This window comes from Oncorhynchus keta, chromosome 28 (genome assembly GCF_023373465.1).
Source record: "Oncorhynchus keta strain PuntledgeMale-10-30-2019 chromosome 28, Oket_V2, whole genome shotgun sequence".
Taxonomy (NCBI): Eukaryota; Metazoa; Chordata; class Actinopteri; order Salmoniformes; family Salmonidae; genus Oncorhynchus; species Oncorhynchus keta.
In genome coordinates, this window is record NC_068448.1 from 41,115,948 (window position 1) to 41,357,584 (window position 241,637).

General features: G+C 43.5%; 8 protein-coding genes and 1 long non-coding RNA gene across 20 annotated transcripts in view; 6 read left to right on the top strand and 3 right to left on the bottom strand.

Annotated features, from left to right (window-relative positions):
- Positions 1-10,622: 10,622 nt before the first annotated feature.
- LOC118361359 (glutaminase kidney isoform, mitochondrial-like) lies at positions 10,623-41,615 on the top strand. Its single transcript, XM_035741232.2, has 18 exons — positions 10,623-11,184; positions 17,207-17,294; positions 25,630-25,751; positions 29,648-29,777; positions 30,346-30,425; positions 30,696-30,859; positions 33,564-33,622; positions 36,062-36,094; positions 36,705-36,763; positions 36,881-36,947; positions 37,626-37,676; positions 38,065-38,241; positions 38,706-38,837; positions 39,078-39,170; positions 39,359-39,420; positions 39,777-39,853; positions 40,073-40,136; positions 40,416-41,615. The coding sequence occupies exons 1-18, from the start codon at positions 10,970-10,972 to the stop codon at positions 40,603-40,605; spliced, it is 1,863 nt and encodes a 620-aa protein (XP_035597125.1). The 5' UTR covers positions 10,623-10,969; the 3' UTR covers positions 40,606-41,615.
- spryd4 (SPRY domain containing 4) lies at positions 41,606-43,309 on the bottom strand. The gene is made up of 2 exons (XM_035741233.2): positions 43,145-43,309; positions 41,606-42,698 (listed from the first exon to the last, which is right to left on the bottom strand). Exons 1-2 carry the CDS (start codon positions 43,275-43,277, stop codon positions 42,157-42,159), a joined length of 675 nt encoding a protein of 224 aa, XP_035597126.1. The 5' UTR covers positions 43,278-43,309; the 3' UTR covers positions 41,606-42,156.
- A 3,222-nt stretch (positions 43,310-46,531) lies between these two features.
- LOC118361361 (acid-sensing ion channel 1-like) lies at positions 46,532-122,076 on the top strand. Its single transcript, XM_035741234.2, has 12 exons — positions 46,532-47,818; positions 54,097-54,292; positions 116,130-116,280; positions 116,457-116,584; positions 116,859-117,009; positions 117,104-117,160; positions 117,263-117,416; positions 117,640-117,731; positions 117,854-117,933; positions 118,195-118,293; positions 120,553-120,665; positions 120,841-122,076. The coding sequence occupies exons 1-11, from the start codon at positions 47,457-47,459 to the stop codon at positions 120,646-120,648; spliced, it is 1,566 nt and encodes a 521-aa protein (XP_035597127.1). The 5' UTR covers positions 46,532-47,456; the 3' UTR covers positions 120,649-120,665; positions 120,841-122,076.
- On the top strand, positions 108,956-109,763 carry LOC127912810 (uncharacterized). Of its 6 annotated transcripts, none has more exons than XR_008083488.1 (3): positions 108,956-108,992; positions 109,361-109,412; positions 109,699-109,763. It is a non-coding gene; the product is annotated as an uncharacterized LOC127912810 (long non-coding RNA). The 6 variants fall into 6 exon arrangements; XR_008083489.1 differs by lacking the exon at positions 109,361-109,412 and adding an exon at positions 109,439-109,542; XR_008083486.1 differs by lacking the exon at positions 108,956-108,992 and adding an exon at positions 109,018-109,044.
- Positions 122,077-124,418: 2,342 nt separating the features above from the next.
- On the top strand, positions 124,419-136,517 carry LOC118361362 (glycerol-3-phosphate dehydrogenase [NAD(+)], cytoplasmic). The gene is made up of 8 exons (XM_035741235.1): positions 124,419-124,555; positions 127,269-127,446; positions 129,425-129,565; positions 133,262-133,400; positions 134,119-134,231; positions 134,545-134,781; positions 135,192-135,298; positions 135,521-136,517. Exons 1-8 carry the CDS (start codon positions 124,512-124,514, stop codon positions 135,615-135,617), a joined length of 1,056 nt encoding a protein of 351 aa, XP_035597128.1. The 5' UTR covers positions 124,419-124,511; the 3' UTR covers positions 135,618-136,517.
- Positions 136,518-139,378: 2,861 nt separating this feature from the next.
- LOC118361363 (glucose-6-phosphate 1-dehydrogenase) lies at positions 139,379-150,349 on the bottom strand. Of its 7 annotated transcripts, none has more exons than XM_052483083.1 (14): positions 150,211-150,312; positions 149,397-149,435; positions 148,367-148,488; positions 144,635-144,672; positions 144,439-144,547; positions 144,103-144,320; positions 143,708-143,866; positions 143,478-143,603; positions 143,269-143,362; positions 142,895-143,081; positions 141,995-142,230; positions 141,774-141,850; positions 141,117-141,209; positions 139,379-141,007 (listed from the first exon to the last, which is right to left on the bottom strand). In XM_052483083.1, the coding sequence occupies exons 1-14, from the start codon at positions 150,230-150,232 to the stop codon at positions 140,917-140,919; spliced, it is 1,611 nt and encodes a 536-aa protein (XP_052339043.1). In that variant the 5' UTR covers positions 150,233-150,312; the 3' UTR covers positions 139,379-140,916. The 7 variants fall into 7 exon arrangements, with proteins under 7 accessions (XP_052339043.1, XP_052339042.1, XP_052339044.1 ...); XM_052483082.1 differs by having other exon boundaries at positions 143,708-143,869; positions 150,211-150,310; XM_052483084.1 differs by lacking the exon at positions 150,211-150,312 and adding an exon at positions 150,025-150,184 and having other exon boundaries at positions 143,708-143,869.
- A 13,067-nt stretch (positions 150,350-163,416) lies between these two features.
- LOC118361365 (testis-expressed protein 49-like) lies at positions 163,417-165,127 on the top strand. The gene is made up of 4 exons (XM_035741237.2): positions 163,417-163,655; positions 164,076-164,294; positions 164,386-164,524; positions 164,622-165,127. Exons 1-4 carry the CDS (start codon positions 163,520-163,522, stop codon positions 164,668-164,670), a joined length of 543 nt encoding a protein of 180 aa, XP_035597130.1. The 5' UTR covers positions 163,417-163,519; the 3' UTR covers positions 164,671-165,127.
- Positions 165,128-165,803: 676 nt separating this feature from the next.
- adcy6a (adenylate cyclase 6a) lies at positions 165,804-216,177 on the bottom strand. The gene is made up of 23 exons (XM_052483088.1): positions 215,913-216,177; positions 210,618-210,844; positions 209,464-210,388; positions 178,030-178,179; positions 177,751-177,872; positions 174,987-175,098; positions 174,762-174,889; positions 174,379-174,537; positions 173,701-173,842; positions 173,067-173,195; positions 172,777-172,805; positions 172,426-172,573; positions 172,199-172,296; positions 172,011-172,098; positions 171,798-171,914; positions 171,497-171,655; positions 171,144-171,319; positions 170,990-171,043; positions 170,665-170,797; positions 170,290-170,553; positions 169,894-170,098; positions 169,564-169,688; positions 165,804-169,219 (listed from the first exon to the last, which is right to left on the bottom strand). The coding sequence occupies exons 3-23, from the start codon at positions 210,385-210,387 to the stop codon at positions 169,091-169,093; spliced, it is 3,591 nt and encodes a 1,196-aa protein (XP_052339048.1). The 5' UTR covers position 210,388; positions 210,618-210,844; positions 215,913-216,177; the 3' UTR covers positions 165,804-169,090.
- A 12,983-nt stretch (positions 216,178-229,160) lies between these two features.
- Positions 229,161-241,637, top strand: part of cacnb3a (calcium channel, voltage-dependent, beta 3a) — a 31,780-nt gene continuing 19,303 nt past the window's right edge. The window contains exons 1-2 of the mRNA XM_052483089.1: positions 229,161-229,541; positions 231,739-231,831. Coding sequence (XP_052339049.1) covers positions 229,461-229,541; positions 231,739-231,831 — 174 coding nt within the window. The 5' untranslated portion in view covers positions 229,161-229,460. The remainder of the gene's footprint in view (positions 229,542-231,738; positions 231,832-241,637) is intronic.

The following is a 241,637-nucleotide window of genomic DNA, read 5'->3' on the forward strand; positions in this document are numbered from 1 at the left end:
TAGCGTGAAGTATAGCCACTCACCACAATTTTGCATTTACAATACTTGAAGTAGACCTTTTCCGAATGTTGCTCAATAGGCTACAATAACCAATAACAGATATTCAATTTGACCATTTGCAGGTGGATTTAGGCCTTCACGGATAGGCCTACATTCATATTCAACTCATGTTTATTCATACACTTTTTTTTATTGACACTTAAAATAGGCAACTCTCTTATATATGGGCTTATAACAAATGTGTAATGCAGTAATGACCTGATGTTTGAATGACATCATGGCTCTTTTGATGCAAGAGTATCGGAAGTCTACCTGGGATCATGTCCATAGACTTGCAGTTTAGATTTAGGACCCAGAACAGAACTTACTCAGGTCAATAGATGAGAGACAGGCTTTTAAGATGGATCAGCTATTGTGCACACAAATATAGGATTACTTTATTGAAGTCCATGGATTCCCCCAAGAGGAAACCGATCCCCTCATTGAGAGTGAATGACACTGTCGACCTGTCCGCCTATACATGTGCCCACACTTGGCAAATGTTGGAGGCCTATATTTAGAAAGTTTCTACATTTCAATATTCTCTCTCTCTCTCTCTCTTACTCTCTCTCTCTCTCTCTCTCTCTCTCTCTCTCTCTCTCTCTCTCTCTCTCTCTCTTACTCTCTTACTCTCTTACTCTCTCTCTCTCTCTCTCTCTCTCTCTCTCTCTCTCTCTCTCTCTCTCTCTCTCTCTCTCTCTACTCTCTCTCTCTGTCTCTCTCTCTGTCTCTCTCTCTTCTCTCTCTCTCTGTCTCTCTCTCTGTCTCTCTCTCTGTCTCTCTCTCTCTCTTACTCTCTCTCTCTGTCTCTCTCTCTGTCTCTCTCTCTGTATCTCTCTCTGTCTCTCTCTCTCTCTGTCTCTCTCTCTCTTACTCTCTCTCGCTCTCTCTTTCAATTAAATTCAAAGGGCTTTATTGGCAGGAATTGTAAATAAACTTGGTGTTCATCTGCTCACAGGCCTCCAACTAACCTACATGTAAAAGAAATATCTACAAAATAAAATAACACTGTTGGAGGCCTATATTTAGAAAGGTTCTACATTTCAATACATGTGCCCACTCTTGGCAAATGTTGGAGGCCTATATTTAGAAAGGTCTCTCTCTCTCTCTCTCTCTCTCTCTCTCTCTCTCTCTCTCTCTCTCTCTCTCTCTCTCTCTCTTTCTCTCTCTCTCTCTCTTCTCTCTCTCTCTCTCTCTCTCTCTTCTCTCTCTCTCTCTCTCTCTCTCTCTCTCTCTCTCTCTCTCTTACTCTCTCTCTCTCTCTCTCTCTTACTCTCTCTCTCTCTCTCTCTCTCTCTCTCTCTCTCTCTCTTACTCTCTCTCGCTCTCTCTTTCAATTAAATTCAAAGGGCTTTATTGGCAGGAATTGTTAATAAACTTGGTGTTCATCTGCTCACAGGCCTCCAACTAACCTACATGTAAAAAAAATATCTACAAAATAAAATAAGGCTAATCCACTTAACAATGGGAGTTGAGGGTGTATGAAGTGGACCATGGTGTGAACTACTGTAGGGAGCACTGAGGGCATGGGAAACGGCCAGCCTGTCTCTGAGGATTAACTCATTCTAAACCTGTCTGACTCGACAGAGATTCTTGGATTATGGCTTTATGGGTGTCTAATTATTGCGGGACCTGAGGCTACCCCTGGGTGTGTAGAGCACTCCAGTCGATGACAGTGTTATGTCATGGTCACGTTGCATGCTTAGGGTCAGTCAGAGTTTCAGCAAGAGGCCTGTCTGTTTGAGCAAAGACCAGTTGACATGAGGCTGTGAGAACCAGTTAAAAGAAGATGTCTGCCATGACTGTTTGCAATGGATATTAAGGGGCTGGAAACTGAAGGCGTGTTGTATGCATTTCCATTAACTTCCCTGCATATGCAGTAATAGTGTTGGCTTGATTAAATGTAACTGTGAACAGAAATACACACCAACTGTAATTACTCAGCAAGCAGCACCACACTGTCTATTCTAAACCAACAATGTATCCCTTCAAATTACAGTACATGCAGTACATACAGTACATACAAATTCCACCAGTACATGGAGCTTGTTGCTATTGCTAATGTTATACTAGTTCACCTGTCACAACAGTTCAGATGCCCAACAGTCCCCTCCAGGCAAACAACATGGGCTCTCTTCATTGTGAAGCTCAGAAATAGTGAACCAGGGGATGAAATGCCTCTATGATCTTTATCGTGTATCTTTCTGAGGCAGATAGGGCCAGGTGAGAGGGTCTGAAAGTGGGTCTTTGTTGAGTGGAGAGGCACAATCACACCGGGGTCATAACCTTTTCGAGAGACCTGTCATATAGGGAATAAAGCGTCTGAACCCTCCATCACACCCCTGATCACTTTCTACAGATACAGTAACAACTGATCCAGGGACAGTTTTATTATTTGGTGCATATTGGTTAAGGGAGAACTGATCCTAAATCAGTTAATTTGGAAGAACCTTGACCAATGCAGTCCTCATATCTGTTCCTAAAGCAACTAGCGAGCTCTGAATGTCTGTCTTAAATGACCATCATGCCTGTCCTAGCTAAACCAATATTATGTTCTATTAAGACAATATCACACTCTCCAATTTACAAAGTGAAGCCAGGTTATTTTATTAGGCAAGTCAGTTAAGAACAAATTATTATTTTCAATGATGGCCTAGGAACAGTGGGTTAACTGCCTTGTTCAGGGGCAGAATGACAGATTTTTACCTTGTCTGCTCAGGGATTCGATCTTGCAACCTTTCAGTTACTGGCCCAACGCTCTAACCACTAGGCTACCTGCCGCCCCAGAGAATGGGAGATTGATAGATCATAGGACCAACAGTAGGTACATACACTGAGTGTACAAAACATTAAGAACAGCTGCTCTTTCAATGCCACAGACTGACCAGGTGAACCCAGGTGGAAGCTATGATCCCTTATTGATGTCACTTGTTAAATCCACTTCAATCATTGTGGATGAAGGAGAGGAGACAGGTTAAAGAAGGATTTTTAAGCCTTTTAACAATTGAGACATGGATTGTGTATGTGTGCCATTCAGATCGTGAATGATCAAGACAAAATATTTAAGTGCCTTTGAACGTGGGTATGATAGTACGTGCCAGGCGCACCAATTTGTGACAAGAACTGCAACGTTGCTGGGCTTTTCACGCTCATTGTAGAACTGGAATATACTGGTAACTGACAAAATAAAGGAAATAGCAACATAAAGTGACTAAATAGGGTGTAGGAGTCTGGAACTCAGTCAGAGTAACGTGACATCCTTCTTCCCACGAGAAATTCCATCATTTGGTGTTTTGTTGATGGTGGTGGGAAACACTGTCTCGGGTGCCACTCTAGAAACTCCCAGAAGTGTTCAGTCGGGTTGAGATCTGGTGACTGAGACGGCCGTGGCATACGGTTTACACTGTTTTCATGCTCATCAAACCATTCGGTGACCGCTCTGTGAGGCCCTGTGATGGCGGCATTGTCATCCTATTGGGACATAGCCATGGTTGCCAAAATAATGGCCTGCCCAGCATTTGTATACATGACCCTAAGCACGATGGGATGTGAATAGCTTAATTAACTCAGGAACCGCAACTGTGTGGAAGCACCTACTTTCAATGTATTGCGTATCCCTCATTCACGTATGTGTCTCCATTATTTAGGCAGTTACCTGTACATAGAACTGCAATCTGAAAGCATCACTCAGATGCATGACTATTCGACGGCCATCTTGTGGAGACTTATTTGGAATGTTCTGTTTTACTGATAACTTCAGTACTGGATTTCCCAGTGTACCATGCCTTATGATCACAACAACAGATCAATTGAACTGCGCCTCCACAATGGTAGCCAAGGTCCAAAGAACTTAATGTGCGATAGAAATCTGTCCGTTCAAGAAATGTCTCTCGTTCCCCCGACTGTACGCTTCCTCCGTCTCCCTGAGCACACAATAGGCCTCTGTGTGCTGGGCCCACGGAATGCTGTGAGATGGCAGGGCAGTGGGGATCGCTGCCTGATGAGGATGGTGGCTGGGGGTTGAGGAATGGTGGGTATAAGGTGGGAGGATGGAGGGGTTCGGGGGGGAGGGGAGGGGGTGATCATTCAGGACTGTATGACTGCAAAGAGGCTCCAGGGGTCTAGAGGGTGTCTAGGTTTCGGCACGGTGACCACTGTGGAGGGGTGGCTGTGGTTTGCTGAGTACACAGAGGAGGGGGGGGGGCTGCTTCAACGTACCTGGGGAAGTCGAGCAAAGGACAGGGCCAGTCTCAGTCTATAAAATGTATTTGTTATTGTATCCATTTTCTATTATAATTTCATAAATGGTGCAGGAGGTAACATTTGCAAAGTTAAATAGCACATACCCAGATGACCAAATAGTAGATAATGGGACCAAAAAGGTGATAGACTATAATCTACATTTTTTTCAACGCTGTACAATTGCGCTGTGTTTAACTAGAGGAACTCTAACTTCTGCTGGAGAGAATGAGGGAAATCTGTGGAATATTTGGATTTCAGTGCACATCTCTGGCGTAAAGATGTCTTGGTGAAAGAACTCCCTCCAGTGGAAGTCGGGTAGAACTGTCTGGCTACTCTTGCTTTAGTGGTGTGCGTGTGCGTGCGCGTGCGTGTGTGTGCGTGCATGTGCCTGTTTGCACTGTAAGGCCTGTATGTCTGTGTCATTATGGGGAGGAATGTGGGAGAGAGTAAAGTTGGCAATGAGTGAGAATTCCATTCACGCTGGGTGGTAGATGGATAATGGACCGTGTTCTTTAATTTGAGAAGCGAAATGAACGATGCATCAAAGCTCTACAATTCTCTAATTAGGGAGTTTTGTTTCACCACTCTGCACACAATTAAAATGTTCCTCTCGCTATGATCAATATCAAATTAACGTCTAAGAAGTCATCTAAAATTGAAAGCAGAGGATATGTTGAGATTGGAAAGTAGCAATTTCCTTGGGATAGTAAAAGCAAAAAATGAAGACGTCGCAGACACTTTTTTTCCTCATTGGCTTTTCTTCCAACATCATTCTAACCTTCTGTCCTACAAAGTAGAAAGCATGACTCTCAGACCCAAGAGAGTTTAGCGAGGGTCAGAAAAACGAACCTTTCAAATCAAGACGTTTTGCTGCCAATTTTAGCTTACCACCACCATCTTTTTGCAGACTTTTCTTTGTACTGTATTTGAACGATTTTGCCAACAGCAAAGCCTGTACTTTTCATTCCACCAACCGAGGTAGTCATGATTGTGGTAATATGTTGCAAAGTCCCGCCAAACCCTCAGTATTAATGCAAACAAACAACATCCCACTCTTCCTCAGAGAACAGTGTAAATGGAGAAAGATGCCAGTGAGAAGTAGCCTGACTGGGCAAAACACTTCTCTTTGATCTCTTCTTTAGCACTTCATGAAGTAGTTGTGATTTTGGGGTTGTGTGCACTCTGATATGTGCTTGTGTGAAATCGTCCAATGATATTATCTGGGTACAAGGTTGTGTAGGTTACTTGTCCAAAATTGTAATCAGTAGTGTGACTTTTGTATTACCCAAACTCAGTAATGTAACCTGATTACTTTCCGTTTCTTTTGGATTACTTTCACTTTAACAGGCATTAGAAGACAGAAATGTTCCATCGAACGCATCTGGTGTGTCATCATAATGGTCTCTGACTTGTGGTCAGACTCGCTCATGTAGAACAAACTTAAATCTGCACCTTTTTTCAATGTTGAATTGAATGTCATAATGTATTTTTTTCCGCAAACATCCTTTCTGAATTTAAAAGTAATCCAAGAAGTAATCATGAAGTTTTTCTAAAGTATCTGTAATCTGAATACAATATATTAGCTGGTAACATAATTTATGACAGTTAGGGTTTTTTTGCAATCAGATTACATGTAACTGATTACATGTAATCAGTTACTCCCCAAACCTGGTCAGGTAGATACCACTATTTGAGACGCCCTGAACTGCTGAAGGAATCCCAGACAAGCTTTGGACCCAATAGAAATATATAGCAGTTTCTCCTAAATCCAGGATATCATGGTGACATTTTAGGTGAGTCTGTTAACTACCATATTTCACCAGAATACTTTTTGACCCATAATCCTGTCCAAATACAGAATCTCCAACCCCCAAGTGTTTCAAACTGACTGTCCATTGTAGGTTATTCTAAGCTCCAGGGCTTTATCCAGGCTCTCAGACTACTGAGGCTGAATCAAAGCAGCAGGCTCCGGTATATTTCTTTTCCTGTGTGAGACGACGACGGGGGTGGGGGTGGGTAGTTAAGTTTGTGCAGGCAGGAAGGGTGGGGCATGGGGGCTTCTCACACACGATGGAGGCTGGGGGGGGACAAAGCTGGCATTCATGGGCTGAGGAATGGAAAACATTTTCTCCTGAAAACTCCTGAAGCTACAACCTGGGAGAGGTGGTGTAGGTAGACCATTGGTTAGCGTGTGGCCCTTTGGAGCGGTCACATTCCTAGCGAGGCAAATCCAAAGGCTCCACCAGTGCCGGGTGAGGCCTCGTTTATTTGGTAACGCAGGTCACATTATGTCACCTCGTAGAGTCAATCTGGGAGAGGATACTATAGCATTCTTACACCCAACAGCTGCACAGACTACACAGTCTAAAAAAAAAACATGTAACCCTATACGGGTGGGTGCAGGAACTTTTCAACTACGAGGACGTTTTTGGATGGGGAGTCTGGGGGCCTTGACCGTCTGCATGACAATAGTGTCTCCTGAAAGAATTCCTTGAAGTGCCTTGAAGTGAGCTTCTCTTGATAGAGTCTTGGTAAATGTAATCCACCAATGTATTCCTCTCCTTATAGTGAGGTTTTTCATGCTACGTGCGAGTTGTAACTGTTTAAGGATTTGAGAAAAAAGTTGATAAATGCACTTGTGTCGGTTCCTATTATCTTATGTTTACTGTAACAGCCGATAATGTCTTAACCAGTCAAATCATTTCCCCTTAGCAGGAGAGGCTGGGTAGCCTAGTGGTGAGAGCATTGTACTTGTAACCGAAAGGTTGCAAGTTCAAATCCCTGAGCTGACAAGGTACAAAATCTGTCGTTGCCTGAACAGGCATTTAACCCACTGTTCCTAGGCCGTCATTGAAAATAAGAATTTGTTCTTAACTGACTTGCCTGGTAAAATAAATACCAGTGTGTTGATAATGCTGATAAGAAGTTGTACACAAACACTGAGCACATGAAGGATCAGAGAGGTGATGTGTCCCCTCACTCAGAGGTGTGTGTGTGTGATGGACCCCTGAGGGATGCCCTCTCATGGATACAACAGACACAGTGACACAGCAGGATGTGAGGTGCTAGATCTGGGATGAGTCTGCCACCTGCAGGCAAGAGATGTAAAACAGACAGCAGAACAGGTCTTCTGGGTTTCTTGTGGAGTAGCATTGAGTTGCCTCAGCCTAGAAATGCCCTACTGATCTTAAAACAGTTGTGTATTTACTGTTTTTCAAGGTTGTGGATTTGAAAGGGTAGTGCATAGGGGGGGACCGGTTGTTATTTTAAACAATAGAGTAACAGTATTTTAAGCACTAACTCCATTGGCCAAAGCCTATGGGGAACTGGATAAACGCAGAGAATAAGATCGTGGTGAACACTGGCCTGGGCGTTCTTATACGTTTTGATCTATGAGATTTTCATCAGCTCACGTCACTTTTTGTGACATTTGTGTAATCAAAACAAGCACTTGAATCACACGAAAGCTTCAAAATTCCTAAAGGTTAAGTTAACTGACTGATATTACATCATTGAACAAAACGTCTAAGATCTCCCAAGCGTGTATTAACTTCAGACCTTATTTTCTGCGTTTATTCCAAAACCCCATTCTTTCCCCATTCATTTCCTGGGGCAGCAGGTAGCCTAGTGGTTAGAGCGTTGGGCCAGTAACTGAAAGGTTGCTAGATCGAATCCCTGAGCTGACAAGGTAAAAAAGTATGTTGTTCTGCCCCTGAACAAGGCAGTTAACCCACTGTTCCTAGGCTGTCATTGTAAATAAGAATTTGTTCCTAACTTGCCTAGTAAAGAAAAAGTACACATTGTTACAACTGTAGTTTCCATCTCATCCAAGGAACTCTGTAGTTCTGTCAGAGTGGTCATTGTGTTCTTGATCACCTCCCTAATAAGGTCCTGTTTGGTCAGACTAATAGCTCTAAGCAGAGTCTGGGTAGTTCCATATTTTTTACAATTCCCCAATGATGGAGACCACTGTGCTCTTGGAAACTTTCAACACTATAGAAATGGTTTTATACCCTTCCCCAGATATCTGTCTCATCACAATTCTACCTCGGTGATCTACTGGCAGTTCCTTGGACTTCGTGGTATAGTTTCTGCTCTGAAATGCACTGCCATCTGTGGGACCTTATATTAACAGGTGTGTTTCTTTATAAATTAAGTCCACACAATTGAATTGGCCATAGGTGGACTCCAGTCAAGTTGTAGTGATATCTCGAGGATTATCAACAAAAATGTGATGCACCTGAGCTCAATTTGGAGTGTCACAGCAAAGGGTTGGGAATACTTATGTAAATGAGATATTTCTGTATTTCATTTTCAATAGCCTACATTTTCAATAGCCTACATTTGAAAACATGTTTTCACTTTGTCATTGAGGGGTATCGTGTGTAGATGGGGGAGAACATCAATTGAATCCATTTTCAATTCAGGCTGTAACAGAACAAAATGTGGAACAAAATAAGAATACTTTCTGAAAGCAATGTATGCTACGTGACACACTACCATATGGTGTTGCTACACAAGCTGCAAATGACTAGAATATCCCCCAATGTCATCTCTGCTCATTGGTATGCTTCATTTCACCATAACCAATGTAACCATGAAATTGTAAGTAGTTAAAAAAAAAAAATGTGGTAATTGTATTATTTATTTATTCACAGGTTCACAGGTGTCATGACGTTGGCCTGTAGGTAAGGTTTATGACCTCCCCCCATATATACCTTTCTCCCTTCTCTCTCTTGACTCTACAGAGGGACTCTTGATTAACCTTTGTTAAACATGTTAAACAGAGATTCTGGGTGGGAACCTCAGAAGGTGGGGGGAAATGAACTATATTTTGCTAATCCAACCAGTTGAACATATGCGTTGGTACTTAATGAATATGATGTCAGTTCGGTTGTCACCTGAGACATTCTCATCAATGATAGGATGACAAACAGTACAGTGGAAAGTCTACACATTATGGTTATCAGATTCACATGGAATTGTTGTGCAATTTAAATGTTTGAATATGAAATGATTTGGGAGGGGATGAAATGTGATTTTAGCTTCTAAAATGTGAGAATTAGGTTTTCATGAGTGAATTAGGCCCGACTCAGTGGCCCGCCCACGTGAAGAGACATTGGTTATAAACTATGAAACACGCCCTCCTCTCCCTTCCTATATAAAGACTTGATGACAATATAACTTTCTGTTCCGGGTACATTAGGATGACGATCTGATGTCAGAAGGGTTCAAATAATAACTATAGAACGAAGCCAACCTCAGTGGTATGAACTTTGAACTCTTATTCACTACAGAAGTCATACCTCCTAGCCATTGAGTTAGCAACAGCAGCTGCAAACGTGGGCTAGAAAAGAACAGAGTATCCCGTCTACCACAAAACAACGTTCTACAACATATCACATTTACCACCAGAGACATTCTTCAAAGGACATAGGACTCTGTTGGGCAACACGGCCTTCCATCTACCACCAACCTATTGAAGCGCAGCTCAGCGTAAATATTCATTGTATTTTTCTTTTCCAAATGGGCGGTAATTTAGAATGCATAAGATCCTGTATTTCTGATAGAGACATCGCTTCTCCCTTTGTTCTTCAGTCTTCCTACTCTTTCACTCAGCTAGGGACGTTTTCCTTTATGACATAATTTGTAATCAATGTATGGTTCATTCTGTGTATATGTAATTCTGTGTGATTAGTTAGGTATTTAGTAAATAAATAATGAAACCCAATTTTGTATTGCTGATTCAACTTGTTAGCCAGGGTTTGTGAAGATAACCAAAAATGTACAACTTTCAGATGAGACTGAAATAAAGTGAAGATTAATATTGACTGCTATTGATGTAAAATATTACAAAGGTCTTTAAGAGTTTATTCGGAAGATAAATGCTCTATAAATATTATTTTGTGGTGCCCCGACTTTCTAGTTAATTACATTTACATGATTAGCTCAATCAGGTAATGTTAATTACAGAGAAAGGATTTTATAGAATCGCATGTCATATCACTTAATCCGACATAGCCAAAAACACAAAAACACAGGTGATAATACAACTTCTTTTTCAACAGTTGCAACAAGGTTAGATCATATTACATCTTGCAGCGAGGTATTTAAAGGTTTTGGCAATGTTTTCCATAGAAACTGCTCCGAGAAGTAGCCTATAATTAGATTTGTACTGCGTCCCTAGCCACTGAATCACGTAACTGAAATCCTATCCATGCGCGTGCCAAGGATCGTACATTTCTCACCCTCTTCCCTGGGAAAAGTCTAATCTGGATCCTCGGGACGAAAAACTCTGACTTCGCCCCAATTGAAGTTGACAGCTCTACCCGGGTAAGAGTTAAGATTGGGGTTATGTTTAGGTAAAGGTCGGGGTAATGGTAGGGGGTTAGGTTAGGTTTGAGGTTTAGGTTATGGACGTCCCAAGGATCCCGAAACAGCACAGCCACCTTCCCGTTCTGGATTCACTTGTCATTGGTCACTGGCCCATTTCATCTGTCGACCAACTTGTGCCAGTCACAACTCCACCCCCCACGCGATAGTATCAAGTCCTCAAGTGCGCTCGCGTACATGAAAACTGACATAAAGCCCCCGAGGAACGAAGCACTGGACACAGATCTGATGCCTCTACAGTGTTAATTATATTCTAAGTGTATTGTTCTTTTGGTTGCGATCCACCCCTTTAATAATGCATTGTCTGAAACGTCTGCGGACTACAAATGCGGGAGTTTTACAACTGCTCAAACACGCTGTCAACTCCGCACGGGTTGGGAGTGACAGCAATGGCTTATCCAGGATCGAGCAACAGTCTCAGCTGTTATGCACAAGCGCAGCATCACACAGCCAGCGTCAGCAACCCTTCCATCATCAAGCTGTCAATGACATGGATGAAGCAGAGTGCAGGTAAATACCTACTCTTCCCCTAATTGGTACTGTAGAATAATGTGACTATGCAGTGCCACAGAAGGGTTGCCCACCTGGCGCTCATAGGCTAAATTCGACCAGCAGGTGATTTTTATTTAAACCTCCATTTATTAAAATACATTTTCTTTGTTGGACATACAATACTTTAAAATCACCAGGATATCAATTTCAATTGAGGAAATATTTTCCCAAGTATTCCCACCCATAAATATAGACATGTGTTATCGTATCCTAATGTAAATACAGGTTTGAAATGATTCGGTTTTTGTCAATTACTATATATTTGTGCTTCTTGATGTCAAGCTGCAACAATTTTAATATAATTGTTCCAGCCCGCCGACCATCTGCTCAAGAAAGATATATAAATCTGAATTTAGTTGGGGAACCCTGGCCTACAGTAGTGACACGTTGTCTGAAAGAGTGAAATGATGTTCTTCTGTTGCGATCCTATAGGGTCGGTCCATTTCATTTAAATCGCTTTTTGACCGCACCCCTTTTGATTTGAACGAAACTTTCTATACATATTTGCCGATGGTAAAGTGGACAGAAAGTAACTTTTTGGACCTGAATGCCAAAACATTTCGAAAATGGAGGTGCTCAAAGTTGACCCATTTTTGCATACATTAACCTACCATGAGACATCCATGTCTTCATCACTGGAAAAGATGAACAGTCGAGTTTGATGTCATTTAAAAGCTTACAAACAAGGTTGTCAAACTATTTAATCATTTATTGAAACATGAGACCTGTCCTGGATGGTCGCCCATGAGATCCTCCCGGTCAGGGCCGTTATGCACTCACGGGGCATGGCGAGGACATCCGCGTGCCCCCGACCAGGCTGCGGCCAAGAAGAGTCGGTGAGGCACATACTCTGGGAGTGCAGAGCCGCCAGGGACCTGTGGAAGGAAGCAGGCCCCCTGATCTCCTCGTGTCTGCCAGCAGGGGAGGACCTAACACCTCAGCTCGTGCTGTATGGGGTGGGCCGAAGGGAAGACCTTCACCAAGCTCTGGCGTGCCTGAAGGAAGCACTGTGGTCCTCCCGTAACCTGCTGGTAGCGAAAAACGTAGAGACCACCCCCAGGCAGTGGCCATTAGCCACGGAAGCCCTGGGGTGGTACAAAGGAACAGGCGAAGGGTAACCTAGGTCCCGGCGGCCATGGCCTGACAGCGCTGCGGAGGGCATGCGCCTAGGGGAGGGATCTCCTCTGGGCCCCGAAGGACGGGACGATGATCTATTCAGAAGAGCAGGATGAGGTGAGCTTGATAAAGACTCAGTACAAGGGACTGAAGACAGCTTTTTAACAAAGTGGCTTTTAACATGTTTTTCATGCCTTAAAAATGTTTTACCTTTGTTAGATCATCACATTTTAAATGGCTTTTACAGATTTGATGTTTTTACAAAGAAAGTACTTTTATTCATGGTTGTTTTCATTGGTTTTAACAACATGTACTTTTTAACAAATTTAAATGTAACTTTCAAATGCTGTGTTTTATGCTTTGTTGACGTTTTTATGTGTGTAAATGATGTAAAAAATGTATGAGCTGTTTTTAAAGGAATTGTGTCAATAAAACTTTTCCAAAAGAAAAAACGAGACAAATGTATATAAATAATCATGCCATTTTTAAACATTTAACATAAATTATCAAAAATAATCAAATTTTTGCATATGTCATAATTTAGACCCTATTTTACATAATCGGCGGTGTTTGTGTTGTGTCCGTCATGGGTTAAGACACAACATGCTCTTGAATACAGGGTGGGTGTCATGTTGTTGTCTCGACCTCTGAATACCTGGCTATGAAAAGCCAACTGACATTTACTCCTGAGGTGCTGACCCGTTGCACCCTCTACAACCACTGTGATTATTATTTGACCCTGCTGGTCATCTATGAACGTTTTGACGATCTTTGAAGAACGATCTGGCCTTAATGGTTATGTACTCTTATAATCTCCACCCGACACTGCCAGAAGAGGACTGGCCACCCGTAGCCTGGTTCCTCTCTAGGTTTCTTCCTAGGTTCCCTGACTTTCTAGGGAGTTTTTTTTCCTAGCCACTGTGATTCTACATCTCCATTGAGCGCTCTCTAGGGTTTTAGGCTCGGTTTCTGTGTAAACACTTTGCGACAATTGCTGATCTAAAAAGGGCTTTATAAAAACATTTGATTGGTTGACTGAAATGCGAATGAAATGTGCATTTCAACTTTAAAATGGTAGCACAAAGATAATTGGAGGTCCAAACATCAGAGAATGTTGAATGGCATGGGAATATTAGTTTATAAATCAATTATACTGTCAACCCTCGATAGGAAACTTATTGAAATCGTGAAAAGATGGATAATACAATAGACAGTTGCATTTATGATGATATTCGACGATGAATTGTGTTTCTATGGTTGAATGACATGCACCCTTATTCAAGAGCATGCCGTGTCTCAAACGACGGCGGCGGGCGCAACACAAACACAAACACCTCAGATAATGTTTTGACATTATAGGGTCTTAAGCTACAACATTTGCGAAAAGCAAAATAATCTGTTTATTACAACAACAACAACAAAAAGTACATCATTGTTATTAAAATAATTACAATTCAAGAAATTCTAAAATAGTTTGTCAACCCTGTTTTGGTAAGCTTTTAAGGGATATCAAACTCAACCGTTTATTTTTTTTTCCAGTAATGAAGACATGGATGTCTCATGGCAGGGTGGTGTATGCCAAATTGGTCAACTTTGAGCACCTTTGTCACCTAAATGTTTTGGCATTCAGGTCACTTTCTTACCGCTTCTCCAATAAGCAAATATGTATGGGAAGTGCTGTTCAAATCAAATATGTATGGGAAGTGCTGTTCAAATCAAATATGTATGGGAAGTGCTGTTCAAATCAAAAGGGGTGCGGAAAAAAAGGGATTGAACCCAAATGGAACGACCCTATAATAATGAGTTACTGATTTTCAGTGATGGGGAGCAGTGAACTGCATGTACATCAACTAGTCATTTAAATAAATGTAGCTGTAGCTTGGTGGTGGTAGTTGAACTAAATTAAAATCTTGGTAGTGTTTTCAGTAGTTACCCACTGGGCACAGACATCAATTCAATTGGTTCAACGTCATTTCATTGTAATTAATGTGGAAGTAACATTGATTCAACCAGTGCGTGCCCAGTAAGTAATATATTGTTTTGCCATGTAGTGGTGTAGCTAACTACTGGAACTACACACTACATTCTTTCAAAAAGAACAGAAAATATGGCTACGGTAGACAAGATTTCCTTTCTTTTTCGGCATCAAACATGCCTAATTTTCACTTGAAACAGTTTTTGTGTTTAAGAGGCTAAATGACATATGTTAACTTCTGACTCCAAAGTGATCTGTTCTTCCAATTTGTAGTTGGTGACATTTCAGATTTAAATAGAACTTTTCACGAAGTAGTTTGGATGTAGTGAACTACTTTTTCAATGTACCTTTAAGTGAACTATATGTTTCTAGTTTTAATGTAGCTTAACTTCTTCCAGTGTGAAGTCATCGGTAGCTTGGTAAACCACACTGAGAGTACAAAACATTAGGAACATTATTGATATTGAGTTGCACCCCATTTTCCCCTCAGAACAGCCTCAATTGGTCACGGCATGGACTCTACAAGGTGTCGAAAGCGTTCCACAGGGACGCTGGCACATGTTGATTCCAATGCTTCCCACAGTTGTATCAAGTTGGCTGCATGTCCTTTGGGTGGTGGATCATTCTTGATACACACGGGAAACTGTTGAGTATGAAAAACCCAGCAGTGTTGCAGTTCTTGACACAAATCGGCATCATGAACTGTGTCTCAATTGTCCCAAGGCTTAAAAATCCTCTTTAATAACCTTTTGTGACTAGGGGGCAGTATTTCCATTTTTGGAAAAATAATGTGCCCGTAGTAAACAGGATATTTTGTCAGGACAAGATGCTAGAATATGCATATAATTGACAGCTTAGGATAGAAAACACTCTAAAGTTTCCAAAACTGGAAAAATATTGTCTGTGAGTATAACAGAACTGATGTTGCAGGCAAAAGCCTGAGAAAAATCCAATCCGGAAGTGCCTCATGTTTTGAAAGCGCTGCGTTCCAATGCGTCCCTATTGAGCAGTAAATGGGCTATCAACCAGATTACTTTTTCTACGTATTCCCCAAGGGGTCTACAGCATTGTCACGTATTTTCACGCATTTATGTTGAAGAATACCCGTAAGTGGCTACATTGCGCAAGTGGTCACCTGATGCTCCCAGAGAGATTCTCGCGTAAAATACAGAGGTAGCCATTATTCCAATCGGTCCTACTGAAAAACGAATTGTCCCAGTGCATATATTATCTAATAGATATTTGAAAACCACCTTGAGGATTGATTATAAACAACGTTTGCCATGTTTCTGTCGATATTATGGAGCTAATTTGGAGTATCATAGCTTTCACCCGGATTCACCTGGTCAGTCTATGTCAGGGAGAGAGCATCTGTTCCTAATGTTTTGTACACTCAGGGTATATTTTCGGAGTAACATTCCTATAACTGCTGATTTTGTATTCAAATTAGGCTTGTCTACAGAAAATTATTATTTTTGATTCAGCCATTTTGTTATGCATACAAAGTGGACTTCAAATGAAATTCCCAATAATACTCCATCCAAACAACTACTTTAATCATAGACTAAATGTAGGAACATGGAGCTGAATAGTCAGTGGAATTAGTTTGAAAGCAGATATTAAGATGAACTACACTTCTACACTTGACTACACTACTGTGCATTAGATCTACACTACACTATACTACTGTACATTATACCTTCACTACACTACACTACTGTGCATTATACCTTCACTACACTACTGTGCATTAGACCTTCACTACACTACTGTACATTAGACCTTCACTACACTACTGTGCATTAGACCTTCACCACACTACTGTACATTATACCTTCACTACACTACACTACTGTACATTAGACCTTCACTACACTACTGTACATTATACCTTCACTACATTACACTACTGTACATTAGACATTCACTACACTACACTACTGAACATTAGACCTTCATTACACTACACTACTGTACATTAGAAATTCACTACACTATACTACTGTACATTATACCTTCACTACGCTACACTACTGTGCATTAGACCTTCACTACACTACTGTACATTAGACATTCACCACACTACACCACTGTACATTAGAAATACACACACTACTGTACATTAGACCTTCACCACACTACACTACTGTGCATTAGACATACACACACTACTGTACATTAGACCTACACTACTGTACATTAGACCTACACTATACTACACTACTGTACATTAGACCTACACTATACTACACTACTGTACATTAGACCTACACTATACTACACTACCGTACATTAGACCTACACTATACTACACTACTGTACATTAGACCTTCACTACACTACTGTACATTAGACTTACACTACACTACTGTACATTAGACCTACATTATACTACACTACTGTACATTAGACCTACACCACACTACACTACTGTACATTAGGCCTACACTACAAACACTACTACACTCTCCTTGCTGGGGAGAAAATAAAAACATAGAACATTGTTCATACACACTCGTCTTTAGTGGTTAAGTGCTCTTTTGCACATGTTGTATGTTTTGAGAAAAGTTATGCAGATGAGAGTCAACTATCAAAACACAGTGTACAACGTATATGCACTGGTAATCTTTAACAATGACCCTGTCAGACCTACAGTAGTATGGACATCACAGGAAGTTGGTGGCACCTTAATTGGGGAGGACAGGCACGTGGTAATGGCTGGAGCGGAAAATGGGGAATGGTATTTAAGATACCAAACCCATGGTTTCCATGGTTTCCATGTGTTTGATGCCATTCCATTGGCTCCGTTCCAGCCGTTATTATGAGCCGTCGTCCCCTCAGCAGCCTCCACTGATTGACATGATGCACTGTGTTGTCTGGTCTTCACAGGAACAGGTTGATCTCTGGGATGGAGGACCTTCTCTTCTACACCATTACAGAGGGCAAAGAGATGATCCCTGTCTCTCAGTTCATCTCTGTGAGTCTCCATCTCACCACATCCACCCTCACTGTGTGCCACCAACACTAAAACCCATACAGTGTTTTTTTAATGTAACCTGTTTCTTTTTTTTGCTGGAATGAGAGTTGCTCATATTGACAACTACTGCGTCTTTCCGTGACGTCCTTTTAAAGTTGACCCAACATGTACTGTACCACAACACATTCTAGTTCCTAAAGCGGCCTTTGGGCTTGCTGTTTTCACTCCAGCTAAATGAACACTGAATGAATCCCAGGAAGAGTAAGGCGAGCCAAGGCAGGAATCCATCACACCATGTTACTAGCCCAGGCTCAGGTTTGAAAAGTGTTGAGGAAACGCCTTATGTAACTTTATGACTAATAGACAGGTGTAGCTGTTGTTAATGAGGCTCGAAGTGAATTCCCTAAACCCTTTCCACACGTGGCAATTGGCATATATGGATAGGGCAAAATTGAAATGTTTCTTACGGAAGAAATAGGAAATGCATAAGCATTGTAGCAATTAAAAGGGAACTGTTTGGAGATTGTGGTAACATTATTAGACCAAAGTGGAGGACACAACAGTTCAGCTGACTGAATCCAAGCATTACAGTGTTGATTTTATGTGCATTTCATATTTACTGTACTTTTCGCCGCATTTGTTGATGACGAAATCTAAAAATAGTTTGGATCAGGAGCATCAAGGGGGTCCAATCCGGCCTGCGGGTGGTTTGAGTAAAACCAGTTTTTACTCAATTTACTTTAAAATGACTAAAACCAAATCAAAACTTGTGTAGAAATAATAATGTGCCTATATTCATACAGTTTCTTGACTGTCCAGCTCACTAATAATCACTAGACAGTCAGGTCGCATCGATAAATTCCCTAAACTATGGTTATGGGACTATTATTAACACATTTTGACAGCAAGGAAATATAACACATTTTCAGTATGGCCCTCTGGACCTTGTTGAAGACTGAATGTGGCCCCAGGAGTCAAATTTGACACCCCTGCTCTGGATACATTCAGTAACATGATAGGAATATTCCTGGAAAATGTGACCATAGGTGCAACTTAAGACAAATAAATTACAAAAGGTTTGGGTGAGAGGACTGACTGGTGTCTCCATGTGGCCACACACACCTCTCCAAAGTGGGCACAGTTCCTAAGCTATTTCAATATACTTTCATGACTCAAAGAAAGAGTCTTCAACTACAAGGTACTTTTCTGAAGCTCTCCAGGCTGTGCCGTTGAGGAACTGGGACAAGCACACTTGTAGTTGTTTTGTTTGGAACACAGCCCTGCATCCCCACCCTCACACAATTACTGTTGTTGTTTATCGCAATCCAAAAAAACGGTCCATTATAAATCGCAATCTGTGAACAGGTGGGCATCATTTGAACGCTTGTTCGATTGCCAACATGACTAGCTAAGTTGTAAAATGTGATTTTACAGTGTTGGGCTTTCGCAAGGCAAAACAGAGAAACGGATCGTAATTCTGGTCCACATGGAACCATGAGTGTATTCATTTTTTATTTATTTTTTACACACAATAGACAACAGGCAATTTCTGTTCAGAACAACCCAGGGTTTGACGCCATGTCAACTGTACATCAAACATAGGGATCATTAACACTGTGTACAGTATGACATGGGCATTTGGACCAGTGCACATTTGGACTCAGGGGTGTTTTGGCTTGCTTGTATGACATCAAAGCAGTATTTATTGTAATAATCAACGTCTCCCCATAAATAGAGCGCTCAAAATGTACAGCCTTTCCCTCACTCGGACAACAAAACATTTTGCAAAAGTTTCCCAATTCGCGGGAGGGATGGAGGTCTCGTCTCGTGCGGTGCTCGTAGTGCGTCTTATTCTGTGTGTTGTGGTCAAAGGGGAGTGCGCAGTGCCTCTCAAATGTACATTTCTACACGTTCTCCACACTCTTGTCCTCACCAGAACGTACTCAAGAGAACTTCCTCGAACTCGGCGCATGAGAGTGTGGAGCGCGGAAGTATGCATACTGAGAAACACCTGCTGTGTTCCCTCCCAGGGCTTTTACGACACAATTTAGAACAGGGATGGGCAGCGCCGGTCCTCGAGGACTGAGTGATGTCACACTTTTCCCCCCATCCCGAGCAAACACAGCTGATTAAACTAATTGCATTGTTAGTTGTTTTAGCTGGGGCGAAAAATGTAACACCAATCCAGCCCCCGAGGACTGGAGTTGTCCATCCCCTGATTTTAAAACATCATAGAAGTCTCAGCTCAGTTGGTGAAAAGGTCATACAAGCACAGTAATCCATAGCACCATGCATGCTGAACTTGGCATGTTACGATGTGTGAAGAGACTCTGTGTCCAGTGTCCCCTCCCAGTGCTTTTACACCATAATTCATACCTTCGGAGCCTTTCTTGGTGCCCCTCATATGCATATTCAAATGAACTCTGAACTGTACAGGGTACCGGGCTCTATTCGAAGGCTGGGTGGTGTTGTGGCACGGCGTGGTATTTGACAGGCCATTGTGTCATGGCCTTTGAATCATCATCAACATGGCTTTTTAACATTGAATCAAAGAAACACTGGCAATGGTTTTTAGATGGCTCCAACCAATGACTGTATATGAATAAACAAAGCAATTAATCACGTGACACCATTCATTTCCATGCCAAGACTCATATAGCGCATTTGAAGCCAAGGAAGTCGGTTAAAGGCCCAGTGCAGTCAAAAAATGTGATTTCTCTCTGTTTTATATACACTGCTCAAAAAAATAAAGGGAACACTTAAACAACACAATGTAACTCCAAGTCAATCACACTTCTGTGAAATCAAACTGTCCACTTAGGAAGCAACACTGATTGACAATAAATTGCACATGCTGTTGTGCAAATGGAATGGGACAACAGGTGGAAATTATAGGCAATTAGCAAGACACCCCCAATAAAGGAGTGGTTCTGCAGGTGGTGACCACTGACCACTTCTCAGTTCCTATGCTTCCTGGCTGATGTTTTGGTCACTTTTGAATGCTGGCGGTAATTTCACTCTAGTGGTAGCATGAGACGGAGTCTACAACCCACACAAGTGGCTCATGTAGTGCAGCTCATCCAGGATGGCGCATCAATGCGAGCTGTGGCAAGAAGGTTTGCTGTGTCTGTCAGCGTAGTGTCCAGAGCATGGAGACGCTACCAGGAGACAGGCCAGTAATTCAGGAGACATGGAGGAGGCCATAGGAGGGCAACAACCTAGCAGCAGGACCGCTACCTCCGCCTTTGTGCAAGGAGGAGCAGGAGGAGCACTGCCAGAGCCCTCCAGCAGGCCACAAATGTGTCTGCTGAAACGGTCAGAAACAGACTCCATGAGGGTGGTATGAGGGCCCGACGTCCACAGGTGGGGGTTGTGCTTACAGCCCAACACCGTGCAGGACGTTTGGCATTTGCCAGAGAACACCAAGATTGGCAAATTCGCCACTGGCGCCCTGTGCTCTTTACAGATGAAAGCAGGTTCACACTGAGCACATGTGACAGACGTGACAGAGTCTGGAGACGCCGTGGAGAACGTTCTGCTGCCTGCAACATCCTCCAGCATGACCGGTTTGGCGGTGGGTCAGTCATGGTGTGGGGTGGCATTTCTTTGGGGGGACGCACAGCCCTCCATGTGCTCGCCAGAGGTAGCCTGACTGCCATTAGGTACTGAGATGAGATCCTCAGACCCCTTGTGAGACCATATGCTGGTGCGGTTGGCCCTGGGTTCCTCCTAATGCAAGACAATGCTAAACCTCATGTGGCTGTAGTGTGTCAGCAGTTCCTGCAAGAGGAACGCAATTGATGCTATGGACTGGCCCGCCCATTCCCCAGACCTGAATCCAATTGAGCACATCTGGGACATCATGTCTCGCTCCATCCACCAACGCCACGTTGCACCACAGACTGTCCGGGAGTTGGCGGATGCTTTAGTCCAGGTCTGGGAGGAGATCCCTCAGGAGACCATCCGCCACCTCATCAGGAGCATGCCCAGGCATTGTAGGGAGGTCGTACAGGCACGTGGAGGCCACACACACTACTGAGCCTCATTTTGACTTGTTTTAAGGACATTACATCAAAGTTGGATCAGCCTGTAGTGTGGTTTTCCACTTTAATTTTGAGTGTGACTCCAAATCCAGACCTCCATGGGTTGATACATTTGATTTGTGTGATTTTGTTGTCAGCACATTCAACTATGTAAAGAAAATAATATTTAATAAGAATATTTCATTCATTCAGATCTAGGATGTGTTATTTTAGTGTACCCTTTATTTTTTTGAGCAGTGTATATTTCCACACTGTGACATTTCAGCCTGTTTTGGTGGGATGGAGTTTTGGCCTCCCTGGTGACATCACCAGGTGGTAAATGAGTTAATGGACCAATAAAAAATGGAGTTCCAAACCTCTCTGCCAATAACAGCTAGTTTTCAGTTTTCCCTTACCTTCTATGAACCACTCCCAGACAGTCCTAGCTAAATTCTTTGTTAAGAAGCTATTTTTTATTCTTTTTTTGAAAACAAGCACAGTAAGGTACTTAATTGTTACCCAGAAATGATTTGATATTGAGATAACGGCTGCATTGGACTATTTTAAGATGGTGTCTCATGGAGAGACAGAGTGCAGTTTGAGCTACTCCAGGACAGCTCAGTGCTGCCACCATTTATTAAGAATCTCAAGTTGATGGCCGACCGGGGTACTGCAGGCTGCCATTAGCAACTAAATTATCCTTAGGGATGGTTCCAAATGTACAGAATGGTTACCTGGAGGAAAATGGGGAAGGGTCATGCTTTTTCAATTTCAGTCATGGGAAGTGTTTAGTATTTAAAAAAAAAAAATCCAGTCCAGGGAAGGGACATGTCATTTTTAATTGATGAAATCTCTATATTTTTCTGTGTTTTAGAATGAGTTTCTCATTAGGCTATATATTGATGTGTGCCCGATGCCGCCCCTCATTTCTGAATCTCCACTGGGCGCGCAATATCAAGCAGGCCTATAGGTCATTTAGTGTGCTCTCAATCAAATGATCCGTAGCCTATAGGCTATGAAGTGCATGCTCGGAGAAGCACAGAGCAAAGTTATATTTCTAAGATAGCTGCTGGGATGGTGTAAATAAAACTAAGCTGCATTACACACTGCAATGGATATTCCATCCATGAGCCCCGTCCTGCTCTTGCTGATCAAAACCTAACCAAGGGCTGTGCTGTGCAGGGCTATGGTGGCAGTTCAGGAGGAGAGTCAAAGGCTTCTTCCCGAATTAATGAATTCATTGTTATCTTGTGAGCGGACTAGCCTTATAGCCTATGTTCTGTTCTGTTTGAGAAGCGGAGAACGAAGGCGAGGAAGACCGGAGGTCAACATTGATAGCGTGCTACTACTATAATTGATTTGATTAAAAACAATGTTTCTTGCCCATGATGTATTTATCAGAGTTATTGACCTCACAGTAAGACCAGATTAGAGTAAATGACATGGTGGTGCTGAAACTTGAAGCAGCAGCTACAGCATAATCAATGGGAAATGGACAGTTCGTGGTGCTGAAAGTAGGCGAATTATAGTAGGCATAATTCATTTCAAACATCTTCATTTTAATTACACTTTACTAACAACAAGGGGGCTTTGTGTTGGAGCCTATTTCTTCCTATTTAAGAGGTAGGTGTACCGGTTTGACAGACGAAATTAGGCAATAGGCTGCTATATTCATAATTCCTCCACCCACCATGTACTCTTTACATGGTTTCAGATCACTTTATATAATCGGATCCGTTTTTATTTTCTTCAAAATCGTAAGCTAACAAGGGGTAGGCCTGTGCTTTAATTTTTTTTTTAAAAAGGTATGCCTATGCAATACCCTCTCATACCCCCTCAATTCGAGTCTTGGATTTAATAGCCTACCTCCGTGTCAGTGAATGGCTGTTAAATTAAATCCAAGACTCGAATTGAGGGGGTATGAGAGGGTATTGCATAGGCCTACCTTTTTTTTTTTTTTAAAGCACAGGCCTACCCCTTGTTAGCTTACGATTTTGAAGAAAATAAAAACGGATCCGATTATATAAAGTGATCTGAAACCGTGCTTTGGTCAGCTGGGAAAGGATGCATCACATTGTCACAGCTTATTGTGAAATAGACACAAGTTACTTATTTGACGAAAAAGTCAGTTTTTTCATTTGTATGATGCGATTTTCATCACAACGCATTTCATGCGTATTACACTATTTTCTTTCTTCATAACACATTTGTGTACATTATACACATTCCAATATGTTGTGGCTAAAGTTAGCTAGGCCAGCTAGTCTAGGTCCAGAACCCGATGGGTTGGGCCAGAGCCAGAACACGTGGGTAAAGCGGCAGTTTGAAAATTAGTCACTGGCTTTGATACTCTATATATGTTAGAGACGATCCAATCGCTAATTGTACAACACCCCTCGTGCCCCTCATCCCCACAAACAACTTTTATGATGGCAGTCGCGACTGAAGTATGTAGCATGCGACAGAGCAGCGGAAGAATATACTGTGAGCCGTCAGGCTACACTTTCTCTGCTTCTCGCAGATTTTTTGGTGCTGAAAGATTTTGGGGCAGAGTCAAGCCTCTCGCTTTGCCTCTTCCTCTCTGAGCACTGTATTATCTCTGTGTGCATGTCACATACCAACATGTCTTACCACCTTGTATTTCAATATGATGCAATGCTTGATATTCTTACATAATGATATCTGCTTTGACCTTCGATTGATCTGCCAGTTTAGACGAGGGAGATCTGCCATTTGTTGTCATGTTATGCTGTATATGTTTAGCATGACAGTGACACGGCAGGGGAGTTGGCTGTAACACACAGTGATCTGAAAGGACTGTCACTGAACTGTAGCTGTGGTTACTGAATAATCCACCCCCCCCTTTTAATCCCCCAATTTCGTGATAATGATCTTGTCTCATCGCTGCAATTCCCCAACGGGCTCGGGAGAGGCGAAGGTTGAGTCGTCGAAACAAGACCTGCCAAGCCGCGCTTCTTAACACCCGCTCGCTTAACCCAGAAACCAGCAGCACCAATGTGTCGGTGGAAACACCATCAACTGACAACCGAAGTCAGCATGCAGGTGCCCGGTCCACCACAAGGAGTCGCTAGAGCGCGATGAGCCAGGTAAAGGCCCCCTACCCCAAACCCTCCCCTAACCCGGACCACGCTGGGCCAATTGTGCGTCGTCTGTGGGACTCCCGGTTACAGACGGCAATGACACAGCCCGTCACTACAACCCCAGGCTGTAGTGATGCCTCAACGCCGCGATGCAGTGCCTTAGACCGCTGTGCTACTCGAGAGGCCAGCAATTCTGTTTTTTAACTAGTTTCTTTGAAGTACTTTCTCTCATTTAACATCTCAATATCTCAATAGCTTTACAATTCTGTCATCATTTCTTCTGCCAGAAATTACACACACACACTGTACCTCCCACAGTATATATAGCTTTGAATGTTGCTGTCCTATACAGTATGTCTGAATTTGATATCAGCCTCTCATGAAAGCCACTGCCCGATGTGAAGTATTGACATGCGATAATTAAACACAACAGTTCAGTCAAGCAGTGTGTGTTGATCATTAATGCATTGATCAGACACACAGGCTTGAAAATAACCTCCCAGATCCTCCCATGAGGCAAGTCTGCTGTCACTGCATATGATGCCCCAGAAATAGGCACACTTGTTGCATATAGTTGTCAGGATGACTTGAAGTTGGCTTTGGGGAGGGATTTCAATCAGTGATGTACTGGTAAAAAAAAAAAGAAAGTAGGTGGCTAAACTGATCGCTGGTTGCGGTGAAAAAAAGTTGCGCTCCCTAAACGTTTAATGCATTTTTCCCCGCCAAAGGTGGGCAACAAAAACCTCTACACCACTGATTTCAATACAGTAGGTACAGTATGTCTCTTCCTCCTTTACAGAGTCGTTTACAGGACTGCTTGAACCCTTGTGGTTGCTCACTTCAGGTATTGAAGATGACACACTAAAACAATTATTGTAGTCCTGTATAACCTTAGTTTTCTCTAAAAACGAAAATAAAAAGTTATTATTATTATTATTATGATTATTAACCTTTTAATGTACTACGCATGTCCTTATCATTATGTACAAATATATATCTACTCTATTAGGCCCAGCATCTGCAGGACCAGCACGGGGGTTAGCTCAGCAGTCTACTGAGAGAGCTCAAATATGGAACTCCCTACTCTAGAGATGGTGTGTCAGTGTTGATCAGCTCACCACAACCCCCCCCCTCTCCCTTCTCATTTATCTCGGTCTAATTGTCTCTCTTTCTCACTCTCATTTTGCAAATGTTCCTTTTTCCTTCTTCCAGGCGTTGAGGAGCACAGGTTTATTGACATCGGATCCCAGGCTGAGTGACTGTATGCGTCAGCTGCGCCAGTCAATGCAGGACTCTGCCGGAACAGTCATGATGGACCCGAAACTCTTCAGGAAGTGAGCAATGCTCTATTTTCACGTTAACCCCTTACACTTGTGGAAATTGGCCTATATGGATAGGGCCACATTTAAAACATTTAAAACAGGATAGGGCCAGGATAGGATAGGGCCATTTAAAACAGGATAGGGCAGGAGTAGCCCTGTCCTGGAGTAGCTCTAACAGAAGAAATATAATAAGAATAGGCATGCAATTTGAAAGACGACACTTTGGAGATTAACGGGGAAATGATCAGACCAAAGATGAGGACACAACACAACGCTGAATCCCCAAAATGACACTGTTGATTCTATGTGCATTTTACATTTACGGTACTTTACACAGCATTTGTCAATAACAAAATACTTTAGATACATCCAGTAACATGCATGTTGAAGCATGTGCAAGATGAGGGAAAAAAAGATAACATAGGTTTGAGTGAAAGGTCTAACTTGGTGTGGCCACACACCTCTCCAAACTTTACACAGTTCCTTAGTCATTTCAATGCACTTGTATGACTCAAGGAAAGAGCCTTCAACTATAAGGTGCTTGTTTGAGCTCTCCTAGCTTTGCCATTGAGGAACTGAATCAAGCACACTTGCCCCTTTGTATTTGTAATACAGCCCTGTGTCCCCACCCTCACACAATTACTCTTGTTGTTTACACAATCCCCCAAAAAACGGTCCATTTGAAAATCGCCATTTGGGTCAGGCGGGAATCATTTGAAAGCTTATTCTATTGCCAACATGGCTAGCTAAGCTGTAAAATATGCTCATACATGGTTCGGCTTTTAAAAGGCACTTCAGACTAACAGATTGTGATTGTTTGTGTGCATAGAATGGCGTGCATTCAAGTGTGTGTTCTGCGGCAAATTTTCTTCACAATACGACAAATGCAGGCTCATTCTGTCCAGGCTGTAGCGCATGTCATCCTTCTAACTGTGGATCATACACAGCAATCATAAAGGTTGATACTGTAAATGACACGTTTTCAAATGTAGAAATGTGAAGTGTAGATTTGGACCCACGGGTGTGCGGTTTGCTTGTGTGACATCAAAGTGATATTTATTGAAAATCTCATCTTTCAGAACACATCGACCCCTCTGTGTTTACAGCATTTCCCTCACTCATACGACAACAAAGGTGCAAAAGTTAGCCCAATTAGCGGGAGGGATGGGGGAATCGTTTTGTTGTGCGCGGTGCTCCAGTTTATAACTGCGCTCAGTCAAGACCCATACAACGCTGATAACCGGAGAACCTAAGCTCTGACGTCATGTATAGTATTTTACTGTACAGCCGCTGGGTTCCAATTTTGCTTATCGATGGCAAAATCGTTTTCAACCCGTATACAGGATGACAGGAGCTGTGAGTGAAAAGGGCTACCATTCTTACCAATGTCCCAACCACTCTCTCTGAACGACCAACCAGTAGAGGTGGTTGAGTGTTTAAAATACCAAGGGACACAAATTGATAACAAGCTAAGTTATACAGAGAATGCAGGTTGTATTTTTTTTAATTTAAAAGCAAGCCCACACTTGTTCTCAATCAGGAAATGAAATGGGTTTGGGGGTCAGACAGGATGTTCTGGAGAGGGTGTACAGCAGCTTGGTGGAGAGCATCCTCGCGTTCAATATGACAGTCTGGTATAGTCATCTGAGTGTGAGGAGCAAAAGCAAACTGACCAGCATAGTAAACACAGCCAGCAAAGTAATTGGTCGACCACAGGCACATTTGAGCAGTCTGTTTCACAAGGCAACCAAAAAGAAGACACTGGCTGTCGTTGGCGACCCCCCACTCTCTACACCCTCAGTTGGAGAGGCTTCCCTCTGGCCGGCGCTTCAGAATGACCATGGCCGAGAAGAACGTGTTCAAACATGAATTTGTTCCTTGTGCTGTTGGACTACTGAATGTAAAGTAAATTGTATCGGTATAATGTACTTATCTATCTAGTGCAGTTGGGACTGTGGTCGTTTGTGAGTGAATGTATTACTGTCCTCTGTTGTTAGTGTATGCAACATGATGGACTGACTGTTTTTAAATGTGTCTGATGTGAGAATCTATGTGTATTTGATTCTTTTAATGGAAAAATGTCCATCCTGGATGGACAATAAAGTTTTATTCTTTTCTCTAATGATTTGGGATTAGATGGAATGGATACATCCTTATTTGGCCCTTTTATCATATAAATGATCTTGTAGGATGGTTTAGAGAGAGTATTTACTAGTAAACACTGATGATTTAATTCTGAAAGTTTGCATGCTGTATTGTGTCTTTCTCTATCCCACGTAGAGTATTCTCATTCTTCTGGCTGATTGGCAAAACACCACACACACCTTATCCCATTTTATTTTTTTACATTGCATTTTCTTGATAGTATATTTATATTTCACTGTGCGGAGGAACTGTTTATACTATTGCCCCCAGTGTTAACGAGAAACATCCATTACTTTGTTCTTCCACTCTCTCTCTCTGCCTGTATCTGTGTCTGCTCCTCATACCTCTACAGTGGACAGGTGGAGATTTGTTATGGAAGGGATGTTTTGATTGTCAGGGATGTTTGAATGTGGGTGTATAAGCAGTGTTTCTGTTGCGGTTAATGTGAGGCGAAAACAGATGGACAGCGTCTGTCGGTTTAATGGACGACAGCTGCCTCTGATCCTCACTGATGCACATGTGAACGTAACACATGCAGAGAGAGAGAGAGAGAGAGAGAGTTCTGGAATTGTTGGCGAACAGAGTATGACATTTGTGCAGGGCTTAAGGCTGGACAGGAGCTAATGAAAGGCCAGCGCAGTGGGTGAACTGCAGACGGCTGGTTGTATTAGGAGCTCGGCTTATCAGCAAGGTCTGATGGACTCTAGACTGCTGTCCAAACAGTATTACTTCCTAAGTGGCAAAGCTAACTTAATGAATGCCGTGATGATTCAGACACTGGCCTGCTACAGTAGCGAGTCCTGTCTGGTAGACTTCTTCTTACATTGAATTACTATATTCCAGTGATTGAATACTGCATATATACAGTCCCTTTGTAAATCATAGATTGATACTTGGTGTTGTGCTTGGTATTGTTTCTAAACTAGGTCCAAAGACACACACACACACACACACACACACACACACACACACACACACACACACACACACACACACACACACACACACACACACACACACACACACACACACACACACACACACACACACACACACACACACACACACACACAGAAAGTCATGTAGAACAGAATAAGAATGTGTTGTGATTAGACATGGGTCTTTTCTTCTGTGGTGGTCACTAGCGATAGGCCACTAAAAAAAATCCCATTTCTATAAATGATGCGATCCTTCTGCTCGCTTCCCCAGTGCCCCAAACTCGAAACCAGGTTGCGTATTAACAAGTCCCGACGGATCTTTCGGCTCATCACAGCTATGAGAGCAATTTTCAATGCCGTTCTTTGAGATCATGTCAGTGCTTACTAAACTTAGCGCAATGTTTGTCTAGTGGTAGGTGTGTGTCTACAATATGATAGGCTGTCTATTCTCAGCGTTTAATTTGGTCACGGGTTGGGGTCCAGTTTTTAGGTTGTTGGTGTCATTAGGATTTCGTCATAGGGTCAGTGGTGTATCTGCTCCACAGTTACAGGTCACTTAGCCCTGATACATCCTAGACACTGCATAAGAGTCAACAGCCTTGTATTGGGGCTATAGGCTACTGACACTGTGTGTGATAATACAGTAGTTATACTATTTAAAAAAAAAATCTAATGTGACTGATCGCAGTGTGTGTGCATACGTTTGTACGGCTGACCCCAGCCAGAATCGAACCCACAACTCTAGCGTTGCAAGCACCACGCTCCACCAACTGAGCCACAGTGAGTATCTGAAGTATGTGTGTGATATGTATGTATGCGTTTCAGGTGTGTGGGCGCTAACATCCTGCTGCTGACCCAGGCGTTCAGGAGGAAGTTCATCATCCCAGACTTTGAGGCATTTGCGTCCAACATCAACCAGCTGTACTACAGCACCCAGAGGCAGGTTGGGGGACACGTGAGTTCTGTGTTCAAACCTTTGGTCCGTGGACCGGTGCACTGCGGGTGGTCTGTAGATGTTTTTGGGGTGTTTATAATAGGCCTTTTAGTGTGTTAAATGCACTGCTAAAATTGAGAACATTTGATTTGGTCCTCAAGAGCTTTCGACAATGATGGTATCAGGGAAATGGAAAAGGTTGCGAACCGCTGGGCTACACAATACACACATTCATTCCCACGTTAAAAACGATCTTTCACATACTGTACACAGACACAGCTATACATTCACAAATGAATGCTAAAATAAGCACACCACCAAACATTTGCTTGCACGCATTAAAAAAAAACATTCGCTAGGTTACATCACCGCACACAAGCTCACGGACCAGAGCTCACTGAAAACGCACTCACAAGCATGTACTAAATGAAAGCATGCACACACTGTACATTCGCAGACGCATGCACATGCTATACACACATGTACTGTACATACCTGCCTTTGACATGCATGACACGTGACTTATCCACTCCATTCCTTTGTGTGTGTGTGTGTGTGTGTGTGTGTGTGTGTGCCCTCTTTTGCTCAGGTGGCAGATTATATTCCCCAACTGGCTAAATTCAGCCCTGATCTGTGGGGTGTGTCACTATGCACCGTGGATGGACAGAGGTGAGATTACAGCATTTGTGTTATCTGCTCTATGTACATCGTCTCCTTTTATCCCCCACTGGTTTCCATTTTAACACACTTATCCCATGTCACTGAAATGAAGAGCATTGAACAGGCAGTTCGCATGTCACCCCCCCCCACCACCCCATCTTGCCTTGTCAGTGTCTGCCTAACTTGTTCATGTAGAATCCTCCTCTGTATCTGCTTTCACCTCAGCCTTCCTCTCACTGTCCCATGATCTCTCCCCTGTGCCCTGCTGGCGTGAGGCAGACATTCTGCAGGTGACACCAAGGTTCCATTCTGTCTTCAATCATGTGTGAAGCCTCTGGAGTACGCCATCGCTGTGCACGAGATTGGCACTGAGCATGTGCATCGCTACGTGGGCAAAGAGCCCAGCGGACTCAAATTCAACCAGCTGTCACTGGATGAGGAGGGTGAGAGACTGTTACCCTAACCCTATCTGCCTACACGCTTAGAAAGAAAGGTGCTATCTAGAACCTAAAAGGATTCTTCGGCTGTCCTCATAGGAGAACCCTTTTTGGTTCCAGGTAGAATTATTTTGGGTTCTATAGGCCTAGGACTAAGGATCGTTTTAAAGCTGGGTTCATACAGACATTGGCAAGTCAAATTCAAGGACTTTCAGAGACTTTGTCAAGCACTTCGTTTTCATTTACAAGGACCTTGATGTAATGCAATTGTATAATGTATATAATTGCACAAATAGGGCGTAGTATAGATCTCCCCTCAAAAAGCGTTAAAAGAAAATGAAAAAGTAGGCCATTACCACTTTCATTTTTTAGGCCCTGCATTGATATTCAAACTATTATTACATTCTAAAATATTTGAGAATAATGTGGACATTGCCAGATTTAATACATTGGATGTAAATTTGGCGGTTTGTCTGTAGTTTGTGGCAGTAGCATTAATATCACCATTTGAATCTCACCATCGCTGTTTTTATAATGAGAAAGTTACCAAAAAACAGATTCATTTTTTAATTGACTGACTTGTATGGAAAGTCAAGTTGAATCCTACATTAGATGTTAGATATCGTTCTCATAATAACCGCACTTGGTTTGACCACGACAGCGTTGCGCAACACCCTTCAATTGAAGCCGCGGGAAACAAACGAAAGTGGCCACATCTCTCACAAAAACGGATACAAAATTAAATTACGGACAATTATAAGGGAGGAGGAGAACTTGTAAATTGGATACAATAATTACAAGGACTTTCAATCACCAACTTGAGGAAATTTCTGATTTTCATGGTAAGGCCTATTCCAGTACTTGCATTTCTGAGCTCCAAATTCAATTTCAAGTAGGCAACTTCAAGCCCCTATGTTTATAATTGCAGTTGTAACATGAAAAAAAGTATGTATCTGTCGTGTTATTTCATTACCAGATCATATTGTTAATAAGCCCACTAGGCTATGTCATTTGTTGTCATTATATCCAGAAAAATCCATAGGACTATTTTTGGGTGTTGCGCAATAGTCTATCCTACACGATTGCGCACAGTAGCCTTGGTGTCCAGACCAAGGCACAAAAACATGAACACATTACCTTGATGCTTTCTCTGCTAATTCTAACGAGACCCTGTTGCAAATCAAGCAGACAAACAGATGATCAACCTCCATTCGCTAGGGATATTAGATCCCAACGTGGATCCAGGCACAACTGTCTTCGCCAATTTAACAAATGAGAGCCAAAACATACTGGACATTCCTTGCGAACAGTTTTTTTTTCTCCAGCACTTGGGCTGTTGCTGCATCGCATTGCACTATCACAACAGCTGTTCGTCACTTGACTGTCATTCGGGAAAATTCCTTCCGAGATCAGATGACGATGTGCGAAAATATCCCTGCATATCTAATCAGCTTGGCACCAAATGCTCAAGAACCACTTTAATGGCAGTACCGATTTAGGTTTTAATTATCAGTGTAAGGTGACTTTCGGTTAGAAGGATTCGATTTCGCAACACAATTGTTATTTTGGACATGTGTACCCATGAAAACTGTTTTCAATCCATAATATGTAGTTACGCTGCATTTCTGAGATCTCCTATATTTAACAACTGTGACAGCTAGAACCAGGATTCTTACATGGTTCAAGTTCCATGTCAAATTGAACTGATTAATGCTTTACATGTGATATAATGACAACTTACACTGTCATAACCCACTGTTCCTAGGCCTTCATTGTAAATAATAAGTTGTTCTTAACTGACATGCCTAATTAAATAAAGGTTAAAAAATGTTTAAAAAGCTATGATCCACCTTATATCTCAATGCAATGACAAGAAAAAAATGGCCAATTATTATCAATGACTTATCAACAACTGTAACAAGTTGTCCAGTGTAGGAAATCCTCAGCGGTACCCTAGTTCATAGAAAGACCCATGTCTCTGTATCCACTTCTATGTAGATGCTCCACACTTGAATGCATCTAAGTACTGGGGGGGAAACGTCCTTACGTTGAACCCTCAAATGATAACGTTGACTATTGCCTGATCTAACCTAACTCGGTTGTAGGGTAGTAAATAGTTTATTCCAATGTCACACCGTGGAAGCAAACACTTACACATTTCAGTAAACAGTTGTGGTAAGACAAGAGAGCCAACCTCTCTGCAACTACAGGGGAAAATATCCATCAGCTTGACCAATGATTGCAACAAGCTGTAGGTACAGTCAATAAAGTCAAGTTGAATCTTTACAATCCTTCCGGGGCGGTTAGAGCATTGGACTAGTAACCGAAAGGTTGCAAGTTCAAATCCCCGAGCTGACAAGGTACAAAATCTGTCGTTCTGCCCCTGAACAGGCAGTTAACCCACTGTTCCCAGGCCGTCATTGAAAATAAGAATTTGTTCTTAACTGACTTGCCTGGTTAAATAAAGGTAAAAAATATATATAAAAAAAATAGAGCAAGAACAGGTAATCTGATCATTAGCAAGTCAATGCATCTTATCTGCAGGTTCCCTCTCAGCTGGCTAGGTGCCATTACATATGTTCATCTCTGGCACACACATGCATGTGTTAACTTTCTTAGTGGAAGTTATTTTACTGGACATATCTTTAGGTTATAGGGTGGTGGTGGAGTGCACGACAGTGACAACATTGTCCTCTCTCTCTCTGGACAGATAAACCACACAACCCTATGGTGAACGCCGGGGCTATTGTCATCAGTTCTCTGCTCAAGGTAAGGGGATTCCTGGGTGCACTGATGTTATAATTAAGTGATAATGCCCTCGAAGCCGATGTTTGGAGGATATATTGGCACTGGTGTTAGGCGTTTTACTCTAAAAGAAATGTGAGATAATGTCTTGATGCTTTTTATAATGGAGATCAAGTTTATAAATTGGCTGGCTGGGCTGATGAGACAGTGGATTGCACAGTCATATTGAACAGCGTAAATAGGCATTTTAACATCATAGAGTTAGCCGGTGGTAACTTGTGGAATAGACACCGGCTGTAATGCGGTTTTAACCAATCAGCATTCAGGATTAGACCCACCCGTTGTATAACCTCTTATAAGATTTTCATGAGGTTTTGGAATTAGAGCTCTAATCTTTGCTCGATAACTGAAACAAAATCAGTAGTACATTACATTCACACAGATTAAGCATTGCATTGCATATACTGTATGAATGCAAACTGCTATACACCAAATCCACTCCAACATCAGATATACAAGAAATCAGGAAAACTGTCATAACTAGTACAGCCAAGTGTCACGGTCAGACTTTGCCGTCAATCATTGACCAATTGCCCTATATTGTGTGGACAGAGGTCAATAAGCTATCACCAGCTGACTCCCTATCAGTCAGCATTGCCCTCATTCTAACAGCTAAAGCAGTGGGGAAAGAGGGATGGCCACTGCCTTATGTAGAGATGGACCTCTATTCTACTGTGTTTTTCCCCCCCTGCCTGGCTGCCTGTCCCTACCAGCTGACCGGAGAGATATGCCTCTTGGCTATGCGGGTCACGTACAGTAGTGGGGAAGGGGGTTACGGTTGGGGGTGTGGGGGGAGTCAGGCCAATGAGACAGCTGGAAAGAGTAGGTGTGTTTGTGTGTTTACGTCTTTGACAATCACAGGGTTCTTTAATGGTCTGATACGGACGGTTTTATCTCAATATCATATCATTTCTGGGTAACAATTACAGTGCCTTCAGAAAATATTCATATCCCTTGATTTATTCCACATTTTGTTGTGTTACAGCCTGAATTCAAAGTTGATTAAATATTATTTATTTTTTTCACCCATCTACACACAATACCCCATAATGACAAAGTGAAATGAAAATGTCTACATTAGGGTCCTTTAAAGGTCCAATGCAGATGTTTTTATCTCAATATCATATCATATTTCTGGGTAACAAATAAGTACCTTACTGTGATTGTTTTCAATTAAAATGGTCAAAAATAGAAAAAAAAAGCTTCTTAGCGAAGGGCAATTGACCCTTCCCTAAGCCACACCCCCCTTGGTTACTGTTGCAACCTCGGATAACACATCCCCATTCAACCAATGGTGAAATCCCCTCACAATGATCTCAAACTGTGTTTGTAATAAACAATTAAATTAAACACAGACCACCCCTTGCTAATCAAGAAATTCTGGGGCTGGGCTTAACGAAGAGTCAATTTCTCATGCAAGAATTTTGCTAGGATTGTCTGGGAGTGGTCTGAGTGGGGTGGGGAAAACTAGCTGTTATTGACAGAGAGGTTTGGAACTCACTCTCTTATTGGTCTATTAGCTCATTTACCACCTGGTGACGTCACCAGTCAGGCAGGCCAAAACTCCATACCAAAACAGGCTGAAATTTTAAGCAGTCTTTTTTTTTTTTATGTACACAATTTCACAGCATTATTCCAACCTCATAGTGTGGAAATATATATAAAAACAGAAAAATCGACTTTTTGACTGCACTGGGTACATGAAGCAAGAACAGATGGAGATGTCCCGAACGTCATTTAATTGGCTAATAAGTCTATTGCACATACTGTACTACTTGTACTCGTCCAAGTCAGTGCAGCACCACTAGCAAGTTTTAATTTGAGTTTATTCAATTTGATATTTATAAAGGTTGTGCAAATTTCAGTTGATCTTTCAGAGGGAGCAGAACTCTCAGAAGTTACGAGTTGGAAAAAACGTGCCACTACTCCATGAACACTCCATCCAGAACATCACTGATCAACAAGCCATGGGTTGCACCACGTCAGAAGAAACCTATTCCTTGAGGACAACTCAACTAGTCACCGTAATGTTTCAGATCGTCTCTGACCTTTCAGGACAGGGTGGCTCAGAGCAGTAAGGGGAAGTACTAGTCTCTGCCCTTTTTGGTGACTTAACGACTTGGCGGCAATCTTTCACTGGACCCTGAAACCCAAGCAGGGCAATAACCTGCCCCGCAGCTGCAAGCCCATGTCATACTCATCACATTACCACACGTGGACAGACAGGCGGACAGACAGACACCGTGACTAAATGTACCCCACACGCCCACCCAGAATCTGTCTGACACCAACAGCACGCTGTGCTAGAATACACAAACACTGCCACCTAGGGGCCGAAAAGCTCTCTGCATAGTGTCAATACAGAAATACCGTACTGAATTATTATTATTTATTTTTTTACAGCCTAACTCAAACAAGGCAGAGCGGTTTGATTATGTGAGTATCCTTTAAGATTTCAGATTTCTGACACGTCTTACTTGTAACAATGTACATGTTATACACTGAGTGTACAAAACATTAAGAACACCTTCCTAATATTGAGTTGCACCCCCTTTTGCCATCTGAACAGCCTCGATTTGTCGGGGCATGGACTCTACAAGGTGTAGACTCCAATGCTTCCCACAGTTGTGTCAAGTTGGCTGGATGTCCTTTGGGTGGTGGACCATTCTTGATAAAAACAGAACTGTTGAGCATGAAAAACCCAGCAGTGTTGCAGTTCTTTTGACACAAACTTTTGCGCCTGGCACCTACTACCATACCCCATACCCCGTTAAAAAGGCACTTATTTTTCCTTCACCCTCTGAATGGCACACATACACAATCAATGTCTCAATTGTTTCCAGGTTTAAAAATCCTCCTTTAACCTGACCACTCCCCTTCATCTACACTGATTTGAAGTGGCTTTAACAAGTGACATCAATAAGGGATCATAGCTTTCACCTAGATTCACCTGGTCAGTCTATGTCATGGGAGGAGCAGTTGTTCTTAACGTTTTGTACATTCGGTGTATACTTTCATCTCACAGCTGACACATCTTTTATCGTAGGTAATGGAATACTTAAAGAAGATGGCCGGCACAGAGTATGTGGGCTTCAGCAACGCTACGTGAGTGTCGAATTGAATGTTATAATATGCAAATGCAATTATCCAATGTTGCAGCCCACGCAATAACTTCACTTTGTGGTGCGATAAACTGCTTGCGATATGTATTTGCCTTCACAGTTTCCAGTCAGAGAAAGAGACCGGAGATAGGAATTTTGCTATTGGTTACTACCTGAAGGAGAAAAAAGTGAGTCTGGGTGTTTGAGCTTCACGGAGTCTTACCAATAGTTATATCAATTCCTAAACTCTTAGACTATGAGTCATAAACAATTTTTAAATGTTTTAACATTTATTTGTCACATACACATGGTTAGCAGATGTTAATGCGAGTGTAGCGAAATGCTTGTGCTTCTAGTTCCGACAATGCAGTAATAACCAACGAGTAATCTAACCTAACAGTTCCACAACTACAACCGTGTACACACAAGTGTAAAGGGATGAAGAATATGTACATAAAGATATATGAATGAGTGATGGTACAGAACGGCATAGGCAAGATGCAGTAGATGGTATCGAGTACAGTATATACATATGAGATGAGTAATGTAGGGTATGTAAATATTATTGGGGCGGTAAGCAAATTGGAGTGGGTCTAGGGTGTCAGGTAGGCTGGAGGTGATATGGTCCTTGACTAGTCTCTCAAAGCAATTCATGATGACAGAAGTGAGTGGCATGGTAGTCGTTTAGCTCAGTTACTTTAGCTTTCTTGGGAACAGGAACAATGGTGGCCCTCTTGAAGCATGTAGGGACAGCAGACTGGGGTAAGGATTGATTGAATATGTCCGTAAACACATGTTGATTGTGATCTAAGTTACCTGTTGATTGCGATCTAAAACTGTGGCCTCTCTCTCATTTTGCCTGACAGTGCTTCCCTAAGAATGCAGATATGATTGCAGCCCTCGACTTCTACTTCCAGGTGAGACTCATTTTTTAAGAAGTTTGCTGTTGAATCCAAGAAGGTCTTTAGCTTTTTCCTAGGCCTAGATTGAAACCGTAGCACTGAAGGTCTGCGCTGTAGTGCGATGGAAAATTGGAAGGTGATTTTCGATTGAACCTACATATGCAGTGTTTACCATGAATGCAGTCTCTGCGAACGCGGGAACATTGCCTTTAAATTTCAATCACGCTACAGCGCAGATCTACAGCGCAGATCTACAGCGCAGATCTACAGCGCAGATCTACAGCGCTACGGATTGAATCTATCTCCGACTTTCTGTCCCTGGTGGAAACACTGTAGTATTCGACTAAAGTACTACCCTCTACAGCAAACCAGAGGTCTTAACTATTCTCTGTTTTCCTCTCAGCTGTGCTCCATCGAGGTGACGTGTGAGTCAGGCAGTGTCATGGCTGCCACACTGGCCAACGGGGGCATCTGTCCAATCACAGGCGAGCAGGTTCTGAGTGCGGAGGCCGTTCGGAACACCCTGAGCCTCATGCATTCCTGTGGAATGTACGACTTCTCTGGCCAGTTCGCTTTCCATGTGAGTTATTGAGAAACAGAGGTCAGAGGTCAATGACCCGAGGTGGCCTTATCCTACTATACACAGTATGTGGTCAATTAGAACATTCCCCTTTATCTCAGATGTGCCATATTTCTTTCACCTATCCTATGTTGTCAGATGAGTAGTTAAATGAGAGGAGACACGTTATTGCTATTGTCAGAATGTATTGCTATTGTTTTTTTGTTTCTGTTATTGTTTATTTGTTTTGTACCGTCTTGGTGTGATGCCTTGGTGGGGTTGGGTGGGATAGGAGGGATGGGTGCCGTGGGTGTGGGTTGATGTAAGGACTGGGGATGTTGTATTGTTTACAATGTCTCTATGTTCCCAACTGAATTGTATTGCTTTTTTTTTTGAAGACAGGAATCTATTTGAGACTATTTGAGATACACCCGGCTGGTTATAAGTGTACTGCTAACCTTCATTTCGCCTGTTCTTTTTCCCAGGTGGGTTTACCTGCTAAGTCTGGTGTTTCTGGTGCAGTACTGCTGGTGGTCCCTAATGTCATGGGAATAATGTGTTGGTCTCCTCCGTTAGACCGTGTCGGAAATAGTGTCCGAGGCATTCACTTCTGTCAGGTACACAGACGAGAAGAATTCCAATAACCTATGACTCATGTTTTTGTCAAACCCAGCAGTCGATATTTATTCTCGGTGATGGCCTTTTTTTTTTTTTTTTTTTTACATTTAGAAAGTATACTTTGTAACTGCATGAGACATTGTGGAAATGGAAGATTCAAGTAGAATAGAATGTTGAATAGTAGAGTATTCGGTCATTTTCCTGTCTGTATTGACCCCTTCTATCTGCTGATTGATCAGGAGCTGGTTTCTCTCTTCAACTTCCATAACTATGACAACCTGAGACACTTTGCAAGGAAGCTGGACCCTCGCAGACAATCACTTGATGATAGGGTAAGTAAGGGATAGAGTACACACGAAATACTTATTTTAAATTTTTTCTTATTTGAACCTTTTAAACTCTCTGGAAAATTCATGTTTTCTGTTGTCTCCTTTACAACACTTGAAACACCTCTATGCTTCAATAGCCTTCTTCTATGTTGATCGCCCATCATTGAGATGTTTTCTTCTGCCCCCTTCAGAACAGGTCAGTGGTGAACCTGATGTTTGCAGCTTACAGTGGAGATGTCTCTGCCCTGAGGAGGTAAAGACGGAACCCGGGGAGACAAGTTATATAAATTCAATCTGTCATAGTCGGTCCTAATGATTTATAAGAAATTATATTTTATAAGAAATTAACCAAGGGCTGGGCGCCAGACAGACAAGAAGAAACTTGTGAAATGATTTCCATAATACATTTAAATGCATGTTTTGCATGGAACAGACGACCCCTCGTATCAAATCAATTTCGGTTAACTTCAATATCATCACTGTAGAGCTTTTCAGAAAGTCATTTGTCTTCGAATCCCTTATCTCTTCGTCTCGGCCATCTGTCATTCCAATTAACCTTTTGCTCTACTCTGCTTTTCTTCCTTCTCTCGCTCCTGTCCTCCCCCCAAGGTTTGCTCTCTCGGCTGTGGACATGGAAGAGAAAGACTACGATTCTCGTACAGCCCTCCACGTGGCGTCAGCTGAAGGTGACCCTGTAATTTGTCATGATAATACTGTTACTCCCACATAAACATGTGCTTCAACCTTAGCGTTCACATTTGGAATTCAAGTGTGGCTGATATGGTTGAATTGGAGTGGATGGCTTCGCTTGTGTGGACCACAGAGATGTGAATGCATCACTGGTGGGTTGCACAAAACGCATTGCCGTATATTGAAGTTGAATTCTTCCTTCCCGTTTTACTCAGGTAATGTGGAAGCGGTGATCTTCCTAACAGGGACGTGTCAAGTGAACCCCCATATAAAGGACAGGTAGGGACACCATTGCCTCTGCCTGACACTTTTAATAACTCACACGTCTCTGAGAAATGTTCCATAATAAAGGCCATTTTTGACATGGATAAAGTAGAGTGCCCAGATCATTAAAATCACTCTGCTACACCAGAATAGTTCAGAGCTAGAGTGATGTCTTCAACTGAGTCTCATTGTGTCACTTGTTTCCCTTTGCCTCGCACCACATTTGCCTCTGTAGCTGTACGCCCGTTTCAAAGCTTTTTCCTGGCCGCTCATTATCTTTCTCTGTGTTATCAGGTGGGGAAACACACCCCTGGATGACGCCAGGCAGTTTGGTCGGGACGGGGTGGTGTCGGTCCTGACAGAGTACCAGCGGCTGTACCCATGTAGTAGTGAGTCCCAGTCAGAAACCGAAGACCAGAGAAAGTTAAGACACATTGAAGGTGGTGGTTTAAGCCAGACGGACCGGAAGTGTCTGACCATATGAAATGCAGCCATTTCGTGCCATTTAGCGAAGAGGTGTAAGCGTAGTATATTTGATAGGGTCACACGTCACTGTGTCTAAAGGTTGGGGTTCGCCGCAGCACATCGCACTCCGCTGTGAGAGATTGTGCTGGCCCCAAGCACACTTTCTTTGTCCACGTTGCTGCACATAAAGCTTCAGGAGTCTTCAGGAGTGGACAGCATCAATGTAATACTGTTTCATGTTGACATGGGCACCAACAAGTGATCAGTTGCTCATTCAGGTGAACTTGGCAGTTTTTTAAATTTGTAAGTACACACACGTTGTCCTTACTCGTCACTTAAAAATGCCAGTGTGATGCACATTTTATGTGTATATGCTGCCTGGTATGTGACCAGTGTTTGAAATGTATTTATTTATACAATGGTTTGTGATGGTTAAATTATGTATGAAGCAACAACATTAGTATTTAGTTAGTGGATTTGATGCCACTATACATACATTATAAATGCATAACGCACACAGCATTGTTACGTTACATATTGGCAGGTTATAAATATACTGTACAAATCTAGAAATATATTAAGTAGGAAAGTATATATTAATCTACCTCAGTAGGACGTTTCATAAGCAGGTCAGAAGATATGAGTGAACTATGACCCATGGATCGTGAGGATGAGGTATTTGACAATCATTTTGCTTCTGGTCTTTTCTCCTCTTTGGTGCAAATACTAATTGGCCCAACATAAGAGAAACACAACTGTTACGTAACTATAGAAACGGCATGTCTAAATGGGATCTTTTGAGTGACTGAGAGACTGATGAATCCCATCAGCATTTCCTTTTCAAATATGTGCATGAATCTACTGAGTCAGATGACTTGTTGTTTTTTGATATGTTATAAAAACCAAAGACGCGCACACCCAGGGGTTTCTTACTGGGATTAAGTGATGCTGTTCTACAGACTGCTTCCTCAGGTTATTGAACCGTCAATGTCAGCTCGCTGCTGTAAATAAACGAGTGAAAATGTGTAACTTTTTTTATTTGATTATTTCAGCATACAATCTCGGCACACAATTGGATTATATCAAAAGGTTTTCAAAAAAAAATGCATGTTTTTGGTTTAATTCCAAGTTTGTCAAGGTAGTGGAGGAGATGTCAAGACATTAAGCAATAGTAATAACAGCAACATTCCCAGCACTTAATGATCTCTTGTTACACACAGGATGGCTACATATTGTTGCCATTTTATTTCACATCAAATTAAAAAAAAAAAAGAGAACACGAGAGGTAACAAAAACACAATTTATTGTGCCGGGTCTGTATGGCAGTGAAATTACAGATTGGATCAACTCCTTGCTTCCCCCATTGAAAATAAACTTCAAGCTTTACATTCGGATGGAGAATATTGCTCTTCATTGGGAGATTTGAAAGACATGTTCAAGTGCTGCCTGCTGTAAGTGTTCAGTTTACAAAAATGAATGCACATCGCCGCTCCTGGCCCCCTCTCGCCTTGCCATCAAAGCCATCCACCTGCCTGCCATATTGTCACCTGAGTCCAGAGATCCTTCTGCTTCACTTCAAGCCTTCAGGCTCCTCCAGACCTGAGTGTGTAAGCAGCTCTCCATCCCACAAGCCAAACGCTGGGCAGAGAGGCCCCCTGAATGTGACCCTCATGCTGTGGATCACCTTGGCCTTTGGGATATCCACCAGGCCTATAAGGCCGGCCTCATAGTCTAACAGGATGCCCACGCGATCAGGCTTACCCACCAGAGGCACCGGCACCCTCTGGTTGGATGTCATGGCGAACCACTTGCGCTGGACGTAGCCGAACACCCAGGAGGAGCGGTTGGTGCCTACGCAGTCGTCCCGTGACATCGCCGCCTCGGCCACGCCTAAACGGAACTCTGACGACTTCTTCACTGTCACCTCCCAGTAGTGGCGGCCGCCTGTGATTCGCCCGTCTCCGAACACCACGGCCCAATCACGGAAGCGCTCAGGGTTCTGTTGGACATGGCTGGGGTCTAGGCCCAGGATGCGATAGATGACACCTGTGTCCTTCTTAAAGAGGTCCAGACTGCTGTGGGCTGTCCTGTCGTCCAGCTTAAACTGCACCTCTATAGAGAGAAACAGAATAGAGAGCAAAAATGATTCATAGATATTGGCAACTGCAGAACGTTCTCTAGAGGGGCAAATACATATGCATGGTGAAAGTGGAGACATACATGACATAAGCCATGTTAAAACGTTGTGATTTACCAGCAAATCGATTTAAGCTACTAAGGTAAGAAAGCCGAAATGCAGTTTACTAGTCCCTCCAACATGACGTAACCAAACTTTTCAAAGCTTGTAAACTTGGTGAAATGTCAGATTTCAAAACGAAAGTTAATTTACGCATGGAAACTTACACGTTAAGAATCACAACACAAGCAGCTGGTCACGAGCGCGGTCAGAATTCTTATTATGCAATCTCCCCTGCTCTGACCTCTAGTTTGCTATGAGCTGAAACTAAGGCAAAGGGCGCCTCACTCAGTGTCCACACGCAGTTCAGATTTCTACTCACTATTGCCTGCCGTTTGGGTAATATACCATCTTATCGCTGGAAGAAGTGTCCCACGTGTTTGTCTGCGGGACAATGCGCCCATAACTCGTCCTGCCAAGCGACAATATTGTCCCAAGCCAAGGGGCATCGCCATCTTTACTCACACAACAAAGCTATTTCCTTCTTGGTAAATCTTCAAACTATGATTATTGCTAAATGGCGCCATCTACGGCACCGGAGAATGGATTGAACATACATACTGGACTTAATTTACAATTGAAACCTGGTTAGGCGCTGTCCATGGTCCTGATTTGACTGGCGAAGTAATGTTCAACACGTGGGCTATGTCCCGTGGAAGGACCTACATTTAGTTGTTTTAGATTATAGAGTACCACAGTAGGAGTCATAATACTCATAAAACCTAACGGTCAAACAGAAAATGGTTCCAATCGTTTTTCCACCATTCATTTTTGCTATAGGGGGTTTTAGATAATCCTGGCGTGAAGTTTTGATAACTGTGTAAATCTCTCTAGGAAGTGACTTTTATAGAGATATTCGCCTGTATTTACTCCCCCAAAATGAAATGCTAATTAGCTGATAATTTGGTTATCATAAAGAACTACAAATGCCATGATGATCTGGACGAGACTGCAGAATCGAGGCAAAGGTAACAATCTCTGGATTAACTATCTAATGTTAGATAGATGTAGTAATGAATAAATTGGCTACATTTCTTTAAACGGACTATTCTGTGAACTGTCTTGTGCAAGTTTTAAACTGACACAATATCAGTAAGCAAAGGTGTCAGCTGGAGATGACGTGCAGCTTGCAGAGATTTGTAGATTTGCATGATGTCTACTTTGGTGCTGATTAGCAGTTTTGAATCTGAGAGGAAATAAAGCCAAATATATATCGATAAAAGTCACCTTGTTCGAGAGAGATTTACATGGTTATCAAAACGTCACGCCAGGGTAAGCCTACACGAAACGCAGCCCTTATGTAACGGCCGTTGGTGGAAGAAGGTGAGGACCAAGGTGCAGCGTGGTACGTGTTCATATTGTTTAATAATAGGAATAGAACACTAAAAATACAAAAAACAACAAAGTGAACGAACGAAGCCGAAACAGTTCTGTCTGGTGCAGAATACAAACACTCAACAGAAAACAACTACCCACAAAACCCACGTGGGCAAGAGCTACCGAAGTATGGTTCTCAATCGGAGACAACGATAGACAGCTGTCCCTGATTGAGAACCATACCCGGCCAAAAACAAAGAAATACAAAAACATAGAAAAATGAACATTGAATGCCCACCCTAGTCACACCCTGGCCTAACCAAAATAGAGAATAAAAGCCTCTCCATGGCCAGGGAGAGCCACCTTATTTTAAGAGTTTCTAAAATCCCCAGTGGGAAAAAGTCATGGCGGAAAAATGACTGGAACCATTTCCCTGTTTGACTGCTAGGGCTTATGGGTATTGGCTTAATATAGGCCTAATTGTTTTCTTGGTGTGAGGAAATTGTCTTTATTTTTAAGAATATTCAGCCAGTCAACGACTTACAGGTGACAGAAGAGCCTCTTAAAAACGTCTAATGTAGGGCAATGTCTAACCTTAGGCTACTTTGAATACAGAAATAGCTAGTCTGTATTTCATTTTGAAATTCAAGCACCTAGTCCCAATGTCGATGATAGAGGTCGCTAGGACTGTCCCTTGATACTTTGTACCAGTGTCAAGTGAAACACTAATTTAGCGAGGCTTTAAAAAGTGCTTGTCCATATCCCTGAGAGACTCTCACATATTTAATGACACATAATATATATTTGGTTATATTATTAAGGCCTGAATTACTCCCACGTTACATTCATTTTTCATGCATAAACAGGTGCCTTCAGAAAGTATTCAGACTCCTTGACTTGTCCATATTTGGTTGTTACAGCCTGAATTCAACATGTTTTGTCACCATCTACACCCAATACCCCATAATGACAAAGTGAAAACCTGTTTTTAGAAATGTTTGCAAATGTATTGAAAATGAAATACAGAAATATCTCATTTACATAAGTATTCACACCCCTGAGTCAATGCATGTTAGAATCACCTTTGGCAGCGATTACAGCTGTGAGACTTTCTGGGTAAGTCACTAAGATCCTTATACACCTTCATTGAACAATATTTGTACATTATCCTTTAAAAAAATGTCAAGCTCTGTCAAGTTGGTCGATGATCATTGCTAGACAGCCATTTTCAAGTCGATTTAAGTCAAAACTGTAACTCGGCCACTCAGGAACATTCAATGTTGTCTTGGTAAGCAACTCCAGTGTATATTTGTCCTTGTGTTTTAGGCTATTGTCCTGCTGAAAGGTTCATTTGTCTCCCAGTGTCTGTTGGAAAGCAGACTGAACCAGGTTTTCCTCTAGGATTTTGCCTGTGCTTAGCTCTATTTCGTTGATTTTTATAATTAAAAAAACTCCCTAGTCCTTGCCAATGACAAGCATACCTTAACATGGTGCAGCCACCACCATGCTGGAAAATATGAAGAGTGGCGTGTTGTATTGGATTTACCCCAAACATAACACTTTGTATTCAGGACATGAAGTTAATTTCTTTGCCAAATATTTCTAGTTTGTACAGGCTTCCTTCTTTTCACTCTGTCACTTAGATGAGTATTGTGGGGTAACTTCAATGTTGATCCATCCTCAGTTTTTCTCCAATCACAGCCATTAAACTCAGTGACTGTTTCAAACTCTTGTAACTGTTTCAAAGTTACCATTGGCCTCATGGTGAAATCCCTGAGCTGTTGTCTTCCTCTCTAGCAATTGAGTTTGAAGGATGCCTGTATCTCTGCAGTGAATGGGTGTAGTTAATAACTTCACCATGCTCAAAGGGTTATTCAATGTCTGCTTTTTTTACCCATCTTCCCAGTGGCGGTTCTAGCTTGTATGCCTCCCTGCCTATTATTGCACACAGAATCCATGTCTACTGCTGTATTTATTTAGGCTTATTGACAAGACATTTCATTTTTAATTACATTTGTAAACGTTTCGAAAAACATAATTCCACTTTGACATGTTGGGCTATTGTGTATAGGCCCGTGACAAAAAAAATATATAAATGTAATACATTTTAAATTCGGGCTATAACACAACAAAATGTTGAACACTTCCTGTAGGCACTGTGCCCGTTGGGGGCTAAATGTGTCTTGGTTTATTGATGAACACGCATACAATACATACAATGTAGGCCTACAGTTGATCTCTTTAGTGCATATAGCGTTAGAGAGAGAGATTAAAATTATGATGTGGCAGGTGCGTTCTTTTGCGTTCTCCTATCATCTGTTTGCATGATTGGAGAGTTAACTTAGATCACAACTGCATGCCACAGTTCACACCTCTCAGTGTGGCGCAGGACTTGTCCTCTCGCTTGCACTCTGCTCTCACTGCGAGTGCTAGACAAATATGCATGAAGAAAAAAACGCTCACGAGTCACGACCGACCAATGCAACAGCGAAGCCCTCAGTCCCACAGAACATCCCCTCGGACCTCTCCCTGCGGATATAACCGCGGTTCTGCCAAAAGACAGACACAAAGGAACGACGGATATGAATTCGTTTTCAACAGGGAGCTGAAGCTGGACAGTCAACACGGATGAGCCCTGTCTCACTCACTCCTCTTCATACCTCCATGACGTGCGTTTCTCCTTTTTTCCAGTCAACATTTAATCTGAGACCAACGCTCGATGACCGAACGTGGTCCATATCTTTCACAGCTGTAACTGCTTTACACGTTTCGAGATCGGCTACCTGGACTTGACAAGACCGCACAGAAGCAGTGTTTCCGAACACCGTCCAACGATCAAGACTTTTCTTGCGGAAAAGAGAAGCATTTTGGTGACTCATAGGCTACTCTTGAATTATTAGCTTTATGTTGACTCTTACTGAGAATTCATGCGCGTCTGACTTCAATGTGGGAATCCTGCGTTTTTTGCATTCCGCCTTTTGGATGGTGATAACCACGCGACAGCAAATCCCGCGCTGGTTTCCCGCACGTTCTGGCAGTTAGTCGTTAAATAGCTATTACTTGCCTATTGCCAGGTGTATCGGAGATGCCACAGGTGCATGGTATGGATTTTATATGAAGCAGATGCTCAAAGATCACATATTATTCAGTGTACGAAATTGAACGAGTACATGATTCTGTAGCGTGTGTTTTTTTATCAGCTTGGATAGATAGTTGAATACGGCTGTGAAGCGAAGTAATTTACCCGCCTTCTGAACTGCAAACAACTTCAATGTCCCTCCGCATTCTGTATAGCTATTAACCCAGGCTGTAACACAATGGACCTCAAAGTAGAATCAGAAGAAATGGACTGCAAAAAGCCACCCGCTATTGAAGTTTTTGCGCACAACTCAACGCTGCACGGAATTTCGCACATCTTCACCTATGAGCGAGTCTGCGTCAAGCGTTGTCTATGGGTCGTGTTCTTCCTGGGCTCCTTGACTTTATTAATGTTTGTGTGCGTGGACCGTATACACTTCTACCTGGAGTATCCGCACGTCACCAAACTGGACGAGATCTCGACCCCGATGATGGTGTTCCCCGCTGTCACGTTCTGCAACCTAAACTTTTTCCGCTTCAGTCACGTGACGCGCAATGACCTGTACCACGCAGGGGAGCTGCTCGCGCTGCTCAACCAGAGGTGCGTTAAACTTGTGACAAAATGTGGATTTGCAGTGGCACTCTATTCCCTATAAAATGCACTTACGTTACGTTTTGTCTGGAGCCCTGAAATGGTACCTTATGCTCATGTGGCCCTGGACCAAACTACACAGGGACATTTGAACTTATAACCATAGATCAGAGTGGAATCATCAGTGGGAGTTCATTAGACAAAGTCGGGCAGTAGCCCTAGTTCCCTCAAAGGATTTGGTTCCCTTCCACTAATAATCACATTCAGACTGTTTTGCTATGTGAGCCTAAAGAAGAGGATATGCAGTGTAGAGAGATGTGTGCGACGTGATCTCCTGTGCAGAGCACAGTGTACACAGGTGTCACCAGTAGCCACCAGTTTGGTGTAAGACGTGTAAGTTCAATTCAACAGTGCTGTACTGCAGGCCTACATTGTTAGCTTATTGATTTACAGATCCTCTCTGTGAGACATTCAGCCTTTACAATAGTCATGACAAGTCAGAGGCAGAACCGAATCAGTCATATAAGTAAGACGAATGGTGAGGCTGGCACGGTGCTCCGTCGTCTGTAACGGTGTTTGTGGCTCACATCCTCAGGATGCACTTTTTTTCTCACTCTGATGCTTCGATTTCCTTACTGTTGGTGAGTCATGCCAGCCCCGCTTAGAGAGGAAGCCCTGATTTGTCTGGCCTTGGTTGGATGAGCCGAGAGGGCTTTACTGTCACAAAACCCCAGAGAAGAGCAGCAGCAGCAGCTGTGAGAGGACGGTATTACCGCCTCGCTCACTGGTGCACAGCCCCGTGCTATCTCCAACTTATGTGTTGGGGTAATGTGTGGGGCTTAAGACGCTAGAGACAGACGTTGCTTGCTCTGATTAACAGGAGCCAAAATGAAACCATATTTGTAAAGAATTCATTTGGCAGACTGCACTCCACAGTCTTGACTAAGTATTGTAATATTAGTCCCTGCATTCCATCAAACCCTTGGGATTCGTTATTACCCAATTCCAAATCCGACACTCCTAAAGGGTTCTTCAGCTGTCCCCATAGAAAGCGTTCTACCTGGAACCAAAAATGATTCTTCAAAGGGTTCTCATATGGGGATAACCAAAGAACCCTTTTAGGTTCAAGATACAACCTTTTTCCTAAGAGTGTATGGTTCCGTGTTGTTTCTACCAGGGATGACAGATAAGGTGTAGTTGTCTGAAATGAAAATGGTTTATATTGTACACACTGTACAGTGTGCGACTAGACATTGGCTTTCTAAGAGTGGGAGCAGGGAGTGGAGGAGGTGTATCATATTTCCATGCAGACAAGAGTTTGACTAATACCTGCCTGAGACTGTGTGATTAACACACTGTTATCCCCATGGCGTTTTGATTTGATTTGATAAGGATCCCCATTGGCAACAGCTAGTCTAACTGTGGTCTGACACGTAGTGAAAGAGACATCACAGACAACAATAGTTTACGCTTTACATACAAAAACATAAACGTGTGCACATCACAGACTTTAAAAAAAAGAAGAGAGACAACTAAAGACGCACACGTTTAAGTAAGAACAATACAGCTGAAGAATAATCATGTGTGGTGTGTGTGTATGGTGTCAGTATCGTCTCGCAAATGTCAGTGCTGATGGCTGATGAGACGATCACAGCAGGCACGTCTGGCTCTCCATCCCTCCCTGTTTGATCGTGTTGCTGCCCGCCGGGCTCTGCAGCAACAGCTGATGCATTTCATCGACTCACACAGCGTCTGAGGTGGAGCTACGGGAAAGACACAAGTGGTGGCAGGAAGAGGAAGGACTGTCACTGGACAGAGAGAAAAATGACAGCAGAGAGACTGAGTAAAACCACGAGGGAGTGGAGCGAAGGGATAGAATGAGGGAGTGGAGCGAAGGGATAGAATGAGGGAGTGGAGCGAAGGGATAGAATGAGGGAGTGGAGCGAAGGGATAGAATGAGGGAGTGGAGCGAAGGGATAGAATGAGGGAGTGGAGCGAAGGGGATAGAATGAGGGAGTGGAGCGAAGGGGATAGAATGAGGGAGTGGAGCGAAGGGGATAGAATGAGGGAGTGGAGCGAAGGGATAGAATGAGGGAGTGGAGCGAAGGGGATAGAATGAGGGAGTGGAGCGAAGGGATAGAATGAGGGAGTGGAGCGAAGGGGATAGAATGAGGGAGTGGAGCGAAGGGGATAGAATGAGGGAGTGGAGCGAAGGGGATAGAATGAGGGAGTGGAGCGAAGGGGATAGAATGAGGGAGTGGAGCGAAGGGGATAGAATGAGGGAGTGGAGCGAAGGGATAGAATGAGGGAGTGGAGCGAAGGGATAGAATGAGGGAGTGGAGCGAAGGGATAGAATGAGGGAGTGGAGCGAAGGGGATAGAATGAGGGAGTGGAGCGAAGGGATAGAATGAGGGAGTGGAGCGAAGGGGATAGAATGAGGGAGTGGAGCGAAGGGATAGAATGAGGGAGTGGAGCGAAGGGGATAGAATGAGGGAGTGGAGCGAAGGGGATAGAATGAGGGAGTGGAGCGAAGGGGATAGAATGAGGGAGTGGAGCGAAGGGGATAGAATGAGGGAGTGGAGCGAAGGGGATAGAATGAGGGAGTGGAGCGAAGGGGATAGAATGAGGGAGTGGAGCGAAGGGGATAGAATGAGGGAGTGGAGCGAAGGGATAGAATGAGGGAGTGGAGCGAAGGGATAGAATGAGGGAGTGGAGCGAAGGGGATAGAATGAGGGAGTGGAGCGAAGGGGATAGAATGAGGGAGTGGAGCGAAGGGGATAGAATGAGGGAGTGGAGCGAAGGGATAGAATGAGGGAGTGGAGCGAAGGGATAGAATGAGGGAGTGGAGCGAAGGGATAGAATGAGGGAGTGGAGCGAAGGGATAGAATGAGGGAGTGGAGCGAAGGGATAGAATGAGGGAGTGGAGCGAAGGGATAGAATGAGGGAGTGGAGCGAAGGGATAGAATGAGGGAGTGGAGCGAAGGGATAGAATGAGGGAGTGGAGCGAAGGGATAGAATGAGGGAGTGGAGCGAAGGGATAGAATGAGGGAGTGGAGCGAAGGGGATAGAATGAGGGAGTGGAGCGAAGGGGATAGAATGAGGGAGTGGAGCGAAGGGATAGAATGAGGGAGTGGAGCGAAGGGGATAGAATGAGGGAGTGGAGCGAAGGGATAGAATGAGGGAGTGGAGCGAAGGGATAGAATGAGGGAGTGGAGCGAAGGGATAGAATGAGGGAGTGGAGCGAAGGGATAGAATGAGGGAGTGGAGCAAAGGGGATAGAATGAGGGAGTGGAGCGAAGGGGATAGAATGAGGGAGTGGAGCGAAGGGATAGAATGAGGGAGTGGAGCGAAGGGATAGAATGAGGGAGTGGAGCGAAGGGATAGAATGAGGGAGTGGAGCGAAGGGATAGAATGAGGGAGTGGAGCGAAGGGGATAGAATGAGGGAGTGGAGCGAAGGGATAGAATGAGGGAGTGGAGCGAAGGGGATAGAATGAGGGAGTGGAGCGAAGGGATAGAATGAGGGAGTGGAGCGAAGGGATATAATGAGGGAGTGGAGCGAAGGGATAGAATGAGGGAGTGGAGCGAAGGGATAGAATGAGGGAGTGGAGCGAAGGGATAGAATGAGGGAGTGGAGCGAAGGGATAGAATGAGGGAGTGGAGCGAAGGGATAGAATGATGGAGTGGAGCGAAGGGGATAGAATGAGGGAGTGGAGCGAAGGGATAGAATGAGGGAGTGGAGCGAAGGGATAGAATGAGGGAGTGGAGCGAAGGGATAGAATGAGGGAGAAGATGAGAGATGGCTGTCGAAAGTGGGAGAGAAACACAAGAACTGACATAATTAGGGAATGTAAAATAGTATGTTATAGGGCCCCATAGGCACCAATGGGTTTGGTGGTCTGGTTCATTCAGGGGGAAACGTCCCATTTCATCATTTATGACAATTCCACACAGTCACTAGAACTGGCATTTACGTCATGGTGGTATGACTGATGAATGCTTTGTACAATGTACCATCTGGTACAGGTTTCTGCTTCTTGATTGAAATGGTCAGTCTTTGTGAATGAAGCTTTATGAATGAATACTTGTCTCCTTGTCCTCGCTCTCAGGGGAAGAAACGTGTGTCACATTATCAAGAGGCCGCATTTCCATGTAGTATCACATGACAGCAGACCCAGTAGCTGTTTGAAATGGTAGGCCGACATTATATCATCACGCGGGCACTTGTTCTGAGGCTACGTTTATGTTGTTATGTTAAACCCATAGTCTTCAGGAAAGAAAAACGCTTGAGAGATTAGATCAAAAATATTTTTAAAAAGGCAAGCTTTTCGTTTCCCAAGAGGGAGAATTTAAGAATTCTGTTTCCAAAAAGTATGAACTTTGTCCATTGAGGGAGTCAGCGAGAATGGCTGCTTAGCAGAGAGGGAAATATCAGGTTTTCTTCCCCATTTCCACAACTTTAAAACCACTTGACTTGTTTGGAGAATTAGAGTCGGTGCTTATTCACTTATCCTGTCTCCCATGGTGGAGAGGCAATGTGGTTATTCCCTCATTTGTTAAACCCTCATCTAGAAATGAAAGTGCTGGTGGTGTGAAATCCAATTGAGCGACTCTCTCGCTCTCTCTCTCTCTCTCTCTCTCCCCCTTCCTCCCTCCCCTCTCTCTCCCCACACCACCTCCAGTGTTTGCCATGGCTGCTCTGGGGAAATGTCTCGTGGCGGGATATTAAAACTCCATCCATACTGTGGGAAAAGTGTCAGCGCGTACTGATTCTGTCAGGCTTGTGTGCGTTTGGGATTTTTTATCTCATAAGTGCACACTTGACAGCTTTATCCACTGCAGCAACATTGGGGAGCAAAGGCCTCAACTCAATTAAGTCCTCCTTTAATCAATGGAAGGCTCTGTTTGAGATGGCACTTAGCAACAGCCATAGAGAACATCTAAATTGGATCAGATTAGGTACCTCCTGAGGTACTGGGCCGTACTCTCACCTCATCGGCATAATGAGCCAAATATGAGAGGTGGAATAGTAGATGGGTAATTCAATGTTTAATGGCTTTCAGTTTGATGAGACTGGCTTTCTATTAAACTTAGTTTACTCAGGTGATTTGATGGCTCTGTAACCCCTAGACTTAAAAAAAAAAAAAAATTATACATAGATCGGCCGCAGACTTTAATGCAGCACACTTATTTTATGAGAATCCCACATCGGATTAAAAACCCCTTCTTATGAGTCAAACCTATTTAAAAAAAATATATATATTAAATCATGTTTTTTTTAAATCACGCTCATTCCTTTAACGTTTTGAGGTGTTTGGTGATAACACAACACGGCACCACCAAGTCAATATGGAGCGTGCCAGTGGACGTTATGCTGCTATTTGTTCACGCTGGGCAGCAGGCAGACATCATGGTCAGATTTAGCCGGCCTCTCAACTGCTCGATTACAAGAAGATCTCCCACTGATTATGTTGTGTGCAGTGAGTGGGTAGACTCTCCCTTCCCACTCTGTGACTTAGTATTGTGTGGATGGAAGGAAAACATACACACGGGAACACACATGCTTGTGCAAACACACGTGCACAATCCAACTCACATGGACACCCACAGACGCACAGACGCACACACGCACACCCACACACACACACACACACACAGTGTGTGTGCGTGTGTCTATGTGTGTGAGTGAGTGAGTGCATGGGTGCTAAGGTGCGGAGAGTCAGTGCAGGTGGTCAGTGCAGCTCAAGTGTTCAGCAGTCTGATGTCTTGCAGATAGAAACTGTCTCTGAGCCTGTTGATATCAGACCTTATGTTCCGATACCGTCTGTTCGGCGGTAAGGGAGTGAACAGCTCGTGGCTGGGCTGTGTGTGGGGTTCTTGATGATGCTGCAGGTCTTTCTCAGACACCGTTTCAAGTAGATGTCCTGGTTGGGTGGGAACATGGCCCAAGGGAAGACAGTTTGTTTTCCCAAGAGTTGATGGAAGCCGAACCTAAAAGGATTCACAAGACATTTTTTTCAATGTGACATTGTCTAAACCCCCCCCCCCCAAAAAAAATATATATATTTATTTGTGTTATGTCTTTTCCATAAATGTGAGAATGGCTACATCTTATTATTAAAAAGCTAATTGCCATGCTTTCAAACATGTCTTTTTTTGTGGGAAGAGTAATAGCAGGAGGAAGGGCATCAATTGACCTACTTTTGAATATTTTGAACAATTAAGTTTGTGACTAAAACTATTTTTGGATTCCTTCCTTCCTTCTCTCTCTATCTATCTTTCTCTCTAGATATGAAATTAGGGACACCCACCTGGTGGAGGACAGTGTTCTGGAGGCCCTGAAGGACAAAGCTGACTTCCACAACTTCAAGCCCCGCCCATTCAACATGCGCGAGTTCTATGACCGCACAGGACATGACATCAAGGACATGTTGCTGGCGTGTCACTTCCGGGGGGCCGAGTGCAGTGCCGATGACTTCCAAGTGGTAAGTTACCCGAGGGCCTTGGATCATCTTTCAAGACAATCGTTGTGTTTATGTACCAAAGACACACAAAAAACAAACAGCAACTACTACTAATGCTCTCAAAAAAAACGGTATGATACAGTATGTGCATCTCTGCTCTGCTTCCTGAGTCTGTTTGCAGTACATCTGACTGCAACTCAAAGTCAAAATTGACCTATATCACGATACATTTCTCTTCATATCTAATTTAATGCTGTAATGAGCGTGGTGGCTCTACTGCGCTCCACTGTGCTATTTGACTCAACCAGGCAGGAAGGCCCTCTTGTGATCACCCACCATGCCCACAGCTGATGTTTGAGAGCTTTGGCAACAAACAGAATCCCTCTTCGTAATGTGTTTGTTAATCTATTCAAACACTGTTTGTAGTGTAATCCCTAAAAAACTCAGGTTGGAAGCTAGTCTTTTATCTTTCATTATTTGGGATTTTTTTTCCCCCCATCAAAACAAGAGAGCGGCTGGCACGGCATGCTGCGTGGAGCTATCCTCAGAGACTTGGTGTTCAAAGCTGCATGTGGGAAGTAGATGTGGAATATGCGGTAGAGATGGGATGAAAGATGAATGTTTAAGGGAGACTGTGGGATACTGTATGTAAATGGACGACATATGTGGCTGGCACTGTAAACGTTTGTTTTGTAATGTACTGCAGCTAGCTGATGCAACTTCATCATAGGGTCGCTGGTGGACTTACCATTAGGCAGAAGAGGCCAGTTCCTTAGGCCTCACATTATCAAGGGGTCTCGTGAGCTGGGCATATACAAAAATACAGTGGCAAGAAAAAGTATGTGAACCCTTTGGAAATACCTGGATTCCTGCATAAATTGGTTATAACATTTGATCTGATCTTCAGCTAGGTCACAACAATAGACAAACACAGTCTGCTTAAACTGATAACACACAAACAATTACACATTTTCATGTCTTTGTTGAACACACCGTGTAAGTATTCACAGTGCAGGGTGGGAAAAGTATGTGAACCCTTGTAATAACTGGTTGACCCTCCTTTGGCAGCAATAACCTCAACCAAACGTTTTCTGTAGTTGCAGATCAGACCTGCACAACGGTCAGGAGGAATTTTGGACCATTCCTCTTTACAAAACTGTTTCAGTTCAGCAATATCCTTGGGATATGAGGTCATGCAACAGCATCTCAGTCGGGTTGAGTTCAGCACACAGACTGGGTGTATTTTCTTCTGTTGAAGCCATTCTGTTGTTGATTTATGTCTGTGTTTTGGGTCGTTGTCCTGTTGCATCACCCAACTGCTGTTGAGCTTCAATTGGTGTACAGATAGCCTAACATTCTCCTGCAGAACTTGTGAATTAAATTTTCCGTCAATGATAGCAAGCTTTCCAGGCCCCTGAAGCAGCAAAGCAGCTCCAAACCATGATGCTCCCTCCACCAGACTTTACAGTTGGGATGAGGTTTTGATGTTGGTGTGCTGTGCCTTTTTTTCTCCACACATAGTGTTGTGTTCCTTCCAAACAACTCAACTGTAGTTTCATCTGTCCACAGAATATTTTGCCAGTAGTGCTGTGGAACATCCAGGTGCACTTTTGCAAACTTCAGACGTGCAGCAATGTTCTTCTTTGGACAGCAGTGACTTCTTCCGTGTTGTCCTCCCATGAACACCATTCTTGTTTAGTGTTTTATGTATCGTAGACTTGTCAACAGAGATGTTAACATGTTACAGAGATCTCTTTTGTTCGAGACATGGTTCACATCAGACAATGCTTCTTGTGAATAGCAAACTCAAAATTTGTGAGTGTTTTTTATAGGGCAGGGGAGCTCTAACCAACATCTCCAAACTCGTCTCATTGATTGAACTCCAGGTTAGCGGACTCCTGACTCCAATTAGCTTTTAGAGAAGTCATTAGCCAAGGGGTTCACATACTTTCCCTACCTTCACTGTAAATGTTTAAATTATCTATTCAATATAGACAAGAAAAATACAATAATTTGTGTGTTATTAGTTTAAGCACACTATGTTTGTCTATTGTTGTGACTTAGATGAAGAACAGATCAAATTTGATGACCATTTTATGCAGAAATCGAGGTAATTCCAAAGGGTTCACATAATTTTTCTTGACACTGTAAAAAATGGTTTCATTTTTTTTTTTTCACGGGGCGCTGTTGGAAGCCAAGGATGTAGAACGCGATTCCCTATCGCCCCTGAGTTAGTGACCAAATGTATATATTTAACCTTGCAAAATGGTATATATTTATGTTTGGTCGGGCATCTTGAAGAGACCTCTAAACAATTCAGATCAAGTCTGAGAAATGTACGTTTGTAATGTCGTCTACCTGGCCAAAGAAATGAAATCTGCAAGAGCAGGCCACAGCAAGCCCGCAACCTCTCCTGATTCACCCCGCCACCGGATGCTACGACTAATGTCAGCCCCACGGGAACACTGATTGTGGAGCTGCTACAATCCGTGATGGGCAGCCTCAAAATTGACTCTCTCTACCAATCTCAGGTCAGAGATATCAATGGTCAAAGACAAGCTTAAAAAAAAATCTATTTGGAGTATACAGAATAAGCTCGACGCACACGGAGCAGCCTTATTGGAGCTGGAGCGCGGTGCTACAGACCACAGCTCTCGCATTAGCGAGCTAGAGGCTAACGTTGGCTCAATAACAACTAGGGTGGCATACCTCGATAATAGATGCAAAGATATGGAAAGTAGAATGCAGAGGTACAACATTCGTCTTCTGGAAATACTGGAGGGAGTGGAGGGCCCAAGACCCACGGAGTTCATGGCCCAGCTGCTTCAGGAGCTGCTCGGCCTGGAGGAGAAGCCGTTGCTAGACCTGGCGCACCGCGCCCTGCGTAGAAGGCCCCCTGGGTGGAGAACCCCCCGCGACCATTTGTCATCAGGGCGCATTGCTTTCATGTCCGCAATGACATACTGAGGAGATCGGGAGAAGCACCTCCTCTCCTCTGCAAGGGTAAAAGAGTCTCGGTATTTGCGGACTACACCATGGCTGTGGCTAAGAAGGGGGCTAGCTTCGGAGCTGTGAAGCGCCAGCTACGCGCCTGCCCGGGCATGAAGTTCAGCCTCATCTACCCTCCACTAAACCTACTACCTTGTCAGCCTCCACTAGAGTTGTCCGAACCTTTGTCTGAATTTGCAGTTTCAGACTCTTGGAGAATGTTTAATCCATTTGGGAAAGCATCCTCTTTTTTTCCTCATCGGTTACACGCATAGACTACTTCCTTGTAGATGACAGACTTCTCCATTCCATATCTTCATGTTCATAGAATCCAATTGTTGTATCTGACCACGCCCCTGTTACTCTGGAAGTGGCCTTTCAAATCGCTGACAACCTGTGACCGCCTTGGCGGCTAAATACTCAACTGCTCAGTAATGAACACTTTTGTCCATTTTGTTTTGGGTCAAATCGGCTCTTTCACGAGTACGAATAGAACCCCAAACATCTATGCGTCTACTCTCTGGGGAAACGTTGAAAGCTTATATCAGAGGTTAAATTATTTCCTACACCGCACATGAGAACAAACTGAAAAAGGATAGGCTATGTTAACATGCTGTATTGCCTAATTAGATGACATCTCCAGATATTTATAAGGAGCGTTTAACTTTGCAAGCAGAATTTGACACATTAAAGGACCAGGTTACTGAACTGCTTGTCAAGTCTAGGAGCACTTATTACGAACATGTAGCGTTTCAGGTAAGACCCAAGTGCAGACTGTGTTGATGTACCAATGTCTATTACAGCAACAGGGGCAGGCAAAGGACAGGTAGATTGGATAGATGGATAGATTCACAACGAATGTAGCTTTAATTCACTACCTTGAATGTGTATTTTAATGAAAGTTTAATTAAAGTTTGAGTTTTATCAAAAACTATAGGTGGCGCTCTGAAACTCCGCTGAGTGGTGTTCCTGCCAGGGAACTGTATTCTGCTACATCCTTAACTTCTTAATAAAGACATAATTTTAAAAAATCCCCATCAAAATGTGTGTTTAAGCTAGCGATATTATTGATTTGCGTGGGCTGCGTCTCAATCCACCGATGTCGGCCTTCCGCAGTCTGGTGTGGAAGGTGGCCGAGCTACAGCAGTGTTTGTCAAACTAGGAGACATCCCAAAAATCGGTCTTCTCACAAAAACATCTGTAGTGTCCGAACGGTTTGGGATACACACTAATCTGACCCTATATGGAAAGATGAGACTCTCCATTTTGCTCTATGAGCCCCACAAGTGTCACGAGACTAGTCTGAAGGTAACCCAGTACCGGGCCGAAAAATTAATGGAAATGAATAGGGCATTTCCACATAAAAGGCATACGGGTAATTCCACTAGAAATTATTATATATTTTTTCTGAACATATATCTCTCACATACTTCTTTATTTGAACTATCTTATTAAATCCATGTCTATCTGCTTGTAGCAGTGAGGCCAAATTCAATGTTTATATTGAAAAATATATATTTTTTCATACCCAAAGGGGTTGTTACGAATCCCTTTTGGCCCGACAGTCTAGGGGGGGGATGGTAACGAGACCCGTAACATAACTCATGCAATTTATAATAGTGACAAAGTAAAAAAGTGAGAACTAAATAACCAGGACAACTGAAATCTACCGTCAAACTCAGGGTTTATTGGAAAACACACGGTAATGGGGGCGGAGCAGGAAAAGGGGCTGAGCTGGACACAAGGAAAGAAATAATAAGTTTTCAAAAACACCCCTAAGCAAGACTAGCCTATTTCAACAACAGCTAACTAACTAACTAACCAAAAATACAGTGGGTGGTCCACCCAGTTGTGTAACTAGTGTTAACAAAGTTTACCTACGGGTAGTGTATGCCCATGGGCAACTTGTCTTGGTTCCCCCTTTTCCCACCAGCAAACAAACACCATAACCAAAAACAATACTCACGGGTGAGGACAAAGTGATATAGCGGTGCTCAAACAAAAGATAGCTCAATACATAAAGACCGATAGAGACATAGTAGGAGAGAGTGAAACATAGCGCTCTACAGACATATGGCATTTGAACCAAGGGAAAGGAACTGTGATTGGGTAGGAAACAGGAGGAGGTGTCTTCTGATTGATGATTGATTGGTGACTGGTGATTGGTGATTGATGATTGATTGGGGAGTGATGATTTTCACCTGTGAGGGGAGAAGGAGAGAAAAGAACACAGGATACATACACACACACACACACACACACACAGGATACATACACACACACACACACACACACACACACACACACACACACACACACACACACACACACACACACACACACACACACACACACACACACACACAGGATACCTGTATCCGTTACAGGGGTGCTAACATTCAAAATCAAATAGCCAATTGATCCTTGGTAGGACCACCTTAAAACAATTCCATATGTTAGCTAAGGAGAAAGTCAGCCCCGGGCCCTTAGACTAGGGGCAGGCACGTGCACAGACTCCAGACTTGCCCTTCCAGACTCCAAAGTGCCCTTTTGGGTGGTGGTATAATCCCCCCCCCTGCTGTGTGCTGATACACTCAGCAGAAAGACAGAGAGGTAAATCACAGTCAGTAAAATAAAATCGAGCTAGCCAACAAGCAGATGTACATCAATCATCCACATCAATGATCAGCTGATAGCCCACCTTCTTTTCCCGATGTCAATCATGCCTTTAAGATAAAATAGTAGTTTATCAATCCCCACAGGGGAAATTTGATTGCACCAGCCAATGCATACATCACCAACAAATACACCATAAAAACACAAACATAAAAGCATCATCATCAATATTTATTAAAAAATTAAAAAATATTAAGTGTCCGTGTTTAAGCCTCATATCTTATGGTAAGAAGACTCTGTTGAAGGTCAAGTTAATCTGTCTGCCATCACACTGTGATGCTCCAGGCAGGTACTGTGGAGTATTGGCTTCTCAACTTCTACACCTTTTGAGGATTGCCTTATCCAGCATGGTCTCTAATTTGTCCTGGTTGGTGCCGATGCTAGATCCAGCCTTGCATCCTCCCAGGCAGATTGCACTGTAAAACAGGACACTAGCCACAGAATGTGTGCATTTTTGAGCAGACATCGAAAGATCCGAGCTTCCTTAAAAAGAATAACCTTTGCTGAGCCTTTTTTTAAACCATGGAGGTGTTCTCTTTCCAGTGCAGCTTATCGTCAATCACATTTAGCTCCAGATGGTTTTGGCTGCCCCATGCCACAAATTAGGATATGTCCTCCCTGTATAGGGAATCATCATCCTTCATGATGCAGCCTACAATGGCTGAATTGTCTGAAAACTTTTGTAGGTGACTGTCACGTTCTGACCTTAGTTATTTTATTATGTCTTTGTTTTAGTATGGTCAGGGCGTGAGTTGGGTGGGTTGTCTATGTTCCCGTTTCTATGTTTTTGGGATTTCTGTGTTTGTCCTGGTATGGTTCTGAATCAGAGGCAGCTATCAATCGTTGTCCCTGATTGAGAACCATATTTAGGTAGCCTGGTTTCACTTTTGAGTTGTGGGTGATTCAGTTTATCTTATTAAAAATGGACACTTACCACGCTGCAAATTGGTCCGACCTCTCTTACTCCTCATCAGAGGAAGACGACGAACGTTACCGTGACTGGTGGCTTGGGAGTCCCGGCAGTCTGCTGTGTAGACGGTGAAGAGGAATGGTGACAAAACCGTCCCTTGTGGGGCACATCTGTGTTAGTGATGATGTTGTCTGAGCCCGGGTGGTTCTGTAGTCTGACCGACTGCGGCCTGTCAGAGGTAGTCCATGGCCCAGGTGATGGTGGAAGGATGTAACTGCATGACTTGGAGTTGGCGGGCTAGAATATGGAGCTGGATGGAGGCACTGTAACTAGCTTGCTTACAGTTTGTGATGATGAGTGAGTGTGTCCTTGTTCCATTCATTTACAGTCTTGGAGAGTACACAGCCTTTGTACTCTGCTCCATTGATTTAGTTTTGATGAAATGGTGATTTTCCTAGACACTGTCGTATCTCACCAGAGGACAGTTATGGAGGATTTTCTCTTTAATGCATCTTTGAAAGCCCTGTCCGGCCATCCCTCTCCTGTACCACTCCCCTCCTGTCCACGCAGCACGAGAGAGAGAGAGAGAGAGAGAGAGAGAGAGAGAGAGAGAGAGAGAGAGAGAGAGAGAGAGAGAGAGAGAGAGAGAGAGAGAGAGAGAGAGAGAGAGAGAGAGAGAGAGAGAGAGAGAGAGAGAGAGAGAGAGAGAGAGAGAGAGAGAGAGAGAGAGAGAGAGAGAGAGAGAGAGAGAGAGAGAGAGAGAGAGAGAGAGAGAGAGAGAGAGAGAGAGAGAGAGAGAGAGAGAGAGAGAGAGAGAGAGAGAGAGAGAGAGAGAGAGAGAGAGAGAGAGAGAGAGAGAGAGAGAGAGAGAGAGAGAGAGAGAGAGAGAGAGAGAGAGAGAGAGAGAGAGAGAGAGAGAGCTCCTAAGAGACTTGGCATTCAAAGCTGCATGTGGGAAGTAGATGTGGAATATGCGGTAGAGATGGGATGAAAGATTCATGTTTAAGGGAGACTGTGGGATACTGTATGTAAATGGACGACATATGTGGGTGGCACAATAAAAACATTTTTTTATTTTTTATTCTGCCGCTAGCCGATGCTAATTCGTCATATGGTTTTACTCTAAAATCTCCCACTGGGTTAAAGTCTCCTTGCCATAAATCTGCTGCGTTGGCTGGTGATGGATCCTCCGCCAGTTGCCAATAGTCTTAGCTGTCTTCCATTCATTTTCAGTCTTGGAGAGTACACTGCCTTTGTACTCTGCTTACTGCCCCATTGATTTAGTTTCAATTAAATGGTGATTTTCCAGGACACTATCATATCTCACCAGAGGACAGTTATGAGGACAGAGAGGGAGCGAGAGAGAGAATTGAGCCAAAGTGTTAAGATGTGAATTGTTAATTATTTACAATCTTTGCTCATACACTGGCATGTACAGGTGAGGCTGGAGGTGAGGTCTTTGCCAATGCCCCATTGATGGGCATAGCAGCGTTGATCAGTTCCTGGCACCTCATCAAACATACTAGTCGGCCACACACAAACACACACTGCAGGATCTACAAGCTCTAGATCAGTGGAAAATGTGGTTGCTTTGAGGATCTTCTGGTCTTTGATGTTTTGCAATACACGGTGAACGCCAGCTACCGTATTTATATTTTTCACCATGAGTTGCTGATTATTTTTCAGATCAGCTGGACTTAGATCAGGTCAGCATGTGTGGAGTAAGATTGGGTTTTCATATTGGTCTCATCGCGACAACGTCCCTTGGGATCAAGTAGGATTTTTCTGAGCACATGACCCAATCATTACGATGAGTAAGATGATGTTCGAGGATGAGTTTGATGAGATTTTTCATGTAATAAGCCTCAGCCATGAATTCTGAATAATATATTCCATTATGATATGCCAACCACGAGGACGGAGATGATATATTGCAGAAAGTGCCTGGGGTGATGGATGCTTGTGCAATTTAACAACCAATCCAATGATGTGGAATAGTGGAAGGCCCAATTGCATCTGATTTTAAAAACTGATTGGTGAAGAAAAACACTCATTTAATTAAAAGATTAGAAAAACATCCTTCCTTGATTTGTTTATGGTATCGGCCTCATTCCTAGACCATTGCCTTTATAGCAATAGCCCGATGTGCATGTAGGGAGAGAAATGATTGTCCACTTCATCTACACGGAGTACTTTTTGAATCATCTACTTTCGGCTGATTAGCGTTATTCAGGTACTGTGCCAAACGGTGGCCCGTTCCTGTAGGTTCATGCTCTACAACATCCGCAGAGTACGACCCTGCCTCACACAGGAAGCGGCGCAGGTCCTAATCCAGGCACTTGTCATCTCCCGTCTGGATTACTGCAACTCGCTGTTGGCTGGGCTCCCTGCCTGTGCCATTAAACCCCTACAACTCATCCAGAACGCCGCAGCCCGTCTGGTGTTCAACCTTCCCAAGTTCTCTCACGTCACCCCGCTCCTCCGCTCTCTCCACTGGCTTCCAGTTGAAGCTCGCATCCGCTACAAGACCATGGTGCTTGCCTACGGAGCTGTGAGGGGAACGGCACCTCAGTACCTCCAGGCTCTGATCAGGCCCTACACCCAAACAATGGCACTGCGTTCATCCACCTCTGGCCTGCTCGCCTCCCTACCACTGAGGAAGTACAGTTCCCGCTCAGCCCAGTCAAAACTGTTCGCTGCTCTGGCTCCCCAATGGTGGAACACACTCCCTCACGACGCCAGGACAGCGGAGTCAATCACCACCTTCCGGAGACACCTGAAACCCCACCTCTTTAAGGAATACCTAGGATAGGATAAAGTAATCCTTCTCACCCCCCTTAAAAGATTTAGATGCACTATTGTAAAGTGGCTGTTCCACTGGATGTCATAAGGTGAATGCACCAATTTGTAAGTCGCTCTGGATAAGAGCGTCTGCTAAATGACTTCAATGTAATGTCAATGTAATACCCCTAGCACAGAGACCCCTAGAGGGCGCAGTTCTTCCTGATGTCGTATTACCTCTAGGCGTCGACACAGTCAGCCCAGTCGGGAATACAACCCGCGTCTCCCATGGACTGGCTCATATATAAAACAAGCTCCATTCAGTCTGAAAAGGAGTCAAGCTCCTCCATAACTCGATGTGAGGGCTCAACGGTGGGGGAACGGAAAAATTTGCATACTTTTTCACCACCATGCTTGAGTGGAAAATGCTACTTCCTGATGTTGTGGTGCGCTCTCAGCCAGGAGTAAACAACAGACCAGAAATTATGACCGGAAATGATGTAATTAACAGCCAATATTTACTTTTTAATGTTGGGCTGTGAACAGTCAATTGCAAATGAGTCTGACACAATGTATCTTACCTCACCACCACCAGTGAGATGGGTGTGGTCGTTGCCTGTCCAATCGGAGCTTCTCAAAGTCAGCGGGCGTGGTTGACAGTGCGGACCTCATCTTTGCTCTCACATCCAACCTGGATCAATATTTGGTTTTTCATGCAGACGAGAGCACTGATGGTGCTTTCAAGACAACTTGAAAGCACCATCAGTGGTCAAATACGTGGTCAAATCATGACGTCCGTGATCTTCAGGTCGGAAAGTCGGAGCTCTAGAAAGAGGCCCTAGTTCCCGAGTTTGATTTCCAACTTGGAAGACCGTTCAAATGTATTTTTATCCGAGTCAAGAGCTCGATTTCTTTTGGAGTTCCTAGGCATCTTGAACGCACTGAAGTCAGAAGTCGGGAGATTTCACTTACCGGCATGTCAACTGAGCCAGGATCACAGTAAAAATGGATTGGGAAGTAGGTCCCAAAGTGCTCTTCCAAGCGATGGAAGGTTGCGCAGTGTGGGACACTTACTGATGCTGTTTTCTGTTAGCAAACATGCACAGCCGAAGCATGGTTCGCTTTTGTGAAGGATCTCTCCAATAAGAATTCTTTCCTCTGAATCCACTGATTCGGTCACTCCATGTTTTTGTTACATTGGCAAGGAGACACATTCTATTTTCATTACCTAGAAAGTCAACCAAGTCTGTTTTTAATTTATGTTTTTAAATCCATTGTGAATGATGACCAGTTCCTCTCTCAGTGTGAAAAATCTTTCCAAAAACTCCCCCTTGACAACCGCCAAGCCTCTGTGTGAAATAGAACATTGTCATGCTCTTGATCCCGTATCTCCACTTAGTTACGCAAACAGGCGTGCGAGCAGAGGATGTGGTTTGATGTGGTTCACAATGGAAGTTACCTGCTGCAGTGTATCTCTGAGTCCTGTGCTCAGCCCTTTTGACTGCCAGTTGCTCTCCTTGTATCATACAATGCGTCCATCTGGCAGAGGCAGACACATTCATAACTGGAGTGAGTGCAGAGGCCGTCCCGCCATAGACGGAGCCCCATTTGTGCAAAAAGCCCACCATTTCATCACATGCAATCTGTTTTTTTTTGTTGTCAATATAGCACACTGAACATCCTCTGTGCCATTTCATGCTCAGGAATCTTGAGACAGAACAGTATGTCCTCGTGAACAGCATCCCCCCCAACATGTATATCGAACAGGAGTCATAGCATGGGCATCTCAGCCCTCACAGCCAACATACATTTGGAAGAGCAATAAGCTGCGTAGTTTTTGATTCGTTCAGTCAAAGTTTACTCTTGATTGATAGCAATAACATACATTCCTAATTTAAGAGTGGCCTCTGACAGTTATTGATGTGAGTTTCTGTGCCTCTGCCTCCCCAATCGTTGTTCTCACCATATCAACTGCAGCCGGTAATATCAATGTCTCTGCAACAGTGTGGGGTTTCATAGCGTAGCGGGCTTAGTCATTCTCCATGGGAATGATTCAAGTGCAACGGTCAAGTGTGGCCTTTTCCCGCGATCTAAGGACAGTTGAATTTTATCTTTTTAGATTTGAATAGTGGTTTTACATTACAATGGTTTTGAGATACAAAAGAAGATATTAAAATATATTGTTTTTACTTTCTTAGTGCATTTCTATCCAGGATCCCACATGGGGTTGCGACCCTTAGTTTGGGAACCTCTCAGTGAGCTAGTGTAAGTGCAAGAAGCAACTAGGAAACATGTTTGTCTGAGATATTCGTGTCAACAATCAAATGTTTTAGGAAAGAGGGAAAATGACGAAGTGATTGCCAAATGAATAAGCATAAATGATAAAGAGGCAGCGATTACTGAGCCATTGAGTGGATCCTCCACCCCCTTGCTGCCTCTCAACGACTGACGGATGGAGGGAATGATCGGGGATAATTGGCCTCTTTAAATATGGCTGTGGGACAAAGAGATGGAGCTGGTTCAGAAATCCTCCCAAATGAACTGAGGGAGAGAGAAAGAGCTGCTGAAAAAAAGAGAAAAATGAGAGACAGAGAGAGATATACAGAGAGAGACAGACGGAGACAGAGAGGAATAGAAAGGGTGAGAAAACACCTCTAGGGACCTCTGCATCCTGCACTGATTGTCGGCCCCTCTTTCCTGTTTGTCAAATGCAGGCTTTGACAAGCCTATCCAGGGAACCAGGCACAGCAGCTGTTAGGTTACTGTGGGTTTCTTCTATGTTCCCTGCTGTACGCTGTGCCATTGACAGCTATTGCTATTACTTCCTTCCTCTGATCACTGTCTGTCTGTCATGTCGACTCCGGTAACTTCCTTTCCCTTGCGGGGTTTGGTGATAGACAAATGCAAAGCAACAAATCGCCGGCATCCTCACAAAACATAACTTTGGATCCTTGCACATCGCTGCCTCATTTTAGCCGTGAAGGCATTTAGCCGATAGAAAGCATCAAATTGCGTCTACATTGGGCCCGAAACAAAAGCACTCTGTGTGAAGACGATTAATGATTAACAAAACGAAGTCAGACTTAACTTCAAGCTTTGTGACCTGTGTGGGTGTTCTTTATTGGAGGCCTCTCCAACATAATCGAGGAAGAATCAGGAATTGCCCAAGGCAACTGTCTAGGCCCCTTACTTTTTTCATTCATTGCTAATGACACGCCACGGGCTTTGATTAAAGCCATTAAAGTGTGTCTATGTATGCGGATGACTCAACACTATACATGTCTGCTACTACAGCGACCGAAATGACTACAACACTTAACAAAGAGCTGCAGTTAGTTTCAGAATGGGTGACAAGGAATAAGTTAGTCCTAATTATTTCAAAATTAACAGCATTGTTTTTGCGACAAATCATTCACTAAAACCTAAACCTCAACTAAATCTTGTAATGAATAATGTGGAAATTGAGCAAGTTGAGGTGACTAAACTGCTTGGAGAGACCCTGGATTGTAAAACTGTCATGGTCAAAATATGTTGATACAACAGTAGCTAAGATGGGGAGAAGTCTGTCCAAAATAAAGCGCTGAACACCACTATCTTAACACCACTATCAACAAGGCAGGTCCTCCAGGCCCTAGTTTTAATCGCACCTGGACTACTGTTCAGTCGTGTGGTCAGGTGCCACAACGAGGGACTTGGCTCAGAACAGGGCAGCACGGCTGGCCCTTAAAAGCACACGGGGAGATAACATTAATCACATGCATGTTAATCTCTCTCTTGACTTCATCACTACTTGTTTTTGTAAGAAGAGTTGACAAGATGAATGCACTGAGATGTCTGTTTAAACTACTAGCACACAGCTCAGACACCCATGCACACCCCACAAGACATGACACCAAAGGTCCATTCACAGTCCCCGAGTCCAGAACAGGCTATGGGAGGCGCAAAGTACTACATATAACCATGGCTACATGGAACTCTATTCCACATCAGGTAACTGATGCAAGCAGTAGAATCAGATGTAAGAAAGAGATAAAAATACACCTTATGGAATAGCGGGGACTGTGAGGAGACACACAGGTGCAGACACATGCAAACGCACACACACGCTAGCACACACTCCACACACAGGCACATTGTAATATTGTTGTATGGTGGTATTATACATTTTGTATTGTAGATGTACTGGTGTAATAATGTTATTTGATGTGGTGTTTTATCTTTTTTTGTGTGTGTGTGTGTGTGTGTGATGTAAGTGCCTTAATGTATTTGGATACCAGGAAGGGTAGCTGCTGCCTTTGCATTATCTAATGGGGATCACTAATAAATGCAAGTACAAATACCCTCAGGCCCACGAGTGGTGTTTATCCAACCATTCTCCCGCTTTCTTTTTCTCTCTTTTCTTCTCCTTTCAACAATGTCCCTCACCGCTCCTTCATTTTGACCACTACGTCTCCTTCGCACCACCCCCATGGGCATGACAATTCTCATTATCTTTTCATGCTGCACTCTCTCTATCCTCCACTCCTTTGCCCTTTCCCCATTTCGCCCGTTCCCCCAGAATCCCTCTTCATCCCTTTTCGGTGAGTGTCAGGTTTTCAAAAAAACAAACAAAAAAAAAAAGACAAGAGAAGTGAGGCGGAAATTTAAGGAGCATGTGAAATCACTTAAAGGGCAGCGTTGAAGTTGATCCCTCGTGCCGTTGTGATGAGGCATGCATGCTGTACCAAATGAGTTTCATTCCCTCTGCTGAATACAATGTGTTTAGTGCTGACCATCTCAGAAGTTCAATCAATGGTAAAGATAACCACTTTACCTAAAGCAGTGGGTGAATACTCGTAAAGCTTATGAAGAAGAGTGATACAAGTAATGTTAAGGCTAGCCAATGCCCAGTTGCCAACACTGGACCTTCTAAATAGAGCAGGAGACTGGAGGTGATGGGAGAGCACATTGTCGAATAATAGTGAAGACATCAACACGATGAAATAACAAATATGGAATCACATAGTAACCAAAAAAGTGTTAAACAAATCTAAATATATTTTAGATTTTAGATTCTTCAAAGTAGCCACCCTTTGCCTTGATGACAGCTTTGCATACTCTTGGCATTCTCTCAACAAACTTCACCTGGAATGCTTTTACAAAAGTCTTTAAGGAGTTCCCACATATGCTGAGCACTTGTTGGCTGCTTTTCCTTCACTCTGCGGTCCAACTCATCCCAAACCATCTCAATTGGGTTGAGGCCAGGTCATCTGATGCTCAGCACTCCATCACTTTCCTTCTTGGTCAAATAGCCCTTACACAGCCTGGAGGTGTGTTGGGTCAATGTCCTGTTGAAAAGCAAATGATAGTCCCACTAAGCGCAAACCAGATGGGATGGCATATCACTGCAGAATGCTGTGATAGCCATGCTGGTAAAGTCTGCCTTCAATTCTAAATAAACCACTGACAGTGTCACCAGCAAAGCACCATCACACCTCCTCCTCCATGCTTCACGGTGCGAACCACACATGAGGAGATCATCATTCAGCTATTCTGTGTCTCACAAAGACACAGCAGTTGGAAACAAAAATCTCAAATTTGGACTCATCAGACCAAAGGACAGATTTCCACCAGTCTAATGTATATTGCTTGTGTTTCTTGGCCCAAGCAAGTCTCTTCCTATTATTTGTGTCCTTTCGTAGTGGTTTCTTTGCATCAATTCAACCATGAAGGCCTGATTCACGCAGTCTCTGAACAGTTGATGTTGAGATGTGTCTGTTACTTGAACTCTGTGAAGCATTTATTTGGGCTGCAATTTCTGAGGCTGGTCACTCTACTGAACGTATCCTCTACAGCAGAGGTAACTCTGGGTCTTCCTTTCCTGAGGCGGTCCCCATGAGAGCCAGTTCCATCATTGCGCTTGATGGGTTTTGCGACTGCACTTGAAGGAACTTTAAAAGTTCTTGAAATTTTCCGCATTGACTGGCCTTCATGTATTAAAGTAATGATGGACTGTAATTTCTCTTTGCTTATTTGTGCTGTTCTTGCCGTAATATAGACTTGGTCTTTTACCAAATAGGGCTATCTTCTGAATACCAGCTTGTAACGACACAACTGATTGGCTGAAACATATTAAGAAAGAAAGAAATTCCACAAATTAACTTTTAACAAGACACACCTGTTAATTGAAATGCATTCCAGTTGACTACCCCCATGAAGCTGGTTGAGTGAATGCCAAGAGTGTGCAAAGCTGTCATCAAGGCAAAGGGTCACTACTTTGAAGAATCTCAAATCTCAAATATATATTTTGATTGGTTTAACACTGTTTTGGTTACTACATGATTCCATATGTGTTATTTCATAGTTGTTATGTCTTCACTATTATTCTACAATGTAGAAAATTGTACAAATGAAGAAAACCACTGTAATGTGTAGGTGTGTCCAAACATTTGACTGGTACTGTATGTGTGCACATGTTCACATACACTTAAGCTGACAGGAATGCACACACACAAGCACACACTGGCAGACACCAGACGCATGAATACACACACATACACACACACACACATGACTTTATTTTCATTAAAAACACACATACTCAAACAGGCATAGGCAAATGTGCACACACATTCACAGGCATATGCATACCACAGGAGACTGCTGAGGGGAGGAGGGCTCATAATAATGGCTGGAATGGAGTCAATGGAATGGTATCAATGAATTTCGAAACCATTCCATTTATTCCATTCCAGCCATTATAATGAGCCCATCCTCCCCAATTAAGGTGCCACCAATCTCTTGTGACGCACACACAGGCATACACATTTTCAAATGCATAATGCACGCACACACAGGCATAGGCACACACACACTCCATGGCTCACTCTCCACACAACGCACATGATCTTGTCCGAGAAACCAACCCAGAGGGACAAGAGGAACTGACCCTAAATAAATATTTGATTTGTTTTGCCATTGTTTCTCCACAAAATACAGCAAGATAGATTACAGGCGGCATAACAAAAAAATACATTCAATGAGATACAGAAGTTTAAAGTGGATGAATGCATTTCTCTACCATCAATTCAAAGCTTCCCCATGTCTTAGCCCAGTCTGATAACCCTATCCAAACCCCTCATTGAAAGCGGCCTTCCAGATGAGCGATAATGCATCTCCTATTGTTCTGGGAATGGAGCGTCACAGTGCATCACTGGGACTCCAGTTGGTCTCCTAGACGGATCGGTGGCGTTGCTCAAACGCACCCTATTTGCCCAGACCTGAGAGAGAGAGAGAGAGAGAGAGAGAGAGAGAGAGAGAGAGAGAGAGAGAGAGAGAGAGAGAGAGAGAGAGAGAGAGAGAGAAACTCTTTATGAATACATTTCAGACGGTGTAGAAAAACACTGTCTGAAAATAGCTCTATGCTGCACAGCTTTTCTCTCCGCATGGTTTATTTATCCCGAGGATTAGTGCAGGTGAATGGAGGGCTGGCTTTCTGTGCTGTGGGGGTTTGATGCAGGCTTGCATGGGCATGGACCGCCTCTGACTCAGACCCCTTTCATGCCGCTCTCAGGGAATGGCAGAGACAGGAGTGGGGAGTACAGTTGAAACATTTCCCCGTTTATTTTATTTTGAATAAATCCTTTTTCTCCTAGGTAACCCGGTATTTCCCGCCAAAACCGGAAGTGTCATTCAAAAGCATTATAAAGCATATAAATAGGCCTATGTCTGGATTTGATTAGAGCTTGGATCGAAAATTGAAGCCTGATACTGCCTGATGAGCCATACATTAAATACATTTGATGAGCCCTACAGTAAAGAAATGTAATGAGCCCAAGCCCAAAATAGTCAAATTGATTGTGTCGTTATCCAATACATATATGATATAGAGTACTACACATTACACATGACAGAAAAACATAAAAGCCCAGAGATGTAGCTATCTATATGCTGTAAGTAGCTATATATCTACTGTAATGAAACTAGCTCCAGTGGGCTCTTCCTTTTTAGTGTGAACTGTATTACTGTGCTGTATTGTACTATGCAGTATTATATGGCTGGAATGATGAAACTCATTCTGGTGCAGCACATGCGGCCAACATGTATAGGCTAGTGAATTTGATTTTAATTTTGAAATATAATCGGGCCTATATGTATAATTAGTAGGCTGATACCTTTCATAATATTCCCCCCTAATGTTATTAGCCTACCTCCTCTATCTCTATTGTTGCTTCATTCCTTTCTTGCCTTCAGCAGTTCATTTGAAATAGGTTTTGTTGTCCTCGTCATCGTCCTCCCAATGACGTCCTTGAATATTACAGGACGTAGATCAAGTGGTGAAGATTGAATGGTTATGGGTCTGAGTACATAACTGCTGTAGCCTGCCGACGGGATTTCTATTGGCTGCTGTGTTTTACATTCAGCGAACAAGAGCTTGCTTACCTCTTCGAAATAGTCTATTGGTATGAGAAATGCAAAATCAATTCTGTCCAGCAAGCTATTCTAGTCTAGCTTTTCCTGCATGGGACTGCAAGAGGGCCAGCGGAGCACAGGTGTGTGCGTATTGCGCAAGAGACAGAGGCTATAAGTTAGAAGCTTATTATGCATAACCCATCATTCTTTTTTGCTTGTTTTTTTGTTTTGAATTTTCTCCCCTTTTTTTCCCCCAATTTCGTGGTATCCAATTGTTAGTAGCTACTATCTTGTCTCATCCCTACAACTCCTGTACGGGCTCGGAAGAGACTCGGAAGGTTAAAAGTCATGCGTCCTCCGATACACAACCCAACCAAGCCACGCTGCTTCTTAACACAGCACGCATCCAACCCGGAAGCCAGCCGCACCAATGTGTCGGAGGAAACACCGTGCACCTGGCAACCTTGGTTAGCGCGAACTGCGCCCGGCTCGCCACAGGAGTCGCTGGTGCGCGATAACCCATCATTCATTCGCTAAATAGAAGGCTAATACTGCATTACATTTGTTAACTGGAAGAGGTTGTCTAAGACATCTATATATAGGGCTATATATCAATCTAGAACAGGAATATCTATTTTCGATGCAATTTGAATGGAATTGATGGAGAGAGAAAGACTGTGAGAGAGTGCTCGTGCGTGCACTGATTGAAAGCAACAATATTCGAGTGATATGCTGTTTTAATAATCTGCAGCTGCAATTTAAATTTAAAAAAATATTTATAAAATAAGGTGACCCCCGAAGGCCAGAAGGAGATGGGTAAATTAGACGTGCATTCGGTCTTTATATTATAAACTATGCTGTAGCAAATTATTATGTCTGGACTATCATTAAATGTGAAGACTGTTATTTTATCAAATCAATTCTCTATGTGTAATTATTATTACGTGGTTAAGCTAATCGTGTAAACTTCAAGTAACTAGGAAGTCGGCGCACCACGGGAAAATGTTTATCGAGTCTCTATTTCCCGAATAAACTATTTTCATATCTTATCAAGTACAGTCTTGTATTAATGTGTTATTATTACCTCATCAGTTCTCATTACTGAATGTCGCAAACTCTTGGTTATCTGCACAAACCCAGGTTTCCATAATGAATCAGCAATATACAAATTGGCTTAATTATTTATTCACTAACTAACTAGATTAATCACATAAATATATTAACAAACAATATAGTTGTTGGTTACTAACACAATGCATTAATAAGTCCCTAGGGGCTAAACCGGTATGACGGCTTGGTAGACAATGGAAAGGGGTGGGGACAGAGAAAGAGCGGGAGAGACAAAATGGATTCACTACACACAGTTGATAATTATTTTCATTGAAATGCAAATTCTTTGCACATGAATGGCCGCTCATTCAAAAATAATTGCAATATATATATTTGTGCTCATATGTCATTGTTGTCTTCTCTGTTGGAATCGCCGGTCAGTCTGCTGGAGAGTCAGTTCATCAGAGAGTCTCGGGTTAACTTCCCCAGAAGTCACAATGTCTTTCATGGTTTTGTAGCTTTCTCCGCTGCTCTAGATAGTGTCTGTTCTAATGGATACGTCAGGCGTAGAGATGGTCATTGCATAGAATAGATGCTTCCGCGGTTGTCGGTATTCTCGTACTAGACTTACGTCATTTCCAGCTGCAGACTAGTAAATCTACGTCTAGGATTTGCTCTTCTTCTGTAGTGATCGATTGTCTCAGAGTTGAACCATTTCCAGCCGTGTAGCCAACGCTACACACTGTCTGGTCTCCGTGGCCTATGGAGTTGTAGGTCTTAACCATTTCAACATGTAGCGTCAGCTCCATATTTTCTGGTCTGACGTGGGAACTCCATCACCGCGTTCTCTGACTTATTATACATTTTGTAGGAAGTGATTTTATACTATGTGGAAAAAGGGGGCGATCCCATGAAGCCTGATGTAATGTCTGGCCTCATGGGGGCGGTGGCCACTGACGAGTTAAACCTTTACATCTTAACTTAAGGTATCTCGTTTAGAAGGCCAACATCACATTGCATCTTCTCACAAATAGTTTCATATTTACTCATTCATTTTTATCCAACATCTAGATGTGAATCTGATAACTGCAAAGAGAGATACAGTAATGTGGGTTTCCTGTCCTTCGTGAGATCACCAAATGAAGCAGACTCGTCATGACTGTCCACGGACCACTCCCACATTCTCCAAAATAGAAATATTGTTTAATTATTCAAACTTTTGATGTCCAAGGGTCTCTCTGTGTTCCACAGTTTACATTCCAATCTGGAACACCACAGAGCATAGAGGCAGCATATTTTATGACCGACCATAAAACAGCCGACTTCCCGCTCTCTCCCCCTCTACGAGAGAGAGCACGCTATAGAGCGGACCCACTGTAACCTGATCCTTCAGATCGTCACAGGAGAGTCATGACAAAATGTGGCCTACCTGTCACAAGAAAAAAAAAGTTACCGTGATGAGATAGGTCTACATGCATTGGGAACTGCGCTCCATACTGAGACGGGCTGTCTGTTCCCACCCTGGGAGTTGATGATTCATCATGCAGAGGCCGCGGAGAAGCCAGATTTAGACATTGCATATAATAATTGAACAGTTTCATTTCACACCATGCTGTTCATATAAATCATTTATTATAATTTACCGGTTTCTCACAGTTATTTATCCCATGAAAAGGGAGTGGTTTTGGGCGGTAAATCCTGGTAAACCTGCCATTCAACCCTAGTGGGGGAGTTGTGGTGGTGGAATTTAGACTGGACTGTACTGTTCCCAAATGTGTGTCTCAGGGGGTTGTGATGGTAAATATGTCTGTAAGTGGGTGTGTGTTTGGATATTATTTAGTCGCTGATGCTGCCTTTGTTCCATTTCATCCAGTGTCACCCCTTTAAAGCCTCCCCTTGGAAAATGCAACATGAAAAACACATGCATGCATGCACGCACAGACACACACACACACACACACACACACACACACACACACACACACACACACACACACACACACACACACACACACACACACACACACACACACACACACACACACACACACACACACACACACACACACACACACACACACACACACAATCCCTTCTTAGGGAAAATACACAGAAAACAGGGCTACATTTCAAATAATGGCAGACACGGGACAGAACCTGTAAAACAGCAACTGCGTTGAAAAATAATCCAGGCACAAAAGCAAGTGAATGAGGAAGGATAATGAGGCAGGTGCTGCAGGTTCTGGTTTCTTTCATATAGATGGGATTCAGAGTGTCTGTGTGTCTTGTGTGTCTTTCATGTGAACCATTACAAAGCCACAGTCTCTCTCCTATGCATATGAATGCAGGGGAATTGTACTGTAACCACAGCAGGAGGCTTTGAAGTCCTAATAAGTATTCCCTTCATCCTCAGCACATCCTTTGGCAAGGTCGGACATGCGGACAACTCAATATTAACCCCGTGCACTGTTACGTGTGTCTTGGATGGGCAGGGACAGACTTCTTGAATCAATGTATCCACAGCACAAAGTGTGTCTGTGGCATGTCATTGTCACAGACTGCTTAAACGGTGTATTTAAATGTTTGGCGTGGGCCTAATATCTAAACATAAACTCCTCTGGGTGGAGGGAAGGGCGGGGGCTGCAGGGGACAAGGGAAGGGGAGAAATGAAACCGAACAGATGGACAAAGTGAGGGGAGAGAGAGGCTGTAGGCTGTGGAGCTGTCAGACACAGACACCCATGGACATCCCAGTATGGGCAGGAAGCTGATCTAAACTACACAAGCACACAGGGATGAGGGGAAAGGAGGGATGAGGTAGGGGCAGAGTAAAACGAAAATAAATATATAATAGCCTAGGGGAATAAGGAGGCTAGGTTAGATAGAGGTTGTAAATGGGGGTGGTGAGATAGGACAGAAAGATATAATAGCCGAGGAGAAGAGGAGGCTAGGTTAGATAGAGGTGTAAATGGGGGTGGTGAGATAGGACAGAAAGATATAATAGCTGAGGAGAAGAAGGAGGCTAGGTTAGATAGAGGTGTAAATGGGGGCGGTGAGATAGGACAGAAAGATATAATAGCCGAGGAGAAGAAGGAGGCTAGGTTAGATAGAGGTGTAAATGGGGGCGGTGAGATAGGACAGAAAGATATAATAGCCGAGGAGAAGAAGGAGGCTAGGTTAGATAGAGGTGTAAATGGGGGCGGTGAGATAGGACTGAAATAATAGAGGTGTGAATGGAGGGGGGTGAGATAGGACAGAGTTAAAAGAAACAGAAAGAAAGATGACAAACACAGTAATTGTTGAGAGAGGAGGTTGAATCTAGGATAGATAGAGGCAGAGGGCACATGCAGGGACAGAGCAGGGGGATGTAGACTAGAGGAACAGAGGTTTGTAGACAAGAGGAACAGAGGGATGTAGACTAGAGGAACAGAGGGATGTAGACTAGATGAACAGAGGTTTGTAGACAAGAGAAACAGAGTGATGTAGACGAGAGGAACAGAGGTTTGTAGACAAGAGGAACAGAGGGATGTAGACTAGAGGAACAGAGGGATGTAGACTAGATGAACAGAGGTTTGTAGACAAGAGGAACAGAGGGATGGAGACTAGAGGAACAGAGGGATGGAGACTAGAGGAACAGAGGGATGTAGACTAGAAACACAGAGGGATGTAGACTAGAGGAACAGAGGTTTGTAGACTAGAGGAACAGAGGGATGTAGACAAGAGGAACATGAGGGATGTAGACTAGAGGCACAGAGGGATGTAGACTAGAGGAACAGAGGGATGTAGACTAGAGAAACAGAGGGATGTAGACTAGAAGAACATGAGGGATGTAGAATAGAGAAACAGAGGGATGTAGACTAGAGAAACAGAGGGATGTAGACTAGAGGAATATGAGGGATGTAGAATAGAGAAACAGAGGGATGTAGACTAGAGAAACAGAGGGATGTAGACTAGAGGAACATGAGGGATGTAGACTAGAGAAACAGAGGGATGTAGACTAGAGAAACAGAGGGATGCAGACTAGAGGAACATGAGGGATGTAGACTAGAGAAACAGAGGGTTGTAGACTAGAGAAACAGAGGGATGTGGACTAGAGGAACAGAGGGATGTAGACTAGAGAAACATGAGGGATGTAGACTAGAGAAACAGAGGGTTGTAGACTAGAGGAATATGAGGGATGTAGAATAGAGAAACAGAGGGATGTAGACTAGAGAAACAGAGGGATGTAGACTAGAGGAATATGAGGGATGTAGAATAGAGAAACAGAGGGATGTAGACTAGAGAAACAGAGGGATGTAGACTAGAGGAACATGAGGGATGTAGACTAGAGGAACAGAGGGATGTAGACTAGAGAAACATGAGGGATGTAGACTAGAGGAACGGGGAGATGTAGACTAGAGGGATGTAGACTAGAGGGATGTAGACTAGAGAAACAGAGGGATGTAGACTAGATGAACAGAGGTTTGTAGACAAGAGGAACAGAGGGATGTAGACTAGAGGAACAGAGGGATGTAGACTAGAAACACAGAGGGATGTAGACTAGAGGAACAGAGGTTTGTAGACTAGAGGAACAGAGGGATGTAGACAAGAGGAACATGAGGGATGTAGACTAGAGGCACAGAGGGATGTAGACTAGAAGAACATGAGGGATGTAGAATAGAGAAACAGAGGGATGTAGACTAGAGAAACAGAGGGATGTAGACTAGAGGAATATGAGGGATGTAGAATAGAGGAACAGAGGGATGTAGACTAGAGGAACATGAGGTTTGTAGACTAGAGGAACATGAGGGATGTAGACTAGAGGAACAGAGGGATGTAGACTAGAGAAACATGAGGGATGTAGACTAGAGGAACGGGGAGATGTAGACTAGAGGGATGTAGACTAGAGGGATGTAGACTAGAGAAACAGAGGGATGTAGACTAGAGGAACATGAGGGATGTAGACTAGAGGGATGTAGACTAGAGAAACAGTGGGATATAGACTAGAGGGATGTAGACTAGAGAAACAGAGGGATATACACTAGAGGAACAGAGGGTTGTAGACTAGAGGGATGTAGAATAGAGAAACAGAGGGATGTAGACTAGAGGAACATGAGGGATGTAGACTAGAGGGATGTAGACTAGAGAAACAGAGGAATGTAGACTAGAGGAACATGAGGGATGTAGACTAGAGGAACAGAGGGTTGTAGACTAGAGAAACAGAGGCATGTAGACTAGAGGAACAGAGGGATGTAGACTAGAGGAACGTGAGGGATGTATACTAGAGAAACAGAGGGATGTAGACTAGGGGAACATGTGGGATGTAGACTAGAGGAGCAGAGGGATGTAGACTAGAGGAACATGAGGGATGTAGACTAGAGGAACAGAGGAATGTAGACTAGAGGAACATGAGGGATGTAGACTAGAAGAACATGAGGGATGTAGACTAGAGGAACAGAGGGATGTAGACTAGTGGGATGTAGACTCGAGGAACATGAGGGATGTAGACTAGAAATATGTAGACTAGAGGGATGTAGACTAGAGAAACAGAGGGAAGTAGACTAGAGGAACAGAGGGATGTAGGCTAGAGGAACATGAGGGATGTAGACTAGAGGAACATGAGGGATGTAGACTAGAGGAACAGAGGGATGTAGACTAGAGGGATGTAGACTAGAGGAACATGAGGGATGTAGAGTTGAGGGATGTAGACTAGAAATATGTAGACTAGAGGGATGTAGACTAGAGGAACATGAGGGATGTAGACTAGAGGAACAGGGGGATGTAGGCTAGAGGAACATGAGGGATGTAGACTAGAGGGATGTAGACTAGAGGAACAGAGGCATGTAGACTAGATGAACAGAGGGATGTAGACTAGAGGGATGTAGACTAGAGAAACATGAGAGATGTAGACTAGAGGAACAGAGGGATGTAGACTAGAGGAACAGAGGGATGTAGACTAGAGAAACAGAGGAATGTAGACTAGAAGGATGTAGACTAGAGAAACATGAGGGATGTAGACTAGAGGGATGTAGACTAGAGTAACATGAGGGATGTAGACTACAGGAACAGAGGAATGTAGACTAGAAGGATTTAGACTAGAGGAACTTGAGGGATGTAGACAACAGAAACAGAGGCATGTAGACTAGACGGATGTAGACTATAGGAACTTGGGGGATGTAGACTACAGAAAGAGAGGAATGTAGACTCGAAGGATGTAGACTAGAGAAACATGAGGGATGTAGACTAGAGGAACAGAGGGATGTAAACTAGAGGAACATGCGGGATGTAGACTAGAGGAACAGAGGGATGTAGACTAGAGGGATGTAGAATAGAGAAACAGAGGGATGTAGACTAGAGGAACAGAGAGATGTAGACTAGAGGGATGTAGACTAGAGAAACAGAGGGATGTAGACTAGAGGAACATGAGGGATGTAGACTAGAGAAACAAAGGGATGTAAACTAGAGGGATGTAGACTAGAGAAACAGAGGGATGTAGACTAGAGGAGCAGAGGGACGTAGACTAGAGAAACAGAGGAATGTAGACTAGAGGCACAGAGGGATGTAGACTAGAGGAGCAGAGGGATGTAGACTAGAGGAACATGAGGGATGTAGAGTTGAGGCACTTGAGGGATGTAGACTTGAGGAACAGAGGGATGTAGACTAGAGGAGCAGAGGGATGTAGGCTAGAGGAACATGAGTGATGTAGACTAGAGGGATGTAGACTAGAGGAACAGAGGGAGGTAGACTAGATGAACAGAGGGATGTAGACGAGAGGAACATGAGGGATGTAGACTGGAGAAACATGAGGGATGTAGACTAGAGAAACATGAGAGATGTAGACTAGAGGAACAGAGGGATGTAGACTAGAGAAACAGAGGAATGTAGACTAGAAGGATGTAGACTAGAGAAACATGAGGGATGTAGACTAGAGGGATGTAGACTAGAGTAACATGAGGGATGTAGACTACAGAAACAGAGGAATGTAGACTAGAAGGATGTAGACTAGAGGAACTTGAGGGATGTAGACAACAGAAACAGAGGAATGTAGACTAGAAGGATGTAGACTAGAGGAACTTGAGGGATGTAGACAACAGAAACAGAGGAATGTAGACTAGAAGGATGTAGACTAGAGGAACTTGAGGGATGTAGACAACAGAAACAGAGGAATGTAGACTAGAAGAATGTAGACTATAGGAACTTGAGGGATGTAGACTACAGAAAGAGAGGAATGTAGACTAGAAGGATGTAGACTAGAGAAACATGAGGGATGTAGACTAGAGGCACTTGAGAGATGTAGACTAGAGGCACTTGAGGGATGTAGACTAGAAGGATGTAGACTAGATGAACAGATATATAGACTAGAGGGATGTAGACTAGAGGAACAGAGGGATATAGACTAGACTTACAGTGGAATGCTTACTTATGAGCCCCTAAGCAACAATGCAGTTAAAAAAAATACGGACAAGAACAAGAGATAAAAGTATCAAGTAATTAAAGAGCAGCAGTAAAACAACAATAGCGAGACTATATACAGGGGGTACTGGTAGAATGTCAATGTGCAGATTCACCAGGTATTTGAGGCAGTGTGTATATGTATGTAGAGTTATTGAAGTGACTATGCATGGATGACAACAACAGAGAGTAGCAGCAGTGTAAAGGGGGGGGGCAATGCAAATAGTCTGGGTAGCCATTTGATTAGATGTTCAGGAGTCTTATGGCTTGGTGGTAGAAGCTGTTTAGGAGCCTCTTGGACCTTGACTTGGCGCTCCGGTACCGCTTGCCGTGCGGTAGCAGTGAGAACAGTCTATGACTAGGGTGGCTGGAGTCTTTGACAATTTTTAGGGCCCTCCTCTGACACCGCCTGATATAGAGAGGTTCTGGATGGCAGGAAGCTTGGCCCTAGTGATGTACTGGGCAGTAGGCACCACCCTCTATAGTGCCTTGCGATCGGAGGCCGAGCAGGTGCCATTACCAGGCAGTGATTTAACTAGTCAGGATGCTCCCCATGGTGCAGCTGTAGAACCTTTTGAGGATCTGAGGACCCATGCCAAAACTTTTCGGTCTCCTGTGGTGGAATAGGTGTTGTCGTGCCCTCTTCACGACTGTTTTGGTGTGCCATGTTATTTTGTTGCTGCTCCACTGCAGCTCCATCGATGAGAATGGGGGTGTGCTCGGTCATTTTCTTCATGTAGTCAACAATCATCTCCTTTGTCTTATTCACGTTGAGGGAGAGGCTATTGTTCTGGCACCACACGGTCAGGTCTCCGACCTCCTCCCTATAGGCTGTCTCATCTTTGTCTGTGATCAAGCCTACCACTGTTGTGTTATCAGCACATTTAATGATGGTCTTGGAGTTGTGCCTGGCCGTGCAGTCATGAGTGAACAGGGATTCCAGGAGGGGACTGAGCATGCACCCCTGAGGGGCCCCTGTGTTGAGGATCAGCGTGACGGATGTGTTGTTACCTACCCTTACCACCTGGGGGCGGCCCATCAGGAAGTCCAGGATCCAGTTGTTTAGTCCCAGGGTCCTGAGTTTTGAGGGCACTATGGTGTCAAATGCTGAGCTGTAGTCAATGAATAGCATTCTCACATAGATGTTCCTTTTATCCAGGTGGGAAAGGGCAGTGTGGAGTGCAATAGAGATTGCATCATCTGTGGATCTGTTGGGGCGGTATGCAAATTGGAGTGGGTCTAGTATTTCTAGGATAATGGTATTGATGTGAGCCATGACCAGCCTTCGAAAGCATTTCATGGCTACAGACGTTAGTGCTATGGGCCGGTAGTCATTTAGGCAAGTTACCTTAGTGTTGGTCAGTGCATGGTGGTCTGCTTAAAACATGTTGGAATTACAGACATGGAAAGGGAGAGGTTGAAAATGTCAGTGAAGACACTTGCCAATTGGTCAGCGCATGCTCACAGTACATGTCTTGGTAATCCGTCTGGCCCTGCTGCCTTGTGAATGTTGACCTGTTTACTTACTCACATCGGCTGTGTCTTCTGGAACAGCTGGTGCTCTCATGCATGTTTCAGTGTTATTTGCCTCAAAGCGAACATAGAAATAGTTTAGCTCGTCTGGTAGGCTTGTGTCACTGAGCAGCTCTCGGCTGTGGTTCCCTTTGTAGTCTGTAATGGTTTGCAAGCCCTGCCACATCCGACGAGTGTACGAGTCCTGTATTGATGGTTCGTCGGAGGGTATAGCGGGATTTCTTATAAGCCACTGGGTTAGAGTCCCACTCCTTGATAGCGGCAGCTCGAGCCTTAAACAGCTAGGAAAAATAGTGTGGTCTATAGCTTATCATGAGATACTCTACCTCAGGCGAGAAATAGCTGGAGACTTCCTTAGATATTGTGCACCAGCTGTTATTTACAAAAATACATAGTCCGCCACCCCTTGTCTTACCAGACGCCGCTGTTCTATCCTGCCGGTGTAGCGTTTAACCAGCCAGCTGTATGTTGATAGTGTCGTCGTTCAGCCATGACTCCGTGAAGCATAAGATGTTACAGTTTTTAATGTCCCGTTGGTAGTTTAATCTTCCGTGTAGCTCATCGATTTTATTCTCCGAAGATTGCACATTTGCCAGCAGAATGGAGGAAAGTGGGGGTTTATTTGATCGCCTATGACTTCTCAGATGGCAACCTGCCCTTTGACCCCTTTTTCTCCGCCTCATCTTCACGCAAATTGCGGGGATCTGGGCCTGTTCCCGAGAAAGCAGTATATCCTTCGTGTCGGACTCGTCAGAGTCGTGAAAGGAAATAAAGGATTCTGCCAGTCCATGGTGACTAATCACAGTCCTGATGTGTAGAAGTTATTTTTGGTGATAAGAGACGGTAGCGGAAACATTATGTACAAAATAAGTAAAGAAATAAGTTACAAACAACGCAAATAAACAAACAAAAAAACACAATAGGTTGGGGACACGTAAAACTGCTTCCTCCCCGACGCCATCTTACATCATCTCCAATGAATATACTGTGCTTTCTACTATACAGTGACAGCAGTGGTATATTCGCTATGTTGTAAAGCGGTGGTAAATATGAAGTATACTTAGTATACATTATTATGGATATGATCAATATTCAGCAGACAACAAACCATCTCCCACCCTGATGTACTCTACATGCAGTCTAATGTAATGACATGTTTTCCATCTTACATTAGCTAGTACTGTAGGCCCTTGGGGACCCAGAAATCCATACACACATTACACACTACACAAACACACAAATCCACAGTCACTGCATGGCTTAGCACAGTTTCTCTGGACCCCAGCAAAGTCGGAGTTTGCCTCCTAATGTGTCAGCCACTCACAAAGTATAGATTACTGATCGCTGTCCATGGTTCTGAAATTGCAACGTCTACGCAGCTGCCTATCAATAGGCTATCATATTATGTGGTAGCCTATGTAGTAGCCTATCGCTTTGATTTAATGGATACTGTGGCTTGTGAAAGTATTCACCCCCCCTTGGCATTTTTCCTATTTTGTTGCCTTACAACCTGGACCTTTTGCAACCTTTTTTGAGGGTTTGTATCATTTGATTTACACGACATGTCTACCACTTTGAAGATGCAAAATATTTTTTATTGTGAAACAAACAAGAAATAACTTTTAAAAAACAGCAAACTTGAGCGTGCATAACTATTCACCCCCCCCGAAGTCAATACTTTGTAGAGCCACCTTTTGCAGCAATTACAGCTGCAAGTCTCTTGGTGTATGTCTCTATAAGTTTGGCACATCTAGCCACTGTTTTTTTTGCCCATTCTTCAAGGCAAAACTGCTCCAGCTGCTTTAAGTTGGGTGGGTTCTGCTGGTGTACTGCAATCTTTAAGTCATACCACAGATTCACAGTTGGATTGAGGTCTGCGCTTGGACTAGGTCATTTCAAGACATTTAAAGGTTTCCCCTTAATTAAACCACTCGAGTGTTGCTTTAGCAGTATGCTTAGGGTCATTGTCCTGCTGGAAGGTGAACCTCCATCCCAGTCTCAAATCTCTGGAAGACTGAACAGGTTTCCCTCAAGACTTTCCCTGTATTTAGCACCATCCATCATTCCTTCAATTCTGACCAGTTTCCCAGTCCCTACCGATGAAAAACCACAGCATGATGCTGCCACCACCATGCTTCACTGTGGGGATGATATTCTCAGGATGATGAAAGGTGTTGGGTTTGCGCCAGACATAGCATTTTCCTTGATGGACATAAAGCTCCATTTTAGTCTCATCTGACCAGAGTAACTTCTTCCATATGTTTGGGGAGTCTCCCATATGCCTTTTGGTGAACACCAAACGTGTTTGCTTATTTATTTTCTTTAAACAATGGCTTTTTTCATGGCACTCTTCCGTAATGTTCAGCTCTGTGGAGTGTACGGCTTAAAGTGGTCTTATGGACAGATACTGCAATCTCCACTGTGGAGCTTTGCAGCTCCTTCAGGGTTATATTTGTTCTTTTTGTTGCCTCTCTGATTAATGTCCTCCTTGCCTGATCCGTGAGTTTTAGTGGGCGGTCCTCTCTTGGCAGGTTTGTTGTGGTGCCATATTCTTTCATTTTCATTTTTTTAAATAATGGATGTAATGGTGCTCCGTGGGATGTTCAAAGTTTCTGATATTTTTTGTAACTTAACCCTGATCTGTCCTTCTCCACAACTTTGTCCCTGACCTGTTTGAAGAGCTCCTTGGTCTTCATGGTGCCGCTTTCTTGGTGGTGCCCCTTGTTTAGTGATGTTGCAGACTCTGGGGCCCTTCAGAACAGGTGTATATATACTGAGATCATGTGACACTTAGATTGCACACAGGTGGACTTTATTTAACTAATTATGTGACTTTTGAAGGTATTTGGTTGCACCAGATCTTATTTAGGGGCTTTATAAGAAAGGGGGTGAATACATATGCACGCACCACTTTTCTGTTTTTTTTTTTTCAATTTCACTTCACCAATTTGGAAAATTCTGTGTTTGTCCATTACATGAAATCCAAATAAAAATCCATTTAAATTACAGGTTGTAATGCAACAAAATAGGAAAAACACCAAGGGGGATGAATAATTTTGAAAGACACTGTACATGTTTAGTCTTCTCATGCTAAGCCTAACGTTTATGTTCCACGAAACTATAAGCCCACGGTGTTGCAATGCTGCTATTTAGAATTATGTCAGGTGGTAATAATGTATTTACTTGTTCAGTAATTGAAGTTTGAAATTCAAACATTGCCGATTGTAAAAATGAATTTTCGGGGCAACAGCATACTAATCAGTAACAAATAGATTTTTTTGTTGTCCTGTGCCAGCCGTCCTGTCGCTCTCTCGCAGTTTGGATCGAGAGTTTGTGCTGCTTAAAATCAGCATTTAGCTGAAAGCCTATTTATATCACACATTGGTACTCGGACTCCTCCCTTGTCGGGGCTATCCGTCTCATCCCTCGCACACTTCAAGCCGTCTGCACGCTTCTTCTATAAAGTCCTTGTCGTCATTAAATGCTGCACCAAAAATCTTAGTTAGATGTAGAAATGCACGACTGAGATCTCTTTGGCAAAAACGTCAAAATGAACAACACATTTCTTATCTTAGATAAATTCTCAAAAGGGACAGACAGTACTGTTGCCGCTTTTTCCCTAGTTTTTCAAAGCAAAGGTCTTTTAAGGAAGTATGACTTTACCAAGTGTTCACAGAAGGGGAGTCGCCGCTCATGAGCGCCGCTGGGTCTCTGCAGTCATCAGATTTGTTTTCTGGGAGAGGACGATTAGGAGAAGAGGGCCGTGCACTCTCACTCGAGGAACTGTCACTATTCTCGTGGGGAGGAGGAAGAGGAGGAGCAAGGCCGCTGTCATTGCCGGGCCCGGGCGGTGAGATCTCTGTCGGGATTGGGTGGCTGCAAGTGTTAGGTGCTGCACAAGTTGGCCTACAGTACTATAGCGTCCACCTGCGATGGTGTTTCGTCAGTCGAGGACCAGGTGGGAGCTTTGCTGATGTAGCTATCTTCGCTCATTACGTACGAGCTTGATCAGATCAAGGTTTTTGGCATCGTTTTTGTGCACCACTTGGTCTTTCCTTTTGTTCGTCCATGTTGAACAACGCACTCACTCTCCGTCCGAGTCCGACCTGATGTACCGAACTTTAAAAAAAACTCGACAGCCCATTAGGTGAAGAGGCAGAGGAGGGCTGCATCCTGCGCTGCCAAGTAATAGGCTAATTAGATGCATGAAAACAATACTGTCTGTCTGACTCACCTACTACCCATGTAGATTGGACAACAAACACTTCCCTTGCTACATGTGGAAATTACACAGGGCTACTGTCAAAATGATTTATTACATTTTTTAAATACAATTTAGACATAGGTATGAGATGAAGGGCCCATGAGCCCCCAGCCTTGCGGTGTACCCCTACTCCAGTGTCCACGGTCCTACAGGCTATAGCAGGGTGCAGTGACATTCTGCCATCAGTGTCTGGGGAATGGTGGTCTCATGCTGCTGAGGCCCTGAAAGCGGATTCATATTTCCTCTATGTTCATGTGCAGTTTTATGTCAGACTCAGACTAGCATTATCTCCACCTTCACTGAACTATTCAATTAACAACCGACGGCTCTGTCTTGGCCTGCAGGGCTGGGTCTCAGGATAATTTATTTGGTTGGACTTTCTTTGGTTTTGTTGGGTGATTTGTGAAGAATAACAGCCTCGGCATCCGAGGGGGTGGAGAGGGAGCAAGATGGTGTGTGTATATGTGTGTGTGTGTGTGTGTGTGTGTCCTCCCTCCTCCTCAGGTTGCAGATGTTATGGAGATTTATGAGCCATCATCCTCCAGGTATTGATGAGCAATCACGTTGAATTAAGTGTGCCTGTGCGAGAATGCGTTTTTGTGTACGTGTGTGCACGTGTGTGTGTGTGTGAATGCATGCGGATTCGTGTGTAAGCAAGGATATACAAGGTGAGTGAGTGTAAAGTGTGCATGTGTGACATGTGAATCTAAATGCATGTGACTTCCCTTCGTACCTCATATCACTCATTTTGAGGATATGTCTCCTGTTGCATCCAAAACATTGCCAAACCGTGTCTCCTGTGGCAATGCAAGCATTAACCCACAGAGAGCTGCACGGCTACCGGACTCATAAGTCAATGTGTCTTTTGAGAGGCCTTTCCATCCTGCCTTTTAATCAGCGTCGTTTTTCTTTTTTTTACACCTGATGAGTGGACTCTTCAGCCGATCAAGGGCACAGAGCAGAAGACAGTGTTCCCCACCAACTGTGACTATTCACCCCAACACTAATGTGTTAACTGCTAGTGTTTACCACCCACACACTACAAGGGTAAATGTGATCCGTCTTTTCTCTTCATACCAAGGGATGAAATTAAACTCATCGCTCACATAGACCGAACCATTACACTCATTGATTACCAAACAGACCCAGAAAGGGGACATAATTCATCTCCCCAATCTACAGCCTAAGCTCTCGTTTCAGAATGACAGCTATATGTGAAAGCTCTGACACAGAATCTTAATTTGATCAGTATTTTCTACTATACATAAAAACAGCAGGAAGGGAAAATAAGTATCTAGTCAGTTGCACAACTTAATGTGTTCAACCGAAATTTGTCTTCCACATTTAACCCAACCCCTCTGAATCAGAGCGGTGCGGGTGGCTGCCTTAAATCGACGTCATCGGCACCCGGGGGAGCAGTTGTTGTGGGGGTTAACTGCCTCGCTCAAGGGCAGAATGGACGATTTGTCCACCTTGCCAGCTCGGTGATTTGAACAAGCAACCTTTCGGTTACTGTCCCAACACTCTAACCGCTAGGCTACCTGCCGCCGCCAAATTACAACTTGTAGTGTATTTGAGTTTTGAAAAGGCTACTTAAAGTCTGTAGTTTCTACTTTGAAACTTCAGACTTGATTTGCCCTCCTGAAAAATGTATCAACCTCTTACAGAAATGTCCATTAAAGAGACATTTCTCAAATGTTCAACTCCATATTCACCATCTCCAGCAACACCTCAACATCAACACACTGTATGTGAAAACTGCACGTTTCAATGTTTTGTAGTAAAAAAAAAAGATAGAGGAAGATGTGTTTCCAATGGCATCATCGGTGTGCATCTTGTGATTTTAACCAATTACAAGTAGGCGTTGCCTACTAATGATCTACTAATTGGGGATGACGTCATTGGAATCACTTATCTTCTTATCTTATCTCTTTTACTACAAAACATACTGTAGAAACACACCGTTTTCAAATATGTTGATGTTGGGGTGGTGACGGAGATGAGGAATATGAAGTTGAACATTTTAGACATTTCAGTTGATTATAATCCACATAATAATTCACATTTCCTGTTGCTGCAGGATTATTTCCTGCTGTAGCAAACTGGTTCAAATGAAGATACTACATTTGTAAGATGTATTTGTCTTCTTTTTTATTTTCGTTATTTTTATTTATTTATGCTATGCTGATGAAGTCGAGTGGAGCTCCAGAGTTGGACAGCGTTGTTTTCTCCACCCAGCCCTCTCTCTCTCTCTCTCTCTCTCTCTCTCTCTCTCTCTCTCTCTCTCTCTCTCTCTCTCTCTCTCTCTCTCTGTGTAACCTTCAGATGACGGGGACACACCTGCGTAATGTGGCTTGGCTGTGTTATCTTACTATGCTCCTCCAGCTGACAGCTTCTGCTTCCTCTCGCTGATTATGGCCCCGCAGGAGCCGCCAGACCCAGGCTCAGCCACTTCATTCCCCTCCCCTTGTGCTCAATTAGGAAAGGGACTATTTGTTCACATCCAGAAGGGTATACACAACAGCAGCGTGGAGCTCTGGGAGGGAGAGACGAGCGAGGCCCACCAGATTGAGGAGAAGCTTAGCTCAGATCACATACCCTGCCTCAGGTCTTAATTAATATGTCTCTTTATGAGGAATCTAGTTCCCCTCCTCTAGCCCTCTCATTATGCAGCCTTGAGCTTGGCAACATTAGGAGAGGACGGTGAGTGGTTGATTGTGTTTGGATGGCTGGGGTTATGGTGTGCCGAAAAGACCACAAGCATCACCAGCTGTTCTCCAGATCGTCTCCACTGTCTTCGTTTTTTTTTTTTGTAGCAGCCGCTGCATAACTACAGTTACAACCGTCGTCACAGCCCTCGTATCAAAATGTGTAGGGGATTTTGCCGATTAGCAAGCGCTCTCCATACGACATCTTCCCGATGGATCGTGTATACAATCGTGCCTAACGTTGAGCAGACGTGTGTGCGTGTGTGTGTTATCTGGGATGTAGAGATGCGGCCTGTCCCATTTATTGAATGTGACTCAAACAATAGAGAGCATTCGTTTCCGCCATAATCAAACACACAACATGCAAATATACTGTATGCACATAAACGACGTCAAGAAATAACACAGAGGAATTACAAGGTGTATTACCAGCAGAGCTATCAACTCAGCAGGCGTATTAAGAGGCCTGTGTTGTTTTAATTACAGCCAGATAGCAGCAGGCAGAGATAAGTTTTGAGTGGCAGTCATCCCCTGTGTCTTATTACACTTCTGAGACTGACATTCACAAATGACTTCATGCTGTGGCCGCGGGCTGGATAGGTTCAGATTATGGATAGACGGGGGAAAGCTGGCATCCATTGACTTGCACAGAGAGTAGCGGAAGGAAGATAGCATTGAGAGAGGAAAGAGGGGGTTTACGACGCTGTGGTTTGGAATTAAAGAGAAGGTGATTGCTCTTACACTTGAACACTCCGGGAATGTAAATGGGGTCTTTGTGAAGAATATGAGGGCATAAGTCTCAACAAATTATAAGGCTGCCAGTGGATGCTGTGCAGTGATGGGAAATATTGATCCATTCGAGGATAACAGTATATTACTAGCCCTGAGAAGTCATTGGTGGAAAACAACAGATTTGTTTGGGTCATTCAATGGAAATACATGCAGTTTCAGACAAATCTCCCTCTCTCTGCTTGTCTTTTTCCTTGTACTGATCTATTCCCCAGTACTACTCTATTTCCCAGTACTACTCTATTCCCCAGTACTACTCTATTCCCCAGTACTACTATATTCCCCAGTACCGCTCTATTCCCCAGTACTACTCTATTCCCCAGTCCTGCTCTATTCCCCAGTACTGCTCTATTCCCCAGTACTGACTCTATTCCCCAGTACTGCTCTATTCCCCAGTACTACTCTATTCCCCAGTACTGCTCTATTCCCCAGTACTGCTCTATTCCCCAGTACTACTCTATTCCCCAGTACTGCTCTATTCCCCAGTACTGCTCTATTTCCCAGTACTACTCTATTCCCCAGTCCTACTCTATTCCCCAGTACTACTCTATTTCCCAGTACCGCTCTATTCCCCAGTACTACTCTATTCCCCAGTACTGCTCTATTTCCCAGTACCGCTCTATTCCCAGTATTCTATTCCCCAGTCCTGCTCTATTCCCCAGTACTGCTCTATTCCCCATACTCTATTCCCAGTACTGATCTATTCCCTACCGCTCTATTCCCCAGTACTGATCTATTTCCCAGTACCGCTCTATTCCCCAGTACTACTCTATTTCCCAGTACTACTCTATTTCCCAGTACTACTCTATTCCCCAGTCCTACTCTATTCCCCAGTACTGATCTATTTCCCAGTACCGCTCTATTCCCCAGTACTGATCTATTCCCCAGTACTACTCTATTCCCCAGTACTGATCTATTCCCCAGTACCGCTCTATTCCCCAGTACTGCTCTATTCCCCAGTACTGCTCTATTCCCCAGTACTGCTCTATTCCCCAGTACCGCTCTATTCCCCAGTACTGATCTATTCCCTATTCCCCAGTACTGCTCTATTCCCCAGTACCGCTCTATTCCCCAGTACTGATCTATTCCCCAGTACTGCTCTATTCCCCAGTACTGCTCTATTCCCCAGTACTGCTCTATTCCCCAGTACTGATCTATTCCCCAGTACCTCTCTATTCCCCAGTACTGCTCTATTCCCCAGTACCTCTCTATTCCCCACTAAGCAGACCTTCTAACTCAGACTCCTGTGGTATTAATGGTTGTCCTGTTTGATGCTAATGCCTTTTAAACCCAATGTCCACTTCAAATGTCCCCACTTTTCTTCAAATCCAGCTCCTCATTTCTCTTAATTACAATCATCACTGGGCTGGATCGGCTAGGTTCAGGTTTCAGTGTGTGCTTATGGTACTATGGCTGGTTTTCACCATAGCAACTGCTCCAATGAGACAATTACTCCTGCACACACACAGACAAACAGCATGCATGCACACACACACACACACAGAGAGAGAGAGAGAGAGAGAGAGAGAGAGAGAGAGAGAGAGAGAGAGAGAGAGAGAGAGAGAGAGAGAGAGAGAGAGAGAGAGAGAGAGAGAGAGAGAGAGAGAGAGAGAGAGAGAGAGAGAGAGAGAGAGAGAGAGAGAGAGAGAGAGAGAGAGAGAGAGAGAGAGAGAGACCTGTAGGACTTGACACCTGTGATTTGTATTTATTATGGATTACTTACTGCCAGGGCAGCAGCTACTCTTCCTGGGGTCCAGCAAAATTAAGGCAGTTATACAATTTAAAAAACATTACAATACATTCGTTCCATAACTGTGTTAGTAGTGGGTCAGGTGCTGTTTGGATTCCAGTTACTCCCTCGGGCATCTGTGAATGAGCTGCTTCTCAGGTCAGTCTCCTCCTCAACTCTCACACCAGTCTGTGATCCACACTATGAAAACCAAATGGGACCTCACTATGACGCATTTCTGGAAAATAGAGGAGTGAGATACTCTGTAGCTACTGAAAATGTCTGTGTTCATTAAAGGTGTTGAGCAATTATATTTCTACGGTTGAATTAGAAAAGAGGAGCGCATATTCTCTAAGAGCCAACCCATTATGAAGGCAGTGCTGCCAACTCACAGAAATCTATTTCATAATTATTCGCCATGGAGTGGTAGGCCTCAGTGTTGATCAGTGTTAACTCATAGACACTATTTGCGTTGTTACTTTTCTCAATCATACAAAATGTGTTGCGAATGGAACCGATTATCCAATTCCAAAAACCATTTTCATATTCATCTATATCACAACAAAGGGAGACTGTTCACACTGCCTGCCCTATTTGTGTGACTTTCACAATGTGGCCATTTTAAAGCTCAGAGCTACAACCCGTCTTAACCATTTGGTCCAAAAATGTGTGTTTGCATAAAACTGTCCTAATTAATTTTTCACCCTGAAACCTTGTCCCTCTACCAACTATTAGAGCAGTATTCTTTTGGGAGGGTTTGTCTCTCTGTTTTTGAGGACATACTTTTGTGAGTGTGTGTGTGTGTGTGTGTGTGTGTGTGTGTGTGTGTGTGTGTGTGTGTGTGTGTGTGTGTGTGTGTGTGTGTGTGTGTGTGTGTGTGTGTTAAGGCCCCTGTGGCGATCGGCATCCCCCGCTGTCCTTTTCTCTCTGGCAGAGCGCAGCAGGGAGGCTGGGGCTTCAGCTCTGAGCGTTCATTTCACTGGGCTGTCTGGACCACTCACAGCCAAACACCATCCCCCTAACCAAACACACGCACGGAGACAAAAAGAAAACAATCGATTCTCTATTCAAGCTGTGTCTGTGTTTAAACTGAAGCCTTGTGCACAAAGCAAAGCACTTTCCCTTAGCTATAAACATAACCGTAGGAATTATTCCCTGCAGAGTTATTAAAGAATTTTCGATTCACATTAAATCATCATAGCTGGCCAGTGGCTAGGTGCTGTATGAAATTGTAGAATGATCCAGCTACTCCTGTCTGTTGAGGTGACCACTTCAAGTTTTGTGTGTCGGATCCGTTGTGATGTCCGTTCTCACTCACACCTCCTGTTGGTTCCCTGTGACCAGCCAAGCGCTGAGTTATCTTGAACTCCCAGCTTCCTGTCACTCTGCGGTTCAGCAGGAAGTGATGGTGTGAATGCCCGCTCGTTGAGAAGTCAGAGTTGCTTACATGCGCTATCTGGGAAACGTATTAATCTCTATGTGCTCAGGAACACCAAGCGACAGCCTGGGAAATCTGGAACCTCAGCGGATTTCCGTCAGCAGAGCGTAACATTTGTCACACGAGGGAGGGGGGTTCGCTGGTGGGGGAAACTGCCAGCGTTTCATTCCCCTCAGTCAGTCCTTTCCCTCCTGACTGCACCAAAGGCAACACGAGTCCCACTGATGATAAATGAGTTCATCTATGAGGCCATTCCCTATTTCTCCGAAGAACTTTGTTGGAACCCTGTATTTGGCTGATGATGGCTGACTTTGGAGTATCAAAATGATCGGTGTTACATTAAAGAGGAACTCGCTACTTAAATCTTAGTTTCACGCTGACTGCTGCGAATCCGGTGAAACAGAGACTTTCCTGATTAGCATCTTGTACAGAACAGAGCATGCGGTTGAATGAAGACCCTTCTTATCCCTCGCCCAAACCTTTTCTTGTCATTGCCCTTTGTCTTGAGCGTACACTATATCTAGGCCCGTAAAGACATCTACAGATGGGGAAATGAGGATGAGGAGTGGAGAGTTAGACAGTAGGGAAGTCAATCTCAAACGGGATTTATCCTCTACAGCAGTGACTCTCTACAGCAGTGACTTTCTTTGCTTCTTTTCCCAGTGGTCAAACAGCCCACCACACAGAGCTCTGGGGCAAACTGCCATGGAGCCTCACTGGAGGGAGTGTCAGAGGGCAGATCTACAGTATGTGGCCGTCTACCTGCAATGTTTACACTGTCTTGACTGGCCTCATTAGGGAGATACTCAGATGTCGTATAGTGGACCCCACCGTGTGAGTGTGTGTGTGTTAGTGTTAGTGTGAGTGTGTGTGTGTGTGTGTGTGTGTGTGTGTGTGTGTGTGTGTGTGTGTGTGTGTGTGTGTGTGTGTGTGTGTGTGTGTGTGTGTGTGTGTGTGTGTGTGTGTGTGTGTGTGTGTGTGTGTGAGAGTGTGAGAGTGTGTGTGCGCGTGTGTGCGTGTGTGCGTGTGTGCGTGTGTGAGAGTGTGCGTGTGCGTGTGTGAGAGTGTGTGTGTGTGTGTTAGTGTTGCGCGGGTCAGCTGTTTGTTCACCCACACCCGTCCACAATTGCTCGTGACACATCCGCAACCGCCTCACTATGTGATTAAGTGAAAACCCGAGGCCTGCACTCGACCCTATGCGCTGTAGCCAATACAGTAAGAGACAGCAGGTTTTGTTTTTACAGTAGGTGCAGGATTTTTTTGGGGGGGCCTCATTTTGATATGTTTCTGCTTATAATTTCCAACTTTTTGGTAGGCTATTTGTTAGTTAACTTGACTATAATTAGATACATTCAGCTTCTCTCTTTAATTGCTTGTTACCCTATAAGAATCAATAAAACTTTGCTCACAAGAATAATGTCATAAATCGAATGAATGCTTCGTTCTAGTTGACATCGGTGAAGTTTTCGCTTTCATCTCGTCTTGCGCCTCTCTCGGAGCAAAGACACTTAGGGATTCGAGAGAAAATGCAATAACGAAAACAAAAATGGTATGATCTTTGTGCAAATTGTCCAAATTAATTTGACTGATTTTAAGGAAATTAAAAGCTGTGAAAATGACCCAACATTTTTCTGATAAGATTTCAGTTCAGCTTGGATGCATATTTGATGTAGTTGAAATACTATCAGCTTTAATGATGCTGATAAAGTTAGCACCTTTACAGGCGATCCCTACATAAAATACCCCATAATGTCAAAATAGATGTACATTTTTTTATTTAAAAAAAACAAATCAATAGAAAATGAAAAGCTAAAATGTCTTGAGTTAATATGTATTCAACCCCTTTGTTATGGCAAGCCTAAATAAGTTTGGGTGTAAAAAAAATCTTACATTTGCTATATTTAACTTTTTGGGCGACCCAACCAAATTCATATAGAATTGTGAGTTATAGATCTGTCATTCTCATTGAAAGCATGTCTAAGAAGCTATATATCTGTTCTATGTGCGCTATTTTTATGCTTCCCGGTCTTAGGTTTAGTTTCTGCATCTTTTACTTTCAGTTTTGTACATCAACTACAAACAGCTAAGAATACAATATTTTCGGTTATGTAAAATATATTTCACAGCAGTTTCGATGGTAAAATGATCCTTTACACTATACTGGACATGCTTGTTTTGCCACAAATGAAAATGAAGTGAATTACAGAAAGACTCACAGCTGTAATCACTGCCAAATGTGCTCAGGGGTGTCAATACTTATGTAAATGAGATATTTCTGTATTTCATTTTTAAATACATTTGCTAAAATTTCTAAAAATATGTTTTCACTTTGCCATTATGGGGTATTGTGTGTCGATGGGTGAGAATTATTATTATTATTTTTAAACCATTTTGAATTCAGACTGAGTAACAACAAGATATGGAAAGTGTCAAGAGGTAGGAAATACATTACGAAGGCAACGTAACAAAGCCGGCACCGCTATCATCCTCTCTTACCACTTCACCAAATCTTACCCAAACATTTATGTTCCGGCCTTCCCTTCTCTTTATTTTCAACTCTCCATTTAACTTTCCTTCCAGTAAACAATTTCTGCCCAACTTCCCAAAAGCATTTAGCGATTGGCATGTATTTAGCTGGCATATACCACACGGAGGGCCCTTAACAGAGCGTTCTACGGGAGCACTATTGAAATTATAATGTCGGCCTGCGTCACGGCCTGGTACGGCAACTCCACTGCAAGGCACAACACCAGGTGTTGCAGGATGCCCAATAAGATCATCAGGGACCCCAGCCACCTGAGCCTGTTCTCCACACTTCCTTCACTCGGATGCGGGCAGTACAGGAGCGTCGTGGGCGATAACTGGAAGACGGGCCAATAGCTTCTACCCCCAGAACATCAGGCCCCCACCCACCCCCCGATGGACATTACATCATTGTTACAGCGTAAATATGTTTATATTATATATTTTTTAATGAATGTTCCATTCACTTCTCCCCCCTGTTGCTCCCCCTATGGACATTCCACAATGGACTCTTCCCCAATGGTCATTTAACATTGCTACAGTTGTAAATGTGTATTTATTATTATTATTATTGTTATTATTATTGTTACTATACATATTTTATCTCATTCACTTCTCTTTTTATTTGATATTTTATTTTAACCTGCACTGTTGGAGCCCAGAGCATAAGATTTTCACTGTACCTTGCAATTACATCTGCGTCCCTGTACATGTGACTAATAAACTCAATCTAATTATAGGCTACAGTTAGGCCCTAAAGCTTATAGGCTTACGCACTAATATCAGATACAAATAATGAAAGAAAAACCTCAATGTAGCCTATAGATATGAATTGCACAAGAACGATACATTCTATGCATTTTCTCTCATTCAATATGTATAGAGGCATTTCTGTGAATAAATACAGTATGTATATAGGCGTTTCTGTGGATGCATACCGTATGTATAGAGGTGTTTCTGTGGATGCATACAGTGTGTATAGAGGCGTTTCTGTGGATGCATGCAGTATGTATAGAGGTGTTTCTGTGGATGCATACAGTATGTATAGAGGCGTTTCTGTGGATGCATACAGTGTGTATAGAGGTGTTTCTGTGGATGCATACTGTATGTATAGAGGTGTTTCTGTGGATGCATACAGTATGTATAGAGGTGTTTCTGTGGATGCATGCAGTATGTATAGAGGTGTTTCTGTGGATGCATGCAGTATGTATAGAGGCGTTTCTGTGGATGCATACAGTATGTATAGAGGTGTTTCTGTGGATGCATACAGTGTTTATAGAGGCGTTTCTGTGGATGCATACAGTATGTATAGAGGCGTTTCTGTGAATGCATACAGTGTGTAGAGAGGCGTTTCGGTGGATGCATACAGTATGTATAGAGGCGTTTCTGTGGATGCATACAGTGTGTATAGAGGCGTTTCTGTGGATGCATACAGTATGTATAGAGGCGTTTCTGTGGATGCATGCAGTGTGTATAGAGGCTTTTCTGTGGATGCATACAGTATGTATAGAGGCGTTTCTGTGGATGCATACAGTATGTATAGAGGCGTTTCTGTGGATGCATACAGTATGTATAGAGGCGTTTTTGTGGATGCATACAGTGTGTATAGAGGCTTTTCTGTGGATGCATACAGTATGTATAGAGGCGTTTCTGTGGATGCATACAGTATGTATAGAGGCGTTTCTGTGGATGCATACAGTATGTATAGAGGCGTTTCTGTGGATGCATACAGTGTGTATAGAGGCGTTTCTGTGGATGCATACAGTATGTATAGAGGCGTTTCTGTGGATGCATACAGTATGTATAGAGGTGTTTCTGTGGATGCATACAGTATGTATAGAGGTGTTTCTGTGGATGCATACAGTATGTATAGAGGTGTTTCTGTGGATGCATACAGTATGTATAGAGGTGTTTCTGTGGATGCATACAGTATGTATAGAGGTGTTTCTGTGGATGCATACAGTATGTATAGAGGTGTTTCTGTGGATGCATACAGTATGTATAGAGGTGTTTCTGTGGATGCATACAGTATGTATAGAGGTGTTTCTGTGGATGCATACAGTATGTATAGAGGTGTTTCTGTGGATGCATACAGTATGTATAGAGGTGTTTCTGTGGATGCATACAGTGTGTATAGAGGCATTTCTGTGGATGCATACAGTATGTATAGAGGTGTTTCTGTGGATGCATACAGTATGTATAGAGGCGTTTCCTCGCAGCCTGAAGGCTTGTCGGCCTGACTTAACGTGTCTCTTTTCTCCTGTTCTAGAGCGATGTCAGATTGAAACAGGGAAAAGCACACATCAGCATTCCCTGGTGTAGTACCCACTATGCGTTCCTCTATTTGCCCTACACTTCACTATGGATGCACTGCAAGTAGCACAGAATGTCCTATGTGTTGTAAATTCAGGAGAATGGGATTTGAATCTAAGTAATTATATTATTAAAGAACTGAAAGGGCTAATGATTTGAGTATGCCCAAATTATTAGGATACAATGACATCAGAGAGAAGGAAGTCAATTGAGGGGATTTCTCTATAAGGTAGCTTTTCTTTTCTTAATTGTCATCTTTTCCATTTTTTAGGTGATTATGGTTCCTATAGATATGCATAGTTTTTTTCCTGAGCGCTCCCTATTCGCGTGCACACACACGCACACACAAACGCACACACATGCACCATTCCCCACAGCTGCCTTACCACACACAGACACATATAGACTGACATAGACTGTCATAGACTGACCAGGTGAATCGAGGTGAAAGCTATGATCCCTTTTTGCTGTCACTTGTTAAATCCACTTCAATCAGTGTAAATAAGGATTTTTTAAACTTTGAGATGGCTAAGACATGGATTGCGTTTGCGTGCCATTCAGAGGGTGAATAAGTGAAACAAAAGTGCCTTTGAACAGAGTATGGTAGTAGGTGCCAAGAACTGCAATGCTACTGGGTTTTTCACGCTCAACAGTTTTCCTGTGTGTATCAAGACTGTTCCACCAGCCAGCGTGACACACTTGTGGGAAGCATTGGAGTCAACAATGGGCCAGCATCCCTGTGGAACGCTTTCGACCCCTTGTAGAGTCCGTGCCCCGACAAATTGAGGCTGTTCTTAGGTCAAATGGGGGTGCAAACTTAATATTAGGAAGGTGTTCTGATAGTTGGTATGGATGTGAACATATACACACTCATGCACACATACTGGCACACACACCCCTCTCCTCATTATCCTAAAATACATTGTCAACTCTGCAGTCTGCGTTAATGAATGAACCTCTTCACTCCCTCTCAGCAGGGTGCAGGATGCCAGCTCGAGAGGCAATCAGCCAGATCTGAAACACAACATGTACCTACTCACAACAGAGTCCCCCAAACCATTGATGAATGTGTGTTTGGAGGACAGAATTCTCTCAAACACAAGCTACTGACTGAGCCTTGTTACAAAACAGACACACGCACGATTGTGATTGACAGCTCCTCAACTCAAGAGACAACGAAGCACCCTTTAAACAATACCGTGCCACCCGAATCCAAACTGTGCTCAGTACAGCTTCGTTTGGCTCAGTAGTGTGTAAAGTCGAACATTTCCCTTATTAAAGCGGGCCCAAAAAGACCTTTAAATGAATCTTCTCATGGCAAAGGTTTTTGAGAGAGCCAGGGTGTAAAACAGGGTCCCATACACCCACTTGATTCAGTCAAGCTCACAGATGAACTCGGCAGAGACTCTCATAGCAATTATCTTCTAGAAACCCTTCTGCTACAGTAGGCGACATAAGGCCATTGACTTCCCTCAGGCTGGTTATCCATTGATGTTTACTCAGCTGTGTATGAGAGGACACAGCACTCTGGAGTTAACAGCTATCACCTCTGTGCCCGGCAGAGCTCTCCCAGCGCAGGGAGCGTGGGTATTGTAGGCGGCCGGCAGAACCATTCGGCCGATTCGTAGTCGATTTAAAAAAAAATGAAAGGAACTGACAGGTTGGGGTTGGAAGTCTGCTTGTGCATGTTTTTATGGTTGACTTTATTAACAAGATGAAGGGTATCACTGGAGGAGAGCTGGAGGAGCACAGCAGGAAACATAAAGGCTGCCATTGGTCAATAGCTGTGCCTGTCTGTGCATAGGTAGAGAATTCACTTTAATTGGATGAAATTACCAGATATAGCTGCCTTGCCTCACTGTTGATGATATCATCTACGGTTTTGTCCACTAATATAGAGTTTCCGGCACAGAAATTGATGTACCCTGTGTCCTCTCATATACAAAAGTATGTACACTATATATACAAAAGTATGTGGACACGCCTTTAAATTAGTGGATTAGACTATTTCAGCCACACCCGTTGCTGACAGGTGTATAAAATCGAGCACACAGCTGTGCAATCTCGATAGACAAAGCATTGGCAGTATAATTGCCTTACCGATGAGCTCAGTGACTTTCAACTTGGCACCATCATAAGATACCACCTTTCCAACAAGTCAGTTCGTCAAATTCTGCCCTGCTAGAGCTGCCCCAGTCAACTGTAAGTGCTGTTATTTTGAAGTGGAAACGTCTAGGAGCAACAACGGCTCAGCCGCGAAGTGGTAGGCCACACAAGCTCACAGAACAGGACCACCGAGTGCTGAAGCGCTTAACGCGTAAAATTGGCTGTCCTCGGTAGCAACATTCACTATCGAGTTCCAAACTGCCTCTGGAAGCAACGTCAGCACAATAACTGTTCGTCGGAAGCTTCATGAAATGGGTTTCCATGGCCGAGCAGCTGCACACAAGCGTAAGATCACCATGTGCAATGTCAAGCATTGGCTGGAGTGGTGTAAAGCTCACCGCCATTGGACATTGGTAACACATTCTTTGGAGTGATGAAACACGCTTCACCACCTGGCAATCCAAAGGATAAATCTGGGTTTGCGGATGCCAGTTAAACGCTAACTGCCCGAATGTATAGTGCCAACTGTAAAGTTTGGTGGAGGAGGAACAATGGTCTGAGGCTGTTTTTCATGGTTTGGCCCTTCAGTTCCAGTGAATGGAAATCTTAACGCTACAGCATAAAATGACATTATAGACAATTCTGTGCTTCAAACTTTGTGGCAACAGTTTGGGGAAGGCCCTTTCCTGTTTCTGCATGACAATGCCCGATCGGTGTGAAATAACTTGTCTGGCCTTCACAGAGCCCTGTCCTCAACCCCATCGAACACCTTCAGGATGAATTGGAATGCAGACTGCGAGCCAGGCCTAATTGCTCAACGTCAGTGACTGACCTCACTAATGCTCTTGTGGCTGAATGGAAGCAAGTCCTCGCAGCAATGCTACTAGATACTACACACGGTTGTAAAATGGAAGTGTATAAACTAAGGCAGACTAACAGAGGGAAGAGCCCAGTCTCCTTGCTGTTTTCCACCTCACTCAAGCCTTGTTTGGCTCACTCTGGGGGGAATCATGGCTTTACTGCTGCCTGGGAGATTGTATAGCAAATTGCATGTCTCTGATAGAGAGATTGTCTGCAATCCAACCACATTCTTTATCTAGTGTTGAAATCCAAATGCCCACTTTCACCATTCACCAGGGGAGGACTATACAAATGACTGCAAAAGTCCCCCTTTTCAATAGTCATTTAGTATACCCTTTAAATATGGAGTTGTTTTCTTCTCCATTTAAGAAAAAGCCAGCAGGAGGTGGGGTAACTTTATTTTTCCCACCTGCTTTATTTCTGTCTTGAAAAGTTAAAAAAAATTCAGCATTTTGGGCAGTTTTCCTCGAACCATAGACGACAGGCATGGCTTCAAACTGCCAGTTTCTCCCCTGGAGAAATACCGCACAGCAGATTCTACCCAGCAGTGTTATTCACCATTTGATTGGACCCCCATGCAGTTTTTACCTTTCTGAACTTTTATTTTCATATGCTAGTAGTTTTGGATCTCAACACAGTGTTTTTTTTTTATGCCTGAGTACTAGAGGCTGAATACAATAATTAATACATCAGGGAATTGCCAATGCAACTGCTGTTGTTCATTGCTTTTTAAATGCCTTATTGCAATTATTCTCCAAATATGTATCGCAAAAACATCATCATAATGCATCAGCCAATAGATGCAGACATGCAGCCACCTAAACCCTGCATATTTGGTTCCTATCCTAATCTGAATTCTGGTCTGATATATTCAACAAATTCAAGTCCTAACCTTTGACACAAATCAACTCTCTGCAATATTTATAATGCCACCTGACATAAACTCACCCAAAAGTGAGGTCTGTTACTTTCCCTCCTAGCAAAAGGCGTTTTACTTATTAAGTGGGAGCGTACGTCCCCTTCTTTATATGATATGCTTTCTCTACCCTCCCTCCCTCCCTCCCTCCCCCTCCCTCCCTCCCTCCCTCCCTCCCTCCCTCCCTCCCTCCCTCCCTCCCTCCCCTCCCCTCCCTCCCTCCCTCTCTTTAAAAAAAATACATCTTCCTCTCTCTCTCTCTCTCTATGATGCTATCGGCTCTGAAGGTGATCGGTACCGAGAGTCCTGGCGGTGTCTGGGGTTGGGCTCGGGAGGAGTGGCGGTGAAGAACGGAGCGTCTCCGTCGGCCTGTAAAATGTTAATCAAACTGAGTGGGAGGGGACGAGCGGAGGGAGGAGATGGAAAGGAGTCCACTGGGAACATCACGTCACAGCTCAGCGTAGACGGCGAGGAGAGGGAAGGAGGGAAGGAGGGAGCAGTGAAGGGAGAGAAAAACTCATTGTGTGTGAGAAGGTTTAAATCCCGGGCTCGCGAATGAAAGGATGTGGGTTTGTGATGGAACGCTAAAAGAGAGGATTCGTCTCAGGGATATCATATAAACCACACAGCTAATGATTGTAGTAATAAATCATGTGATTCTGACAGGCAAAAATGTATTCGAGGATTTAACGGAATTGCAGTGCATCAAGGCATGTAGTGCTGGATCTCCCCTGCGAATCCACTAAAGTGGAAAAATACAAGTCAACAGCGCCTGTTCTCTTCACTCTCTTTCTCCGTCGTTGTTAATTATGTATGTCTTAGGTCTTGTTGTCCGTATATCCATTAACTGATCATTAGACAACTCTGCTTACAGGCCTGTCTGGCTCAGGGTGCTATCTGACAGGAAATCCATTGGAAGTGGATGGTATTGGGTGATCAATTCTGTCTCATTACTCTGAACTGTGTGGAGGTGGTTTTAAAGGCCACACAGACATGCCTCCTTTTCTTACTGACAGTTGAATGTACAGTGTTTTAGGATGTTGAAGTAGAAAATGCAGTAGGGAGTTGACATCTTTGTACACCCCTGTGCACTGTAAAAAAAAAAATCTTTGGATGAAAAAAAAACTTTTTAGATGTTTTTTACACCATATTATCCACATCTTTTTTTTTGTGGGGGGTTGTAAGAATAACGATTGCTGGTGACCGTTTATGGATCTCTCTTTTTACTGCCTGAACACAAATGAAAGGAAAGACTTAGTGTGTGGCAGACTTTCATTTAGCCATCTTCCCCGCGGAGGCCTGTGGTTTTACTTCAGTTCACTTGTTCCCGACAGTTGTATGTTTGTTTCGTGACCAAATTTGACAAGCGTCTATTGAGCCGTCACGCTTTTCAGCCGCCATTAACACACTCAGCTTGTCACACAGAGGCACACGTACACATTTGAAATCGCCTAGCCTTGGTATTATGAAGTCCTCCCTCTGGGAAGACCTTCAGTTTAACTTTGTCGTTAGTTCGGTGAGTCAGCAGCCGTCGCCCACACAGTCAATAGCGGAGCAGAGAGCCATGATGACAGAACAGGGTAGGACAGGGGATTGTTATTGTTCCATCCGGACTTGTTATATCTACCTGTGTTTCGGACATGACGGATTAGGGCTCCAAGAGTCTTTGAGCTGCAATCTCTCTCCCTCACAGAAGTCCGTAGTCGAGAGTCTCCCTGTTCTTACTGTTCTCGGTTTGCCCTTCTGTTTGGCCGGGAAAGACAGATGTTAGCTAGACCAGCAGAGACAGGTCCCAGGTTTGGTAAAGACTCCGATCGGAACTATGGCAGTGGAAGCTGTGTCCTTTCCTTTCAATGAATTTGAATAGACGTGCTTTTTGTTTAACGAGCCCCAATTAACAATGCGTAACTTTGCTTCCCCTCTTCCCCCGTTCAATCAAAGTATTTGAAAGGGTTCTGTCTACCCTCTGACAGCGACAGTTCAACAAAGTCCATTTTGTCTGTAAAGTTGGCATGGGAGATGTTACAGATTTTCCAGATGACTTAGAATGCCTGCTGCGTCAACAAGCATATAACAACATTAGCACGACAGGGCTAAAACCACTCTCTGGGACAAAGATGATGGGTACCGACTGGTCACTGGTGCCTGTCGCATGGCTCCGACCGCAGTCTAAATCACGATCGCTCTGCCAGTGCCATGACTGGTTGAGACAGAAGATTAATAACCGAGCTGGTTTACAAAGGCTGTCCTAAGTCTCTGGAACATTCCCTCATAAAAAAATGCTAATGGGTTTGAATTCACCCTGCGGAGGCATCCATTTGCAGATCAGGGAAGGCTGGGGCATATTAGGGCTCCTCCAACAGCTAAGAGTGTGTGGATTAGTGATTTAGGACTTGTTCTCCACTGTCTGGCCTGGAAGGAAGGAAATGCACATTGACGTATGATTAAACACAGGAGAGCGCTAAGTGCTTTCTAATGGTGGGGAATGCACTATGAGTGACTGTCAGTGATTGACTAGGGAGCTCCAAAGATGATAGAATGTACAAACTCTTTAAGATGTGTTTTTAATCATTAGGGTGGTTAAAGAGGATTGATTCCCTTAAGTGAAGTGCCAACAAAGAGAGGAGAAAGTCAAAGGAAAGATGAGCCCAACAACCCCGGAGGAAAACTAAGTGAAACATTTAGACACTGTATTCAAAAAGCAATTGCAACTTTTCTTCTTCTGGTATGCTGGTGTTGACCTGTCAATGTGGCCTGTCATCTTGTAGTCAACAGTGCATTAGGGGAGCCCTCCAAAACCACTGTCAGATCACGTAGGGCAAACTGTAATGTGAAATAGATAGCAATGTGCGTAGACACTGAAACTGCACACCACACACAAATGCACTCATTCGTCAGGAACATGCATTACATTGTAATATATAAAATCTCATTCCTAACTTCAGACAAAACATGTTCATTCATGAATGTATTCATAAAGCACTTGCTGACATCACACACTCATTCATTGATTCATTTATTAATAACGAACATCTGGCACTCTAACCTTACACAGTCGTTAAAAAGTTCAGTGGGAAGGAGGGAGGGTAGCATTAAGGAGAAAGGAGAGGGTCAGTGTTTATGTGGGATAAATAAAGTAGGAAAGAAGTAGGAAAACACATTTCTGGCATATTTTATTTCAGATCATGAAACATGGGATCAATACTGTACATGTTGCGTTTATCGTTTTCAGACCCCTTGACCTTTTCCACATTTTGTTACGTTACAGCCTTATTTTAAAATGGATAAAATAAAAAATGTTCCTCATCAATCTACACATAATACCCCATAATGACAAAGCAAAAACTTTTTTTAGACATTTTTGCAAATGTATTCAAAATAAATACAGAAGTATTCATACCCCCTTTACTCAGTACTTTGTTGAAGCACCTTTGGTAGCAATACAGCCTTGAGTCTTCTTGGGTATGATGCTACAAGCTTGACACACCTGTATTTGGGGAGTTTCTCCCATTTTTCTCTGCAGATCCACTCGAGCACTGTCAGGTTGGATGGGGAGCGTCGCTGCACAGCTATTTTCAGGTCTCTTCAGAGAAGCCACTCCTGCGTTGTCTTGGCTGTGTGCTTAGGGCCGTTGTCCTGTTGCTGTCCTGTTCATAAAGGATCTCTCTGTATCTTGCTCCGTTCATCTTTCCCTCGATCCTGACTAGTCTCCCAGTCCGTGCCTCTGAAAAACATCTCCACAGCATGATGCTGCCACCACCATGCTTCACCGTAGGGATGGTGCCAGGTTTCCTCCAGACGTCACGCTTGGCAATCAGGCTAAAGAGTTCAATCTTGGTTTCGTCAGACCAGAGAATCTTGTTTCTGATGGTCTGAGAGTTCTTTAGGTGCCTTATAGCAAACTCCAAGCGGGCTGTCATGTGCCTTTTTACTGAGGAGTGGCTTCTGTCTGGCCACTCTACTATACAGGCCTAATTAGTGGAGTGTTGCAGAGATGGTTGTCCTTCTGGAAGGTTCTCCCATCTCCACAAAGGAACTCTGGAGCTCTGTCAGAGTGACCATCGGGTTCTTGGTCACCTCCCTGACCAAGGCCCTTCTCCACCGATTGCTCAGTTTGGCCGGGCGGACAGCTTTAGGAAGAGTCTTGGTGGTTCCAAACTTCTTCCATCTAAGAATGATGGCCACTGTGTTCTTGGGGACATTCAATGCTGCAGACATTTGTTGGTACCCTTCCCCAGATATGTGAATTAACAATGACGACACAGTCCTGTCTCAGAGCTCTACAGACACTTCCTTCGACCTCGTGGCTTAGTTTTTGCTTTGCCATGCACTGTCAACTGTTGGACCTTATATAATAGACAGGTGTGTGACTTTCCAAATCATGTCCAAGCAATTGAATTTACCACAGGTGGACTCCAATCAAGTTGTAAAAACATGTCAATGAGGATTAATATAAACAGTCTCATAGCATAGGGTCTGAATACTTATGTAAATAGGATATTTAGCAGTACAAAACCCTCCCTAGACCGGCACAGTAGACAGCACATTCCTCACTAGCTTAATTTACAGGTCAGATGCACAATTAAAGGGGAATTCTAATTCTAAAAATCTACATTTTTTTCTTCCAGCCCCCCAAAAAAAGTATTCTGATGGGATTTAAGCATTGACATGGCCTCAGAGCATTCAGTTTCGCTGTTTCTCTATGAACAACTGTAATTTTTGAGAGTGAAAAACTAGGAAAAATAAAACTGAGAAAAACATAATTTGGGAGAATATAAAACATCATTTTTTGAAAAACAATTACAGATTTTATTGGGGCCCCCTTAGAGTTGAAGGGGAAAGGGATATACGGTGCCTATTTGAATACTAGAAAAGGTTGGAGACCCCCTGCGATAGCCTGTTCTGTTCAGTTTGAGAAGGAAAGTGCAAAGATGTGAAGGAGGACCGGAGGTTAACTTTGATAGCTTGCTACTACTAGGCTATAATTGATTTTATTAAAAACAACATGTTTCTTGCCCATAATGTATTGACCGACCTCACAATAAGCCAGATTCGCATAACTTACAATATGGTGCTGGAACAATCAATCGAAATGGACAGCTCATGGTGCTGAAAGTAGGCAAATTCGAGTAGACATAATTAATTTAAACATATTTATTATAATTAGACTTTACTAACAAAAGAGGGCTTTGTGTTGGAGCCTATTTCTTCCTATTTAAGAAATTAAAGGTAGGCCTACCTGTTTGACAGACAAAATTAGGCTATAGGCTGCTATATCCATAGATTTGTTGGTCAATTCCTCCACCCACCATGCAGTCTTTAAATAGCCTACCTCGTGTAAATAGTGTCATGACTGTCCTGTGAGGATCACAATGGATCAGATCTACTTGGCAATGGCTGACAATAACCAGACCCTCTCCCAGGGGGGGAGGAGGGAACTTCCCGGTTGACAGCTCACACTGGGTTGTAAATTAAGCCAGAGAGAGCTCTCTCTTGCTCTTTAGTATCAATCAAATGAATGTCTTTGTTCACAGACACTTTTGCCCGCCCAACACTCTAACGTCCAAAAAAGTGAATAATTAAAACAATATTCCTAACGCAACGATGTGGGAAATGGTCAGTGAGGAACTATTGTAAAAAAATGGAATATTGCTTTTCATTTTGTAACGTTATTAAAAACTATATGGACCAAATACTGTAACTTGGAAAGGATACCACATATATCTGTGAGGTGTTCATCCAATATGTCATGCATAGGATATGATAAATGATTAACGTATTTTTTGTTAAGATATGAATGTGATTTTAGGAGTCATACGAGATAACTTTTAATCATATCCATTGCACATTAAGTAGCCGCGCCCCGAGTGAGGTCAGAGAGCTTGTCAGCATGATGGAATGCCCCTTTTGACTAAGAGTGCAAAAGGGCTTGGACGAGGAATCAACCTTTAGACCGGGAAACGTGAGGCCAGAGAGCTACACGTTTGAAATGGTTGAAACTTAACCTCAACACGAGGTGAAGAAAATTAACTTACCAGACCAGGACATTGCCCGTCTGCAGCTGCGAGTATAAAGTGTTTCAAACTCTGATTATCCACACGAGATGGAGAAAGGAGACAACTCTCCTCTCAGACAATCACTGGTACGGCTAAGAGGAAGTTCTGAGGAAACATCCCATATAGACCGGACAACTAAGAAGAAGGACATTGTGATCATTGGTGGACAATCAGAGCATGTACAAGTCACCCACAGGAAAGGCCCACCAAACCCTTTCCAAGAAGGCTTGGTTCCGACAGAGGAATGAACAAAGGCATTACACATGTAAATACATGAATGATTTCCTACTCCAAACGGGCGGCGGTTAGTGAGAAAACTATATGATTAACATTACTGTGAGAATCGTTCTGAAATGTCTCGACGATAAGTGTGCCCCTCCTCCATCTATGTTGTAACAAGCCGTCATATCTTGTCAGTCCGCTAGGGACCTTTGTCTCATGTAAGTGTGTGTATTCTGTGTTATTATTTAGTTAGCTAGTAAATAAATGATTAATCCAATTTGTGTAGTTCTGAATAATGCGCAAGGCTGTGGTTTTTGCAGATCCAAGAAGGTTACGATTGTTCAGAATGAGCATTTGACAAGATGTAATGATTTATAAGATGACTGTTTATCGATGAAATTAGGTAAAGACCTCATAGAGTTGAATTCTCTTGACAACTTATTCCGTGGCGCCCCAAATCCTAATGAGTTAATTGCTACATGATTAATTAATCAGGTAACAATTAAACATAGTTAGGGGATTAAATAACAGTCATCAGATTCATTAAAGTAAAGTCACAACAATAGCGTGCCAGTGAATGGCTGTTAAGTTCAAATCAAGACTGGAATTGAGGGGGTATGAGAGGGTATGCCATAGACCTACCTTTTAGTAAAGAAAATGGCAAAAAGCACAGGCTTAAGCCTTGTTAGCTTAACATGTTGAAGAAAATAAAACGGATCCGATTATATAAAGTGATCTAGAACTGCACTTTGGTCCGCAATGCTTTATGCTAGAAATTGTTTTGTTTCTTTGACATTCAGAGGCTGACTTTGCATGGGAAGTAATCTAATTCTGCCACTATCAATTGATTAAGCTATTCACTTTCCGTACAATAGAAGATGTTTAAACTCAGACAGCTTTTAGCGAAACACTTGTGACCTTGTCTCGTTGGGTTAAGCCACAGAGGAAGAGTAGCCAACAGTTAAGCTTACATTTTTCTGTGTCGGTAGGCCCACTGTCTGGGGTGGAAAGGTAGGCCTACTGTCTGGGGTGGAAAGGTAGGCCTACTGTCTGTGGTGGAAAGGTAGGCCTACTGTCTGGGGTGGAAAGGTAGGCCTACTGTCTGGGGTAGAAAGGTAGGCCTACTGTCTGGGGTGGAAAGGTAGTCCTACTGTCTGGGGTGTAAAGGTAGACCTACTGTCTGGGGTGGAAAGGTAGGCCTACTGTCTGGGGTGGAAAGGTAGGCCTACTGTCTGGGGTAGAAAGGTAGGCCTACTGTCTGGGGTGGAAAGGTAGGACCTACTGTTCTGGGGTGGAAAGGTAGGCCTACTGTCTGGGGTAGAAAGGTAGGCCTACTGTTCTGGGGTGGAAAGGTAGGCCTACTGTTCTGGGGTGGAAAGGTAGGCCTACTGTCTGGGGTAGAAAGGTAGGCCTACTGTCTGGGGTGGAAAGGTAGGCCTACTGTCTGGGGTGGAAAGGTAGGCCTACTGTCTGGGGTAGAAAGGTAGGCCTACTGTCTGGGGTGGAAAGGTAGGCCTACTGTCTGGGGTGGAAAGGTAGGCCTACTGTCTGGGGTGGAAAGGTAGGCCTACTGTCTGGGGTGGAAAGGTAGGCCTACTGTCTGGGGTAGAAAGGTAGGCCTACTGTCTGGGGTAGAAAGGTAGGACTACTGTCTGGGGTAGAAAGGTACGCCTACTGTCTGGGGTGGAAAGGGAGACCGACTGTCTGGGGTAGAAAGGTAGGCATACTGTCTGGGGTAGAAAGGTAGGCCTACTGTCTGGGGTGGAAAGGTAGGCCTACTGTCTGGGGTGGAAAGGTAGGCCTACTGTCTGGGGTAGAAAGGTAGGCCTACTGTCTGGGGTAGAAAGGTAGGCCTACTGTCTGGGGTAGAAAGGTAGGCCTACTGTCTGGGGTGGAAAGGTAGGCCTACTGTCTGGGGTAGAAAGGTAGGCCTACTGTCTGGGGTGGAAAGGTAGGCCTACTGTCTGGGGTAGAAAGGTAGGCCTACTGTCTGGGGTGGAAAGGTAGGCCTAACTTTTGAACGTACCGTGCTTCAGATTCATGATGACGTCTCAGTTTTAATTATTTACAAACAGGGACAGTTTAGTTGAAAACAAGACGCACTGATTTGGCATTGGAGAAATATGATAAGGTGAACGCACAGGCCTATCAAGGGTTTAGGTAAATAAGATTTTGCTGAAGGAAGGGCCATCCATTTTCATTTCAGAGAGTTCCGATTTTCTACATGAAACCCTTATTATAAATAACGTTCACTCCCTTACTCCAATGTCTCTTGACCTGTGCATCTATGTTATAAACTTTCATTTGTAGGCTAGGTTGTAGCAACCTAACCTATGGGTATAGGTCCAGTATCATGTAGTAGCCTAAACCTATCTATGTTACATTGAGCAGGGCGAATGGAATATGAATGACTGTAATAGAAATAAGGCCGTGCTCATCATTTTATTTGACAAAAATTGTCCTCCCTAATCTTAAACAGCCCCGACCACCACTGGTGTGTGTGTGCGTGTGTGTGTGTTGAAAGATGGCACGGCTGAGCCATTTAACTGCCCTTTAGCATGGCACAAATTCAGTCGTCAATCAGTGGGTGTGTTTGTCAGCCCTCTCTCTCTAATCGCAGATGTGTCCTGTTGTACCATAACGCCGAGCAATGGTCGGCTCCCAGCTTCGCACAGTGAGAATGGAGCTCTCTCGTTACTTCCTTTTATCTCTATACCTCGCTTTCTGTCTCGTTCTTTCCCTCGTTCCCTCTCTCACATGTTTTTTCTCCCGTCCTCTCTCTCTCTCTCTCTTCATAAATAGGCTGTGACTCAAATCGCACGCCTCAAGTTACTGTATAGTTACTTATTTAAAGACAGTGTCAGAAAGACAAATGACTTATAACTTACAGACGACATGAACATATTTCCATGCGTTCCCTTACTGCCCTTTCTGTGCCCTGCAATCGCCGGGTGTGTGTGCGCGTTCTTTACTCGTTGAGCTTCTCATAGCATTGCTTCAGTCCTCCATCCGGGGGCCCGAGCATGACTTCTGACATGCTGCGACAGCTTCTCTCTTAAGCCATCATAACAGCTCACGAGTTCATACAGCAACCATACCATTCTCTGCGATACTTTCGGAGTGTTGTCTGTTCCCTGGACCAGAAGGCAGCTTCTTCGCAGGCATGTTTGGTCTCCATGGTAACAGCAGGTCTATTTTTATTTTTTATTTAACCTTTAATTTAACAGGGAGTCATGCTGAGTCCAAAGTCTCTTTCACAGATGAGCCCTGTATATACACATAAATACACACTACACACATCAACATACAAAACAGTACACAAAACTTTGCACTCTTTCCATGACAGACTGACCAGGTGACGCCAGATGAAAGCTATGATCCCTCAATCAGTGTGGAGGAAGATGAAGGGACAGGTTAAAGAAAGATTGTTTAAGCCTTGAGACATGGATTGTGTATGTGTGCCATTCCGAGGGTGAAGGGGCAAGACAATACAAGTCAATATTAGGAAGTTGTTCCTAATGTTTGGTATACTCAGTGTACATATCAATATACACACCAATATTCACATCAATACACGACAACCAAAACACAAATCATAGAAAACAAAACACACTATTCAGTAAAAAGCAGATTAACCTAACTCGGTGGAGATCAAAGAGATATCCAGAGTTAGCCAACCTTGAGACCAGGTCTGATATCTTGCACATTTTTTATTTATTTTTGATGTCTGTAAGTCAACAATGAAGTTTATTTATTTTTTTTATTTTACCTTTATTTAACCAGGCAAGTCAGTTAAGAACACATTCTTATTTTCAATGACGGCCTGGGAACAGTGGGTTAACTGCCTGTTCAGGGGCAGAACGACCTTGTCAGCTCAGGGGTTTGAACGCGCAACCTTCTGGTTACTAGTCCAATGCTCTAACCACTAGGCTACGCTGCCACCCCAAGTAAGGTACAGCGTTTTTGAAGGAATGTTTTAGAAGCAAAAAGCATTCAGTGCATCGATCTACCAGACATCAAAGAGGGTCAGCCTACTTTCTGATACAGAATGCAGTGCTGGCTTTTTTTCAATACAGATACCCAGATATTTATAAGCGGGGACACGATCAATAAAGGCACCATCCAATGTACACTGAACAAAAAATAAACGCAACATGTAAAGTGTTGGTCCTGTGTTTCATGAGCTGAAATGAAAGATCACAGGAATTGTCCATACGCACAAAAATATTATCTCTATCAAATGTTGTGCACAAACTTGTCTACATCCCTGTTAGGGAGCATTTTCCCTTTGTCAAGATAATCCATCCGCCTGACAAGGGTGGCATATCAAGCATATTATTAAAGAACATGATCATTACACAGGTGCTTGGGTGTCATGTTCTGACCTTAGTTCCTTTGTTTTTGCCTTTGTTTTAGTATGGTCAGGGCGTGAGTTCGGGTGGGCAGTCTATGTTCTTTTTTCTGTGATTTGGGATTTCTGTGTTTGGCCTGGTATGGTTCTCAATCAGAGGCAGCTGTCAATCGTTGTCCCTGATTGAGAACCATACTTAAGTAGCCCGTTTTCACCCTTGAGTTGTGGGTGATTGATTTCTGTTGCGTGTTTGTATCTGCACCAGACAGAACTCGTTCGTTCACTTTGTTGTTTTTGTTCAGTGTTCATTTACATTATTAAAAAGATGGACACTTACCACACTGCGCATTGGTCCTCACCTTCTTCTACCAACAATGGCCTTTACATTGGGACAGTAAAAGGCCATTCAAATGTGCAGTTTTGTCACACAACACAATGCCACAAATGTCTCAAGTTTTGAGGGGGTGTGCAATTGGCATGCTGACTGCAGGAATGTTCACCAGAGCTCTTTCCAGAGAATTTAATTATAATTTCTCTACCATAAGCCGCCTCGGATGTTGTTTTAGAGAATTTGGCAGTACGTCCAACTGGCCTTATAACCGCAGATCACGTGTAACCACGCCAGCCCAGGACCTCCACATCTGGCTTCTTCACCTGTGGAATGGTCTGAGACAAGCCAACCAGACAGCTGATGAAACTGTGGGTTTGCACAACCAAATAATTTCTGCACAAACTGTCAGAAACCATCTCAGGGAAGCTAATCTGCTTGCTTGTCATCCCCACCAGAGTCTTGACCTTGCTGCAGTGGACAAATGCTCACCTTCGATGGCCACTGACACCCTGGAAAAGTGTGCTCTTCACGGATGAATCCCAGTTTCAACTGTACTGGGCAGATGACAGTGTGTATGGCGTCGTGTGGGCAAGCAGTTTGCTGATGTCAACATTGTGAACAGATTGCCCCATAATGGCGGTGGGGTTATGGTATGGGCAGGCATGAGCTACAAACAATGGACACAATTGCATTTTATCGATGGCAATTTGATTGCACCGAGATGCCGTAATAATGATATTGCACAGCCCCATGTCGCAAGGATCTGTACACAATTCCTGGAAGCTGAAAATGTCACAGTTCTTCCATGGCCTGCATAATCACCAGACATGTCACCCATTGAGCATGTGTGGGATGCTCTGGATTGACCTGTACGACAGCGTGTTCCAGTTCCCGCCAATATCCATCAACTTTGCACAGTTATTGAAGAGAAGTGGGACAACATTCAACAGGCCACAGTCAATAGCCTGACCAACTCTATGCGAAGGAGATGTGTCGTGCTACATGAGGCAAATGGTGGTCACACCAGATACTGACTCATTTTCTGATCCACACCCATACTTTTTTTTTAGGTATCTGTGACCAACAGATGCATATGTATTCCCAGTCATGTGAAATGAATAGATTAGGGCCTAATGAATTTATTTCAATTGACTGATTTCCTTATATGAACTGTAACTTGTTGCATGTTGTGTTTATAATTTGCTCAGTGTACATATGCATAAATTATACATCATACATTTTTACATGATTTGGAGAATATATACTTGGCTTGACCTGCATTAAGTACCAATTTCAGTTCAACAAAGGCTCCCTTCTATCCCTTCTATCAAGTAATTTCAAAACAATGGCACGTGGTTCATACCATTTGCACACAATGTTCGAATCAACAGTATCGAAAAGTCAATCAAAAGGGCAGCATAGTGCTTTCTCCTATCCATGACCTTTATCACATCCTTTAACACCAGGGCGCAGCAGAGATGATTATATGACCCTGCCTGAAACCACTGGTGAACACTTCGAAGACATTGCTAGGAAGGATCTAAGCTAAAAGTTGATTAATGGTTTGAACAGTTTTGCCTGGCAAGACAATTTTGAGATCGGACGATAATTATTTAGGTCGGAAGGATCACAACCTTTGTGGAGCGGGAGCACATGGTCCGCCTTCCAAACCCTGGGATTAGCACCAGAGATAATCACGAGTAGGAAGTTGTTGAAATGAAAACAAAGATTCTGTCTTTGTTCCTTTTTTATGTCTCTATTTTGGTTTGGTCAGGGTGTGAGTTGGGGTGGGCATTCTATGTTTTGTTCTGTGTGTTGTATTTCTATGTGTTTGGCCTGGTATGGTTCCCAATCAGAGGCAGCTGTCAATCATTGTCTCTGATTGAGAACCATACTTCGGTAGCCTGTTCCCACCTGTGTTTGTGGGTAGTTGTTTTCTGTTTTTGTATTCTGTACCAGACAGAACTGTTTTGGTTTCGTTCATTCTCTTTTGTTGTTTTTCCATTCAGTGTTCAATTCATAATAAAAGATGAACATGTACCACGCTGCACCTTGGTCCTCACGTTCTTCCTCACCTTCAACCCACGACAGCCGTTACAGATTCACTGATCTTCCATCGAGCCAACTGGAGGCTGCAAGGGAAGAGCAGTTGACTGATTGACCAGGGTCAATATATTTTTTTATTTAACTAGGCAAGTCAGTTAAGAACTATTCTTATTTACAATGTTGGCCTACCGAGGAATAGTGGGTTAGCTGCCTAGTTCAGGGGCAGAACGACAGATTTTTACCTTGTCAGCTCGGGGATTCAATCCAGCAACCTTTCGGTTACTGGCTCAACACTCTAACCACTAGGCTATCTGCCGCCCCATTAAACCACCATTTAAAAAAAAACATTATTTTTTTAAATGTAAAAATAAAAGCCTTCAGAGATAAAATCCTGATTTAAAAGCATTACTTATCAGATGTTTCTCGGGCATGATGCCAGAGTCTGGTACAACATGCTGAGGCAGGGAAGGAGATGAATTTCCAAGCTTCAGTGCATGAACTGTTTTCCGACATGTAGACAGATCACCAGCAGAGTCTGAGTTAGAACTCAGAAAGTAGCTTGATTTAGCTTTCTTAATTGAGGAAGTACATCTACTTCTCAATTGCCTGAAACAATGCACAATCAGCTGCCAAGTCAGTTCTTCTGGAGTCAGTTCTTGTAGGCTCGGCCCAGGCCTGATTCCTCGTCATAACGAGATCTGAAGGTTCTATAGAGAACCAAGAATTTGTTCTATTTCTAACTCTAAGGCGTTCAAAGGGGGCGTGTTTGCCTGCCGGAGATATACAAATATATGAGACAAGTTCTAGAGCCAATTCAGGGTCAGACATGCAGCTGATAGAGCTATACATATGATGAACAAAACACCTGGGGGGAATTTTCAAAAAACACGTATCTTCATAATGTTTTTCTGTTTATTATCTCCAGTCCATGCAAAGGGACAGTGATCACTGATGTCCTTATCAAAGACACCAGTCAACAAGTGCTTGTGAGCGCTATTTGTCAACATTAGGTCAATCGGCGAGGAGTTTGCTAGGTTTCTTACATGAATCCGTGTAGGTTTGGAGATTAGTTGAGTCAGGTTAAAGTCGAGACAAATATTCTTCAAATGATCAGAGCCCGGGGTAAACCGATCCAGGTTAAAATCTCCTAAAATAACTACTTCAGGTGACAGAAAAGGTTTTAAATATTCAGAAATAGTATCAACAGCATCCTATTATAGCTGCTATAGCACAGAGGTTGTGAGGGAATGTTAAATCCCTGGCCTTTTAGTCTCCATCAGCCCCAAACCCAAAGGAATACCCTCATCACCCGTGGCACTGTGGTATCTAATGTAGATTAACACTGACCCCCAGTGGCAAGTTACATCTACTATGGCTCTGCTATTGTGATGGACATCTGGTCTTGCTATCTCATTCATATTTCATATTTTTCATCTTTCTCCTCAGGTGTTCACTCGCTATGGGAAGTGTTACACGTTCAACGCGGGGGGTGAGGACCGCACCCCTCTCATAACTACCAAGGGAGGGATGGGTAACGGGCTGGAGCTCATGCTGGACATTCAGCAGGATGAGTACATCCCTGTGTGGGGAGAGACGGGTGAGGACAAAAGTGTGTGTGTGTGTGGTTTAATTCCAGTTCATTATGCAGCTCACATGTGTGTTGCTCTATCAAACAGACTACTCTAGCTGCTCGCTGGAGCCAGTGGGTTCATTAGTTAAATAAAACATGCATGGATGGTGCAGTGACCCCTGCCTCTGTTCCCCTCCCCACAGATGAGACCACGTTTGAGGCTGGGATCAAAGTTCAGATCCACAGTCAGGAGGAGCCTTCCTTTATCGACCAGCTGGGCTTCGGGGTGGCACCTGGGTTCCAGACCTTTGTTTCCTGCCAGGAACAACGGGTAGGGACGTTACCCTTATTTGTAAAACATTATTTCAACAGAGAAGTCATAATTTTACAATATGCCATCAGCACCACCTGTGTAACTGTTGTGGTGTTAAACACCTATGCAATTGTAGTTGTAGCTTATGTGTGTGTGTGTGTGTGTGTGTGTGTGTGTGTGTGTGTGTGTGTGTGTGTGTGTGTGTGTGTGTGTGTGTGTGTGTGTGTGTGTGTGTGTGTGTGTGTGTGTGTGTGTGTGTGTGTGTGTGTGTGTGCGTGTGTGTGTGTTCTAGCTGATATATTTGCCCCCACCCTGGGGGGACTGTAAGGTGACACGGATAGACTCAGAATTCTTTGAGTCCTACAGCATCACCGCCTGCCGTATCGACTGTGAGACGCGCTACCTGGTAGAGAACTGTAACTGTCGCATGGTACATATGCCTGGTAGGTGAACCCTCGCATCCAGCCTTTTACCTAGTCTGGACTTTTTACATTTTCAAGTTCAACTTATATTGATTGATTATCTCTCTGTGTGCAGGAGATGCCCCATACTGCACCCCTGAGCTGTACAAAGAGTGTGCTGATCCAGCTCTTGGTAAGGAATAGATCCCGACTGTTGTTTCTAAGACCATAGCAACTCTATGTTGGTCCCTATATCACTATCACAATGCTGCGGCCTTTCTCTTTGGCCCCCCAGACTTCCTGGTGGAGAGAGACAACGATTTTTGTGTGTGTGAGACACCGTGCAACATGACCAGATACAGCAAAGAGCTGTCCTTCGTCAAGATCCCCAGCAAGGCCTCTGCCAAGTATCTGGCCAAGAAATACAACAAGTCAGAGCAATACATAGCGTGAGTATTATGTTCCAAACACCAGGTAAAAAACTTTACAGTGATTATGGAGTACCAGGCAAGAAATGGAAAATGCATTCGCTTCAGGCTTTGGCCCTTGCATCTTTTACCCTTCAGTTCCATTTCCAATACGCAGCAACGAAATAATGATTTTCTCTATCAGAACCTTCATATGTGAACTGTTTGCTGTTTAGATCTTGAATATGGTCTCTTCCTGTAACAGTGACAATATCCTGGTTCTGGACATCTTCTTTGAGGCTCTAAACTATGAGATGATCGAACAGAAGAAAGCCTATGAAGTAGCAGGACTTTTAGGTATTTCAATGATGACGAGCAAAAAACATGGATTCTCTTTTAAAGGATACTTTGTTGGAAATGTGTATCTTTTGGAGAAGTTTATTATCTTTGATCATTTTGTCCTTCTCTGTTCCTCCCAGGTGATATTGGTGGTCAGATGGGTCTTTTCATTGGAGCCAGTCTCCTTACTATTCTGGAGCTGTTTGACTACATCTATGAGGTAATCTTTTAATTCTTTCTAGTACTCTCTACAGTGACAGAACTCAGCCACATTTCCGTCATGCTTTCTGCCTGACTCCATTATTTTAAGCTCTTAGAAAAGCAGAATGAAACATTTATGCTTGCTACACATAACTCTCAAAGAGAGAGAGGCACACACACAGGAATGACTCCAGAAATGTCCACCTTTTCTCTTACCAGTCTTTGTCTCAAATCGAGAGCATCACTGACCTTTGCAAGGGGTATCTATGTTTCCTTGCAGGTGATAAAGTACAAGCTCTGTCGAAGCTCAGAGAAGAAACACAAACACAGCAACAACGACCAGGGAGCTGTTCTGAGCCTGGACGATGTGAAATGTCACGTCAGTAACTTTCACTAAGCATTTGCAGCTCTCGGAAGAAGGCAGCCATATTGCTTCGTGTCTAAACATCTCAATTAAGAATTTCATATGCATGAAGCCAGGTTGTTTTTGTAAAAGAAAATGTGTTCTAAATTAACGTACCTGGTGAGGTTCATGAATGTGTGTGTGGGGATATTCCTAGTTTTACCTTGCACACAGTAGGATACAAAGACAACCAATCCAGTGGATCACATGCATCCCTTAGATTACATTGGCTAATGCAAATTGCTTTGCAACAGAGCAATGGAATACCAAATCAAAGATCCAAATATAGAAAAGTATTATCTCCAAAAGTTGAAGTTGATATTTTTTTTCTGAGCAACAGTATAGTTGAAATGGATATCAATGGAGTTTGTGGTGTTGTGTATCAGCTTGAGAAACATGTCCTCACCCCATCAATTTCCATCAAGTTGTCTCATCTATATTTTTTGAAAAATCTTAAAATCTTAGTGTCTCATTTAAAAGGGTGCTTTCTAAAAACGTTTAAAGCATATCTACAAAAGGATACACTTTTAAATGTTAAATGCATGACTATGTTGTCCCTTAACTCTGCTTTTCTCACTAGGTGTCTTTCATGAGTTCACAGAGTAGGTAGCATAAACACAACCACATGTAACATATGGATTTTCCTTCAAATATGTATCAAAAGTCCAAATGCACTCATGACTACTGGTTTCAATGACATTTTCGGCCAACTTACAAACAAATACTTTATGAAATTATTGTTACAAATCAAGTGTAATGTTGCTAGCCAACTAGCCTATTCATGGTATCAGTACTAGCCTGCTAATGTTAGCCCTACCAGCCTGCTAACGTCATGTTAGCACTGAATGAGTCAGACAGTTGCTATCAACACCTAGCTTACTGCTACATTAAAGTAAACCAACGTTTTGAAAATACACAACGCCACCTAACCAGTTATCAAAATAATGGTAGCTATACAGTATGAAGTTATCTTAGCCACCCAGGTAACGATAGCTATTTATCACACTAGCTATTAGCCCAGCCAGCCTAGCCAACCACCAAAAACACATCACCACTATAACCGCAGATCAAAAGGAAAGAAAGAGTAGAGACTTACAGATTCATGACTGGGGCCCATCCGATAGTAACACTTTTAAAAGAGTACAGGCGGAGTTAGCTATCAAAGCAAGGGGGAGCCGGGCGCTTCACCAGGGAGGAAGAGTCAGGAGAATCCAATTGCTATATAGTGAGAAAAATCCAAAATAGATAGATTACAGATGTCAGTCAGCTAGTGGGCTAGCACAAAGCCAAGGTGGAAAAAGTTACAAAATTCCTGTAGCCAGTGAACATGCTGAAAAGTTGACAAAACAAAAAGGAGAACAAATGCGGTACTACACAATTAGAGCAAGCAGGTATGATTTTCTCTTTCTTTTTGAGCCCACAGCAAGAAGGCACCATGACACAGTCACAAAGTCCATGGAGAGCATCATGATGCAGCATGGCCGCACGTGCCCCATCTGTTCATTGTTTACATCACACTTCCTTCTGATTGGTGGATTGTAGCTCACCACCATCAACACTTGGTCTGGAATGTAATTACATGCTAGCATGGCTAATGGCTAACGATAGCCAGCTTGAGCTAGCTACCGAGCTAGCATACAAACTCGGTAGCACAGAGTAGATTATCCATATTACAGTGAGAAATAGTGCATGGTGAGTAGTTTAGAAAATATCCGTAAATACGTTTATAAACATGTAATAACCCAAATATATAACTATGTTTGTACTTATAGGTAACCAGATCGTGATTACAACTAAGTTACTTAAGCAATAAGGCCTGAGGAGGTGTGGTATATGGCCAATATACCACGGCGAAGGGCTGTTCTTAACCACGACGCAACGCGGATTGCCTGGACACAGCCATTAGCCGTGGTATATTGGCCATATATCACAACCATCGAGGTGCCTAATTGCTATTATAAACGGGTTACCTACATAATTAGAGCAGTAAAAATAAATGTTTTGTCATACCTGTGGTATACGGTCTGATATACCACAGCTATCAGACAATCAGCATTCAGGGCTTGAACCACCCAGTTTACAATAAGTCTTTGATTACAATGTGTTGTTACATTGGTGAGTAAGAACTCATGCTTCCTACCCTTTAAGTTTAACTTGTCTTTTTGTTTTGTTATTGGCTCATACTCCCACTCTTTTTTTTGTCACCAACTATCCATTTCACATTATCCACCCCAGTCTCTCCGTGACAATTCCCATCCACCACCTCCATACTCTGCCAATATGCTACCTTATCACACAGAGCGGAGCAACTCAGAGGACTTCACCTGCTGAGCCAATTAGAACACAAGGTGGTCCTTCTGTAGCTCAGTTGGTAGAGCATGGCGCTTGTAACGCCAGGGTAGTGGGTTCGATCCCCGGGACCACCCATACGTAGAATGTATGCACACATGACTGTAAGTCGCTTTGGATAAAAGCGTCTGCTAAATGGCATATATTATATTATTATATTATTTATATTACAAGGTAGTAAGGAAGTGGAGCATTTCAGTTTCATTCAGAAGTAGACAGATGTCAGAGTATAAAGCTTATTTGTACAGAATCTTGATGATGGGTAATGCGTAACACTTCAATAGCACTTAGATCTCCACTGGTGCAAGATTAGTGATAGCCACGTATAGCTTGCTTGATGATAATTACTGCAGCCCACAACGTCATTGAAACTTGCTATTTCATCCCATGTATACGGAGCAAATATTTAGTCTAAACATGTAACAATTTCAACAATTTTAATGAGTTACAGTTCATATAAGGAAATCAGTCAATTGAAATAAATTCATTAGGCCCTAATCTATGAATTTCACATGACTGAGCAGGGTAGCAGCCATGGGTGGGCCTGGGAGGGCATAGGCCACCCACTTGGGAGCCAGACCCAGCCAATCAGAATACCGAAATACTCCTCAGTTTCATCAGCTGTCTGGGTGACTGGTGTCAGATCATCCTGCAGGTAAAGAAGCCGGATGTGGAGGTCCTGGTGTGGTTGCACGTTGTCTGTGGTTGTGAAGCCGGTTGGTCGTACTGCCAAATTCTCTAAAACAACGTTGGAGGCAGCTTATGGTTGAGAAATGAACATTCAATTCTCTGGAAACAGCTCTGAGGGACTTTCCTGCACTCAGCATGACAATTGCATGCTCCCTCAAAACTTGAGACGTCTGAGGCATTGTGTTCTGTGAAAAACTGCACATTTTAGGGGCCTTTTATCGTCTGCAGCACAAGGTGAACCTCTGTAATAATCATGCTTGCTTAATCTGCTTCTTGATATGCCACACCGGTCAGGCGGATGGATAATATTGGCAAATAAGAAATGCTCAATAAAAAGAATGTAAACAAATTGTGCACAAAATTTTTCTGCATATGGAAAATTTCTGGGATTTTTTATTTCAGCTCATGAAACATGGGACCAACAATTTACATGTTGCGTTATAGTTTTGTTCAGTACAAAATAGAATTATTCTTGTATTGTCTTCTGAGAATGTCATTTTACTCGGGCTACATGTAGATATAGAAACCAGGACTAAGGGATTTTGGCTTTGGTTGTGTGATAGTGGGAAATGTCCTCTGATCAACTTGCAGATATTGGTTGAATGTGTGATGAGATCTTCAGGGCTCACCACTGGGTTGCATGTATGTCATCATAAACTGTGTGTTATCTGTAAGCAGTATATTGGCATGTTTGTCCATGTTACATCTGTTGTCTGTTTATGTGTGTGTGTGTGTGTGGGTGGGGTGGGGGGGGGTGCATGCTTTTTTTGAGTGTGTCTATTTGTGTTTTGAATGTACGTGTGTGTGATACTTCAAAAGTAATACACTTTCTCAAGTTGATGAATAACAGTCATGAAATTGGCCCGTTTTCTAATTTACTCCCTCTGTCCAATGGGTCAAGTTGACACAATTCAATGAAGTTGCATTTTCATAATGTATTATAGTGTAAAAACCAATACATTTTTACATTGAAAAGATTGTTCACCATTTTCTAAGAAATAAAAGTCCAAATGGTGCTTTCCTTGTTAATAGTTTTAGAGCTAAACGAATAGACTAGATCGAACTATGATGACAGATGTCAAACCACCTCTTTGACAATGGTAGTATTGCCTGATTCCCCAATGTTAAACAATTGGACCACTGTTACTACAATATATTTTATTATGAACCATTGGAGGTAGTTAGGAACACCTACGAATGAGGAAGCCAATCTCTTATTTTACATTTACATTTAAGTCATTTAGCAGACGCTCTTATCCAGAGCGACTTACTCAAAGGAAAATGGGAGTTATATGATAGTGTGTAACTGTGTAGTGTTATTCTCAAGCACAACAGTATCATCAACATGTAAATTGAATGTAAATAAAATGCTGCAAGTAAGGAATATGGATAATGTTCTGATCGTGATTACAGAGTCTTGCCTATTGTTGTTGATGTAATTAATGTAGCTACAGTATGTGTATGTGATCTTACCTTTGTTTTTCTATTAATACTACGCCTACCAGTTTACATGTTTTCAAATGTTTTATTTATCTCAAAAGCAACAATAAAGTATAATGACATTTCAATTCAGTGGAATTTGGCTGCATTTTTGGCAAGATCTGAAGACAGTCTTTATTTATTTTTTTACGATGGCCCAAACTCCTTTACAAAGGCTTCATATCCATGCCAGCTATACCTTTCCTGTACTACAAAGAAACAGAAAAAGCACGTACAATACTTCCCAGAACTTAATCTTAAAAGGAATTACCATACAAAAATATTTGTTCACAACATGGGGTAAAGGTAAAGGAAGTTTTCAATCAGGGTCTATGTAAACCATGTCTGAATAGGCACTTTCTGTGTAAAAAAAACCTGAAAACTTCCTCTATTTGACCATATTGTCAAATCTAAACTGCTGAATATATTATTCTATTGGAATGTCTGTGTTTCCTTGTGACCAGTTCCTCCCCCCAAGAAGGTCCCATTTTGTTACAACACTTCAATGGTGTCTCACACAAGACTCCCTCCTTCTGCCAGTTAGTGTTGATTAAGAGATTATGGTCTGTGAAATGTACAATTGAGACAATGAACAATACCCATCTGAGGACACCAGAGGAGATTAATGTTGCATGCACAACTTCTGCAGTATTGGGAGGATAGTTAAAGATGGCTAAAAGACAAATGGGCAGGGTAGTAAAAATGTAATTGAAGGAGAGATGCATCATTGCCTGAGGGAAAGGTGTAACAAAGTAAATAGTTTGCCCTCTCCTTTTAAATCTGCTGAGTAGCAGATATGAAATCATTTGAATTGTGATCATTGGAATGTTGAGTATGCCAGCCCTGCTAAACTAATCTGTTTAACAAAGGCTGATTTTTATTCAAGGTGTATATATCCAAGGTCATCCAAGGTTATGATGCAAGTCTCAGCTTTGATTTAATAGATTCTCATTGAGAATAATGAAGAGCTTTATGTCCGTCACAGTTGTGTTTTCTCCAGATGGTGATGTTTGTACTTCATGAGCAAAATAATCATGAAGTGTGACTTAATTTTCTAAGTTTCATCAATTAAAATTGTCCCACATGGAACCGTTGGCCAAGTTACTTTTCAGCCAGGGTAGGTAACTTTTCACCCTACTCAACAACGACTGAAGGAGTTCGATTAAGCTGAACCGTGGAGCACCGGTCTATGGCCCGTAACGTGAACGGACAAAAGCTGTGAGGGAAGTTCTCTTCTCAAATCGAACAGTATTCTGCGCCGCTCGGCCATGTTGTCAACAAGGCAGCATCGTTCAGAAACATACAACATCTCTTTTCCATAAAATATATGTTAGAATTAAAGCATGTTTATAACCAGCAATCCCTTTCGCATGAAAAACACAGAATCCTGCTCATTAATCCACGTGTTAAGCGCTTAACCTACGTCACTTTTGTTTTGAGACCCGGTTTCAAAACGAATGCAATTACTTTTTACCCGGTGTAATCTCCTTTTAACGGGGCAAAACGGACCAGATAATCGAATGCCCTCAGTGATAGGACTCGGATGAAAATAGTGGGCGGGACTGTGTCTACCTTAGACTAACCAATGAAATAAGAGCTAGATCTGCCAAGCCCTCTGTACACTGCCTACAGTTGAATTCACATGACAGTTTTGTCCGTCGGCAAGGGTCTTTTCAATGGCAACTCCCAAGAAAGTCTGCATTATTGGCTCTGGCAATTGGTAAGAAAATGTATCTATACCGAAAGCTTTGTGTCTGGGTGTACTGCAGCTAGCTAACATAGCTTGGCTTGATTGACCGGCTAATTCTAGCCGCATTTTCAAACAGGTCGCTGGGACGAATTGTTTCAAACGGATCACCGAAGGTCGGGGAGTGGGCACTATCTGTGCGTTACGGCTTGGCCAAACTCCACCAACTGTTGATTCATTTTGGTCAATTATCACCCGACCCTTTCATGACACACAGGTTAAAATACCAAAGCAAACTATATATTAATTTGACGACCGGTCGAAACACATGAAACATTCATAGGCATTGTATTTAGCTTTCTGTTGCTAGCTAATTTGTCCTGGAACTGGAGATAAACATTGGGTTGTTGTGTTACTTGCCAGAAGATACAGACCCTAACATTAAGCTTGTTTACACTGAGCTGCACTGAAGTCAGAACGCACAACACACCATCACAACTTATTGTGACATGATTTGATTCAAAATCTGTGACATGCACATGGGAAAAGTCCACTTTTTGTTTGTACATGATTTTATCACAATGTATTTCGTGTGTTCACACTTTTCTTTCATCATAATTGAGGGCCTTATTACTGACAATTTATTTTTATTTTTTATGACCATGTCCTTTCTGCTTGTATTTTGAATGTGTGTGTGTGTGTGTGTGTGTGTGTGTGTGTATTTTCTGTAATTCAAGGCTCATCTGTAAATGAGACCTTGGCCTCTGTATGAATCCCTGATAAAATAAACAACACTTGTGTACATTACAGGAATTTCAATTTTGTTGTGGTTGACTTTAGCTAGGCCAGCTAGGTGGCTAATGTTAACTAGGCTAGGGGTTAGGGGAAGTAGTTGCAAAGTAGCTTAAAAGTAGTAGTTAATTAGAGAAAATGCTAAAGTTATCCATAAGGAGATTCAGAACCTTTGGGTTGCTAGATGTTAGCGGTAATACGCTCACCGACTAGAGTGTGGACCTCGTTCATCTTTCAATTACTCACATGGGTTAGTATGCTTGTAAAACTCAATGAGTCGATGGGAGAGGTGGGACTGCAGTGTCCAAGTTCTATTTTAGCACCTGGCTATGCAGACAGCTGTTGATGTGCGTGAGCAGGGTGGATGAAAAGATTTAATAACATGCATGTGTACATTTTTATTTTGCAACACTTGTGCACACAACGCGGCTGGTTTAGTTAGCATGTTAGAGGTTGACAATGTGTGATGGGAAGCTGCCCGGGAAGCTGTGATTCAAACTCTCATTAGACAGCTATGCTAAAATACATTCCTTACTCACCAAATTGTTTGAACCTTTAACCTTTTAACTAGGTAAGTCAGTTAAGAACTAATTCTTATTTACAATGATGGCCTAGGAACAGTGGATTAACTGACTTGTTCAGGGGCAGAACAACAGATTTTTACCTTGTCAGCATGGGGATTCGATCTAGCAACCTTTCGGTTACTGGCCCAACACTAACCACTAGGCTACCTGCCGTTGAGCAGCTATCTTCATTTACTCCAGCTAAGGCCGCTATGTACTTCCCAAAAGTATAAATTTAATCTACAAGCAACCGAGAAAAAATAGGTTTTTATATTGGGTATTCTGGTTTGGGTATTCTGGTTTTCTCTCATCAATAGCTATTGAACCAAACATGCCATGAAAATGTTATATTCTGATTCAGGGGAGGATGGAGAACAATCAGCACCTTTTTCGTGTGAATTATTATAAAACAATTTTAAAGATTGAAATCTGAATAAAAAATCCACACAAGGTTGATTGTTCTCCATCCTCCCCTGAATCAGAATAACATTTTCATTGTCATGGCATGCTTGGTGAATGCAATTGACGAGAGAGAACCGACTATTCAATATGAAACTAATTTTACCTACCTTCTCTCGAGTCAGGTAAATAATACTTTCATGTTAATATTTTGTCTCAAATTTCGAGCAGCGGACAAACAAACTGCACAGACAACCAGTAGAGTAAGTTTCATATTGTATTCCACATTCTGAATTGTAAGAAACATTTACACTAGTTTGGAGGTATTAGTTTCAGAATGTGTATATACCAGTTAATTGTCTATTACAGCCTGATTTACCAGACTAAAGGACATTTTCTTTAAAACTGCAACATTTTCTGTCAGCCTCATGACAAAATGTGTTGAAATGCAGGAAGTGAGCCGTTTTCCCCAAAAATATAGATTTGAGCAGGGGTGGGGGGCTGGAAATAATTATATTTGACCCTAGTGCCCCAAATCAGTTAGTCCAGCCCTGTTACCCACCTGCCATGCCAATTTTAAATGTGAAGCTGCCTTTGGCTTGAAATGACATGCACAGTTTCAGGTGGAGTTTGCAACATTTGTAATCTTTCATGTATCACCACAGGTATGAGATGAGTAGTGCTGTTGCATTATGTAATGTTAGCCATAATTGGCCACTGCATGCAAACAAACTTCAGTTGGGTGACCATCAATCCAATTGCCCTTAACCATAAAATAGAGCAACTACCATTTGCCTATTTAATAGGATAATTAAGGGTCAATCTGGCAAATTGTACATTTGCAATAAGATTAAGTTTTTTTTTTTGTTGTATTTTAGTATTTATTTTTAGTAAGTATTTTTAGCACTTGCATCTTCAGTCTAGGGTGCAATTTTTCTTGTAGAAAACCACAGAGCAAATATAATTTACATTGCAATTTCTCTACTACACAGGGGCTCTGCCATTGCCAAGATAGTAGGCACCAATGCTGCTCACAACTCTAAGTTTGACAACACTGTGACAATGTGGGTGTTTGAGGAGATGGTGGATGGTCGCAAACTGACAGAGATCATCAACACAGACCATGAGAACGTCAAGTACCTGCCTGGACACAAGCTACCCCCCAATGTGGTGAGGAGCACATCGCATGCTGCTATGTGTTGTAATCCTGCTCAGGAATGTGATTAAAAAAAATACAAATTCTATAATCCATTATTCACATAATTGAAATGGACCTACCCCTAAACCAATACCCTTCTTGCCTGTTTAATTGTTACCCTCATCACATCTTTGCCTAATGCTATATGACAGTTTGAGTAATAAACTGCTGTGGGGAATGCTGTCAGCTGCCTTCTGCTGGACTATATGTGTAAAGGTTCAGCCCTGGCTCAGTTATGTGTTGCAGCTGTCCTTGCAGCACTCACTACAATCCACAGTACACCCCTTAGCAATTTCCGAGAGGAGAGCTCCACGGATTAGAATAAAACTGAGAATGCTGCTCTGCGTTCAACACCATAGTGCCCTCAAAGCTCATCACTAAGCTAAGAACCCTGGGACTGAACAACTCCCTCTGCAACTGGATCCTGGACTTCCTGACGGGCCACCCCCAGGTGGTAAGGGTAGGCAACAACACGAATGCCACGCTGATCCTCAACACTGGGGCCCCTCAGCGGTGTGTACTTAGTCCCCTCCTGTAGTCTCTGTTCACCCATGACTGCATGGCCAAACACGACTCCAACATCATCATTAAGCCTGATCTCCGACAACAATGAGACAGCCTATAGGAAGGAGGTTAGAGACCTGGCAGTGTGGTGCCAGGACAACAACCTCTACTTCAATATGAGCCAGAGAAAGGATCATGGACGACAGGAAAAGGCGGACCGAACAGGCCCCCATTAACATCAACAGGGCTGTAGTGGAGCGGGTCGAGAGTTTCAAGTTCCTTGGTGTCCACATCACTAACAAACTATCAAGGTCCAAACACACCAAAACAGTCGTGAAGAGGGCACAACATCACCTTTTCCCCCTCAGGAGACTGAAAAGATTTGACATGGGTCCCCAGATCCTCAAAGTTCTACAGCTGCACCATCGAGAGCATGGTATGGCAACTGCTTGGCATCTTGACAGTAAGGCGCTACAGAGGGAAGTGCGTGCGGCCCAGTTCATCACTGAGGCCAAGCTTCCTGCCATCCAGAACCAATATAATAGGTGATGTCAGACCAAGCCCAAACATTGTTAGAAACTCCTGTCACCCAAGTCATAGACTGTTTTCTCTGCTACCGTGTGGTACCGGAGCGCCAAGTCTAGGACCAAAAGGCTCCTTAATAGCTTCTACCCCCAAGCCATAAGACTGCTGAACAATTAATCAAATGGCCAATGGACTATTTCCATTGACCCCAAATGGAGGGGCCCCCCTCCATTTGTTTTGTACACTGCTGCTACTCGTTTATCTATGCATAGTCACTTCACCCCTACCTACATGTACAAATGACCTTGACGAACCTGTACCCAGGCACATTTACTCGGTATCGATACCTCCTGTATATAGCCTTGTTATTGTGTTACTTTTTATATATTTATTTAAAACTTTAGTTTATTTTGTATATATATTTTTTTAACTCTTGAACTGCACTGTTGGTTAAGGGCTTGTAAGTAAGTAAGCATTTCACAGTAAGGTCTACACTGGTTGTATTCAGCACGTGACAAATAGTTTTGACTTGATTTGAACCCCTGCCCCCTGGCTTTCGCTCAAAAGATTTGGTAGGATGAGTCATGCTGATTTAGCACAGATGAAGCTGTCACTTACATGATGTTACACACAATTATAAAATAACTGTTTTTTTAATGAGATTTTTGATACCTTTGATGTACTGTAGCTTTTTGGACTGTGGCACCCACTATTTAGAATCAATAACACATTAATTTGACAATGTACAACCTAACAAAGATCCTTGCAGGATCGAAACGTTGTTTGTGAATAAAGGTGCATGATAGAGCTTATGGGTGTGCAAGCTCTTTCTTTTCTATTTACAATGTGCAAGGACTACATGAGACACACAGACCAAGACCAGTCAGTGCCCCTAACTATCCCCTCCTGTTTCTCCTCCAGTTGGCAGTTCCTGAGCTGGTGGATGCTGCCAAGGAAGCAGACATCCTAGTGTTTGTGATCCCCCACCAGTTCATTGGCAGAGTGTGTGACACCATGAAGGGGAAGATAAAGATTAATGCACTAGGAATGTCACTCATCAAGGTTTGGCTAACAGCCATGCTCTCTTCAGCAGACCTATAACAGTAGCCCAGTAGGTAGAGCATGGCATCGTAGAGTTTTGATTCCCGGGACCACCCATATTCACTGGTCTACACGCAATACCCCATAATGTCAGTGGAATTACGTTCTGGAGTACAATTGTGCTTAACAAGTCACATAAGTTGAAATAATAGTGTTGCTCTTTGAATGACTACCTCATATTTGTACCCTACACATACAATTATCTGGAAGGTCCCGCAAACACAGAATTACAAACACTGATTCAACCACAGAGGTTTTCCAATGCCTCGCAAAGAAGGGCACCTATTGGTAGATGGGTAAAAACAATTGTAATAATATTATTAAGCAGATGTTGAGCATGGCGAAGTTATGAATTACACGTTGGGTGGTGTATCGAAACACCCAGTCACTACAAGGACACAGACATCCTTCCGAACTCTGCCGGAGAGGAAAGTAACCGCTCAGGGATTTCGCTGAGTCCAATGGTGACTTTAAAACGGAGTTGAATGGCTGTGATAGGAGAATTGAGGATGGATCCACAACATTGTAATTACTCCACAATACTAACCTGATTGACAGAGTGAAAACATGGAAGTGTGTACAGAATACAAAGATTCCAAAACATGCATCCTGTTTGCAACAAGGCACTAAAGTAATACTGCAAAAAATGAGGCAAAAGCAATTTACTTTTTGTCCTGAATAAGGTGTTGTGTTTGGGCCAAATCCAATTCAACACATTGCTGAGTACCACTCTCCATATTGGTGGTGGCTGTATCATGTTATGGGTATGCTTTTAATCGTTAAGGACTGCAGAGTTTTTGCAAGATAAAAAAGAAACAGAATGGCGCTAAGCACAGGCAAAATCCTAGAGGTAAACCTGGTTCAGTCTATTTTCCATCAGATACTCGGGAATGAATTTACCTATCAGCAGAACAATAACCTTAAATACAAGGACACATCTACCCAGAAGACAGTGAATGTTCCTGAGTGGCTGAGTTCGTTTTGGTCTAAATTTACTTAATCTATGGCAAGACCTAAAAATGGTTCTCTAGAGATGATCAACAACCAATTTGAGAGAGCTTGAAGAATTTTGAAAAGAATAATTGGCAAATGTTGCACAATCCAGGTGTGGAAAACTTAAACTTACCCAGAAATATTCACAGCTGTAATTGCTGCCAAATGTTCTTCAAAGTATTGACTCGGGTGTGAATACTTAAGTAAATGAGATTTAATTTGCCAAAATTTCTAAAAACATGTTTTCATTTTGGTAATATGGGGTATTGTGTGTAGAATACATTTTGAATTCAGGGTGTAATACAACAAAATATGGAATGTGTCAAGGGGTATGAGTACATTCTGAAGACACTGTATATTATGTACAGTGGGGCAAAAAAGTATTTAGTCAGCCACCAATTGTGCAAGTTCTCCCACTTAAGATGAGAGAGGCCTGTACATTTTCATCATAGGTACACTTCAACTATGACAGACACAATGAGGGGGAAAAAAATCCAGAATCACATTGTAGGATTTTTAATGAATTTATTTGCAAATTATGGTGTAAAATAAGTATTTGGTCACCTACAAACAAGCAAGATTTCTGGCTCTTTCTGGCTCTCACACTTCTTCTTTAAGAGGCTCCTCTGTCCTCCACTAGTTACCTGTATTAATGGCACCTGTTTGAACTTGTTATCAGTATAAAAGACACCTGTTCACAACCTCAAACAGTCACACTCCAAACTTCACTATTGCCAAGACCAAAGAGCTGTCAAAGGACACCAGAAACAAAATTGTAGACCTGCACCAGGCTGGGAAGACTGAATCTGCAATAGGTAAGCAGCTTGGTTTGAAGAAATCAACTGTGGGAGCAATTATTGGGAAATGGAAGACATACAAGACCACTGATAATCTCCCTCGATCTGGGGCTCCACGCAAGATCTCACCCCGTGGGGGGACCTAGTGAATTACCTGCAGAGAGCTGGGACCAAAGTAACAAAGCCTACCATCAGTAACACACTACGCCGCCAGGGACTCAAATCCTGCAGTGCCAGACGTGTCCCCCTGCTTAAGCCAGTACATGTCCAGGCCCATCTGAAGTTTGCTAGAGAGCATTTTGATGATCAAGAAGAAGATTGGGAGAATGTCATATGGTCAGATGAAACCATAATAGAACTTGTTGGTAAAAACTGAACTTGTCGTTTTTGGAGGACAAAGAATGCTGAATTGCATCCGAAGAACACCATACCTACTGTGAAGCATGTAGGTGGAAACATCATGCGTTGGGGCTGTTTTTCTGCAAAGGGACCAGGACGACTGATCCGTGTAAAGGAAAGAATGAATGGGGCCATGTATCGTGAGATTTTGAAGATGAAACGTGACTGGGTCTTTCAGCATGACAATGATCCCAAACACACTGCCCGTGCAACGAAGGAGTGGCTTCGTAAGAAGCATTTCAAGGTCCTTGAGTGGCCTTGCCAGTCTCCATATCTCAACCCCATAGAAAATCTTTGGAGGGAGTTGAAAGTCCGTGCTGCCCAGCAACAGCCCCAAAACATCACTGCTCTAGAAGAGATCTGCATGGAGGAATGGGCCAAAATACCAGCAACAGTGTGTGAAAACCTTGTGAAGACTTACAGAAAACATTTGATCTCTGTCATTGCCAACAAAGGGTATATAACAAAGTATTGACATGAACTTTTGCTATTTACCAAATACTTATTTTCCACCATAATGTGCAAATAAATTCATTAAAAATCCTACAATGTGATTTTTCTGGATTTTTTTTCTCTCATTTTGTCTGTCATAGTTGAAGTGTACCTATGATGAAAATTACAGGCCTCTTATCATTTTAAGTGGGAGAACTTGCACAATTGGTGGCTGAGTAAATACTTTTTTGCCCCACTGTAGGTCATAGCTCCACTGTAATATATAGTGGGGTCTGAAATTATTGACACCCTTGGCCCTGATTAATATGAGCAATAACGAAAGTATAAAATAAAAAATTCAAATGCTGAGCTATATTGTCTGCCCAAAATAATTAGGAAATTATATTTTATACTAATACAATTTCACAGAGAAAGAGATTTGGTTTAACAAGTAATACTTTTTTCCCTCTCAAAGGTAGGGGTCAAAATGATTGACACCTCTAAAGATTCTTATTAAATAAAGTAGTCGAGTTTAGTATTTTGTCCCATATTCCTAGCACGTACAAACTTGTTAAATGTATTTGCAGTTTTATTATCGATTATTTTGTGCCCAATATAAATGAAATGGTAAATAATTTGTCATTTGGAATCACTTTTATTATAAATAAGAATCGAATATGTTTCTAAACACTTCTACATTAGTATTGATCCTACCATGATTACGGAATGAGTTGTGAATAATAAGTGAGAAAGTTACAAAACGGTCAATGCGTGCTAACATCTGTTATTGGTAATGATCAACAAAAAATACTTGTTTAACAAAATCTATTTCTCTGAGCAATTGTATCAGTATAAAATCTTTAAAATTCCTATTTTTTTCAGCATACAATATAGCTCAGTATTTTGAATGATTTATTTTAGACAGTCATTATTGCTCACCATTATCAACGGTGTCAATACTTTCAGACCCCGCTGTAGGTCTTTTGAATTGCTTTACTGTGTGTACTGTGTACTCATGCTATGTGTTCTACTCCAGGGTGTGGATGAGGGCCCTGACGGACTGAAGCTCATCTCTGATGTGATCCAGGAGAAGTTGGGCATCGCCATGAGTGTGTTGATGGGGGCCAATATCGCCAACGAGGTCGCCGATGAGAAGTTCTGTGAGACCACTATCGGTTAGATTCCACATTGCAACGGGGCTTGGGTTATCATTGTCTTACATACTTCTGAATGGTGTGCTGTCCAGTGTTTTTCTTTTTCTTCCCCTTTCTGAACATTTGGTTTGGGTAAATATATACAGTGCAAACTTAAAAGTAAGGTATTCATTTAATTCTATTTTGTCAATATGTGTGGAGACATTTAATAAAGGTATTCACTCTCAACATATTTCCAACCTCCAAACAGTGGTGAATGGAAAGAGACCTTTGTTACACAAAACACCCAAAAGTGTAATGACGTTTTCCGATTGCCATTAGGCCAGAATATATGCGTCCACTGCAGTTCGCGTTTGACTCTGCCTTTTCATAAGGCCAGTGTTCTCGTTGAACCACATCGCATTTTGGAATGTAGGCTATACCACCCGTTTTCTAGTCCATTCACTCGTTTCATGACTCTGACGTGTGGTACTGATAAAAAAAGTGGTGTAATAGCCAACTTTGGGGGCCATTAGTGCATTTTCTTTTTGTGCATGTAACCTTACCATGAAAACCCTGTGTCCTAAGCCTGTAACTAGAGCCTGGTAATTAGGCCTTTTAATTAGGGCCTGTACCTTGAGTTTTCCTCGTTATGTCACATGGTAAGTGCTAGAGTTTTTCAATAAATATTTGAAAGATAAATATATGTTAGGATTGAAAAGGGTTAACAATTTCTCTCTCCAAATCTCCCACTCCCAAGGATGTAAGGATAAAGAACATGGGGCTTTGCTGAAGGAACTCATGCAGACCAGTAACTTCCGGGTCACTGTAGTGGAGGAGTCCGATGTGGTTGAAATCTGTGGCGCACTGAAGGTGAACACTCAACCATTAAGGATGTGTTTACATAAGCGGACCAATTCTGATTCCTTTTCCATTTATTGGTCTTTTGACCAATCGGAACAGCTGTTAACGCAGCCTTCTAGATTCTCCCTTACTTAATGTCTAGTCATGTTGTCTCGAAGTCTGAATCTCAAAACTTTCCTAATTTCCAATTGTATACTTTCTACATGCCCTTCATCTACTTCTTAGATGAAGGGCAGTCTCGAGAAAAGTGTGCTTGTAAGAAAAAAGGCTGTCCTTATGTGTTGAAGCCATTAACCCCTGCCCTCCTCTCTGTGGCTGTCAGAACATTGTGGCGGTGGGGGCGGGCTTCTGTGACGGCCTGGGCTTCGGGGACAACACCAAGGCCGCTGTAATCCGACTGGGGCTGATGGAGATGATCGCCTTCGCGCGCATATTCTGCACCGCAGGGCCCGTCTCCTCAGCAACCTTCCTGGAGAGTTGTGGCGTCGCCGACCTCATCACGACCTGCTATGGCGGCCGCAACCGTAAAGTGGCCGAAGCCTTTGCCAAGACGGGGAAGGTGAGACAGTGATTTAATTGGCTTTTAGATAAAGACAGGGCCGACATAAAAATGGAAAAATGGTTTGAATTATAGCCTTTAGGATTGGAACAGGGTAAATACAGAAGATGAAAGGGTTTAAAGGGATTTATTTTTATTTTTATGTTGTCAGATGACCTCATTGATACCGTTTGTATGTCTCTGCATCCAGTATGAAGGAAGTTGGAGGTAGTTTCGTTAGCCAACGCAGAGAACTGAAATGGTATCCATTATTTCATCTGATAAAGAGCATAATTGCCAAAAATATCGCACTATCCCTTTAATTATAAGCTTTGAAAATAAAAAGGGGGCCAGAGCGTGAATTTTAGTTAAATGTATTTTTGGAGTGAGAGCAGCCTTGACTTCAACAGCCATGTTTTTATTCTTCTCAGTCAATTGAAGAGCTGGAGAAAGAGATTCTGAATGGACAGAAGCTCCAGGGACCAGCAACAGCAGCTGAAGTCTATGTCATCCTAAAGAACAAAAATCTGCTTGACAAGTAAGTTGGCACAGAAATCAAACAGCTCTTTCACCCATTGAAGAGACTGATGTTACTTTGCATGTGGGGATTCCCTTACAAATAACCTCTGGCTCTGTTGAGTGAATCACCTCAGTTAAATGCAAATAAAAGGATACATCTGAAGTAGTAAAAACAATGCAGTTATTCTTAAAAGCCAAAGATATTGACTGTGACAACTCAACAATCCCTCTCTCGTCCCAGGTTCCCACTGTTCAACGCTGTGTACCAGATCTGCTACCAGGGCCATCCGGTCACAGAGTTTATCAAGTGTTTGCAGAACCACCCGGAGCACATGTAGTCTAACAGACTGGCCAAGCGACTGGAGAAGCAGGATCAACACCACTTTCACTCTGTACCTGTTAGAAAATAGATGGGAAAATACGCACACTTGCATAGGCCACAGCTCCGATGCAGCAAGCAGACTCCCAACGGACGACGTGAAGTAAGGTTAGCTTGCATTGGACTTGTGGTGTATGCTGCAGCTATTCTACTGTGTACTGTCTTTTGGGTTTTGTACGTACCTCCTATATTATAGAAGTGGTTTCCTGCTCTTGGTTTTCTACAGGAGTATGATGACCCAGCTTGTATTTGTTGGCGCCGAATCAGATGCCACTCTGTCCTCAGCTGTTGTTGGCACGTCCATTGTGATACCTCACTTCGTTATCGTTTGTCTTGTTCATGTTAATTGTGGTTAGGCTTTGTGGCAGATGCTAGGCTATTTGTGTCCTTTTTTCACTTGTCTTATGTAATTCTGGTTCTCTCTGCATCCTTTGGCGTTTGATTCTTGACTTGTATTGGTTGTTAGGCTTGTTGCTCGATTCAATCCATGTTGCGGGAGTTCAGCTCTATAGAACAATTAGAATTTAAAGGCAATGTTCCTGCATACTACGTATGTCTGCTCAATCAGAAATTACCTTTAAATTTCAATCGCGCTATAGTGCTCAACTTCCGCAATACGGATTGAATCGAGCCCTAGATTTACATAGCAACGGTTAAAAGAAAATGGAAGGGCCTTTCAATGCCACATTGCTGAAAAGTCTTGGTTGTTGTGCTTTGGGAAACCAAATACCTTTTAATATTCGTAACCATGACGCTGCCTTTGAATTGCACTAACATGTGACTTATGTTTGAAAAGGGTGTATTTAAAAAAAAAAGAAAAAAAGATTTGCCTTTTGAAATAAATGTTTTATTCCAGTGCCGTCAAATGACTGCCCTTTTCATTTGGCTGCTTGTTCACAGCTCTAGAGGGCAGTTCTATTTCAGTGATGTCAACTGGAATCTCAGCACTGTAGCTCGTGGTCAGAATAAATAGTTGCTATTTACATGGACAAGCACATGTCAGGGAACGGAGAATCGAAGAAAAATGAAAACTCTTCAGGTTAACAGCCAAGACACTGTGAATAAAATGGGTCTACAGTTACTGGCACTATCTTTTTTGAATGGAATCTTTGTACTTAAATATACGACAATTGTAATACACAGCCTTTTGTTTGTTGATCATATTTATATACAGTGGGGAGAAGAAGTATTTGATACACTGCCGATTTTGCAGGTTTTCCTTTTTATCATAGGTACACTTCAACTGTGAGAGACGGAATCAAAAATCCAGAAAGTCACATTATGATTTTTAAGTAATTAATTTGCATTTTATTGCATGACATAAGTATTTGATCACCGACCAACCAGTAAGAATTCCGGCTCTCACAGACCTGTTAGTTTTTCTTTAAGAAGCCCTACTGTTCTCCACTCATTACCTGTATTAACTGCACCTGGGGATAAAATCAGGGATACAATTCTAGACCTGCACAAGGCTGGGATGGGCTACAGGACAATAGGCAAGCAGCTTGGTGAGAAGGCAACAACTGTTGGCGCAATTATTAGAAAATGGAAGAAGTTCAAGATGACGGTCAATCACCCTCGGTCTGTGGCTCCATGCAAGATCTCACCTCGTGGGGCATCAATGATCATGAGGAAGGTGAGGGATCAGCCCAGAACTACACGGGAGGACCTGGTCAATAACCTGAAGAGAGCTGGGACCACAGTCTCAAAGAAAACAATTAGTAACACACTACGCCGTCATGGATTAAAATCCTGCAGCGCAACCAAGGTCGCCGTGCTCAAGCCAGCGCATGTCCAGGCCCGTCTGAAGTTTGCCAATGACCATCTGGATGATCCAGAGGAGGAATGGGAGAAGGTCATGTGGTCTGATGAGACAAAAATAAGAGCTTTCTGGTCTAAACTCCACTCGCTGTTTTTGGAGGAAGAAGAAGGATGAGCACAACCCCAAGAACACCATCCCAACCGTGAAGCATGGAGGTGGAAACACCATTCTTTGGGGATGCTTTTCTGCAAAGGGGACAGGGCGACTGCACCGTAGAGGGGAGGATGGATGGAGCCATGTATCGCGAGATCTTGGCCAACAACCTCCTTCCCTCAGTAAGAGCATTGAAGATGGGTCGTGGCTGGGTCTTCCAGCATGACAACGACCCGAAACACACAGCCAGGGCAACTGAGTGGCTCCGTAAGAAGCATCTCGAGGTCCTGGAGTGGCCTACCCAGTCTCCAGACCTGAACCCAATAGAAAATCTTTGGAGGGAGCTGAACGTCCGGATTGCCCAGCGACAACCCCGAAACCTGAAGGTATGTATGGAGGAGTGGTCCAAAATCCCTGCTGCAGTGTGTGCATTGTTTTTTTTACCTCAATGTACACACAATACCCCATAATGACAAAGCAAAAACATGTTTAGATTTTTTTGCTAATTTATAAAAATAAAAACTGAAAGATTACATTTAGATAAGTATTCAGACCCTTTACTCAGTACTTCGTTGAAGCACTTTTGGCAGTGATTACAGCCTCGAGTGTTCTTGGGTATGATGCTACAAGCTGGCCACAACTGTATTTTGGGAGTTTCTCCCATTCTTTGCTGCAGATCCACTCAAGCTCTGTCGGGTTGGATGGGGAGCGTCACTGCACAGCTATTTTCAGGTCTCCAGAGATGTTCGATCGGGTATACGTCCGGGCTCAGAGACTTGTTCCGATGCCGCTCCTGCGTTGTCTTGGCTGTGTGCTTAGGGCCGTTGTCCTGTTGGAAGGTGAACCTTCACCCCGGTCGGAGGTCCTGAGCGCTCTAGAGCAGGTTTATCAAGGATCTCTATACTTTGCTTTGTTCATCTTTCCCTCGATCCTGACTAGTCTCCCAGTCCTTGCCGCTGAAAAAAATCCCCACAGCATGATAACGCCACCACCATACTTCACTGTAGGGATGGTGCCAGGTTTCCTCCAGATGTGACGTTTGGCCTTCAAGCCAAAGAGTTCAATATTGGTTTCATCAGAGCAGAGAATCTCGTTTCTCATGGTCTGAGAGTTCTTTAGGTGCCTTTTAGCAAATTCCAAGCGGGCCGTCATGTGCCTTTTTACTGAGGAGTGGCTTTGTCTGGCCACTCTACTATAAAGGCCTAATTAGTGGAGTGTTGCAGAGATGGTTGTTCTTCTGGAAGGTTCTCCCATCTCCACAAAGGAACTCTGGAGCTCTATCAGAGTGACCATCGATTTCTTGGTCACCTCCCTGACCAAGGCCCTTCCCCTGATAGCTCAGTTTGGCCAGGTGGCCAGCTGTCAGTCTTGGTGATTCCAAACTTCTTCCATTTAAGAATGATGGATGCCACTGTGTTCTTGAACCTTCAAATGCTGCAGACATTTTTTGGTACCCTTCCCCAGATCTGTGCCTCGACAAAAGTCCTCTGTTTGAGCTCTATGGAATTGCCTCGACAATTCCTTCAAGCTCATGGCTTGGTTTTTGCTCTGACATGCACTGTCGAAGTTGTCATCAAAGTGTTGGAAGAATCTCAAAATATTTGTTAACACTTTTGTTAACTACATGATTCCATATGTTATTTCTTAGTTGATGTCTTCACTATTATTGTACAATGTAGAAAAGTGAAAAGAAACCTTGGAATGAGTAGGTGTCCAAACTTGACTGGTTGTGTGTGCACACACACACACACACACACACACACACACACACACACACACCCCTTAACACAAAATACCAGTATCAATTGAGAAATTACTGGTTTATTGCAAGTTTGGAAATATAACATGAATGTTCAGTCTATAGCAATAAAGTATGTCATAAAGTACGATGGCATCATATGTTGACCCTGTGACAGACTGTTTCTAAACAAACATCAGTAACTTAATAGGCCTGAAAATGTAAACAAAAAGGAATGAAAGTCACAGCTCTTTTCTTGGAATTAAGCACACTAAAACCTTGTTCTTGTACAATTTTGCTTTGTAAGAAATTGAAGAGGAAACTGACTGCAGAAAATATTGAACCCTGCATTCAACCACCATGCTTTAAACCCACATCAACGCAACAATTATTACGCAATCATGATTTTGCTTGGTCCAAAATAGCATAAGAAAAACAAAAAGATTACATTCATAGAAAAAAAAACTTAATCTGTAAAAGGGATACTTTGGGATTTTGACAATGAGGCACTTTATTTACTTCCCCAGAGTCAGATGGACTCATGGCTACCATTTGTGTCCAGTATGAAGGACGTTAGAGGTAGTCGGGCAAGCAAATGTTAACTAGGGTTAGCGCAATGACAAAGTCTATAGGTATCTACTAGCATAATAGCAGATACCTGGTTGATCCTGCTCGTAGCATATGCTTGTCTCAAAGATTAAGCCATGCCAGTCATTCATGCGAACACTGCAGTAGTTAACAGGGTCTCACGAAACTACCTCTAACTTCCTTCATACTGAACACAGACATAACGGTATCCACAAGTTTTGGCCTCATTGCCAAAATCTCAAAGTACCCCTTTAATACAGGTGATAATAGCAGAGGATAGTAGACATTCATTGTAATTCCCACCAGTAAAACAGGTTAACCCATGTTTTGTTCTCAGTCTCCATGTAAAAACACCCAGGTCTAACTTTTGGTAGCTATGATCACTAGCTGATCACAGAGCTGTAGAATGTTTTGTCTAGGAGTAGCCTAATTCTGTTTCTCTGCCTGAAGTGTGTACTGAAGAAAGTGGAAACCTCTCCAGCCCATGCTTATACCCATTCAATGGAATCAGTCCTATTCTCTACCACTCTCCCAGTCCGAGGTTTGCAATTGTACACCCCCCCCTCCCCCTTATGGGATGGACTGGTGTGATGAGTATGTTGGAAGTAAGTGCTCACTCCTGGGTGAAGGGGAGAGAATAGGATCGCATCCACAGCTTCTGAATCCATGATGAGAAGTAAAAGCTGAAACAGAATTGGGCTAGTGTTCACTCGCTCTTCCCTTGTTCCCCAGTGGTTAAGCACCTCCTCCCTCCCTAGTTAAGACCTGACAGATACAAGTGACATCAGAGCATTAATGTAGTACCTGAGACCTAGGCTATGCTCCAATACTATTAAATAGCTTCCTTTCCATATTTCCTAGTCTTTCTTGGCGGTTGCCGTGACAGGTCTGGAAAGGAAAGAGCAATAGTAGAAACCACCAGACCCAAAGAAGACATTCAAACATATTGCAACGTAACGCTACTCATTTACCCCACCCTGCCTCCTTTCTCTACCCATCCCTCTTCCTCTCCCTCTCTCACAGTCGGTGGGGGTTGACCCATTTGTATGTTCCTTCGTAACGGAAACCGACCCTCTTTGAGAGCTCGTCCGCTTCCGTTGGACCCCGGCTAGGAAGGAAAGGAACAAATCCATCACAAAAATAACAATATCCCTGACAAATTAATGTGACTATTGACATGAGATGTCAGTTGTTAAACTGTGACTGGTAAATCTTACCTTCCATATTTGTAGGGTGTGGGGGGAGTCTTCTCATTCTCTATCTGATGAAGGAGAGGCGTAAAGATCCTCCAGGCTTCCCTCAGCTCATCACTAAGAGAAAATATAATGTAAGGGACAGTACCACATACAGTAATGCAGCCAATGGGAGAAGCAACCTTATGGCACTATGTAGTGGACAGAATAATGCATGTTAGGCTTGGGCGATATACTGTATACCGGGGTATTTCAAAATGCCGATGGTATGATTTTCAATACCGATTTTATTTTGTGGGGGGGGGGGGCTTGCAGCAGGCTCAACCGATACCCTGCCGTTTTCTTAAGACAGACCTAGACAATAGTTCGGATCACACAGCGCTTCACACGGTCTGAGTAAAAGAGATAATTGACATAATTACAAAAAAATATTAAATACTTGTCATAATCGTATTCTGAAAATTCGCCATATCTGCTACGATACTCCTTTTGTCCGAGTACTCTGCACACCCCTACCTGGGAGTGCACCCCCCTTGTGTGCACTTCCAGTAATAATATAATATGGTACAGAAACAGGGTGGGAAATCTGGATACGGCCCAACTCTAATGCATGTCCATGGTCTTATTTACATAACACAAAACATTATGGCAACAGAGGGAACTGCCGAGAGACGGACTGACCTTCTGACAAAGTGCATCTGGCTGCCACAGAAGACGTCCAGGATGAGACGCTCGTAGGCGTCTGGCAACTTCACATCCTGAGGAGAGAAGATTACAGTGAAAATGGAGCAAATAACATTTGTGCCTGCATAAGGGTTGCTAAAATTGGAGAGGGTGGCGAGGTAGTGTGTGTGGGTGTCCCTTTTCTAGGAATGATTGGGTGTGTTCATTCAGTATCTCACCTTGTATCTGCTCTTGTAGGTGAGGTCTAGCTCCGTCTCCTCGGGGTGGAAGTACACTCCTGGTTTCTTGCTCATCATTTTGGCGTAGACGGCCTCGTTGGGCTGCACGCGCACCACCAGCTCATTCCTACGACACTGCGCGCCAAAGATATCCCCCGGGACGTCGGTGAACTGCAACCGGACCTCTGCTTTCCGCTCATTCAGGGCTTTGCCGCAACGCAGGATGAAGGGAACACCTTTTGGATGAACAAATAGTTATTTAAAAAATGTCCAATGCAGCCGTTTTTAATCTCTATCAAATCATTTCTGGGTAACAATTAAGTACATTACTGTGATTTTAATTGAAAACAATGGTCAAAAATAAAAAATAATGCTTCTTAGAAAAGAGCAATTTCTCAAGCAAGAATTTTGTGAATACTGTCAGAGGGGTTTGAGCAAAGAGGGGGAAACTGAAAATGTGTTATTGGCAGAGAGGGTTGGAACTCTTTATTATTGGTCTAACTCATTTACCACATGGTGATGCGACCATGGAAGGGCAAAACTACCTCCCACCAAAAATCTCAGAAATCTCTGGCTGTCTTCTCAAATAGCTCTTATACTAAGGGCATTATCATAACTTTCATAATTTTATTTGAACCTCCGTGTGGAAATACAGTACCAATACTTACAGTACTTATTCCAAAGTGTCGAAAATAGTGAAAAATAAAGAAAAACCTTTGAATGAATAGGTGTGTCCAAACTTTTGACTGGTACAGTACAGATAAAACAAAAACATATAATCCCGTTTTTCACTGCACTGGGCCTTTTAGAGTTATCACTGAGTAGTGAGCTGGTTTGACCAGACAGCGAAAGCACAACAAGCAACACCATGCGATGGAGAGAGAAAGCAGAGGTTCTCACCATCCCAGCGCTCGTTGTGCACGTAGAGCACAGCTGTGGCAAAGGTGGCCTGGGTGGAGCCTTTGGGGACAGTGGGGTCATCAAGGTAACCCAGTTTGGCGTCCCCTTCTCCCTCTGGGTCGCCCACGTACTGTCCCAACACCACATCTGACATGGTAATGGGGGCGATGCACTTCAGCACCTTCACCTGCAGGGGGAGACAGTGGTCAGGGAGAGTAAGTATGAAGTGATAGGTTTGAAGACCAATTGTTGATTCCGTTGTTTGTTTTTTTAACTTATAAAGATGATATCAGTAGTTTTCTAGAGGAGCCAATGGTAAAGTCAAGTAGAGACGTGTTTTGGGCTTTAACCAGGTTGTGCCCATGTTACTGTACCTTTTCATCCCTGACATCATCAGAGCTGGTGGAGGCCGGCTTCTCCATGGCAACCAGAGAGAGCATCTGGAGCAAGTGGTTCTGCATGACATCACTAAAGAAAATACGGAATTGGTGGTGAGAAGTTAGACGGACTAGTAGAAGATGGCAAGAATAAATGCCTTCATTGAGGTTTTGATTTCATTAAGCACTAAGGCAATTCCCCCTACCGGATAATGCCAAAGTCATCAAAGTAGCCGCCTCGGCCCTGGGTGCCGAAGGGTTCTTTGAAGGTGAGGACCACACACGCTATGCTGTCCCTGTTCCAGATTGGCCCAAAGATCCGGTTCCCAAACCTGGAACATTTACCACCGTTTAACCTCAGACTTATTGACATGGACATAGCTGAGAGACACAGCTGTCTGTGACAAGGTTTATTCATGTTCTCTCAACTCTGTACCTGAGGACCATGAGGTTCTGCACCATCTCCTTGCCCAGGTAGTGGTCTATGCGGTAGATCTGATCCTCAGTAAACAGGGAGGAGAGGTGGGTGGACAGCTCCTCAGAGCTCTGCAGGTCACGACCAAACGGCTTCTCCACAATCACCCTGTTCCAGCCCCTACTAAACACACACAGATAGGGAGGGGAGTTCAGCTTGTTTTGGTTATTTAACAGCAGAAGAGAGGAACTTTCATCTCATGACCAACCTTTCGCAGACAATACCAATTACATATACAACAAGTGGATTAAATATGACAAGGCCTGTCCCAGTCCCTACCAATAGAGAAGGATTCAGAGGAGAGGGAGTCCGAGACAGACCGTCAGAACTACAGTAGACAGAACAGGCTCACTGACTTGGTGCTCATGCAGTGGTGCTTAATGTTCTTGGTGACATCGTGGTAGATGCTGGGCGGCAGGGCCAGGTAGAAGAGGCGGTTGGCCTCACCACCCCCGGGCAGGGACAGCAGGTGGGTGTGGAGGTTGGAGAAGGCACTCTCATCCGCGTACTTCCCACTGACATAAGAGTTACGGCTGAAGAACACAGACAACCGCTCAGCCTCAGAGTCTGCCACCTGGGACCACAGAGAGATAGGAATGATGTCATTGGTGTTTAGCACATGCACAAACACAAATGCATTAACTGTGGGTCCTTGTGTAATGCTAGATGGTGTGTTAATGGGAAAGTCTTACCTTCAGATAGGGCATACAGGCAGTTTTGATGGCATCCACTGTGAGGTCAGAGCGGGCAAAGCCCACAAAGTGAGTCTGTTCAGGAAGGAGCCCATCTCTAAACAACCACCTGAGTGGGGGGGGGGGGATAGAGAAAGGCTCATAATTAGTCTTATTACGTGACACCTCACAACTGCCCTGGGCTACACATACTCACCATAGAGTTGGGTAGATTTTCTTTTTGGCTAGATCCCCCTAAAGAGCATTGTAAAACAGAGATTAGTCACCACTAAAATATTAGTTGAAACAGAGGCCCCTGGCCTATATAGCCTAGTGGCACTACAAGACAGTTCATTCAAGGTCTGTCAGTGTGGCGATTACTAGTACAGTAAACAAGGCAATAAATAAAAGGGTTCCTTACTTGATACTACTGCTGGTTGCAGTTTGGACAGTTACTAGTAGGCTGTAGTGGCCTATTTAGGATTTACGTCAATAGCAGTAATCCAACTGGGAGCACTGCTTACTACAGAGTGGCAGCAGCAGTGACACAGCCTGAGGAAAACTGGCAGAGTACAAAGCCAAAGAATATTCTGAAGGCAATAACCCTTACGAAAGCTGGTATGGAATAAATGAGAGATTACCTATCACCACAGAGAATAATAAATAAATAAATCTATAGATGACAGAGCTACACTGTTAAACATCAATACAGGAACAATAACTGAGGAACACAAAAAAAATTAAAATAATAATTCTAACAAAGCATTCCTCGCTAGTTTCAGCACCACTATTCCACAGGTCCCTCAGTAATGTTTTCCAGCGAATGCTGGGTTATCTGATGTTTGTCACTTGAGGAAATGCTTCGAAAATAAATCATTCATCCGAATGGCCTTATTAACTGTTCTTTGTGAGCTTATCTGTCTCCTATTCCAGTGAGGTGTGTTAGTTTGCTGAATAATTTGCTTAGTGTGCCTTTAAAATGACACATTGAGTTACACCTTTAAACTGATGTGCTATGAAATGCTGGCCTACTGTCCCGCCTCAGCTGAGAGAAAAATGCAAATGTAGGGTGACTCAGCAAACATCTCTCTTCACTGTTCCATTCATGATGAGGCATGAACACCGATCCCACTATATTCCTCTCTCTCCCTTTCACAAAAGGAGACTCACACACACACACACACCATCTCAATTACCACATTTCCATCCACAGTTTTTATGCAAGTTAAGTCATACCATATAAAAGATTATCACCACAGCTGTGATGAAAACAGGACGTTTCCGTACAATTTTATAAATGTCGACAGATATTGTTCGACATGGTGGGATCTTTCTGTGTTAATGATACAACAAATGGTTGTGGAAGCGCGTTTATGCACAAATATTGATATAATAACCATCATATCAAAGTAAACGTGGAGTCACGAGATGAAACATAAGCCTTATTAGATAGTCATGGTGAGAGAAACTAGGCTGTTTTCATTGCTTCAGTGAAGTGAACATAGAGATTACCTTCAATAATTGGAAATGTGACCATGTTCCTGTGCCATGTATCAACAGATGAATATTTGGCCTACAATCTTACATCATTAGGCAAAGTACCATCCAGCAAGCCTGTACCAAGGTAAAGCGTGCAATATTTACTGAACCCTTTCATTGGCACAGCAACTGCAATGAGGCCATGTTGAGTGAGGTGGTGTGCACGTGCAACACCAGCTGGTGATTGGTTTAGCTGGTGATTGGTTTAGCTGGTGATTGGTTTGTGCTTGTGGAGTGACAAGGACAGACTGCAGCATTGGAAACAAAGCATATTTTACAGTAGCCTATGCATAGCCTTTTGTAGTACAATCACTGTTCCTAAAAACCACTGCTCTGCCTTACCATTACCCTTCCCCCATCCTGATTCCAGACTTGCCTCTATTGCTATGACAGGAAACTGCTGACAGACAGTGACACTGCACTATTCAGCCCTCGTTCCACTCCTTTCAAACAAAAGTAAATAGAGCAGGAGAAAGTAAATGGAAGAGAAGTGGGCGGAATAATTAAAAATCAGAACTACTCTCCCACACTTTATCAGCAACTAGGCACATCTTACAAGTCAGCAGAGAACAAGGAAACAGGAAATAAACTGTGTAGGCCTAGAGAGGGTGTCATTCCTAGAGAAGGAAATAGTATAAGAAAATGCAACTTCGGAGTGACTGGACTTAGTCACTGGATTGATAATCTTAGTAGGTATTGAAAGGAGAATAAATTATTATAGGCTGTGGGAAATATGAAATTCTGGTTCGTTAACCAGTCATTTAGAGCGAGTTTATCTTGGTCATTATGCTGAGCTCTCAAAACAATTGGTCAACAAAAGATCCGTTCTTACACCATGATTGGCGAACAAACTGTCCGTGACCAAATGATTGCCTAACAATTAGTCTGAGCTGACCATGATTGGCTAACAAACAGCCTGTGTCCAAACCATAACCAACAATCAGGAACCTTGATATGTTCTCTGTATCAAGGCCAGACTACAGAAAGCTCAAGTGATTCTGGGGTTGCTTAGTTACACAAGCGCTGTTATGTGTCTCAATGAAATTTAGACATTTCCCCAAAACAGTCATGTGCAACATCTTTTCCGTTTTAAATTTTCAACACACACTTTCTCACAAAATGTGTTTCCTTCTATGTCCACCTAAAATCTAGTATAAAGTGTTTATAAAATAGTTATAACAGATTCTGCAGTTTGGTAGCCTACATTTAGTAAATAGTTTGGCAAATCTAAGGCACTGGATTAATCTGGCCTTCCTCATTAACCAACCTTTTTATGCGAGTAAAGTACATGTCGGATAATTATTATTTTTTAATTAAAAATAATGACAAGCCTGATGGTAAGAGAAAATTTTTCGGTAAACTTTCCAAATGTCGACAAAACAACACGCTACACAAGGTGGAATATTTCTGTGTCGGTCAAATTAATATTGCGAGAATTGTTGGTGGAAACACTTTTACACACAAACATTGATATAACAACCATCATATGGAAGTAAGCTTGGAGTCCCGCGATGACATGTTGTGTGGTCCTCCCACTACAACTCATCAGGAAAGCATGCAGTTTATTAGGCTACTGATGAAATAAGTGATGAACTTCACAGGGTGGTGAAAGTGCAAGGTGATGAGCTTGATGCTCCTTTTCAATAAATATCGAGGATCTTATTCTGATAATCGATGCTCGGCTGTCATCTGATAATCGATGCTCGGCTGTCCATAATAACCTCATCATGTAGGCTATACATGTACTCCAGCCAACAGAGTGCAGATAGCACTGTTGGCTAGAGCGCATGTGCAAATATCAGAGTCGGCACATTCTCTATATACAGTGACAAAAAACAATTTGGTGAGAAAACCATCAGTAGAGTTGAAAATGCATTGGAAACCTCTAACTTTATTTATTTGGTACATGGGAATTTAACCGCTAAATTCATTTTATGTGCACGTCGTCATCTCGCACAGCCTTTTATATGCAAAAAGTACATTTTATGGAAACAACATTATGGAAAATACGCATATTGTTTTTATGCAGATTTGAGAATATTCCCATTAAAATCTGTCGCCAATATAATGGAAACCTAGCTAAAGAATGCATTACAGGTTTCATTTCATAATCCCTCATACATTTTTCCGAGCATTTCATAAATGTCCACAAAAAGGTTAGATGTTCACAATCGGATTCACGTATCTGGTTAGTCACTCTCTCCAGTAAGCATCCAACACACACACACACACACACACACACACACACACACACACACACACACACACACACACACACACACACACACACACACACACACACACACACACACACACACTTTTTGTAACGATACAAATCCTTTTTGACAGTGATTTGAAGGTCCAAACCATGCAGGGTCATTGATCAAATTATCAAAGAATCCCCCCTCACCGATGCTCCCATGATGATGAAGATGTGAGCGTCGGACTGACGGAACTCCTCATCCTCATGCAGCTCCTTCCGCAGCTCTCCAAACACCTCGGACCGAGAGAGGGGAATGGAGCTCATTTTTCCTAGGCAAAGGTAAATGTCAAAAGACAAGTTATTATCGAGAACAGGATTGATTGGCCTAACATTTATGAGAACACCTGTAGGAGGAACACACACACACACGTTCACACAAGAACAATACAGTACACTGTGATCTAGTTTAATAGCGTAGGCTTATTGAAGGCGTGACTTCAAGTAAAAACTATTTGTTGAATATCATAACATTACGCAAATAGACTAGAGCACTGCTCTGGGCACTGACTGACCATGATTCATACCAATGGAGTACAGACAGACACAACCACTTTCCAAACACAAAACAAGTTAAACACTGCTTTCAAACAATGAACTTTCTAGACATTCAGCAAAACCGCCTTGGGATAAATAGAGGAGGGTGGCACCAATGTGAAAGAACAATAGATTGTAACATTCTTAGTTGTACCTCCGTGTGTGCTATAGGCAGTAATATTGGACATAGAGGAATGGATATTTGGAAAATGTAGATCTACTTTCAGGAAGCACTTGTCGTTTTCTTTTCAGGATAACAGTTTTAGCCCTAAATATTTTTGACAAATGCCACTTTACTTGAAAAGGACACTTAAAAACACAGCCTTTATAGAGTCTATAAAACCACCATAAACACAAATCATATGGTAAAGATATTACACCATTTTAGGCCAACCTTTTCTCATATGGCTGGTACGAAATCGAGACGTGTGCCACCTTCAAAAATAGTAATACTCTTATCTTAAAGACTCAAGTCCTTGTATACCTCTTCTAAATCAAGATACATTGCTATACATCGATGTTTTGTCACATAATATGAAAGTGGAATAGATTAAATAAGTCCACTTAGAAATACACACAATCTACATGCAAGACGACACAGTTACATCACTATTTCTGTAAGCGCTAGTAATCATAATCATACCAGGTCCTTGTTGTGCAATGGCACCACCGGCGGGTCTCTCTTGGGTCAGGGAGAGAGAGGACCCACAACAAGAGCAGGGAGAGATAATTAAACGGTCAATGAAATATTAGCTAGCTAGCTAGTTTACAGAATGTGCACCTCTCTCGGGATAAGCATTCTCCACTTTGCAAACACAAATAGTCACAACACACCACCCACTCTAATGTTATTAGCAAAATCCTCCACCCAATCCCGTATTTAAAAGGGCTCAACCCATCTAGCCGTGCTGTGACCACAAATAACACGGGGTACATTTAGCTAGCCAAGCTAGCTAACTTTGACGAATTTGCACCTGTACACGGAGACGTTAGGTTAGCTAGCTAGCAAACTAGTCACGCTCTGTACAAAAGATGTGGACCAAGGTTACCCACCAAAGTAACTAACTATGAAATGACACGAGTTTCTTTCACAACAAAACACCAAACAGACGTTAGCTAAAACATCCCAGCATCATATTCGTGGCTGTTTTGACAGAATGACAAGCATGCAGTCAGCAGCAAAATGACCCGTTGCCGCGCGGCTAGCTGTCAATGTGTTCGTTAGTAGGCAGAGCAATACCTTTTTATTTTATTTTATAAACAACACTTACTTCCAGCCATTTCCAATTCAAACGATTCACTTTAACTGAGAATGCGGCGATTACAGCGCAAACCCCAACCGACACTTCTGTAAATCACCAGGCTACTTGCAGTGCATCTCGATCGCAGTTTCCTTCTTCCCTGTTAAAATGACACAACGGAATTCAGTGATTTTATTGGTTTAAAGAGAAACTCACCAGCGCTCGATGCACTTCCCATTACCGATGGCTTCAGTGACCACACATTCCCAAAGACAACAAAAAAAATGGATGGGGTGGAGTTCTAGTGTGCACTCTTCAGAGAATAATACACCAATCAAAGTGAAGAACTAGCACACTGACATGTACATTAAGTGGATCAGTAGTAGTAGGCTACTAGAGGCCAATACTGACTGGGATTATCAATACAGTCATGTATTAAACCGCATGAACGAACATGGAAGAGATACCAAAAGGCAAACACTTCAAATGCTAAATACTAAAGGTCAACGGGTCATCATCTGGTATGGAAGATGTCCTTAGTCCATTATCTGAAAATACTTTATTTCAGAGGGGATTATTAGAACGATGTATATGTTTATGCTTGGTTTAATTCTTCATGCTATTGTAGAGAACGGCGGTTCAGGGAAGCGAATCCGCGTCGCTGGTGGGGGAAAAATAAAGCACCCTATGCATCGCGCAAATAGTGTTAACACACTTGGTAGTAATTGTAACATAGCTCAAATAGCGAGGATAGCTACAATATATGCGACACAAAAACTTGAAGCAAAACAAATGTCGTTTGGGATGGTGAATTGTAAAGAATCTCACAAATTGAAATGTGTATTTCGGAGTGTGTAAAGCACTAGTGCCAAAAAAGAAACGATCACACGTTCCTCTAATTGGGAACCTCTACAAAAGATCTTCAAAAGCCTCAACATTTTCAACTTCTTCCTTTTAATAAATAAATAATACAAAACATTCATTCAAACTGGGCAGTGTGCCATATTTCATAAATTCATGTGTTGTAATCAAAAAAAGTGCATCATGGGGAGTCCACCTTCCAAGTCCACCTTCCTCCATGGATCCCATTGCTCAGCTGGCTGAGTCACAGCCATTCATCACCACTTTATCTCGGTCTACTGTCAAGCATTTGCCAGAAGAGCGATTCTTCAGGAGAGAGCACCATATACACACACACACAACATAATTAGAACAATGTTGAGCAGAATAAAAGGCTATTGTGCACTGCAAGTGACCACAATGCTCTGTTCTGCACTCGCCTCCTAAAAAACAGTGCAGCATTAATATAGCCAAGGTGTGCGTAACAGCATGTATATACTGTAAAGTAGTTCATGTTCTTGTGCTGCAATATAAGACAACAATCAGTGTTTTGTCCTTTTGTCCTGGAGAGGAGAAAATTACATCCAAAATGGTCTCCAAATACTGTATATGGAACACACCCATGTACAAGACCCACAATAAGACTTCCAGAACAGTGAAAAAGAGATGTATTTATTATCATTGTTATTATCATTGTGAAATAAACTAACCCTAATAAAATATTTCTTGACCGTTTAGAATGTCATGGTTACGTACAGGTGTGAAATTCCACACTTGCGCAGGGTCCACCGCATTTCTACAGGCGAGAGAGTTCAGTAACAACCAGCACTGTTCCAGGGGTCACATGCACTGCCCCAGGGGTCACATGCAGACACAGCTTAGTGGGATGTGTACTCAAAATACTACACGCAGAAATGTTATGTTAGGAAAAAACTGTGGCAATTATGTGGAACCTGCACACGGCTCTGTATATTGTACATGATTTATACTAAAGTACCTGGTTTCCTCCCATGTTGTGGCATGTGCAAGATAACTGGTTTCCCACCCTTATTCTTTTCTCCAACACCCAGGCAAGTCTTAGAGCCAGAGTTCTTGAGCTGATAAAATGCTTTTTGGCAGAATATAGATTTAAAAAGTAGATGAGTAATTAAAAACTGACAATCCACATTCTAATGAAAGTGAAATAAATTGAGCATAGACCATGTGCAAGTACCATGTGATATTTTTGCAGCTTAGCTTCTCTTTAAGTTTGAGGCTTTCTGAGATGTCACCATATTTGTTCTGAGCGAACAGGAAGAAGAAAAATAAAGCAAAGATTGCTGTGTCATTTTTGTTTTTTTGTTGCGTACACCGAATAGCTGCAGTGAAATGTGTGTGTTTTTTTTTACAGGGTCAGCCATAGTCAAATTAGGGTTAAAGGCCAATTCCACCACTTTTCGTCATCATTTTCATTATCTCCAGCACAGTACGAGTGTCAACATATGTGAAATAGCACATTCCTAGAAAAAATATAGTTAACAGTGATTTTTTTTTTGGGGGGTTGAGCAAGAAACCCGTTTTTTTTTTTGCTTTCAAGATTACCCTGTAATGTCATTTTTTTAGGACCTTTTTTCTTATCTTTTTACCCACAGATAATAGAAACGCTGTAACGGCGTTCGTCTGTTGAAGGAGAAGTGGAACAAAATGCAGCGTGGTGGTTACTCATGTTCTTTAATGAAGAATCAACGATACATGAAATAACTATATAAATACAAAACAACAAACGGAACGTGAAAACCTATACAGCATGTCTGGTGTCAACTAACACAGAGACAGGAACAATCACCCACAAAAATACACAGTGAAACCCAGGCTACCTAAATATGGTTCCCAATCAGAGACAACGAGAATCACTTGACTCTGATTGAGAACCGCCTCAGGCAGCCAAGCCTATGCTAGACACACCCCTAATCAGCCACAATCCCAATGCCTACAAAAAAAAACAATACAACAACACAATAAACCCATGTCACACCCTGGCCTGAACAAATAATTAAAGAAAACACAAAATACTAAGACCAAGGCGTGACAGAACCCCCCTAAGGTGCGGACTCCCGGACGCACCTCAAAACCATAGGGAGGGTCCAGGTGGGCGTCTGTCCATGGTGGCGGCTCCGGCTCGGGACGTGGACCCCACTCCATTAATGTCTTAGTTCCTCCCCTTGCGTCCTGGGATAGTCCACCCTCGCCACCGACCATGGCCTAGTAGTCCTCACCCAGAACCCCACTGGACTGAGGGGCAGCTCGTGACTGAGGGGCAGCTCGGGACTGAGGGGCAGCTCGGGACTGAGGGGCAGCTCGGGAATGAGGCAGCTCGGGACTGAGGCAGCTCGGGACTGAGGGGAGGGGAAGCTCGGGACTGAGGGGAAGCTCGGGACTGAGGGGAAGCCCAGTACTGAGGGAAGCCCAGTACTGAGAGGAAGCCCAGTACTGAGATGAAGCTCAGGCAGGTAGTGGCTGGCGGATCTGGAAGAGTCTGGTTGACTGGCAGATCTGGAAAGGTCTGGTTGACTGGCAGATCTGGAAGAATCTGGATGACTGGCAGATCTGGAAGAATCTGGATGACTGGCAGATCTGGAAGATCATGGCTGACTGGCGGATCGAGCTGCTCTGGCTGCTCCATGCAGACTGACAGCTCTGGCTGCTCCATGTAGACTGACAGCTCTGGCTGCTCCATGCAGATTGACAGCTCAGGCTGCTCCATGCAGACTGACAGCTCTGGCTGCTCCATGCAGACTGACAGCTCTGGCTGCTCCATGCAGACTGACAGCTCTGGCTGCTCCATGCAGACTGGCAGCTCTGGCTGCTCCATGCAGACTGGCAGCTCTGGCTGCTCCATGCAGACTGACAGCTCAGGCTCCTCCATGCAGACTGACAGCTCAGGCTGCTCCATGCAGGCTGACAGCTCTGGCTGCTCCATGCAGACCGGCAGCTCTGGCTGCTCCATGCAGTCTGGCAGCTCAGGCTGCTCCGAACAGGCAGGAGTCTCCGGCAGCGCTGTAGAGGAGGAAGGCTCTGGAAGCGCTGAACAGGCGGGAGACTCCGGCAGCGCAGGAGAGGAGGAAAACCCTGGCTGCGCTGAACAGGCGGGAGACTCCAGCAGCGCTGTAGAGGAGGAAGGCTCTGGAAGCGCTGAACAGGCGGGAGACTCCGGCAGCGCAGGAGAGGAGGAAAACGCTGGCTGCGCTGAACAGGACGGAGACTCCAGCAGCGCTGTAGAGGAGGAAGGCTCTGGAAGCGCTGAACAGGCGGGAGACTCCGGCGCTGGAGAGGCGAGGCGCACTGTAGGCCTGATGCGTGGTGCTGGCACTGGTGGAACTGGATAGAGAACACAGAAAGCACAGAAAGCCTGGTGCGGGGAGCTGCCACCGGCGGACTGGTGTGTGGAGGTGGCTCTGGATAGACCGGACCGTGCAGGCACACTGGAGCTCTTGAGCACCGAGCCTGCCCAACCTTACCTGGCTCGATGCCCACTCTAGCCCGGCCAATACGAAGAGCTGGTATGAACCGCACCGGGCTATGCACCTGCACAGTGTGCTCCATAGCATAACACAGTGCCTGCCCGGTCTCTCTAGCCCCCCGGTAAGCACAGGGAGTTTGCGCAGGTCTCCTACCTGGCACAGCCATACTCCCTGTAAGCCCCCCCCCCAATACATTTTGGGGCTGACTTTCGGGTTTCTTTCTGCGCCTCCGTGTTTTTCTCTTCGACTCCATTCTCCTATAGCCCTCTAACACAAAATACTAAGACCAAGGCGTGACAAACGTACTGTTTTCACATAAGTAGACACTGGTTTGGTGCTGAAGATGAGGTTGTAAAGAGGCAGAATTGCCCTTTAAGTGCCTTGCTCAAGGACCACGGCAACAGATTTTTCACCTTGACAACTCAGGTATTCAAACCTTTCGGTTACTGGCCCAACACTCAAATTTGTCCATTATGTGAACAATAATGCACACTCTTAGAAAAAAGCGTTCCAAACGGGTTCTTTTGCTGTCATCATAGGAGAAATCTTCTAGGTTCCATGTAGAATCCTCTGGGGAAAGGATTTTTTACATGGAACCCAAAACAGTTCTACCTGGAACCAAAATGGTTCTGCACGGAGCCAAACAGGTTAATGAAAGGGTTTTCCTATGGGGACAGCCAATGAACCCTTTTAGGTTCTAGATAGCACCTTTCTTTCTAATAGTGCAGGATAACAGTGCAATACCACACTTTAATCAGCTGAGCGATATGTGCAACAGTGTGAGAACAGAACCTAGACCCCCAATTGTCATGTGTGAAAAGGTTTGTGAGGAAACACTATTCAAGTTTCAAGTTTTATTAGTGGCTTTTACAGGATACATATGGTATATATACGGTCCAGCAAACTGCGTACTTGCAGGGTCCTTCTTGACAATGCAACAACAAGAAATAATAAAATATACAAATACAAACATAAAGTAAATGGCTGAGTAGAATAGACATTTTAGCATAAGTATAATACTTAGCTCAATTGATGGAGCATGGTGCTTGTAACGGTAGTGGGTTAGATTTCCGGGACCACCCATACGTAAAATATATGCATGCATTACTATAAGTCGCTTTGTGTAAAAGTGTCTGCTAAATGGCATGTATACAGGCAGGCACAATTTATAGGACAATATATACACATGTATTTGAATTGGGGGGCAAGTGTTTAAATTGTGCAGTATTAACAATAGTAAATAAGAGTCTGGTAGCAGCAATTGTGATGTGTGTGTAGCATGAATGTTTACGTGTGTGATTGAGTGCAACGGTGTGGACAATCAGTGCAGGTGGTCGGTCCAGTTTGTGTTCTGCAGTCTGATGGCTTGTAGATAGAAACTGTCCTTGAGCTTGTTGGTGTCAGACCTCATGCTCCGACGGTAAAGGAGTGAACAGCTCGTGGCTGGGGCGTGTGCGGTTTTTGATGATGCTGCGGGACTTCCCCAGGCACCGTTTCAAGTAGATGTCCTGGATGGGTGGGAATTTCTTAAGCCGGTTTAGGACGTTAAGGTGGTGTTGCACCCTCTTGACAAGAGTGGTGTTGTTGTTGGTCCATGTCAAGTCATCAGTGTTGTGGACACAGAGGAACTTAAAACAACTGACTTTCTCTACTGCAGTCCGATTGACATGAATCGGGCATGTTCCCTCCTCCGCTTCCTGACATCAACAATCAACTCCTTTGTTTTGCTGACATTGAGGGTATAGGTTGTTGTCCTAGCACTACAATGTCATTTCACAACCTCCCAATTCCCATTCCAATTCCAATTCCCAACCTCTTTGGCTATGGTGGCAACCCTCTTGTTCCTGTGGAAGAAGATCTGCTTGTAGTCGTCCTTCCAGACCTCGACTAAGTGCACCTGGTTGTGGGTGATCACCGACGTGTTGGAACATTGCTGCAGAAACTTGCTTCCATTCAGCCACACGAGCATTAGTGAGGTCGATCACTGATGTTGGGCGATTAGGCCTGGCTCGCAGTCGGCGTTCCAATTTATCCCAAAGGTGTTCGATGTGGTTGAGGTCAGGGCTCTGTCAAGGAGAGTCAAGTTCTTCCGCACTGATCTCGACAAACCATATCTGTATGGATCTCACTTTGTACACTGGAGCATTGCCATGCTGAAACAGGAAAGGGCCCTCCCCATTATTCCTCATCCACCAAACTTTACAGTTGGCACTATACATTGGGGCAGGTAGCGTTCTCCTGACATCCACCAAACCCAGATTCCTCCGTCGTACTGCCAGATGGTGAAGCGCGATTCATCACTCCAGAGAATGCTCCAGAGTCCAATGGTGGCGAGCTTTACACCACTCCAGAGGACACTTGGCATTGTGCATGGTGATCTTAGGCTTGTGTGTGGCTGCTGGGCCATGGAAACCCATTTCATGAAGCTCCCGGCGAACAGTTCGTGTGCTGAGGTTGCTTTCAGAGGCAGTTTGGAACTCAGTAGTGAGTGTTGCAACCAAGGACAGAACATGTTTACACGCTCCGCATTTCAGCACTCGTTCTGTGAACTTGTGTGGTCTACCCCTTTGTGGCTGAGCCGTTGTTTCCACATCACAATGACAGCACTTACAGTTGACCATGGCAGCTCTAACAGGGCAGACTTGCCGGAAAGATGGCATCCTATAACGGTGCCACAATGAAAGTCACTGAGCTCTTCAGTAAGGCTATTTAAGGCCAGGACAGTCTGCCACTTTCAGTCAGGCTTATAACACCTTCTGTACCACAATCTGTGCTAGAATCATTCGGCAGTAGTATCTTTGTGAGCAGGGAGGCAGGAGTAGTGTGCAGGATGCTGTAAACGGTTGCTGACACTGAAACAATGATATTATTATGATATACAGTACCAGTCAAAGTTTGGACACCTACTCATTCCAGGGTTTTTCTTTATTTTTACTATTTCTACATTTTAGAATAATAGTGAAGACATCAGAACTATGAAATAACACATATGGAAGAGACCAAAAAAAGGTCAAAACAGAAAATATTTTATATTTGAAATTCTTCAAAGTAGCCATCCTTTACAATGATGACAGCTTTGCACACTCTTGGCATTTGGGCTCCCGAGTGGTTCGAGCGGTCTACGGCACTGCATCTCAGTGCTAGAGGTGTCACTACAGACCCTGGTTTGATTCCGGGCTGTATCACAACTAGCCGTGATCGGGAATCCCATAGGGCTTTGCACAATTGGCTGAGCATCGTATGGGTTAGGAGAGGGGTTGGCCGAGGTAGGCCGTCATTGTAAAATAAGAATTAGTTCTTAACTGACTTGCCTGGTAAAATATATATTTTTTTATCTCAACCATCTTCAGGAGGTAGTCACCTGGAATGCATTTCAATTGCCTTGTTAATTTGTGTAATCGCTTTCCTTCTTAATACGTTTGAGCCAATCAGTTGTGTTATGACAAGGTTGGGGTGGTATACAGAAGATAGCCCTATTTAATAAAATATCAAGTCCATATTATGGCAAGAACAGCTCAAATAAGCAACGAGAAACAACAGTCCATCATTACTTTAAAACACAATCAATACGAAAAGCTCGTCCTTGCAGTGGCAGACCATGTGTAACAACACCTGCACAGGATCGGTACATCTGAACATCACACCTGCGGGACAGATACAGGATGGCAACAACAACTGCCCGAGTTACACCAGGAATGCACAATCCCTCCAATAGTGCTCAGACTGTCCACAATAAGCTGAGAGTGGCTGGACTGAGGGCTTGTAAGCGGTTTTGTCTCACCAGGGGTGATGGTCAGATTCGTGTTTATCGTCGAAGGAATGAGTGTTAGACAGAGGCCTGTACTCTGGAGCAGGATCGATTTGGAGGTGGAGGGTCTGACATGGTCTGTTGCAGTGTGTCACAGCGTCATCGGACTAAGCTTGTTGTTACAGGGAAGACATCCTCCTCCCTCATGTGGTACCCTTCCTGCAGGCTCATCCTGACATGACCCTCCAGCATGACATTGCCACCAGCCATACTGCTCGTTCTGTGCGTGATTTCCTGTCAGTGTTCTGCCATGGCCAGCGAAGAGCCCAGATCTCAATCCCATTGAGCATGTCTGGGACCTGTTTGATCAGAGGGTGAGGGCTAGGTCCATTCCCCCCAGAAATGTCCGGGAACTTGCAGGTGTCTTGGTGGAAGAGTGGGGTAACATCTCACAGGCAAATCTAATGCAGTCCATGAGGAGGAGATGCACTGCAGTACTTAACCTCTTGAGTGTAGGGGGCAGTATTTTGATGTTTGGAGGAAAAACATACCCAAATGAAACTGCCTATTTCTTAGGCCTAGAATCTAGAATATGCATATAATTGTCAGATTAGGATAGAAAACACTCTAAAGTTTCCAAACTGTCAAAATATTGTCTGTGAGTATAACAGAACTGATATTGCAGGCGAAAACCTGAGGAATATCCAACCAGGAAGTGCAGTTTTTCCTGAAACCTCTCTTTTCCATTGCATGCCTTCCCTCCATTTAAAGGGATATCAACCAAATTCCTTTTCCTATGGCTTCCACATGGTGTGAACAGTCTTTAGACATAGTTTCAGGCTTTTATTCTGAAAAATGAGCGAGAAAGATCACATCGCGTCATTGGATGGCTGGGTGCCAGCAGAGTTTTGCATGCATGAGCAGCTTGGAGCAGACATTTTCTCTCTCACTCCTATTGAAAAAGCTAAGGTCCGGTTTAAATATTATCGATTATTTATTGTAAAAACAACCTGAGGATTGATTACAAAAAACGTTTGACATGTTTCTACGAACTTTACGGATACTATTTGGAATTTTTATCTGCCCCATCGTGACCACTCGAGCCTGTGGCCGCTCCCAGCTGGTTTGCGCTTAGTGGGACTATAATTTGTTTTTTAACAGGACAATGACCCAAAACACACTTCCAGGCTCTGTAAGGGCTATTTGACCAAGAAGGAGAGTGATGGAGTGCAGGGGAGTGCAGGGGTCATCCTGCCCGACATAAAGGGTTGACCATAGGCCCCGGGGCCCTCAGGGTCCTGTAGGGAACTCTCCAGGTGTAGAACACAGGTAGGCAGCGTCGGACAAGGGGGTTAGTCCCAGGCTCTGAGGGAGGGGGCAGGGGACCACCGACCTGGAAGCCCATGTTTGACACGGCACCTCTGACCACACCCATTTATCAAACAATAAAAAGAGTCCCCGAAGCACTAACCTTAACACTTCCTTATGCTGAACTGGAGTCCAGAGCCATCTCACTCATATCTCTACATAACAGAGGATGAGGCTACGACGTCATGTCTCAGTACACAAGTTCCTCATTCATTTATTATAAATAGCTGGAACAAATATGTTTACCGTAAGAAAAACAGGTAAAGGAATGCATGCCAGTCATAATATTGCTCAGAGTCTGAAGACACTGATTTCTTTACAGACATAAAGCCAGTGTGTCTAACAGCATTATTGTAGGAAAAGAGACCCAAATGTCCCATATGCACCAAGTTTGTATTGGAAACATTTGTTGTCTATTTATTATGTGCCTTTTGAACTACGATAAATCTTCTTAGGGCTAAGCGTCCCGCTAGCGGGACAACTTCCAGTGAAGCTGGAGGGCGCGCAATTCAAATAAATAATCATAAATATTATGGATATTAAACATTTACATACAAGTGTCTTATATCAGTTGAAAGCTTAAATTCTTGTTAATCTAACTGCACCGTCCGATTTACAGTAGCTATTACAGCGAAATCATGTAATGTGATTGTTTGAGGACGGCGCCCCACATCAAAATATTTTTCCAAAAAATACAAATAGCAATGAAATATTTGTTACTTTTTGAAAATCTTACTCTGATCTGTCATCCAAATAACATGTTATAACATGTTATAACATGCTATAACATGTAGTGTCGTTTTGCTTGATAAATCCTTCTTTATATCCCAAAAAGTATGTTTCGTTGGCGCCATCGATTTGAGTAATCCACTCGTTCAACATGCTGAGAAAGGACTCTACCAAAAATCTACCACTAAACGTTGTTTCAACAAGTCAAAAAAAGTTTATATTTACTCCTCAGATACCCTAAAATGTAATCAAATTAGAATATCTATTACGGAAATAAGTATGTTCTATAAGAAACCGACTTTAGCAGGTGCGTCTTGTCTTCATGGCGCGACCAAACACGAATTTCCAAGACTGTGTCAAGGTACTAAAACTGATATTTCTTATTTGTTTTGGAAGTTACAAGCCTGAAACCTTGAACATAGACTGCTGACACCCTGTGGAAGCCATAGGAATTGCATCCTGGGAGCCAGAATTCAGTATGCCCCTATACAATCCATTGTAAGAGCATTGTCTCTCAAAAAACAAAAATTCCGGTTGATTTTCCTTTGGATTTTCTCCTATCATATCTATTGTGTTATATTCACCTACATTATTTTAACATTTATACAAACTTCAAAGTGTTGTCTTTCCAATGGTACCAATTATATGTATATCCTGGCTTCAGGACCTGAGCAGCAAGCAGTTTACTTTGGGCAAGTCATTCAGGTTGAAATTGAGAAAAAAGGGGCCTAGTTGGAAACATTTGTGGTCTATTTATTGTGTTCCTTCTGAACCACTATAAAGAACATTTGTCACAGTGCCTACAATAAACACAGTACATGCATTATTTGAAATAAGATGTTAAACTGGCAAATAGAGCACAATGTTGATTTTTTTTTCTTTATTTTCTCTTTCTTCTTCTTTTTTTAAAATAGTAATATGTTTCCTTAGTCATTATGGTCTTAGTTTACATTTGTGTTGCTGTTCTTGTCCATTAGTGTTCCGTATTTTGTCATGTTCTCCACTGCTGCTTCTTCAACAGATTATTTTATTTAACTAGGAAAGTCAGTTAAGAACAAACTCTTATTTAGAATGACAGCCTAGGAACAGTGGGTTGTTCAGATTATTGACCTTGTCAGCTCATGGATTTGACCTGGCCAAACCTTTCAGATACTCGCCCAACACTCTAACCACTAGGCTACCTGCCGCCCCAGCTAATGGGGATCCGAATAAAAACTTCTCAGCATATCATCGTTCTTAATGTACCTGTTGTTACATCTTCCCTGCTCACCTTTTGTCTCAAGCACATTGTTCAATTAAAAAAAAATAATGGAGCAAGAAGAGCATCTGTCTAGCAAAGTCTAAATGGGATACTTGGGACGGTTAATGTAAGGGTTATGTAAGGGTAGGGTTGGTTAAAATGAGTGTAACCAACGTCACATAGCCCCTCAGAAGAAAGGCACAAGGACACCAACACTTCAAGTTGACTCGGTTTTGATCTGCAGTAAAAGATATCAAACAGTGATGACAGGCATTGACAGGACGGTCACAGCCACATGTTCACTGCTCTCAGAATATCTCTCAGACTCAATCCACAAAGTGATCATATAGTATACATGCGTTGTTAAAAAAAATAATAATTTAAATGCAGAAAAGCATACCTGCAGTAAAAGATATCAAACAGTGATGACAGGCATTGACAGGACGGTCACAGCCACACGTTCACTGGTTAGGTAGGACACAATATATATTTTAGATATGAGCAACAATAATGATACATGTCCTCAATGTGAAGTGATATTAATCCATAAATGCAGAGCACAAGCACAACCCTTTTTATATAAACCTATTAAGGTAGTAAGATAATCACATTCGCTATTGACTTTGACACTATTGTGACAGTTTTAAACAGTTTTTATATACAGGGGAAGGGGACACGAACCTGCTCTCAGAATATTTCTCTCAGACTGAGGAGCAGGCAGACCAACTTCCCAAATCAGGGAGAAGCACTCAAAAACCCACTAGTTGTTCTTTCAAAGAAAATAATACGAAAATGGTAAGTCCGAAGACCTCTCGTATGCCAACCTTACTACAATGGCAGCAAATATTCTTATGAATTCAACAACACATAATGAAAGGAAACTTTATTTGTATCACGCTTTTTCCTGAAGTGAATGGTTTCACCCACTAGTCTACCCGCGAACTGCGGCGTTCTTCGATATCTACATTGCGGGTGAGGTTGATGGAAACTCTTAATTTTCACTTTGTCACATGAGCATGAGGTTGTAAGTAACAATACATCTACAGTAGCTATTACAGTGAAAGAATACCATGCTATTGTTTGAGGAGAGTGAACAGTTATGAACTTGAAAATGTATTAATAACCCAATTAGGCACATTTGGGCAGTCTTGATACAACATTTTGAACATAAATGCAATGGTTCATTGGATCAGTATAAAGCTTTGCACATACACTGCTTCCATCTAGTGGCCAAAATCTAAATCTAAATTGCTCCTGGGCTGGAATAATACATTATGGCCTTTCTCTTGCATTTCAAAGATGATGGTACAAAAAAATATATGAAAAAATAAGCTCTTTTTTTACCAGATCTAATGTGTTATATTCTCCTACATTCATTTAAAATTTCCACAAATTTCAAAGTGTTCCCTTTGAAATAGTATCAATAATATGCATATCCTTGCTTCAGGTCCTGAGCTACAAACAGTTAGATTTGGGTTGTCATTTTAGGCAAAAATGGAAAAAAGGAGCGGAAAAAAGAGTCACATTAGCCTGCGTTAGCGCGGGGAGAGATGTACTGTTTGGATTATTTACATACAATAGAAATAAGCGGAAACATTTTTATGTAATTAATTTTTTGGCCAAATTTCATATACACGAATGTAAATTTACAAACAGAAAACCACATTTTCGTACCCTACAAAAAGAAATGGAAATGTATTTTGTTAAGACGGTTAAATGCTCTACTAACAAAAAAGCTGTTAGAATTGTAAGTATATGCATGTCCCTCAAGGTCCTTGTGTAATTGTAATGTGATATTGTACCCCCTAGCTCGATTGTCTATTGTTTGTAATCTATGTATGCTTGTGTTCCCTCATGTGCTTTATGCATTGATTTGTTGTTAATAAAAATACTTTTAAAAAGACTCACCGATCCTGTAGACCGGTTGGGTTTAGGGAGGATAGGGACGTGCCAAGGATTCAAAATAGCGCTAACCCCGGCTCCACCCACTGATAGGCGGAAGTCCAGCTGATGGTTGGCACTTGTTACCATGGTTCCGTGTAAAACAGAAGACATTGTGATTTATTTACAGAGCGCTTGCCTCGACTTGCCCACGTTTTTATGCTATCCTGGACAGCTTCAGACTGTTGCTGGCGACGGTACTTGATGGCTTTCTTCGGGATAACACATTTGGGCTATCAAAATCCCATCGGAGACAAGATGCTAGTGAATCCACGAGCGTCTGCTTCCCACCGCGGTGAGTGACAAGGGCTTTGTTAATTCGATCTACATTGGCCTTCTACATTGGCCTTTGGTTTGGGCAATTCCATAGTAACGGAATTATGCTGAGATTCAGATGTTTGACTTTAAAATATAGCCATACCAAACAAAAAACATTGATTTCAAAGTTTAACAAACAATATAACTCTACTATGCACATGGATTACTTTTAACAATTTCCAAAGACATTTTTCCAAAAACACATTTACCGGAAGAACTGTGTAGTAACAGAATTTTTTTTTTTTTACCTTACTTGGTTATTATTTCTAAATATGAACATTTTAGATAAATGTTAAATTATTAATGTTCAATTATAATAATTCCACATTTGTCAGTCTGTAAATTATGATATAAACTTTGTTATTTAATCTGTGCTGACATGGATAATCATTTGAAGGTAAAAGCACGCCAGACTCCCTGACCTTTACAGATGAGGTTGATTTAAGGAGCTGTACCAAACAGTCAAGACTGCCCCCTATCCAAGCCCAGAGGGGACCCCCAAAATGCACTGATACCTGCAGCATCTACAACCAGCCACCTCCTTTCAGCCCAGACATACACCAGGGGAGCCAGGAGCGATACAGAGAGATGCTCAAACGGGTTCAGACACCCAGATGTCAGTTTATGTGACCTTCTTTTTGCATTCATGGAATACACTTATTATCCCTAGGATCAGTATTGACAGACATGGGCTCTCTCTCCCCTAGCCCCAAACCAGCTGTACTCAGTGCCCCTGACAGACAGCCAGCAGTATGGATGGTGGATGCCCAATGGAGGCCAACAGAATACGCAGGAGCACTGGACCCAAGTCAGACGATTCCCCCGCAAGAACAGTGAGATGACCAAGTGAGTGTCATGTCTGACTTTAGCTTTACAATTTGTTTCTTGGAAGTCAGATGTGCCAGTGGCCTTGTTCTCACTCTGCCTACTCCTTTTCCCTCAGGTTCGTGAAAGAGATGTCAATGACGGACCGGGAGTTCAGCTTATTCTAATTTCCTATCCTGCAGTAAGACACGCATTCCCACGATCCCAAGACCTTTTGGGGCTATTGTAAGGACTCTTGTGGTTTGATAAACAGCCACTTTCGTCATAGCATGCTATATTTTTTGGAGCTACTGTATCATGTAGTCAATTGACGTCTGCCTTTCAACTGGTACAGTTGAGCTGTTGCCTCCCTCCAGAGGAATGAAATGGTAATACCCACAAGGAAAGAATAGGGAGTTTTGTTTCAGTAATTAGCTACTGTCACTCAGTAAGAGCATTCAGTAGACCTTAGATCATTCGGGAGACCTTGGGGACAGTAACTGAATATCTGGGATCGGGTATATTGTTACGGAATAGTGTCTAGCTGCCAAATATTTGATAGTGTGTTTGTATTTTTGGTAAAGCTTGTATTTTGCATCATTTCAGTACATCAACCAAAGCAATACAATGATAACTATAAATGTTTTCCTTGTGTTACCTTTTGAAACTTTTTTTCTACATCAGCTAACATTACAGTATCATTATTAGGACATATGAGGTCAAAGGAATATCCAGATATGTTTTTTTGATGTTACTGGAACGTTATTAGGCACCAGTCATTTAAAAAAAAAATTATGTCGGTACACTTTTGGCGGCATAACAGGCCTTCAGACATCCATGACCTTTGCCCTATCCTAACTCCTCCCTCGCCTGGTAGGATCCTTCCCTGTTCTCTTGTATGCAGTGTGCTTTAACTTGCTAGTCCCTTTCCGATATGCACGCGTAAATGTAATGATCTGGGAGAGAGCGACTCTGCCCGAGGAGCGACGCTGTTTCCGATTACAGGGTCATTGAGTGAGTCAGTCAACCCACGCACCCATCTCAATGGTGGCCTTTAACAATTCAGAGGACGTGGCTGTAGCTACCAAGTTCCTGTATGTTTGGCACTGCAACTCCTTCATGACAGTGCATGGAGGAACAAAGCTACGAATCCTCTCCTGTATGAAAGTTTGTGGGTATCTGTGGCTGCTTGCTCTCAACATCCTCTAAGGCTTTCATTGGTCAACATCTGCTCAATGACAATCAGCCAATGGTAATCACAGTTTTTACAGCAGGTAAAGAAAGCTGCACTAATACCGCATACAACTAATCAAAACAGCCATTGATTTTAGATTTTTTTTTATTCAAGGGGAAATTTTATTTTTCTCTTTGTCAAAGTCCCCAACTCTTGTCCTTCAACTCAGGGGTAGAAAACAAACTAACAAAAAGGAAAGGGTTCGAAAAGGGTTCATTAGGCCTGGACAAAACACTGTTTCAGTAGCACTGGGACAACCCTCTTCCTCCCCTGTCCCCTAAAAACATCCCAAGAGTCAACAATCAACCTCCACCCAACTCAAAGACAGGACAGCCCATAGAAATAGAATGGACACAACGTGCATCATCTTACTTACCACATCCATTCTATGTATTATATTTCTATGTGAATCACTCTTAGTTGGTCACCTATGTCATTTATCGATCCCATGACCTTTACTGTTGCCTGGCGGTCCCACACGCTCAAGGCCAAATATCAATCACTGCACTGGGAGGGACCAATAGCATGAGGCAGTATTAGCTTGCTTTGGTACGAACATGATCAACTGTTACTGTAGTTCCCATAGTTAAGTATGGTAGAGAGAGGAACAATGACTGGGGTGTTTTGAGGATGTTATGGGGAAACAGAGTCAAAATGAACTCCGTGTTGTGTCAATGCTAAGGTCAATAAATGATTTAGATGAGCTTTTACAGGCTCTCTCCCTACCCTTCCCTCTCTATGTATAACATACTGTGAAACTCAGATGTGGCAATCAGGCACAGTTCCTGCTCACACTGTATTCTCCAGTGGCTTGTTCAATTAAGCTAGAGTTCAAGTAGGAAATACTGCTCACATTGCTGATTGTGCCCCGTCTCTCTGCCCTGAAGTCCGATAGGAAGGGGATCAGCTCTCCACCTGACTGAGTTGAGTCTTGGAAGTAGTGTTTGCGCAATAAAAAGGTACAGTGTATAATTAGTTTATCTGCGTGTAAACACTTCAGTCCTTCGCGATTGGGGAATATGCACCACTTGGGGTTTGATGCAAAAGCGACAGCTAATGGGTATGTGTCAGCAGGTCTAGAGCCAGTGTTTGAATACTGTAGGGTGGTGAGGGAACAGCGCTGAGGGAGTTGGCTGCAGTTGATCAGTTGGTACCAATGAGCTTGAGCTTTACGTCTGGCATTTTAAAAGAAAGCGTTCTCTGCTTTTTGATCCTTATCGTTGGAATGGAAATATCATAATGAGCATAATAATGAATCATAATTCTAATCATAATAATAACAGCCATAAGAATAACGCAAATGATGAAGACAGAGGTGATACAAGATACCCAACGTTAAAACAGAATGAAAAATGAAGAGGATAATACAATCAGACATGCTTTAGAGAGGTTAAGTTTGGCAAGAAAGCAGTTTGTCCCATTATTAAAACCTCACAGTGAAAATAGTTATGGGCCTTCAAGATGACAAAGCACAGTAATCATTATTTTCCTCGTCAATCTACACACAATACCCCATAATGACAAAGCACATACAGGTTTTATATAGATTTTTTAAATGTATTACAATATTCACGTAAATATTCAGACCCTTTACTCAGTACTTTGTTGAAACACCTTTGGCAGCGATTACATCCTTGAGTCTTCTTTGGTATGACGCTATGAGCTTGGCACACCTGTATTTGAGGAGTTTCTCCCATTCTTCTCTGCAGATCCTCTCAAGCTCTGTCAGGTTGGATGGGGAGCGTCACTGCACAGCTATTTTCAGGTCTCTCCAGAGATGTTTAATCGGGTTCAAGTCCGGGCTCTGGCTGGGCCACTCAAGAACATTCAGCGACTTGTCCCCGAAGCCACTCCTGCATTGTCTTGACTGTGTTCTTAGGGTCGTTGTCCTGTTGGAAGGTGAACCTTCACCCCAATCTGAGGTCCTGAGCACTCTGGAGCAGGTTTTCTATCAAGGATCTCTCTGTACTTTGCTCCGTTCATCTTTCCCTCGATCCTGACTAGTCTCCCAGTCCCTGCCGCTGAAAAACAGGTGGACTCCAATCAAGTTTGAGTCCATAGCAAAGGGTCTGAATAATTATGTAAATAAGCTATTTCTGTTTTTTCTAATTACGAAAATTTGCCATTATGGGGGATTGTGTGTAGATTGATGAGGATTTTTATGTATTTAATACATTTTAAAATAAGGCTGTAATGTAACAAAATGTGGGAAGAGTGAAGGAGTCCGAATAGTTTCTGAATGCATTGTATATATGCACCAGTGCATCTAATGCCCAGGTTTTCCCCTCGATGGTTCTGGGGCATCTTTTTTAGTTTTGAGTCCTTTCATTTCCATTTGCACAGAAAACATACCTCATTGAAAGGGACGGCGCAGTTGACCGTATATGCCTTTATGGCCATGACGTATACAGCTGTGCCTTGGATGCTCAAGCTCTGAGCTGTTATAGCTGGACTGAGCCATGGAGCGGGGAACCAATTTGACAAGGGTTTAGGAGGAGGGGGACAATCATCCTGGGTGGAACTGCCATTTCCTCTCATTTTGTTGAACCTCCCCCGGACTTAAAAAAAGGCTTCCAAGCCACTATTTATTATTGAATTACATGTTTTAGAGATGAGGCAGAGTCATTCTACAGATGTCATCGATGATAAACTGTGCTTGACCTCAAAATTAAAGTTGTTACACATTTTGCCCATACTGAGAAATAGCCTTTGGCACTGAAGTACAAAGACTGAGGATATTGCCGTGCAACAGATTGAGTTAGTGATAATGGCAGACTTCCGCGAGAACATAACAGACAAGTCTTGCCTTGTTTTTTTGTAAATACTTTGGTCTTTGGTCAATATCTTCCCTTCTCAATTATACACACACAAATATGCATGTAGATACACACTTTGTAATAAACTGGATATTTGTGCACATATGTATTCGCACTTTTTCATAAAGGACTTTTTGCACAAAACATCAAGATTAAAATAAATAAGTAACCCAGAAATAAAACATGAGTACCTGTTTCATAATTATCCCGAAAATAAAAAATGACTGGAAAAAATCACACATAATGAAGAAAATAAAAAAAGTAGCCTCATGTACAGCTTTTCCCTTCATTTGACACAGGCTAAAGGCGTTGTTTTAAATAGACAAACTTTGCAACTTTCAAGTAGCCTCTGAGAGAGAGGCTAGACATGAGAAAAACACTCATCCTAACAAAACATGGCTGCTCAAGTCCTGGAGTCTCATAGTCTTTTCTCTTTGCTCGGGTTTCAAGTGATGGCGTCGCTAGTTGTTAGCCGCTAACTCGCGGTGCCAGTCCTCCCTCAAGAGTGCTGCCGTGTCCTTGCAGTGGGAATGGTCCCGGCTAGCGCTGCCACGGCTGCTAACTATTGGGCGGTCCATCATTCAGGAAGTAGGTCGTCATTTCCCCTTTCCCCTTGACCTTAACGACCCCACGACACTCCAGAACGTATCCGATATCTGAAAGCACCTGGTGGAGGTCCGTGGTCACCTGAGGAGAGTGCGGAAAAATTAATAACAGAAACAAAAAAGTTGTTGGCTAAAATACAAGGTGAGACATTTTCTTTGCACTATGGCCGTGACCTACTTGTTGTGTGTACGTACTCACATGTATATGTAACTGACAGATGCACACACACAAGCACACTACATGTTTAATGATTTTAAATGTATGTCATTTGTAATGTATTTTGTCTGTAATGTCTTTCTCGTTGTGTCGGACCCCCGCAAGACTAGCTGTCGCCATTGGCGCCGGCTAATGGGGACCTTAATGCAAAAAAACATTAGGAGCTGAGTATGAGCTACTGAGTGTTAACTGATTGACATCCTCCATACCTGAATGCGGTCGGGGACTCCTGTGCTGTCCATGCGACTGGCCACGTTGACTGTGTTCCCCCAGATATCGTACTGTGGCTTCCGTGCTCCAATCACCCCTGCCACCACTGGGCCAATGTTCAGACCTGAGAAAAGAGAGCCAGTTATTAACATAGCGGTTATTCATACCAAACTCACGCATCCAACTAAATTCTACTCCATTTACTATCAACCAACTCTCTCTTTGGTCTGCCATACCGGTTTCGATCCCACTCAATTCCTGTCCGTTTCAGGGGTTCGTGTGAACTTCAACCTCACCTAGCTTGTTTAATTCAGACTGTTTCCCCTCACCTATCTTCATCTGGAAGTTGTTGAAGGAATGCTCGTTGATGTACTTCATCTGCTCCCTCAGTCTCATGGCGTAGTCGGCCAGAGCCGTGATGTGGGAGCGGCCCTCGCGGTCGTAGGTGGAGTCATTGAGACCCGAGGCGGCCATGTAGGTGCTGCCGATGGTCTTGATCTTCTCCAGCTGACGGAACCTCTCCTCACTGATGATCTTAGAGCAGGACAAAACACACACAGGCTCAGGTTCGAGACAGACCAAAAAAAGAATCCTGTTTAAAATGCATGAGGACCAAAGATGATAGTACCAAAAATTCACCAAAGGGCAAAAGACACTGAATTAACAATGATACTCGGCCTCCAAAATCCCATGGGCTAACCCTCTCCTATCCTCTCCCTCTTTACCTCGTCAAAGTCGGCGATGATCTCGTTGAGCAGCCGGAGGCACTCCACTCCCTCGTTGTTGGCCTCCAGCTCCACGTAGAACTCAGAGAAGTTGGAGATGGAGGCGAACATGACGGCCACACACTCACAGGACTGGTAGTAGAGCTCGTCGTTCCTCCGCTCCCGCGCCAGGAAGTGAGCGGCCACGTCCTTGGGCAGGATGTTGTGGAGGAGGCGGCGGTTGTACGCCTGCAGCTCCTCCATCTCCTCCTTCTCTTCTGTGGCCTGGAAGGAGGATGTGAGGGAGCAATGTTAAGATAGGTGGGGGGGGGGCATACGCTACACTGTTCTGCTTTAGTCAAGGAAGAGGAGTGCTCCCCTGTAGGCTCATGGTACCTGTAGTTTCCAGAGGAAGTCGAGGCGTGACGTGGACTCCACCTGCTGGGCGTGGAGGTAGAGCGCCAGCACAAACACAGTGAGAATCACAGGAGTCATGACCCTCAGGGAAACTTTGGTCTCACTGAACGGGCTGCAGAGAGACGGAAGAGGAGGTCAGAGAGAAATTGCTAGAAAGAAAACAAAGAAAGACACAAGCCAAACCGCAGAAAGACAGAGTGAGTCAAAGAAAGAGAAACTGGGCCATACACACATCCCTACACAGATCTAAAATAATTTTTAACAAATTTAACGATTTCAGAAAAGCTTTTGAATCCAAACCTACCACTCGTCTGTAGTTTCATTGAAACTGGACCATTGAATAGTTTCATTGAAATCACTGGAGGTGAAAGATAAGAAAAGGGTTTAGTCAAATCCACTTTCAGCGGAAAACATGTACGACCATGTTGTGCCCTCCTGAACGCAGCCCCAGTACTCACAGGGCATTGGAGGTGACGAAGAGGTCAGCGTTGTCGAACAGCGCCACCTGTGGCCACTCCACCAGCAGCAGGAAGGTGAGCTGGATGAGCAGCATGAGGGCCAGCTTGCCTATACTGCTGATCTGGAGGAACACTGAACACGCCAGCAGGGTCAGCAGCACACTGTAGCTGAAATACTGAGGGAGAGAAGGACAGAGAGTATTTGTCAACTTTTAGTCTTCATTGACTGATTGATGATCCGATTGATCTGTTATTACGAAGAACATAAAAGGTATTTTCTGGTCCATATAAAGACGTGTGAAAAACGTTGTTTTTCAATCGGCATACCTGACATCAGTGACACACCCACTCACCTCTGGGAAGGGGCATGAGGGGCCCTGGCTGGGACAGATCTCTAGACCCCCGTCTACAGACACAGACAGGTTGCGGATGAGACATGGCGTCACCATGGCAACAGAGATGTTCAGCTCCCGGGAGATACAGACCACCAAGCTCTCTGTGTCACAGGCAAACTGCAACAGAGGAGACGCACACAAAAATGTTAATTTGTGTGTGTGTGTGTGTGTGTGTGTGTGTGTGTGTGTGTGTGTGTGTGTGTGTGTGTGTGTGTGTGTGTGTGTGTGTGTGTGTGCGTGTCAATCTGTTCAGTCTCACCATGTTGACAAAGGCAGAGATGAAGACAAGGATGATGGTGAACACCCCCACCAGAGTGCTGTTGGTACGAGACTGGACTATCTTCTTTGACACCGTCTGCATCGCAGCTGGAAACAGCTGCACGAGAGGAGGAATAGAGGAAAGAGAGTTTAGAGTCCGGAATGCACGTGGGTGTGTACACTAGGTAATGTGTGTGTCGTGGGGGTTTCGTACCTTAACGCAGGAATATATGGCACAGATGAAGAGGATGTTGGCGAGGATGATGAAGATACTGATGTAGATCCCTAGCATGACCGGGGTGCTGCAGGACAAGACACACAGACGGAGGACTCAGAAACGTGTACGCGCACGTGCGCGTGCGTGCGCGCGCGCGCGTGCGTGCGTGTGTGTGTGTCACTCACTGTGGAAATATGACAATCTGGATGAAGGAGATGAAACAGAAGACCAGGAGAGTACAAGCTACGTAACCCCCGAAGCGATCGTCCACCTTCTTCGAATACTACCAGAGAGACAGATCAAAACCCGTTAAAAAATGGACTCAGCAGAAAGCATCAGGGGACTTTGACAGTGGATAGGGACGACACAATACTCCAGGGATGAACTAAATAATGCCCAGAGGCAGACAGACCTTTTTTTCCAAGCTGGACGTCTGGAAGGTGAGCAGGAACTTCTTGACGTGGTCCTTCCTCAGCTGGTCGATGCTGCGGGCGTCGATGGCTCGCCCCAGAAACTCATCCACCTCATCCTCGGGGTTCATTGCCTCCTGGGCACCACGGCTGGAAAGGGGGAGAGTAGCGAGGGAAGGGGGAGAGGCGGGAGCGAGGGAGCGAGAGAGCGAGGGAGAGAAGAGAGGTCAAATGGTAAGACCTTTAGAGTACGCGAAAGTGTATCTTGGCGCGTAAGCCTGTCTACCTGGGTGTGTATATAGGTGACGGTATGCGTGTGTATCCCAAAAATCCTCAGGGCAATAACCACTCACTTGTCTTTGCTAGATGACTCATCAATCCCCTGAGAAAGAGAAAGAAAATTGGGATGAACCAACATACAAAAACACAGAGGAGAGATGTAAAACAGAGGGCAATAGATAAAACCCTGGCTGTGAGAAGTGCAGCTGGCCCTCAGGAGACAGGGGGGGAGAGACAGCAGAGACAATTGGTGGACACACAGAGCTCTCTCAGGAGAGGTGACATTAATAGGGTGAGACGATTGAGAGACTATAAGTAGAAGCCGGAGAGGTACAGATAAGCCGAGAGAGAGGTCCCGTCTCACCATCTGTCTGAAGACTTTGGAGTCCTTGGTCCTGGAGAACCTTGTGTCGGGCACCCAGGGAGGCATCAGGCCCTCGTTGGAGTTGGACCGCGTCCTCTGCATCTTGGCCATCATGTCCTTCTCGTCTTTCTACACAGAGGAAAGCAGACACACAGAGAGAGAGAGGTTAGACAAAATGATCCGGTGAAACCCTGGTGTGGATTAAAGGGATGCAACCCAACATAAAAAAAGACAACGGTTATTCCTGCTCACTTTTTAAGGCATCCCCAAGAGTTTCTAAGCCTGGTGGAAATGTAAAGCTGATTGGAATGGGTGAGAAACATGACTGATCTCTAGTGTCCAGTATAATGTTTGTGGCTAAATAGAGTACAGCTAGGGACCAAACGATGAATGTTCCAGTCGCGTCGGGGACGACTGTAACATTTTAGCCAACCCTAAACCCTTCTCCTAACCTTAACCTACTTCTCCTAACCAGCTATGTTCATTCTCCTAACCAGCTGCGCTAGTTGTCATAACCTGCTACATAGTCACTTTCGGTCCATAGCGGTACTCCCATCTTGCCAAAACTCTGCATACTGTAACAGAACTGTATGTGTGGTGGTTGGCAGGTGTAGGAAATAGTTTTGTTACTAACCCTTTTCTGGCTGCAGCCCAGAACCAGGAAGGTCTCGATGCTGTTCTCCTTCAGGTAAGCGTTCCTCTCCCCCCCGAACCCAGGCTCCACCTCATAATCCCCATTCAGATACTGCAGAGTGGCCTTGGTGATGTGGATCCTCCTGGAAAGGGGACACAAGGTCAGTCTCTCTCTCTCTCTCTGTGTCTGTTTTTTATTTATTTTTATTTCACCTTTATTTAACCAGGTAGGCAAGTTGAGAACAAGTTCTCATTTACAATTGCGACCTGGCCAAGACAACGCAAAGCAGTTCTACACATACAACGACACAGAGTTACACATGGAGTAAAACAAACATACAGTCAATAATACAGTATAAACAAGTCTATATACGATGTGAGCAAATGAGGTGAGGTAAGGGAGGTAAAGGCAAAAAAAGGCCATGGTGGCAAAGTAAATACAATGTAGCAAGTAAAACACTGGAATGGTAGATTTGCGGTGGAAGAATGTGCAAAGTAGAAATACAAATAATGGGGTGCGAAGGAGCAAAATAAATACAGTAGGTAAAGAGGTAGTTGTTTGGGCTAAATTATAGGTGGGCTATGTACAGGTGCAGTCATCTGTGAGCTGCTCTGACAGTTGGTGCTTAAAGCACTATGTGTCTGTGTGTGTGTGTGTGTGTGTGTGTTTTTCCCTCACCCTGCCTTGCCCCCAGCCTCCATATGGTTGGCTAGTGTGACATCATTGGACCACACGTCAAACTGCCACTTCCTGAGTCCCAGCACCCCACAGTGCACACGGCCACTGTGGATACCCACACGCATGTTCACGTTGACCCCTGTCACCTCTCGCACCAGCCTGCACATCACACACACACACACACACACACACACACACACACACACACACACACACACACACACACACACACACACACACACACAGAAGATGTGTGTTCCATTTCTTTCCAAAAAACACATGATACCCCAACAGACCGAGGCAATACATTATACATATTTTAATGATATTTCATGTCTAGAAAATATGCCATCTCCCCACACACAGACGTTCCTCATACTCACGAGATGGCCTCTATCATGTCGACGCCCATCTCCACACAGCAGTGGGCGTGGTCAGCGCGGGGCTCAGGAAGCCCAGACACACAGTAGTAACAGTCGCCCAGGATCTTAATACGCAGACAGTGGTTCTCCTGCAGAGAGAGATTAACACAGGACACTGAATGGAGGAAAATTAACAAAATGGGGAGAAGGCGAAAAGAGAGAGGTGAAAGAGAAATGCTTATTTACCGATGCTAGTTTGTCGAATCGGGCGAAGAGCTCGTTGAGTGTCATGACCAACTCCTGAGCCGTACACTGAGATGCCAAGCTGGTGAAGCCCTCAATGTCTGCAAACAGAATACTGAGGAAAAAGAAAAAGATAGGCTTGATTATTGATTGACTGAATTATCAGATGATCCTTTATCCGCCTCCTCTGCTTGTCTGTATGTGTGTGTGTGTGTGTGTGTGTGTGTGTGTGTGTGTGTGTGTGTGTGTGTGTGTGTGTGTGTGTGTGTGTGTGTATCTGAAACTTAGTGTGTATACTCAGTGCTTTAATTGAATCTGGGCTGGAGCTCCCCATCTTTGGGGATTATCTTATATTGGCTGCTGGTAATTAACTATTCCCTTACTATCCTTAATTAGCCTGCTCTCTATCAAACCCGAAGTGTGTGTGTGTGTGTGTGTGTGTGTGTGTGTGTGTGTGTGTGTGTGTGTGTGTGTGTGTGTGTGTGTGTGTGTGTGTGTGTGTGTGTGTGTGTGTGTGTGTGTGTGAATATTGATCTGCAAGTAACACTTCATTTTTCAAGTAATTACTCAGAGATCGATGGCACTAGAAAGACCATATTTTAGGACAAATAACTTATTTTTGTCCTCTATCACTAGCAACTATAATTTCATTTTCGGGGGTAAATTAGTTGAAATTAAATCGATCGAAAACAGAACTACCGCAATGTTACTTTTGCACCTGCTGGTGGGGCGGGAGTAACACAGTCTTGGGGCGGAAATAACAGCTGGCGAGAAGTGCACAATATCGGTCTTATCTCCATGTTTCTGGTTTGTAATGCTTGTTACTTTCAATAAATGTACTATCGGCCATCATTTCATGTTTGTGTCGATTTGAATAATCAATGCTATTGAAATTTATGGAAATGGACGTGCATCAACATCGCAATGTTGCGCAACCACACTATTTTGCCTTAAAATATTAATCTGACTATAATAGATGAAATAAATATTAACCATCATTTTCTCATCTCACTTTAATGGTATATGTAGTAGATGTTTCTCACAATTGTCAGTGACGATTCATGCTTAGCCCTACCAATAAGGTGCGGCAGCGTAGCCTAGTGGTTAGAGCGTTAGACTAGTAACCAGAAGGTTGCGAGTTCAAACCTCCGACCTGACAAGGTACAAATCTGTCGTTCTGCCCCTGAGTTAACCCACTGTTCCCAGGCCGGCATTGAAAATAAGAATGTGTTCTTAACTGACTTGCCTGGTTAAATAAAGGTTAAATAAAAAAATTGTAAAAGGTGCGCTACAGCTGTCCTTGAATTCTCTTCACAAACTGCAAACTCATCCTGCTTGACACAAAGAAATTGACCCCCCAGAATCATAAATATATATTTTTAACCACTAATCTGTAGATAAAAGCTAGTGAGAAGCTGATCCTTCACTTCAATTCAATTGATGAAGGCATAATTCTAAAAATGACATATATAATTTTCAAACATTCAGTCACTTGTTGATATTTTGCTAAAATTATAAAAGCAATATGAACTAGAGACAATGGCCGGTGCTTAAAAGTTTATTTTATTCCAGGTCATCAGTTACCATTGTGTTACTTTTGTTCCACCTGTAACTTCTCCCAGGCTAACACCCAAGACTACACTCTTAGAAAAATGGTGCTATCTAGAACCTAAAAGAGTTCTTCAGCTGTCCCCAAAGGAGAACCCTTTGAAGAACCCTTTTTTGTTCCAGGTAGAACTCTTTTGGTTCCAGGTAGAACTTTTTGGGGTTCCATGTAGAACCCTTTCCACAGAGGGTTCTATCTGGAACCAAAAAGGGTTCTAGCTGGAACCAAAAAGTTATCCTATAGGAACAGCCAAATAACCCCTTTGGAACCTTTTTTTCTAATAGCGTAGCTAGCATGATACTTGAAACCTATGCTATCATTTAGTCACTAGATGGGTTAAGAAAATTACATATTTTTGGAACCTTAAACTACTAAATACTCTACAATGCTCGAAACCCCTTTTTGTTGATAACATTGTCGGAAAGGGCTGCTTTTTTTTGTTGCAGGGAGCTCGTCCTCCGCATTAGGAACGAGCTGAGTTCACTCCGTCATTCTAGCTTCCGCGTTAACTTAGAAAATGGGTGAGCTACTTTTGCCTGTGTTACTTTCATCCCAGCTCTCCCCTACTGTTGAATATGAGGCACAGAAATTCTAAGAGTAGTTTGCCTAGAGCAATTTAAAAATAAAAAAACTTTATTTAAACTAGGAAAGTCAGTTAAGAACCAATTGTTATTTACAACGACGGCCTACACCGGCCAAACCCGGACGATGCAGGGCCAATTGTGCGCTGCCCTATGGGACTCCCAATCACAGCCGGTTGTGATACAGCCTGGATTTGAACCAGGGTGTCTGTAGTTACGCCTCAAGCACTGAGATGCAGTGCCTTAGACCGCCGCGCCACTCGGGAGTGTGATAAAAGCGTGACAAAACACATGAACATTGTGTGGTGGTCCTTCTGTAGCTCAGTTGGTAGAGCATGGCGCTTGTAACGCCAGGGTAGTGGGTTCGATCCCCGGGACCACCCATACGTAGAATGTATGCACACATGACTGTAAGTCGCTTTGGATAAAAGCGTCTGCTAAATGGCATATATTATTATTATTATATATTATGTTAGACGTTAGAAGTCATAGCTCTTGTCAGTTTGGTTTGATCAAGTAATGCTGTGAATACAGATGTGTTGTTGTCAGGGGTTATAAAGACGAAAGTGTCTATGCTGACCTGACGTTGTCATGTTTCTGGATGTAGATCTTATGGAACATCATGTCTTCCTTTTTAGCGTTGATGTCGGCCTTCATCTCCATGGCAACGTGCCTTGGCAACACAGACAGCAACAGGCGCTCCTGAAGTGTTGGGAGAGAAAAAAAAAACTGTCTAGGTTAGCAGCTGCATTTAATAGTTATGCCCTTCAAAATTCCTGCTTTCTGTCAGTCAATGGAGGTGTTTACAGTGTGTGTTTGTGTGTATCTGTATTAATATATCTGTCTGTCTGTGGTGTACCTGCTGCTGGTTCTCTCTCTGCAGGTGCAGTCTGGCCTGAATGTATCCTCTGGTCTCCTGGAAAGCCTGTCTCTGAGACACCTCGGCAGGGTAGTGGGTACATATCCCAATGATGTTAGTGCACAGGAAGATCAGCACATTGGCGTTCAGCTAGAAGAGAGGAGGATAAAGGGAGGGGGGGGGGACATTTTGAGCCTTGACCCCACATTTAAAAATGATCTGTTTTACCCGTAGCCCTTTACACCTGTATACAGGGTGAAAACGTCAGATTTGGACACTGATAAGTTCCTAGATTGGAACGCAGTGGCTGTACAGTAACATGCTATACATGCTGTCAGAGCTCAGGGTCTCTGCTTCACAGAGCTGAAATTGGTTTTGACCGACCGACGTTCTAAACTTGAGCTGAGAATTAAGAGGACTCAAAAGTATTTTGAAAGATGAGACGTGGAGGATAATAAATACCGCTTCGATGTCATACAAGCAAGCCAAAACACCCGTTGAGTCCAAATGTACATTTCACATTTCGCATATCGTAAAACTCTGGGATGCAGGGCTGTGTTCAAAACAACTACAAGTGTACTTGCTCTAGTTCGTCAACGGCACAGCCTGGAGAGCTTCAAAAGAGTACCTTGTAGTTGAAGAATCTTCTTTGAGTCATAAAAGCGCATTGAAATGACTTGGGAACTGTGCACGCTTTGGAGAGGTGTGTGGCCACTTGGAGACACCAGTTTGACATCTCACTCAAAACTTTGTCATTGTTCGTCAACTTTGTCATCTTGTCATTGTCTTCTGTTGCACCTACCACAATTTTTTCAAATACTATTATTATGTTACTGAATGTGTCCAGAGTATTTTCAGATTTAGTTAGCAACAAATATTGCAAGAAGAACAGTAAATGTAAAAATGTACAGAAAATCAACAATGTAGCGTTTGGATTCAGTCGTGTCAGGTGAACTGTTGCGTCCTCACCTTTAGTCCAATCATTTTCCAATCATCTCCAAACTGTTCGCTTTTAATTGCTACCACGTTTATGCACACGCTTTCCATATTTCTTGTGTAAAACATGTCAATGTAGCCCTATCCATATAGGACAATTCCCACAAGTGTAAAGGGTGAAAGGCCCAATGCATTCAAACATTTGATTTCTCTGTGTTTTATGAGAACACTATGAAAACGGGACAATACTGTGAAATTGTGAACATTATGAGTGTAAGAGCTGTTTGAAAAGGCCACCTGAAATCTCAGCCTGTTTTAGTGGGATGGCGTTTTGGTCTGCCCGGTAACATCACCAGGTTGTAAATAGTGTTAATAGCTAGTTAACAGCTTGCTTTCAGACCACTCCCTAACAGTACAAGCTACATTTTTTGCTTAAGAAATGTATCTTTGCTAACGACGCTATTTTTTGCTATAGTTGACCATTTTTATTGAAAACAATCACTGTACTTAATTGTTACCCAGATAGGATTTGATATGGAGATTAAAACAGATGCATTGGACCTTTAACATTCTGTGCTAGGGGGCAGAGTAGAGCCATGCTGTGGGTACCTGGATAGAGACTCACTGTACTGACTGACTCACTCACTCACTACACAAGGAATCTGACACTGAAATGGTATTTTCCTCGCCATGCAATAAAACAGTGGCGCAGGTCTACTGACATTTCTACGGTTGACAACATCTCCAGGAAATGCACCTAACTCTCTAGATGGGAATTTCAAAGTACACGGATACCTCACAGTGGACCAAGATTATACCGTAATGAATACGTGTACCGATAGCATACAATCTACCCTTCCCCCGCCCCATCTTTCTCTCCCGCTCCCCCTCCCCCTGCTAGAGATGAAACTGTTTTCAATTGCATATCACAATTAGTGACCAGAATTATCACCGTTATCAGTATTATCACAGTATTGTTCAAATGTGCTGGAAATGTTCAAAAAGTACTAATACACACACTGAAATCATTTCACCAACTTTTATATTGAAAACCAACAAACGACAAATCAAATTAGCAGCACTATGCACTTTTTTTGTGGGCATAAACACTAAAGTAACAACATGAAAGATGGCACCATGTGGCCATGACAGGAAGAAGTTCCCCAAGCACAGGTTTAAATGAGCACAACCTTAAGTAAGCAAACAAAATCAAATAAACAACAAATACAATTAGCAGCACTCACTTTGTAGTGAGGCACGGCAACCTTCATCAGCCTCAGAAAGCCGGGCCTCTGAAACAATTTGAAATGGCATCACGTCCTTTGCAATGTAATATGAAAGGGCTACAGTTGAGGTCTTGAGCATTTTTGTTGTTGTTGATGTGGGTGCATAAGCAGCCTGCCTTTTTAAATGCTTGCTAGAGTGTCTGTGTCACAACTGTAGACGAGGAGGGACCGTAAGCATCACTGGGTTTGCCTGCTGCACGTCCATCTCTGTAAACAAGGGAATAGCAAATGTATTATTATTATTATTATTACATTATAAGTACACAAACAAGAGTGTGTGAGTATATGCAATTGCCCCATGCACAATTTACATACATTCTTAATGAGTCTTAAGACTGTGATAGTAATCGCAATGTGCCCAACAATTGACATAAATACAGGAGCCTTGTATAGGAGTCTATAGTGGTTCTCCTGCTGGAACAGTTGTAGAAACAAGTCGACGTCTACCGGATTTTAAATGAACAAAATATATTGGTTGGGTAAAACGTCATAACGTGTTATCGTGTGTAATTGGCGAATAGTCTGCAGACACACGACGCCTACAACAGCAGAACAACGCGCAGTGTTTTTACAAGAGTTTGCAACACTGAAAGCTTCAGTTACCTGATTGACACGCTATTAGCAAGTCAGACAGACAAACCATGACATGTTCCCCCCATTCCGAAGTCCCCACATCATGCATTGAGCTAAAAGTGAACTTACCTTGCATTCGCTATAAAGTGGTGGGGTGGTGGTCATTAAGATTGATCCAAAGAGATTTGAAGTGTTGCGCCCTTTCGCAGGTTGTTGTCCTGCAGACAAGGTGATCATCTTCGATTAAGTTTCCCCTCAACACTCTTGTAAAAAAAAAAAGAATAATACGACCACACTTCAGATGTGGTCCTCTTAGAAGGCTGACAAATCTCCCGAGTGCTGTCACTGCCTTCCGTCATGTTTTCACACAAAACAAAACCCACGTTGCATGCTGCGCCTGCGTCCGACCGTTGCTACATTTGGTTGAGTTTTTCCAAACCGTGGTAATCAAACACGGTTTTTAATGATAATTCAAAATTTCAAATGGTAATTCTAATCGTAGGGAATTGCACTGTGGTTGATCGTGAAACCGGTAAAACCGTTTCATCCCTACACAGCTCTCTTTCGTTTATTCTATGATGGCTTCCATACAGATGCACAGGTCAAACTGTGGTCAATGACAAAGTGTAGTTCTCATGGGCTGAGATGTGCAGTTAAATCATTATAATACCTTACATACATACATACACCTGACCTTGTATGGAAATACACAGTATCCATGCATGCGCTCCTGCAAACACCCAAATTCACACCCACGCGCGTCCACACATGCACACGCACACCAACAACAGCAACATTAACATTCCCTTTGGAATCATGCTGATCCTGTTTGTTTCCTTCTGTTCTCATCCCCTCATTGACCACCTCATATGTTTTACAGCTTGCTTTCTGAACTCCTTACACTTTAAACAGGCATTTTTTTTAATGTGTCTTGTGCATGTCACACTGTCCCCAGAGTGTCCCCCAGCTGCAGTGTGGGAAAAACCACTGCCCTTTGACCCGACGAGAAGCAGTTTCCTTTAAAGATGGCCTCTTCTTCACAGCACGCTGCGTGTGAGAGAGAGAGAGAGAGAGAGAGAGAGAGAGAGAGAGAGAGAGAGAGAGAGAGAGAGAGAGAGAGAGAGTAGAAACCCTCCACCCTCCACTGCTTTTGGACACTAACACAGGCTGGCCGCATGCCAACAGGAAACACTGTGATGTCACATCCTATGTGGAGACCCTAAATTAGCACAGACAAGTTGTTATGGTGCGAATGAGGCGGAGAGGGTTAAACAAGGTCACCCCAATCTATACCACATCTTTCCATTGAGGTATAAGAGAATGTATTTTGCCAACCCTCCACGTCTTTCTTTCTCTCTTATGCTCTCCCTTTACTTAATATGAAAGGGATTCTATCCTTGTAAATATTTGAATCATCCTGAAATAGACAGTCGGGGTGCCACATCATTATGCAGGTGAAGCCTGCCTCCTACTGGCCAGAGACAGTAACACATGTAGGATTGTTTTGAACGACTTCAATTGATTTCAGTTTACAGCAAAACATACAACCGTATTGGTTCCCACACTTTAACAATATTTCTCCGCCCAAGAATATCTGTAGAGTTTCCGAAGATACTCGCACTCAAACCAAAAAAGGACAAATCCAAGGAGGCCGAGATGCAAGGATATACTTCACTTAATCCATGCTCGAAACAATACAAAGCTGAAAGTGCACGGTGCTAAAAAGTGAGGAAAAAGCACTGTTTTGCAATGTGCACTTTCAGCTTTGTATTTTTTTAAGCACGGATTAAATTAAATATATCCTTGCATCTCGGCCTCCTTGGATTTGTCCTTTTTATGGTTCTCACGCACCTGCTGCCATTCATTCTCACCCTCAATACAGGCTTCCTCCCAAGAATATTACACAGAAAGGGATGAAATCCCACCAAGCCCAAAATATGTGTGCATTTCGTCAAAGAAAGTCAGTTGGTGGCTAATACCCCCTGATCTCTTAATCCACATCTGACCCATGAATGAACTTTGAACTCTCCCTGACCTTTCCGAAAAACAAGTGCACAGGTGGATATGCAGAGTTTTTACACCAAAGAGGGAAACAATTAAAACAGGAAGAATTAAAGAAGAGAGAAATATACCAGGAACGTGGAGAACATGGGGCAAGGGAGGAGCAAGATATATAGAATGAGAAACAGTCATGAAAAATTGAGAGGCAGGAATATATGTGACCTAAGGGAATGGGGTGAAGACTGGGAGGGGTGAAGGGGGTGAGAATAGAACAAATAGAATAGCATACAATGGACAACAACAGATAACATGGAAGACAGGGGGATGTTGAGGGGAGGAAGGATGTGGTGGTAGTGGAGGGAGAGAGAGATAGTAAGGGAGGGAGTGAGGGGAGGGAGAGAGGGAGAGAGAGAGAGATAGTAAGGGAGGGAGCGAGGGGAGGGAGGGAGGGAGAGAGAGGGAGAGAGAGATAGTAAGGGAGGGAGTGAGGGGGGAGAGAGAGATCGTAAGGGAGGGAGTGAGTGAGTGAGGGAGGGAGAGGGCAAGAGAGGGAGAGAGGGGAGTGAGGGAGAGAGAGTAAGAGAGGGAGAGGGGAAGGAGTGAGGGGGAGAGAGGGAGAGAGAGAGATAGTAAGGGAGGGAGCGAGGGGAGGGAGGGAGTGAGGGAGAGAGATACTAAGAGAGGGAGAGAGAGATAGTAAGGGAGGGAGCGAGGGGAGGGAGTGAGGGAGAGAGAGATAGTAAGAGAGGGAGCGAGGGGAAGGGGTGAGGGGGAGAGAGGGAGAGAGGGAAGGGGTGAGGGGGAGAGAGGGAGAGCGAGAGAGAGAGAGAGCTGGAGAGGACAGATATGGGCCACAGTGACATTAGGCAGATGGCTCCTAGCACTCAGCTCTGTTTACATTACTCTCACTGTTCAAGCAAAAACAGCCCAGAGAGAAGAATGAAACCTGGTATGTGTGTGTGTGTGTATGTGTGTGTGTTTACTTAAGTGGTCTGTGTGTACAGGTGAATGTATGCTGCCCGTGTGTGTCTAGAGAGTACTGTATGCATATATGTGAGGGAGAGTTGACATTGCCTGTGTGTCTTCTTGCTTGTGACAGAGTGTTGTCTGTGTGTATAGTTGTACTATACGGTATGTATGTAGGATCACGGGCCAGGCCTAATTGCTTGCTTTTCTCAAGAGCGAGAGAGCCTGCAGGTTTACACGACAGCACACACACGTACTGTTCAGGAGCTCCACTCAGCACCATCTACCTGTTGTGGGCCTACACCTGTCCCGGTCTACAGTCACACACACACACACACACACGCACACACACACACACACACACACACACACACACACACACACACACACACACACACACACACACACACAACCTTATATTGTCCACGCCACAATACAGTAGGACATACTACTATTGTCTATTAATCATTTCCTGTAGTCAAATGACCTAGTGGCCTCATGTTATTAATACTTTTCATCATTTTATAATTAATAAACAGTATGTCTTTTTTTAAACGCCAAAAAAAACAGTGTTTCTATGACAAACAGTTTTGTCATATTGCAGTCCTCTGTGATGTATATAAAGTGTAATATTGTGTACGCAAACTCAAAAATGAATTACTATTCCAACTCTATATCTGACATGGTACAGGTGTCTTTCTTTTTTATAAAGCCCGTCGAGAGATGCATACTTTTGTTTGAATGTCGATTTCTTCAAGGCGACCGAGAAGCACCGAGAAGCACTGTTTGTGAACCGGATTTAGCCCACTGCGGTAAAAAGTCTATTACATAGTGATTAGTAGGAGGACCCTCTAAAACAATAATAGTTGTAGTATCTCAGGGGGTACAGTCCATACTCAGTGTGTCACTCTGTAGACAGAGAACCTAATCCTTGGTTATCAAAATGGAGTTACGTAAACCAGTAGTCCCTGATTTAGACAGGGGAAAAAGAACAGCAGCAGCAAATGACAAAAACAGCACAGGATACATTAAAATGCATTTAAAAAGCCTCTAAAAGGCTTAGCGTGGATGGGCAGGGTCCATCAGTAAATGACCAAATGACTCAATGAATACGCAGCGGAATAAAAGGCTGCCGGACTCCAGTGATGACCTGGGATGCCAAAGAGTCTACAGTCTATACTTGTCTGTCTAAAACCATACAGAATCTGGTACAACTTTGTTCCTCACAGCAAGAGAACATTCCAGTTGATATGCAGTTACGTTTTGAATTGGTGCATATTGTTTTGTTCAGTAAAGAAATCCAACTGCATTGTTGCAGCTCTCAAATATATATATATATATTTTGAATTTATCCTGGAAACCTCATAATCTTGTTTGATTGAATTGCACCTAAACCTCTTTAAGCATTGTGGCATAAACAAGAATGCATTCTTATGTGGATACACTGAAACATACACAATCAACCACTAGCAAATTCACACCCAGTCCCCCAGCCCAGGCCATGCTCCACCACGCCGAACTCCCTTCCTCTCCTCTCCTCCTTGAACCCCACCACAGCTCCCCCTGCTCCCACATCTGCTCTCCCTAGCCATCATCACCCTGGAGGGCCAGATGAAGATGAGAGTGAGTTAATGGAATATCCAGGGGGTTTATTTATAAGTTTGGTTCCTTTATGATGAATTTAGCTCACCGGTCATTTACTTTACCAGGAAGTCTACGCTCTGGCCCCAGTGTCTATAAACATCATCTTTTAAGGCCAGAGGAGATCCTTTCAACACATCAGTTCCACCAGGGAAACAATTGTACTTAGAAGGAGAGAGAAAGTCAGAATGTATTTGGGAGAAAAGAGACAGCTGCGAGACGAGAAAGACACAGAAAGAGTGAGCTCCTTTGCTTAGCATCATCTTGTGCTAAATAGCGCCTTTCGAATAGTGCCACAGACCACACTTGTGTCCAACATACTCTGCAAAAAGGATGTTTTGTTTCTCGTCAACGTATTTATTTGTATGGAAAGATTCAATTAGACTATTAAGAAAATATATCTTTAGTCGTCAACTAGTGTTTTTTTTTTATCCCTAATGTATTTGTATGTGGTTCAGTAGATCATGATCATTAAGAAAGAGAAACACTTTTTAAAAATCTAGTTTGTTTTTTATCAATTTGTCTAGAATCCCCCCTTTTCTAGTTGCCCATTACAAGTCAACCAAGCATTGCCCGAGCCCAACATCTTATACCTTATATGATTTATGGTCAAACAGGTTTCCTTTGGGGAACGCTGGCGGTGACCTAATCTCAGAACCCAGAACCAAATCGTACGCACGCTAAAGCTAGCAGCTGACTATTCTTTTAACTTCTGTCACCAGAGATTATGTGTGACCTAAAACTGTCCTGAACTGAGAAGGAGGACAGGGTCTATGTGGGGCCTCGTGCTGCTTATAAAGGGCGTAGAGGCACATATAAGGCAGAGTTAGAAAGTAGTGCTGAGTGATAATGTTGTTCATTTTTTGGTTATTAAATAAATAAAACTAAACAACTAAACCACAACCGACCGACGTCCCACCCCCCAATTTTTCTAAAAAAGAAATTGTGAGCCCAAGAGAGAAATCAAATTATTCATGAGAGAAATCAAGTCAATAACTATGTGGGACGTTGGGCTTAAGCAAATATTCAACCTAGTTCAGCACAGAAATGTGGTAATGAACTACAATGACCATGATCCACTGCGCCTGTTCTTTCCTGCTCGGACAGAGATGGACACAACTGATTACATGTAATCTGATTACAAAAACTATAACTGTAATGTTACATTACCTGTTACAAAACATTGTAATCGGATTACATATACTTTAGATAAAACAAATGATTACTTCTTGGATTACTTTTATATTCAGAAAGGAGGTTTGCAAAAAATATATACATAACACCTTTATGTTTTCTCAATGACATTCAATTCATTCCACTTATATTTTACATTTTAGCAGACACTCTTATCCAAAGCGATTTACAGTTCCCAGCAAGGACACATATGGTATAGTAGCACTGCAGCAGGCTCATCCCTCCCCTCTTCCTCCCATCCTGCCCTCCTTCTTCCCCCTTTACAATATTCAGCCAACACCCAACACCCAACACTGAGGAACCGATCACAGCAGGGTGCTAGGAGCTCGGAGTGTTTGTGTGCGTGTGTGTGTGGACGTGTTTGGACCAGACTGGGGAAATTTTGTTAGTCCCCACAAGGTCAAATGCTATTTCTAGAGGGTTTAGGGTTAAGGTTAGAATTAGTGTTAGGGTTAGAATTACATTAAGGTTTAGGGTTAGGAGCTAGGGTTAGTTTTAGGGTTAGGGTTAGGATCTAGGGTTAGGTTTAAGGTCAGGTTTTTGGGTTAAGGTTAGGGTTAGAGTTAGTGTAAGAGTATGGGTTAGGGGTTATGGAAAATAGGATTTTGAACGGGACTGAATTGTGTGTCCCCACAAGGTTAGCTGTACAAGACTGTGTGTGTGTGCGTGTGTGTGTGTGTGCGTGTGCGTGCATGAGCGTGTGTGTGAGCGTGACCGTGTGCGTGTGAAACCAGCAACCAGTGGAATCATTTGACACTTGAGCTCGCTTCTCCGAGCATTTCCCCCCCTCACACCTACTTCCCTTGGGTTACTAGCTGTGACTGTGAGCATGTGATTGTCTCCATGTGCGAGGTTGTTGTTGACTGTTCAGTTACAATCCCATACAGTAAGTCCCATTCGTTAGCTCCTCCCACGCTCTCACACAGACTGAGGTATATAATATTCAAAACAAAAGACCAAAGAAACATGGAAACACCGTATAGTCGACGCGGGCAGGAAAAGGTCCTTAAACACTGAAGATGATTATACTACTAATGATAGTGATGTTTAAAAAAAAAAATCTATATCCCTCTGTCCTCTCCCCTTCTCTGTAACCCCAGGGCTAAAGGGTTGTGGTTAGCATTAGCCCTCGATGTGGCGAAGTCCAGTGCCTCACACCTTGGAAGACTCTGACCTGTCAGAGACGCTTGCACCACACAAGGTGTTCACTTAGCAGGCATTGCCCACATTCCACTGGCTCCCTCCAAAGACCTGCCACCCACTACCCAGGAGGGGTCACTGAGGGTACAGGCCTGGACCTAGAGAGTTAGGGTGGAGGGTACACTGTAACAGGATAAACTGTCAATTATACGGTAATGCTGATTATTATCAGCATTATTGTGTTGCCAGTTTGGAGGCCTTTGTTAAGGCCTCTCGAAGTGCAAGTGATATAAAACACAAAATATTCATTCATATGCTGTAATGTGTAAACACATGTGTAAACACATTACTATAGCAACCAACCTGCTAGCACCAATCCCATTAAATTACGGTAAAACACTGTGAAATCTCCCATCAATGAATTTCATTAATTGATTAATTAATTACAATTACGGTAGCATGTACTTGTTTACAGTACAATACAGTCAATTATATGGTATAATACGTTGTGTCATTACACAGTACTTGCTTTGATACTATATTTAGATTACAGTAGTGTACTGCAATATGAAATACAATAACTTATTTGCCACTTTGCTGCCTGTAAGTTACTGTCAAAATCACAGCAACCCCTTTACAGTGTACAGGGTAGGGTCCAGAGAGGGAGGGTGGAGGATAAAGACCTGGGTCTAGAGAGGGAGGGTGGAGGATACAGACCTGGGTCTAGAGAGGGAGGGTGGGGGATACAGACCTGGGTCTAGAGAGGGAGGGTGGAGGATACAGACCTGGGTCTAGAGAGGGAGGGTGGAGGATACAGACCTGGGTCTAGAGAGGGAGGGTGGAGGATACAGACCTGGGTCTAGAGAGGGAGGGTGGAGGATACAGACCTGGGTCTAGAGAGGGAGGGTGGAGGATACAGACCTGGGTCTAGAGAGGGAGGGTGGAGGATACAGACCTGGGTCTAGAGAGGGAGGGTGGAGGATACAGACCTGGGTCTAGAGAGGGAAGGTGGAGGATATAGACCTGGGTCTAGAGAGGGAGGGTGGAGGATACAGATCTGTGTCTAGAGAGGGAGGGTGGAGGATACAGACCTGGGTCTAGAGAGGGAAGGTGGAGGATACAGACCTGGGTCTAGAGAGGGAGGGTGGAGGATACAGACCTGGGTCTAGAGAGGGAAGGTGGAGGATACAGACCTGGGTCTAGAGAGGGAGGGTGGAGGATACAGACCTGGGTCTAGAGAGGGAGGGTGGAGGATACAGATCTGTGTCTAGAGAGGGAGGGTGGAGGATACAGACCTGGGTCTAGAGAGGGAGGGTGGAGGATACAGACCTGGGTCTAGAGAGGGAAGGTGTAGGGGGCTCAGGCTAGCAGCTAGCTATCCCTGTTTGGGACCACAATCACTGACTTTCATTCGCTGTTTGTTCACTGTAATCCAGAACCAATCCTCCTGGAACATCAGCTTCCTCAATCCAAAGCCACGATCATGCATTTTCCTACATTCTATCCACAACAATCTGTGCAGCCAGGAAAAACAAAGGGGCTGCCTTCTACATGCAGAAACCTGAGGCGTCTTAGAAACCTAACAGCCTGGCTTTACATTAGGACCCTCAGGAACTCTATTACTACCGAGGCCAATTTCAAGACATGGACTAAGACATGTAAGCACTAGGTGGGAAAAGTCCATTTAGTGGGACATAACTATACAGGAAGCGGAGAGGAGAGCTGCAGTGAATTTATAAGTCCATTTTCCCAGTGGGAACAGTGACTGATGGGATATTATTGCTGAAACGGGGCCAGGGAGAGAGCAGTCGGAGTGCTATGGCCTTTCTGAAGCGTCTGGAAGTCCTTCAAACATCTGTGTTAGATCAATCTGAGAGAGAACTAGTGACAAAGCAGAACATGAATCATTCTCTATGAGCTTTGCCTCATGTCTACCTGTGTGTGTGTGTGTGTGTGTGTGTGTGTGTGTGTGTGTGTGTGTGTGTGTGTGTGTGTGTGTGTGTGTGTGTGTGTGTGTGTGTGTGTGTGTGTGTGTGTGTGTGTGTGTGTGTGTGTGTGTGTGTGTGTGTGTGTGTGTGTGCGTGTGTGTGTGTGCGATTGTCTCTCTTTTTCTTCAGCTATTTCTCTCTCAGTTTTTCTGTTGACTTTTCTTCGTCTTCCCTGTCTTTTTTTGTTTCTCATTGGCTCCCTTTTTCTCTCCCTCTCTCGCTACCAGTCTCTCCCTTTCCCTACCTCCCTCCCTCTTTCCCTCCCGCTGTCGTGCTAGGAAGGCATCTGCTGGGTTTGTGTACTCAGCCTGGACTCCATGTCTACACAGTTCTCTCCCTGCCCTTATCTGAAATGGCCAGAGCTGTATGGACAGATAGAGGGAGGACCTGCCTATTCCAGTTCTGCTAGCCTGCCTGTCTTCCAGTGATGGGGGGGACAAAATCGATACAGTTACATATCGGGGTCCTATGTTAAACAATATATTGTATTGTATCTTTTTGACAATACCGCAATATTATGTTTTTGCGCTAGTTGGCTGTAACTGCACCAAAACGCTAGTATTTTTCCTTCATAGGTTGCTCGCCATCTTCTTTTTCAATATGGAGTCAATCTGTTTTCAGCACTTTTATTTCCATAACCGATCAAAACTCATTTTCTAAGGAGCGGTCTCATCGAATCGCAATAAAATCCCAGTATCAAATGACAATACATATAGAATCGAGAGAATCGCAATACATATCGTATCAGTATCGTGACAATATCGTGTCGGGAGGTGCCTGGCAATTCCCATCGCTACTGTACTCTGCACCACCGTTAACCTGTCCACAAGAGATTAGCTGCTGACTGACTAACTAGTTGTCACGTGTGCTCCCTCTCCGGCCTCCAGGTCACCAGGCTGCTCGTTATGGCGCACACCTGCCACCATCGTTACGCACACCTGCACGTCATCAGACTCCCCCTGGACTCCACCATCACTTCCCTGATTACCTTCTCTATATATATGCCACTCCCTATGGTTCCTTCCCCAGGCCTCATCGTTTCTGTTTCAGTTTCATGTCTGTGCGTTGTTCGTGTATTGTATTATGTTACGTTTTATTTGATTCAAATACGCACTCCCTGTAACTTACCTCCCGACTCTCAGCGCACATGGTTACACTAGTTTATTATTACCCCTTTTCTATCAAGGCCTCACAAACTCTCAGCGCCATCATTCAGAATCTGAGCCATCGAACAGGTCTGATGATAATAATACTAATGGTGGAACACCCAAACAAAACCGCCAGGCCAAACCATTATCAGAGTGAGGGGGGTCGGGGGTCGGGTTACAGGCTTACAGCCTCCCACACAGTTCCTACTCCTCGGGGCTTGAAAGAACAGCGAGCTTTCGCAACGCCCCGGAAGCATCCAAAACGTGCAGCCTCACAAGCCCCTCAGCTGGCCGACCGCAGATAAGCTTCTCTGAACCAGACAAGCGATGGGCAACAACAACTAAAAACACCCTGTGTGTCCCTCTCCCTCCCACCCATTGGCCCCAATCTCCACTCAAGTGTCCTCTCCCCCAGCCATAGTCCATTCTACATTTGGACTGGTGCCACGTCGGCACGGCTTGTTTACAGCCCAATGTACTGTTCCTATGGCCAGGCCTGTGGATGGCAGCCGCATTTAGCCGCCATTTTGTCATTTGTGTGGTAGGGGAACAAAGTTGTAGAACAGCCCGACCACTAACGTAAACCATTACCCTCGTCTTAACCTTCACTCGCTAATTCTGCCATTCGGATGGTAAAAAAAACTGAGGTTACTAAACAAGAATGGTACAGGCTCAGAATTTGTCACCAGGCAAGTATGCCTATACGGTATCCTTTTCCAGAATCTGATGGAAAGGGGAGACAAAAAATGTTCCCTCATGCTAAAATGCAACAATAACTCAACTGTATATACCAACACAGCCTACTGGGTCTTGACGACATGAGTTGTAGTTGTTTCCATGGCAACCGCCGGACTGAACCGAACACAAGCACCGAGAGAGACACATGATTGGCTAGTGGTGGTGGTGCCTTTTTTTTGTTGTTCCAGTCATTCTCAGAAGTGATGCTAAAATGATGATTCCTTTCTCATGTTGCTCATTGGTCCTTGTCTGCTCTAGGGGGCCTGTTGCAAAGATCCTAGAAAAGCTTGCTGCTCCAAAGGAATGAAAACAACAACTTTGATAAACAGCAAATATCAAATGTGTGAAGTGCCAAGTGTAAAAACGAGACACTAGGTGTATTCTCACCAGCAGAAACCCTGTATATCTGTGTATATGTATAGATCAGTGTGTAATATCTCTTGAAGAATCCCCTGACACCCCTCAAAATGACTAACCACAGTCAGCTCAGAATCCTGTCCAGGCAAAAGGAATTAAACCTTTTCCTCAAACTCTGAAAAAACCCACTGTTGTGTTCTTGTGATCCCCAGAAGACATGCTGGTAAGGATGAGAATCTCAGTGTGACAAGTAGCTTTGTTAAAATGCTGCTGTGGTGTTAAATGCACAAATAATTTATCGGGGTGACTGTGTGGGAAGAATGTCGTATTCTCCTCCTTCGATTGCACAGCCTCGCTACCTTATCCTCCACCTCCTTCTGCTCATCTTCTTCCTCCTCCTCACCCATCTCCACCTCCTCCTGCTCCTCTTCCTCCTCCTCGTTCTCCTGCTCCTCTTCCTCCTCGCCCTCCTCCTCTACCTCCACCTCCTCCTCCTCCACCTCCTCACCATCTTCCTCCTCCTCTACCTCCTCCTCCTCCTCCTTTTCTCCTCTTCCTCCTCACCCTCTACCGCCACCTCATCCTCCTCCACCTCCTCCTCCTCTTCTTCCTCCTCCTCCACACCCTCCTCCACCTCCCTCCTCCTCCTCCTCCTCCTCCTCTTCTTCCTCCTCCTCCACACCCTCCTCCTCCTCTTCTTCCTCCTCCTCCACACCCTCCTCCTCCTCTACCTCCACCTCGTCCTCCTCCACCTCCTCCTCACCCCCTTCCTCCTTCTCTACCTCCTCCTCCACCTCGCATGAGGTATCTTGTTCTACACCCGAATGGCTGTTCAGGTGTTAAAACCTCTGATGACTTGTTCTACACTGCTGAATAGGATGCCATGGGTTAAACAGTGTTTCCTTTAATGTCTCCCTTGTCTAGGGAAACATGGACCTTGGCTTCCCCGTCAAGGTCCAAGATCATACATGTAGGCCTCCTGCTCAAGACCCATTATCGAAAGCTTAATATGGGAATATTCAACAATATTTGTGGGTCATATATTATGAAACACTTAAAAAACACTCACTTATACAATATCTATAGAAAAACAATTACACTTGAGACATCCAGACAGTTGTTAACACAGTGAGAAGCTACAAGTACTCATTTTCCACTTAATTTGTCTAATGAAAGAAATATACTTTTTTAACCATGTCGTGAGGAGTGTGTGTGTGTGTGTGTGTGTGTGTGTGTGTGTGTGTGTGTGTGTGTGTGTGTGTGTGTGTGTGTGTGTGTGTGTGTGTGTGTGTGTGTGTGTGTGTGTGTGTGTGTGTGTGTGTGTGTGTGTGTGTGTGTGTTTGTGCATGTGTGTGCTTGTGCATGAGGGAGTGTGTGTTAGTGCGTGTGTGTTGTGAATGTGTGTGTGTGTGTGTGTGTGTGTGTGTGTGTGTGTGTGTGTGTGTGTGTGTGTGTGTGTGTGTGTGTGTGTGTGTGTGTGTGTGTGTGTGTGTGTGTGCTTGTGCATGAGGGAGTGTGTGTTAGTGCGTGTGTGTTAGTGAGTGTGTGTTAGTGCGTGTGTGGCGTGCTAACACACGCATTGCTGTGAGTGGGAGTGTGTGCATACAGAGCGGGATAGAGTGAGTGGCTGATATGACGCAGACTCTGATAAGACTGTTCCATGTGACGCAACACAACGGTTAGCAGAAACGCCTGGGGCTGGTTATTTTTAGGAGGTCTCTGACCTCTCTCAAGCCCTATATCAACAATGTTCACCCGCTACAATACACCAAACCTGCTGTGTCATGGACTCCTGGACAGTCAAGATATAGCTATTACAGTATTACAGTTTCAACCACAACACCTTTCTTAAAACAAATAAAAACAAGAAATAAAAACTACAAAGACCAGCAAAAATGTACATAGTCAGTTACAGTTCCACTTTGTCTGTGGTGGCGGACACACATTGACAAGAACCCTGCCAACTTTTCCAATGTTTACATCACAACAATGAATCACACAACTATTACGACAATCTATCAGTGAGATGGTTCCCATTAATGAGCTCCAAGAGGTTACACACACCACACACACACACACACCACACACACACGGAGGAAAATGTGTTGGCCGTCATGTTCCTAAGGAAAAACAAAGAACGGCATTTCTGACAAAGCCCTTAATGAGAGCCCTGAGGGAGGGTGTCAACCAACAGAAACCAGGGGTTGTGTTCTGGCCCTGTGTGTGTGTGTGTGTGTGTGTGTGTGTGTGTGTGTGTGTGTGTGTGTGTGTGTGTGTGTGTGTGTGTGTGTGTGTGTGTGTGTGTGTGTGTGTGTGTGTGTGTGTGTGTGTGTGTGTGTAGTTAATTGATTCCAGCTGGGAAAAGAAAAGACTGTGGATTACTGAGAGAGAGAGAGAGAGAGAGAGAGAGAGAGAGAGAGAGAGAGAGAGAGAGAGAGAGAGAGAGAGAGAGAGAGAGAGAGAGAGAGAGAGAGAGAGAGAAAGAAAGAGAGAGAGAGAGAGAGAGAGAGAGAGAGAGAGAGAGAGAGAAAGAGAGAAAGAGAGATAGAGAGAGAGAGAGAGAGAGAGATAGATAGATAGATAGATAGATAGATAGATAGATAGAGAGAGAGGGGGAAATAGGGGGGGTGAGTATTTTCTAATTGACTGAGGCTTACTTCCAAAATGTTTATTTGCTTGTTTACAATAAAAACACAGAGAGAGGAGGAAGAAGTTTAGGCCTATTTCGCTGGTTTTGACACCAAACATAGTCAAACATAAAAACGAGACAACACTACACACAGAAGCGATAAATGCTATCCAAGTGACACTGCCGGCATGTGCCGAAATGTTATCCATAGGACATATTTGGTTCTAAATGCAGCATCCTTCAGGTCTACATTTAGACCTCTTGCCCTGTTACACAATGTGGATTTACGATGCCCCACCAGTAGCAGAGACTGGCGTCTCACTCACAGGAGGCTTGTCTTAGTTCATTTGAGTCTGCTATCAACAACAGCTGGCTACAGTGAGCTTCATGACCTACTAGCCTTAATACTATTAGTGAAGCTAGACTCTCGGACGGCCAGTCAGGTTCACTCGGCTACAGTATGCTAGCTGTTACGTCATGATCGGTGAGACACTTCACTTCATCTTCGACTCCCAGAGTCCACGGGCCACGGTCACTTCATTGTAACAGTTTTTCTTGCTACAAGGTTCAAAGACTTAAGGGCCACATCCCATCCCTCAGCCTCAACCTTTATCCTATGCCTCCGAGGCGGTCCAGACGATTAAGCGCTGAATTTAGCGGCTATGATGCAGCTAAAGGTACTAGCCTAGCATCGGATTGCAAAGCTACCGGTAACTTTACCAAAGTCTTCAATCATTTTGGTAATTAACATAATATATGGCAATGTACAGTATATATTTAAAAAAGTATGTGGACACCCCTTCAAATGAGTGGATTCGGCTATTTCTGCTTCAGCCATTGCTGACAGGTGTATAAAATCGAGCACAATTCCCATAGACAAACATTGGCAGTACAATGGCCTTACTGAAGAGCTCAGTGACTTTCAACGTGGCACCGTCATAGGATGCCACCTTTCCAACAAGTCAGTTCGTCAAATTTCTGCACTGCTAGAGGTGCCCCGGGTAACTCTAAGTGCTGTTATTGTGAAGTGGAAACGTCTAGGAGCAACAACGGCTCAGCCGTGAAGTGGTAGGCCACACAAGCTCACAGAACGGGACAGCCAGGTTGCTGAAGTGCGTAGTGCAATAAAAAAATTGGGTGTCCTCGTTTTGCAACACTCACTACCGAGTTCCAAACTGACTCTTTATGCAACGTCAGCACAAGAACCTTTCGTCTGGATATCCATGAAATGGGTTCCATGGCCGAGCAGCCTCACAGATCACCATGCGTAATGCAAAATGTCGGCTGGAGTGGTGTGAAGCTCGTTGCCAGTCTCTGGAGTGATGAATCACATTTTACCATCTGGCAGTCCGACGGTCGAATCTGGGTTGGGGGATGCCAGGAGAACGTTACCTGCCCCAATGCATAGTGCCAAATGTAAAGTTTGGTGGAGGAGGATTAATGTTTTTTTTATGGTTTCGGGCTAGGCCACTTAGTTCCAGTGAAGGGAAATCTTAACGCTATAGCATACAATGACATTCTAGACGATTCTGTGCTTTCAAGTTTGTGGCAAGAGTTTGGGGAAGGCCCTTTCCTGTTTCAGCTGGAAAGGTCCATACAGCAATGGTTTGTCGAGATCGGTGTGGAACAACCTGACTGGCCTGCACAGAACCCTGACCTCAACCTCATCAAACACCAATGGGATGACCTGCGAACCAGGCCTAATCGCCCAACATCCGTGCCCGACCTCACTAATGCTCTTGTGGCTGAATGGAAGCAAGTCCCCGCAGCAATGTTCCAAGTGGAAAGCCTTCCCAAAAGAGGGGAGGTTGTTATAGCGCGAGAGGGGGGACCAACTCCATATTAATGCCCATGATTTTGGAATTAGATGCTCAACGAGCATGTGTCCACATACTTTTGGTCATGTAATGTATCTTAACTTAAAAAATATATATGTTTTATAACTACAACAATTGTATTTGTATATAATATAATTGTTTTATATCAACAATGACATTATTTTCAACTATACCGCTGCAACTCGTCCAACTACAAACTTTTTCACAACGGCCACCAGCTTGATGGCAAAACATTTACCACAAGTACACGTTGGCCTAGTAAGATAAGTAAAAGTGTGTAAAATAATGAATAAAGGATATTTCATCCAATGGTATTCACTAAGTTGATTTTTTATATTTAGGATACTGTTTTACAGCTTTGTTATTTCCATTTTTTTTATTTAAAAATCATATTTTTAATTATTATTTCATATATTTGACATGTGATAAGGCCACACAGAGGGCCAGAGATAATTACAGACCTGTGATAATCAGATCCGGTCTGTCATACCAATTTGTTTCAAGCAGACCACCATAGTCCCCGTGCTCAAGAACGCCAATGACTCTCGCCCCAGTAGCACTCGCATCTGTAGCCATAAAATTCTTTGAAAGAGTGGTCATGGCTCACATCAACACCATCATCCGAGAGACCCTGGACCCACTTCGATTCGTATACCGCCCCAACAGATCCACAGATGACGCAATCTCCATTAGAGGTTGGCCGATTAATTAGGGTTAGGGTTAGTTTTCAAGTTTTCATAACAATCGGTAATCAGCATTTTTGGACGCCAATTATGGCCGATTACATAGCAATCCACGAGGAGACTGCGTGGCAGGCTGATCACCTGTTACGCGAGTGCAGCAAGGAGCCAAGGTAAGTTGCTAGCTAGCATTAAACTTATCTTAGAAAAAACAAATCAATCAATCTTAACATAATCACTAGTTAACTGCACATGGTTGATGATATTACTAGGTTAACTAGCTTGTCAATTACTAGGTTAGCAATGCGGTGCCTGTTAATTTATCATTGAATCACAGCATACTTCGCCAAACGGGTGATGATTTAACAAAAGAGCATTCACATCAGGGTATATGCAGCAGTTTGGGCCGCCTGACTCGTTGCAAACTGTATGAAGACCATTTCTTCCTAAGAAAGACAATAATTAATTTGCCAGAATTTTACATAATTATGACGAAAGGTTTATTCTTTCAGTGAAATACGGAACCGTTCTGTATTTTATCGAACGGGTGGCAACCCTAAGTCTAAATATTGCTGTTACATTGCACAACCTTCAATGTTATTTTTTCGAAATGATCGTTTCTGGATTTGACCATATTAATGGCCTAAGGCTCGTATTTCTGTGTGTTTATTATATTATAATTAAGTCTATGATTTGATATTTGATAGAGCAGTCTGACTGAGCGGTGGTAGGCAGCAGCAGGCTCTTAAGCATTCATTCAAACAGGACTTTCCTGCATTTGCCAGCAGCTCTTCACAATGCTTGAAGCACAGCGCTGTTTATGACTTCAAGCCTATCAACTCCCGAGATTAGGCTGGCAATACTATAGTGCCTATAGCGATGAGTGATGAAACAAGATAGTAGCTACTAACAATTGGATACCACGAAATTGGGGAGAAAAAGGGGTAAAATAAAAATAAATAAATAATAATAATACATTTTTAAAACTTCTTAACTGGGAATATTGAAGACTCATGTGTAAAGGAACCACCGGCTTTCATATGTTCTCATGTTCTGAGCAAGGAACTTAAACGTTAGCTTTTTTACATAGCACATATTGCCCTTTTATTTTCCTCTCCATCACTGTGTTTTTGCATTATTTAAACCAAATTGAACATGTTTCATGATTTATTAGAGACTAAATTGATGTTATTTGTGTATTATATTAAGTTAAAATAAAAGTGTTAATTGAGTATTGTTGTAATTGTCATCATTACAAATAAATATATAGAAATCGGCTGATTAATCGGCATTGGCTTTTTTTTGGTCCTCCAATAATCGGTATCGGCATTGAAAAATCATAGTCGGTCGACCTCTAATCTCCATAGCACTCCACACTGCCCTCACCCACTTGGACAAAAGGAATACCTATGTAAGAAGGCTGTTCATTGACTGCAGCTCAGCATTCAACACCATAGTCCCCTCCAAGCTCATCACCAAGCTCAAGATCCAGCAACTAGATCCTGGACTTTGGGACGGGCCGCACCCAGTCGATAAGGGTAGGCAACAAGACATCCGCCACATCAACACGGGGGCCCCTCAGGGGTGTGTGCTTAGTCCCCTCCTGTACTCCCTGTTCCCCCATGACTGCGTGGGTGAACGACTCCAACGCCATCATCAAGTTTGCTGATTATACAACGGTGGTAGGACTGATCACTGATGACGATTAGACAGCCTATAGGGAGGATGTCAGAGACCTGGCAGTCTGGTGCTAGGACAACAACCTCTCCCTCAATGTCAGCAAGAAAAAGGAGCTTATCGTGGACTACAGGAAGCGGAGGGGCAAGCACACCCCCATCCACATCGATGGGGCTGTAGTGGAGTGAGTCAAGAGCTTTAAAATCCTCTGTGTCCACATCACCATTGTCCAAACACACCAATACGGTCATGAAGAGGGATCAACAATGCTCCTTCCCCCTCAAGAGGCTGAAAAGATTTGGCATGGGCCCTCAGACCCTCCAAAGGTTATACAGCTGCACCATTGAGAGCATCTTGACTGGCTGCATCACCGCTTGGTACGGCAACTGCAAGGCATCCAGCTGCAAGGCGCTACCGGGGGTGGTGAGTACGACCCAGTACATCACTGGGTCCAAGCTCTCTACCATCCAGGACCTCTATACCAGGCGGTGTCAGAGTAATGCCCCAGAAATTGTCAAAGACTCCAGCCACCCAAGCCATAGACTGTTCTCTGTGTTACCGCATGGCAAGCGGTACCAGTGCACCAAGTCTGGAACCAATAGGACCTTGAACAGCTTCAACCCCCTCAGGAGGCTGAAAAGATTTGTCAAGGGCCCTCAGATCCACCAAAAGTTATACAGCTCCACCATTGAGAGCATTTTGACTGGCTGCATCACCACTTGGTACGGCAACTGCAAGGCATTCAACTGCAAGGCGCTACAGAGGGTGGTGAGTACAACCCAGTTACATCACTGGGTCCGAGCTCCCTTCCATCCAAGACCTCTATACCAGGCGGTGTCAGGAGAAGGCCCCTAAAATTGTCAAAGACAGCCACCAAAGCCATAGACTTTTCTCTTTGCTATCGCAAGGCAAGCGGTACCAGTGCACCAAGTCTGGAACCAACAGGTCGCTGAACAGCTTCAACCCCCAACCCATAAGACTTCTAAACAAGACTGCTGAATAGCTCATCAAATAGCTACCTGGACTACCTTGCTTCAACCTTTTTTTGCACTGACTCTCTTGCACTAACTATGCACACACACTGTATTCTACCCACACACACTGACAACCCAACACACACATTCACAACATGCACACATGCATACTGTCGCCACAAACACACTTTCACACTCACCACATACTCTGCTGCTACTGTCTATTAGCTATCCTGTTACCTAGTCACTTTACCCCTACCTATATGTGTAATGTGGTGCGTGCTGGTGAAAGGGAAGTCAGGCGCAGGAGAATGAACTTGGTTAAAAAACGGAGCTGTTTAATAAACATCAAAACCTCCGAGAACCAAAGTATACAAAATAACAAATAGAGGGTTCAAAACCCGTCGCACAACAGAAAATACAATCAACACCTACATACAACAAACAATCTCCGACCTGATGGGAAACAGAGGGTTAAATACACATCATGTCCTGAATGGGATTGGAACCAGGTGTGTAAGGAAGACAAGACAAAACCAATGGAAAATTAAAAATGTATCAATGACAAAAAGTTAATTTGTGGAATTTCTTTCCTTAATAAGTTTCAGTCAATTAGTTGTGTTGTGACAGGGTAGGGGTGGTACACAGAAGATAGCCTTATTTGGTAAAATACCAAGTCAATATTATGGCAAGAACAGCTTGATTAAGCAAAGAGAAATGACAGTCCATCATTAATTTAAGACATGAAGGTCAGTCAATCAGAAAAATTATTCAAGTGCAGTCGCAAAAAACATAAAGTGCTATGATGAAACTGGCTCTCATGAGGACCTCCACAGGAAAGGAAGACCCAGAGTTACCTCTGCTGCAGAGGATAAGTTCATTAGAGTTAACTGCACCTCAGAAATTGTAGCCCAAATAAATTCAAGTAACAGACACATCTCAACATCAGCTGTTCAGAGGAAACCATGTGAATCAGGCCTTCATGGTCGAATTGCTGCAAAGAAACCACCACTAAAGGACACCAATAATAATAAGATACTTGCTTGGGCCACACCTCCAGGCTGTGTAAGGGCTATTTGACCAAGAAGGAGAGTGATGGAGTGCTGCATCAGATGACCTGGCCTCCACAATCACCCGACCTCAAACCCAAATGAGATGGTTTGGGATGAGTTGGACCGCAGAGTGAAGTAAAAGCAGCCAACAAGTGCTCAGCATATGTGGAAACTCCTTCAAGACTCTTGGAAAAGCATTCCTCATGAAGCTGGTTGAGAGAATGCCAAGAGTGTGCAAAGCTGTCATCAAGGAAGAAGAATCTAACATATAAAATGTATTTTGATTTGTTTAACACTTTTTGATTACTGCATGATTCCATATGTGTTATTCAATAGTTTTGATGTCTTCACTACTTTTCTACAATGTAAACAATTGTAAACAAAAAAAAGAAAGAAAAACCCTGGAATGAGTAGGTGTGTCCAAACTTCTGACTGGTACTGTATGTAAAGGGGTTATTTCAGTTTTGAATGTTTAATACATTTGCAAATTTTTTTTTTTAAATACAGTTTTTGCTTTGTCATCATGGGGTATTGTGTGTAGATTGATAAGGGAAAACATAACAAAATGTAGAAAAGGTGAAGGGGTCTGAATACTTTCTGAATGCACTGTAGCTACCTCAATTACCTCGTACCCCTGCACATCGACTCGGTAGTGGTACATAAGCGTTGTTATTTTTACTCGTTATTGTTATCCGTTATTCACTGTGTATTCATTCCTTGTGTCATTATTTCGATTATTATTATAGATTTTTTTTTTTATCTTTAACTCTGCATAGTTGCATTTCACCGTTAGTCTACGCCTGTTGTTTACGAAGCAGGTGACAAATAAAATGGGAATTGATTTGCAGCATCCAAAAGGGCCTACTAGATGTCTTGTGATAAATTACACAACGTCTTTGAAAGATACCAAAATTCTGGTAGTTTATTGGTAAACTTCGAAAGTTTCCAGTAATATAACCTCCCTTTGTAACCGTAGTCTAGCATTTGGGGGTATGGTTTGGCCTGGAGACGCCCTGAATTGGCCTTTACCTCCCCAGACAGCAGTAAAGCTATTCCAGGATTTTCATAAAGCCTGAATAGCAATTATTACAGTGTTTAAAAACGTATACGAGTTGCATTGGGATTTTCACACACACGTGCACGCACGCACACACAGCAGCTACCCACTAAGGTCTTTACATTGAACCCTCCATTATTGTAAATGGAAACAATATGTGCAGTCCCTTCAACCTATACAGAAATGCACACATGTACCCACGCACATGGCACAGGCATACAAAACACACACATACATACACAAACACACACATTACATTTTTTTATCACTTTGGTACAAGTATGTGGTAAAATTTCACAACTCTTAGTACAAAACTCAAAACAGATCATTTGAAAGGCTGTATTTTCAAAACTCTAAGCACATTTTCATTTGACTAAGTACAACACACAAAATCACACAGTGACCATTTCACCAAACCTGATCAGTGTTTCATCTAGAAATTCCTTTCATATAAAGTAATTGCCTTTCAAGGTGCAATGCTTCAAAATACTTTTCATATGATTCTCTTCTCATTTGTTTCAATACATTTGACCATCACTTAATCCAACAGTGCTTAATGGTTAACCACTTAACTGTTTGGTAAACCTATAGACTTTCAACTGGTTTGTCTACTATACATGGATTTTGAGAACTACAGAAATAGAATGTGTGTTTGTAAAGTATAAACATTTATGATACATGATAACCCTACACAATGACTACTCGTTATTGCTAATTGATTTGGTCATCATATAAGAGCAGGTATGTGAACACTTGCAATTTCTTTCAATATGGAACAGGATAGACAGCAAGGGAGAGGAGGAAATCAAAGAGCTCGTGTACAAGGGGCCCGTCAAAGAGGTGGGCATGAGCCCTGAAACAAAGAGGTCAAAGAGGTGGGCATGGGCCCTTTCAAAGAGGTCAAAGAGGTGGGCATGGGCCCTGAAACAAAGAGGTCAAAGAGGTGGGCATGGGCCCTTTCAAAGAGGTCAAAGAGGTGGGCATGGGCCCTGAAACAAAGAGGTCAAAGAGGTTGGCATGGGCCCAGTCAAAGAGGTCAAAGAGGTGGGCATGGGCCCTTTCAAAGAGGTCAAAGAGGTGGGCATGGGCCCTGAAAAAAGAGGTCAAAAAGGTGGGCATGGGCCCTGAAACAAAGAGGTCAAAGAGGTGGGCATGGGCTCTTTCAAAGAGGTCAAAGAGGTGGGCATGGGCCATGAAACAAAGAGGTCAAAGAGGTGGGCATGGGCCCTGTCAAAGAGGTCAAAGAGGTGGGCATGGGCCCTTTCAAAGAGGTCAAAGAGGTGGGCATGGGCCCTGAAACAAAGAGGTCAAAGAGGTGGGCATGGGCCCTTTCAAAAAGGTCAAAGAGGTGGGCATGGGCCCTGAAACAAAGAGGTCAAAGAGGTGGGCATGGGCCCTTTCAAAGAGGTCAAAGAGGTGGGCATGGGCCCTGAAACAAAGAGGTCAAAGAGGTGGGCATGGGCCCTGTCAAAGAGGTCAAAGAGGTGGGCATGAGCCCTGAAACAAAGAGGTCAAATAGGTGGGCATGGGCCCTTTCAAAGAGGTCAAAGAGGTGGGCATGGGCCCTGAAACAAAGAGGTCAAAGAGGTGGGCATGGGCCCTTTCAAAGAGGTCAAAGAGGTGGGCATGGGCCCTGAAACAAAGAGGTCAAAGAGGTGGGCATGGGCCCTGTCAAAGAGGTCAAAGAAGTGGGCATGGGCCCTGAAAAAAAGAGGTCAAAGAGGTGGGCATGGGCCCTTTCAAAGAGGTCAAAGAGGTGGGCATGGGCCCTTTCAAAGAGGTCAAAGAGGTGGGCATGGGCCCTGAAACAAAGAGGTCAAAGAGGTAGGTATTGGCCCTGAAACAAAGAGGTCAAAGAGGTGGGCATGGGCCCTGAAACAAAGAGGTCAAAGAGGTGGGCATGGGCCCTTTCAAAGAGGTCAACGAGGTAGGTATGGGCCCTGAAACAAAGAGGTCAAAGAGGTGGGCATGGGCCCTTTCAAAGAGGTCAAAGAGGTGGGCATGGGCCCTGAAACAAAGAGGTCAAAGAGGTGGGCATGGGCCCTGAAACAAAGAGGTCAAAGAGGTGGGCATGGGCCCTGAAACAAAGAGGTCAAATAGGTGGGCATGGGCCCTGTCAAAGAGGTCAAAGAGGTGGGTATGGGCCCTGTCAAAGAGGTGGGTATGGGCCCTTTCAAAGAGGTGGGTATGGGCCCTGTCAAAGAGGTGGGTATGGGCCCTTTCAAAGAGGTGGGTATGGGCCCTGTCAAAGAGGTCAAAGAGGTGGGTATGGGCCCTTTCAAAGAGGTGGGCATCAGAGAGAGGGAGGTAAACGGCGTGGAACTGTTGTGTCTAATGAAGTCCGGGCCATCTTGGTTGACCATGGGGTAAACAGAGGCTTGCCAGATTAGTCCCGTCCCCCCATCTGAAAAGATCATCTGTCAATTCGAACGTGAGAACATTTCACCAAGAAAAACGTCTGCAGGATATGCACTACGCTTTACCATTATATTTACAGTAGATAACATACTGTAAATTCCCAAAACATGCTACATTATTCTTCCAGTATGATCTATTGACAGTATACTATGTTCTAACACATGGTTGTGTCCGTGGCCGTGAGCTGACCGACCAGCAGGAGTGGGCAGCGGTGAAAATGGTAAGGGCCAGGACTGACATATGGCTTCCGAAATAGAGCAGGCCAATGAGGAGAATGATGACACCTTTGGCCAATGTGACATCCCTCAGCCTACCAACAATCACCTGCCTTTTGAAGAGGCAGCAGGTATCTATGAAACACATTTACCTGGTGCATTTCGAGAGAAACAACAACCGGGTGAAACAATTGCGGGCAAAGTATGTTCAGGCACACCACTATATACTGTATTACACTTACTGTTTGATGCACATGCTACTTGACAACTCCATATTAGAACTATATTGTAAGAAATAATGCCACAGATGTCTTAAAATTGAGGCAGTGTGCAATTGTCCACCAGAGCTGTTGCCAGATAATTGGATGTTCATTTCTCTACCTTAAGCTGCCTCGTTTTAGAGAATACTAACCAAAATATATTTTTAGAGGGTGATGGTGCTTGATGCTGCTGTGAACCATCACAAGTATATCTTAGTCGATGGAGTGGGCTTCAACCTGGCCAAAACGCAGCGCCGTGGGAGGAACCACATCGGCCAACGGGCGAACGTCCAAGTGCCTGGACAACGTGGGGGAAACATCTCCGTGTGCGCAGCTATCTCTGAAAATGGTGTGTGGTAGGACGTAGGCCATTACTTGGATCCTGCAATGCTGCACACCTCATTGTGTTTCTCAATGAAATTGAGCAGGCCTGTCAAGGTGAAGGGGTCACCTATGTCATTGTGTGGGACAACGTCAGGTTCCATCGTGGAGAGGTGGTTCACGCATGGTTTCGGACTCATCTCCAATCTGTAACCCAATCTATACCTGCCCCCCATACGCTCCTTTCCTCAACCCTGTTGAGGAATTTTTTTCAGCGCGGAGTTGGAAGGTGTACAATCGCCATCCCCATGAGCGTGTCACCCTCCTTCTGGCCATGGAAGAGGCATGCGACGACGTCAATGCAGACCAATGTCAAGCTTGGATTCACCATTCCAAAAGGTTTATCCCGCAGTGGATGAACAATGACGACATTCACTGTGGTGTGGATGAGAATTTATGGCTAAAGGCTCAAGACATGTCTTGATGCAAATGAATGCGTGCTAAATGCTGTTTTATTTTCATTCATTTCATTTGTTTCATGTCATTTCTTACATGTGATTACATACAGTACACCAATGACACAATTCTATCTGAAAAATAATGTTTTTTTTTGCATTAATGATTGTAGAGAATGTCTCCCTTGAGGTCACTTTTGATGACACATTGGATAGATATTATTGGGTAATGTAAGTATTTTAGCATATTACTTTCAGCACTTCTAAGGGCGATTTAAAACATGTGTCTTGCATGGTTGGCTATTGGATTAACTGGTAGTTAGAACAACTAAATTGAAAAGGTATCCTTATGTTGTGTTTTGGTGATTAAACCCATGTTCTCATTACATTTCACAATTAACGTATGTTGAATAAATGGTGGTGTGGTGAGAAATGTTTGCAAATCCAAATGAATGCACAATGACAGGTTTTGAACGAAGGACTGGCTGCGTTACAAGTGTGAACAGTTTGGAGTTTTGTACTAAGAGTTGTGAAAATGTACCACATACTTGTGAAAACACTGCCAAAGCGATTCCATTTTTTTGTTGTAAAAAGGCTCCACTGCCAGTGAGTGAAGAAGAGATCTTGTTTCCACATAGACCATGGCAGAGCAAAGGCCCAAACACATCCTGGGTCTAGATTTCTAATCCAGCCCATGTTCTCAGCAGGGGGGGGGCTTGGATCAGTGACAGGCGGAGTGAGTCCAGCCACGCATGTGGCAGGCAGGCAGCATACCCTACATCCTAATTATACCACAATGTCATTCCACTATGTGTGTGTGTGTGCGTAACGATTTCACAAATTCATTATCTGTAGCTAACGACGCCAACAGAAACCCAGCAAGGTTAATGAGTTATCGGAGAAAGGGGAAATACTTCCACACAAGCATATAAAAGTGATGGATGGCACTTTATTACTGTACAGCCATGTACACACACATATGATTACATTCAGTAGGAACCCTCGTTCACTTTAGCTCAGCAAACAAAACACTATGTGCTTTGTGTCACATGCATGACGTGGGGGTCATTGAGAACACCATTACATTACGCACATGCCCAGTAGCCCAGTTCTCACCATATAACACAATAAAGATGTCACACAGAGGTTGGTTGGCTACCACAGTCTTGAGCAGTGACCTTTCCTTACAGTGGCTTGAGTAATACAATCAAACATGTGCCTCATCAATAATAGACATTAGTCTAGTCAGAGGTGACAGATTAGTATATTTCAGTCTCAATGTATGACAGGTTGTAATCTCCTAGCTCTCTTTCGTAGTAACCAAAGATGTTCCCTTTTCCTCTTCCTCAATTAACATCCTTTGGTAAACAATTACGCTTTCTACAAAATATAATGTGTATGGAGTCTATAGTGTCTATATATCAGGGCTGGGGAATTGCCAGGGAACTCATAGTACGATATTATCACCATACTTAGTTAAGGAAACAATGTATTGCGATTCTCATAATTCTATACGTATTGTAATTCGATACTGTGATGTTATTGCGTTTTTGATGTTTCCAAACATATCGCTCATCATGTTTGCTGTGGAGGGATAAGAGCCAGCCAATTAGAAAGGGAGTTTTGACGAGTCGTGGAAATCAATGTGCTGAAAACAAATTGGCTCACTATTTAAAAAGATGATGGAGAACAAGCTCTGAAGGGAAAATACTAGAGTACTGAAGCATGTACAGCTGACTAGCACGAAAGTTATATTGCGATATTGTCTCCAAAAATCATACGATATATCATCCAAAATAATCCGATATATCATCAAAAATAATACGATATATCATCAAAAATAATACGATATATCATCAAAAATAATACGATAATATCATCAAAAATAATACGATATATCATCAAAAATAATACGATATATCATCAAAAATAATACGATAATATCATCAAAAATAATACGATATATCATCAAAAATAATACGATATATCATCAAAAATAATACGATAATATCATCAAAAATAATACGATATATCATCAAAAATAATACGATATATCATCAAAAATTTTACGATAATATCATCAAAAATAATACGATAATATCATCAAAAATAATACGATATATCATCAAAAATAATACGATATATCATCAAAAATAATACGATAATATCATCAAAAATAATACGATATATCATCAAAAATAATACGATATATCATCAAAAATAATACGATAATATCATCAAAAATAATAACATATATCATCAAAAATAATACGATATATCATCAAAAAGAATATCCTGATATGTAACTGTGTCGATTTTTCCACCATCACTAGTATATATAAAGCCTATAATTCCGACGTGAAATCATTTCGTGAACAATTGCCTTCTGAAAATGTGAACCTGGACAGAGGTGGAGCACTCTCCCAGTGGGAAGAAATCCTGTTATTTTAAATCAAGGGGGGAAACAACATTGTAACGACTAATGTTCCACCATGAACTAGGCCAAACATTCTTTTGTGTCCCCTCATTGTTTTTGTGGAATAGTCTCCCCCTTATTCCTTTCCCATACCTTCTCCCAATGGTCATAAACAGTTACACAACAGTTACAGTAATACAGAATGCACCCAGCCTCAGCCTCCATACAGCACCCCCACCATTGTAAAAATGCACAAAGTGTCCCTTGTGTGGGAGCACAGAGACCTGAGTGATACGGCTGAATAGTATTATGGGCTATGGTATTCTCTCTCTGGCACACACACACGCAGACACATACACACAAACTCACACACATCCGGCCGGCCGAGGTGGTTCATTCAGCCCATTGACCTTCAGCTAGCCCCTGGGTCCTTGGCATGACGCACAAACAACATACAGTAGGCCACATACACACACACACAAAGATACACAGACTGCCTACAAAACATTCAGAAATCTACTGGCAACACAGCGACAAACACACTGTTCCACCCACTGAGCAAAACACAGTGAAACACATTCATACAAGCTGCCAAAAAACAATGTATTGTCAGTAGGGAGGGGCAGGGTTATTAGAATATTCCAACTTTAGTATTGGATCTTCTTTTGGAGAGTAGTCATTTTTGAGATCATTATATAAAATCTTGTGTTTTATGGGGGAAAAAAGTATGCGGGGGCCCATACAGAAAGTTGCACAGGTAGCCTACACACGTTTCACTCATGTAGCTTGTTGTTATTGTTGGTCAATCAATGCGGTGCTACAGTCATCGTGTGTAGCAAGTGAAGTGAGTTGTCGGCAAGGACGCCTCAAAATAGCCTCAGTTAGCCTCAATTCGCCTTGCAACTTTAGCTCGCTTGCTAACTTAGCTGGCTACTGTAGCTAGCTAGCTTCTTCACAACAAGTTGATGCGGTCAAAACAGTCACTACCAGCTGGTGTGATAGATCAACTTTGGCAGCAACAAGTTAGTCTAACGAGCATGAGTCGGTTTGGCTACTTTCTAGCTCTCTCTTTCCCTCCGTTCCACACACATAGACACATAGTCACACACACCGGCCCCTGCTCCAATCTCACCCCTCACCCACCCTTCCAAGCAGGCTCTCACTTGAGTCGAGCGAGCAAGTCTACATTGATTTTTATTTTTTGACATATATACTCTTTAAACACATGTATTTCAACTATCCAGATATCCGAAAAAAATGTTGTGTTATTTTTCAAATAGTGATATCATTTCCAATGCCCATCTCTACTTGTCAGACTAGAACCACATGGTTGCCTGCACTGATACAATAATAATATTGTAGCCTGTGCTGTAGGCCCAAGAGTAAGATACCACAAAGTCTCAGCGTGCCCAGACACTCACTGCAGCCTTAGAAAAATAAATGAATATGACACACTGTAGGCCAAGGAGCCTACCTGTTTCCAGAGGAACACGTCTTCCTGGTTGAACTGCCAGGTGGTGACCAGGTGAATGGTGGAGAGCACCCCTCCGCTCAGCACGGCTGCTCTCATCCTGACAGGCAGCAGCGTGTAGATGATGTAAATGAAGAACACAGACCACCAGATGCCCTCAGATGCGCTGCGAGGCGCCACCATCAGCACGCCGAACACCTGCATCAGCAACAGGACCCCGATAACCAGGTAGCTCACCATCCACATGTAGTCCTGGTGGAAGCCGTTCCGGTTACACACAACCATGAGGGCCATGAACAGGGCCATGGCCACGGAGAGGGCCGAGGAGTAGGCCACGTCCGGGGTCGCGTGGACACAGTGGAAGGTCAGCATCACGCCACACACGATCACTAGCACCCCCATCAGCATGGTGAGGGAGCTCTGGTTGAGCCTGAAGAAGTAGCGCTGGTACAGAAGCTCCAGCTTATGAGACTGGAACTTCTTGGACTGGAACACCCGCACCACCCGCAGCCAGCAGTCTGCCGCCGTCACCACCCCTCCCCCATTGAGGCCCTCATCACCCGGCTCCCCGCCCCCCCCCCCATTCCTCCCCTTCAGGTCCCCGTCCTCAAAGCCCAAGTCGACAGATTTGAGCCCCACCCCTTCACCGGTGACGCCGCCTTTGCCGTAGTGGTCTTCTTGCCAGATGCAGCGCACACCGAAGTTGCCCCCCCCGCCCGTCGCCCCGGCCCCCCCTCCGCAGTGGTGGGGGTTGAGGGGGGCTCCAGAGGGGGGCTCCATGGCGTCCGGGTCCCTCAGGCAGCTCATGTAACGCGGGTTGCAGAGGGATGAGCCTCCCTTCTGCTTGGACTTCTTGCCATTGCGCTCCCCCCACGTGGTCTTGCGGTCGTCGACTCTGGCCACTAGGAAGCCGCTGAACCAGGACATTCTGTGTAGGAGGGAAGGGGGAGAAGCACAGCATAGGGCAGGTGGGGCTGTTAGAGTTTGAAAAATCATTCATAAATCCACCAACTTTAACTAGACATGCAGCAGTCTTTCTGAAAATTCGACAGAAAAAAAACACAAAAGACAACCATCTTGAATTGTCTTATCCTAACATCCTATAAAAAACAGTTAACCTGTTATTCTACGGACACCAGTATGACTGTGGACTTTACCTGTGTAGGTTCTGGTATATATCCCAGCCCTATCCTCTCCAGCAGGTCCACTCATTTATTCCAGTGGGCAGAGGTTTGAAGAAGTGAGGGGTTTCAGACTCTGTTCTACAGGGGTGTGGGTGGGTGTGACCGGGGCAGGTCCAGGGGTGTGTCAGACCAGAGCTTCGGACCTAGCAGGTGGTGTGAAAGGTTTAGGGGATACTCTATGATCTCCAGTGCTTCTGAGTCTGGGAGGAGAGACACAAAACACACACAAATAGAGGTGGAATTAGAAGGGCATTAGAAGTAAGAGTTGTGTTAGTAAGAACGCCAGAAATCCAATTAACACTACAATTATGTCATGGGTCAGTGCCAGCAACCACAAACAAGTCATACGTGGAAGTTATATAATCATCAGTTGGAGATGCAGAGCGACTCTCAATACGTGTCTTCAACGAAATGTCAGACAACAACATCACAATCATCCCAACTTAAACATTTGTCAAGGTTCAGCCTATAATTTCATCATAGACCAGTCTGGTGGCTTGACTCGTTAGATGTAAAGGAGGAAGGAGATAACAGGTGGTGGGAGCCTGGCATCGCCGGTAGGAAACACAGAAGACATTAATATTATCACTGACTCATTCTCTCACTGATGAAGACAAGACCACAGGAAACAAATCAGATCGGGCAACCATCATGGACATCCTGTATCACAACCCTCCTCCGTCTGCTTACCAATACAGATTAGGGCAGGACAAGCTGGACCTAGATCAGTGGTTTAGTGGCAACTTTGATTCCGAGCAGCTAAGCCCTTACAGTGGCTTGCGAAAGTATTCACCCCCCCTTGGCATTTTTTCCTATTTTGTTGCCTTACAACCTGGAATTAAAATTGATTTTTTTGGGGGGGTTGTATCGTTTGATTTACACAACATGCCTACCACTTTAAAGATGCAAAATATTTTTTCATTGTGAAACAAACAAGAGGTGAGACAAAAAAACAAAAAAAACTTGAGCGTGCACTATTCACCCCCCTCAACTATTCACCCCCCCAAAGTCAATACTTTGTAGAGCCACCTTTGGCAGCAAATACAGCTGCAAGTCTCTTGGGGTATGTCTCTATAAGCTTGGCACATCTAGCCACTTGGTTTTTTGCCCATTCTTCAAGGCAAAACTGCTCCAGCTCCTTCAAGTTGGATAGGTTCTGCTGGTGTACAGCAATCTTTACGTCAATCCAATTGAGAACCTGTGGTAATGTGGTCTGGGCTTCGACTAGGCCATTCCAAGACATTTAAAGGTTTCCCCTTAAACCACTCGAGTGTTGCTTTAGCAATATGCTTATGGTCATTGTCCTGCTGAAAGGTGAACCTCCATCCCAGTCTCAAATCTCTGGAAGGAAGACTGAAACAGGTTTCCCTCAAGAATTTTCCTGTATTTAGCACCATCCATCATTCCTTCAATTCTGACCAGTTTCCCAGCCTGTCGATGAAAAACATCCCCACATCATGATGCTGCCACCACCATGCTTCACTGGGGATGGTGTTCTCAGGATGATGAGAGGGGTTTGTGTTTGCGCCAGACATAGCATTTTCCTTGATGGCCAAAAAGCTCAATTTTAGTCTCATCTGTACCTTCTTCCATATGTTTGGGGAGTCTCCCACATGTCTTTTGGCGAACACCAAACGTGTTTGTTTATTTATTTCTTTAAGCAATGGCTTTTTTCTGACCACTATTCCGTAAAGCCCAGCTCTGTGGAGTGTATGGCTTAAAGTGGTCCTTTGGACAGATACTCCAATCTCCGCTGGGAAGCTTTGCAGCTCCTTCAGGGTTATCTTTGGTCTCTTTGTTGACGCTCTGATTAATTCCCTCCTTGCCTGGTCCGTGAGTTTTGGTGGGCGGCCCTCTCTTGGCAGGTTTGTTGTGGTGCCATGTTCTTTCCATTTTTTAATAATGGATTTAATGGTGCTCTGTGGGATGTTCACAGTTTCTGATATTTTTTTATAACCCAACCCTGATCTGTACTTCTCCACAACTTTGTCCCTGACCTGTTTGGAGAGCTCCTTGATCTTCATGGTGCCACATGCTTGGTGGTGCCCCTTGCTTAGTGGTGTTGCAGACTCTGGGGCCTTTCAGAACCAATTGAGATCATGTGACACTTAAATTACACACAGGTGGACTTTATTTAACTAATTATGTGACTTCTGAAGGTAATTGGTTGCACCAGATGTCATTTTAGGGGATTCATAGCAAAGGGGGTGAATGCATATGCATGAACCACTTTTCTGTTTTCTGTTTTGTTCTTTTTTTCATTTCACTTCACCAATTCTGACTATTTTATGTATGTCCATGACATGAAATCCAAATAAAAATCCATGTAAATTACAGATTGTAATGCAACAAAATGGGAAAAACGCCAAGGGGGATGAATACTTTTGCAAGACACTGTACACCATCAAGGCTAATGACCCATCAGACTTGCATTTCCTGAATCAATTAGATAAAGAAGGGAATTCTTCTCATTCCTGTAAATTGAGGTCTATTTGGGCACAAGCATAACGAATCTAGCCACTGATATAAATTGCACATTGAAAGAGAATCCCCATTATAGGTTTTTCTAACGTGTTAAAGGTGCTTTATCTTACAAATCACTACCACTGATTTTACATCTGTGCAGAGCTATAGGCCTACTCATACATGATAATAGTAAGACTAGTTCAACCTCTAGCTAAGGCATATATGCGTATCGCTGACATAATTATTTATTATTACTATATGGTTATATATAATTATTAGGCTACTATATGTCTAGTTCTCCCTAAGAACTAAAGAACACATTGCCTTTAACATCATAAAAATGATCCGAATAATTAGATTGATCACCATCACAACTCTTCATTATCAAAGCTGATGTACTCCCGTAAGTATTACCTACATTAGGCTAGCATCAGCTGAACAGAGCAGGGACAGACAGGCCTCAAAACAACCAGAGCTCTTGAATGTGCAGAAGGGCTTCTATCAACTTAACGCAATGCTGATGTGCTGCTGTCGCCTATCCTTGCATATTTTTAGTGGGAACTGGGAACATGAGCAGGCGCTCATGTCGGAAGGCGTGTTGTGTCGTTGAAGCAAAAATAGAATTTATTCCTGATGGCTAGTACGCCTTCTCTGGCACGTATCCGTCCAGGCTGCTGATTGTGGCTTCTGGTGGATCAAGAGAGTTCAAGGAGATGTGCCTTCAGTCAATGGACGCTACTACAGCCCCTCCAGCTCCGAAAACTCCGCTCTCTCCCGCGCACAAGGTTGTCCAGTGCCCCCATTGCAAATATCTTGACGTTGCCAATCGGTACGGCGTTCAAGAGCAACAATTATCTCTGTTTTTATGTGGCTGTAGACATACTGCGTGAATCCTTTCCCACCTCTCTAGCGCTTTTATGACAGAATGTGTGTGGGGGGGGGGCTATTCCTCAGGGACGTTTGCACGACATATCAACCGGCCAGTGGCGTTACATAATACAAACAGCGTGTGCATTGAGATTGGCATCTATTCGTAATTGTTATTAATCAGATCCTTCGTTTCAGTTTTTCGACTACAGCTTCTATTTCTTTTAGCTTTAGTCCACTGTGCTGTAGCCTATGAGGAGCGCATCAAAGTAAATACATATTTGATAATCGCATCATCAGCCATATTTAAGCAATAATGCACGAGGAGGTGTGATATATGGCCAATATACCACGGCTAAGGGGAGTGCCTGGTATATTTGCCATATACCACAAACTCTGAGGTGCCTTACTGCTATTATAAACTGGTTACCAACGTAATTAGAGCAGCAAAAATAAGTGTTTTGTCACACCAGTGGTATACGGTCTGATATACCACGGCTGTTAGCCAATCAGCAATCAGGGCTCGAACCACCCAGTTTATAATGTCTGTTATAGACTATTTTTTATTGCAGACTGGTTTAATTAATAGCCTATGTCAGCATACACTACATGTATGAATTGTATGTAGGCCTAACATCCGTGTAGCCTAATAACATCGAATAAGAGTGTATCCAAGGCTAGATGCAATGTATCATTCCATGCAAAGGCTATGTGAGGGCTATATTATCGCCGGCATTCACACACTCGTTTACATAACTGTTCAGTGTTGCCTATGTGACAACCATAACAGAGATCACAGCTATTACCATTTTGACGCTGTGTTGTTTTTGTACAGTAGCGGTGTGCGATTAGTCTACTTGTAGGCTACAATGTTGCATGTCCCACCCGACCGCCAAGGAGTTTATGTGCCTTGTTCTTCAACCAGCGAAGGGAGAGGAAATTCAAGCATGCCTCAGGCCCTGACAAACAAATGCCATGAATCAATAAACACATGACAGAAAATACAAACTGTGGACTGTCATGCCCGAAGTCCACCAGATGCATAAGTGTTTTGTTTTGCCGGATGTCTAGCCCACATTCGCCGTACTTGAAAGCACGTGCTTCGCTTTTCAACTAGCTAAAAACCAAGCTTCCGTTTTACCACCGCACCGTAGAGCAGAGCACGAGTTGAAATTATTGAGCGCCTGCGGTACAAGGAACACACTGCATCCATTGACAATTAATCACTTCTGCCAGAATGCAAATAGTTTGATGGATCTGGTGGACTTGAGGTGTCAATATTCCACATTCCAACGCATCACACCACCTTGTTTATTTTTTGTAGGGCTGGCTCATCAGTAGGCTAACCTACAAAACCATTAGCCTATATATATATTTTTTTTTAACATCCTACCATGATGACCTAGCCTATATTTCATTTGAAATAACTCGAACATGGCAACAAACAGTAGTGCTGCGGTTGGTAATTCATTCTATACGTGTACCTCCTGCAGCTGCGACCTTTGAGTTAGTGGCTATGACAGCGATGCCTGGATGGCAGCAGTCATTTTAGTGTGCTTCTCTAACCTGCAAACTCATCGATTTTAAAATCAAGATATTAGAACCTATAACGTTAACTGTATGTTTGTTTGGATATCAGTGCTTATACAGTGCTATTGACATTATTGATCCGTAAGAAACACGGATCGATTAGCCCACTGGGCCACAACTGCGAAAAACACAGTGGTCTCAGGCGCACAACCCCTATATTAATAAAATACAATTCTGCCGACTCCCCTCAATTACGCACTGATGGAATTGCAATAATCCCGTTTCTAAAATCAAATGGGTGTACGATAGCATTAGTAAGGTTTGGCCTTCCCTAAACAGCATAAATAAGCCTACATTATTAAACATGCGCATACTCGGCCGGATCACGCTGGAAAGAGGACTCACCGTGATCATCCTTCTCGCTTCTTTCCCTCCAAACTAGACCGCATGAGACAACCCGATATTGGGCAGGATAGGCCGAATTGAAGTCACTGGTACCGTTGACGGTTTGAATGGTCAGAATGGGGGACCAGTCCAGTGATGACAAACAGACATAAACGCACAATATCGTTCTCGTTACGCCTCTTCTGATGTTTTCCTTCTCCTTTGCCTGCCTCTCCCCCCTCTCTCTCCAAGCTTAGAAGCACCACCGCTCACACTCCTCAGTTGTCTTCTGCTCAGCATCTCGCAACTCCCTCTAGAGGCACAGCTCTGTATGAAACAGTGTTTGGCTCTGTAGGAACCAAAACACAGCCTACGTACTCCATTGTTTTTCTCACCTGTCACTTTGTGTGTCGAGGAAAGGTCGTGATGGTTAGTTCCAAGACAGATGCCAGATAAACCACCATCAAAATGCCCAATTCTTTCAAAAACCCTGTACACCAGAGAGGCCAATGCACTTTTCCCAATTCCTAAAAGACAACAAGATTGTTGTTGGAATTGGATGCAAAACAGTGAATAATGCCTCAAATGTAGTTGGGAAAATGTAGCCTAGTGTGATGTAGCCTACTGTGGTACAATATACTTTCTATCATGACCAACCTGTAACCTAAAAGTTCTTACCAGCAGATTACAAAGTGTGATAACTTACCAACAAAAGAGCTAGAGGGCGTATAAATCAAACCAAGTCGTGATGTTGGGCTGTGTAAGCATACAGTAATAAAGAGATAATAGCACACAACAGTATGACAGTTATAGGCAGTGTTACAGCAACCAATCACAAACTCCTGATTGTTTGTCCTGATGTTTATTTAATGATCATACCACACACCAATGATTGTTTGGTTAAACTAGAACAGGGGTGCACAGGTCCGGTCCTTGGGGGCCGCAGTGTCTGCTGGTTTTCAGAGTATGATTTTGACCTGGTTAGCCAGGTCTATCTCATGAAGATTTCCTTTCTTTCTCTCATATATATATGACCCAACTCATCCCACGCTGTGTAAGGGCTATTTGACCAAGAAGGAGAGTGATGGAGTGCCTGATCAGATAACTTGGCCTCCACAATCACCTGACCTCAACCCAATTGAAGGAGAAGCAGCCAAAAAGTGCTCAGCATATGTGGGAACTCCTTCAAGACTGTTTGAAAAGCATTCCTCATGAAGCTGGTTGAGAGAATGCCAAGAGTGTACAAAGCTGTCATCAAGGCAAAGGGTGGCTACCTTGAAGAATCTCAAATACGAAATATATTTTGTATTAACACTTTTTTAGTTACTACATGATTCCATGTGTGTTATTTCATAGTTTGATGTCTTCACTATTATTCTACAATTGTAACGGCTTTCTTCCGCTGAAGGAGAGGAGGACCAAAATGCAGCATGGTTCGTGTTCAACATCTTTAATAATGACGATAAATAAGAACACTACAAAATACAAAACAACAAAAGTGAAAACCGAAACAGTCCTATCTGGTGCAATGACACAAAGACAGAAGTCAATCACCCACAAACTACCCAAAGAACATGGCTGCCTAAATATGGTTCCCAATCAGAGACAACGACAGACAGCTGCCTCTAATTGAGAACCAATCTAGGCAACCATAGACATACAAACTACCTAGAAAGGAGACAGCCCCATAAACATACAAAACCCCTAGACCAGACAAAACACATAAATCCCCCATGTCACACCCTGACCTAAGCAAAATAATAAAGAAAACAAAGATAACTAAGGCCAGGGCGTGACAACAACGTAGAAAATAGTAAAAATAAAGAAAAACCCTTGAATGAATAGGTGTGTCCAAACTTTTGACTGGTAGTGTATACAGTGCATCCGTAAAGTATTCAGACCCCTTTACCTTTTCCACATTTTGTTACATTACAGCCTTATTCTAAAATTGATTAAATAAAAAAAAATTCTCATCAATCGACACACAATACCCCATAATTACATAGCGAAAACAGAAATACCTTATTTACATAAGTATTCAGACCCTTTGCTATGAGACTCGAAATTCAGCTCAGGTGCATCCTGTTTCCATTGATCCTCCTTGAGATGTTTCTTCAACTTGATTGGAGTCCACCTGGGATAAATTCAATTGATTGGACATGATTTGGAAATACACATACCTGTCTATATAAGGTCCCACAGTTGACAGTGCAAGTCAGAGCAAAGACCAAGCCATGAGGTCGAAGGAATTGTCTGTAGAGCTCTGAGACAGGATTGTGTCGAGACACAGATCTGGGAAAGGGTACCAGAACATTTCTCCAGAATTGAAGGTCCCCAATAACCCAGTGGCCTCCATCATTCTTAAATGGAGGAAGTTTGGAACCACCAACACTCTTCCTAGAGTTGGCCAAGAACGCAATGGTCACTCTGACAGAGCTCCAGAGTTCCTCTGTGGAGATGGGAGAACCTTCCAGAAGGACAACCATCTCTCCAGCACTCCACCACTCAGGGCTTTATGGTGGAGTGGCCAGACGGAAGCCACTCCTCAGTAAAATACACATGACAGCTCGCTTGGAGTTTGCCAAAAGGCACCTATAGGACTCTCAGACCATGGTGAAACAAGATTCTCTGGTCTGATGAAACCAAGATTGAAGACTTTGGCCTGAATGCCATGTGTCACATCTGGAGGAAACCTGGCACCATCCCTACAGGCTCCCGAATGGAGCAGCGGTCTAAGGCACTGCATCTCAGTGCAAGAGGTGTCATTACAGTCCATTTTTCGAATCCCGGCTGTATCACATCCGGCCGTGATTGGGAGTCCCATAGGATGGCACACAATTGGCCCAGCGTCGTCCGGGTTTGGCTGGGGTAGGCCGCCATTGTAAATAAGAATGTGTTCTTAACTGACTTGCCTGGTTAAATAATGGTTCAATTAAAAAAGTTATTATAATAAAATACTGTGAAGCATGGTGGTGGCAGAATTATGCTGTGGGGATGTTTTTCAGTGGCAGGGACTGGGAGACTAGTCAGGATCAAGGCAAGGATGAATGGAGAAAAGTACAGAGAGATCTTTGATGAAAACCTGCACCAGAGCGCTCAGGACTTCAAACTAGGGCCAAGGTTCACCTTCCAACAGGACAACGACTCTAAGCATACTGCCAAGACAACGCAGGAGTGACTTCGGGACAAGTCTCTGAATGTCCTTGAGTGGCCCAGCCAGTGTTCGGACTTGAACCCGATCGAACATCTCTGGAGAGATCTGAAAATAGCTGTTATATGTGTGCTATGAACTAAACAACAAATCAAACCAAACTTTTTTTGTGCTATCAAAAAAAGCAAGTGAAATGAGAATGTATGTGCTCTGTAACTGAGCCAATGCCTGTGGTGGAGGGAAGTGAAACGTTAAAAGGTCAAAGTCAAAAGAGCTGTGTTTGCCTTGCGCTCAGCTGACTGATGGCTCTGCCTCTGCAGCCGACCTGGTGCCTTTGGCATGTTCACTGTTGCCTGATAGTAGTACTGAGCAGTGCCTGCCACTTTTTCTGCTACTGTTTGACTAGTTCCAAACAGTGCAAACTTACTGATAGGCTACACACCTTTTCTGTCACAAATGACACTCTCAACATCCAATGCACAACGAGGTAAAAAAAATGCTTTTTGCAAGAAACAAAAAACTAAAATATGTGTGTGTGTTTCTGTGTATGGGGGTGCCTGCCTGGCTGTCTGTCTGTTGGAGGGCAGTGGGGGGTTGAATAGAATAGATCGTCATCATTACATTAATGTCAGTCAGGGATCAATTCAATCCAATGGCTGCTCATTGATGAAGAGAACACAGTGCTCCCAATATTAAATGATTGACAATTCAAAGTTACCCACCAAGCATCCCTCTTCCTGCCTGCCTAACAAACCATTCAGATCTGATTGCCAATACAAAGCATAGCCCAGCTGTCAATAAACCACCACTTGTCTCCTGCTGTCATATCCACATCACATGGGATCTGTTGACCACCGACATGTCAGGGCCTGGTGTCCTACAGTGCTCATCATCAGGTGATTGAAAGCTAGGCTGTTTGATTGTGACAGGCGCGAAACTCAGGAAATTGCCCCTGGATGTTCTTATGTCACCAACCACTGATATGTATCCATCACTGAGATTTGACTGCTGACCCATCTATCTATCTATCTATCTATCTATCTATCTATCTATCTATCTATCTATCTATCTATCTATCTATCTATCTATCTCTCTCTTACTCTATTTTATTGATGAGACCTTATTTGTTTTACCATCAAGGTCCACGTTGGAAAGAAGTGCTTTAATTCATACTTTCAACTGATTTCCTCTGGGGATCCAACTTACATCTTGCATACATGTTTTTACCCAAATAAATTCTAAACAACTTACTCTCTCAATCTCTTTTATCTCTCTCTCTCTCTCTCTCTCGGTTGAAGCAAACCAATTGGTTTTAGAAGTTGCTATAGAAGAATCACTTTCTGCTCATCGCTGCTAGATGGTGCTGCAGGTCACAGATGTATTCAAACATCTTTTAGTTTCTTCTCACCTCACTAATGGAACAATCTTCAGAATATCCTACAGTTGGACGCGTTGGTGCCTTTCTGTCAAATCAGATTGTTGATAGAGGATCGTTTCAGTGAGGAATGTGGTTGTTTTTATTGTGTTTGTGTGTGTTTCCTATGCTCCTGCCTTGATTGTGTAATTGTATTTATTTGGATTGGTATTTATTATGGATCCCCATTAGCTGCTGCCAAAGAGGTGACTACTCTTCCTGGGGTCCAGAAAAATTAAGGCAGTTATACCATTTTTAAACATTACAGAACATTCAAAATAGATTTCACAACACACTAAGTGTATGCCCTCAGGCCCCTACTCCACTACCACATATCTACCCCACAAAATCCATGTGTGCGTGTGTGTATAGTGCGTATGTTATCATGTGTGTGTATACATGTGCCTATGTTTGTGTTGCTGCACAGTCCCCGTTGTTCCATGAGGTGTATTTTCATCTGTTTTTTAAAATCTGATTCTATTGCTTGCATCAGTTACCTGATGTGGAATATATTGTAATTCCATGTAGTCATGGCTCTATGTAGTACTGTGTGCCTCCCATAATCTGTTCTGGTCTTGGGGACAATGAAGAGACCTCTGGTGGCATGTATTGTGGGGTATGCATGGGTGTTCGAGCTGTGTGTTAGTTGTTTAAACAGACAGCTCGGTGCTTTCAACATATCAATACCTCTCAAAAAAACAAGTAATGATGAAGTCAATCTCTCCTCCACTTTGAGCTAGGAGAGATTGACATGCATATTATTGTCTGCTCTCTGTGTACATCTAAGGGCCAGCCGTGCTGCCCTGTTCTGAGCCAATTGCAATTTTTCTAAGTCCCTCTTTGTGGCACCTGACCACACGACTGAACAGTAGTCCAGGTGCATCAAAACGAGGGCCTGTAGGACCTGCCTTGTTGATAGTGGTGTTAAGGTAGAGCAACGCTTTATTATGGACACATTTCTCCCCATCTTAGCTACTGTTGTATCAATATGTTTTGACCATGACAGTTTACAATCCAGGGTTAATCCAAGCAGTTTAGTCACCTCAACTTGCTCAATTTCCACATAATTTATTACAATATTTAGTTGAGGTTTAGGATTTAGTGAATGATTTGTCCCAAATACAATGCTTTTAGTTTTTGAAATATTTAGGACTTGTAACGGCTTTCTTCCTGGGAAGGAGAGGCGGACCAAAATGCAGCGTGGTTAGAGTTCATGTTTTTTTTAATAAGAGAAACTAAACATGAACAGAGTACAAAACAATGAACGTGGCAAAACCGAAACAGTCCGAACTGGTGCAGAAAACACAAAGACAGGAAAACAATCACCTACAAACAAACAGTGAAACCCAGGCTACCTAAGTATGATTCTCAATCAGAGACCACTAATGACACCTGCCTCTGATTGAGAACCATACTAGGCCGAACACATAAAAACAACCTAGACTTACAAAAGATAGAATGCCCACCCAACTCACCCCTGACCAACTAAAACAAACAATTAACACAATAACTATGGTCTGAACGTGACAGTACGCACCTCCAAGGTGCGGACTCTGACCGCACAACCTAAACCGATAGGGGAGGATCTGGGGAGGCATCTGTCCGCGGTGGCGGCTCTGGCACTGGACATGGACCCCACTCCATCATTGTCTTAGTCCACCTCCTTAGCGTGCTTTGAGTAGCGGGGTAGCTCAGGACCGAGGGGTAGCTCAGGACTGAGGGGTAGCTCAGGACCGAGGGGTAGCTCAGGACTGAGGGGTAGCTCAGGACTGAGAGGTAGCTCAGGCTGGTTGACGGCTCTGGCAGCTTCTGGCTGACTGACGGCTCTGGCAGCTTCTGGCTGACTGGCGGCTCCGGGCTGACTGGCGGCTCTGGCGGCTCAGGGCTGACTGGCGGCTATGGCGACTCCGGACAGACGGGAGACTCTGGCGGCTCCGGAAAGACGGGAGACTCTAGCGGCTCCGGACAGACGGGAGACTCTAGCGGCTCCGGACAGACGGGAGACTCTTGCGGCTCCGGACAGACGGGGAGACTCTTGCGGCTCCGGACAGACGGGAGACTCTAGCGGCTCCGGACAGACGGGAGACTCTAGCGGCTCCGGACAGACGGGAGACTCTGGCGGCTCCGGACAGACGGGAGAGTCTAGCGGCTCCGGACAGACGGGAGACTCTAGCGGCTCCGGACAGACGGGAGACTCTAGCGGCTCCGGACAGACGGGAGACTCTAGCGGCTCCGGAAAGGCGGGAGACTCTAGCGGCTCCGGACAGACGGGAGACTCTAGCGGCTCCGGACAGACGGGCGACTCTAGCAGCTCCAGACAGACGGGCAGCTCAGGCAGCGCTGGGCAGACTGGAGACTCCGGCAGCGCTGGACACAGGAGCTCTGGCGCCTCTGGACTGAGGGGCGGAAGCTCTGGCAGCACCGGACAGGCGGGAGACTCCGCCTGCGCTGGAGAGGAGGAAGGCTCCGGCAGCGCTGGACAGAGGGGCTCTGGCGGCTCTGGACAGAGGGGCTCTGGCGCCTCTGGACTGAGGGGCGGAAACTCTGGTAGCGCCGGACAGGCGGGAGCACCTGTATTGATGGGACGGAGAGACAGCCTGGTGCGGGGTGCCGGCACTGGTGGTACCGGGCTGGGGACACGCACCTCAGGGCGAATGCCTTGCATACTACGCCAAATCAACTGCTCTCTCTCTTTCCACTCCCCCAATTCTATTATCACCTCCTCGAGTGTCTCCTCATCTCCCATCCGTTCACTCTCCTCCATTCTGTCCAATAACTCCTCGACCCTCTCAGACTCAGCCCTCAGCTTCGCCGACAGCTCCGATAACATCCATGGCTCCTTACGGTAAACAGGGGGATCTGGCTCAGGTCTGGCTCCTGACTCTGCCACACTCTCCCTGTCCCCCCCAATAACTTTTTGGGGATGTCTCTCGGGCTTCCAACCGCACTGCTGTGCTAGCTCCTCACAATGCAGCCTCTCTGCTTTCGCTGCCTCCAGCTCGGCTTTGGGGCGGCAATATTCCCCTGGCTCTGCCCAGGGTCCTTTCCCGTCTAGGATCTCCTCCCAAGTCCACTTCTCCAAATAGTGCTGCCTCTCCAAATAGTGCTGCCTCTCCCACTGCTGCTGCTGTTTCTGCTGCTGCTGCTGCTTCTCCTGCTGCACCTGTTGTTTCTCCTGCTGCTGCTTCTGTTTACCACGTCACTTGGTCCTTGGTTGGTGGGTGATTCTGTAACGGCTTTCTTCCTGGGAAGGAGAGGCGGACCAAAACGCAGCTTGGTTAGAGTTCATGTTTTTTTTAATAAGAGAAATTAAACATGAACAGAGTACAAAACAATGAACGTGGCAAAACCGAAACAGTCCGAACTGGTGCAGAAAACACAAAGACAGGAAAACAATCACCTACAAACAAACAGTGAAACCCAGGCTACCTAAGTATGATTCTCAATCAGAGACCACTAATGACACCTGCCTCTGATTGAGAACCATACTAGGCCGAACACATAAAAACAACCTAGACTTACAAAAGATAGAATGCCCACCCAACTCACCCCCTGACCAACTAAAACAAACAATTAACACAATAACTATGGTCTGAACGTGACAGTACGCACCTCCAAGGTGCGGACTCCGACCGCACATCCTAAACCTATAGGGGAGGGTCTGGGGAGGCATCTGTCCGCGGTGGCGGCTCTGGCACTGGACATGGACCCCACTCCATCATTGTCTTAGTCCACCTCCTTAGCGTCCTTTGAGTAGCGGGGTAGCTCAGGACCGAGGGGTCGCTCAGGACTGAGGGGTAGCTCAGGACCGAGGGGTAGCTCAGGACTGAGGGGTAGCTCAGGACTGAGAGGTAGTTCAGGCTGGTTGACGGCTCTGGCAGCTTCTGGCTGACTGATGGCTCTGGCAGCTTCTGGCTGACTGGCGGCTCCGCGCTGACTGGCGGCTCTGGCGGCTCCGCGCTGACTGGCGGCTCTGGCGGCTCTGGGCTGACTGGCGGCTCTGGCGGCTCAGGGCTGACTGGCGGCTATGGCGGCTCCGGGCAGACGGGAGACTCTGGCGGCTCCGGACAGACGGGAGACTCTAGCGGCTCCGGACAGACGGGAGACTCTAGCGGCTCCGGACAGACGGGAGACTCTAGCGGCTCCGGACAGACGGGAGACTCTCGCGGCTCCGGACAGACGGGAGACTCTAGCGGCTCCGGACAGACGGGAGACTCTAGCGGCTCCGGACAGACGGGAGACTCTAGCGGCTCCGGACAGACGGGAGACTCTAGCGGCTCCGGACAGACGGGAGACTCTGGCGGCTCCGGACAGACGGGAGACTCTAGCGGCTCCGGACAGACGGGAGACTCTAGCGGCTCCGGACAGACGGGAGACTCTCGCGGCTCCAGACAGACGGGAGACTCTAGCGGCTCCGGACAGATGGGAGACTCTAGCGGCTCCGGACAGACGGGAGACTCTAGCGGCTCCCGACAGACGGGAGACTAGCGGCTCCGGACAGACGGGAGACTCTAGCGGCTCCGGAAAGGCGGGAGACTCTAGCGGCTCCGGACAGACGGGAGACTCTAGCGGCTCCGGACAGACGGGTGACTCTAGCAGCTCCAGACAGACGGGCAGCTCAGGCAGCGCTGGGCAGACTGGAGACTCCGGCAGCGCTGGACACAGGAGCTCTGGCGCCTCTGGACTGAGGGGCTCTGGCGCCTCTGGACTGAGGGGCGGAAGCTCTGGCAGCACCGGACAGGCGGGAGACTCCGGCTGCACTGGAGAGGAGGAAGGCTCTGGCAGCGCTGAACAGAGAAGCTCTGGCGCCTCTGGACTGAGGGGCTCTGGCGCCTCTGGACTGAGGGGCTCTGGCGCCTCTGGACTGAGGCGGAAACTCTGGTAGCACCGGACAGGCGGGAGCACCTGTATTGATGGGACCGAGAGACAGCCTGGTGCGGGGTGCCGGCACTGGTGGTACCGGGCTGGGGACACGCACCTCAGGGCGAATACCTTGCATACTACGCCAAATCAACTGCTCTTTCTCTTCACACTCCCCCAATTCTATTATCACCTCCTCGAGTGTCTCCTCATCTCCCATCCGTTCACTCTCCTCCATTCTGTCCAATAACTCCTCGACCCTCTCAGACTCAGCCCTCAGCTTCGCCGACAGCTCCGATAACATCCATGGCTCCTTACGGTAAACAGGGGGATCTGGCTCAGGTCTGGCTCCTGACTCTGCCACACTCTCCCTGTCCCCCCCCCAATAACTTTTTGGGGATGCCTCTCGGGCTTCCAGCCGCTCTGCCGTGCTAGCTCCTCATAATGCCGCCTCTCTGCTTTCACTGCCTCCAGCTCGGCTTTGGGGCGGCAATATTCCCCTGGCTCTGCCCAGGGTCCTTTCCCGTCTAGGATCTCCTCCCAAGTCCACTTCTCCAAATAGTGCTGCCTCTCCAAATAGTGCTGCCTCTCCCACTGCTGCTGCTGTTTCTGCTGCTGCTGCTGCTTCTCCTGCTGCACCTGTTGTTTCTCCTGCTGCTGCTTCTGTTTACCACGTCACTTGGTCCTTGGTTGGTGGGTGATTCTGTAACGGCTTTCTTCCTGGGAAGGAGAGGCGGACCAAAACGCAGCTTGGTTAGAGTTCATGTTTTTTTTAATAAGAGAAATTAAACATGAACAGAATACAAAACAATGAACGTGGCAAATCCGAAACAGTCCTAACTGGTGCAGAAAACACAAAGACAGGAAACAATCACCCACAAACAAATAGTGAAACCCAGGCTACCTAAGTATGATTCTCAATCAGAGACCACTAATGACACCTGCCTCTGATTTAGAACCATACTAGGCAGAACACAGAAAAACAACCTAGACATACAAAACATAGAATGCCCACCCAACTCACGTCCTGACCAACTAAAACAAACAATTAACACAATAACTATGGTCAGAACGTGACAGGACTAACTTATTCCTTGCCACCCATTCTGAAACTAACTGCAGCTCTTTGTTAAGTGTTTCAGTCATTGTGGTCACTGTTGTAGCTGACATGTATAGTGTTCTGTCATCCACATACTTTAGTCAAAGCCAGTGGCATACCGTTAGTAAAAAAATAAATAATTAAGAAGCCTAGACAGCTGCCCTGGGGAATTGCTGATTCTACCCTCATAATGTTGGAGAAGCTTCCATTAAAGAACACCCTCTGTGTTCTGTTAGACAGGTAACTATTTATCCACAACATAGCAGGGGATGTAAAGCCATAACTGTCACGGTTTTCATCGTCTGAAGAGGAATCGGACCAAAGCGCAGCGTGATAAGTGTTCATGACTTTTTATTTTCACTGAACACTAAACAAAAATAACAACGCGAATGACCGAAACAGTCCTGTAAGGTGCAAAACACTAAACAGAAAATAACTACCCACAAAAACCATGTGGGAAAAAGCTACCTAAGTATGGTTCCCAATCAGAGACAACGATAGACAGCTGCCCCTGATTGAGAACCATACCCGGCCAAAACAAAGAAATACAAAAACATCGAAAAAAGAACATAGAATGCCCACCCAAATCACACCCTGACCAAACCAAAATAGAGACATAAAAAGCTCTAAGGTCAGGGCGTGACAATAACACATGCGTTTTTACAGCAGCAGACTATGATCGATAAAGTCAAAAGCCACATTGAATCATCAGCCTTTGTGTAAGTGTTGTGCTTGTTGAATGTCCTTCCTTATAAGCATGCTGAAAGACTGTTGTCAATTTGTTTACTGTAAAATAGCATTGGTCAAAAATCTTTTTTTTTTCAAAACTTTACCAAAGTTTGGTAACAGGCTGATTGGTCGGCTATTTCAGCCATTAAAGGGGGCTTTACTATTCTTAGGTAGCGGAATGACTTTTGCTTCCCTCCAGGCCTAAGGGCACACACTTTCTAGTAGGCTTAAATTGAAAATATGGCAATATCATCTGCTTTTATACTCAGTAATTTTCCATCCAAGCTTGTCATTGTTGATAGAAAACTATAATTTGTTTGCCTCTTCCACACTCACTTAGCGGAATTCTAAATGACAATTCTTGTCTTTCAGAATTTGGTCAGATATACAGTACTTGGATGTGTCGTGTCAGTGTTTGTTGCTGGCATGTCATCCCTAAGTTTGCCAATCTTACCGATGAAAAAAAGCATTAAAGTAGTTGGCAATATCAGTGGGTTTTGTGATGAATGAGCCATCTGATTCAATGAATGATGGAGTTTGCCCTTTTTTCACCTTTTTCACATTTTTCCCCCAAGATTTCATTGAAGGTGCTCCAAAGCTTTTATTGACATTCTTTGTGTAATTTGTCTTTGTTTCATAGTGTAGTTGTAATTGCTTGGCCTTACCATGCAGAGCTGCCTTGGAAAATATACTTTGGTCTCAACTGGGACTTAATAATGGTTCCAGTAAATGGCATTGTAATGTACTACATGATAGCCTAACTAAGGACCACAGTTTAGCACGAGTTCAATGGATGCCAAAGAAGCAGTAGCTGCCATTATCTTCCATTTATTTTCTAAACGTGAACTATTCCAAATGAGGGGAAAGGGAGCAATAGCAAAGATCATGGCAATCCTCCTTCCTCCTCCAATCTTTCCTCCTGCACAGAGCCACACCCGAGAAGACGAGGCACAGTGAGAGGGTTTACTCCCGTCAAAATCTGTCCACGATAAGCAGACCAATAAGCAGACCACTAGAACAAACCTCAGCACAGGTGAGCTGTGTATACTTATTACGAGCAGTGAGGTGGGCTGGGCACGGTAATATAGGTGCGGCGCTGACCGGCGACCGGTGGTGCTGAAATCCTCTCTGGTTTGATGGTGGCGCTGTCCATGGTGCTGAATGTTTGTGCGGCGGTACTGGGCACAATGGATTCGCGCAGACAACTTCAGTATTACATTTACATTACATTTAAGTCATTTAGCAGACGCTCTTATAGGCCTTATTTAGGCTACCTGCGGCTTTTGACATAGGTTACTCTAAAATTTACTGAAGAAAAAACATATAGGAATATTATGACCAACTAAAGAAAATATTATATATTTTTAGATTGTGTATTAATCAATATATTGATTTAAGAGGAGATGACAATACGCCTTCATTTTTACCATTAAAGAAAGTGCTACAACTGACCCATTGCATGGTTACCACCTACGTCGACTAATGTGGGCCTACTCGAAATTCTACCAATAGATGAATGTTATCATGGTAAATTTAAATACCTCTAACTCAAACAGAAATAGAAAAATCTCAAATATGTTACACCTGTCCCCAGTATCCACTTGACCTATAATAGATAACTATAGTTTACATGGTATTCCAAAATATGAAACACATCACTCAACCATATTCAGTAGGAAACACTAATCCTTTACTTTTATTTAGCACACAGAATTGAAATAGTACTAAAACAATATTTATGTTGTTATTTATTTAAAAAAGAACATTTGCTCAAATGAATGACCCACATTTTATAATACCAACTTGAAAAACAGAATCATTTCATTTCTGCACGGATTAGCTGTTATGCCAATTAAGCAGCCTTCTGTGAGACCCTCTCATAGCGAGCACAGGGAGAGACAGAATGAAAGAGGGAGATAGAAAGAGAAAGAGAGAGAGAGAGAGAGAGAGAGAGAGAGAGAGAGAGAGAGAGAGAGAGAGAGAGAGAGAGAGAGAGAGAGAGAGAGAGAGAGAGAAAGAGGATGCGACGCAAGTATACAGGGATACTCTATCGAGGGCAAATGAGAGCTCATCGGCTAGTATAGTATACATCTTGACTCGATATATTTTTTTATAGTGATATCTTTTTCCTTCCTTGATGCAGAAAATATATTTTGTTTATCATATATCCACGGAGCTCTCTCGCCCCACACCCTCACCCTATTCTACTACGGTACACCCTCCCTCTTCCACTGCACATAGATGTAATTTCGGTATCAGCGTTTTTTCCAATAACCGATGTCTGTGTGCATCCCGCCTCCCTGCGCTCTCAAATAGATGGTGCAAGTCAAAATGTCCAAATCGTCCGCAGACCCACTGCCTGGTGTCGAAACAGGCTCACAGTCTCACAATTTTCAGGTAGGTCTCTTCTTTTTAGATAGCACTCAGCAAAGTAGAGCTTGAAAATGGTTAACGTTTTGCTACTTGTTGTTGAAATGAAAGCGTACAGCCTTGGCAATAGTTTCTACCTACGCCAGTGGAATATCGTTTTGAAACTGCCGATTGATGAAAATAAGCAAAAGGCTATGCCACACGATGGGATTATGTTATCCGTTTAATTCGATCGGTTATCTAGGCTATTTAATTGTCGTTATAAAGAAAGTCGATAAGATGATTGATAGGTCTACAATGTTTATTGCTGAAGTGTGTTCTTCACTCACTCTGATTTCTAACCGCAATTCAGGCCTCTATTCTTCTGATTTTCAATATGTATTGTGAAATGGTGTTTTCTTATTTATTTGAATGCATTTCCTGCTGCTTAAGATCTGCGTACAATGCGTTATACTCAACCAAAAACAGATATCACGTGTCTTATATTTAACTGTTTTAACGTTTCATCTGTGGCGGGTAAGAAACCGTGAATATCAAGCACTTCTTGTTCGAGTAGATTGGCTCACCTGTAGCCTACTTATTTCTGCGCTTTTATTCAAACGCAATTGCAAAGGCACTCTAGCATCAGGTTTTGGGATCAAAGTAACTGTTGGGTGGGAGCTAAATCCAATCCAACGAGACTTTATTGAGTCGGGGGTTTGGAAAGATCTACAGTGGGCTGGCTGGCTGTACGTATAACAGTCTGTCCATATTCTGTATTGTGGATGCATGTCCATTTTCACCCCCCCTTTAACCCCCTTTTTTTTTTTTAAATAAACTTATCTACCAATAAAATGCTACGCTCGCACTCACAGGGTAGTCCAGAACAAGGTGTGCCCAATTGCCTGCATGGTTCATGACTATTTACAGTTCTGCGTCAGCCTTTGTCCCCAATAAATACATTTAATCAATGGTTTGAGAAATATCATCCACTACTAGACACGTATTATTATCCAGACAGTCATTACATATGGGTCATTCCACGAAATGAGTACCTTTTGTGTCCCTTTGATATTTTAGGTAGAAATTGTATTTTAAAAAACTCATATTAAATGAAATTCACTTTAATATGGTCCATATGGACATGTTTCAGAAATTCTGATTTTGAATATGAATAAAGACTTGCTAAAGTGCCCAAATTCAGCATTTTGATTTGTCCCTCAGTGACTTGTAGGAAGATTCTAAACCACTTATCCCCAACGTTTATCTAAGTTTCGTTGAAAAGCCCCTATTATTACGTTGCTTTGACAAAGTCATTTCTGAAGATTATAATTTATTCATTGTAATTAGTGATTCATTTTAAGGTAAAAAAAACCAACCTGTCTCTTATTTTTAGGTCAACCCCTGTTACGTGAACTGAACTCTCATTTTAATATGTTGAAACTATTCTTAAAAATTAAAAATATAAAAAATCTGAAGGAGCAATGAACATCACATGTGGTGGAAAACGGACCGGGTTGAGCATAACAATTGCCACTTCCTGTTGCACACAACAAGATTCCCTGTCACAAGGGGAAGAAATTGTCATCCCTGTTACTTAATTTGACACTTAATAGGCACTTAATATAGTCATTTTTTTTTTATCGAACCTCTTAAGATGCACCGAATTGGTGGAACGACCCATATATCCAGCCAGAAGAATAGTTTGTTTTAGACATTGATCTATCATACCTTGTAATAGGATTTGAGAAATTGAGCTATTTGACAATGCACTTGACTTGTTCTAGTCTCTATCTATAGAAATACATGAGTAAACATGTACATGATATAACGTATATATTAAAGCCACTCGTTTCAGGAAAGGGTAATAGGCTAGGTAAAAATGACCAATCTATAGCTCTGCATTGCAGCCATAACACTGGTGAATGCTAGCAAGGTGAAGTAATATAATGCTGCCAAAGCCTAATATCTTGTACCGTTGACTATCCCCTCTCTTCCCCTCTCTACCCATTTTCTCTTCTTTTCTAATTTCTCACTCTCTTTCATCCTTTATTATCATTTCTCTCGCTTTCCTCTTAATTATCTTTGTTCTTAATGCCCCTCTCTCTTTTTAAAACTTTGTCCTCGTCTTACTTTTACACCCCTTCTTTCCCCCCGTCGTTTTATGTCATTCCGATTCCTGTCTCATCGCTCGTTGCCTCCTCTCTCTTCCTTTCCTTTCTCACCCCTCTCTCCTCTGCAACAGCTGCCCAGGAAGTTGCCTAAGAGGAAAAGTCGGTTCAAACGTTCGGATGGCAGTACGTCCTCAGACACCACCTCCAGCTTCATCAAAAGACAGGTAACCTCCAGCTTCACTAGCTCCTGTTGCCATGGTCAATGTGCAGTGTGAATGGCATAACCAAGGATCTTGTGTCAATTCAACACTGTCATACCACATTCCACAAGCACTAACGAAACGAAAGGGCGCCGAGATACTTTTCGGTTTAGGTTTTTGAAAGGGACCATTGCCTTGGTTTTATTCTAAATCTTATAGTAACCAATCACTGCGATGTCTTTACTATGAGGCGTTTTATTTGGTTTAATTCACAATAGGCTGCTGAGGGGAGGAGGGCTCATAATAACGTCTGGAATGGAGTGAATTGAATGGTACCAAATACAGGGACACCAGGTGTTTGATGAGTTTGATACCATTCCATTTATTCCGTTCCAGCCATTACTATGAGGCCATCCTCCCCGATGAAGGTGCCACCAACCTCCTGTGGTTGAATGAGCTTTTACTGGTAAAACGTTTGAATGTAATTCTTAACATGTCCAGTGGAGGGCAGTATTGGATTTGTAGCAGCAGTTTGTTACATGAAAATCCCATCCCATCCCAGCCTCAGTGTTTAATTCATGCTTTCAGGTCAAGCAAGCGCGAGTGGCAAGGGGTGCAGATGTGATGTTATTTAAGAGAATCTCAATAGCTGGTGAAAAAAAGGGAGAGAGAAATTAGGTTAAGATAACACTGCCCTTGAATTTAGATTTGTCACCACGCTAAACAGAACCTTTTTGGGTCTCTTTTCCCCTAATAATGTCCTGCTGTGAATTCAGGAAGTGTTTTTTTCCCATTCTGTATGCTTGATGTATATTTGATGTATGTTCTCCATGCTCTGTATCTGCAGATGAATTGGACTTGGTAAGCGTGTCAGTGCAGTAACCATCCAGGCGGCTGCAGTGTAGCGTCTGGCCCAGTAGAGGGGACCTCTGAGCCCCTGTAGAAGCTCTATGTGGAGAAATCAAAGATCTTCAATCAGGTTACACTGCATGAGTCCAAGACTGACAACAACGCTGTGAGTCAGAGGCCTCTTCTTCCCCATGATTATGGGAGCAAAGGGAATGCCAAAAAGCCTGGGGTGGATCCTTACACCCCTCGGCAAATGGAGAGGGAGAGGCAAATGTTTCTGAGCGCCGGTACACTGGGTGTTTGGTTTAGGTCTTGTTCTTCTTAAGGCCTCTAGGTTTTCACACAGGTTTTACAATCCATATGGCCCCCCTTTATCCTCTCTGGTTTGGGCCTCGTGTTTCTTTATATATATTTTTTTACCTTCTTTCTTTGTGCACAGCAGTAAAGACGAATCCACTCAATCAGTCACCGGAGTATCTGTCAGAAAAGGCATAACTGAAACATGTACTGAGAACAGTATAAGGAAATAAGTATGAAGAAAGAGTGAGAAATGTAGCTAGTTGTCAGAAGTGTTGGTGCGAGCCAGGGAAGGAGGGATAGAGGAGAAATGGCTGAAACAGACGTTTTATTTAGGAGGGGACATTAGTTATACCGATTAGTGGCTCAGTGAAAACTTCCGTAATCCCTGAGAATATTGCAGGGTCTTCAATATGAATTGGACTCTTTTCCAGGTCCAGGGTGAGGTGGTGTGTTTAACCTTCTATATATCACCAGCTTCGCACCTTACATCTATACAGATACAGTTGTATCGTTCCCTCTCATTTCATTGAGGTTTTGCGCATGTGTGTGTGTGTGTGTGTGTGTGTGTGTGTGTGTGTGTGTGTGTGTGTGTGTGTGTGTGTGTGTGTGTGTGTGTGTGTGTGTGTGTGTGTGTGTGTGTGTGTGTGTGTGTGTGTGTGTGTGTGTGTGCATGAGTGTCTCAGTATTTTGTGGATTGCTGGGTCGTTGTTGTTGCTACTTATTAGCACTTGATAATACCATAATATTACAAATGATTAAGCCTTTACCTCAGTGTGCTAAATCAGGGTCACACAGAGTGTTTCTGGGTAGTCTTAAACAAATCTACTTTGAAACAAAAGTATACACCTCATACACATGGTTATGGGTTTAAAAAAAAGAAGACGCCTGTACCATGTCATATATAGACTTGAAATGTATTCCATTTAGAGTTTGCATTCCAACATTACACTTTATATACATCACAAAAGACTGAAATATAACAAAACCTGTCATAGAAACACCAGATTTTCATCAGGTTTTAAAAAATAATCTTTATTAAGGATGAAAGTATGAAAAATATGAATAACATTCCACCCATGAGGCCAAAGAGGACGCTTTTGGTCATTGACTGCAGGAAAAGGCTACCAAAAGAACGGAAAATTCCTTAAACAAGACAGGTACTTTGTACTTTCTTTGTTTAAATATGTTTTCCTTGTAATAGGGATGGATACGGGTTCCACCCATAGCGTAGCAGTATGACTCATTACTGCAGACGGTAGAACACAATATACTGTTGGTATGTGTTTCCACAAGTACAATGTACACTATGTGAAATATACACAACCTGATAGTAGTAATATACATTCACAACAGCCTCATGAACATAGCTGTGGTAGAAATCTTGTTTATAATGCTGTGAAGTTAAATACTGATCTGTTCCCATTCTCAGATGCTGTAGTGACAGTGTGTGAGTGGAGGGAAGGGCTATGTTAACACGAGTAGCTTGACTTGATGAGACATGATCAAGTTTTCCTCTGACTACAGGACTGAGAAGACAGGAACGGATCGAAGGCAAGAGAGGGAGAGAGAGATAGCGGGAGAGAGAGAGAGAGAGAGAGAGAGAGAGAGAGAGAGAGAGAGAGAGAGAGAGAGAGAGAGAGAGAGAGAGAGAGAGAGAGAGAGAGAGAGAGTGATGAGAGAGAAAGAGGAAGGTGGATTTGATCAAGTGACGTACTTTAGCTCTTAGCAGAAGGTCTGTGCGTTTGTGATAGGTGTGAGGGAGAGAGTGTGTGAGAGAGAGAGAGAGAGAGAGAGAGAGAGAGAGAGAGAGAGAGAGAGAGAGAGAGAGAGAGAGAGAGAGAGGGAGAGAGAGAGAGAGAGAGAGAGAGAGAGAGAGAGAGAGAGAGGTAGAAGGTGGAAGAGAGGGTGTCAAATGAGTATATTCCAGTGCATGTCCTCCCTGGTTCGGGGAAGGAGCACAGTCCAGTATGACCGTATACAGCATGTAGCCTAGAGGAAGGACAGGCTGGCTCTATCACCACACTGAGTAAGTACACATACTCCCTCAGGAGCCATCACCATCTATTCCTCTCTCTGTCTCTTCCCCTCCTCTCCTCATTGTCTCTCCATGTCCTCTGTTCCAGTCAGCCGTTCTCCTCCTCATCTCCCCTGCTCTTTATATCTTCAACGTTCTCTCTCCCCCTCCTTCACATCTCTCTACATCCTCTTCTCTTTTTCATTCCCTTCACATCTCTATTTCTCTGTGAAGCCCCCTAGTCGTTCTGTTTCCCTCTCTTCTCTGTTTCTCTCTTTTACTTCTTATTCTTCCTCTTCATTCTTGCCATTAAATCCAAGTACCACATTCATTGAAATTATGCTTCCTATGAGTTGCCTATTTCAGATCATTTCAGATCAGATCTTCATTGGTAGTGATTGTTGGGGCTGTGGTCTGTGATCTATGAGTGTATGTACGCCTCGTTGACTGTTAAAGGAGCAACTTGCCTTTACTTAATCACCCGTTTTACAACTAAAGTAGATGTACCCAGTTTGCATTTACACCCTCCGGCGTCGTGCTTGGAATATTGGAACCAGTCATCATCATTCATGATGGTGTGTGTGCCTGCATGTGTGTGTGCCTGCGTGTGTGTGTGTGTGTGCCTGCCTATGTGTGTGTGTGTGTGTGTGTGTGTGTGTGTGTGTGTGTGTGTGTGTGTGTGTGTGTGTGTGTGTGTGTGTGTGTGTGTGTGTGTGTGTGTGTGTGTGTGTGTGTGTGTGTGTGTGTGTGTGTGTGTGTGTGTGTGTGTGTGTGTGTGTGTGTGTGTGTGTGTGTGTGTGTGTGTGTGTATGACGTAGGGTTGACCCCATTTAGTCGACTGGTCAATTGTTTGTTCGTTTTATCTGTTGGTCGACCGAGATTTCTTAAGTGAGCAGTAGCAAAAAAAGAAAAAAATATAATGGTGTACACCTATCTGATTGGTGCCTTTCTGAATGGACCGATCCATTGTGGAGGCCGTGGGGATGGGACAGTCCACTCTAAGATGTGCTACTGAAATTGTATATGGATATATTATGTAGGAACAATGGTGCAACACTAATACAAATGATATTATTTTATGACAGATGCGCTTTCTCCCATGTTTGTTAACGGTCGCTGTCCGCGGTTCTGAAACACATCAGTGCACTGTTGAGTTGTCGTCTTTTCCTAGACCATGTTGCTTTGTGCATAATAGCAAAGTTAACCAGCATATCGGCGTTGAGAACAATACAGTGGAGGCAGCAGCGGAGTTAGGAGGTGAAAAAACTGCCCGTTTCCTAATTGTAGAAGAAAAGTGGGGAGAGAGGAAACCCTTAATTGGGTCTATAATCACTGACCGAAATGTTAAACGTGCCTGGCTTTTACAGTCCATTCAGAAAGTATTCAGACCCCTTGACTTTATCCACATTTTGTTACGTTACAGCCTTATTCTAAAATGGATTCAATTGTTATTTTCCCTCATCAATCTACACACAATACCCAATAATGACAAAGCAAAAGGAATTCAGACCCTTTACTCAGTACTTTGTTGAAGCACATTTGGCAGCGATTACAGCCTCGGGTCTTCTTGAGTATAACGCTACAAGCTTGGCACACCTGTATTTGGGGGGTTTCTCCCATTCCTTTCTGCAGATCCTCTCAAGCTCTGTCAGGTTGGATGGGGAGCGTTACACCACAGCTATCTTCAGGTCTCTCCAGAGATGTTTGATCGGGTTCAAGCCACTCAAGGACATTCAGAGACTTGTCCCGAAGCCACTCCTGCATTGTCTTGTCTGTGCGCTTAGGATCGTTGTCCTGTTGGAAGGTGAACCTTTGCCCCAGTCTGAGGTCCAGAGCGATCTTTTCATCAAGGATCTCTCTGTACTTTGCTCCGTTAATCTTTGCCTCGATCCTGACTTGTCTCCCAGTCCATGCCGCTGAAAAACATCCCCACAGCATGATGCTGCCATCGCCATGCTTCACCATAGGGATGGTGCCAGATTTCTACAGACGTGACACGTAGCATTCAGGCCAAAGAGTTCAATCTTGGATTCATCAGACCAGAGAATCTTGTTTCTCATGGTCTGAGAGTCTTTAGGTGCTTTTTGTCAAACCAAGCGGGCTGTCGTGTGAATTTTACTGAGGAGTGGCTTCCGTCTGGTGACTCTACCATAAAGGCTTAATTGGTGGAGTGCTGCAGAAATGGTTGTCCTTCTGGAAGGTTCTCTTATCGCCACAGAAGAACTCTATGGCTCTGTCAGAGTGACCATCGGGTTCTTGGTCACCTCCCTGACCAAGGCCCTTCTCCCCCGATTGCTCAGTTTGGCTGGGACGGCCAGCTCTCGGAAGAGTCTTGGTGGTTCCAAATGTCTTCTATTTAAGAATGATGGAGGCCACTGTGTTCTTGGGGACCTTCAATCCTGCAGACATATTTTGGCACCCTTACCCAGGTCTGTGCCTCAACACAATCCTGTTTTGGAGCTCTACGGGCAATTCCTTCAACCTCATTGCTTGTTCTTTGCTCTGACATGCACTGTCAACTGTGCGACCTTATATAGACAAGTGTGTGCCTTTCCAAATCATGTCAATTAATTGAATATACCACAGGTTGACTCCAATCAAGTTGTAAAAACATCTCAAGGATGATAACTGAAAACAGGATGCACCTGAGTTAAATTTCAAGCAAAGGGTCTGAATACTCATGTAAATAAGGTATTTCTGATTCTTAAAAAAAAAAGAAATTAGCAAAAATGTCTAAAAACATGTTTTCTTTGTCATTATGGGGTTTTGTGTGTAGATTGCTGAGGAACATCTTTTTGAAGTCAATTTTAGAATAGGGCTGTAACTTAATTAACAAATAGTGGAACATTTCAAGGGGTCTGAATACTTTCCAAAGGCACTGTATATCTACAGAAACAAGACAGATCGTGCTTCTGTTGCCTGTTTGAGTGTTTGTTTAATAGCCTACTGATTCCAGGAGAACCAAGCCTCATGCAACCACAACATAAACACATTCGGCTGGTTTTGATCTTTGCTATACTGTAATGAAGACTTTAAACTTTTTCCTTTAGAACAGACTCTCTGGTATTATTTATAATCTATGTTATTTACACGGTTCCAAATTGTCATAAAAATAATAGACTATTTATAAAAATAATAACCCTCCTTTTTCTTGATCTCCTTATTTTTCTTATTACTATTATTGTTATGATCATCATTATTACAGTAATAAGTCATGTCATTATCATTAGTAGGCTTAGTATAGGAGCCTTGTATAACCACCTTCGAGCTGTAGGCCAGACTAAGCATCCTGTTTAGTCTGAATAGCGGAACTTACTTAGGCCTATATTTCAAAACGTATAAAGGCTACAGTACTGTATCAATCAATCATTAATTTATTCATATCATCACACAGCATACCCGTTGCTCACGATTTGACATGCATTCAAGCATTTTAGTTTTAAATAAAATAACAAAGTGACCCTTGAAAAATTAGCACAAACAAAAAATAAACCGTTCCATGTTGGAAATTGCATTCATGAATGAATGCGACTGGTTTTAGTCTTTGCTGTAATAAAGGCAAAAAGGCAAAAACAAAAAAAAATGTTACAACAAACTCTCTGGTATTTACATTGTTCCAAAAGGCCAGAGAAATGATATTGGAATCTCACGGCACCTGTTTGGCACACAATATGTACGCAGTGCTGGCTCCTTACCTTCTTTTTCTAGATCTCCAGTATTTTCCACAACGAGTCAAATTTATTCCACACATCTGACTTCCCCTTTACCTCCTGAGCAACCAGTAAACATTCCCCCGTTTCGAGTTTATTTGTCACATCCCCTGAATTCTTCCAGATCAGGTATTCCCAAAATGGGGTAAGCAATGCCGTCTGGGTACACCAAATAAACATACAAAAAACAGTCCATTTATATTTTCCAACGGGGCCATACATTTGGGCGAGTTTTTCTTCTTGCCTGAGTAGCCTCGTTTCACTGCCAAAAAATAAAATTAAACCATCTCGTGTTCATCGAAATATCAACACAATGTCAAATACAGGTAGCCTAGTCAAATAATTAACATCCAATCACATTAACCATTACTCGTCACTGGAATTCCACTAATGGTACGTATGTAGCCAAACATAGCTGCTGCTCATTCCATTTGCTTGAAAATGGATAAATGGTAAAAAAGTAAGGCCCTTAGAGACACATAACAGCTCTACTGTCACGCCCTGACCATAGTAAGCTGTTTATTCTCTGTGTTGGTTGGGGAGAGAGGCAGCCCCAAAAAAATGGGGGAGGGGGGGGCACACGGGGAAATTGGCGGAGTCAGTGTTTAGACCTGAGCCAACTCCCCGTGCTTAGCGTGGGGAGTGTGTGACCGGTCATGCACCGTGCTATGCGGTGATGCGCACTGTGTCTCCAGTGCACATTCACAGCCTGGTGCACTCTGTTCCAGCTTCCCACAGTTGCCGTGCTAGAGTGGGCATTCAGCCAGGACGGAGCCACGCCTCCAGTGCGCCTCCACAGTCCAGAGCTTCCGGCGACAGTTTCCAGTCCAGAGCTTCCGGCGACGTTTCACAGTCCGGAACCTCCAGCGATGGTCCACAGTCCGGAACCTCCTGAGACGGTCTCGGGTCCGGAACTTCCTGAGACAGTCTACAGTCCGGAACCTCCTGATACGGTCTACTGTCCGGAACCTCCTGAGGCGGTCTACAGTTGGCAGTCCGGAGCCTCCAGCGACGGTCGGCGGTCCAGAGCCTTCAGCAGGGGTTCTCAGTCCAGAGCCGCCTGCGACGATCTATGGTCCGGTTCCTCCGGCAACGATCCACGGTCTGGAGCCTCCGGCGACTATCCACGGTCTGGAGCCTCCGGCGACTATCCACGGTCTGGAGCCTCCGGCGACTATCCACGGTCTGGAGCCTCCGGCGACTATCCACGGTCGTCTAGATGAAATGTATTTCTATGGTGGCCTGATATGGTTCCCAATCAGAGGCAGCTGTTTATCATTGTCTCTCATTGGGAATCATATTTAGGTAGTCATTTCCCATTGTTATTCGTGGGATCGTGTCTACATTTAGTTGCCTGAGTGCACACCAGTAGCGTCACGTTTCGTTTGTGCTTTATTGTTTTTGTTTATTGAGTTTCGATTTATAAAAAATATGTGGAACTCTACTCATGCAGCACCTTGGTCTACTCATTACGACGAGCGTGACATCTACTGGTAGTACTGCCTCTACCAGCAATACTACACCTGCACCTGTCGACGACACAAGTTGTTCTGCTTCCACGAACACATCCAATGCTAGAATGAGTAATTCTACATTTGTTGTTAGCCCAGCGAGCAAGGACACTGACAGTTGTGAATCTGATGCAACCAAAGAGCTACTGCCACCTTACCCGGGAAAACACTGAACAACAGACAGGGACTCTGGACCATTGAAGAGGTGCAAATATGATGAGAACTACATTGATTTGGGGTTAACTTATATTGGGAGTAGTGCCTTTCCTCAGCCACGGTGTGTTAAATTTGCAAAAGTACTATCTCACAACTTCATGAAACCTTCACTCTTGCGCAGACATTTAGAAACCAAAAAATAAAAAATAAATAAGCCACGGGAGTTTTTTGAGCGAGAATTAAGATGACTTTCTAGTAGTAAGACATGTATAAAAGCAACAGATACCATGAATAAGAAGGGGCTAGAAGAGTCTTATATGGTCAGCTACCGAGTGGCTAGGACAGGCAAGACCCATACTATTGTGGAAGACTTCTTTCCTCCTGCTGCCGTGGATATGGCTGGGACAATGCTGGGGGAAAAGGCCAAAAAATCTATACAGACAATGCCTTCATCAAACAACACTGTTTCACGACACATCAGTGCCATGGCAGGAGATGTTTTGAAACATTTACTGCTTAGCATACAAGCCAGTGAATTATATGTGTTACAGCTGGATGAGTCGACAGACGTGGTGGACCTGGCACAGCTCTTGGTATTTGTCCATTACGTTTATGGGGGGTCAATTAAGGAAGACATCCTCTTCTGTAAACCACTGCAAACCAGGACAACAGGAGAGGATATTCTTTAAGTACTGGACAGCTTTGTGACATCAAATGGACTTTTAGGGGTCAAGATGTTTTGGTATCTGTACTGATGGTGCAAAAGCCATGACAGGGAGACATAGTGAAGTGTTAACGCGCGTACAAGCAGTTGCTCCCGACGCCACTTGGGTATACTGCAGCATCCACCGAGAGGCCCTTGCTGCAAAGGGAATGCCTGAAAGCTTGAAAGACGTTTTGGACACAACAGTGAAAATGGTTAACTTTGTTAAAAGTAAGGCCCCTGAACTGTCGTGTATTTTCTGCACTATGCAATGATATGGGCAGCGACCATGTAACACTTTTACAACGTACAGAAGTGCGCTGGTTATCAACGGGAAAAGTATTGACATGCTTTTTTGAGAGACGAGCTTAAAGTTTCACTTGTCTGACCGCTTGCATGATTATGAGTTTCTCACACGACGGGCCTATCTGGGTGATGTTTTTTCTCACCTGAATGATCTGAATCTAGGATAACAGGGACTCTCCGCAACTATATTCAATGTGCGGGACAATATTGAGGCTATGATTAAGAAGCTATTTTCTGTCTGCATTAACAAGGACAACACACAGGTCTTTCCATCATTGTAT

What these genes read in the sequence shown, in the direction of transcription:
- LOC118361359 (XM_035741232.2), top strand. Translation starts at nt 10,970, where the DNA reads ATGCATTGTCTGAAACGTCTGCGGACTACAAATGCGGGAGTTTTACAA. An exon ending in AGAGGCAGGTTGGGGGACAC is followed by an intron (nt 29,778 to 30,345) that starts GTGAGTTCTGTG and finishes TCTTTTGCTCAG; the next exon opens with GTGGCAGATTATATTCCCCA. An exon ending in GAGGCATTCACTTCTGTCAG is followed by an intron (nt 38,838 to 39,077) that starts GTACACAGACGA and finishes CTGATTGATCAG; the next exon opens with GAGCTGGTTTCTCTCTTCAA.
- spryd4 (XM_035741233.2), bottom strand. Translation starts at nt 43,277, where the DNA reads ATGGCGATGCCCCTTGGCTTGGGACAATATTGTCGCTTGGCAGGACGA. An exon ending in TACCCAAACGGCAGGCAATA is followed by an intron (nt 42,699 to 43,144) that starts GTGAGTAGAAAT and finishes TTCTCTCTATAG; the next exon opens with AGGTGCAGTTTAAGCTGGAC.
- LOC118361361 (XM_035741234.2), top strand. Translation starts at nt 47,457, where the DNA reads ATGGACCTCAAAGTAGAATCAGAAGAAATGGACTGCAAAAAGCCACCC. An exon ending in TTTCCTGCCAGGAACAACGG is followed by an intron (nt 116,585 to 116,858) that starts GTAGGGACGTTA and finishes TGTGTGTTCTAG; the next exon opens with CTGATATATTTGCCCCCACC. An exon ending in TGTTTGACTACATCTATGAG is followed by an intron (nt 117,934 to 118,194) that starts GTAATCTTTTAA and finishes GTTTCCTTGCAG; the next exon opens with GTGATAAAGTACAAGCTCTG.
- LOC118361362 (XM_035741235.1), top strand. Translation starts at nt 124,512, where the DNA reads ATGGCAACTCCCAAGAAAGTCTGCATTATTGGCTCTGGCAATTG. An exon ending in ATTATTGGCTCTGGCAATTG is followed by an intron (nt 124,556 to 127,268) that starts GTAAGAAAATGT and finishes TCTACTACACAG; the next exon opens with GGGCTCTGCCATTGCCAAGA. An exon ending in ACAAGCTACCCCCCAATGTG is followed by an intron (nt 127,447 to 129,424) that starts GTGAGGAGCACA and finishes TTTCTCCTCCAG; the next exon opens with TTGGCAGTTCCTGAGCTGGT.
- LOC118361363 (XM_052483082.1), bottom strand. Translation starts at nt 150,232, where the DNA reads ATGGGAAGTGCATCGAGCGCTG. An exon ending in CACCACTGCATGAGCACCAA is followed by an intron (nt 143,870 to 144,102) that starts GTCAGTGAGCCT and finishes GTGTGTGTTTAG; the next exon opens with TAGGGGCTGGAACAGGGTGA. An exon ending in CAGAACCTCATGGTCCTCAG is followed by an intron (nt 143,604 to 143,707) that starts GTACAGAGTTGA and finishes TAAATGTTCCAG; the next exon opens with GTTTGGGAACCGGATCTTTG.
- LOC118361365 (XM_035741237.2), top strand. Translation starts at nt 163,520, where the DNA reads ATGCTATCCTGGACAGCTTCAGACTGTTGCTGGCGACGGTACTTGATG. An exon ending in AGCGTCTGCTTCCCACCGCG is followed by an intron (nt 163,656 to 164,075) that starts GTGAGTGACAAG and finishes AATCATTTGAAG; the next exon opens with GTAAAAGCACGCCAGACTCC. An exon ending in ACGGGTTCAGACACCCAGAT is followed by an intron (nt 164,295 to 164,385) that starts GTCAGTTTATGT and finishes TCTCTCCCCTAG; the next exon opens with CCCCAAACCAGCTGTACTCA.
- adcy6a (XM_052483088.1), bottom strand. Translation starts at nt 210,387, where the DNA reads ATGTCCTGGTTCAGCGGCTTCCTAGTGGCCAGAGTCGACGACCGCAAG. An exon ending in GACATGATAGAGGCCATCTC is followed by an intron (nt 174,538 to 174,761) that starts GTGAGTATGAGG and finishes TGTGATGTGCAG; the next exon opens with GCTGGTGCGAGAGGTGACAG. An exon ending in AATGAAACTACAGACGAGTG is followed by an intron (nt 170,798 to 170,989) that starts GTAGGTTTGGAT and finishes GTCTCTCTGCAG; the next exon opens with CCCGTTCAGTGAGACCAAAG.